Source organism: Equus caballus, chromosome 18, assembly GCF_041296265.1.
Source record: "Equus caballus isolate H_3958 breed thoroughbred chromosome 18, TB-T2T, whole genome shotgun sequence".
In the NCBI taxonomy this organism is placed as follows: domain Eukaryota; kingdom Metazoa; phylum Chordata; class Mammalia; order Perissodactyla; family Equidae; genus Equus; species Equus caballus.
The window spans coordinates 11621070-11867432 of record NC_091701.1 but is presented as its reverse complement, the minus strand read 5'-3'; the positions used below and the strand labels follow the sequence as shown (position 1 = coordinate 11867432).

Genomic DNA, 246363 nt, shown 5'->3' with positions numbered 1-246363 from the left:
CCCTTGCATGGATGGGCCACATTCACTCACTGTCCCAGTGAGACATGCGGGCCTATTCCAGCTCAGGGCTCTGGGCCGGGTCCCACACTTCACTGGCCTTTATTCCTGGGAACAGAACTCCTGGGTCCAAAGGCGCTCTGCCCTTCCTGGGCAGTACCACTGTCTTCTCTGAAATGGAGCACGTGTGTACAGGTCCTGGGCTGAGTTCAGGCAGGGACAGCGTCCTCCAGGAGGATCAGCTGCAGACTGGCCTGGGTGGTGGGAAGGGGCCAACTGCTCAGAGACGGATGACCGGGGATGCCTGGCCTAGGGTGTGGAGGGCGGTCAGTGGTGTCCCTGCAGAGACGTGGCTGCTGAGAGGGGTGATGGCAGGTGTTAGCTACGTGGAGCAACCCGGCAGGAGGAGGTGGGTACAGGGCGTTGAGGCTGGGGGCATCCCTCAGCTCGGCGCCGCAACAGAGTGCCATAGACGGGGCCGCATGAACAACAGTTCATTTTCCCACAGTTCTGGAGGCTGTAAGCCCCAGATCAATGTCTGGCACGGTGGGTTCCTGGGAGGACCCCTCCTCCTGGCTGGCGCCTTCTCCCCACGTCCTCATGTGGCAGAGAGAGAGCTCTTGTCTCCCTTCCTCTTGTCAGGGCACTGGTCCTACTGATTTATGGCCCCAACCTTATGGCCTCATTTAGCCTTCAGCACCTCCTCACAGGCCCTGTCTCCAGAGACAGCCACACTGGGGGTTTGGGCTTCAACACAGGAATTTGCGGGGGTGGGTGGGGGACACATTCAGTCTATAACAAGGGGTGAGGGCCTCTGAGGAACTGGGGTGTGCATGGAGCAATGGGCGAGGGGTGTTGTGGTCATCTGTCGTTGTGTAACAAACCACCCCCAAACTTAGTGGTTTAAAACGAGAATCACCTATTCACTCAGGATTTCAGTTTGGGCCCGGCCCTGGGGGACAGCTCCTCTCTGCCCTCTGTGACATCAGCTGAGGCCTTGCTCACAATGCTGGCAAGCAGGTGCTGGCTGACAGCTGGGAGCACAGTGGAGCTCGTGGCCCGGGGGACCTTGGTCATCCTGCGTGTGGCCGAGTGGGCTTCCTTTCAGCGTCATGGCTGGTTCCAAAGAGTGAGAAAGTGACACTTGCCAGTCGTTTTCAAGGTTGGGCCTGAACCTGGCTGGAGTGTCATTCCTGCCATCATAGAAGCCACAGAGTCCAGGTACAGCTACTGGCCGTTCCTACCAAAGACCTCATCTTTTTGGGGGTTTTTTGAATAAAACTGATATATATTTAAGGTGTATGATGTGCTTTGCTACTTGGATACATAGTGAAATGGTTTCTACAATACAGCTAATATGCCCACCTCCTCACATACTTGTCTTTTTTTTCTTGGTACAAGCACCTAAAATCTATTCTCAGCGAATTTCCCGTGTATGAGACGGCCTTGTTAACTGTAGTCATCCTGCGTGCTGCACGTTAGATCTCTAGATTGACTCATCCTACTAATGGCAGTTTGCACCCTTTGACCCCCCTCCATTTCCCCAGCACCTGCCCCTGGTGACCACACAGGCCTCGGGAAACGCGCCACCTTTTATGCTGGCATCACCTCCTGGGCTAAATATCTTGTCCTTGAAGCACATATTGCGCAGCTCTTTCCCCAAGCCAGAACAACCCCAGACAGTTAAGACACGGGGCAAGAGCACACCACCGCTGGGAGAGTCGGGGCCAGCTGTCCCAAACGCTGGGCCCCCCTCTGTGGCCAGTGCAAGGGCTCTCCATGGCTGGAGTTGCAGTGGAGTGTGTGCCTTTTTCTGGGGTGGGGTCCCTGGCTTTGATCAGATGCTCTATGGGGCTCTCACCCAGAGAAGGGGTGACGTGATCATGACCACGGGTCTGATCACGGCTCTGCAGTGTGGCTGTGAGAGAAGGATAGTCTGTCCAGACTTGCCGAGCCCACCTCACAGGAGCCACGGTGCATCACATGCCCGCTCCCCACCAGCCGCTCAGCAGGAGGCCAGGAGTGCAGGTATCCAAATTCACTCACATTTGTGTTTTCTTTTCCCAACTTTTTCTTGTGGAAAACTTCCAATATACACAAAAGCAGACAATACAGTATAATGACCACCCTTCCCCACGTGCCCAACTTCTACAATTACCAGCTCTTAGCGACTCTTATGTCATCTGTCCCGCCTCCTCTGTCCCCCTTTCATATTACTTTTCTCAATTTTTTTATAGACTAGCACACTTACTGAAAAGTGCTTGTGTCCTAAGTGTGCACAGGGTGAGTTTGCACACTGTGAGCTCACTGGTTAGGATCCTCGTACCCACTTCTGATGTGTGTGTTGGGGGAAGTGTTCCCACCCCACCTGCAATTCCCTGACCCCTGACAATTCCCTGACAGTTCACCTCGATTCTGACCCTCTCCACTGGAGCCAGCATCACATTCCACAGCCCGAGGGCTCGGTCCCACCAGACAGCCTCCACTTCAGATGCCAGTCACAAGCCCAGGTTGTCACCTGTGCTTCTGACCAACAAGATATAAATCAGAGGTCAGTATGACCCCCTCTTTGGGCTCCATTAATTTGCTAGAGTGGCTCACAGGACTCAGGAAACCCGTTTACTCACTAGATTACTGGTTTATTACATAAGATATGAAGATATAACTCAACTAGACGAAGATACACATGGCGAGGTCCCTGACAAAGGAGCTTCTGTCCTTGTGGAGTCTGGGGCCTGGCAGGTGGCCCGTGGAAGCATGCTAGTTCCTCACCTGCAAGTGCTCTGAACCTCTTTTGGGTTTGAGGTTTTTAAGAGGGTTCATTATTTAGGCATGATGGAGTAGCTCATTGACCTTTGGTGATGGGGTCAACTGCAAGCCCCTCTCCCCTCCACGGAAATCGGGGGGTGAGACTGAAAGTTCCAACCCTCTGATCATGGTTGGTTCCGCCAGCAACCAGCTCTCACCGTTAGGGGCTTAAAAAGTCACCTCATGAACAGAGACCCAGTTGTGGTAGACTGGGCCTTATCATGAATAACAAGACACCCATTTCACCTTTGTGCTCTGAAGCAATTTCAGGAGTGGAGGACCAGAGACCCAATATTACAACCAAATATGCTTCCATTGCTCTTGTCTCTCCGGAAATGCAAAGGGCTTTGGGAGCTGTAAGCCAGGAACCAGAGAGGCAGACCAAAGATATAGAAGAAGTATATTTTGGTCATCTGAATGACCAAATGTTGATTTCTCTTTAGTCACCATATCACATCTGGGTAGCCAGTCCTTGGATCAGGAGTCAAATATTATCAGCACTCACAAGCCACCCTGGCCGCTTCTGTCACTGCCCTCAAGTAACCTCTGTCCTGACTTCTAACATGACAGACTGAGGCTGGTTTGCTCGCTGGCTGCTGAGACGGTGACAGGAGCATGGCGTAGCAGGCAGTGGGTGGAGTGGGTTGAGTCGGCAAACCTGGGTTCAAAATGTGCCTCAGTGCTGGCTGGTCATGTGACTGTGGCAGTTACACAGCCTCCAGGAGCCTCAGTCCCTCTTTTATGCAGCAAGACCACGCTGGACCTGCCAGGTTGCTGTGAAAAACATTAGTAACATGCACCAGGCCCAGCCCAGGGCTTGGCATGTGAGGAGTGGCACTGAGCATCACTGTCATTGGTGTTATTTCCATTTTTGCACTTGTGGTGAGATGGCAGGTGGCCTGTGGCCCTGGCAGGCCTTGTGTAGCTGTGGCGAGAGCTGTGGACAGCCAGAGCCTTCGAGACAGCTGACAACTGCTTTATGGCATCCCAGAGAAATCATCCTGCACCTGACTGTCAATTAGCTCAAAAGGCAACCTGAGGGATCGGCCCCTTGGCCAAGTGGTTAAGTTCGCGTGCTCTGCTGCGGCGGCCCAAGGTTTCGCTGGTTCGGATCCTGGGCGTGGACATGGCACTGCTCATCAGGCCACGCTGAGGCAGCATCCCACGTGCCACAACTAGAAGGACCCACAACTAAAATATACAACTACGTGCCTGGGGGATTTGGGGAGAAAAGGCAGAAATAAAAAAAAAAAAAAGATTGGCAACAGTTGTTGGCTCAGGTGCTAATCTTTAAAAAAAGAAATATATAAAAAAAGTAAAAAAAAAAAAAACCCCACTACCTGAGTAACACTGTCACTGACACAGCAGACACAGGACGGGGCACAGGGTGGTCTCCTGTGATCAGCAGAGGCGGTTCTGTGGAGAAGCTGTCCCCAGGGCTTTCTGTGCTGATGGGGCCGTGCAGCTACTTTGTACAGTTACTGAAATGGCAATCTAATTCCCTTCTCATTTTCCTTCATGTATATTCTACAGCTCTTTGTGGTTACCATGGGATTACACTTAACATCTTAAAGTCAGAACACTCGAATGTCAATTTACACCAGCTCAGCTTCAGTAACGTACGAAACTCAGCTCCTACAGAGCTCGGACTCCACCCCATTTCAGTTCTTTTTTTTTTTAAGATTTTATTTTTTTCCTTTTTTCCCCAAAGCCCCCCGGTATATTGTTGTATATTCTCCATTGTGGGTCCTTCTAGCTGTGGCACGTGGGACGCTGCCTCAGCGTGGTTTGATGAGCAGTGCCATGTCCTCGCCCAGGATTCGAACCAACGAAACACTGGGCCGCCTGCAGCAGAGCACGAGAACTTAACCACGAGGCCACGAGGCCAGGCCCCCATTTCAGTTCTTAATGTCACAAAATTACATCTTTAGGCACTGAGAGTCCAAAAACAGATACTAAGAATTGGGGTTTTTAATATTTTAGTCTTTTAAATGTAGAAAACAAAACATGGAGCTACAAACCAAGTTACAACAGTACCAGCTTTTATAATCATCCACATACTTACTTTGACCAGAGGCCTTTATTTCTGCTTAAGTCGTTGAGTTCCTGTCCAGTATCCTTTCCTTTCAGCCTGAAGGACTCCCCTTGCTGGAGGCAGGTCTGGAGTACAGCACTCTCTCAGCCGTGGGTTCTATGGGAATGTCTTAATTCCTCCCTCATGTTTTAAGGACAGTTCTGCCAGATATAGGATTCTTGGTTGGATTCTTTTTTCCTTCTGCACTTTGAGTACATCAGCCCATGCCCTCTGGCCTCCAAGGTTTCTGGTGAGAAATCAGCTCCTGATCTTACTGGGGAAATATGATGAAAGCTCTCTTCCTCTCAGCTTTATGAATGTTAATGATGTCCCTTCTCATGTCTTATGCAACAGAACGTCTTCCTATAGGAATATCCTTTAAGTTGTAGGATCACTTTGAGACTAATGAGAGTTTAAAGAAAAGGAGTTGAGTATTTTAAGTGTAGATATTTTGACGTCTTTAACAGCCAAAAATTATGAGAGATTTTAAAATTAGAAATGAAAAGGCCACTGAAGCATCTTACAGATTTTAATTTCTAATAAAGTAAATATCACTAATATCCCAAATAAAAAAAAATCTCTTTGGGGTCCCTTTGTTTCAGAGCAAAGGGATGTTGAGACCAAAAAGTGAGCCAACCATATCTATAGTTCATCCCCAGCCACGCCTGTGCATTTCCTGCTCTCACCTCATAAGGAGCCGCTGTGATGGAATTTACGAAAACCTACATAAGCCTCTGGCCCATCCTACATTTTTGGTAGTTATAGCCCAGGAAGCTGATTTTGGTGACCTGAGGAATCCACCGCAGTTAGTTTTCTCCTTTGGTTTTTTAGCCCTTGATTTTGTTTATTTTTTATTTACTGCTTTTTTGGTTTTTAAATTTTTCATTCTTTTGTTTTTTATTTTCCTTTGTTCTCCTCATTTTTAAATTTTTTCTCATTATTCTTTTTATTTTTCACACTTTTTTTCCTTTTCTCAATTTCTTTTTGTTCTTTAATTTTTTACTTTTCCTTGTTTTTAAAAAACTTTTTAGTATTGTTAGTAAAGTTAGTACAGTTAGTATAGTTAGTATTGTTGGTGTAGTTTGTACAGCTAGCTTCTTTGGTATAGTTAGTGTTACTCATTAGCGTAGTTAGGAAGCATAGGTGGCCTCGTTACTATTGTTAGTCAGTATTAGCATACTGTCATTTTGTTTGTTAGTGTAGTTAGTATGCATAGTTAGCATCGTTAGTTAGTGTTATCAGTTAGTGTAGTTAACAGGTCACCATGCTTCCAGGCCTAGCGGCCACCTCTGCTGGCAGGAAGATGTCTTCGCGATTACAAGCTCCTCAGGACCATTGGGGAGGGCTCCTGCGCCAAGGTGAAGCTGGCCCTGCACATCCCGACCAGGACCAAGGTGGCCGTGAAAATGATCCCAAAGCAGGAGCAAAGCTCCTCCAGTGCCAAGAGACTTCTCTGTGAAGTGCACAGTTTGAGGACCTTGCGTCACCCCCACATTGTAAAGCTGCTAGAGGTGATCAATGGTGAGGAGACTCTGTTTCTGGTTACAGAATACATCAGAGGAGGCAACATGCTGGACCACCTGTTGCAGCACGGCCCCCTGACGGAGGAGGAGGCCCGTGGCCCGTCCCAGCAGCTCGTCTTGGCTCTCCAGTACTGCCACCGCAAGGGCATCGTGCACCGGGACCTGAAGCTGGAGAACGTGCTCCTGGACCCGGAGGGGAACGCGAAGCTGGCCGACTTCGGCCTCAGCAGTGTGGTCCCTGGCCGGCCACTGAGCACCTACTGCGGCACCCCCTGCTACACGGCCCCGGAGGTCCTGCGGCGGCAGCCCTACAACGGCCCTCCAGACGACCTCTGGAGCCTCGGCGTGCTGCTCCATGTCATGCTCACCGGGTCCCTGCCGTTCTGGGGAGAGGACTTCAGCGATGTGCGGCAAAGAGTGCTTAGGGGGGCCTACTCGGTGCCCCAGTTCCTATCACAGGAATGCGTCCAACTGCTTAGAGGCCTGATGACCGTCAACCCCAGAAAGAGGAAGACCTTGGAGGAGGTGATGGGGGACCCGTGGGTCAATCAGGGCCGGCCAAGGCTGAGGCCATATAGGGAGCTGCCTGAAGACAAGAGGGACTCTGGGTGACAGAGGCAATGATGAAAATGGGTTTTCAGTGGAATCAAATCCAGCAGTCTCTCAAAAGACGAAGGTATGACAATACCATGGCCCTGTTCCTGATCCTTAAGTCCCAGAAGCCCCAGGGGCATGGCGATGCCAGCACCGGGAGGTCCCTCCCCTCCGCCGAGGCCAGCAGCTGTGGTGCTTTGCCACCCTGCACTGTGCAGCTGAGGGCCTCGGCACGCCCCGGACGACGCGGTGGCAGTGAGCCCTTTCTGCCCACCTGGCTCCGTGAAGCTGGCTGTCAGCGGCCTGAGGAGAAGCAGGAGTCAGGACTGAAGTCCACAGAGCCTCCCGGCGCCCTGCCCTGCCTGGACTCGGGTGCCACCACCCCCAGTCCAACCCCCCCATGGGTCCCCAGGGCCGTCCCCTCCTCCCACAGTGCCGGCACCAGCAGTGGGGCCTGTGAGGGAAGCTGCCAAGGAGACTCCCAGCAGGCTGGCCAGCCCGGTAGGGCGACCCCGGCCTCCCCCTCGGGCCGCAGCCAGGGCCAGGGCGGCACCGCTGGGAGGCTGCTCGAGGCCCTCTGAGGCCTGTGCTGCTGCCTGCCCAGCAGGATCTGGCAGGTCCCAACCCACTGCGGGTGATCGGACCGCCCCCATGCGTTTACATGGAGACGAGACGCGGAATCTGGAGCCGGCCTGCAATGTGGGGCTTCAGCCCAAGGTGGACACCTTCCGCTGTGAGTGGGGGCCGTACAAGAAAGACATGTTTGTGTGCACGGATGTGCAGGCGAGAAGCCTCGGTCCAGCACCTGGCGGAGCTGTGCCAACTGCAGCAGCACTCTCTACAGGGATTCAACTTCGAAGGGACCTGGTACCTCCATGGCCTAAGAAGCATCGTGTCCAAAACACTCAGTGAAGCTAGAGGATGGCCTGGAGGCGCCTGGGGTCACGTGGAGAGGCCACCCTCGCTGCAGGTCTGGCCCTCGGCCTCACTGAGGTGAAACCTCAAAGCCTGGACTGCTTTCCTGGGGGCAGAACTTCCCTCCCCATCCTCCCCATCTCTTCTTCCATGTTTATGGGAGGACGGACAGGTCTCAGAAAGTCCTTGGTTTTCCAAGTCTTGTAATAAACTTGATGCTCCAGAAAGCTGTGTTACGATATGCTGTTTTGCACCCTCCTTATGCAGAGCTGGGGCTGTGCGTGCTCCAGCTTGAGATGCGCGTAGGGATGTAGAACGTGGAGGTGATCAGAACAATTAAGTGGAGAAGTGACTCAGAATTATTGTGGTAAATCTCATAGCAACGAATGCAGTTCTGAAGGGAAAAGACTGGGAGCCGTGTTGCAGGGCAGAAAGGCAACAACTGCTGCTAAAACTAGCTAACGTTTTCAGAAGGAGCATAGGAAACTTTGATCCTGTGGCCTTTATGACTACAACCAAGAGGTCCAGAACAGGGTACCGGAGTCCCATGAGCCAGCCTGCTGCAGGGGCAGACAAGCAGCACAGGTTTGGGACCCCAAAGGGGCCTCGGGTCACTTCCACGTGCAGCTGAGTTTTCTGACTGTAACGCAGGAGTTGGGCCTGTCCACTGGGAGGATGTCTCCTTTTCATGAGTGGTGCGGAGCCGTCCCCCTGGGAGTGGTGACCCAGGTGTGGGCTGCTCACCCAGCTCCACTTCCAGTGGAGCTCCATGGGAAGCCAGACATCCTAGGGTCCAGAGGGAGGGTTGTGTATCAGGGAGCTTCCGCAGGGGGTCCTCAGAAGCCTGAGGATGTCCAGGAGGCCACTGGCTGCTGCTCGCAAGGCAGGTGGCATTGTGTTTGGAGTCTTTCCACCTGCTCACAAGACGGCCCAGGATGGTCCCAGCATGTGAGCAGGCAGAGATTTTCCTTCACCCACAGAGAGCAGGGCCTGGGGAAGCAAGAAAGGGCTGGGGATGGGCTGGGAGTCTTGTCGCTCATGCTTCAGGTCCCCCATTGTAGTTTTCTCTATGCCAAACAGCCCAGTGTGTGGTCCTCCAATGTTGCTCTCCTGGCATCTGTCCAGGGCTCCCATTCCCCTCAGGGCCAGTCCCACTGCCTGAGTGGGCTTTCGGGACCCTCTGTAACCTGTCCGCCTGCAGACCTTTGCACTCCTACCCTATCCTTGCACTTTACTCACACTGAATTGTTCAGTTTCCACAAATCCTCTGCCCATGAGGCTTACCCTCTGTGAAGCCCGCATGCCGGGCACCTGGCCAGACCCCATCGGGCTCTCCGAGATAAATCACACATGCATGAAGAGCACGGCCCAGCTGGGAAGAGAAGATGGGGACCCAACTAGAGTACAGTCCGCTGTTCCAAGGGCAGAGTCAGGACATGCCCAGCACAGCACACGCTCACCCCCTGCTGGCAGCATGGGGACAGCATCTAAACCGAGGTAGCCATCTAGCGGGGCCTGATGCGTGGCTCTGACCACAGGAATTGGAGAGGAGGCGTTCCAGACAGAAGGAGGCTGCAGTGGCAGGCACATACAAGACAGAGGCGGGTGCAAGGCTGGGGAGGGGGCTGGACCAGCACCCCTTGTTTCTGGGACCACTCCCATGGTGCACTGTGCTCTGCATCTCCGAACTTACATATCCTCCATCTCAGGCCTGGAAAGCAGTCAGCTCTGATAGTGACATGTTCTGCTAACAAGGCTTTCTCCTTCTCTTCTGAAAGCTTGGGCCCTGGCTGGCTGGCCAGCAGCTGCCTCTCAGCTCCCTCGTTAGTCCAAGCTCAGTTCCACAGCAAGGGCCCAGGGTCTGGTCCTAAGGAGCAGGGGATCACGAGCAGGGAGAGACGTGCTTGGCCTCCATTGGAGAAGACGCCTGTGGCTGCACATGCACAGAGAACTGGAGTAGGTGTGGGGCCCCATCAGGGATTTGCCAGCACATCTACCGAACACCCATGCCAGCCTGGGATTTTCAGCTGGTTCCTGATTTATGAATTAGTTAATGCAATTGGTCTGATGGACCATTTTTCACAAAACATGAACTCAGGGTAGGGAGTGGTGGCGTGGTGGGAGGAAACATTAACAGGGGTGTGGCAGAGAGGTCCGAGTGGCTCCCAATGGCATCGTCCACTTCTCAGAGCAACTGAACACCTGACTCCTAGCTGGGCATGTGGCCACCCAGGATCACAGACTTCCCAGCCTCCTCTGCAGCGGGCTGGGCCTGGAACCCAGCTCTCCCTCAGGACGGGAAGGGAAGTGACTTGTGCGGCTTCCAGATATTTCCCAGGAGAGAGAAGCAGGCCCTTCTTTCTGCTTCTCCCTCTTTCTGCTGCCGGGAGCACGAGCTCTGAGGCTGGAGCTCTGTCCTGACCACACGGACGAGGGCAGCTCCTCTGGGATGACAGGGCAACGGGGACAGGAGCCTCCTGGGCAGCCCTGCCAGACCAGTGCCAACCGTCTGCCTCCAGACTGAACGTGGGAGAGGGGTCAGCTCTGTGTGCCACTCTGCTGTGGGCCTTTGTTACAGCAGCTGGACCATGTCCTGACCAGGATGGCCGTCTTGAAGGGGACTTTCTGGGGGGCTCCCTTGGGTCCGGCTGTGCCCAGGGCCACAGCTGTCTGCAATGTTCAGCCCTCCTTTCCGTGGGGTGACAGCCAAGCTCAGCTCCAACCCACTCCCCTCTCGGGGCACTTCCCTGGAAATCTGATGCGTGACTGTTGAGCTCCCAAGGAAACAAGTCTGGATCTGGTGTCCCCCAGGGCGTCCCCTTGTTCTGTGCTCCCACACTGTGCACCCCGACTCTCAAAGATGCCCCTTGTTCTGAAATAGGCCGGGCCGACTCTCTCCCTGCTGACATCTGCAGATTCTCATTACCTGCCTCAGGGAACAGGCCCCCTCACTCGTGGTGTAACTGGATTATTGCTGGAAAGATGAGTTTGGAACTGAGGAGTTCTCTGCTAAACTGAGAAGTTTAAAAGCTGAATTTGCAAAACCAACCAAGCTCCAGGCACAGTGGGCAAGCAGAGCCTGGGACTCGGTCAAGCCCTGGCCCAAGCCCGACGCCTGGGAGACAGACGTTCGGGACGTCCCAGGGGTCTGGTCTTGTCCATGTAATTCCTGATGTGCCCTCCACTTTTACGGAGGCTCCAATTTTACGGGAAAAAGGAGCTCTAGTTTATATTAAAATATTAAACTTGTCGAAGATACTGTAACAGGGTACATAGTTCCTTTGTTTATGCTGAGTGTCTGCAAAGGGTCTGGGAGGGCTGGTTTCACACAGGATGTAATAATGGAACATTTGAGGTTCAGTAAGGCCAACAGACCAGGAGACGATGCCATTGAAAAGACAGCTGGTTACTCACAGCTCCCTGAGGAGGGGCACGCAGGGCCACACAGGGAAGCCCAAGAGTAGTCAGGAGGCAGAGGGAGCGGGGACACTGCGGGCAGGAGCTTTTCCTGTGGTTTCTACAGGAACGAACAGCGAGGCAGGGTGAGCAGGCTCAAACTGGCTGGTCTGAATAACTTCACAGGCTCTGGGGCACCGGGCTGCCCCCGTTGTCTGGTACCCACCCTGGGGGACGAGGGCAGAGGATAGTGGCCCGGAGTATGCGTGTCCAATAGAGGAGCTGGTTGGGGTGTGGATGGACACTGGATTGTTTGGTTTGTATTTCAAAAGCGGGCCCAAGAAGGAGTGCTCTTCCTGGGGGTGGTGGGGGGGGGTGACGAGGGAGGCAGGAGGCCGAATGGATAGGATTCAGAACACGGCGTATCCCCCATATGCACACAGGACAGATGTTAAAGCATCAGGTTACAGAAGCTAGAAACATGGTCCAGACAAGGGCTCAGCTCAAATGTCACCTCCTCAGAGGAGCCTTCCCTGCCTGCTCCGTCTACAATGACAGCTGCCCCACCCCAGTCTCCTTGCCATCACCTACTTCAATCCCCTCACAGTGTTGATGGCCCAGCCCCCCGCTCAGCACCCCACACTGACTTCCCACCCAGAGGAAGGTCCTCACAGGAGCCCCCAGGCCCTGCACCCTCTGGGCCTCCCCCTCTCTCGTCTCCTCCCACCACTGCCCCCATCCCCTTCCTGGTCCCCTGGCCCTGCTTTTCCTCTGTGGTCCTGCTGCCTTCTAACCTGCTGTGCTCTGCTCACTGTTTGTCCCTCTGTGACGTCAGCTCCACGGGGGTGGCAGAATTTGTCTCCTTCATGGCCATCGTGCCTACAGCGCAAGTCAGGGCCGGGCACAGAGCTGGGCTCCATGGACAGTGAAGGAGCTGTCGGCGCTTAGCACTCCTGGAAGCGTGCTCCTGTGTGGTCTGCAGGGTTCACTCACCCAGCTCATGTCACTGAGGCCCTGCTGCTGCTGGGCCGGCTCTGGACACCAGGCATAGTGCAGCAGGAGAAGCAGGCAGAGCTCTCCATTCTCATTCAGCTGACAGCCTAGTTGGGAGACAGAGAAAAAAGAAGGAAAATATACACAATGTCAGGTGGGCATGTGTACCATGGAGAAAAATGAAGTCAAGGAGAATGTTTAAGCAAATTCCTGAGGGTGTACAGGGAGCAAGCAATGCAGAGGGTAGAGTGTTCCAGGCTGGGAGACCAGCAAGTGCAAAGGCCCTGAGCCCACAGTGGGCTGCATGTTTGAAAGTCTTTGTTATTAGTGTGGATGCTTACTTTCATCTTGAGTCTGTATTTCACTTTTGTTTGTGATCCTTGGCTTCACCTTTCTAGCTAATTAACCTGAGTTCAGCAAATTCTATCCTATTCTATGATTTAAAGGACAAATGGGTGAATTTGGGTGAAGTTAATACGTGTTCACTGAATGGCCTCACTGGGCTCAGCCTTGTGAGGCACCCAGAGGCTGTGAAATCAACACAGCAGTCTCCACCTTGATGACCCCATTAACGAACGTCCTCACCATCCTCCAGCCCCTCCCTGCCCCTCTGCCCCACCTCGTGTGGGTCTCGAGCTCCAACGCTGACCCTCTGTTGCGCCTTCACCCCCATGTCCAGCTCCTCCTAGACTTCGCTGTCTGGGCATCCCTGAGCTTTCTGAAGTCACTTTGTCCCAAACGGAGTTCAGCTCTCGCCCCACGTCTGCCTCCTCTCCATGAAGCCCCTTGGGTGAGGGAGCCCCCACCAGCGGACTCCTCCACCCCCAGAGAAGTGGTCTCCTGATCCCTCCTGCCAATGCGTCCCACCCTCTTGATCTGCCACCTCAGGAGCCCCGGGACCCTCTCCCTTCCGTCTTCAGCCTTGGGCTGCACACTCCTCCTTTTCACAAACCCCCAAGAGGCTGGTACACTTACACACGGGGACACGGAGGTGACATAGGTGGGTGTAGGTGGGAATGGCAAGCAGCATCCCAGAGCAGAGGGCAGATAAAGGGGTCGAGGTGGCCACCACACAGCAACCCCTCCCCACATTCCCCAGGTGCCCTGTGTCTCAGCCTCGGCTTGGGCTGGATGCCCCTCCTTCTGTCTGTTAGGTGGGTGCCTGTTCATTGGTTCACTCACTCATTCGCTCATCATGTGTTTGGTTCCTGTTTGGTGCCGGGCCCTGGCGAGATGATGGCTCATCCTTGGAGACCCAGCTCAGATCTCACCTCCTCCATGAAGCCATTCTGGATCCCCACCCCCTCCTGCAGCCCCTCTGGCCTCACTGGGCCCCCCAGTGCTGTCATCACACTCTGATGAGCTCTCCAGCCTGTGAGGTCTCGAGGTCTCTGGGCCCAATACAGAAAGGGACTCAGACACGTGATGATGGCTAAAACCTTGAATACACGAGAGAATTACCCACAGGCCACATGGGGTCAGGTTCACCACCTCGTTCTCTCTCTCTCTCCTGGACCAGGACTCTGCATTACCAGGAACCTGAGTGACCTTCTCTCACCCTGTGCTCATTTTGACCATTAACAGTCTGGATTTTTTTTCAATGTTAACTCTTTTTAAACTCTGAAGACATGTCATGAGGGTATCCCTCAGAAATGAGAAACGTAATTATCATTTCAAGGGACGGAATCCATCTGTTGTGTCTGAGCCAAGACAGGACAATATGGAAAGCACAGGATGTTGACGAGGAGCTGGCTCAGGGGCTGGGCCTGGGGGCAGCAGGAGGAGGGGAGACAGACACATAGATGGAGGCACAGCTGCCAGGGCGGGGGTCAAGCCGGGAGGAGGGGGAGTCCAGGGGCCTCCACATGTGAGGGTGGTGGCTTCCAGAGCCCCCTCTGTCATGTACAAGCCGTGTTTCTCATCAGGCAGCACCTCCAGGCCTTTGCACGAGCTGGTCCTCCAGCAGGAGCGCCTTTCCTCTGCTCTCCAGACAGCAGTGCCCTCACCCTGCGAGACTCTGCCCTTCTGGCATCTGTTCCCCAGCCTGCCCATCCAGTACCCCGCCCCCACCATGACACACACAGCCCGCTCTGTGCTTAGGTCACCTGGTTGTCATCGCCTAAGGCTGGCCTGTCTGCTTGTGTGAGAGACCGGCAGACTAGCTTTCTAAGTCTGCGTGACCTTGGACGGGTCCCTCGTCCCTTTGGAGGCTCAGTTTCTCACTGTAAGTGGGTCTGGCAGTGGTCTCCTCACGGTGGTGCTGTGCTCTCTGAGCTGCTGGAGATGGAGCGTTGGGCGGGCACCTGTTGCTGGTGCCCTTCATGCTGACCCTGGGGTCATGGCCCCAGCATGCCCAGGGTTTGTGGAACGCCTGGCTGTAGCCATGCACGAGGGAGTGGGAGACGGGCAGGAGGTCAGGGCACAGCTTTGGAATCAGAAGATACAGCATTCCTTGGGGACACTTCCCTGAGCCCCTGGTCCCAGGCCTTGCCCACCCGCACCCCTTCTCAGCTGCCTTCGGGGCACGCAATGAACCCCTGCTCTGAGGCTGCATTCCCCGTGCGTCTAACCCAGGCTGGACACTGCCGTGGTCACATCCCGGGTGAAGAAGTGAAGCTCCACGGGGCTAACGGGAGGACAGCAAACTCAGATGCCTCCAGGGGTCGGGCCAGCTGGCACAGGCTGCGGAGGACCTGGGCAGGGGGACGCTTAGGGAGTGGAGGGGACTATGGTGAGCCGGGGGCACAAGCTCTGTCCAGAGAGAGGCTCCAGATCAGCTCCAGAAGAGCATCACCTTGAGGGACTGTCACAGGTGGCCAGATCCTCTCATTTCATACATAAAATAAGCTAGACAGATGGAATTTCATCTGTAATTTTCCACTTTTTAAATGTTAGCGTTAACTTTTAAAATCTAGATTTCCTGGGGCCCTGGTTGAGGCTCTTGGTTTCAGATGTCTGACCCGGGGTACGCTCAGGAGCGGCTGCCAGAGGCGACCCGGACTCTGGATGCTCTTGGCCCTGCAGTCTCCACTCCCCTCAGATCCCCCACCTAGTGCCTCCTTGTGGATGTTCAGGGGCAGCTCAGCCCCCAGAGGAGACAACGGGAGCCTGCAGGCTGCTGGGTGGCTGGCTGCCGTACTGGGGGCTGGGCTCTTAGGGGAGCCACCCTTTCCTTCAGCAGCCCCATGGCAGGTGGCGCTGCCCAGGGCCCACACACCCCACCCCCACACACACTCCTGGCACATCCCTCCACCCCTCTGTGAGCCCGACTAGACTCGCTCTGTGCACTGACATTTTTCAGGGCACCCATGGGACGGAGAGCAGTATGCCCTCACGGTGCAGGACAGAGAGCCGGACCCTGCAGCCTTAAACGTGTATTGAGCGCTTGTTGAGTGCTTGGTCCTAGGTTGGGAGCTCAGGAGACTGTGAGGAGAAGGAAGCCTGGGCACCTGTCCATAAGAGACCAAATTACACCAGAGGAGCCAGGGATGTAGATGGCTTCAGTAAGAAGGGAGGGGGCCAGGATCTGGGGTGGCCTGAGAGCATCACCACAATCTGCTCTGGTGGGGACGGGGACAGGGTGTGGGTGTGTTTGGTGGAACAGCACGCACAATGGCTCAGAGGCGAGACGTTCACAGTGTGGGGAGTGGAGCAGATGTGACTGGGGCTCCCTGATCTCACCCTGCTCCTGACCAGGCCTCCTCCCTCCCTTCCTCTGAGATGATGGAGATGGTGAGGAGAGCAGCTCTTAGCACTCCCGGGAGCCCATTATTAGCTCTGTGTTACAGAAGATGACACTGAGGCACAGAGAGGGGAGGGGCTTGCTCAAGGTCACAGAGCAGGAAACCTTGCTATATCCCAGGCCCCACGGCCCATGTCCTTAACTACTGCTCTGTGCTGCCTGCAGAGACACAGGCCTCGAATGGACTTTGAAAGCTGTCTGAGCCCGTGCCCCATTGGATACTGAGTCATCCTCAGGAAACATTCCCCAAACACCTACTTGCACATCCCCAGCAGCAGGGAGCTCACTGCCGTTCCTGGAAGCTGGCTCAGCCACCCTGTGAATTGACCCTGGACAGTCCAGGAGACACTTGGGGCAGCCACAGGGCCCCGAGGCTCCCTGTCCCCGGCTGAGCAGCTCCAGTCCCCTTGGCTGTCCTTGGCACAGGGCCTGCTAGAGGTGACAGTCACGCAGCCAGGTGTGCAGTGCAGACAAGGACATGGTGGGCACAATGCATGCTACACACAGATGTTCGGGTATTCATTCTACAAACATCGATTCAGGCTTGGCAGTGTGGCAGGCTGGACTTGGGACTGGGTATCCAGCAGCGAATACAACACAGCCCCTTGAGCTGCCGGTCTCACAGGAAAGCAGTACCTGGAGAAACTGGCCGGTGGTGCCCCCACCCCGCCCCCATGAATAATTGCTGTGGCCGTGGCTCCCAGTAAAGGGCGACGGGAGGCCCCAGATACCCCATGCGGGCACCGATCAAGAGCTGGACGCCAGAGCTGGACCACCCGGGCTCCGTGATCTGAGGCAGTTACCTCGCCTGTCTGTGCCCCAGTTTCCTCATCTGCAAAAAGGGGTGATAGTGGTGGTACCTATGTCATAATTTTCATGTGAATCAGGTGAGTTTGTGTTTTTAAAGTACTCAGGACAGTGCCCGGCAGAGGACCAGGCTGTCCCTCACCTTGACATGTAGGTTTTGCTGTCCCCGTTTTAAAGATAAGAAAACCGAGGCTGAGAATGGTTACGAGGTCAGCCCTTGGTCACCCTGTCCTCATTCTGTACCATGAACATCCACGGGTCCCCTTTCTGCCCAGCTGGCCTGTGATTGCCTCATCTCTCCATTCCCAGTAACCACCTGGCAAAGCAGGTGCTGAGAACCGTCGGATGAATTCGTGCATGACTGAAGACTCAGACCCCGCGCCCTTGGGCTCCCGGGGCCTCGGACAGGACTGGGAGGCTGAGCACACTCAGACGGTGCAGGAGGTGCAGTGCGTGTCCATCGCTTCACCCACACCCAGTACGGCAGAGGGCGTGGGGCCTGGGGCCGGAGGGCGCTGGAGTCATCCCGGGGGAGAAGCCGGGCAGGCAGCGGGGAGACACAGAGGCCTCAGGATGTGGGGCAGCCTCGCCGAGTTTCCAGGCAGCTGAGGCTGTGGGAGTGGGGATGCCCAGGAGGGGCAGGAGATGGAGTCCAGCCTGGGACCACCCCCTGTCGGGCAGCGGTGAGAATGGGGACAAGCCCTGCCCCGGCAGGTCTCCGCCTTGTCCAGCAAAGGGGAGAGAAATGACAAGACTGGTGCAACTGGTGATTCCCAGTGCCCCGTGTGTCCCGCAAGGATTTCGTACCTTAGCACATTTAATCCTCCTGGATCCTCGTGGAGTAGCTACTGACTCCAGCCCCCAGACAGGAGGACTGAGCTCGGAGGACTCAGCGACTCAGCCCAGGACGGAGCCAGGACTCAACCGCTTCTCTCTCCCTGAGCTGGCTGCTCACACAGCAGCCTCTGCCCACCCCACCCTGCCTCCTTCCTGTGGATGCTCAATTTGGAGGAATCACAGTTGGTCCAAGCCAGTCACAGCAACCGCCCCTCCTCTCCCCCACCCCTGGTGATTGGTCGGGGCAAGGACTCGTTCTGGCCAATGAGATGTTAGAGGAAATCTGTGGGGGCTTCTGTGAGAGATCTCCCTTCCTGAAAAGAAAGAGATGGGCAGGGAGGAAGATGCACCCCTGCTTCTGGCTTGAGCCCTGACTGTGCAGATGTGGTGGCTGGAGTGGAGGCAGCCACACTATAATCATGAGGGACTGACACCAACATTCTCTTAATGGTGGAGTAGAGAAGGGTGGCATCTGAGTCACCAATGACATTGCTGGGCTGCCAGACCACCTCTGGACTTCCCATCTTGCACATGGTCTTTAAACATTTAACATTAGATGCCTTTGTGGTTTAAGCCACTCTCAGTAGACTTTGCTGTTACTTCAGCCAAACTCTTATCTCACTGGTACAGCCTTCAAGTCTCAGTTAAATATTCTCTGCCCTTAACTAGTTCCCCAGCAGACGTGGGCCTCTGACCCGACCCCCATCCCTCACCCATGGAAACAGCCCATGAGCTATGGTTCTGTCTGCCTGGCTGACTCATCCGTATTCGGGTTGTGAACAGCTCTGGGCCGGCCTCTGATCTTTCTTCTCTGCGCAGCCTGTGCCAGTACACAGCGGGCCCTCAGACACCGCAGGGACCTCGTCCCCCAACCGTGGCCAGAAGCACCCAGCCATTAGGAAGCCAAAGAATCACTTTGACCTGAGTACTGCTTGCAGATCTTGGGATGAGCGGTATACGTCCATGCCCAGGATCCCAAACTGCAAACCCGGGCCACTGAAGCAGAGTGTGCCCAACTTCACCACCATGCCACAGGGCCGGCCTTGATCACTGCATGCTCAACTTCGGAGGAACCACCAAACTTTTTTCCAGTGGCTGCACCATTTTATATTCCCACTGACAATGTACAAAGGTCCTGATTTCCCCACATCCTCGCCAACACTTGTTATTGGCCATCTTTTTGATTAAAGTCAGCCTGGTGGCTGTGATGTGTTCTCTCACTGTGGTTTTGATTTGCATTTCACTAATGACTAATGATGTTGAGTGTTTTGTCATGAACTTATTGGCCATTTGTAGATGTTCTTTGTAGGAATGTCTATTCAAACCCTTTGCTGATTTTTACTTGAGTTATTTGTCTGTTTACTACTGAATTTTAAGAGTTCTTTAAATATGCTGAGTACTAAAACCTTATCAGATAAATGAATTGCAAACATTTTCTCCCATTCCGTGGGTTGTCTTTTCACTTTCTTGATAATGTTCTTGGATGCACCAGAGTTTTAAGAATTATTTTTTAAATTATTATAGGTGACACCAAACCCTTGAGGGATATAGTAGGACAAACGCAAATACTGAAGACAAAGAAATAAAGAATGCAGGTGGTGGAGGCCAAGGGCCAGATAAGCAGTTTTTACAATAGATTCTATGAAAGGTCAGATGCGGGCCAGGCCACCAGGGGCTGAGGGAGCTGAGAGGCCTCGTGAAGGCACAGGGACCTGATCCAGGCAGGACTCAAGCTCATGCGCCTTAGAGATTTGTTGTCAATCCACCAACAGCACTTGGATGAGCACCTTCTCCGGGGCAGGCCTTGTGCAGGTGGGGGAGCAGCAGCGTGTGGAGGGATGGGAGGCGCCCCCAGGAAGCAGGGGCAAGGGGTTAGGGCTACACATGCCCAATGGATGGCTGCAGGGGCCGTGGGAGCCCCCGGGGCCTGGGTGGCCTCATGAAAGGAGAGAGGTCTTGACTGAGACCTGCAGGGGCAGGAACTGGCTGCTGAGGACAGACGAGCGTGAGTGCCGGGGCAGGAACGCAGTTCCAGCGGAGTCTCCTGCACAAAAGGCCTGGTGGCAAAAAGAGTATGGAATGTTCCAGTCAGAGCCCGGGCTGGGGGTGAGGTGTGCGATCTCATGCTTGAGAGGTGGGACGGATGGTCTGTGAAAGCCCTTGTCTACCACACCAGGAGGCCCAGACTTCCTTCTGCGGACAGAGGAGCCATGGAGAACACGAAGGCAGAAGAAGGACATAATCAGATGTGCATGTCATGGCGGTCACTCAGAGCACAGAGTGGAGAGGAGGGGCCGGCTGGAGACCAGGGGAGGGAGGTGCTGGGGCAGCCTCGGGCCAGGGAGGGGGTGATGCCTGGACAGATGGGGTTCCACAGACTTCTTTCCTGGTTTCTTTCATTATTTCTTTCTTAATACTGGAGTGGTCCATGATCATTTCTGAGAACAGAAAATATCAACTAGCAAAAAGAGCATAAAGGACTGTCACAGGTATTTCTTCACAGAGAAATCGTTGCTCACACCTTGTGGCCCTTGACTGTGCACGCGCGCGCACACACACACACACACACACACAGACACCACACCGAAATGTCTTACGTGCTGGTTTGAAACTCAAACCAATTCTTTAACCAAATCCTTACTGCTGGACATTTTTGTTTTGAACTTTCTGCAATTACAGCTCAGAGTAGGAATAACTGACCAAAAATGAATCAGAACTAACAAGAGAAAGTGTTCTAAATCTGATGACGACACCTGCTTACACAGCACAGGAGGTTGAAAAGCCCACGGGCACCCCGCTCATCAGCATGGACACAGTCGGGGAGCTCAGCCTGTGAGCCTCCTGCTGGCCAGTGAGGGCCTCCTGACAGGGGGCCCAACCAGAGTATACTGAACATCACCACCTTGGTTTCTGGACCCTGGGGCCAAGTTAGGGGCACCCTGGGCTCCCCCTCAGACAGGCCTACCCCGTGGCGTGGTCTCCACTGGGAGGTCTGTCCTGGCCCTTTAACCTGGAGCCTTGTTGGAACTTAGCAGACGTGCGTTCAACAACAGATAAGGGAATAATCATCTTGATGATGCAAGGACAGAGAGGGGACTAACCACCATGAAACAGCTCTACTGAGGTATAACTGACATACAATAAACTGCACAGATTTCATGTACAACTCAAGTTCTGACATAGGTATACTCTCAAAGAACCATCATCACACTCAAGATAATGACCACGCCCATCGTCTCCAAAAGTTTCCTGTCACTTACTTATAATCCCTTCCCTCCCAATCCCTGTCCTCCGGCAACTACTGGTCAGCTTTCTCTCCCCATAGATGGGTCTGCGTTTTCTGGAATTGTATACCAATGGAATCAAGTAAGATGTGCTCTTTCTGGCCTGGCTTCATCACTCGGTGTGATTTGAGACTCACGCACATGGTAGGGTGCACCAGCATGTCTTCTCATCACTCCCATTTTACAGAGCTGGGGCCTGCAGGAGCTAAGTAAACTGTGAGCATCATACAGTCATGAAGACGCAGAGCCAGAATCTGCTCCCAGCTCTGTCTGGCCCCAAAGCCCATCTTCTTCTGTCTGCTACATCCCTGCCTCTAAGAACAGCCTTAGAGCGAACCCAGTTTCTGAAGAGTAATTGCCAGCCTCTGCTCTGAGTCTACCCCCTGCACCCCATGCTCTGGCTCGGTCCCCGCTTCCATCGTCTCTGCACCCTCTGTGGGAGAATCAGCACCATGCTCCCTGAGTCCAGCCACACGTCCCTGGGGAAGGGGAGGCCCTGCTCTGCACATCCCCTCTGGGCTGTGAGCAGCCTGAGGGCAGGAGTGTGCTGGCCATTCAGTCCCCCAGCACCTGGCACAGGATCCCACACGTAATGCTCTCCAACAGATCTGTGTCAGACTCCATACTCCATTTTAGCCCCCTCGTGGGGAGCCTTTGCGGGAGAGGACCCATGCTGAGGTCCTGGCCCTCCTGACAGAGGATTTCCAGGTCGGTCCCGGGGTGGTGTGTACCCTTAGGAGCCAGGCCTGGGCTTCCTGAAGATGGCTGCCTGAGCCTGGCTTGGCTCTGGGCTCACCACCATGTGGGCATCAGTCCGTCTGGCTCCTTGTCCAGCAGCACATCCCTCCCACCTGGGTGCTCATCCCCTGGGAGGCCCGAGGCCTGTGCAGTCAGTGGCCCTTCCAGGGTAGGGCTCAGGCCTCTGGACCAGCCTTGGCTGAGCCGGCTGTGCCCCAAGATCTCGGCTCCTCCAGCAGGCCTGCCAAACATGAGATCTGGACTCCTTCAAACCAGGGCTGGAACTCTGGCCATCCCATTGCTACTGGAAGACTCTGGGCAGCTCTGTCACTCCCCCACCCACGCATTCACGCATTCATTCACACAAACCTCTGTGCTGGGCCCAGAGACGAGGAAGACCCAGGCCAGGGACACTGTACGCTGTTGTGCAGGTTGCGTCTTGCACAAGGACACCAGTCAAGGGAGCAAGTACTCCATTCACTAAGCCCTTACCCCTGGGGTAATTGGGGGGCTTCTCCCTGGAGGAAGGATTCTGTGCAGTGGTCCTGACCCCTCCGTGTCCTCAGGGAGTCTGTGGCTGGGGGCAGTAGGGGAAGAGACATGAAAGTATGCTTATAACACAGCACAATCAGGGCTGTGCAAAGATGAACACTGATTTCATGGGCATTGCCCCACTAGTCAGAGCCTATCCAGGGGGGCTTCTTGGGGAGGTGTCATTGCCACAGAGACATGAGGATGTGAAAGAGGGGAGGGCTGACAGTGAGTGGAAACCCTAAGCAGAGGTGGAGGCAGGTGGGTGTGCAGTGGGTGGAAGGGCTGTGAATATTTCAGAGTGGCAGGAGCAGGAGTGGTGGGGGCCGTGGCAGGACCCACCTGAGGGCAAGGAGGAAGCACTGCAGGGTTTTCACCAAGTGGGGGGGCCTCTTAGCCTCAACTCCTTCGTCTGTAAAATGGGCACAGCAATCCTGCTTCTCCGGGTCACAGGATGTACCCAGCACATGGTAGGTGCTCAAGAACGGGGCAGTCCCCGTGTCCGCCCTCCCAGCCAGGGTAAGGGCGGGTGCCATGCTGACCAGGCCTGGTTGGCACAGCCTGCCACCCTCTCCTGCCCCGGAGCCCTCCATAGTGGGGTCAGGTGGTGAAACCAGATGCCAGCCCAGAGAAGCAGGATAACGTGCCTCTCTGTCACCCTCCCCCAGACACCGGCTGTGGCTCTGTGACACCTGGTTCACCTCCCCTGGCACTTAGCCCTTGAGGCAGAGCCAAAGCAGCCAGCAGGGCCGAGCCGAGCGGCATACAGGGCAGCTGGGCTCACCGGGGCCTGGCCTCCGGGATTGGGGCCCACCAGTGGGACAGGAACCAGAGAGACCTCGAGGCTCCACAGTACCTGTCTGGACGCCCCTCCTCTCCACAGGAGCAGGCACACCTGCCCTTGTCCCCATCCCCACCCCACCTGGCCAGGCTCAGTCAAGCAGCCGTGGGACCCCGGCCTCACCGACCCTTGTTGCTCTCTCAGCACCTCCTGCCCCAGCTGCTTGGTTTAGCAAAACTGTAGTTTTAAACACGTTAACATTTGCTGTTTTTCTGTTTATACAAGCAATATAGGTTCATTTTAGAAACCTTGAAAAATACGGACAAGTAAAAGAAGGAACCTAAATGACCAGACCGTCTCCCAGAGACAAACATTGCTGAATCAACAGTGTCTTCCTTCCTGACCTTTCACTCCTGTGTGGGTGGACACACACTCGCGCGCACACACACATCCCTGGGATTGCAGTGCACACACAATTCCACATCTTGTGGAAGTTTTAAGCCCCAGGTTAGGCCATGGGAGGTGGGGCCGGGCTGGGGACAAGGGAGGAACCTCAGCCCATCCCAATTCCAGCAGGACGTTATCCAGAGTGTGGAGGCGGGTCAGCCAGGGGCCGGCCGGCAGAGAGGACCCTCCCGAGGACTAGTGGCAGAGAGGCTCCGGCAGGATGGCAGGCAGAGGCATGGGCAGGGCTAAGGGGCCTGCAAGGGCGGAGGACCAGGACAAGCCCAGCAGGAGCCTGAGGGGCCACCTGGCAGGAGCTGTGGCCATGTAGGAGCGCAGCCTCCCTCTGGATCCAGGCCTGGCAGGGAGGGGCCAGGAGAGTCAGCACTCATCTCTCTGTCCTCTGTCCTCCTGTCCACATGCCTGTGGGGACCCGACCAGCCAAGCCCACTTGGAAGCTGGGAGAGATGGGGCCTGAGGGGCAAGTGGAGAGAACCCAGCCCAGGGGGGACACGAGAGAAGAAGTGAAACCAGAAACCAAACGTCTCTGGGAAAATGGGGGAGGGCGAGGTAGGGGACTCCTGCTTCTCAGTGGGAGCCCCAGAGGTGTGACCCCAATAAACAAACTAACAGCAGTGTGGACGAGACCATCCCAGGACCCACTTCTCTCTAACCCAGACCCTGGCCCCATGTGGGGAATTTGATAAGTTGTCAGAATTGGAACAGGAAAAATCTCACATTCTGGGTCATTCTCATTAATATCAGCTTGGGGGGGTGGGGCCTTCTCTCACGACCCCCAAAGTCCTGCGTGCCTCACAGTCGTCCAGCAAAGGTTTGGGGATTGATTCAAATTGACATAGGGTTCACTCGTGGCGTCACAGGTGACCTTTGACCCTGCTGGACTGAACCTGTCTCTCTCTGTTTGGACAATTAGAATCTGCCTTTGCGCTCAAGCCCATCTCAAACGCACGTGCGGTCTCCTCTGCACAGACTCCACTGCAGAAGCTCCCCCTTGGCTGCATTCACCCTCCTCTCCGGCATCGAGGCTCCCACAGCCTGGAATTGCAGCTCAGGTTAATTAGCAGCGTCATGAAGACAAATCTGTTGCCAAAAACCCAGTGTCCTGCACATTTGAAGATGAGCCTGCGGATGACTGTGGATCGTCCACGCCACCACGGCCTCCCCCAGCGCAGAGGCTGAGAAGTGACTGCATTTCCACGTCACAGGACACGAGATCGAGGTGGTCTGAGGCTGGCCCAGCTCCGCCCGGTGCCCTGGGTTCACTGGACAAGGGTTTGCTGAGCACCCACGGGCACTGCACTTGTCACGAGGGAGAGGGAGAGAGAAGCCCAGCCCTCGTCCTCCCCAAGTCCCCCACCCAGGGGGGATGATGATGGGGAGACCAGGCACGTGCTTCGAGGACATACGAGGTGGAGGTTACAAGGGGCTGTGACCTGGGCTCAGAATCGAGGTGTCGCCTTTGGCCTGGCCGTGCAGAGTGGCTGGGGTGGGGCGGGTCTCACTCCAGGCTGTGCAAAGGCCAGTGGTGCAGAGGGACATGGCCCTGAGTTCTGTCACACAGAGGGGCCAAGGCCTGGGTGGGGGGCAGTGTGGCAGCAGAGGGGTGTCCCTCCGTCTCCGTGTGGCAAGATGGGCAGGTGTCAGTCCTCTCACTTTCTAGTGGAGGCCAGCCGGGCACATCCCCTCTCCACCTGCACCTCCAGGCTGGGTGAGGCGCCCCTTTCGTGGCTTCCCTCCGTACCCGAGCTGGCCTCTGTCCTGGTTCTCACCTTTGCAGGGGACCAACACTGACGAGGCACCAGGAATGTAAAGTTGAGTAGCTCTCCCTGGTTCCGCCCTCAAGAAGCGCATAGGAGACATTCAGGGGCCACGGTGGGCGGGGGAGAGTGAGGGAAGGACTCCCTGGAGGCTAAAAGGCCTCTGGCCTCCGCTCTCTGGGCCGGACCCTGAGGGGAGGATGACTTTCAGGGCCCACCTACCCTCGGGGCCCCTCAACAGGTGTCTGCATCCAGCCTCTGACCTCACTCACCCCCGTCCAGCCTGGAGTGGCTCTTGGTGAGACAGGTGAAAACTGGCTCTCCGGGAGAGACCGCGGCCCCATGGGGACCCTGCCAATGCCCCCTCCGCTGGCCCAGAGACGGCCTACCGCCTACCCCAGCCAGGGGCCTTCTCTGCGAGGCTACAGGCTGTGGGGAAGGCAGAGGAGGGGAGGTTATGGTCTGTGGAGCAGGCCAGCCCTCTCGGACGCAAGAGAAGGCAGAGCATTAAAGGGAGGTGGCCGCCAGGCCAGCCCAGCCCAGCCCGGCAGTGCCCGTCCCTTCTTGGCCAGTCACGGCCATGGGCAGAAAAGGCCAGGCCTCCCAGGTCCCCTCTTCCTATAAATACACACACCCGTGATGTGTGCTCGAAACATCCTTCTGGAACTCCCCCAAACGAAGGCGAGCCTTCCAGTGCCAGTGTGTCACCTATCAGAGTAACAAGCAGCCCCGGACAGACCTCGGTCACTCCTGCCCCCTCGAGCTGAGTGACCCTGGGCAAACCACGCAGCTGACCCCCGCGTTAGCTTCCAGGGCTGCTGTTCAAACGACCATTCACAAGGTGGCCTGAAGCTACAAAGGTCTGTCCTCTCACAGTCCTGGAGGCCAGAGTCCAAGGTCAAGGTGCTGGCAGGGCTGGGTCTCCCGGGGGCTCTGGGGGAGGATCTGTCCCCCTCCTGGTTCTGGAGGCTGCCGGCAGCCCTCCGTCCCCTGGCTTGGGGCTGGGAGACTCCAACCTGGCCCTGTTGTCACATGGCCTTCTTCTCTGTCCCTACCCCATGTCAGGGTCTTGAATCTCCCTCTGCTTTCTCTTAAGTACAGGGCCCACCCCAGATTCAGGATGAAATCTTTTGACACCCTCACCTTAGTTATACCTAGATCCAAATAAGGTCGCAGTCAAGGGACTTGGGGTTAGGACTTGGGCATATGCTTGTGGGGCCTCTATTCAACCCACTGCACCTTCCAAGCCCCCATTTCCTCCCTTGTGGATGGGTGTCGTGGAACCCCCCCGTGAAGGTGTGAGGATGGCCTGAGCACACAGGTGCAGCCAGCACAGGGCCTGGGCCCTAAGAGGCTGGACCTTTGTTCTTCAGGTCCCCTGGCTGGCAGCACCATGAGGACCAGCTTCTCCGGGCGAGTCTGTCCCTCTCCAGTGAGGGAGGGAAGAGCAGGTGGGAGCAGAGAGAGCCTCCTGGACACAGGCAGGAACATCTAATAACGTAACCGAACCTCTGCCCCAGGGCCTCCACTGGATCCTGAAGGCAGCTCGAGGTCAGAGTCTCAGAGGCTGGAGAACCAGCCGGCTTGGCTCCAGGAGGACCCATGGGTCCTCAATTCCCCCTTCCTGGAGGCCAGGCCCCTTCCGCTCCTGCCCTGCCCAGCAGACTCAGGAGCCCCAGCACTGGGTGACACTGGCCCCATTTCCTCATGGGCAAGATTAGCAGCCCCAGAGGAGGGGTCCTGAGGTCCCGCTTCCCAGTCCTAGCTGACCCTGAGGAGGATGCACCAACATCACACTCCCAGCCTCAAAGGGCTTCTCTTCACACCCACATTGCCTGGGCTCCTCCAGGCCTGCCGCTGATTCAGGGATGAGGATGCTGCTGGAAGGTGGGCTGCCCAGGGCCCGTGGGCCTCTGTGCCAGGAGCTGAGTGCATTTCCTGATCTCCAGTCTGCAGGCTCTTTGAGGATGGTGATCCTGCTTCCCCAACCTCCGCCACACCTGGAGAGGTGGACGGGCCCATGTGCAGATGACTCGGGGGGGCCTGGGGCTTCAGGCTGCAGTCCCTGCCCAAGCTGTTCTGTGGGGATAACCAGGGAGCGCGGTGACCAGGCACCGAGGCATGGCAGGCCGAATTCTAAACTTTCTCTCTGCAAGTGTAAAACCACTCAGTCCCACCCCAGCCTTCCAGAGACCTACCATTAACTCCATGTTACAGATGAGGAAACTGAGGACCAGCCGGGAAGTGGAGTGGGTTCAGGCCTGAGCATCCTGGCTCCACAGTCTCTGCTCCTGAGCAGCAGCCCCAGCAAGGGCGCCAGCTCATGCAGGGACCACAGAGAGGCTGACTGAGGCGGATGTGGGAGCTGCGGTGGCAGCACGAGGAAGAGGAGTCCCAGATTCGGTGCCAGCTGGGCTGGGGCTTCCCCAGAGTTGGTGATGTTTAGGGATGTCTCAGCTGCCTCTTTGGGGCAGAATCCTGAGACGGAGGGACCCCACACACAGGCTGTGCCCTTGGGGACCTGGATGGAACCCGGCTGCTTTCCCAGAACTGTGTGTGTTGGGACTCAGAGGACCAGCCTAGCCTGGGGCTCTCTTTGACCTTTCTCCTTTAGTCCTTTGCCCATTCTGATTTGCATTACAGGGTCCTCTGCCCTCACCCACTCTCCTCACACACGCAACTGGCACTGACGCTGCTCAAACCATCATTGGCCCTCAAGGACAAACACGGTCCCTGGAAATCCAGACCTATTCTGGAACAGAGGGCACAACTGCCCCAAATCAGCCCTGTGCCCTGCTACCCCGCCCTCATTGGGGTGTCCTGGTGCAGCCAGGCTTCAGCCCCACCAGCCTGGGACTTGGCGAGGCCACCATTCTGGGAGGGTTGGCCCCAGGCTTCCAGTTGACTCTGCCACTTTCGGCCAGGCAATCTGCCTGAGCCTCGAGACTTCATCTTGTGAGTGGGAATGAGAACCCCTCCCTCGTGGGGTGGGGCTGACACCTGCACCATCTCACGTCTGTGAAACTGGCTGGCGCAGACCTGGCCACAAGAGGCCAGCAGTCCGTGGATTTTAGCTGGATTTCTGCACAGGCAAAGGGCCCAGGACCTTTCTAGCTTGGAAACCCTGAAGCTCCAAAATCCCAAACTGAAGCTCCCCCCAGGCCCCACAAATCTGGCCTCTCCTCGCCTCTCAACCCTTTGGCCTGGTTGGGAAGGATCGTATCCAGCCTTGCGCAGCAACTACCTTAAATTGTAACTAATTCAATTTTAAATTTTAATTTAACTACCTTAAATTTTTTAATTGTTTAAAAGATTATATAAGTATTATATAAACATATTCTCTGTAATAAAATTAAGCACTATGGACATATACAAACTACAGACTAAAAATCCCCCTTTACCCCCCCGCCCTCACCTCCATCAGTCTCCCTTCCAGAGTTGAGCATGGATTCTTCTAGAAGGCTTCCACCTGTTTCCACAGACACACACCTGCACAGAGGCCCAAACTCACTGTCTGCAACTGGCTTATTTCACATAACAATACGGTGGACTTTCTGTGTTGCTGCATGTTGATCTAACTTATTACTTCAACAACTAACTAAAATTTTTTGCAGGATGTATACATCACAATCTATCAATTCCCCTGTTTATGGACATTTAAGTTATTTTTAATTTTCACTCAAATAAACAAGGCTGCAATGCATATACCTGTGCACACATCTTTTTTCGTTCGTGAGAGTATTTCTATATGTTAGACATTTTGGAATTACTGTCCCTGGTCAAAGGGCATTTGCATCACGTGTGGACAAACACCGATAAATTGCTCTCCTGAAAGACCGAACCAGTGACCGCCCATCACACTGAGAGCGCCCGTTCCCCACGCCAGTCAGCATGCAGCAGCATCAATATTCTTCATTTTTGCCATTAAAAACTTTTTATTGTCTGATTTGCAGTTCCCTGATCACGTCTGGTTGGGCATATTTTCAGGGCTACTGGCCGATTGTATTGACTCGACTGTGAACTGTCTCTTTCCATCCTTGCCCCATCTCTTAGCTTCATTCTCTTTTACTTATTCGTGTGTAGGCTTTGCCTCCTTTTAAAAAAGGGATAAATACACAGAATTTAAAAAATTCAAATAAAACAAAAGGTACAGAGTGAAAAGGAAGTCTCCTTCCATCCCTGACTCCCAGCCCCTGCCCAGTGCCCGGGGCCGACGACTCCACTGGGCACACAGGCACCCTACACACAGCCACACGACCTTCAGGGGCTCCAGGAAATGTTTTAATTTTAATTTCTTTTACAATCACAAGAAAAAATAAATATAATAATAATGAACATATAATAAGGAATCCAGCCTGGATGATATTTGTCTTTATACCAAGGCAATTATAAAACATAATTTTTAATATTTTTTAAAGGAGGCAAAATTGCCCAGGACCCATGAACGTCATAACGCATGCCAGCCTGCCAGTGACAAGTATTTACCAGTTTCTTGGGCATCATTCTAAAAATATTTTATGCATACTTGTTTTAAATATTTATGTATAAACGGTTTTTCTTCTTTGTAATTAGGCAACATTTTAAACATATAGAAAAATAAAGGAAATAATGTAACAAACACTCATGAATCCAATACCCAGATAAATAGAAGTAAATACAACTTTAAGGATACTCGCTTCAGAGATATTTTTAATTTGATAAAGGAAATGGAATGTGCTGTATAAAGCTAATCCCCCTCCCACGGTTCCCCTCCCTCGCTACCCTGAAGTTGCTGCCAGTCGCTCTGGAGCTTCTCTCTGTGCAGACACAAGCACTGTGCTAAACCCCGCGGTCATGGACTTCTCAGTGCTTGACGGAGTGGACCGCTCCCTCCGCCTCGAGACACTGCCCTCCGTGCTCCCAGGAGCCCTCACTCTCCCGGTTTTCCTCCTCCTCCACTGGCTGCTCCTCCCAGTGTCCTTCACTCGGTCCCCTCATCTTCCCCACTGCTTGTGGTGGAGGGCCCGGGGCTCTGTCCTTCTCCTGTGTGTCTGCACCCTCTCCATCATCCTCTAGTCTCTGACTGACATCCAAATTAATATCTCTAGCCCAATACTTTCACCTAAGTCCACACCCACAAACTCAACTAGCTACTGGATAAATGCTCTTGGGGGTGTGGTGAGCATCTCTAACCAAAGGACCAGAAGCAAACTCATGCACTCCCCCCCCTTGCAAATCTCCCCCATCTCAGTACATGAGCCCCAACCCTGGCATCATTCTTGATTCCTCTCTCTCACATACCACACATCAACATCAATGAACAAATCCTGCTGGCTCTACCTTCAAAATATTCCAGAATTGGACCATTCTCACCAGTTCCACTCCTGCCGTCCTGGCCTGAGCTGCACCTGTCACCACGTGCCATACCAAAGGACTTGTTGGTTCACTCACTGTTCATCCTCCCCTGCTAGCAGGTCAGTTCCAAGAAGGCAAGGACATTATCCGTTTTGTTTATTCCTACCTCACCCACATAGAGAACCATGCTGATACGTTCAATAAACATTAGTTGGATGAGTGAATATTATTTCAATAATCAGGTTTATTTCTATACCTTATTCTGTTTCACTGAATGATTTGTCTGTTCATGCACCAATACCTCAGTATTTTATTACTTAACCTCAAAATATGTTTGGTAAATAGTTCATATACCTCCTGATTATTATTCTTTTTCAAAATTGACTTTGTTATCCTTATGCATTTCTAATTCAGATGAACTTTAAGAGTCATCTTGTCAAGCTTCACTGAAATCCTGTGGGCGTTGTGATTAGAATTACACTTGTGGACTTACAGACTGACGGGAAGAAACGGCCTCTTGACCCAGTCACGTCTCCCTCTCCTACAACACTACCTGTCTCTCCATTTCTTCAGGTTTTTACATCCTTCGATCTAGTTTTAGAGTTTCCTTTACGTCAATCTGGCACATTCCTTGCATTACTGAGAAGAATTCTATCGGTCATGGTACATTTTTTCTTTTAATTCAGTAGTGAATTGACTATGCTAATATTTAATCTAAGATATATGCATGTCAGGATCATAAAAAAAGGCAGGAAGATCTTTACTTTTGTTAAGTTGTGGAACAGTTTATATTATACAGGAATTGTATCTTCCTTGACAGCTTAGTAGAACTTACCTACAACACTGGGCTTGCTGTCTTTTGAGGTATAGATCTTTGACTATCTTTTCAATCGCTGTTTTGTTTCATATCCCTTTTAACAGACTTTGTTTCCTAGAGCAATTTTAGGTTCACGGCAAACATTGAGTGGCAAGTACAGATACCCTGTACATATTCCCCCTACCCCTGCCCCACACACAACACACCCCACTATCAACATCCCGGCACCAAAGTAGAATATTTGTTACAGTTATGAACCTGCATCAACGCATCATTATCACCCAAGTCCATAGTTTCCATTAGGGTCACTCTCGGTGTTGTAGATTCTACGGGTTTTGACGAATGTGTAATGACACATATCCACCATTATATCATCACACAGAGTATTTTCACTGCCCTAAACATCCTGCATGCTCCACCTGCTCATCCCTTCCTCCCTCCTATCCCCTGGAAACCACTGTCTTTTTACTGCCTCCAAAGTTTTGCTTTTTCCAGAAAGTCACATCACTGAAATCATGCAGTACGTGGCCTTTTCAGATTGGCTTCTTTCACTTAGAACATGCATTAAAAGTTCCTCCATGTCTTTTCATGGCTTAACAGCTCACTTTTTATTCCATTGCCTGCATGCACCACAGTTCATTCATCCATTCACCTCCTGAAGGACATCTTGGTTGCTTCCAAGTTTTGCAATTATGAATAAAGCTGCTAGAAACATCCAGCGCAGGTTTTTGTGTGTGGACATAAGTTTTCAACTCATTTGAGTAAAACCAAGGAGCATGATTGCTGGATCATACGGTAAGAGTATGTTTAGTTTTGTAAGAAACCACCACACTGTCTTCCAAAGTGGCTGGATTGTTTTGCATTCCCATCAGCATCGAATGAGAGCTCCTGGTGCTCCACATCCTCGCCAGCATTTGGCGTTGTCAGGGTTCTGGGTTTTGGCCATTCTATTCGGTGTCTAGTTGTATCTCACTGATGTTTTCATTTGCACTTCCCTGATGACATATGATGCACAGCATTTCTCACATGCTTATTTGCTGTTTGTACATCTTCTTTAGTGAGGTGTCTGTTTAGATCTTTTATCCATTTGTTAATTGAGTTGTTTTTTATTGCTGAGTTTTAAGAATTCTTGGTATATTTTGGATAACAAACCTTTATCAGTTAAGTCTTTTGCAAATATTTTCTCTTTCTGTGGCTTTTTTTCCTCATTCTCTTGAATAATTTATATTTTCCTAGAAAATACCTTCAATTCTTTTAGTACAAGTGTTTACTCATGTCCTCTGTATCTGCACTAAATTCACCTTCTTGGGTGTCTGCTCAACATACAGCTGGGTGCTGGGCATTCACTGGTTAAGTACCTAGGCTGATTCCCAAGAACATGAACATTCTCCATTGGGGAGCTACCCTTCATCATGATGCAACAACACTACGGTTTGGGTAGGATTCACACACATCCAGCATCTAGATTAGTCTAACCAATGTAATTAACTCACTAATTCCCCCCTGGAAGTTTGGGGGCCTATAGTCCCTGCTCCTGGCAGCCACATTGGGACCAAAAGGAAACCAGCCTGAGGGTAAAATCTACAGAGAATGGCAGAGCTGAGAGTGAGGGAGAAAAAGTGAGCTGGAGCCCTGAGCAAACTATGCCTGAAGCCTGTCTAATTCAAGATCTTAGAGTTTTTGCCAGCTCTTTTATTTTAATTTTTTGGTAATTAAGTAATTTTTTTTGTTCTTAAAGTTTCAGACCTTCAGAAAGTTACAAGAATAATACAAAGAACTTCTTCATACTCTACATTCCGAATCTCCAACTGTTAACATTTTACTCCACTTCTCTCCCTCTTTTTTTTCCTGCCCATAACCTCTAAATACCCTAGTGTGTAGCTAGTCAGTCTCCTACGTTAGAATGATTCCTCCAATCAAGAAATGAACATTGATACCAATCTCCCATCCAGTCCATAGATCTCCTTCAAATTTTACCAACTATCCCACGAATCGCTTCTTCTGTTTGGCCCAGGATCCTGTTCGAGATCACACGTTGTGTTTATTGTCCCGTCTCCTTGGTCTCCTTCCATCCAGAACGGTTCCTCGGCTGTTCCCTGACTCTCCTGCCTTGAGAGTTTTAAGAGTACGGGACTTTCACTCCACAGGATGATCTCAACCTCAGGCCACTCGGGGTGTGCACACGTGCAGACCCGGTCCTACGTTCTTGCAATTAACTACAGAGACGCCTGCTGAGCTCTTCTCCATGCATCGCACCAGGAGGCCCACTATGTCCGCATCCCACCCCTCAAAATTCATGTAACATAAAATTCACCATTTTAAAGTGTATACTTCAGTGGTTTTTAGTGTATTCACTATTTTGTGCAAATCCCACCACTACCAAATTCCAGAATAGTTCCATCTCCCCAAAAAGAAACTCCATCCCTACTAGCAGTCCGTCCCATTGCCCCCTCTCGGCATCCCTTGGCAACCACTAATCCACTCTCTGTCTCTATGCATTTGGCCATTTTGGACCTTTCACATAATGGAATCATACAACATGTTGCCTTCTGTGCCTGGCTTCTTTCATTTAGCATGTTTTCAAGGTTCATCCATATTGTAGCATGAGTCAGCACTTAAATCTCTTTTATAACTAAATAATACCCTACTGTATGGACAAACCATATTTTGTTCATCCATTGCTCAGCTGATAGACAGTTGGTTTGTTTCCTCTTTTTGGAGACTGTGAATACTGCTGCTATGAATATTCACGTACAACTTCATTCACTTTTGTTTCGATACTGCCTGGTATGGTGCCTGGCACACAGTAGGTACTCAATAAACGTTTGCTGAATGAATGAAAAGTCCAGCTCATTCTCCTAAAGGGCTCCTCCTCCATGCGGCATAGAGGCAATGCTTCCATAACAAAGAACAGCTGTCCTCAGTTGCCTATTAATGCCTGCCTCATTGCGTTCAGTGTCTCTGAACAGAAGGTGTTCCAGTGTCTCCAGGAGACTCTTCCATGTTGTCCGAGCTTCATCAAGAGAGTAAGATAGCCCTTTATGGCCTGTCATCCCTCACAAAGACCAGGGGAATGCTTCCACTAATTTCCGCAGCCTGTGCCGGCCCGACCCCTGGAGGCATCTGAATTTGTCATCCTCCCGTTAGCCCCGTGGAGCGTCACTTCTTCACCCGGGACGTGACCACAGCAGTGTCTGGCCTGGGTTAGATGCACGGGGAATGCAGCCTCAGAGCAGGGGTTCACTGAGTGCCTCGAAGGCAGCTGAGAAGGCGTGTGGGTGGGCGAGGCCCGGGACCAGGGACTCAGGGAAGTGTCCCCAAGGAATGCTGTGTCTTTTGACTCCAAAGTTGCACCCTGACCTCCTGCCCGTCTCCCACTCCCTCATGCATCACTACAGCCGGGTGTTCCACAAACCCTGGGCATGCTGGGGCCATGACCCTGGGGTCAGCACCAAGGGCACCAGCAAGAGGCACCCATCCAATGCGCCATCTCCAGCAGCTCAGAGAGCACAGCGCCACAGTGAGGAGGCCACTGCCAGACCCACTTATAGTGAGAAACTGAGCCTCCAACTGAGCCTCCAAAGGGACAAGGGACTGGTCCAAGGTCACGCAGACTTGAAAGGCTTAGAAGCCAGGTCTGCCGGTCTCTCACACAAGCAGACAGGCCAACCTCAGGCGATGACAACCAGGTGACCTAAGCACAGAGCGGGCTGCATGTGTCATGGTAGGGGTGGGGGTACTGGACAGGCAGGCTGAGGAACAGACGCCCAGGGGGCAGAGTCTCCCAGCGTGAGGGCACTGTTGTCTGGAGAGCAGAGCAAAGGCGCTCCTGCGGGAGGACCAGCTCGTCCTAAGGCCTGGAGGTGCTGCAGGATGACAAACACGGCTTGTACGTGACAGAGGGGGACTCCGGAAGCCGGCACCCTCATGTGTGGAGGCCCCTGGACTCCCACTCCTCCCGGCTTGAACCCCACCCTGGCAGCTCTGTCTCCATCTAAGTCTCTGTCTCCCCTCTTTCTGCTGCCCCGAGGCCCAACCCCTGAGCCAGCTCCTCCTCAGCATCCTGTGCTTTCCACATTGTTCTGTCTTGGTTCAGGCACCACAGATGCATTCCCTCCCTTGAAGTGATAATTAAGTTTCTCATTACTGAGGAACACCCTCATGACCTGACTTCAGAGTTTAAAAAGAATTAACATTGAAAGAAAATCGATGGATAAGGGTCAAAATGAGCACAGGGTGAGGTCGCTCAGTTCCTGGGAATGAGGAGTCCTGGTCCAGGAGGGAGAGAGGAGGTGAACTTGACCCCCATCAGGCCCGTAGGTAATCCTCTCGTGTATTCAGGGTTTTAGCCATCATCCCATGTCTGAACCCATTTCTGCATCTGGCCCAGAGCCCCCCGAGGGCTCACAGCTTGGAGAGCTCATCAGAGTGTGATCACAGCACTGGGGGCCCAGGTGAGGCCAGAGGGGCTGCAGGAGGGGGTGGGGATCAAGAACGGCTTCAGGGAGGAGACGAGGTCTGAGCTGGGTCTCCAAGGACCAGCCATCATCTAGCCAGGGCCTGGCACCAGGCAGGAACCAAGTCCATGATGAGCGAATGAGTGAGTGAACGAATGAACAGGCACCCACCTAACAGACAGGAGGGGCAGCCAGCCCAAGCCGAGGCTGAGACGCAGGGCTCCTGGGGAACGTGGAGAGGGGCTGCCGTGGGTGCCCACCTCGCCCCCTTTATGGCCGTCCTGACGCCACAATAGCCATTCTCTGCCCTCTCGGGAGCCCTGGTCTGCGCTCTGCTCTGCGATTCTGCTCACCATTTACAACCACACCTGCCTGTGTCCCCTCTGCGTCCCCATTTGTAAGTGTAGCAGCCATTTGGCGGTTTGTGGAGAGGGGGAGGTCAGTGTGCAGCCCAAGGCTGAAGACAGGAGGGAGAAGGTGACAGGGTTCCCAAGGCAGTGCATCCAGGGGGTTGGCACATTGGCAAGGCAGGGTGGGGAGGAGTCCTGCCTGGGGGTGGAGGAGTCCGCTGGTGGGGGCTCCCTCACCCAGAGGGACTTCATGGAGAGGATGCAGACATGGGGCAAGGGCTGAACTCTGTTTAGGTCAAGCTGACTTCAAGAAGCTCAAGGACACTCAGAGAGACAAGTCTAGGGGGAAGTGGAAGTGGGGGTGAAGGTGCAACAGAGGGTGAGGGTCGGAGCTCGAGACCCAGATGAGATGGGGCAGTGGAGGGGCTGGAGGACAGCGAGGATATTCATCCAGTGGGGTCGTTAAGAGGGAGACCACTGTGTTGATTTCACAGCCTCCTGATGCCCAATACAGCTGGGCCCAGGGAGACCATCCAATGAACACATACTGACTTCACCCAAATTCACCCGGTTCTACATTAAATCATAGAATAGAATAGAATTTGCTGAACTCAGGTTAACTAGCTAGAAAGGTGAAAGCAAGGTTTATAAACAAAAGCGAAATTCAGATTCGAGACAAAACTAACACTCCACACTAATAAACTAAGACTCTCTAAGTTGTAGCCCACTGTGGCCTCAGAGCCTTTGCACTTGCTGGTCTTCTAGCCTAGAACACTCTACCCTCTGCATTGCTTACTCCCTAAAGATCTTCAGGAATTTGCTCAAGTCCTTCCTCACTTTTTCACCATGGTACATACTCCCGCCTGGCTTTGTGTATATTTTACTTACTTTTTCTCAGCCCCTACTAGGCTGGCAGCTGTATGAGACTGGAGACCTCTGCCTGCTTCTCCCACTGCTGCCCAGTGTCTGGAGCTGGCCCAGCAGCAGTAGGGCCTCACTGACTTGCGCTAGTGAGTGAACGCTGCAGATTACAAAGGAGCACGCTTCCGGGAGTGCTAAGCGTTATCTGTTCATTCGCTGTCCATGGAGCCCTGCTCTGTGCCCAGCCCTGACTCAGGCTGGAGGCACGGACAGACGGCAGTGAAGGAGATGAGAAAACAAACTCTGCTGCTCCCGTGGAGCCATCACAGAGGGGGACAAACATTGAGCAGAGCACAGCAGGTTAGATGGCAGAAGTGCCACAGAGGAAAAGCAGGGCCGGGGGACCAGGGGAGGGGGGTGGGCGCAGTGGTGGGAGGAGACGAGAGAGGGGGTGGCCCAGATGGTGCAGGGCATGGGAGGTCCTGTGAGGACCTTCCTCTGGGTGGGGAGAGTCACGGTGGGGTGCCGAGCAAGGGGCCGGGCCCTGAACGCTGTGAGGGGAATGGGGTGGGTGGGTGACGGCAGGGAGACTGGGGTGGGGTCGCTGTCACTGTAGACGGAGCAGGCAGGGAAGGCTCCTCAGGTGACATCTGAGCTGAGCCTTGTCTGGACCATGTTTCTAGCTTCTGTAACCTGATGCTTTAACATCTGTCCTGCGTGCACATGCGGACACGCCTTGTTCTGAATCCGATCAATTCGGCCTCCTGCCTCCCTCGTCAGGCCGACCCGCCACCCCCAGGGAGAACCCTCCTTCTTGGGCCCATTTTTCAAATACAAACCAACCAATCCAGTGTCCATCCACACCCCAACTACCTCCTCTATTGGACATGTGTAGTCGAGGCCGCTACCCCCGGCCCTTGTCCCCCAGGGTGGGTACCAGACAACTGGGACAGCCTCGTGCCCCAAAGCCTGTGAAGTTATTTAGACCAGCCAGTCCTGAGCCTGCTCACCCTGCCTCGCTGTTCCTTCCTCCAGAAACCACAGGAAAGGCTCCTCCTGCCCACAGTGTCCCCCGCTCCCTCTGCCTCCTGACCACCCTGGGGCTTCCCCGTGGGGCCCTGTGTGCTGTGGTGTGGCCCCTCTGGGAACTATGAGCAACAAACTATCTTGTCAATGGCATCATCTCCTCATCTGTTGGCCTTCCCGAACCTCCAGATTTCCATTAATACATTCTATTTTAAACCGGCCCTACAAGATATTTTGCAGACACTAAGCTTAAACAAATGAAGAACAAATATCTTTTACAAAGGTACTTTTTACTTCAAAGTATCTTTTTGGGGTCCAGGCAACAACACCACTCTCTGAGGAAATTTAAGAAGCTCCCAGCAGCCCGCCACCGGCCCTGGGTGGGGCCAGAAGGAGAGATTGGCCTTGCCCCCTCACGCTGCCCAGCATGGAGGAGGTTGCCACGGCATGTGACCTCTGGGCCCCCTGGAATGTTGCTGGTGCTGTGGGTGGAGGGGAAGGCCCCAGGCCCACGCAGGGGGGTTGGGCCGGGGGTGGAGGTCCTGGACTCCAGGCCTGGTAGGATCCTGGCAGGTTCTGTGGCCTTCAGCTCTGACTCCGCGTTCCCCTCAGGCAGCTGATGCTGGTTTGCAGCCCTGCAGAGCCAGGCGGGAAAGCCAGGTTTGATGCGATGGCGTCTCCCTGCGCACGCAGACGCCTTCAGCTGCACCGAGTAGGTGAGGGAGAAGCTGCGGCTGCTGGGGTCCACGGGAGGCACATAAGGTCTTACGAGGATGCTGTGGCCCACCACCCGTGGTTTCTTGTCACTAAGCATTAAGTACGTGGCCATGAGGGAGTCATATCGCTTGTTTTTTAAAGAGTCTTCTATCCTGTCCTGCTGAAACCCCATGCTCAGCATTACACTCATTACCCAGGGATCCCTGGTGTCAAAGGGCAGCTCCTTGTAGGGCCGCAGTTTCTCTTGCCCCATATTCACCCAGCGGTCCTTCAGGATTTTCCGGATACTTATTCTTTTTTGTGGGTGGAGGGTGAGCATTTTGCCGAGGAGGTTCCTGCACTCCCAGGACAGGAACATCGGCAGCGGGAACCTCCCACTCAGCACCCGCCTGCGCACCGTCGCCAGGTCACACCCCCAGAACGGCGGGGCCCCGGTGAGCAGGAAGAACAGCACCACGCCCAGGCTCCACACGTCCGCCGGGGGCCCGGCGTAGGCTCGGCCCTGCAAGGTCTCCGGGGCCGCGTACCAGGGGCTCCCGCACTGGGTGCTCAGCTCCTGGCCCAGGAACACGGCGCTGCTGCCGAAGCCCGACAGCTTCACGTTGCCCTCGCCGTCCAGAAGGACGTGCTCCAGCCGCAGGTCCCGGTGCGCCACGCCCTTCCGGTGGCAGTACTCCAGGGCCGAGGCGAGCTGCCGAAACTTCCCTCTGGCCTCGTCCTCCGCCATGGGGCCGCTCTTCCGGATGTGGTCCAGCAGGTCTCCTCCGCTCACGAGCTCGCTGACGATGCAGGACGTCTCCTCTGTGGCCACGACCTCCAGCAGCTTGAGCACGTTCGGGTGGCGCACGGTCTTCAGGCTCTGGACCTCGCAGTGCAGCGCCTTTGCTCTGGAGGCGCTCTTCCCAGTCCTCTCCACCATCTTAACCGCCACCTCGGTCCCGGTGGGCAGGTGCCGGGCCAGCTTCACCTTGCAGTAGCTGCTCTGCCCGATGGTCTTTAGCAGCTTGTAACTGGCTACATGGGTCTTACTGTTGCCAGAGGCGGCCGCCAGGCCCAGAGACATGGTGACCTGAAACTAACGCTAACTAACACTACTCCCTACTTACTAATTAGGCTAATAAACAAAAGTAACTAACACTAATGATTCTAAGAAGGGCAGCTATACTAACTATAATAACAAATAATGCAAAGTATAATAAATACGTTAACTATGCTATCTACACTAACAATACGAACTATACTAACTGCACTACTACTAAAAGTACTAACTAAAAAATTTAAATAAAATGGGAGAAACAACAAAAACAAAGAAAAAAATTAAAATGAGCAAAGAACGAAGAAAAATGGAGAAAAAGAAAAAAGGGAAAAGTAAAAAGAAAAATTAGAAAGACAAAAAGAATAAAAAATGAGAAAAATAAAAGGAAAATAAAAATTAAAACAAGAAAAGAACAGAGAAAAATAAAACAATAAAAAAATCAGAAAAATAAAAATGAGAATAGAAACAAGTGAGAAAGGAGAACCAAGAAAAATAAAAAAGAAAATAATAAGTAAAAATGAAAAAAGAAACAAAGAAAAATAGAGAAAAAGAAAAAACTGAGAGAAAGGAAAAGAAAAATGAGAAAAAGACAAAAAGAATAAAAAAATGAGAAAGGAGAACAAAGAAAATAAAAATGAAAGAAGAAAAAACAGTAGATGAAAAAATAAACAAAATGGGGGAAAAAATCGGAGAAAACAAGCTGGGTGCGGTCTACCAACAGGTCACCAAAACAGCTGCCTGGGCAAAAGACCGAAAACCTAACCCCACCCAGAGGCTGATATAGGTTTTCATCAATTCCATCATAGTGGCTCCTTATGAGGTCAGAGCAAGAAAGGCACCAGGCATGGCTGGGGATAGACTCCAGTGGTTGGCTCACTTTTTGGTCTCAAGACCCCTTTACTCTTAAGAAAAAGGACCCCAAAGAGTTTTTTACTTGTGTGGGATATTAGAGAGTGGTGTTCCCTTTATTAGCAATTAAAATCTATAGGATGCTTCAATGGCCTTTTCACTTCTAATTTAAAAATATGTAATCATATTTGGCTTTTAAAGACCTCATAACGACTAGACTTCAAATATTCAATTCCTTTTCCTTAAATTCTGATTAATCTGAAAATGATCCTACAACTTAACTGATAGTATAATACTATAGGAAAATGTTGTGTTGCATAAGACATGCGAAGGGACATCATTAACGTTCACAGAGCTGAGAGGAAGAGAGCTTTCCTCCTATTTTCCCCAGTTAGATCAGGAGCTGATTTCTCACCAGGAACCTTGGAGGCCAGAGGGCATGGGCTGACGTACTCAAAGTGCAGAAGGAAAAAAGAATCCAACCAAGAATCCTGTATCTGGCAGAACTGTCCTTAAAACATGAGGGAGGAATTAAGACATTCCCATAGAAACCACGGCTGAGAGAGTGCTGTACACCAGACCTGCCTCCAGCAAGGGGAGTCCTTCAGGCTGAAAGGAAACCACAGGGGAGCGTAACTTGACACCTTATGCAGAAATAAAGGTCTCTGGTCCAAGTAAGTATGCTGACTCCAGTGGAGAGGGTCCCAGTTGAGTTGAACTGTCAGGGAATTGTCAGATGTCAGGGAATTGCTGGTGGTGTGGGAACACTTTGCCCCCCTATCCACACATCAGAAGTGGGTACTAGGATTCTAACCAGGTGAGCTCACAGTGTGCAAACCCACCATGCACACACTTACGACAGAAGCACTATGCAGTGTGTGTTCTAGTCTATAAAAACATTGAGAACAATAATCTGAAAGGGGGAAGAAGGAGGGGGGATAGATGATACGAGATTAGCCAGGAGCTGATAATTGCTGGAATTGGGCACATGGGGGGAGTAGTCATTATACTGTTTTTCCTACTTCTGTGTATCTCTGGTTTTCCACAAGAAAAAACTGAACAAAAACACAAAAGTGAGTGAATTTGGATACCCGCACTCCTGGCTCCTGCTAAGTGGCAGGTGGGGAGCAGGCACGTGACGCACCGTGGCTTCTGTGAGGTCAGCTCAGAGAGGCTGGACAGACCATCCTCCTCTCACAGCCACACTGCAGAGCTGGTCCGATCAGATCTGTGGTCACGATCACGGCACCCCTTCTCTGGGTGAGAGCCCCATCAGAGCATGTGATCAAAGCCATGGACCCCACGCCAGAAAAAAGCACACACTCCACTGCAAGTCTGGCCATGGAGAGTCCTGTGCACTGGCCACAGAGCAATGTCGAGCAATTGAGACAGCTGGCCCTGACTGTCCCAGCTTTGGGGTGCTCCACCGTGTCTTAACTATTTGGGGTGGTGCAGGCTTGGAGAAAGAGCTAGGCAATATGCACTTCAAGGACATGAAGATCTTTAGCCCAGGATGTGAGGCCAACATAAAAGGTGGCATGTTTCCCACCGCACACGGCCGAGAGAAGACGAGGCCTGTGTGGTCAGCAGGGGCAGGCTTGGGGGAAATGGGAGCAGGGGTCAAAGGGCACACGCTGCAGTTAGCAGGATGAGTCAGTCTAGAGAGCTAACGTGCAGCAGTAATAACACTGCTGTCTCATGCACTGGAAATTTGCTGAGAATGGATTTCAGGTGTTTGCACCAAGAAAAAAAAAAGACAATTATGTGAGGAGATGTACATGCTAATTAGCTTTACTATAGCAACCATTTCACTATGTATCGGAGTACCAAAACATGTTGTACACCTTAAATATGTATAATTTTTATTCTCTTCCCAAAAAGGCGAGGTCTGTGGTAGGAATGGCCAGTAGCTGTACCTGGACTCTGTGATTTCTACGATGGAAGGAATGACACTCCTGCCAGGTTCAGGCCTAACCTTGAAAAAGACTGGCAAGTGGCACTTTCTCTCTCTTAGGAACCAGCCATGACGCTGTGAAGAAGCCCACGTGGCCACATGGCAGAGGACCAAGGCACCTGGCCATCAGCCCCACTGAGCTCCCAGCTTGTCAGCCAGCACCAACTTGCCAGCATTGTGAGCAAGGCCTCAGCTGATGTCACAGAGGGCGGAGAGGAGCTGTCCCCCTGGGCCCAGCCCAAACTGAAATCGTGAGTGAATAAATGATGATTCTCGTTTTAAAGCACTAACATTGTGGGTGGTTTGTTACACAACGACAGACAACCACAACACCCCTCCCCACTTGCTCCATGCAGGCTCCAGTTCCTCAAAGGCCCCGAAGCCCCCGTTACTGGGTGAATGTTTGTGCCCTCCCCTAATTCCTATGTTGAAACCCTAACCCCCAGGGTGGCTGTAGCTGGAGACGGGGCCTGTGAGCAGGTGCTAGGGGCTAAATGAGGCCATGAGGGTGGGGCCCTAGCTCGGTAGGACCAGTGCCCTGACAAGAAGAAGGGACGAGAGCATGATCTCTCCACCACGTGAGGCCCTGGGGAGAAGGCGCCAGCCAGGAGGAGGGGTCCCCCCAGGAACCCGCCCTGCCAGATGCTGATCTGGGGCCTGCAGCCTCCAGAACTGTAGGAAAATGAACTTCTGTTGTTCACGTGGCCGTCTATGGCACTCTGTTGTGGCTGCCAAGCTGACAGATGCCCCCAGCCTCAAAGCCCCTGCCCACCCCTGCTCCTGCCTGGAAAGCTCCATGGACTTAATGCCTGCCATTGTCCCTCTCAGCAGCCGCGGCTCTACGCAGCGGCATCACTGACCGCCCTCCACACCCTCGGCCAGGCCTCCCCCAGCCATCCCTCTCTGAGCAGCCGGCTGCTCTCCTCTCCACCCAGGCTGTTCTGCAGCTGATCCTCCTGGAGGACGCTGCACCTCCCTGAACTCCGCACAGGACCTGCGCACACGTGCTCTGGTTTAGGAAAGACAGTGGCACTGCCCAGGAAGGTCAGAGCACCTTTGGACCCAGAAGTTCTGCTCCCAGGTATAAATGCCAGTGAAGCGTGGGACACGGCCTAGGGTGGTGTGCTCTCGGAGCCCCAAGCTGGAATGGGCCTGCATGTCTCAATGGGACAATGGCTGAATATGGCCCATCCACACAAGGGACACAAAACAGCCACCAGAATGCAGGTACCCTGGCCACCCCCAGCAGCCGAGTGAGTCACCCAGGCAGCCAGGCCGCAAACAGGGTGCACACTGCACTTTACGTAAAGGAGAAAAATGAGGAAAATGCAACGCCTCAGCTGAACGTGCCCCTGGGGAGTGAGACTATGAGGCTGAGGAGGGACACGACTGTCACAAAGTCAGGGCACTGACAGTCACCCCAGGGAGAGGGGCTGTTGTCAGGGGGGATACAAGTGCTTCTGGGCTGCTAGCAATATCCCATCTACTGACACAGGGGGTGAATACAGACATCTCCACTACATGAATCTTTAAACTGTACACACACATACACATATGTATGCGTATACACTGGATGTCTTCTGTGTGTCTATATCATAATTTTGAAAAGGAAAAAAAATGAGCAATTGTCCAACGAAGTGATGGATTATTATTTTAAAAAGGAGAAGAGAGCCCCCACTTTGCTCCTCCCACATCCAGGCCCCTTGTCACAGGTGGACGCCCCCAGCCTCCCCTGCCGGCGCCCAACCCCCAACCCCTGCCCTGACAACTCGCCAACAGCAAATAAGATCCAAAGCAGGGAGTTCCCAGCGATGTGTGCTCCAGCTGCCTGAATGGAAACCCCTTGTTCTAGAAGGACATTGGACGCCCTGTCCAGCAATTCCAAGTGGGCATCGGTGCCCACCACAAAGCCCCCTGTGCTGGCAGGTGATGGAAGACTGGAATGGCCAGCAGAAACTTGTGCTGTCTCCTTGCTCCAGGGGACAGGGACAAGGAGCAGACAGCTCTCTGTCAGCGGGACGACTCTCCAAGGCCATTCTCAGGAAGCCTGAAGGAAAGCAAGCTGTGGACGGGGAGGAAGGGTGGTCTGGGAACGACGGGAGAGGGTGTTTGTTCTCGCTTTGTTCTCCATTTCATCACAGCTGTGCGGGAGGAAAGCAGGCAGGGCAGGGTGTGTGTGCATATGTGTGAGTGTGTGCGTGTGCATGTGCATACCTCAAGCTTCATCTCCATCTCCATCTCTCCTGGGGGAAGCCAGATCCCCTACCTGTGAGCGGCCCTGTGGAGGGGCCCACATGGTGAGGACTTGACGCCTCCTGCCGCCAGCCACACACGGGCGATTACAGGTAGATTTCCAGCCCTGGGATGAGGCGGCCACAGCTGACATCCTCACTGACCCCACGAGAGCCCTGAGTCAGAGCTGCCCAGCCATGCTGCCCCTGTGCTCCTGACCCACAGAGACGAGAAAATAAACACTTACTGCAGTAGCTGCTCAGTGTCGGGGTCATTTGTCACCCAGCAGGAGAGAGACCCCTCCTCAGAGCCTCTCCGCTATCCCCCCGCTTGGCAGCTTTCACTCAGGGCCCCTGGAGCCATCTCACGTCTGTTTACCGTCTCTGCCTTTCTTGTTAGGAGGAAGCCCCCGTGAGGACAGGGGATTTGTTAGGTTCACTGTAGGGTCCCCACATTCCAAGACAGTACAGAGGCTCCTTGACAAATGGCTGAGGTGCAGCAATGCGGCAAAGCAGCAGCCCCATCACTCTGACGTCCCGTGTCTGAGAAGCCAGAATATGACAGGGAACAAGCACGAGCCCTGAGTCAGTCCTTCCTGGTCCCAGCCCCAAGCAGCATGAGTCACCCAACCTGTAGGAGCCTCGGTTTGCTAGTCTGTGGATCAGGGATGATAGTAACAGCGGGAAGTCAGGCCAGTGTGCACTGTGGAGGCTAGGTGCTCTGAGAGCCAGTGCTCCTGGGACAAAGAGGGAGCTTCCTGCTGTCCCCTATTATAGCACAATAGATAACTGAGCCTTCACGGGGCCTTCGGAGGGTGAAGGTACAACTGATCATGTTGTTCACTCTTGTTTCACTTCTCTGGTGGACCCTGCAGGCTGATTCACTCAACATGTGTGCCGAGCCCCTCCTTCTGTGCTTGGCTACATGGGAGTCTCTGGAAAAAACTGAAACCTGCATCTCCCTGACTCCCTTGCAGCCAGGGTTCTGCCAGTGGCCTCAGCTCCTCTGGACAGATGCCTGCCCGAGATTTAAAAGGTGGAAGTGAGCCCCCCAAGGTGGTGGAGGATGGGGCTCCTGGCTGGCAGGGGTCAGAGGGTCCGGTTCTCCCACAGCAGCATGCTCCAGTGTCTGGGCCTGAGCATCACAGGCAGTGGGGTTTCCACGGCAACAGTCGAGGGCGGGCTTACTGATTGTCCAGGTGACTGTTAGTGTTGTCCGTGGCCATGGGGCATCCAAGCTTGGTCCCCTGGTGGTCCTGGCATCTCAGTCCTAGCACCCATGAACAGATTCCCCTCTGCTCGAACCTGAAAGAATGGATTCTGTCGTCTGCAACTAATCACTGAGACTGGCACAAGTTCAGATTCTGAAATCACCTCTATTGTTTGTCTCGTGTGAAAAAAATACAGGAAAGTTTAAGAAAAATAAGTAAAAATCTTCTATAATCCCACTGCCTGGAAGTAATCACTGTAATATTTTTGCATGTTTCCTTCTGGACTTTGCCTTCTATCCATTTTGTTATATGGTCAAAATGACGGTTTATGTCATCCTATGCCACCTTTGCTCACTCAGCAGGGAGTGTAAAAGCGTCCCAGTCACCTTGTCCACGAGGCCTGCAGCAGCTTTCTAAACTAAGTCAGCTTCCTCTTTACCCACTCTTACTTTTTTTAAACCATATTCTTGAGGTATAATCGACATGCAAAAGCTGTGCAGATTTAACACACACAATTTGATGACTTTGGAGATGAGTATTCATCTGTGAAAGCATCACCACCGTCTATGCCATGAACGTATCCATCACCTCCAGAAGTTTCCTCCACCCTTTTTATTTATTATTGTGTGTGTGTGTGATAAGAATATCTACCATAAGATTTACCCTCTGAGCAAAGTTTTAAATACAACACCCAGCACTAGTACCCAGAGGCACAGTAGCTCTCCAGGACATGCTCACCTTGAGTAACTGACACTGTACCCTTTGACTGACACCTCTCCATTTCCCCTTTCCCCAGCCCCTGGCAACCACCACTCTACTCTCTTCTTCTGTAAGTCTGACTGTTTTAGATGCCTAGAGTAAGTGGTATTACGTAGTATTTCTCCTTCTATGTCTGCCTTCCTTCACTTAGCATAACGTCTTCCAGACTCACCCAAGCTGTTAGAATGGCACGATTTCCTTCTTTTTTCAAGGATGAATAATATTCCATTATGTGTGGCTAGTGGCTACCATGTGGGAACTCACAGTTCTAAAAAACAAACTAAACATCAAGAACAATTGCCCCAGGACAAATTAAGACAAATATCAAACGATCTGCAACCCAGAACAAAATAGGGACATTAAAAAAGCCCTAAATATTAAGGACTGTGGGCCTTATTCTTCGTTCATCCAACAAGCATTTATTAACTACCTTCTATGAGCATGTCATGGGCCTCAACATCAGAGAGGACACAAACAGCCCGGGACAGGCACATCATATTTCATTTACTAAGTACAGAATGAATTCAAGGCAACTCGAAATTGAGCGTCAAATAGCGTAGAGAAGGCTAACTCCAGCCTCTAGTGGCTGTGCTTCAAAATTCCACTTGCAAGTCAAACACACTGCACATAAAACGCATTTCCCCACAGCGGCAGTTTGTAGAGCATGGTTAGGTGTTTAAATTGGCTCCTAAAAGTTGACTGGACTCATAATAAAACTGAAATATTACAGAGTTTCAATTTTAAGTCTAAAATCAAAACTATGAGTTTTGTTTTTCCAACAGCATAACATTTGAATAAACATACTCAAACAAGTTTTTAATGGACACACGGTCCTTAAGGCCTTCAGCAGGGCTGACCAGGCTTAAAGCTCAGCCTTATTTGAGCCACTGAAAGTCTAAAAGGAGGAATAAGCTGCAATGCTGACCTCAAAGCCAGATGCACTGTGGGCCTCGGCTGACGAGTGCTCTTCAGCCCAAAGAGGAAACTCTATTTTCAGACTTTCTTCCTCTCGGAGTCAAAATACTCTCCCTCTGATCAAGAGGTGAGATGAAGAGGAAAACAGAAGTCCTGACAACAGATGGGGGATGTGGATTCCTAGGTGGGGATGAGCAAGTAAGGGATGCCACAACATAAAGGGAGAGGCAGGATACAGCAGAGTGAGTCCCAGAGCCAGCAGGGGGCCAGCCTTGCTTGACTGGGGAAGGGAAGGCAGAGGGACTAAGAGTAAGAATAACGGGGCTGGAGGGAGGGTTGGTGCTAGGGGTACTGAGTATTTAGGGACAAGGAGAACTGAAAGGAGAGGCTCAGGATAGCATCCTCATTTGAATCTAAAGGTCCCATTTAAGGGCATTTGAGAACAGAAACCTGCTGCTGCTAATGATGATGGTGATAATGGTGATGACAGATAGCACCCAAGAGTTGACATTTACCATTTTCTACATAAGACAAACTGTTCAAAGTTATTCACATATATACTGTTATGTAATCCTCATTTAAGGGGAAAGGTCTCCATGCAATGGAGAGTTCTGAACAGAACCCTGAGGAAAGAGTCGGAGAGCCAGAAAGGAGGGGAGGGGGCTTGCCAAAGAAGGAAAACAAAACACACTTGTTGGCACTTTAACTTTATCCAATATACTCTGTCAGTTTTAACAACCACTCCTTTCTTATTCGGTCTCAGACCAAATAACTAAGACTACACCTGTCTTTCTAAAACCAAGAGCCAGACTCTCACTGGAGGCTCAAACAATATTTGTAGATAACGATAATGACACGCTTTTAGAGCCCAACAAACCTGAGTTCAAGTCACAGTCTGAGGCTCTTAATAGTTCTTAACCGTTAGTAGTTGACCTTGGGCAAATTATTTTTTAACCCTTCTGAATGCTGTCTTTATCATTCTCACAAAGGAGAATGAGCTAAAAAAACTATCAAATGTCCTAAGTATCCATTTGCCCACCTCTCAGAAACCCACTCTCTCATTGCCAGAAAGCTCCACAGAAAGCAAAATAATCCCTCTCCCAAAAAAACAAAAACAAAAAATCCTCATCACACACCTACCCTCGTCTTAGAAATCAGGAGAACTCAGCATGACCCACCAACAGGAACTAAGATTGGTACTGCGACACTGTGCCCCTTTCTCACCCTCCAAATGTGAGAGGAGTCACAAACAGAAGCTGTGCCCTGCTCCCTTCCGTAAAGAAAGCCCAGCCTGACTCTGGCCTCAAACTGCACCAAGCACTCCTGAGGATGCAGAGGATGTCTCAAATTTACCTAGCCCTCACAAGGTGATAACAGCTACCATCTACCATGCATGCAAAAGATCCAATTGGAAACTGAGGATTTCAAAACAAAGTATCTAAATAGCGTCAGGATGGTCTCCGTGAGGTGGGTCATTTACCAACTCTCTGACTCCTTTTCACTCCCAGGAACATCGGAGGATCCATGATATTGGAAAAAATGGAGGTATGAACAATACAAACTAACAAACAGCACAACATTCCCCTAAGTACTCTGGCTCTGGAACACGTGACATTCACAGAGGTTGTCTCTCCAGCTCTGGGTCACCCAGAGCAGTGCAGCCTCATCTACTCACTTGCAGCTTGGGCTTGGCTAGAAAGACCCCATCACGGTGCCCATGGCGTGCAACCGTCCAGCTGCACAGGGCCCCCACAGGCAGAAGGGCCCCACACTTGGTTGTTGTTGCTGTCTTGAAATTCTTGACAATTAATCATTATTAATAATTCTTAACAAGGGGACCTGCATTTTCATTTATATTGGGTCCCATAAATTACGTAGCTGCTCTGGTACTGCCTGACTCAGAAGAGGAGTTCAATTCACAGCAGCAACTTGTCAGCTGTGGGGGCAGTCGACACACCAGGTGGCTTAGGGACAGAACTAACAACTAGTTAGAAAACAGACTAGTTTTCATCCTTGGGAAGGAAGGACTTGACCCCACACTACTCCCTCAAAAACAAAAACAGAGTGGTGATTGCAATTCCATTTGAAAGATGGAATAATTAAGCCAATTAAGCCTAATTTCCGCTGGTTCCATTACCCCAGAGGGGGAAGCCATCGGGTGCTCATTTAGGGAGACACTAGGTGGTAGTGCTGTTAGTTCCAGCCACCCAAGGAGGGTTGGGTTGTGAGGCAGCGCACAGCAACCACTTCCAGCATAAAGGAAGAAGCACAAGGAGGCACACTCACATCAAGGAGTCAGTCACCCTAAGTAGAAAACGCAGGACATGAACGAAGGTCAACACCCAGGGTCAACCAAAAATTCAGTGAGGAGAAGCACTTCCGTGTGTGTGTTTCACATAAAAACTGAGCATCTAAGATTGCTTTTTTAAAAATTAGAGACTTTTTTAAGAAGTAACAAACCATTTCTAAATTCTTTTTTCTGGTTAGGACAATTCTTCACAGGAAACCAAAACTCTTATTCTAACACTTAAGGAAGTAAAACTGCTATAACTGCTTTCAATTCTTTAGTTTATCTAAAGATTTCAACAAATGGCGGGGGCACGAAGTGCAGACCCTCCCCCGCTGCTGCAAATGCCCCGAACACCCCAACCCCCAAGGAAGGCAGAGCCAGGGCTCCCTGTTACGCCCGCAATTCCGGAGAGGAATTTCAAAAGTCAGGTCTCTAGCACCATCAGGAAACTTGGCTAACAACTTGAGAGAGAAAAGCCCCTGACGCTGGAAATCTAGGGCCAAAAACAGCAAAGTCAATCAGGTAAAAGTCAACCAAGTTAATCGCAATGAAGCCATTCAAATTAGCTTTTCTTTCCAATGGTTCTAAAAAACAGACACTTTAGACAGGGTCCCATCCATTACCTGCCATATTCCAAAAGTGCAGCATGGATTCGAGATTCTTCATCAAGCAGCTCCTCTGCTCCCTGCTGGCGTTTGTATTTCCGACGGGGCTTGTAAACATCCTAAGAAGTGGAGGAGACAGGGCAGGTACTGCGTGTGAGAAGGCTCTCCTCCTGAGCTGGCTGCCAGATGCGTCCAGTCAGGCAGGGAGCGAGTCCTTCCCCATCACGGCGAGCGCGCAGCTCTCCTGCGGGTCCACAGGGCGCACTCAGGGTCACTGCCTTCAAGGAGTCTGCTCCTTTGACTTCCATACAGGTAGAAGTATTTCCACCCAATCTATTGTGTGCCAACTTTGTTTCAACTTGGCGGGTTTTTTTGGTCCTATGACATTTTCATATTTTATGTAGTCAAAGTTATTAATCATTTTATATCTTACTTCCTATCCTAGGGATTGCGAAAAAAATTCTGGTATCTTACTTTTGTAATTTATATTTAGCTCTTTCATCCATCCAGATTTTCTTTTTTTTGGTACAGTGAAAGGTAGGGATATTTTTTCCTGAATGGAAAATTAAGAATCCCAGCATTATCACTGTAATAGTCATTCTTCCCTGATTTGAAATGGCATGCATATTTAACACAGGCCAATATTATCCTCTTCAATTGCTCTTGCTTTATGAGTCTCTATCATGTCTCCACTGTCCTTTTTCAAATTTCCTGACTATTCTTACACATTTTCTCTTCCAAATGAATCACAGTATCAGCTTGTCAAGTTCATTATGGAAAGCTATTGTTTTGATTAGTATCACCTCAAATTTATAGGTTTCTTCGGGAAGAATCAACATCTTTATAATATTGAGTGTTGCACTGACAAACAAGGTTTCTCTCTCTATTCAAATCTTTTTTATTCCTCAATAAAATTTTCCAGAAAAAATACAAATTTTGCACAGTCACTACATATCCAGACCTTTCCACCACCCAGCGTGGCAAACCAGTTCAACAATCACAGACATATATATGTTAACCCAGAATCCTTACAAAAAAGTCCTGAAATGGCAAAGGAGATGTCAATTCTTAGGCTCTAATACAAGAAAAGGAGAGTGGATACAAATCCTTCAGAGATACATATCTTTTTTTATAAAAGTGTTTCAAGGTTTATCCTCAAAAAGATGTATGAAAACATAAAATGCGCTATAAATTTTCACTGACGTTTTAAATTACTAGAGTGTGATTTATTTATAAATGCAGAAGAAAATATAGATCTATTTTGTGTAGGACACCTTCTGAAACTATATATCTATATATATATCTACATATACATCTCTTTTATATATATATATCTTTTCTCTTTCTGTCTTTCCCTATCTTCTAAACAAAGCATACGGCATGTAACAGGTGCTCAATTAATGTTGGTCTTCACCTCCAGATAACCTGGTTTGTCATTCTACCCCAAATAAATGTCCTTGTTGACTGCCAAGCTAGCAGTCAAATAATACCTTAGTAATATTTTCTCAAGGCTCTGGGTACAAATAGGCAGCTGTTTACACAACCAAGTTATTCCATTTGTTTCTGGACCTTTTCTTCTCCACCACCAGAGTTCAACACATCTAATCTTTACCCGGACAACACCAAGACAAGTGTTACTGTTAGGCTTCTCCAGATAGTGGCATTTTTATTCTAATTAGAATTGTTCCCCCCTTGATAACTCTAGTTAATTTTATTATTTTACTTTTTATTATGAAAAGTTTCAAACATACAGAAAAACATTTGTTCTACAACACATACTACAGAATCTCAACAATTTTGTAGAAAAGGAATGGAAAAGAGTCCGGGATGATGCTGAAGGTTGTTCTTATAATTGCTGCCACAAACATTCCCTAGTTTGCTGCTAGTGTCTACATGAATAGGAAACTATAAATAACATAAAACAAATTTATAGGGAAAGGAAAATATAATTAACCCATATGATGTCACTTACTGTGTATGGTTTAATTGAGCTCGGCTACTGTAGCAGTGCCATATAATTGAGCTTAACTGCTATCTTCCTTAGTTACCACAGTCAACGACCTGAGACAGGAAACTGGATTCTACCAAAGAAGACTGACTCCAAAACGAGAGCATACTGAAACCAACAGCTACAAAGACCTTCTATTCTGGCAAACAATGACAACGTTGGCCATTATGTAATTACTCCTTATACTTTAAAGCACCCCATATGCACCTCACCTTTTGCATTTTATAATTACTCTATGAAGTACAGGCAAGGCAGATGCTGTTACCTCCACTTCACTACTGAAGAAGCAGAGATTAAATAATTTGTCCAGGATCTCTAGAATAGTATCAAGCGTAGCCCTGGGTACCCTGGCTGCCAGTCCCAAGGTTTTTCCACTACACTAACTTGCTTCTGGTGGGCATTCTAGTCCCCCACCAGCCATTTCCGCTGAGCCCCCTCACAAGACTCACTGCACAAGGTGAGGCTGCCACATGGATCGTTACAATGGTTTGCTTAGGGACCTAAATGTTATAGAGGTTTCCAGGCCAACTGTAAAAGAACTACTGCCGAGTCACCCTTCGCAGCAATAGGAGGCAGGAACACTGATGTCTAGTCCCATCTCTGCCACTAACTAGCTCTATGACCTTGGGAAAGGCAGCTCCTCTCATTGGGCCTATTTCTTCATCTGTAAAATGAAGGTTGGACTAACAGATCTTGAAGGATACTCCCAGTCTCTCATTCTTCATGTTCTTTTAATCCTGCAAAGACAGTGACGTGGTAACATAAGTCCATCAATAATTTAAAGTCTGTGATTAATTAAAAAAATGCTTTACACTTGATTGTGTTTTTAAAAAAGAAACAGAATCAACTTATCTTTTGCCATTGATAGTGGGAGCAATAGTAATGGCGATCATTTATTGAACGCTGGGTCTGTGCCAGGTGTATACTGCTCTCTATGTGCTGCTCATTTGCTCCTCGCACCTACGAGGGTAGCTATCCTTGTTTTCCTTGTACAGATGATGAAACAGGCACAGAGAGGTTAGACAGCTTGCCCGTGGGGACAAAGGTGGTAAATGATAGAGGCAGGATCACTCCAGAACTGGGACTCTGCAAGGTGTTTGATACCCCAACTTTGACCACACGTCATGGTGGGTTCTGATCATTTGTCTCAGTAGATGCTAAAGGACACATGCATGGGATTAAAAAATTAAGGGGAGTCCTTTGTAAAGCAGAGGTTCTTGCACTGTGAGAGTCACACGTCTCTATTTAGCAGGTTCACCGGTGAGAGCAACTGCTCTGAATCACATCCAAACACCAGGGTGAGGGAGTAGGAGAGCACAGCGCCATGGCAGTGTCTGCGGCAAAGCCCTGATTGCTGCCCCTCACAACTCCTTTATGACCTAAAGGAGCAGGCAGTGAAACAGTCACTACCAACTTGGCATCCTACACTCCAAAGCTCCAGTGGGCCAGACCACACCCAACCCAGCAGGAAGCGACACCCCTGAGTTGCCTCCACTGACCTCAACAGCTCACTGTCACAGGGCTCAACAGGCCAAACCCATAACAGACACGCCTCAGCCCGGGAGCCCCGTGAACAAACTGGCTTCCACCTAAAGGGGCTCCACAGACGTTTCCAACACCAAGGGCAAAGTCCTGAAAGATCCCATGAGAAAAAGTTATAACTGAGACAAATACATTTGTTTGCTTTTTCATTCTCACATTAATAAAACAACAACAAACAGAACAAAGCCCCTGGGGACTGAGCGAAGGAAATGATGAGAGATGGACGGACGGCGATCATTTCTGAAGAGAGGAACATGTCTATAGACAGGAAAGTTAGCTGGGGAGGCAGATTTCTCCAGACACCCCAAGCCTTAATTCTTTTCTCTTCTCTTTTACATGAGCCCTGCAGGCATGTCTCTGCTCTGAGGTCCAGCACAAGTCCCGCCTCGGGTCTCCTTGAGTCTGTACCAAACAGTATAACTTAGTAAATAAGAATCAGGTCACTGCATTATATATATGAGCCACAGACGGCTTCTGGATGTTTGCTCCAAGGTTTATTTCTTCACAGCAGGCTGAGACCTGTTGGCTCAAAAGCCTGCCAGTGCCAAACTCAAATTTTTACACAGCCAATTGTCTTAAACATGCCCCAAATAAGCAGACTCTTAGCCACTTACGGTCTGGGTACATTGCATACTCTGTGAAACTGCACCTAGCACGTGCTAACCATGCAGGATAAGTCCTGGGGCAATAAAGAACCCAAGCCCTTCAGACACCTCTAACCCAGCGACTTCCCTTTGTGCTGCTGAGCAACATCACCTAGACACTGAAACTTCCTCTGTGATACCCCGGGGGGGGGGGTCCCTTCTTCCCTTCCCCTTCTGGATGGTGGCCCCTGTGCCTAAGCCTCTGGATGGCCACACGTTGTGAGAGACTCCCTCACTGCGCATGCAAACCTGTCAAAGCACAGCCCAAATAAAGCTTGTGTGCGCTACTGCCACCTTGTGGTCCCCAAACCCCGAATCTCTTACTGGAATGTCCCTGCTTTTACTCCAGCTCCTGGAATGTGGTCTGGCACACAGTGAGTGCTCAATTACTATTACTGAATGGGAGCCTGGCCCCATGGCCGAACAGTTAAGTTCGCGTGCTCTGCTTCGGTGGACCAGGTTTTGCTGGTTCGGGTCTTGGGCACGGCCCTAGCACTGCTCATCAGAGCCAGAATGACCTACAACTAGAGTGTACAACTATGTACTGGGGGGCTTTGGTGAGAGGAAGAAGAAGAAGAAAAGACTGACAACAGATGTTAGCTCAGATGCCAATCTTAAAACATATGTATTATTGAATGAATACATGGGGTCAGACAGATAAGGTTTTAGTCCCTGCTCCAATACTCACTACCTGTCTGATTTAGGGCGAGTTATTTTAAGCTCTGGTTTTCTATCTGTAAAACAGGTATAAGTAAAGTTATTGTGAGGATTAATCAATCAATATACTTAACGGTATCTGACAAATAATAAAGGATAAGACATATATTTTTTGCATATTTTTATCAGACATCTGCTGAATGAAGAGGCCCTCCTCACAGAATGCCCTACGGAAGAACACAGTGGAGTAGTAATTTTAAATGACCTGGTTTCTTAGATGATCCAGTAAGTTCAGCAATGCATTTCCTTTCAACTAGACTGGAAGCTCTAAAAAGTCTTGTTTTTCCCTGTCCCCTCTATTCTCATACACAATTCTAAACATTACCAAAAAATGCTCAATAAATAATAAATGAATATATCTTTTGGGGTTTTGGGTCAAAATTCACAGGTACTCTCTACTCAAGGTTAAGAGAGAGTAATAGACTTCGCTGCACAGGACAGAGACTTCATGAACATGGAAGGCTGACAGCTCAAAAAGGAGGAAGTAAGCTATACAGCAGCACACTGAGACAAATGAGCGATTATTATGATGATGCAAAAGTGGAAGGTGGTAAGGGGAGGCTTGTCCTGGGTGGCAACAATTTCATTTTCTTACGTCCTTTGAAAACTACCACCTCTTATGAAGCAAGCCTTCTGCAAAGCAGCTAGCCATTCTGTGAAAAGGAGGTATGGAGAGGACAAGAAAGTAATGTGAAAATTAATAAACAGAAACTTCATTTAAAATGGAGTCAGGAGGCCAGAAGAATAAGCTCTCATGCCCTACAATGATGGCAAAGCCCAAGTGAAGAGGACCAGCTCTTCTTGCCCAGCAAAAGCTCAGCCAGTGAGAGACTCTCAAAACTCGGCCCATGGAAAGCCAGTACACTGTGAACTCTCAATTCCTCCAATAGACTCTTTGTTTACAACAGCCCTCCCCACTTCCTCTTCTCTATGAATGAGTTCCTCCTCCCTTTGTTGCTCTGAACTTGCAAGGGGCTCACTATGGTTGTGGATCCTGAATTGCAATTCTCTGTTGATCCTGAATCATTTCATTGGAACTGTGCTGTTCAGCCTTCGGCCCCATTCCTTTGGAACTGGGCTGTTCAAGTGGAACTGGACTGTTTAGCCTTTGGATTAGGATGTTCCACTGGAACTGTGCTTTTGGCCTTCAAGCTGACCCCCGCCACTCCCCCCCCCCCACCCCGGATTAAGCTGTTCTCTTAGAATTGTGCTGGCATTAAACCTGCAGGCTGTTTAGGCTGTTTGAACATATTTTGAGGCCCCCTGTGTTGCACAGGGACCCTGGCTGATTTTATATTTAAAAACCATAGTTCTGAGCCAGCCCTGATGACCTAGTGGTTAAAGTTCAGCGCTCACCACTGCAGTGGCCTGGGTTCACTTCCCAGTTGCAGAACCACACCATCCATCTGTCAGTTGCCATGCTGTGGTGGCGGCTCACACAGAAGAACCAGAAAGACTTACAACAAGAGTATACAACTATATACTGGGACATTGGGGAGGAAAAAAAAGAGGAATATTGGCAACAGATGTTAGCTCAGGGTGAATCTTTCCCTGCCAAAAAAAATGTAATTCAAAGATAATCAAGTTTAAAAAAATAAATAAAAAAAAAACAAAACGTAAGATTCCCTTCATATGCCATATGTAAAAACAATAACAATGACAACAAAAAAAACAGTCCTCACTCATTCACGTTTCTAACTAAATGGATCAACTTAACCAAAGGTAATTTAGAACACCAATGGCAATTATAGGGAACTTTTGAACTCTCCAAACTTACTTTTTTTAAAACCAATCAGACAACCATAGCTCCATAATTTCCAAAACTGAATGCAATACCTATTTTGACTGGTCTTTTGAGGCTTCCAAACATTATCACAAGTCTAAAATTGCCTCTTTGCAAAATAAAAATTTAAGATTAAATGAGGCAAACAAACGATTAAAGAAAGATAAATTGGCTTCCCAAACTTGACATTCCTCTTTCCCGGCTTCTTTGTCTCAGGCTCTGCCAAGGGTCAAGCATGGAAATTTGTCCAGGACTTCCAAGCAATAAACAACATTGCTATCCCCTGACATCCTGTTGTTCCTAACCCTCATATGCTACTAACACCCATTCTCAGTGGAAGTAAGTCCTTTATGTAACTGGTTTACGCACTGTGTTCTTAGTGTCTTCTGGTTGATGAAGCTAGCTGGTACCTTTTTGCCTTTACTTGGGAAGGAAAACAATTCACCTGTACAGTAACACCTCAGGATTTTACTAAGAGTCCCCATTTCTCACGAATCCTGAAAACTGATCTGGACGATAGAAAGTTCCCTAGGGGTTCTACTTTGCTGCAATATGTGGGCCATCTGCTTCTTTGCTCATCTTCCCTTACCTCCTCACAGGAAGACGGCATCCGATCACTAAAGCTTTTAGCCTTTAAGGGACACAAGTCACTAATGAAAAATTGTAGTTTGCCCAAACCCAGGTTCGATATTTAGGGAATCTGATATCAGAACAAGGGCTACACCTAGATCCAGATAGGCTTCATAGTATCCTGTTTCCAAAACCCAAAACTAAGCACCAACTGTGAGGTTTTCTTGGGTTAGTTGGCTACTGCCAAAATTGGATTCCAAATTTCTCTCTTATGGCCAAACCTCTGTATGTTTTACTAAAGAAAAACCCCAACCCAATTTTATGAGAAGACTAGGATGACATAGGCTTTAAGGCGTAAAGGAGAGTTTAACGAACCCACCTGCCCTTGGACATCCCAACTATCAGATTCCCTTTTTCCTTTTTGTATATGAATAGAAAGGGAATGCCCCTGGGGTACTCACATGAAGAAACAGAGACCACCATGGACCCATAGGGTATTATAGCCAGCAAGTGGACCTTGTAGCAAGGGGATATCCCCTTCTCTTAGAACCAAAACTGCCACTGCCCTTTAGGTCAAGGCCACCAAGGAAACTGTGGGATCCCCTTCAACTATCTTTGTACCTCATGCAGTAGAAGCCCTCCTGAATTCTCACCACACTCAACATAGTTCAGCCAGCTGCCTCATCTCCTATGAAATCCTTTTGGTAACTGCTTCTCACGTAACTCTATCACGTTGTAATAAACGTAACCTGCTACTCTTCTCCCCTCCAGTACCAACAAAGCCCCTCGTGACAATTTAACACCGCCAGATCACCTCCTGACCCCTCATGACGATCTCAGGAAACTCCCCCAAGTAACATCAACTTCTCATGGTTCACTGCTGGTTCTTATTTAAAAGGCGACAGTGGCCAACACTGTGCTGGGTATGCTATTGCAACTCCTTTTGATATTGTTCAGGCAGCACCTTTACCTACGGCTTCTTCAGCCCAACAGGTCTAATTATAGGCTATAACACAGGCTTGTACTTTAGCCACGGGCAAAACTGCCAACATTTACACTAATAGTAGACACACTTTCAGAGTAAGCTTATGATTTTGGAATGTTGTGAAAGAAATGGGGCTTGCCTACTTAAAAATGGCCCCTACATTCAGAAATTATTAGATGCTATACTTTTACCTGCTCTTTAGCTATTATCAAGATACCGGGTCATTCTAAACTTGACTCTCTGGAAGCAAAAGAAAATCACCTTGCTGAAACTTCCACAAGGAATACTGCCCTTAAAGGAACCAACAGCAGCCAAGCCTTTGTCATGATCCAAAGGGATATTACCCCAAACGATAACTTAGCAAAACTCGCTAGAGAAGCCTAACAATTGGCCTCAGAAGAGGAAAAAGAGTGGAAATTCAACAGTTGTTGGTTTGATAAGAGAGGAGAAAGCTCTGGTTCAAACTAAATACCAACCCAGTCCTACCACGGACTCTAGAATTCCCCCTCCTAAACAGTGTACAAGCATTTAACCACTTGTCTATTGACAAAGTGATAGCATTCATGAATCAATATTGGTGGGGAAATAGAAACAAGGCCACAAGAAATGCATACCTCACTTGTTCCACTTGTCCAAAATATAATCCAGGGAAGCCTCTTTGTATTGTTCCCAGATGTTTTAAATGGTCTAACGAACCAGTCGAGGTTTGGCAAATGAATTTCATCCAACTTCCCCTGTCTCGTGGATATAAATTTGTTTAATCATGGTCTGTATGTTTTCTCACTGCACTGAAGCCTTCCTTTACAGACAGGCTAATGCCTCTTCTGTAGCTAAGATCCTTTTGGAAAGGAGATCCCACCTGCGGAACTCCTCTGGAACTTCATGATGATCGAGGAACCCACTTTACCTGTCAGGTACTTTGCAACACGGTAAAGGTTTAATAGATGCTAACAAAATGAAGCACGTTCTGGTAGAGCAATCTTTTCACGGTGTGCTCCAGCGAGACCAAGACCTTAAGCATCACACCTTGCAGCCTGGAGATTCCATCTATTAGAAAAGACACCTCCAGAAGGACTCTCTTCAACCTCGCTGGAAAGGCCCCTATCAGGTACTGCTAACTAACCCTTCCTCCACAAAACTCTTGGAATAGACTCTTGGATTCATGTGACACATCTAAAGAAACCACCAAACCCTTACCAGACCTGCACATCATCTGGTGACTTGAAAGGAAAGATTTCCTGGAATTGAAGCAGATGACATCTGATGAGTCAGCTTTCCCAAGATGTCCAGACGAGGCCTGCCGGGACTTTGTCTGCCAAACCTCTGATGCTGACATAACGCTTCAGATGACCTCCAATGCCTATGATCTCGATAAGATATGGACTTAAGGAAGCAAAAAACCACCCTGAGAGTTCTCCCTCCGATTCCTCCTTGTTACTTGAATGTGACCTCAATAGGTTTCCAGTCTGTGCACTTTCCCTCTGATGTGGGACATGACACCCAGGAAAATTCCTTACTTAGCACCAGGAATAAAGGCCGATAAAATCAGGAAAACGTCTCAATCAGCGATGCTTTCAGAGAAAGTTCTTGATCAAAAGAGAAAAATGTGAAAATTAATAAATAGAAACCTCCTTTAAAATGGAGTCAGGAGGCCAGAAGGGGAAGCTCTCACACCCTACAACAATGGTCGAGCCCACGTGGAAGAAGAAAGACTTCCTCTTCTTGTCCAGCCAATGAGAAACTGTCACCGCCAATGAGAGAGTGTTACAACTCGGCCAATGAAAAGCCAGTACACTTTGAACTCTGAGTTCCTCCAATGGACTCTTTGTTTACATTAGCCCTCCCCACATCCTCTTCCCCTCCATGAAAGAGTTTCTCCTCCCCTTGTTGCTTGGACCTTGCAAGTGGCTCACCATGGTGGAAGATGCCTAACTGCAATTCTCTGTTGATCCCGAATAAACTCATTTTTGCTGGAGAAATAACTGGCTGTCTATTGTTTAAAGTCAACACCAACACATTTCGAAGAAAAAAGCAGAAGCACTGGGAATAATCCCCAGGAGAAAGAAAAATAAGGCCTAGACAAAGAGAATACCCCAGGTAATGAGCTCAAAAGTTAAAGTTCACAACAGCCTTTCAGCCTGGTAATCTGGTAAGAGGTACTAATAGCTTTAGGCATAAGCCCTGACCCACTTCCACTTCATGGAATGTATCCTAAGTAAATAATTAAAGATAAAAGAAAAAATTTAGCCATGAGGATGTCCTACATAATAGCCAAAAGGAAAAAAAACAAGATATAAACTAAGCTAGTAAATTAGTACCACACAATGACTGGTCTACAGCCAGTAAAAACGATCACAGCCACTACAGCTATGGAGGTATATTTACTGGCATGGAAAGGTATCTTCAATTACATTGTTAAGCAAAATGAGCAAACAACAAAACAGAATATACAGTATAATACCATTTTTTCCGCTCTCTAATTTTCTATATTGATAGCTGTAACTCTGTATTTCATGCTTAGAATAGAAGTGATTATTCCTGGCTGGTGGTATCATGGGTGATTCAGTCTTTGTACTTTTCCTCCAATATCTAGTTTTTTATCGTTATTACTAGAGTACCAGTACAAAAGAAAAACAAGCTTTTTTAAAACAAAAAGTCATGCACCAGAAAAAAAGCCTGGGCTACATAACCAAGGATGAATGCAAAGACTGGAATAGTCCTATAAGGATGGCTAAAGATAAGAATAAGCTAAATATTTTAAAAGACATTAAAGTGTTTAATATTGATTTTTTTAAAGAGGTCATATCTAAACAAGAGTAAGTAAAAGCCTACTTGTTGAGGAACAACAGTATCATGCTAATAGATGAAAAAAGAAGACAACACAACAATCTTCCCTTAGCATCTATTGTCCAGCTGGACAAGGGGTCTTCAAATAGGAAAAGTCACAGGAATTAGCCCCACAAGGAATCGAAGTGGTGGTGGGAGAGCACCCAACCACTCTGGATGCGTCTGAGTCTCCGGGACCCAGAGGAATAATTGCCCAGAGTGTGGAAATGTCAAGAACATTACTACAAAATTGGGGCCAGCAATATGTGAGAAATCAGAGACCACGTGAACAGGGAGAAAACTGGAAAAAGCACCAACATCTGTTGTATTTGAGGAGTCAGATATAAAATCAAAATCTGGCTGCCTCTTCCTAGCTCTGCAACTATGTAGGCATTTTACTAACCTTTCTGAGCTTCAACTTACTGATTTCTAAAATGAAAATAATAATATAGAACTCCCTGAGTGTTGGTGAGGAGTCAATGAAATAACGTGTATAAAATGCCTAATTAGGTGTCATGCACCTAGGAGGCAGTCAGTCAATAAATAGCAGCTAGAGACATTTTTTTTTTTTTGAGGAAGATTAGCCCTCAGCTAACTGCTGCCAATCCTCCTCTTTTTGCTGAGGAAGACTGGCCCTGAGCTAACATCTGTGCCCATCTTCCTCTACTTTATATGTGGGACGCCTACCACAGCATGGCTTGCCAAGTGGTGCTATGTCCATACTCAGGATCCAAACCAGCGAACCCTAGGCCGCCAAAGCACAACGTGCGAACCTAACCGCTGCGCCACCAGGTCGGCCCCCAAATACATATTTTATTAGAGGCTGGGTCTAGAAACCAGGCACCTGTATGTTTGGCCATATTTTAATCCTCAATTTACCATTCATAATTTAAATTTGAGATTCTAGATTGGTCAATAAGGAGCAAGTTACAAACACTGATGAGGCATCTGAAGGGCTGTACTGGGAAAAGGCTAGAAGGAGAAGACAACTCCCTTCAGGGCCTGAGACTGGTGAAGAGCCACAACCCCTGGCCATCTAGGAAGGATTTCATTACCTTTACTAAAGGAAGGATTTTCCTTGGGGACAGTGACAACAAATAACAAACAGCAAGCTGCTCCACTTCTTACACTGATTCACAAGAATAAGCCAGGAACACGCAGTGCAGCCCTGGAGTCTCTTGCAAGCTTCTGGGACTCTTATTTCCAGGCTGCAAGGAAGCACTCGCAAAAGGGAGGGGCAGGAGGGATGGAGGTTAACAGCAATGCAGATCAGTTAAGAAACCTAAGAAGACAGAATCCGGAAGTGAGAAGTATTTTCAGTAGATAGGGAAAGAAGAAAACAAAGCCCAAAGGCCAGGTCTGGCCTTTCATAAAAATTCTTTATCATTCCTGCTACAGATGTACTGACAGACAATTGAGGAGTAAGTTCACACATAAAAAGAGAAAAAAACTATGCAATTTGAACTATTATCAAAGACACTTGCAAATATTTTTCCGCTTTTGTTTTTCTTGATATTATTTTCTCATTAGCTGCAAACACCGTTTTCTCTAGAAGCTCACAGCATAGTGGTTACAAGAGTTTGCGTGCAGTCTCCACCATCACCAATGTGACCTTGGACAACATACATAGGCTATCTGTGCTTTAGGCTCCTCATCTGTAAAAAAAAAAATACTCCTTTTTCCTAGGGTTGCTGTGAGGCTAGATGAGATATATATAAATGCTTAGAACAACGTCTGGGCACCAGATTTTTGTCTTTGTCTCCTTAAATTCTACACAGTTACATTACCAAGCAGAAGATTTTCTTAAAAACTCCACTACAAATGACAAGAAGAAATAATGTGTCTCTAGAGGCCTGAAATGTCTGATAGGTACAGAGAGGCCAGTCCCAGTTCCACTGATAGGATGACCGACAGCTATGCTGGCCTTCTATTCTCGCTGATAAGGCTGAAAACCATAATGTTTTCCCACTCACCATGCACGGCTCAGAGTGAGATTTACACAGGAAGATATTCAACTAAGCATTCATTAAAAAAGTTTACTTTTATTTTCTGTTTTTGAATAGGTGATACACAGACTTGGTATAAAATTCAAATACTCGAGGTTTATAGGGAAAAGAGAATTTCCCTTCCTCTCCCGCCCCAGCTCCCAATTCCCTGTATCAGAGCTAATGCTGTCATCTGATTCTCGTATCTTTCCAGAAATGAAGCATCATTTAAAAGAAGAGAAAGCAACAGCATATCCAACCAAGTGGTTATTATTTCTAATGACAAACGCTGTCAGGAGGAGTCTTTAATAGCATACAAAAGACTCTATACTGGGGGGCCGGCCCGGTGGCACAGCAGTTAAGTTTGCATGTTCCACTTCGGTGGCCTGGGGTTTGCTGGTTCGGATCCCGGTTGAGGACACGGCACCTCTTGGCAAGCCATGCTGTGGTAGGTGTCCTACATATAAAGGAGAGGAAGATGGGCACGGATGTTAGCTCAGGGCCAGTCTTCCTCAGCAAAAAGAGGAGGATTGACAGCAGATGTTAGCTCAGGCCTAAGCTTCCTCAAAAGAAAAAAACAAAAACAAAAAACTCCATATTGGTAAGTGAAAAAAACTACAAAATTATATTTAAAGCATAATTCTATAAAAATGCACATTAAAAATATGAAAGAAACATGTCCAACCATCAGAAGTGGCTGCTTCAGTCTTGTGAAATTAAGGTTGAGTTTCTTCCCTTGTAGCTCTCAACCTTTTCTAAAAAGAACACTTTAAGGATATTCTAAACTGAACACCTATTTCATAACCAGGAAAAAAAATTACTCTGCTGTCATAGCATGTCCTCTTCTTTTTGTTACTTAATACTGCCACCAAACTTAAAATTGTATCTGGCTTCAGAGCCTAACTATCTTAAAGGTTTTCCACTCTTCCTATTTCCAAAATGGAACAGGGGAAAAAATACGTATGACAACTATAAAGCTTCAAAGACTTTTTTTTTTTTTTTTTTTATTAATGTTATGATAGATTACAAGCTTGTGAGATTTCAGTTGTACATTTTTGTTAGTCATGTTGTGGGTACACCACTTCCCCCTTCGTACCCTCCCCCCACCCCCCCTTTTCCCTGGTAACCACCGATCAGATCTCCTTCTCAATATACTAATTTCCACCTATGAGTGGAGTCATATAGAGATCGTCTTTCTCTGACTGACTTATTTCGCTTAACATAATGTTCATCGCAGCATTATTTACAATAGCCAAGACGTGGAAACAGCCTACATGCCCAGAAACTGATGACTGGATAAAGAAGATGTGGTATATATACACAATGGAATACTACTCAGCCATAAAAAAAGACGAAATTGGCCCATTCACAACAACGTGGATGGACCTCGAGGGCATTATGTTAAGCATTATGTTAAGACTTTTTTGTTTTAAACAAGCACTTTATGTCTTTTATCATCAAACGACTGTTACTCTTTTCACAATAATCACTTTGGGAGACCACACACTTATTCTTAAAGTGAAAAACAGGCAAAATGGCATGATGTATTATTTTCGGAAGAAAGAGAATTTGCACTTTGGCACTGAGGCTCCACTCCCATCAGTTCAGGTAGGAAGGCTGGGGGGTGAGTGGGGGCGGGCTGACTGGGTTCTGCTGGGCTCTGGCCCAGAGTGTTCTGAAAAGGCCCGAAGCTCCTCTACCCCTTGTGCTAGAGAAGTGGGCACACACATACAGATTCCCAGAGGTTACAACAGGCTGCGCATGGTGACAGAGGCCATCCCAGAACATTCCACAGAAGCTACTCTTTCTCCAAAGCCACCATGGGGGCAGCAACGTCAATCTACCCTCTCCAGGTCAGCATCTCCTCTTTGGAGCTACTCAAAGTTTATACCTGCACTGGGACAAACAAGGAAGGGCTATGAGTTTGGAATGTTTCTCCCTTCAAACCGAAACTAAGAAAAACACTGTGCAGTGGTCGTGGCAAGTTCTCCCCATGAACGCTGGGTCCAGACAGCGGGCACAGAAGGCAGGGCTTCCCTCACACTCCAACCTGACGCCAGCTCCTGGGCAGCCCCAGCAGACGGAGCCTCAGGGAGCAGGGCATTTGTGACTAAACCAAAGGGTTGTCTGGAGGCTGTGAACCTACGTTCTTCTCTTACACAGGGACTCGGACAGGGGAACTTACTGAGAGGTCAACAACAGTCTTGACGGCCTTTTCTTTTCTCTTGAGGAAGTCATCATCCTGTAAGAGAAAACAAGGAATAAACAAATCTTGTGCGAAGACTGAAACGCACTGGACTGCTCAGACGTCTGCCTATAAACCGACTTCCCGTCACTACCTCACCTGAACAAGTCTCAGTTTTCTAACAAACTGGAATACATTCTGCACGAGAAAAAGCTACTGCCTCTGCAGCTGGCTCCAAAACAGAGCTCTATAGTCAGAGAGAAAAACAGGGACCACTGAGTGCAGTGATGACGACAAGTATTCTCATTAGAAATCCTTACAAGCTCGGAAGCCTCAGGCAAGTTACCTAGCCTCTGAGCCTCAGTCTCTCCATCTGTAAAACAGGGACAGAAACACCTATCTCAGGGGGCCATCATGAGGATTAAAGAGTAGAAGGCAGGTGATGTGCTGGGGCTAGAATGTAGTAAGCATTTCATAGTGTCCAGCTATTGTTGTTGTTGTGATTACCTTTCAACTGTTACTCTAAGAATGTTCTAGGCAAGTTGTCTCTTGAGAAGCTTTATATGACTATAGAGAAATATACTCATGTTCCTATAATTTAATAAAAGTTCTGGATCAAGTACCAAAACTGACAGAAAAGGACAAAACCATAGGGCTTTCCACTCAGTGCCCATTTAAAGAGGCAGTTCTAGTGACCCAGGAGGTCCAGTCTCAGTGCTGCCCAGGCAGAGGCAGACATGCCACACGGGGGTGGGAGTGCAGGGCAGCCTGCGCTCACTCCGCTCCTTCTAAGTGTGCACCCATGCTCTCAGCTGGACAAGAGAAGAAAATGAGAACACTGACCTCAGGGAGACTGTAGGTCTTCTGGAACTGGGACACAGAGTAGGAGCGGATGTAGTCACCCATCTCTTCTTTTGTTTCTATAGCTCGCTTCACCAGTCACTACAGAAGAAAGTTAGGAAACGTGAGCCGATGGGGTGAAACACCACTGCGGTGAAGGCCAACTCAGAGATGGCACCACTCGTGAACCCAAATCACTGTCCTTGAACTGACCAAGTGACGACAAGCTATCAACACACACTGTCCTATAGGAAAAGCAACTGGCTTAGCGTCTGAGATGCTAAGATCCAGTGGGACCTAGAGCTGAGCAGCTGTGCAGGAGGAGCCTCACTTCAGAGCCTCAGGCCTCAGTTTCCCTCTCCATGTAAAGTGAAACTGAGAACGTCAGTTCCTTTCACCTCACAGAGCTACTGTGGGAGCTAATGAAACCACATGTACTAGAGTGCTTTGTAAATACCCGAAACATAACACAAATGCAGCTATCCCCACAACCACCTGGTTCTAGCGATCGATCTCAATGTCATTCTTTTTCCTGCTTCTTGCACCACAGACCAGAGAAAGGGGAAGAACCAGAGAGAACCCCTAGCATAACCCTCAACTGAGAGATGAAAAAACATCCCCAACATATTCAGATGTGAGAACAGGGTGTACTGAGTACACAGCCTTGGGCTTCGGGTTAGCTTGGCACTCACAACATTCTCTCTCTCAATCCGCACAATGCTACAAGGTGGCTGGTACTGGCCGCGATGACAGAACCTGAAGCTCAGAGAGACTACGTAATTTGCCCATTGATCCACAGCTAGCAAACCACAAAGCTGGGCGTCACAACTCACAGGCTCTTCCACACCAGAAGGCTGGACATATGGGCTTCATTAAATGTTTCCCAGCTCTTTTGGGATGATATGCAAAAGGAGGAGTTTCTCCCTACCTTAAACTCCAGTTAATTAAAACACACACACACACACACCCACACCCCATAACCTGTGGAAGATTCCGGTGCTCTGAGGGTAAGAATGCAAAGTCAAATAAGAGCCTTTGTTGTCCTCCCCTGGCTCTTCATTCAATTCCTGTACTACTGAAGAACATTATGGAGGGGGTGCCATCTGTCAGGCTTGCCATTCTCTCTCCAGAGAGAGCCACTACATGTCAAAAGCAGTTTTTGGACAGTAGTTGTGTTTCCCCAAGAGCACAGCCACACGTGGCAAGGTTTAGCTGCCTAGGAAAGTAGACACGTGGCATGCTGCATGGTGATCCCACAGGGACAGGAAGAAATGCTTGATCACGGAGGGCAGCCAGCTCCAGGAAAGGACACGTTTAGGAAGTGGCTGCCCAGGATAGGGGCGGCTGCAAATATCTATATAAGGAACATTCTTTTGTTGTCAGCATCTTCCATTTATTTCCATCACTCCACTCCACCCCACCTCCAAACAACCACCTCAGGCACGGACAAAGCCAGAAGCAGGGGCAGAGGATGAGACCACACTCAGAACTACGGTAGCTCCTAACTCGCACCCCGACCCCAGCACCACAGCCCCAGACAACTAAGGAGGCGGACACTTGCTCAAGTCAATTTGTCTCTGCTTTGCTTTGGATCCAGAGATCCAGTTTCTGGCCTTTCATATTTGTTTCCTTTTCCCTTAATCAGATCTACCCAGAATTATCACTTGGTGGGATGCTGGAGAGTGTGATCAGATAAGGAAGGCAAAGCATGTTGAGTCATAGGATTCCCACAGACAATCCAATACTGTTTTGGAGTTCCCAGCATGAAGGGCTGTGGAGGGAACCTCTTGGACAGCCAAGCTCTGCCACAGCTCCCTGGCATTCGAGAAAAATAGCTACCCTCACAGGATACACATCCCACCTGGGAGAAAAAGATGTGACCTAGAATACCAATGGCTGGAAGTTAGACCCGTTTTTCTCCCGGCTGGCATTCGGAGTGTGTTACTATAGCTTTGTAAACGGTGTGAACATGGGGATGAGTCTCGAGCCCGGCACAAGACGACGAGTTCAATGGTTCCCAACTGCTGGTCCGTGACTATCCTTTCACTGGTCTCCAGCAAAACATGAAAAAACTAGAGGCATGTGGTAAGCTTTTCAGGATGCTAAAGGTATTCAATTTGAAGGACTGTCCTTTATTTTAAGATTGGAAGTTAAATGGCTTTTTAGGAAATGATAGAGAAACTAAGAGCAGTTACTTTTAAAAAGGCCCTTGCCTGGCAAAATAAAGATGACAACCGTAGGTCAACCTCCATTTTTGCTTTAAAATTTTACTGGTCCATGAAATTAAGAAATCTGGTAACCAGCAGCCTAGGCTCTCACATCCAGACAGGAAGCCCCCCAGCATTCAACTCACAACACGGAACATTCACAGACACTCCAAATGCCCAAACCAAATGCAGAAGATCACTTCCTTTTCACCCTCTCCTCATATCTAGACTAGATTCTTTGCCCTCAGAGTTCTAGCACGGGGCTGAGGAAGGTCTAATCACTAGAGATCCAGGCTTTGCGGGAAAAGGCAACAACTTCACAGAATGACAGTGTTGGAGGTTTTAGTAATAACACAGGGGCCCTACCTCCTAGTTTCAAAAAAGGATCAGGTACCGTCCCTCTGTACCAGACAAAAAGTCTAACAAAGATACAAATCAAATTCTGAGTTAAAGTCTTGAAATATTTTGCTGTGTACACAAACAACTTCTGGGATTCTTTGTTCCTTCGGTTTGTCGTTTTCTAGAGCTCATCCCATACCGTAGTAGGAGAATCATTGGCGCAGGAGTCTGGAGCCCAGAAGTTTAGTACTGGCTCAGTTACTGATAAGGAAGAAGGATGAGATTAACATTATTGAGGGCCTGTGCCGAGTTGACCTCTTTTGGCCTTTGGCTCTTTGTCTGTAAAGTCAAGAGTTTAGGCTAGCATGAGTTGCTCCTAACCAGAGATGTCCAGGAGTTTCTTGAGTGGTTTGGTTTGAGATTTTTGTTTGTTAAAATGTTGAAGCCCAACCCCAGACGTGCTCAATCAGAATGGCAAAGGCTCTGGCAGTGGTTCTCAGCCAGGGCAGTTTTGCCTCCCAGGTGGGGTGACCAGCTCATCCCAGTTTACCCAGGACTTGACCAGTTTTAACATTGAAGGTCCTGCATCCCATAAATCCCACCTCTGTCCCAGGTGGCCTGTGAGGATTGGCCGCATATTTTGGTTGTCAGAACTGGGGGCAGGCTACTGGCATTTAGTGGGTGGAGGTCAGGGATGCTGCAGAACATCCCATAATGCGAAGGACAGCCTCTCACAACAGAGAATTATCCAGCCCACGATGTCCATAGTGCCCAGGTTGGCAAGACCTGGGTTATAGCCAGGGTGTGTGTGGGCTGGGGAGCTCACGGGTCATTCTGCTGCCTTCACCTGCTGCAGGTCCACAGCACGCTCGCTGTGTGGGTTCACTCCAACACTCTGTGTCTCTACCTGACTCTCCTCAGTAGTCTCTTTAGAGTTAAATTAACAACTCTTTCAACCGACTTCAAATTCAGTTGTTATTATACTAAATGTTTTCACTTTTTATTTCAGATTTCTTAAACATTTCGTTTTTCTCTGAACTCTCTCCCAACCCCGCCAGCCTTGCCATTTTCATTTCATACAAGTTCCTTCATTGTACGTCCTCTCCGCCCCTTCTTATTCTGTCACAGTTTAGGCTCTGGGCTATAAGGTACACCGCCGTCAGCGGTGGAGAAACTTCAGAAGTGCAGGGTTGTCGTCTTTATATATAGAAATGGTTGGGGATTTGGCTTTTCTGACTGGAGGAAGCTCTTCTAAGCTTGACTCCAACCCAGTGGTGACTTTAGCCAGCAAAACTAACTTAGGCAATTATAGCAGGATGCTGTGAGTGCATTTTAGCTGACCTGAGAATAGCTCTGGCCTTCTCTTTCCCATCTGCTCCCTTTCCATCAATTCTAAGTGAAAATTATCTCATGATGATAATGAAGAATATTGTATAATGTAGAACAGTGGTCCTCAAAGTGTGGTCCCTGGAATGGACCAAAGGCATCCTGGGAACGTGTTAGAAATGCAAATTTTCAGGCCCCACCCCGAACCCAGTGAATCAGCAACTCTGGTATTAAGCCTGAGAATTTGCATTTCTAACAAGAGCCTGTTTCCTCACATCCTTGTTCACAAAAGTGTTAAAACAATTTTGACTTTTGACAATGATACAGAATGGATGGTATTTGAGTATAAACGGAAATAAAATTACTGAGATAAGCAATCTGGGTTCAGGAAGCCCTCTGGTGATTCTGACGTGCTCTCAAGTTTGAGGATCACTGTTACAGAAGAAAGAGAACCACACTGGAACCTCTAACTCATTGGAGATTTTCCCACCGCCTTCACTGCCCTGACCACCAATGGTTGCTTGTGTTGCTTCAACTCCCTGCTACTTTCCTGTAATAAAGTATCCAACAAAGGGGAACGCCTAAGGAGCTGCTGTGTTCTACGCAAGCCCAGCCTGATGCTATATATTTTCTGTACAACTCTGTGAAAAAAGTACCAATAGCAGCCTTTTCCTATTACAGAAGTTGAAGCTGAGCAGGTGACCAGGTGACCAAGGTCACACAGAGAAAGGAGGATTTGAATCCAGTTTGCCCCGATTCCAAACTCCATGCACTTAAAAGAAAAATCAACACTTTTTTTTCCTGTAACTCATTTTCATTTTAAAACTTAGTTTCACTATTCAATATGAGAGAATTTTAAAATAAAATAAATAATTTTAAAATCACCTATAAGTCCATCACTTAGAGACAATCCTTACCAATATTTTTGGATTTATCCTTCCAGACATTTTTTTACATATACATACATTATAAAATACATAGATTTTATAAAACCAGGCTGCTGTGTATACTATTCTTTAATTTATTTCTCTTAGCAGTATATCCTGGTCAATAAATCTAGTGGCTGCATATTATTTTATTGTTAGGGTGTGCCAAACTTGATACATTGTTGAATGAATTTTTAAATTTATTATTAATATTTTATTTCTTATATTTTTATTTTTATAGTATTTATTAAAAATTTTTTATCTGTTGCTGTTCTTAATGTTTCTTAATTTTGCTGTAAGTGATGCTGCAACGAACTTCCTTCTATCTATATTTATAGAGAGGATGAGTTCCTAAAGGTTGAATATTTTAGTCAATGTGTGTTTTTATGTGTTTGTATATATATTTTTTTAACTTAACATACTGTCTATTGCCAAATTACCCTCAAGAAAAGATGTTACAATTTACACTCTCACCATAGGGTAAAAATGCCATTTTCCCTATACTACTACCAACATTGTGTATTATCATTCTTTTTAATATTTGCCAAACTTATAGGTAAAAACATGTTTTTATGGGCATTTTATTGTATTAGAATGAGAACGGTAGTATTATTTAGGACAATATATCCAAATATAGATATATGTTTAAAATTATACATTTCAGATATACTTGGAAGGGAAAGCCATTAAAATATTAGTTTTATGTTGTCTTAATGAAAATCAATGTATTTGGCTGAGAAGTGGGGGTGGATTTTCCCAGGCCAACGAGACCTAGAGGAGAGGGACTGCATGTCTTCCGCACACTGAGAGTCAGCGGAGGTGGCAGAGTTGAGCCAAGACACCATGACAATGAGCCCAGGTAGAAGCTGAAGCAAAGGCCGTCCTGTGCCCACAGCCCCCCACCCCCACCCCGTGCCCCTGGGAACACAGCCCTCAGTGTATGGATGGTTGCAGAATGAAAGACGGCGGATGAACAAACCATCTTGGACTGGCAAATACCATCAGGAGTAGAGTCACATCTGGTCTTGTTTTCACCCCTCAAGGAGGACCTGGGAGAAGAGCTGGGATTGAAGGAGTTTTACCTCCTCCTCAAGAGCTTCTGGGGACTCTACATGGCTCCTGCTTTGGCAAAAACTAAACCTGGAAATCTAATGTTTGTGAATCCATATTGCCACACCTGCTCTACACGTCCACTTTACAACCATGGTGAGACTTATGGGCTGGAAACTCATCGTCCAGGTGTGAGCAGACTGGTCCTACAGGTAAGGGTAGCATCCTGCGGCTTCAGCTGCCTTCCCTTCACCTTGGCGTTGCCCAACAGGGTTGAGCGCGTCCTGAGGAGTGGGGAGAGTGGAGCCAGAGATCAGCAGTCTTTAATGTTTAATTTGCATTTATTTGCTTACTGGTGAGTTAGAACACCTTTTCCTATCTTTTTTAGCCATTTGTATTTCTTCTCTTTGAATGGACTAATCGTGACCTCTGCCTGCTTTTTTCCAACACTTTGTTTTGAAGAAATTCAAACATGCAGCAAAGTTGAAAGAATTTTACAGTGAATACCCATCTATCTACCACCTGGATTGTACCGTTAATATTTTATTATACTTTTAGTCTGTTTGTATTTGGAATTTTGCTTTTTTATTTGTTACAGCTCTTTATGTATTAACATTAACTCTTTATTATCATATGTTCCAGCTCCTTCTTGATTGAAGGATTTCTCCAGTTTATTTACTTCCTCTCTTTCATACTTCTGCATATGTTCCTCTCTTCATCCTCTATATTGGTTCACTTTCCTGCCTATCAAAATTCAGGACCAATTGTCTGTTCAGCAATTGCAGCTGCTTCTATATCATCAGGAATTCTGTGTTTTAAGTGAAACAGTATACCAAAATGCAATAATAACCTAATCTACTCATGAGATGAGGCCTGGTCTAAGCATCAGGTGTTCTGGACTAGACTGACATTGGGCTTCACCATTTTGGGCCTGATTTCACTCATCCAGAAAATAACGAAACAGGAGAAGATAGCCTTTATGCCATTTTGTGATATTAATAGAGAACAGACTGAATAATAGTGGAATTAGCTTTTATACCAAAGTCAGACCGTAAAGTGGAAAATTTATATAGTTAAACTTTCCCTAAAAAATCCGTTAAATCACCCAAAAGTACAGTATTAGTATCTCTTGAATGACTGTTGATGGCCATCAATGTTAAGTTCATTCTGGCCATATTTATGTGCACTATTAAAGATTTAACATAATACTTCTAGTAAATCTAAACATAATTAATTGTTTCTCCAGAAACAGATTTTTTTTTCAATGAGGACAGGTGAAGTGATTGGCTTGACTTTAGGGGTCATTTTTTTTTTTTAAATAGGCAACATTTGGTTTCTTTTTTTTTTTTTTAAAGATTGGCACCTGGGCTAACAACTGTTGACAATCTTTTTTTTTTTCTTTTTTTCTGCTTTATCTCCCCAAACCCCGACCCTGTACACAGTTGTATATCTTAGCTGCAGGTCCCTCTAGTTGTGGGATATGGGACACCGCCTCACCGTGGCCTGACGAGCGGTGCGATGTCCGTGCCCACGATCTGAACCCTGGGCCACCGCAGCAGAGCACTCGAACTTAACTACTCGGCCACGGAGCCAGCCCCTAGGGGTCATTTTCAATGCAGGAAAACCCTCATATCCTACTCAGTAGAGTAAGATGTTCACCATGTGAGAGAAACCTGCGACCTGACGTCAGCTGCTGATGTGGCATGTGGATGTCTCCCATGTTGCTCCTCCTCCTGGGAATACACTCGGTGAGTGGAAAGTGGAACTGTGTCTGCAAGGGAGCTTTCAGATGTAATAGGATGCTCTATTCCCAAAGGGGCTTAAAAAATAAGCAGCTTTTCTATGTCATAGAACAAGAAGTCTAGGGCTTGAAGATTCCGGTTGGTCATTCAGGGCTGTATGTGATCTGTGTGGTTTTCTTTGCTTTCTCCTCATGAAGGCAAAATGGTTACAGCAGCTCCAGGAAACACAACCTCATGTGACAATGTCCACAGGCAGGAAGGCAGGCAAGTTTCTCTTTGAGTGTCTCTCTCCTTTTTTTTCCTGAGAGGTAAATATTTTCCTAAATTAGCCTAGCACTTCATTATTCATTGTGTGGAGCATGAACCAGCAACATCAACAACACCTGAGAGCTTTTTGAAATGTAAAGTTCAGACCCGCCCCCAGACCTCCTGAATCATGGTCTTCATTTTCCGTAGCAGTTGGACCATTTTACACTCTACCAGAAATGCATAAGAGTTCCAATTTCTCCATGTTCTTGCCAATACTTATTTTTTATTTTTTAAATTATATCCATCCTAATGGGTATAAAATGATATCTTTTGAGTTTGATTTGTATTTCCCTAGTGACTGTCATTTAGCATCTCTTTATGTGCTTACTAGCCATTCGTGTATCTTTGGAAAAAATGTATATTCAGTTCATTTGCCCTTTTTAAAATAAGAGTGTTGTTTTGTTGTTGAGTTGAGTTGAGTTTTTTATTTTAGATACTAGACCCTTATCAAATATAGGATTTGCAAATATTTTCTCCCATTCTATGGGTTGTCTTTTCGCTCTCTTACTAGTGTTCTTTGATATACAAAAGTTTTCTATTCTGATCAAGTCTAACTTGTCTATTTTTTCTTTTTTTGCTTGTACATTTGGTGTCTTATTTAAGAAACCAGGGCCAAAGCCAAGGTCATGAAGCTTTTCCTCTATGTTGTCTTCTAAGAGTTTTATAGTTTTAGCTCTTGTATTTTTGTTTTTGATCTATTTTAGTTAATTTTTGTATATGGTGTGAGGTGAGGGTCTAACATCATTCTCTTACGTGTGGATATCCAGTTGTCTCAGAACCATTTGTTGAAGAGGATGTTCTTTTTCCTATTGCATGTCTTGGCATCATTGTCAAAAGTCAATTGGCCATAGATATATAGGTTTATTTCCGGACTCTCTATTCCAGCGGTCTACTGTGTCTGTCCTTATGCCAGTACCACACTATTTTGATTACTGTGACTTTGTAGCAACTTTTGAACTTTGGAATTCTGAGTCCCCCAACTTTGCTCTTCTTTTCCAAAATTGTTTTAGCTGTTTGAAGTCCCTCGAGCTTCTGTATGAATTTTAGGGTCAGGTTTTCCACTTCTGCAAAAACAGCCATTGTGATTTTTATAGAGATTGAATCTGTTGATCACATGGGGGAGTATTTCTATCTCAACAATATTTCCATCCAATGCATGAACACAGGATGTCTTTTGATTTATTAATGTCTTTTAACATTTCTTCAGCAATGTTTTGTAGTTTTTATTTAAAAGTCTTGTACCTCTTTTGTTAACTTTTTTCCTAAGTATTTTATTCTTTTTGACGCTATTGTAAATGGAATTGTTTCTTAATATTCTTTGGATTACTCATTGCTTGTGTATAGAAATATAACTCATTTTTTGATGTTAATCTCATAACCTGCAACTTTGGTGAATTCATTGATTACTTCTAACAGTATTTTTGTGGATTCTTCAGGGTTTTCTACATGTAAGATCTTGTCACCTGTGACATTTCCACTTCTTTCTTTCCAATTTGCATGCCTTTAATTTCTTTTTCTTGCCTAATTTCTGTGGCTATAACTGTGATGAACAGAAGTGGTAAAAGTAGGCATCCTTGTCTTGTTCCTAATCTTAGGGAAAAAAGCTTTCAGACTTTCGCCATTGAACACGATGTCAGCTATGGGTTTTTCATAAATATCTTTTACTATGTTGAGGAAGTTCCCTTCTAATCCTAGTTTATTGAGTGTTTTATCTTGAAAGCGTGTTAGATTTGTCCAATGTTTTTTTATATGCAAGCATAATTTTTTAGAGATTTGCAAACAACGCCCAGAGATCATCTTATACCTTTCCCTATTTCATCTTCAAAACATACAATAAGAAAAAGAAAAGAAAGAAACTTTGATTTTCCACTGTGATTAACTTCCATTAGCCCTTCCTACAGTCATTAATGGAAATAATGGGTGGCGTTTGGCTGGGGAAGTTTTTAAAGAAAGACTATCTGAGAATTTCCAGGTTGTCACGGACTCAGTCATGGCAGGGTAAGGGGTGGGTCTGGTTGTGGAGACTTCCATAGCCCTGTATCATTTCACCCTTGATAAAGAACACTATGATACTGGGAGTTTCATATCTTGCCAACAGAGTATAAATGTTACTCAAAAAAGACAAGGACAAGCAGCGTTTTTGACTAGACGAGTTCAGCTGTCAAATTGCTCAGGAAAAAGAAACATCTCCACTGGACCGTACAGGCTTGACACAAGAGACTTGAAAAAGAAAAACAGAGAAAGCAAGAAAATCTTCCATGGCAAGAGAAAAGCAATTTGAATGAAGAGCTTCATAACACAAAATGTGAGCTTCTTTAAAGTAGCTTAGGTCCAGTTAAGTCTTTTTGTTAGTGTTTACGATGTTCATTTGTGCATGATTTAAATTTAATTTATTTTCAAAAAGATCTACAATAAAAAATCCAATAAGACCATAAACAAAAGAAATAGAACTACTTTATTAAACTCATTGCAAAGGAAGGGAAAAGAAGTAATACAAAAATAATTTCTGCAATTAAGAATTAAATATGAACCACAACGAGATACCCCTTCTTTCCTACTAGGATGGCTATAAAACTGGAAAATAAGTGTTGGTGAGGATGTGGAGAAGCTGTAACTCTCTTGCATTGCTGGTGAAATGCAAAATAGTGCAGCTGCTGTGGAAAACAGTTTGGTGGCTCCTTGAGAAGTTACACATGGAATTACCATATGACCCAACAATTCCACGCCTGGAGTATACCCAAAGGAATTGAAAACAGGGACTCGGTTACTCGCATGCCTGTATTCACTGCAGCATTATTCACAATAGCCAAAAGTGGAAACAACCCAAGTGTCCATGAACAGATGAATAGTTAAACAAAATGTGGTTTATACATTTCAATCAAATATCATTCAGCCATAAAAAGAAATGAGATTTTGACACTACAACATTGTTCCCGCCTGAGTCCAAGCTCCCCTCACTCCCCATTGGCATCAGTAGAAGTGTCACTCAACTGACATCCTTCCTCTGATTTAGTCCCAATGCTAACCCATCATGTAACTGCTGGTAAAATAATACTCCTGGGTCTGGCCCGGTGGCGCAGTGGTTAAGTTCGCACGTTCCACTTCTCGGCGGCCCAGGGTTCACCAGTTTGGATCCTGGGTGCGGACATGGCACCGCTTGGCACGCCATGCTGTGGTAGGCGTCCCATATATAAAGTAGAGGAAGATGGGCACGGATATTAGCTCAGGGCCAGTCTTCCTCAGCAAAAAGAAGAGGATTGGCAGCAGTTAGCTCAGGGCTAATCTTCCTCAAAAAAAAAAAATAATAATAATAATAATACTCCTAACCACACAAACTCAGGAGGGGGGAAGGATGGTGACACGTGGCGTGGCAGCCTCTCTCAAACTCCCATCATAAGGTGCCAACACCCAGGAGGAGGAAAGTGTAATTACAATGGAACAGTCAAAAGTTCATAAAACAGCTACACGTGTGGTGAAACTTGAGTCACTGGTTTCCTTTACAACAACGCAAAAAACAGTGGATTTTGTTAAATAAAATCGGAAGTAATTTTCAACCACTGGCATTAAGTATTACTATGAAATCTCTGCCCGCAAGACTCCAACAATTAAACAGTGTCACCTATACCTAAATCATGCCTCACTATGTCCATCTTCCACACTAATACACCTAATGGTTCCTCATCGCTTGTGGGATGGAGGGTGGAGGCTTATCTGTGGCAGCTTCCCCAGCAGCCAGGGGAACAAGTCCTTCAGGCCTGAAGGGGGATCTGGGTGTCAACTCTGATGGCCGAGAAGTAAGGAAAGAAAGGGGGAGAATGGAGGCAGAAGAGGAAAGAAGGGGGAGTCCATCGTGTTAACCTGCCGAGTCTCACTTGGAGCAGAATGTGACAAGGTAGTCACTCTCTCATGAGGGAGGGGAGCTGCAAGGAGGTGAGAGGACCACTGTGCAGAGCAGTGCAGTACCTTGATGGAAGGGCCCTCCGCTGGCCACTGGTGGAGCTGCCATTTGCACCCAAGGGTGTTCTCCTTCCTTCTCCACTCAGTTGGCAGGCAGAACCTCCTGTCATATCATTGTCCAGGAAGTATCCGGAAATACCAAAGGAAAAGTGGGAGCAAAACAAAGAATGAAAGCCTTGAAAGTCCTCTGCTTTCTCTGTAACCCTCAGAGACTGAAAGAAAAATTTCATAGAAAGAAAAGCATCCAGCGTGCAAACTGTGTTCTTAAAGGCAAAAGTTAAGTTTGCCTGAAGTACGAGTACCCGGAGACTGACTTTCTGCACAGCCCGGGAAAAAACTCGGACTTCTTCGCAAATTAAAAGAATGTGCCTGGAATGTGCCAGAATGAGAAATTATAAACATCAAAGAAAGCCCACAGAGGAGATGTGATAATGACTCTCCTACCACTCACAGGACATCACATTCCAGTGAAGAGCAAGATCAAAATGGGAGAGAGGCAGGGAGGAGAGAGCGGGGGCAGAAGTGAGCCCCGCCGGCCAGCTGGGCAGCTGGAAAGTCCTGCTCCCCGCTGCCAACTTCTGAAGCTCATGTAGCGGCCAGTCACCACGCCAGGGAAACAGGAAGGACCCAGGTGGTTCCTGCAGCTCAAGAATCTGAATTCACCTCAGAACCACCCCCACCGGGAGGAACCAAAGTCTGGGGCTTCTGGAAACCATAATCCTTTCTGCCCCCAAGGATCTTGGGCAGAATCGGAGCTTCATTTAGGAGCGTGAGGTGGGACAGTGAGTGAGGGGTTTTTCTTAGAATCTATACTTAAACTCATGCCTTTTTCAAAATATTTCATGCTTTTCTTGAAAACTTTACAGTTAAAACTCACCAACAAGCAACAAATTGGTAGGCTATTTCTTTATGGCTTTCTATATTCATCCTATACTTACATTTAACCTCTACATTAAACTTACCAAGTATCATCTTTTCTTGATCTATTTTCTAATCTATGCTTCTCTTAATGAGGCATTTCCTAACTGACCTTTCCCATTTAAGAGCCTTGGCGTTCTTGGATTCATTTTGTCTCTTAAGCGCTTTTCTCTTTTGCTCCTCTGGAGTTAGAAATTGCAACTATTGGTCAGTCTAGGGCTCAGGGTTCAGTTACAGGATCTGGGGCTAAATCCTCTGGTCCTTGCAGCTCAGAGCAGGTGCAGGATGTCCGTTGGCCTGCGAGGGGGGAGGGGCTCCTTCCAGATCTCATTACAGCCCTCCTCAAGTTTCCTTCCTGTGAACTGATTCAAATGCAGAACAAGTCAGTCTGCTGAGACACACACTCTTCCCTGCTCCCCCTCCTCTGGCCCACCTTATTCTGCTTCTATCCACCTTTCTGATGGGCGGCCAAGAAGTGGCAAGATGAGCCAGAGGGACTGAGACTGGGGAGGGAACAGTGCAAGGAGCCTGGAGATCAGTGAACTGTGCAGAGCCTTCAGCCGCCCACCTCCGAGCCACCCCGGGAAGTGCCCTGTTTGTGCAGGGGCCCGGTGGCTATTGAGTGGTCTTTATTATCATCATTGATGCTGGAGAACTTTCAGCTCCAACTACCTATTGGACAAATGCTCTTGGGTGTCTGGTGAGCATCTCTAACCAAAGGACCAGAAGCAAACTTGTGCACTCCCTCTCTCTTGCCCCTCCCAAATCTCCTCCATCTCAGTCCATGAGCTCCGTTCTTCTGGCGTCTGAGCCCCAAACCCTTTGCGTCATTCTTGGTTCCTCTCCCTCACATACCGCACATCGACATCAATGAGCAAATCCTGATGGCTATACCTTCAAAATATTCCAGAATTGGACCACTTCTCACCAGCTCCACTCCTGTCACCCTGGCCCGAGCTGCACCTATCACTGACTGCTGTACAAAAGGAATCGTTGGTTCAGTCATTGTTCATCCCCCAACTAGAATGCACGTTCCAAGAAGGCAAGGACATTAACCATTTTGTTTGTTCCTACCTCACCTGCACAGAGAACCATGTTGACACATAGTAAGTATTCAATAAATATTTGTTGGATGAATGAATATTCAATATTTTGTTACTTAACCTCAAAATATGTTTGGTAAATAGTTCATATACCTCCTGATTATTATTCTTTTTCAAAATTGACTTTGTTATCCTTATGTATTTCTAATTCAGATGAACTTTAAAAGAGTCATCTTGTCAAGCTTCACTGAAATCCTGTTGGCATTTTGATTAGAATTACTTTTGTGGACTTACACATTGGTTTGGGAAGACACGGCCTCTTGACCCAGTCACGTCTCCCTCTCCTACAACACTGCCTGTCTCTCCATTTCTTCAGGTCTTTTACATCCTTCCATCTAGTTTTAGAGTTTCCTTTATGTCAATCTTGCACTTTCCTTGCATTACTGAGAAGAATTCTATCGGTCATGGTACATTTTTTCTTTTAATTCAGCAGTGAATTCACTATGCTAATATTTAACCTAAGATATATGCATGTCAGGATCATAAAAAAAAGGCAGGAAGATCTTTATCTTTGCTAAGTTGTGGAACAGTTTCTATTACACAGGGATTATATCTTCCTTGAAAGTTTAGTAGAACTTCCAGTCTTATAAGACCGGGCCTGCTGTCTTTTGAGGTATAGAGCTTTGACTATCTTTTCAATTGTTGTTTTGTTTTGTACATATTTTAACAGACTTTGTGTCTCAGAGCAGTTTTAGGTTCACAGCAAAAATTGAGTGGAAAGTACAGATACCCTGTATATATCCGTCCTCCCCCCACGCACACACACAGCATACCCCACTATCAACATCCTGGCACCAGAGTAGTATATTTGTTACAATTGATGAACCTGCATTAACACATCACTATCGCCCAAAGTCCATAGTTTCCATTAGGGTCTCTCTTGGTGTTGTACACTCTATGGGTTTTGACAAACATATAATGACACGTATCCACCACTATAGTATCATACAGAGTCTTTTCACTGCCCTAAAAATCCTCTATGCTCTATCTATTCATCCTTCCCTCTCTCTTATCTCCTGGATGTCTCCTGGAAACCACTGGTCTTTTTACTGCCTCCAAAGTTTTGCCTTTTCCAGAAAGTCATATCATTGAAATTATACAATATGTGGCCTTTTCAGATTGGCTTATTTCACTTCAAATATGCTTTAACTGTTTCTCCATGTCTTTTCATGGCTTCATAGCCCAGTTCTCTTAGCACTGAATAATATTCCATTGTCTGCATGCACCACATTCATTCATCCATTCACCTACTGAAGGACATCTTGGTTGCTTCCAAGTTTGGGCAATTATGAATAAAGCTGCTAGAAACATTCGTGCACAGGTTTTGGGTAGACATAAATTTTCAACTCATTCGAGTAAAACCAAGGAATGTGATTGCTGGATCATACGGTAAGAGTTTATGTTTAGTTTTGCAAGAAAACACCCAACTGTCTTCCAAAGTGGCTGTACCATTTTGCGTTCCCATCAGCAGTGAATGAGAGCTCCTGTTGCTCTGCATCCTCGACAGCATTCGGTGTTGTCAGGGTTCTGGATTTTGGCCATTCTAATCGGTGTGTAGTGGGATCTCATTGATGTTTTAATTTGCATTTCCCTGATGACACACGACATGGAGCATTTCTCACACGCTTAATTGCTGTTTGTACATCTTCTTCAGTGACGTGTCTGTTTAGATCTTTTATCCATTTTTAATTAAGTTGTTTATTTTTTATTGTTGAGTTTTAAGAGTTCTTTTTATATTTTGGATAATAGACCTTATCAGATACGTCTTTTGCAAATATTTTTCTTTCATTCTATGGCTTGTTTTCTCATTCTCTGAATAATTTATGTTTTCCTAGAAAATAATTTCAATTCTTTTGGTACAAGTGTTTACTCATGTCCTTTGTATCTGCACTAAATTCACCTTCTTGGGTGTCTGCTCAACACACAGCAACGTTCACTGGTTAAGTACCCAGGTTAATTCCCAAGAACATGCACATTCTCCATTGGGGAGCCACCCTTCACCAGGATGCAGCAACACTATGCTTTGGGTGGGATTCACACACATCCAGCATCTGGATTAGTCCAATCAATGTAACTAACATGCCCACTGAAGTTTGGGGCCGATAGTCCTGCTGCTGGCAGCCACATTGGGATCAAAAGGAAACCAGCCTGAGGATAAAATTTACAGAGAAGGGCAGAGCTGAGAGTGTGACAGAAAAAGCGAGCTGGAGCCCTGAGCAAACCATGCCTGAAGGCCGTCTGACTCAAGAATCTTTAGTTTTTGCCAGCTCTTTTATTTTAATTTTTTGGTAATTAAGTGATTTTTTTATTTTTAAACTTTCAGACTTTCAGAAAAGTTACAAAAATAGCACAGAAAACTTCTTCATACTCTACATTCAGATTCTCCAATTGTTAACATTTTACTCCACTTCTCTCTCTCTTTCTCTGCTCATAACCTCTAAATACCCTAGTGTGTAGCTTGTCAGTCTCCCACGTTAGAATGATTCCTCCAATCAAGAAATGAACACTGATACCAATCTCCCATCCAGTCCATAGATCTCCTTCCAATTTCACCAACTATCCCACGAATTGCTTTTTCTGTTGGGCCCAGGATCCTGTTCGAGATCACACATTGTGTTTATTGTCCCGTCTCCTTGGTCTCCTTCCATCCAGAACGGTTCCTCGGCTGTTCCCTGTCTCCCCTGCCTTGAGAGTTTTAAGAGTACGGGACTTTCACTCCACAGGATGATCTCAACCTCAGGCCACTCGGGGTGTGCACACATGCAGACCCGGCACTACGTTCTTGGAATTAACTACAGAGACGCCTGCTGAGCTCTTCTCCGTGCATCGCACCAGGTGGCCCACTGTGTCCGCATCCCACCCCTCATCATCTGGTCAAGCTGGTGTCCGCCTGGTTTCTCCACAACAAAGCCATGGTTTTCCCTCTGGATTTGATTAGCACTTTGTGGGGAGGTAGCCCGATATTATGCCAATATTCTGCTCTTCATCAAACTTTCACCCACCAACCACAGGGTCCACTGATGGCTCCTGCCTGTGTCAGCCACCACTGTGATAGGTGCCAGCTGGTGATTATCTATTTCCACCAGCCCTTCTCCCTTCATTAGCTGCATTCTCTTGTAAGGAAGACCTTCCCCCGCCCCCACCATTGCTCACATGTGCATTTATTTGCTCGTATCCATATGGACTCACGGATTCCTAGTTTATTCCATCAGTTATATTCTGAAGATTGTGTGCTAGCTATGCTCACTGCTACTGGGGTATCATTGCTCCTCATTTCTCAGTGAACACGTGCATCCATCACTACGCACATACACACGTATCTATAACTATTTCCGTTAACTATCTGGGTAAATGCAATCGAAAGCCCAGAAGCTCTGTGATGCTTCCACCTCCACCCAACCCCCGGGGCTCTTACCAGCCTTCTCTCGTCTCAGGTTTCGAATCCCCTCCTCAGACAGTGAGAAAACTGGTTCCCATTCCCTTGACGTATTTACTTCTCTGCTCAATCAATTAACTCAATCAATTAGCTCAGTGTCACTAATCTTCCGGCCACTCCAGCCGCCTCCACACCCTTCCCCCTCTGTCCCAGTTCCTTGCAGCCTGGGAAAGGCCATGCCAACACCTCCACAAGGCACCCAGTCCCCTCACCCCCACCCTTCTCCCTCAGGTCAGACTCTCCACGCTGGGAGGGGCTGCAAAGGGAAGACGGAAAGAACAGAAGGATATGAAGGGAAGCTTCCTCTTTCAAAAGCAGTTTTAGGATGGGTTTCTGTTACAGGATAAGCCCTCATATCTGACTCTACTGGGACTAGTAATTGGGCCATTTTCAAAGAATTACTTTAAGTCGAGATCCATAAAACATGTTTCAAAAACCACATGCATGTCTGTCCTCCTTAAACCTTGTTTTCCTTCCAAAGCACAGACGCACCTGGGTTTTCCAAAACTTTGATGGATTTCTTCAGTGCGGGTCACCTTTCATGCGTAAACCACAGCTACAGGACATTGTCCACAATTTCCAGTCTCAGTGTCCTTAGAGTCATCCTGAAAGATGTTTACAAAGCTCTCTGAATACAAAATTATTCTTAATTTGTGTGCTGACGCCCCCCCCATCCAACTTTATACAACTCACTTGCCCTTACCCGATTTAAGAGCAATTGTTTATAGTGACTTGCGTTTATTGGGTCTTTCCAAGGCATTTAACCTAATTTTCATGGTAATAAACTTTCCTTTCACTCTTATTTCACTGATCTATACACTATTTAATTGCTTACAATAATAAGTATAAGCGGCACAAACTGGTTTAGAACCAGATACAACTGACTGACAAGCAGACAACTCAGCTGGCGAGAGCAGAAGCGATGATGTTCTAGAGCAGTCTAGTCCAGGACACTTTCTCTGTACGGGCCACGTGGTAAATGTTTGCAGCTTTTGCCGGCCATGGGGTCTCTGTAACAATTACTTAACTCTGCTGCTGCGGTGAGAAAGCAGCCACAGACAGTACAGAAGTGGATGAGCATGGCTGTGTCCCAAGAAAACTGTTTGCAAAGACAGGCGGCCGGCCAAATCTGGCCTGTGGCCACCGTTTGCTGCCCCTGTTGTGGGGAGCAGCCTCTTAGCTGCAGGCGTCCGTCAGCAGGTCGGGGGCGGGGAGCATTGGCAGGTCAGGGGACCTGAGTTAAGGGGACGTCTGCTGCCTTGACCGAGAGCTTCCCAGCACCCCGGCCAGGATCAGCACCTGGCAGCGGCCCACAGACCTTCCTGCGCTCAGACCCCAGGCGGCTCCTCGGCACTTTCCTGAGGACAGGCCATCTTCTGTTGTACTTTAAGGAAATCTTTTATTATGGGAATGTTCAAACACACAGACAAGTTGAGAGGACAGTAATGAGCCTGAAACCTCTGCTAAGCCGGGACACTGTATTGGGAGGCAGCCTGTGGAGTCACGCCCGCGGAGTCACGCCCAAGAGTCATGCCAAAGAGTCCCGCACTGCAGGTGAGGGCATGAGGCCGGGCCGCTGAGAGAACTGGCCCAAGGTCTCGGGGCAGCGGGGTTGCAGGGTGGCCTGTCTGGGTGGGCTGCTGAGAGGACCCACCGCTGAGCTTTCCAGGGACACCTGACCCCTTCCACCTGCTTCCCCTCCCCAGGCCTTTCCTCTCTCCTTTCTTCTTACCCTTCGCAAACACAAAAGGCCAAGCGCACACCCTGGCCCTTCAAGCAAAGGTCTGCGAGGTGGCCGTCGAGTGCAGTGGCCAAGAGGGCGCCTCCCAAGACAGACCACCCGGCCGAGCCCCAGCCTCCCACTGTCGACGGGGCCTCCACTGCCTCATCTGGGAAAGGGGATGGGGCTCAATTCTGCCTCAGAGGAGTGCTGAGAGGATTAAAGGGTAGGAAAATAAATCTGAAGCACTGAGAACAGGCGCTGGCACATCTTAAATACTTAATAACGTTACTAAAATGAGATAATGATACCGAAAGACTCCATACACTGGCAGCTGGTAGTAACAACATCTGGGTCTGAATATATGCAACTACTGTCACACAGAGTGGGCTACAGCAGGGAGGAGATCTGGCTCCTCGCCCAACTTGTAACCAGCTTTGTGACCATGGGTCAGTCACTGTCCTGCTCTGGGCCTCCAAGTTTACATCCATAACAGAAGGAGCTTGAACCATCTATCCCTTTTATGTCACTTTAGTCTGAAACCTGGAATCTGTAGCAAGAAGTTCCCACCCCACCGAGGGCCTCCTCAGGCCCTTGGGCTTGTTTTTCATTAACCTAACCAGCCGTCAGGAATGCAACCGCTTACAGGTCAAACATGGCAGTGGCTCCCCTCCAAGGTCCCCATTCTGGTCCCCACACCCGCCTCCAGGGGCAGGTCTCCACTTCACTCACCACAGGCCGTTCTCTGGCCCGGGTGACTTAGATGGGACGGCTGCCCCTGCAGTTCAGCCGACTGTTAGCTGGACAGTTCCCAGGGCACTCAAGTGGCCTGGAGAAGCCACCAGCAGCTGAGAGGAGGGCAGCCACATCTTCCCCAAGAGAGGTGCAGGGTGGGGCGCCCCCAACCAGGGAGCCGGCCCCTTTCACCTGAGTCTCCTCCCTCCCCTCCAGACTCAAGATTCTAGAGCTCCTCGGTCACCCAAGGCTCCAGGTGCTCCAGAATCCAGAAGTTAGTCTGCAGCCCTGGTCCTAAACACACAAGGGTCTCCTCTGAGCCCTCCACTGACGGCCCTCCTCTGTCTGGGGGATGCTTGACTTCTGCTCTTGACCTCCTGAAATAAGACGATGGTGCTAACCACACGGCAAGTGCTTGGCTAAACATGTCAAATGTCAAAATGCCAGGAATTAAGAGATCCGGACTTTTGTCTTCTCTGTCACCAGCCAGGGGCAAGAGCCAGTGGGGTAATGACAGTGGGCCCCAGCTTGCCCAGGGGGTTTGCATCTTTAAGATCCTTGCCAGATCTCCCAGATGAGTCCATGATCTGCCAAAGAGTGAGGCCCAGAGACCAGAGCACACTGGATGATGGACCAGCCTGTCACCCACCATCCACCAAGTGTGTCCCCAACACTCCACTGCCCATCCATACCCCTGCGCAGTCTTCAGTACATCCTCTCAGTGCAGTACCACTTCCAAGGGCTCAAGCCGTGCGCTAGGCAGACACCTGGGCAGAGCTCAGTCCCACGTGATCGTGGGTGAGCAGGAAGCACCTGAGGCCCACAGAACAGAGCCTCTATCTGTGTCATCCCAGGCCATGGGAGTGACTGTAGGTGGGGCTCAGCCCTCCCTGAACAGGGGCCAGCACAGGGTCAGCCTCATCTTGGGACTCTGAGAAGGTCGCCCAGCTAAACCTGGGAGGCTGTCCCCGAAGAAAGGTCCAAGAGTTTTATGAGTCTGGCTTGAACGTCCTCCAGAAACACACATTCACCTCGAATCCCCTGAACCGGGCTCTACTCGCGTCGTCACCTCTGGTTAGTGAACAGGTCATCCCGGCCACCAGCCCTCAAGGTGTAGAAAGCTCGTCACCAGCTGCACCTCGCTGAGCACTGAGTGACCATCTCTCTCTCCCAAGGTCTCTGCCATAAAAACTGCGTGGTTCTCCTCGATGTCCCGTTTACCACTGCGTCCTCCAACCATCAATACCAGCCCCTTAGGCAACAAACTCCACATTTACCTTTAGGCAAATAACTGACATCCTAGCACACAAACCCGCTCTTTGCCTCACTCTCTCCACCAAGAGATGCAGGATCCAGTAGTTACAAGAGTCACATGTGCTTGGATTTGAATCCACTGCAGGACCCTGGACTAGGGACACACACCTGAGCCTCGGTTTCCTCATCTGCAGAGAGGGAATGGGAGTAGTGTCTCTCTTATGGGGTTATTATGACAACCGAAGAGAAAAATTAATAAAAAGTAATAAAAAAGTAATTTGCACAATGCCTAGCTTCATACATTTTATTTGTTATTGTACTTATTACTTCTTCCCTTGTATTCATCCAAGTAGTGAAGTAAACAGAACAGCTTAAATTACGCTTCCAGTAACCTATATTTGTAGAATGATGTATTTCTCAAGTTACACATTAATTCAAGGCTTCATTAAGTAGCCCCGTGCCTTGGGCAACGGATTACTTATAAGTAGTACAATATTTAGTGGCTCCTTAGTGATGCAGTCAGCCATTATTAATGAGCCAGGACTTAGAATCAGGATGAAGTGTAAACACACGCAGACATCCACTCACGCCCCCATGTGCGTACACACATGTGCTCACGCTGAATAACAGAGGAAGATACCCCCAAAGCCGGTGCCACAGGCTAATCCTATAAGTATTTTTGGGAAAAGAAGATCAAAATGAAAGAGGAAGAACATCGAAGTTTCCTTTCATCAAAGAATGCACAGAACATATTCCAAATGTTGTTTAATGGGCTCATCGTCACTGACACCTACTTAATGCCAAAGCATCGTTCCAGGACACCCTCTTGCAAGCTATCAGCCCCCAGGGATAACTGACTGAGTTTTTCACTCGGCAAAGGAATTAGTAAACTTCCCACAGCTAATTTAATCACAGGGGTAAGTCAGGTGGAAAGGAGATCGTCGCAATTTAGAACATTCGAGGGATAATCCAGGCTTTCATCTGTGTGTGTCTGTGTGTGTGGCCATGGACGGGCTACGGAGGACAGGGTCAGTAGAAGAGATGGTCAAAGAGAGGTTGTCAACACAGCCGTGTGAAGAGTACCTGACACCGTGGAAAAGCCTCGAACAATCAAGGGCTTTGAAGATGCTCTAGGTGCTCGAATTGTCTCTGGGCTAAAGCTACTTACACTATTTTTTTTCCCCACTAAAAATAGAGGACTCTGTCACGCTAAGGTCTCCAGGAATGGTGAGAAACATGGTTATTCCTGGTCTTCAAGCCCCTGGCAGCCCTCTGAGCCCCAGACCTCGCCCTGCATTCCCCAGCCCAGCCCCTCACACACCAGCATCTCCAGGAGGCTCGGACTCCGACCACCTGTCAGAGACACAACAGGCTGGGCCACCGCGAACCATGCACTGGCTTTCAAGCACAGAGTCTGTTCCCTGGGGCCACGAGGATGTGACTGCTTGGCTTTCTGTGAGCACACGGCTTGGGGTGTCTCCACTGGAAAGAGAATGTGATCCCTGTCATGCCGGTTTTAGCCCCTGGGTAATTCTTATCACACTTTCTTTCTACTTCTCAGTGATTTCCAAAATCACAGAACTTCACAGCTGGCATAAACCTTAGAGACCACGAGGTCAAACTGGACAGCCTGGGAAGCCGAGGTGTAGAAAGAAAACAAGGGCCCTGGCACGGGCAGCCCCGGGGACCCGCAGCGCCGAGGCCGGTCTCCCCCACCTTGTCCTGACCGTCTCGGCTGGTCCTGGAGCCCATTCCTTCTCCACCACACCACACGTCCACCTCTGTGTCCGGTGACCCAGAGTCAGCGAGACATCCTAGCCCCTCGCTCTGCATTGCCAAAGACACTGAGCGAACTCAGCAAAACCTGGAAGCAGCAGAGCCGAAGCACGCAGGCTGTCGGTGCTGCACGTGCTCAGTGCATCCTTGATTGTTTCCGTTCTGCTTTGCGGGATGAGGCGGCAAGTGACAAAACTCCAGCTGATGCTCCTGGACAGCAGCCCCACACTGTGTCCAGCTGCACCTTGATCCAAGCTCTCCCGTCACCTGACCCCAGAGGGTGGTCAGAGAACTGGACCCTCATGCACCTGCTGTCTCTGCCCAGTGTGTTCCAGGACACACAGTGACACTGGGGGCATTAGCACTCCCCCACCCTCCTCGAGATAGGTGGCTTCCCCTTTAACCGTGTTGGTAAATAAAGCAGTGGTGGCAATAATCATAATCCCTGATTATTGCCTTGGGGCCACCTGAGGCCTGGGAAGAGCGTTCACAGGGGCCACACCTGTGCCGGGTGAGGTGTGGGTGCAGGAGAAGGGGAGGCCTGGGCTGTGGATGTGTTAGAAACACCGAGCTTCTTCCTGGTTTGCCCTGTGACTCTCCAAGCACGGATTTTAAGGGCCTCACTTTCCACAGACCCAAAGTACTACAGGGCTGCTAGGGCCAGAGGAACAGCTACAGACCCTGGCCCTGGGGTCCCCCGGGCGTCTCCATGGGAACAGGCTGCTCTGCGTGAGGCCCCACAGGCAGCAAGACTTCCCATCTCAGACACCACCTGATGCTGTGCACGGAGTGGTTGGTCAAGAGCACACAGTGACGTGCCAGCTGGACACTGGATACAGGGATGAGAGGTCCTCCTCACAGCCAGCAGCCCTGCCTCCCACAGCCTCTGCTCCCCAAAAGATGTTGCCACTACCCCACTCAGGAAGGGGCACGGTGTTTGCTGAGCACCAGCCACGTGCACCCCGGGGCGAGGGGCTTCGACCCCAGGGACCCTGTGCCCATCTCACAAGGCTGGGATGGATGCCTCCTCTCTCAGATGAGATGGGGCTCAGGGGCAACTGAGAGCACAGCTAGCAGGGGCAGGGCTGGGAGATGCGGTGGAGTTTGTAAAGATGGAGAGCTGGACAGGACCTCAGCCATGCCCGTCTGTCAGGAAGGCTTTGCTGCATGAGACTCGGGGACACAGGGTGGGTTGGAGAGCAAGTGAGATCAGGAGAGAGACAGAGAGAGAGAGCATCTGGAAGTGTCAGAAGTTACAAGTTAGAAACAGCAGGATGATGGAGAGAGACAGGGCGGGCAGGGTGGTGGAACACTGCAGGGAGTGGAAGGATGCTGGCTTCAGAGCCGGACATCCTGGGCTTAGATCAGACTGGCGTAACCTGGGGTCATTAACTTCACCCCTCTGAGCCTCATTTACTCCTCTGTAAAACAGAACAGTATAAATACCCGTGTCACAAGCTGATCAGCAAGAGTAAGTGAATAAATGTACAGGCAGGTGCTCAGGACACAGTTGATGCTCCATCAATGCTTGTTCCCTTCCGGTGGAGCAGAAGAAGTCTGGCCGTCCTCACTTCTCAAAACTAAGTGTTAGGTCCATGTTCCTGCCGAGGGCCCTTCCACTTCCCCAGCGGTGCCCCCAGACCATCCCTCCAAGGGCCATTATGCTGCAGACGGCTCGTCTGCATGCCCAGGTTGGAAACTGATCAGCTCAGGAATGGAATGTGCCGGCCCCACCAATTTGATTTTCAAATCACGTCCCTCTGTGCAGGAACCACCCTCAAGAGCAGAGCCCAGCCAGCCCCTGGTTACAGTGGGCCCTGAGGGCCAAGCTGATGATTACAGGACATGGAGACTAGAGGGAAGGAAGGGGCATGCCCCATGCTGTGCCACATGCCATCTTCCCAGGATGTGCATTTCTGCAAACCAAAGTAAGATGCTGCGGGACCGGCTGTGGAGAGAAGTCGGGAGACAAAGGGGCTGGGTGTAGGGAGAGGGAAGGACTCCTGCTCTGGGGGCCAGATGTTGTGGGTGGTGGTGGAGTCTAGATCCCTGTTTCTTAGCCAAGTTGGCCAACTCAGGCTTCCGTCCAGGGTAAAGAGCTGGGCAATGCCCACCAGCAGTCTCTTTCCTGAGGAGGCCAGCAGAGGGCGCCAGGAGCCTGGCAGAGACGTTCCTAGCTGCGTGGACGTGGGCACTGCTCTCTCCCATCAGCCCAGCTTCCCAGTGATGCTCTCCCCAGCCAGTCTCATCTGTAGACAGAATAGGAGGCCACCTGGCTGGGGCGACCTCAGAGTGTGCTCCTGGCTACCCTGCACACACCTTCCTCTCAGATCAGAAGCCCTTTCCGAGAGGGCAGGTCTAAATTTCCAGCTCCTCTCAGGAAGGGAAACGTGTGAACTTGCATGTATTTGGAAGAAACTGTGAGGAGGATGCAGTCCCTTGCCTGACATCATCTGCTGGTGAACGACACGGCCTGGGTTGAACCCTGGTCAGCCTGACTTCAAAGCCAGCTCTTTCCAAGGCTGCTGTTCTGTCTGACTAGGACTGGTGAGTCTTAGACACGAGAGGCACCCCTGGAGACAGGGTAGACCTTCCAAGGGGAAGTGGTGGGACTTCTGCCGCCCAGGCCCACCCCCAGTTCCCCCACAGCCAGCCAGGGTGCTGGCCCCTCTCGGAGCAGGTCCCTCCGCCCACGCCCTTCTCTCCAGAGGCCACCCTGTAACAAAAGGGCAAAACCTTGCTGACAACCCCCGCCCCCGCCCCGCTCCTGATCGAGGAAAGCCTCTTTGAACACACTTGCCCTCCTCTCCATTCAGAGGCTTCTTAAAAGTGAAATCCATCCTGGAACAAAGGAAAAGTTCAAACAAACTGCAGAACACTGCACGCCATGGATGCAGGATTAGAATTAATATTGGAAACCAGGATCGTGATGCTATTGTCAAAGTTCCTTAAGAGTGAACCTGGAGGCCCCAGGATTTGGGTGATAGAAGTGACAACTCCACACACAGCCTGCTAGGACAGGAAATCAAAGGACCGCTCCAAAAAAGGCCCCAGGTGTCAGCACTGAGGGTGGGAATGGGGTCCAGGATCCTTCTCTGCTCTCTGCATCTCTGAGGATCTGCACGTGCTGCTCCTCCTGCTCTTCTGTCCCCTTGTCTTTGAAACCTCAGCTCCCTTGTCCATTTCTCCTTCATGGCAGGATCGAGATGGTTGCTCACACAGCTGCCTCTGCACACTCCACCCTGCCTTCTTCCCGTGGATGCTCATTTTGGAGGAATCACGGTAGGTCCAAGCCAGTCAGGGCAACTGCTCACCCCTCCTCTCCCCCACCTCTGGTGATTGATCCTGGCAAGGACTCATTCTGGCCAATGAGACGTTAGGGGAAGTCTATGGGGGCTTCTGTGAGAGATTTTCCTTCCTGAAAAGAAAGAGCAGGGCGGGGAGGAAGATGCGCCTTTGCTTCTGGCTTGAACATTGACTGTGCAGGTGTGATGGCTGGAGTGGAGGCAGGCACACTGCAGTCATGAGGGAGTGTTACCACCATTTTGTACATGGTGGGGTGGAGAGGGGGTGGCTTCTGCGTCACTGATGACATTGCTGGGCCACCAGAACACCTCTAGACTTCCTGTCTCTCACATCATTTTTAAACATTAAACATTAGAAGCCTTTGAAGTTTAAGCCACTCTTAGTAGAGTTTTCTGGTACTTCAGCCAAACACACGTCTCACTGGTACAGCCTTCAAGTCTCAGTTAAAACTTCTCTGTCCTTAACTAGTTCCCCAGCAGACGTGGGCCTCTGCCCCGACCCCACCCTTCACCCATGGAAACAGCCTGTGAGCCGCGGTTCTCAGTCTGCCTGGCTGGCTCGTCTGTCCTTGGTTTGTGAACAGCTCTGGGGCCGGCCTGCACCCTTTCCTCCCTGTGCACCCTGAGCCTGCACACAGCAGACCCTCAGACACCGCAGGGACTTCACCCCCAGCACGGCCAGAAGCCGCCAGCCATCATGAAGCCTTTGGGGTCCCTTTGGTCTGAGCCCTGTGTCCGGGCCTCAGGGCCTCGACAGCCTCCTCAGTTGGTGCAAGGTCCTGGTGGGCAGTGCTTCCTGGTGGGCAGCTCTCGCCTCACAGGGCCCTAAGTGCTGTGCTGTGGTGGACTGTCCCTGGACTCTCCTGCAGCAGCCCCGAGAGGCCACGAGGCAGAGATAGCAGGATCTGAGCTGCGATCCAAGGAGACGTGGAAAGGGCAGCAAGGGACCCATCCCGTTCCAGAATGAGCAAGGCACTCCACGTATTCTGGAAAGACCTCTGCTGTGCAAGTGGGGAATAGGGTCCCGCAAGACCCAAAGGAAGGGGGTGTCCCCAGGGACGGTGAGTGGCAAAGGCTCCTGGCCTCCCCTGTAGCGGCTCCAGACACTGGCCCTTGTGGTCGCATGAGCATGACTCTGCCAAGGAAAGCAAGAGAAAGGGCTGCTAGGCGGGGACCAGGCAGGGCCAGGGCCAGGAGCATGGCCCCTCCCCTCTGTGCAGATGACCTCTGGGCGCCTCTGGGAGGCACCTGCAGCCACCATGGCTCAGGCGCTCACAGCACATGTGTGTGGCGCTGGCGCCGGAGCCCCCGACAAGTGGACAAGCCACAGTGGGCAGCTTCCCAGAAAGCAAGAGGCAGAATCTGGGCTTGCTGCCTGGTCCACACGTCCTCACTATAGCCAGTGACCTCCCTTCTCTGAGCCTCAGTCTTGTCCTCCAAAATAAGGATTAATTTGGGTAACACGAGTGCCCCCAACAGCAGGCCCCCAAAAGATGTGGCTTGAGCCCATTTGGATCTCCAGGTTAGACTGGAGCCTTGCAGTGTCATCTGGAAGTTCTCCCTTGAAGCTCGCCTGAATCCTCAATATTATAGCTGTTCCAGAGTGCTCTTTAGCCAGCTGCAAGGAACAGTCAGAATTGTTCTCCTTTTTTTTTTTTTTTTTTTTTTTATTGCGAGGACAATTGGCCCTGAGCTATCATCTGTGCCAATCTTCCTCTATTTTCTATTTTCTATGTGGGAGGCCTGTCACTGCACGGCCTGATGAGTGATGGGAGGGTCTGCACCTGGGATCCGAACCTGCAAACCCCGGGCCGCTGAAGAGGAGTGCATGACTTAAAGACTATCCCACTGAGCCGGCCCCCAGAGTTTTTTGGATAGCCAGTGACAGAAAACCCAAAGTGGCTTAAACAAGCAAACAAAGCAGGAGAGAATGATTTCTGTAACTAGGCAGTCTAAAGTCAGAGAGCTTCAGGCGAGGCTGTACCTGGGTGCTCGACGCCATCAGCAGGGATCGTCCCTCCCAGCCTCTTGGCTTGGCTTCCTGCCCTCTGTGCTGCTGTCCTGCTCAGGGGGCTCTCCACCACCACTCCCAGGCTGGCCTCATCGCCCCTCAGCAGCCCAACAGAAAAAGAACTTCTCTTCCCCAGGATTCCAGCCCTAACTGCTCCCGGTTTCCCAGGTGGGAGATGGGGTGGTGGCTGGGCGGGCTGGGCCAATGTGTGACCAGCTATTAGTCGCTATCAGCCCTGCTATCAGTTCCCCTTCAGTGAACCCAGCAGAGATGGGCTAAAACTAAAGGCACACATCTCCAGGACCCTGGATCCTTAGTTACACTCATTGGAAAATGCTTGTTTCTTTAACCTTTGACCCCCTGAGCTTTACGACCAAATAGAAGTTACAAATTGTTCAAGTCCAGATGGCCTCACTCTGGGCTCCCACTAAAGTTGTGGGCGATCCCAGGACCTTGAAGTCCTTTTACAGAGAAACTAGTGCCCAGACAATATCAAGAAACCGAGGCTTCCCAGGCCCAGCTCCTCGGCTCCCTGACATCAGAGTCCACCTTCCCCCGTGGAGACAAACAGCCAAGGACGCTCATCTGAGAAACCCTCTTGTTTCCTCTGCCATCCCCCAGGACTCCATGAGGGAGAAGTACTTTCCTTGATGAATAGGGTGGGAACTTGAGGCCTAGGGAAGATAAGCACCTGCCCCTCAGCACAGCTAACAAGGGGCATGGCCAGGATTTGAACCCGGGACTAAGCCTAAACCCCGTGCCCTACGCCCTTCGCACTGTACCAGATTCCTCTCAATCATGAAGACTTCCTTATCCTTGGGGCTCAGGAAGCCATCTTGCACCCGTTGTCTCATTTGATCCTCAAAACAGCTCTGTGAGGTGGGAGGATCCACGGTCAGGGCCTGGCGGGAGAGGACGACCCATTGCTCAGATGTTTCATTGAAGAGGGTTTAATGAAAGGACCGTGTGCAGAGGTGTGGGTGGGGTTGAGGGAACCAACAAGAGACGGTGAGGTGCCAGGGATGATGAAGACTCTCCTGACCAAACTTTAGCTAGGCTCCTCTAAGCCCTCTTCTCGACTAGGCCTTGACTTTGGCCCCGTCTGCCTTTGGCCTGCCTGGCCGGGTCTCAGCGAGAATCTTGCTGTCAGTTTAGTGAGAATCGCCCCACTCTCGCTATCTGATGACCCTTGATATCTGATCAAGTTCCTCCTCCCTCACCTTTGACGTCTAAGTCCTTTCCTGCCTTCAGCAAGAATCCTGGGATCCTTGATGTCTCCTCTTAGTAATCTTCCCTCCACTGACCCCCTTGCTCTGCTCCTTGGCTGTAAATCCGCTTTGTCCTTGTTGTGTTCCAAGTTGAGCTCCATCTCGCTCCCCTATTGCAATGGTCCTGACTAGTCTCCCTGTTGCCACAGTCCTGAATAAAGTCTTCCTTACCATTTTAACAAGTGTCCGAATAACTTTTTCCTTAACAAAGGGCAAGGAGAGACAGCTGGTAAGAGCTGCCTTTGGGAGAGGAGCCACCCAGAGGAGCTTAACTACAGAGGAAAGCAGCCATTGTCAAAACTGTGGCTTGGCAAGGGGGTCAGGTGGTGGGACAAGTACCTTGACCTCTCTCTTCTCCTGTCCACCGGTCTCCTGGCAATGTCTTCCATTGGCTGAACCCAACTCAAAGCCAGGAACAAGGCAGACAGATTGGCGGGGGAGGGAGGGATGGACTGTCCATAGAGCTTTATCTCCTGGCTGGAGAAGGTAGAAAATGGAATTGGGAGGGATAAGGCAAAAGGAAAATAACTCCACCTGAAAATATCATTACAGGCAATTAACAGATAAAGAACTGAGATTTGATGAGGCTATAATTCAAGATCACACAGTTGGGAGGTAGGATTGCTGGTACTGAAACTCTGGTCTTTAGATTCCCAGCCCTGAGCTGTTTCTGTTACACTAATACCCGTTACACCCAAATCTAGTGATGGAAAACCACCGTCATTATTGATCATCACTCCGCAGTTCTGGCGGGAGACTGGGCTCAGCCAGGCGGTTCTCGTTCGGGGTCTCGCACGGCTGCAGTCAGATGGCGGCCAGGACCAGAGTCACCCTAAGAGGTGCTCGCTCAAACATCCAGGGCTGCAGCATCCGGGGCGCCTCACACGCCTCTCCCTCCATGTTCTCTCTCCACGAGGTCTCAGTGTCTGACAGCTTCAGGGCGCCTGGACTTCTTACAGAGTGACTCATGGTCCCAAATGTGCATGTCCAAGAAAGAGAGAGCAAGTAGAAATTGGACTGCGATCTATGACCCACCTTGGGAAGTCACACAGTGCTGCCTCTGCTGCTTCCAGGACAATCACAAAAGCCTGCCTCGGTTCAAGGGGAGGCAACACAGACTCTCTCTCGATGACAGAGTGAGAAGATTCTGGAAGAGCATGAAACTACAGATACTGTTGTGACGATTATGGGGAAACACCGTACTGTACGCCCTCTAAACTTCATTACAACCCCATGAGTGACACAGAGGGGCCATCTCTTTGCTCTGGATGACTTTCCAGTTCTTGAAAGTCATCCCTTTCTCCTCGTCCCTCTGCAGAGGCGGAGTGGGGCACGCAAGCCTGAGTGATGACCACCCCGAGCGCCACAAGCTCGTGTTCTCGTAACAGGATTTAAAAGTCCCCCTGAGGATGGCGAGCCTGTGTTTGGCTCTAGGGTAACTTGTTCTCTGAGGGTCTCACACGGATATTCTCACAGCCAGCGAGGCAGAATGTGAAGGTGGACACCGAAGGTACCAGAATGCGTCACTCCAGAATATGCCACTTTGGCATAGGGATTATTTTGAGCTAAAGGAGACAGAACCAGCGGACACAGGAAAAGCTCCTTACCTCCCCCTAACCGACTAGAAATGAAGTAGAAATGTGCCCTTTGGTAAAGGAAATTTCCATTCGTAAAAAAGTCCGTACCAGGAGGAAAGCTACCCCTGGAGGCAGCTCTTATCCCCTGAGAGACTCTCATCTCAAGATAAGACAAGACAAACCTTATGGACAAGACCTTCCTCCCCGCTTCCCATAACTTGCCTCCTCACCCAGAAGTCCAAACCCCTTTCCCTTCGTGTAGTCTAAGATGGTGTACAGGCCTCAAGCGTTTGTCACCTCCTCGAGTCTCATTTCCCTGTGAAACTCCCATGCGTATGAGGTAATTAAAGCTGTTTTTTCTCTTGTGAGTCATCCTCTATCAGACTGATTCTCAGGCTTCACCACTGAACCTAAGAGGGTAGAGGGGAAAAGATGTTTCCTTCCCTACAATGAAAATCCCCCCCCCAAATTCAATTAAAAAATTTCCCTGGTGCCAAAAGGGAAAAAGATCTTTTCTCCCTCTCCCGTTTCTTTTAGCACTCCTTTAGAAAACTGCTAACTGTGAATCCTTCCTCCTTCTCTTTGAGGTGCGTGGAAACCTGTCACAAAAGCGAAATAAGCCTCTTGCCACTTTTGCATCCCAGGAGTGTCCTTCCTGAAGGCCTCGCAGCCATCTTACTGGAATGTGAGCATCAGGGAAGAGGGTCCCGTCTCTCTGTCACTGTGGGAGTTTAGCCCGGGTGCTTGGCTCCAAGTTGTAATCTCCTGCTTTGGAAAAGATATGAGAAGTTTTATTTCTCCTTTGGATACAGACAATCAGCGTGTGTGTGGTGGATTGTGTCTGCCTGGCTGTGTCAAAGGGTAAGGTTTCTGTTTGTCTTTGCAGTCTCTTTTGTGGATGGCTGGTCATGAGCATCACAGGTCTGGTTTAAGGCTCACTCGATAATAAAACTGATTCATTCTCTTCTTCATTTGGTGGAGAGGATTCACCTGGTTGGCAGGAGATTTTATTTTATTTTATTTATTATTTTTTTTTATTGAGTTATTGATAGGTTACAATCTTGTGAAATTTCAATTGTACATTAATGTTTGTCAGTCATGTTGTAGGTGCACCACTTCACCCTTTGTGCCCACCCCCCACCCCACCTTTCCCCTGGTATCCACTAAACTGTTCTTGGTCCATAGTTTTAAATTCCTCATATGAGTGGAGTCATACATAGATTATCTTTCTCTCGCTGGCTTATTTCACTTAACATAATTCTCTCAAGGTCCATCCATGTTATTGCAAATGGAATGATTTTGTTCTGTTTTGCAGCTGAGTAGTATTCCATTGTATATATGTACCACATCTTCTTTATCCATTCGTCTGTTGATGGGCACTTAGGTTGCTTCCACGTCTTGGCTATTGTAAACAGTGCTACAATAAACATTGGGGTGCACAGGACTTTTGGGATTGCTGACTTCAGGCTCTTTGGATAAATACCCAGTAGTGGGATGGCTGGATCGTATGGTAGTTCTATTTTTAGTTTTTTGAGGAATCTCCATACTGTTTTCCATAGTGGCTGCACCAGGAGATTTTATTTTTAATGACTTCTCCAACAGGGAATCATGTTATATATTTTTCCCCCATTTTTCCAACAGCAGCAAACCCTTGTTGGAGAACTAATTAAGCACATTCATTCAATAATATTTATTGAGCACCTACTCTGTTCCAGGTGCTGTGCCAGAATGATAGAAGCCTGGGGAAATTGCCCTTGGCCTCCTCAGCCTGGTGGACAAAGCCTGTGGGACTATGACTGCACCCCGTCCAAGGAGGCCCAGAAGGATGACTGAGGCTGGCGGTCAAGACATCAGAGGCTTGCACAACCACGCGTTTGACAAACCCATTGGTCGGGTGGAGTAAGCAACTGCAGAATGTATGGTGGGTGATGTTGCAAACTGATAAATTCTATGTGAGCACATACTAAGGGACCAGACCAAGCCTGGTGGGTTAATGTATCAGACTGAGTCATAGCAGTCACCATTTTTGTAAGTAAAATACATTGGAATATCAAGAATTTTATAAGGTTCAACCGAATAGACATCTGTGGGTTTTGTCTGTCCAGTTTCCATTCCTTCTTTTGGTACCTCCCTTCTCCTCCCCAACTCTCGGACCATGTAGCTGGGGTGGGGCTTCCACCAATAGCAACTCAAGGGTGAGCACGTGGCCCAGACCTGGATAAGGAGAGTCACCCCTCCCACTAACTAACCACAGTGATTGGTTCAGGGGTGGGCGCATGACTCAAGCTGGGACAATAGGAGTCGCACCAACAAAACCTACATGTTGGCACTATGCTCAAGCTAGTAGCAAGATGGCAGCCCTTTGCACAGGATGGAGAGATCCTGGCTGAGAATGAAGCCAACACAGAGTAGAGAGAACCTAGAGACAAAGAGAGACAAAATTCTAACACCATCATCTGGCACCTAGATGCAGCTATAACTGAGGCCTCCCTTGATAGATAGATTAGATGAATAGATGATAGATAGATAGATAAGTTTTTAAACTTTTGAATCTGATGTAGATCAAGACTGTCCCAGGGAGAGAAGGGCAAGGCGTCCTGCCCTACATACCAACCTATATCATCCTCCAAGAAGTATAGGACATCCTGACCTGATCTGACCTGATTCGTATCCAAAGTTATAAGACCACCCAATAACCAGACCCCACCTGCAGTGATATCATTTTAACAACTTTTCTTTACATAATCTTTCCTTTGTCTTGTAAAGAAATAACTCACATACCTATGCTTATAAGTTTAGCTCTAACCCTCAACCCATCACAGCTCTCCACTGCCCACGGGCCCTGTCCCCACGCTGCAGCTCTCCACTGCCCATGGGTCCTGTCCCCATGCTGTTCTCTGAATAAAGGAGCACTACCACCAGACCTTCAGAGTCCAAGAAAACTTTCTTTTGACTCCTCAGCTCACCGAGCCCGCATCAAATCCATTTCTGTTACTTATAATGTGGGAGACTGGAATTGGCCACCCCAAAATATGTCTCTTTGGCGTGAGGATTATTTTGGGCTGGTTACTTTTAAAAACTGCAGACACGAGAGAAACTCTGAAAAGCAGAAGTTGCCCTTTGTAAGAGACACTTACATTTGTAAGGGAAATCTCCATCTGTAAAGGTGGCTCCCTCTCTGTACCAGGAAGAAGGGGGGGATGAGCTTATCTCTAGAAACTCTTATCAATATGGAAGGCAAGGACTTAAACCTTCACATTAGCCTTACTCTTGTTTACTGTGCTTTTCTGGTAATCTCCCATAACTGACTACCCCCACCCCAACCCTCCTTTGTAGCTGAAGATGGTATTTAAGATGAGAACCTCCGCCAATTTGTCGAGTTGCTCGGTTTTTCTGGGTCTCTCCCATGTAGACATGTCATAAAGCTTTGTTTAGTTTTCTCCTGTTATTCTGTGTCATGTGAATTTAATTCATAGCCCAGCCAGAAGGACCTAGAGTGGGTAGAGGAAATATCTTCCTCCCCTACGATAACAAAAAGGGTCCTGATATACACTTAGGAAGGCTTCCCAAGAAGGTGGCATTTCAGCTGAGGGGCTGGTTTGGCAGTGGGGGGTGAGGAGAACATTGGGGAAGGAGTGAGGGGTGGTCTGTCCCTGGGTATTGGGTCTAAGGCCCTCACCAAATGACTGCATCAATGGCATGGACTTGCTCCGCCCCTTCAGGTGCTCAATAAACCAAAGAGGTCTGTCTTCTCCTGAGCATGAGCTTTACCGGAAACAGAGTTAATGTATTATTGATGAGCCATAAATAATGGGGTAAGCATGATTTCCCAGTTAGTGTTGAAGTACAAAAGTATAACACTGACATTTTAATGAGGTTTTTATGGTCCAGGCTACTGTTTACACTCTGGAAATGTGGGCTGGCTTTCTCAGGAAAGCAGTTTTTCCTTTACGTTTCTTATTTTCCTCCTCCATTTGTCAGCAGCCTTTTGAATATTTCTATGAAATATTATAGTTAAGACAGGTCATATGAAAGAGTGCAAATACAACTGTATTTGAAAGACAATGTTGCTAGTGCTCCCAAGGCCTTGTCTTCACTGGATGCAGCAAATAAAGGTCAGGGGCACCCCAACCTCCCACAGGCTCCCTACATTTCTGCCTGACAAGGCAGTTTGGCTCGGCATACAGAAAAGAGTATTGGCAACAGACAAACCTGGGTTCAAATCCTGACTTAGTCTCCAATTAGCCATGTGACCTTGGGCACGTTACTTTAGCCCTCTAAGCCTCAATTTCTTCATTTGTATAATGGAGAAAATAACACCCATCTTTCAGCAATGCTATGAGGTTGAAAATAATTCAATGCAATTAAATTGTCTGGGTATGCAAATTAAGATGCATTTGGCTGCAGATAATAGACAAACCAACTCAAACTGGCTGAAACAATAATAATGATGAGAATTGGCTCACATGACAGGGAGTCCAGAGAGAAAGCACGTATCAGGGTGGCCTAATGCATGGCGCAGGCTCTGTTTGCCCGGGTTCTCTTGGCTCTGCCCTCCTCTGAGTTGGATAACCTCAGGCTGGCAGCAAGATGGCTACAGCAGTTCTGTAGCCTCATTTCCACAATCGGTGCCAGAGGAACAGAGAATGTGGTACTCTTTTGAGATGTTGACTCTTCTGCATCAAAAAGTGGAGTTGATGTTCCCTCTTCTTATACTGGGCGGACCTTTATAACGGCCTCAACTGATAGAATGAAGTGGAAGTGATGCTGCACAACTTTCAAGGCTGGGTCATAAAAGGAAACACAGCTTTAAGCCTGGTCCTCTCCTGGGACACTTGCCCTCGGAACCCAGTGACCACACTGTTGGGAGGTCCAGGTCATGGGTAGGTATTTTGGCCAAGAGTATCCTCTAGGCTCCCAGCTGACAGCTTAGCATCAACCACCAGATGATGCCTTCAGACGATTCCACCTCCCGGTTTTCAGGTCTTCCAACTGAAGGCCCAGACATTATGGAGCAGAAGCAAGCCATCTCTGCTGTGCCCTGTCTGAATTCCTGTCCCACAGAAACCGTGAGAGGTTGTAAAGGATTATAGTTGTTTTAAGCCTCTGAGTGTTGGGGTAATTTGGTATGGAGAAATACATAATGAATACAACATAAAATTTTTTAAAATTCTTCAAAGCAAAAACCATTAACAGTAAAGTCAAACGACAAACTGGAGGAAAATTTTTTCAACACCGATCATAGAACAAAAGACTAATGTCCCTAAAAGTATAAAGAGCCCCAACAACTCAATAAGAAAAAGATCAAGAACCCAATGGACAAATGGGTAAAGGACATGGATTTACAGAAAAGGAAACACAAATGTCTCCTAAACATGAAACACGCTCACCTTCACTTATCGTTAGAGAAATACAACGTAAAACCATAGCAAAATACTATTTTCTACACATGAGATCAGCAAAAATATAAAAGTTTTATAATGTATTCTGTTAGTGAGGATGCAAGGAAACAAGCACTCTCATGCATTACAAGTAGGAGTAAAGATTGATGCAAAGCCCATGGGAGACAACTTGTCAATAGTTAGCAGTAGTACAAACGCACAGACCCTGTGACCCAGCACTTCTAATTTGGGAACTTTTCCTACAAATATACTCGCATGTAAATGAATGGATGGATGTACAAGTTTGTACAAATTACCTGTGCATTTGTATAAATCATTACAACACAGTTTACAGTAGCAAAAGATCAGGAACAATCTACGTATCCAACAATAGGAAACTGGTTACATAAATTACGGAATATTTGCAGCCATAAAAAGAATGAGGAGGAGCTGGCCTGGTGGCACAGTGGTTAATTTCACATGCTCCATTTCAGTGGCCTGGGGTTTGTGGGTTCAGATCCTAGGTGTGGACCTACATACCACTTGTGAAGCCACGCTGTGGTGGCGTCCCACATACAAAGTAGAGGAAGATTGGCACAGATGTTAGCTCAGCAATAATCTTCCTCACGCAAAAAGAGGAAGATTGGCAATATATAGTAGCTCAGGGCCAATCTTCCTTCCCAAAGTCAAACAAACAAACAAACAAACAATGAGCAGGTACTTCACGTACAGATACTGAGAGATCACCTAGATATATTTTTAAGTGAAAAAAGAAGAGTCAGAAGAGTAAGCTATTTGGGCTTTTAAACAGGGGATGAACTTCTTACACATACAAGCATACATATAATTGTATAACATATTCCTGGAAAGATAAATAAGAATCTGGTAATGTGAGTTACCTCTGGGAAAGGGAACCTGGTAGCTAAAGGACAGAGAGAGGATGAAGATTTTGTACTTCTTGAATTTTGAACCCTATGAATATATTGTTCATAATATGTATTATATATAAACTATGAATATAAATATATAATCTATAACATAAGTATAGATATGTATAAATTTAGAACTCGGCATAACTCATGGATGACAATTGTACAAACACTTTGGAGGTCCCCCATGTGCCAGGCAGGGTGCCAGGTGGTGAGGACACAGTGGCGACCAAGTCAGCCTTCACTGAATTCACAGTCTAGCGAGACGGGCATCACAGAGGTAAACCCACCAGCCAGAATCACGCACGGAGCGGAGAGAACCCCGTGCTGGGAGAGAGGACAGTGGGGTGGGGCCCGATTTAGAAAGGGAAGCAGGGGAAGCCCCTCGGAGGAAGGGATCCTCAGGCCGAGGAGGCATTAGCCCAGCTTCTGCTTACTTAGTGCCACAGCGATATCTATCCCCAAACCGGCCAGCTTGAAACGACCACCATGTTATTATATCTCACGAATTCTGGGGTCAGAAATTCGGGCAGGACTGGATGGGGCAGTTAAAGCAGTCACAGACCCGCCCAGATTCCAGGGGCGGGCACAAGGCCCCACTCTCCTCACGAGGAGCGTCAGAGGGTTTTCGGCCAGCTTTCACCCCACGCCAAGCAGAGGGGGTGCGGGAGCACAGGGGCCGGGGTGAGGAGAGAGTGGAGAGGGGCCGGCAGTCAGGTCCTGCAGAGCCTTGAGAGGTGTGTTAAGGGTTTTGAATTTTAGTTTCTGCACAACGTGGAGCCACCAAGGAGTCTGGAGCAAGGAAATTAGCCGCTCCCCTGTGCTGCTTCCCCGCCGCTGTCACGCTCATGTCACCGCGTTAGTCCGGCGGAGGCTGGGACACCTTCGTATTCCGCTCATTGTAAGTGCTAAGTGAAATAAATGTGAAATACATAAATGAACTGATTAATAAGTGATTATCTAAAACCGCTGTAATTGTAGGGCATCAGTTCAGTGATTTCCAAACTTTAATATGTCTATGAATCTCCAGGGGTATTTCATTAGAAGTAAAAAACGCAGATTCTGATTCAGCAGGTCTGAGGTGACCTGAAATTGTGCCTTTCTAATAAGTTCCTGTGCGACAGTTCACACTTGAATAGTGAGTGTTTAGAAATCATTGTATGTCAGAATGTTTTCAGCTGAAAGAAAGAGATAACGGGATGCGGTACCAAACAGTCAGAGGTGGAATGATGTCATCCAGGGCCAGCTTCTGCTTCCTGTCTCTGCTGTCCTCGTCACCAGCTTCACCCTCATGCTAGGGCCCGTCGTGGCCTCTGCTGGCCACTGCAGTTCCAAGGAATCACTCTGGACACTACAATGTCCAGAAAGAGAAACACACTCTATCTCCGGACATCTCTTTCTTAGGAGAGAGGAAGCCTTTTCCAGGGGGCCCCAGAAGCCTTCCCCTAATGTCTCTGTGGCCAGAATAGGGTTATGTATTCAACCGTAACCAATTGTGAGCAAGAGGATCCGGAACTCCATGACTGGCCAAGACTCATCAGGATCTCCTGCTGGAACTGGGAATCTGGGGAACTGGGGTTTGAGGAGAAAACAGAGCAAAGCTGGGGTTCTGTTTGTAAGAAAGTGAAAGCAGGCAACCAGCAGTGTCCGCTACACTGTAGTATGCAGTCTGGTTACTTGATTGTACAGAGACCTACGTATTATATCTAGATCCGTATCTATATCTATCTTTATGTATAAAATAGGGAGTTTGTCAATTTTTCTAAGAAAAAATTTAAGTACAAATTAAAAAGTCTTACTCAATACCCATTAAAAAGTGTATGGAAACAAGCATTTGATGATTTGAGCTGGGGTGGAAAGGTCTGGGACTACGGGGAACAGGGCACCTGTTCTGAACGCTACCACCTTGTGGGGCAGAAGACAGAAGGAGCTAAAGCAACCGACTATATAAACAAAGGAAACTTTTTACTCGTGTGGCCAGAGTTCCTGGGCAATCACCATGAACAGAGAACTGTGTCAAGGGCTGTGGGAGATCCGAAGATAAGGCACAGTCCCCTCCCCCTAAGAACTCCGCAGTTTAAGACACATATACAAATAATGATGAGTGAAGCACATAAAAAATAAGTGCCCAGAGAGATGGTGGAACAAAGTGTATGGAAGCCTAGAAAAGGACACAGTCCTCCCGGCTTGAAGGATCATGAGGAGGACAGGGGATGTACCATTTCTAGTGTTAGCCTTGAAAGATGGGGAGATCTTTAATCAGTGGTGATGGTACAGGAGCGGGAAGGATTGGAGAATGGAAAGGTGGAAAAAATGAACATTCCCAGTGGAGGGGGAAAAAAAACCCCACATTCAGCACAAGTGATGTGGGTATGAGAAAGGCAAGCACCCTCACTGGATTCCTACTGCAATCTCTTATCAATAGGAAACCATGAATAACATCAAGTAAGTGTCAAGTCATACAAGGAGGGAGGGAGACAAGGACGGCTCCTGGGAAGAGAGAGGCCTGAGCCCTCTGTGTAAGGATCATGTCCCCGGAGAAGCAGGCTGTAGCCCGGGCAGGGGGTCAGGGGAGCAGGCCCAGTTTCACAGTTTATGACCCTAACTACCAGCATCGAGGACAGAAACGGTTTCTTCAATGAATAAATTGCAAAAACAACAAAAAAATATGAAGGAAGAATCTATTGATTAAAAGTGACCTAAAAGACACAATATGTGGTTTGATTCAAACTGGCCAACTCTAAGAGAAATATTTTATGACATTTATGAGACAATTGAGTATTGGGTATTTGAAGATGTTAAGAAATTATTGTGATTTTTTTAGGTACTGGTATTCTGGTTATGTTTTTTAAAAGAGGCTTTATCTTTTGGAGGTATATTCTGAAATACGGATGAAATGATGTCTGGGATTTTCTTTAAAATAACACAGGAAGTAGGAGAAAGGTACAGATGAAAGAAATCGGCCGTGATTTGGTAACTGTTGCAAGTGGGTGTTGAAGGTTCATTATGCTATTCTGTCCAGCTTTGTACCTGTTTGAAATTTACCATAACAGACAATGTAAAACAAATTATTTATATTGAAGTCGGGAGTCCCAGAAAGCAGCTCTGTCGGGAAGCTCCACCCCCTGCTCTTTGGCTGGCCCCGCCCCTCTGGGTGCGCGCAGGTTTCCAGTCCCCGGTGTCTCCCGACTTTCTCATCTCCCCTCGGGAATCCCTTCGCCTCCCACCTCCTAAGTCGCGCTCTGTCTTCTCCCGCAGGCCCCGCAGACTGCTCCGAGTCCCCGGAAGTCACTCGTGTCCTCCGGACCTCGAGCCGCGGGCCCGACTTCCCCTCGTCCCCGGGGAATTTGGTCTCGTCCTGGCGCAGACCCTGGGAGCGCGTCCGCGTCGTCATGGCGACGGGCGGAGCAGGCGCTGGCTCCCGTGAATCCGGCCCGGGAACCAGCTCCACTGTGAGCCGCCTGGGACCTGGGGCGCGGGGTGGCTCCCTTGGCCGCCGCCGAGCTGCTGAGGCAGCCTGAGCTCCAGGTGGGTGTCCAGCCGCCAAGTCAGCGCGGCCCCGGGGTCGGAGGAGAGGTCGGGCCTAAAGGGTTAAATGGGGCTGCGGGCGGTGCGTGGGTCTGGGGTCGACCCTGGCCCCTAGCAGGGGATGGAGTAAGGGCCCCCGAGGGGAGCAGACGTTTGGCAAGTGTGAGAGGGCCTGCCCCATGGTGGATTCGGCGAGGGGACCGAGGATGTGGGGGTATGAAAAGGGAGAAAAGTTCACCCTGGGGGTGAGCGAACTGGAATAGGAGCGTGTGTGAGAATGTTCAGCTGTTGTACCTGCCTGAAGAGGGCAGGGAGTTTGAGGGACCCAGAGAAGGGGCCTGAGAGTGAGCTTGGCGCAGGTGTCGAGGGGCTGAAGGGGAATGGAGCAGGCGGGTGGAGGCTGAGCTGGGAAGGGGGAATCCTCAGCCATGCCAGTGAGAGCAACGGCGAGGGGTGGGAACGACGCAGAAACTTCTTTCAGAAAGTGATTATTAAGCACTTCCTTGAGTCCAGTCACTCTATTTTGCTTGTTGCTGTAGACTATTCCGGGCATCTAAAGCTATGAGCCTTCTCAAACGAACAAAAAGCAAGCACATAAAGATCCACACATGATTTTACATTGAATCTGGGGCTTCACAGAGCAGCCCCCCAGCCTGTACCAGGGCCCCAAGTTAAGAGACTCAGCTGTGGAAGATATAAAGAGTGTGGGATCTGTAAAGTGCCCTTACAGGGCACTAAATTATTAACACCAGATGAGCAGTAGAGGCAGTAACTGCTAAAGAACCTTAAAGGACGTTGCAGTCAGTGTGAACTTTATGAAGAGGGTGGAACTTAAAATGAGTGTGTTAGGGGGAGGCAAGTCTGACAAGGGTCCCACATGACCCAGGACCCTAGGTCCTAGGAGAGCCTCCAGGGGGTGGAGGAGCTCTGTGGCTTTCCACCTCTCACCCTGTTAGGAGAGGGGCCCAGGAAGGTGACACATAAATGCCATGTCCTGTAAAGTGTTTCCACATGTTAAGGGGTGTCATGCTCACAGGCATCTAAGAAACTGATTTGGAGAAATCTCAGAAAGAAGAGGCCTGTTTCACTGTTTACTTCAACACTTTCCAAACTTACTCGACTGCGAGTGCCTTTCTTTTCCCCTCCACGTGCCCCTATTAACAGCTAAGAAGCACCAGGACCACATTTTGGGAAAAGCTCTTGAAAAGAATTAAGGACCATGGAAGGGTTTTGAGCAATGGCACAATATTGGGTCGTGATGTGTGATGCAGGGAGTTGAATGGGACAGCCGTGTCTGGGAATGGAGTGGCCAGCAGAGAGGCCAGAGGCAGGGCAGGCCTGAGCCACGGTAAACCAGGCAGTGACAAGGAGTTGAATGGGACAGCCGTGTCTGGGAATGGAGTGGCCAGCAGAGAGGCCAGAGGCAGGGCAGGCCTGAGCCACAGTAAACCAGGCAGTGACAAGGAGTTGAATGGGACAGCCGTGTCTGGGAATGGAGTGGCCGGCAGAGAGGCCAGAGGCAGGGCAGGCCTGAGCCACGGTAAACCAGGCAGTGACAAGAGGTGCATTTGTCCAGGATTGAGAAAAAGAACGTGTGTGGTTTCCCACGGATGATTAGACTGCTACTGTTTCCTTTCCAGGAAATGACCCTTGGCTCTAAAAAGAGGACCCCATTTTTCATGATAAAATGGCACCAGTGAAAACCCCCAGCAGAAAACCAAAGAATGCTGAGGAACCGTTTAATAACGTCTCGCCCGTCCTTTTGAAGAGTCTAGTGGAGGAGCCCAAGGGAAGAACAGAAGTACCTAATCACCTCTTAGAATCGAGTAAGTGGTTAGGAAACAGATTTGCTTTACAGCTCACGTCTTCCCAGGGGATCCAAAGTCCAGAAAGCATAATGGAATTTTTGGTGCTGATTTATCTGTGTTGTTTCATAGGCTCATAATAGTTTTTCTTATTAAGAGCAGTGGTTCTATTTAGGTCCATCCACTTCACTGATAGATTTTTGTGGTGCAGATTATTCACCAGGTTCTGTTGCTTCCACATCCTCAGATATCTTTCCATCTGTCCCCAGTGCCTGTTCCTCATCCTCAGCAGGTCACCAGACTATTGTAGTGCCCTCCTCCCTGGCCACACTCTCCTCGGGACCCCCTTTCACACCCCAATCAGTTTCCTTTGCAGAGTCCTGGCTCTCTCCTGTCCCTGTCCTGCTCAGATGTGCTCAGCGGTTCCCCTTGCACACAGAATAAAGTTGCACTTCCTTCTCTGGGCATTTGGTCCCCTTTGCTGTTGATCTGAACCTGCCCGCCCAGTGCCATCCCCTGCCGTCCCCTCTATCCTCAGCTCCAGCCACGCCATGTTACTCCTGCTCCTTCGAGACTGCATGCATTTCATACCTTCTTGCCTTTTTTCAAGCACGTTCCCTAGTGTGAAAAGTCTGGTAAATCCTGTAGCTATTATGTAAAAGCGAATCATTTTGCCTCATTATTCTCACTTAAGCCACATAACCTCATGAGATACGCTCTCCTTCCATTTTACTGTTGAGGAAGCTGAGACTCAGGTCAGATGAGTTCCCCAAGGTGGTGCAGCTAGGTGGCGAGTTGGTGTTCAGCTGATGCCGCGCGATGTCCAGCCGGTCTTCAAGGCCCACCGCAAATGCTGGAAATGTAGTGTTTCGGTGTCGTTCTTTCATCTCTGTAGAACTTGAGTGCAAGTTAGTATGCTTGACCATTTCTGGGCGTTAACAGAAAAATGCCTGTTTCATGTCTATTTTGTGGCCCTAAAAACAAAACCCTCAGCATTAAAAAAATTACCAAATAATGTCAATTTCAATACTTAAAAAATTACCAAATAACCTACAGAGATTGTCAGTCCCCCTGAAACACCATCTTTACCCCATTCCAGCCCTTCAGTTGGGCCCAACGCTGATGAGAGTGACAGCTTACCTGGTGAGGAGCAGAAACCCCAACCACTTCACACCCACTTCAGATGTATGCTGGGATCACAGCTAAGGGGTGGTGTAAGGCTGTCCGTGCCTCACAGGATTTGGGTGCAGCCAAGGCTGAAAGGTTATCGTTCGTTAGAAATTGGGCAGTGCTTTCATATTGAGGGAGGCTGCTTAGTGGGGGGAGTCAGACAGACCTGGGCTTGGTTTTTAACCGTCAGCTGTGGGCGAGTTGCTTAGTATTGTAGAGTCTCAGCATCCTCATCTGCAGAGTGGAAATTATACCTACCCCGTAGCATAGGACTGGGGATAACAAACAAATGCCTGGTGTAAAGCCCTGATGGTGCAGAAACGAGCGTGTAGCGGGTTCTCAGTGCCTGCTCCGCACGGCTCAGCGCCTGCTGAGTGAAGAGCTGGGGGGTTTGTAGACCCAGACACTTGTGAGCTCAGCTGTGTTAACCGTGTTCTCAAAACTGGGGGGAAAAAAAGACACTCATGTTACAACAATAGCAGTTTGAGACTTTCCTGTCCAGAGCAATAATTATTCATAGCTGTCAGACTACTCTATATCACACTGTAATTCTATTCAGAGGAAATCAAATAATGACAGTTACATACAGAGTACAGTTGTGCATTGCTTAACGCTGGGGATACATTCTGAGAAATGCGTTGTTAGGCCATGTTGTCTTTGTGTGAACATCACACAACGTACTTACACAAGGCTGGATGGTATAGCCTACTACACACCTGTGTGTTAATCTGGTGGGACCGCCATCATATGCGGTCCGTTGTTGACCGAAACATCATTATGCAGTGCTTGATGGTAATAAAATTAAACTCTGGTGTTTGGAGTCTTTGAACTGGGTCCTCATTTCGTAGTAAGTGATGGCGGTGCTTGAGCAAAGGCAGGGCTTGTGCTCTTTTTGAGCTCGTGTTCTATACGAAAACTCGTACAAAATGTGTGAAGAGCAAATTATTTTAATAGGTAATAAACAGTCGATGTGGATTTGTATTGTGATGATAATATCTCCAACTGATGGGTACAACTCGAGAGGGAGAAGCAGAGCGTGCGTTTGGAACTGACCGTTAATCTTGTTGACAGCTGTATCCTCTGTCTGAAAACTTCATATGCTTAAAATATCCTAAATTAAATATCCCTTTCATTTAATATTTTTTTATGTCTCATCTCATACTTATCTGCATTGTTTTTTTAGAGATTTATGCAAAGCTTCTGAATAATAAGGTCATCCAGGCAAAACCTGGCATCCTGCACTTTGGAGGCTATCAAGTAGGAAAACAACACCAACAGGCTCTGGTAAGCACTTTTTGGGTGGGATAATTAATCATTGTAATGAAATGACATGACTGCTCTGCGTTTATGTTACTTGTTCATCTAAAGAGCAGCGTACTCAGCAGAAGGGCAGGTATAAATTGAGCCAGAAAGGCAGTTCTAGAATGAGAAATTTTGAAGTTGCACCAGTGTCCTTGGGCAAATTACTTCCCCTGCCAAGGGCTCCTCCTCTTTCCAAACGGCTACCGTTGCTGAGTGACTCTTAGGGACCAGGAACCGTGCTTGTGTCTCCTATGATTCATTTGGGCTTCTACTAGCTCTGTGGAGGTTGTATTATTACTCGCATTATATAGATGAGGAAACCGAGATTCCAAAAGGTTGAATAGTTGGCTCAAGAACACAGAGCTCCTAAGTGACAGAGACAGACTGACCCCTGGGTTGCCTTCCTCCAGACCAGTGTACCCTTCTCCGTGCCTACATCACCAGGGAGAGGGTGTCCGTTTCCTAGGAGGCTCGAGCGAGGGTTCCATTTCACCTGCTTGGGTCAGATGCCCATGGTTATATCAGTCATCCTGGCCAGAGAGATTCTGGCCAGATCTGGGGCAGCAGGAGTCAGCGCCGCTGAACAGGCTCCAGAAGGGACAGATGAAGGAATGGATCACAAAGCAGCTGAATCCTATAGTGACTGCAGTCCACCCCTGAGCCACACAGAGGTCCAGTCCTTCCTGGGTCCCCTTCAGTGACCTGGATGTTCAGACCGTGGTGGGCTCTGGGTGGCTACAGCATTCCTGACTCCCATGCTAAAGGGGACCTGAACATTTAAATCAGCTCTACAACCCCAGTGACCTCACCATGATCCCCTAAAGTCACACTGAGCAGGGCACCAGAGTTACTCTAACAGGGCGCTAGATCTGAGAGCCAAACTGGCCTCTGAGTGTGGACTGGATTCTCTTCACATGGGCCCTGAGATTCTGGCTTTATGTAAGGTCCCCCTCTGGCCCTGTGCCCACACAAAGTCTCGACTTTTAGATGTAGTGCATTCTTAGAAGCCGTGGCTCAAAGTGGATCATTTTAAGGTAGGATTCCGGCTATTGTGTTAGACAGCTCAGGGTGAGAAGAACCACTGGAGGAAACTGACAAATGATAGAGCCGTCAGGAAGTGGAGTTGGGTCTTATCAAGCGTCCCCAACAGCAGAGAATGACGTTTCCGTGAGTCCTGACACACTCAAGTGGGCGGAAAGAGAGTAGATGAAGAGAGGAAGCTGTCAGGTGCCAAGTGTTTGCTCTCAGGAAAAGGGTCAGGATCTAAAACTGACTAGGAACTTTCCCCCGTCAACTGACAAGGAGGTATTTCCTAGAGCGTTGGTGTCAAAGACCAAGGTTAGTAATTCACTTGGGAGCTTACTTTTCCTGGGTATGAGGTATGCTGTCTAGATTACGGTAGGAAAGATCTAAATAATTACCATTCATAATATTCATTGTTCATAATGAATAAACAATTCACTCCCCAGCCCCCTCATTCTCCTCATGCCCCCACTCACCCCACCCCCACCCTCAGCAACCACTAATCCACTTTCCATTGGTGTAGATTGCCTATTCTGGACATTTCATGTGAATGGAATCATGTAATACGTGGTCTTTTGTACTAGCTTCTTTCATTTGGCATGATGTTTTCCAGGCTCATTCAATTTGCAGCATCTATCGGTACTTCATTCCTTTTTACGGCTGAATAGTCTTCCATTGTCTGGGTGTACTGCATTCTGTTTATCTGTTCAGCGGTTGATGGACATTTGGGTTTCCACTTTGGGGCTATCACGAATAATGCTGCTCTGAACATTTCTGTGCATGTTGTTGTATGGACATATTTTCAGTTCTCTTGGATATATATCAAGGAGTGGAATCGTTGGGTTGTATGGCGTATTAGTTTTCTGTGGCTGCCATAACAAATTACCACGAATTTAGGGGCTTAAAAAGACAGAAATTTATTCTGGAGGCCAGAGACCAAACTCAAGGTGTCGGCAGGGCCATGCCACCTCCGAAGGCTCTTGGGAAGAAGCTTTCCTTGCCTCTTCCAGCTGCTGGTGGCTCCAGGTGTTCTTTGGCTTTATGGCTGCGTAACTCCAATCTCTGCCTCCATCTTCATATGGCCTTCTCCTCTGACCCCCTGTATCTTTTCCTCTTCTGTCCCTTAAAAGGACACCTGTCATTGGAATTAGGGCTCATCTGGGTAATCCAGGATGATCTCATCTCAAGGTTCTTAACTAGTAACATCTGCAATGACCCTTTTCCCAAATAAGGTCACATTCACACATTTCAGGTCTTAGGATGCAGAGATATCTTTTTGAGCCCACCATTCAACTCACTGTTGTTTTGTTTGCATTTCCCTAAAGGCTAATGATGTTGAGCGTCTTTTCATGAGCTTACTGGTCATGATGTAAAAAAGCCCTGTGGAAGAGAAGGCATTTGGGGAGAAGGCATTCAAGGCGTAGAGAAAGACATGGAGAGAGGTGCAGGGGGAGCAAGCACGTGGCGTATCTGGAGACCAGCGTGCAGCCTGGTTTACCTGGATTGTAGGGTTTGGGAGGGAGATAAAGCTTCATTCTGCTCAAGACCAGAGGCCATCCCTGTTTTCTGTGTAGCACAATGCCTGACGCACAGAGGGCACTCTATAAACATTTGTGACTGATACTGAACTCACTTTATAGGAAGAGAATAAATTGGCAGACTCACTAATTCCAAGGAAATGCAGGGTAAAGTCTAGATAATCATGCTGTTGCTCTCAGACATTAAAACAGACGGATAGATAAAAGTACAAAATGATTTCATCTTAATAACATCCTGAGAGATCTTGGGCGAGCCAGCCTCCTGTTTCCGTCAGCACGCTTAGCGGAAACCTAAGGTCATTACCTTGAGATTCTTGCCAAACAAGGGGAAAATCTCTGCTTTTATCTTGGTTTTGCTACAGGAAAGTAAGCAAATCGCCCAAGAATGGAATGATTGAATGTGGGTTTAAAACCACAATAACTTGTTCATTAACGTTGGAGATTGATGCAGACCTGGTTAAAGGATTTAAGGTTAAAGGATTTTACTTGAATTCATATTGCAATCAATGTTTCGATTTACTTTGAAACTTGAAATAATAGTTCCCAGGTTTCTCAAAACCAAGACCTCTTAAATTCTTCTTCCCTCTGCAGAAAGATTTTGTTTGGGAAACCATACTATTAGGTGAGGAGCTACGCCGCTAAGGGAGGCATTAAAAGATTCCGACCTGGAGGCTGAAATGTTGTGTTTGGAAAATACTGTGATAAGTGCTTGGGGTTGAAGGTTAGCCCCTCCCCACCTCAAGCCAAGCCTTCACTAGAGGGTGGGTTTTGCTCTGCCCTGTAGAAGGAGAAGACTAGTATCTCCTGAGGGGTGCAGAAGGGAGGCCTGAGGAGATATGGGAGGGGGTGGAGAGAGCTGTGAGCAGTCCTTGGGAAAGCCCTGCAGATGTTGAGGAAAAGCTGTTAACCCATGACTGCCTCACATGTGGTTGGTGGTTTTGCTGTGTGTTTATTGTGGGGAGCAGTTCTGAAAAACCGAAGCAGGGGCTGAATTTCATGTTACAGTCAATATGGTGCCCTGTGGAGGTCACGTCAAGGTCACAAGGACCCACAGAGCCGGGCAGAGATCAGCTCTCAGGCGAACAGAGAGCTTGGAGGGCCTGGGGCTATCTACTGACCCCAAACGGGAAGGCAGGGTAGGATTTTAGGAAATTTTATCTTGCCTCACTCAAGGGCCATGTTGGATTACTCATGTTTTCTTACATTTTCAAATAAACTTTTAATATTAATTTAAAATATACTTTCTGAACACTTCCTTCACCTTCACAAGACTGTTTTTCTTTGAATGATTTTTTTCCCCCAGTTTTAATTATAAATGGAAAGGCAGGAATGCCATTTTGGCCCTGAAAGGATATCATTTTTAACAATTTAGGAAATAAAACTCAGGGCCAGCCCAGTAGTATAATGGTTAAGTTTGCACGCTCTGCTTTGGCAGCTGGGGGATCGCAGGTTTGGATCCCAGGCACAGACCTACACACTGCTCTTCAAGCCATGCTGTGGTGGTGTCCCACATACAAAATAAGGAAGATTGGCACAGATATTAGCTAGTGGGACGCCACCTCAGCATGGCTGGATAAGCAGTGCCATGTCCGCGCCCAGGATCCAAATCAGCAAAACCCTGGGCCGCCACAGCAAAGAGTGTGAACATAACCACTCAGCCACAGGGCTGGCCTCTAATATATCTTTGATTATCATGAATGGGATCTTTACTGTTTTATTCTCTAAGAAAATCATTCCATATTTTCTCATTGCTAATTTTCCACTCCCTTGACAATGTAGCCATCATCTGAAACCCGGCCTTCACATGGGAGGGTCGTGCGCAGGTTTGCATTTGCTCTGCCACTCTGAGGGGGGAGGAAACACTGGGTTTCATTATTTTTTTAAATCAAAATCTGGCTCAGCCCCTCCCCGACAGGCGCTGGCTGGATCTCCAGTCTCAGAGGTTCCAGCTCCTGTTGGACCATTCTGGAATACTGGAGCAACTGAGCCAGCCCAGCAGCTGTGAGGAGAGCCTTTTGTCTCTAGCCTGTGAAGCTGCTTGTTGCAAACTAATCTAGGCCCGTGAAGTTCTTTCTAACTGTCAGATAGATAATTGAAAATCTGACGGTACTGGGAGCTGGGAGCCATAGGTCCCCTCCCCGACAGCCTTGCTGCTAGGTGGTCCGCTGCAAGGAAAACAGGTCTGAGAAGAGATTCGGCCGTGCATATAAACACTTATTAGCAAGCAGGCAAAAAAGACTCATCGAACTTACAATCCCCAAGAAGCCCCAGCTGGAGCTCCTTGCAAGGACGCTCTGCTGGCAGCAGATGCCGCAGCTTTCCCTCGGTGGGACTGGCGACCTTCCGACAGGCAGACAGGATTTTTCGTGAAGTGCAAAACCCGGGACCTAAGGGAGTCCTGGGCCTTTGAATGTCATTCTAAAGGATAATGGCCTCTGGGCTCCCCAGATTCCCATAGCCCTTTTGTTCAAGAGCGGAGATGCCTGCATGATATTCCAGTTAGTCCGCATCTCCCGAGTGTCCTCGACGCTCATGTGGAAGAGCCCTGGTGTGATCCAGGGGAGCGTTACTGGAGCGCTCTTAGTGGCCGCCTCTGGAGCGTGGAGTCTGGATGGGGCTTGCAGTGCCCTGGGCCCTCCTGGGGTGCAGGTTACTGATTCCTTCTAGGGTAACCGCCCCCTGGATGTACGTTAAAACCAGTCCATGCACCCTGTTGGTTGCACTGTCCTTACTGAATTATTTCACAGTAAATGACAGACAGTATAACCGCTTCTGCTCCCAGGTCTTCCTGCACTCCAGCTCGAGGCCGTCAAGGTCCTCCCTCCACGACAAGCATAGGGAGAGAGCTCTGTGTCAGGGTTCCAGGCCCCAGGCCGAGTGGTCACCTCGCCCTCTGCAGGCAGGTCCCACCACCCCAGAGCTCAGACAGTGATGGGCACAGGCTGCAGGCGTCCTGGGTCCCAGCATCCCTGCCCTCCCAGTCTCTCCTGGAAGGGCAGCTCTTGTGGATGGGGCCCCAGGAGTCCACACCTTCACCAGGACGGCCCCTGTGCAGGGCCCTTGGAGGTTGAGAGAGGCCTGGGCAACGTTTGGGGTTTTTTTTAGCATATTAAAAAAAGAGACGAGGGGCTGGTGCCATGGCCTAGTGGTTAAGTTCAATGCCCTGCTTCGGCAGCCCAGCTTTGGTTCCCGGGCACAGACCTACACCACCTGTCAGTGGCCATGCTGTGGCGGCAGCCCACATACAAAATAGAGGAAGACTGGCACAGATGTTAGCTCAGTGCGAATCCTCCTCAGCCAAAAACCAAGAAAAAGAGAAGACATGCCAAAACAGGGTCACAAACACTGTGGTGCTTTAAGAAGGTTCATAGGTGACAAATGAGAACTATCAACAAATGCCAACACCAGTGTGATCTCACCAGACAATAATGTCTGAAGTCTAATTTAGGGCTTTGATGATCATGAGGCCTCGGGCAGTGGGCCCCGCGACAGGCCCAGGCTCTGGCCTAGACTTTGGAAACCAAAGGCCTCTTAATGGTCCCCTGGCCCAAGTGAAACCCAGATCCCCAGAACCCAAAGTCCTTGCTCCACTCCCAGCAGAGCGAGGAAACCCCTCTCCTCAGAGACCTGGGTTCATCCAGCAGGTTGTCCTGCCTCACGGGGACAGCCCTCGCTGCCACCGTCAGAGAACTCCTGGCCTCCAGTCCTTTTAGTCTGTCCCTGGATGAATTGGAGGCTGTCCCGGCCACACTTTTCCTGATAGTTTGACTGCCTAAGTGTCTCCAGTCTCCAGGACCAGTGGCATTAATCAGAGAAACTGTGGGAGTTGGTGGGTGGCTGGCTTCCTAGCTCAGTCGAATCACAGGACTAAGTGAGTTCAACCGAGAGGCTCACGGGGTAGCTGGTCAGGACTGGGAGGAGGGGGTGTGAGGGGACAGTGCGTGCTGGGGCGACGCTGGGGTGCAGGCTCTGCTGAAGCCCCTAAGCCGGGCACAGGGCACGTGGCGTATTGTTCTTTAGATGGTGATTGTTGTGTTTATTATTCTTTGAATGGTGTAGGATGGATTTTGAATCTTTTAACAAGTTAAGAAGTACATTCTATCCCCTCAAATCCCTTTTGGAACAAGATGAGCTGTAAATAAACGAGGAGATGAATATGCAAATGGGTGAGACAGCGTGTATTTTTCTGAATGCTTCTTTTTCTCTCCCAGCATCTGGTCAACGTCTCGAATGAAGACATAGATGTTCATATCTTACCCCCACAAACCAAATACTTTCAGATCAAGTATGTGAAAAAGGTAGGCAGCGGGTGCCAGTTCCTGCCCTGTGTTCCCTGTTGGGTCGAGGCTCTCTGTCCCGGGTCTGCTGGGGCGGCTGTGTGGTGTGTTGTCACCGCAGTCCCATGCTCTGTGTGCTCTGGGGCTTGTCCGGACAACAGCCCGCTTGTCTTCTAGGAACACCGCCTTGTCCCTGGCTTGTCCCTCACGGTCACCGTTACGTTTTCTCCAGACGAGTGGCGCTACTATTATGATTGCATCCGTGTTCACTGTAAGGTAAGCTTCTTCAAATTGCTTTTAGGGGGAGGGGATGGGGTCAAATCTTACATCCTCCAGGGAGGAAGACAGAGAGAGAGTGACGAGCGTGAATCCTCAGCCCAGGGACTGGGATGCCTCGGGCAGCCATCTGAGTGGCATGGAGGGTCCTTGTCCAGCGGCGTGGGTCCCAGTTGGGAAAGCATTAGGCCACCGAGGACAGGGCAGAGCCACGAGACCCTGCTTGCTGCGGGTTTTCCGCCTGCCCTGGCCTGAGACCTCATTTATCGTATGGTGCTGGGAGACAACAAAGGCTTTTTCAAATAAATTAAACGCACTCCTTTAAGTGCGAGGTTAGGAAATTAGCAACAACCTCGAGTTGTGATTATAAACCTCGGAGACTGGACGGTGTCTTGTGCGGGGATTCCCCAGGGGCAGCCCGGGGGTCTGCAGGGAGGTGGCAGCCTGTGGGGCCTGCCCCCAGACGGCTGTGCTGTGCGAGTTCCTGTGAGCCTTTCCTGGGTCACCTAGTCCACCCCTGGGCCTCCAGCCAGAGCCAGCTCCACGTGCTGTCAGTCCTTCTCTTAACACTGTCGCCTCCACCCTGAGCCAGCTCCACGTGCTCTCAGTCCTTCTCTTAACACTGTCGCCTCCACCCTTCCCTTTGCTCTGTATTCCAGGCCCGACTCTTGCAAATTGAGAAGCCTTAAGGTTAACTAAATTTAGTTTTTCAAAACTAAAATGGAAGAGTATGTTTTAGTAGCAAATACAATTCAAAAAACAAACAAACACAAAAACTAAAAATGAAACTGGAGTACTGCTTTCAGGAGGAACATTCTGTACCAAGAAGGAAGATCCTGGGACAGGATGGCACAGAGGGCCGGGGCCCAGCTCCCGTCACTGAAGAGGATGCTGATGATCCTGGGACAGGACGGCACAGAGGGCCGGGGCCCGGCTCCCCTCACTGAAGAGGATGCTGATGATCCTGGGACAGGACGGCACAGAGGGCCGGGGCCCGGCTTCCGCCACTGAAGAGGATGCTGATGATCCTGGGACAGGACGGCACAGAGGGCCGGGGCCCGGCTTCCGCCACTGAAGAGGATGCTGATGATCCTGGGACAGGATGGCACAGAGGGCCGGGGCCCGGCTCCCCCCACTGAAAAGGATGCTGGTGATTCCCGGCCTTCATGAAGGACTTTTCACTTTCCAAGGCCGTCATCTGCTTGGTTCTTAAAAGCACCTGTCAGGAAAGGCAGAATTATCCCCATTTTGCAAAGGAAGAAACGAGGCCTGGGGAGGTTAAAGATCTTGAGCCAGGTCACACATTACGCGGGACCAGGGAGCAGGGCCTGCGCCCTCTGCCCAGTTCATTGCTTACTGTGCGACGCTGTCGGGCTCAGCTGACTCTGTGCTGGTTTCTCTCTCTTGGGCCACTGAAGACTGTGCTTCCATATAATTTCCTGAAATAGGAGCAGATAGATTTCTGTCTTCGTATTTACGTCAGAGCATTGTTATCTTTAGCTTTCCTGGATAAAAATGAATGAAATGTGCTTAAGTGTGTTTCCTACACTTTGTTTATAGCTAAGAAAACTCAGTATTTCTAATGTTGTACTTAAGCACTCAGGTTTCTTAAGGAAATGTTTTTAATGGTAGAAAACAAGAAATAAAGCATCTACAAGTTCACCTTTGAACATTATAGTCTTCAATCTGGTAAACTTGACTTTTCTCCCATTAATTTTAGGGAGACGAGACTTTGCTTGTTCCCATCCATGCCTATCCTGTCATGAACACACTGGACTTTCCCTCATTTATAAATCTATCAAATGTTCTCCTTGGTGAAAGGTGAGTTGCCAAAATGAACTATCAAAATGTCACAGGATGTGAAAAGTTAAGAGATACGTATGAAAAAACTTAGGTTTGTATTTTTCCTAATAGAAAGCTATCCTTCTAGCTGAATTAGCCTGGACTTGCAAGGTGGACTTGCAAGACTCTGGTTGCAAAGGGACAAAAAACCAAGTCAAAATATTATAAGCAAGAAAGGGAGTTTATTAGGCCCTTTCATTGGAAGGGTGCAAGATGGGTCTTCAGGCGTGGCCGGGTCTCGGGGTTTGAGTCGGGTTGCAGAGTCTGCCTCTCCCCGTGTCTTGGTTTTGCTGGCCTGTGCAACACACAGTTCCTCCTCAGCAGGCTCCCCGTCATGGGGGCGAGGCAGCTGCCAGAAGCCCCGGATGCTCCTGGCAACAGGGGGAGTGGATACGGGGAAGGCGAAGACAGGAGAAAGTCACTGTAGAAGCCAAATCTCAGCTTCCCTCTTCCTTCTTGTCGGGAAAATAGTTAATAATTCCAATTGTAATGTAAGATATGTCTTGTTTTTTCAGTAAATAGTTGTTAAATACCTACTGCCAGGCATAGTGCTGTTGCCCCTAGGGTTACAAAGAAGATGGATATTGAGCTGCTAGAAGTTGATATATAATGGCCATGCCAATCATTAAAATCCTAAAATGCTTTTGTGCTTGTTGGGAAATAGATCCCATCCTGAGTCCTTCATCCCTGCATCCCAGCTGCCTGGCCCCTCTCCGCCTTCCCCTCGTCTCCCGGTGACTCAGTGACTAAGTTGTTAATACCTAGCAGTTTGCCCCGCAGGACCTGGCTCCGGCCTTCCATCCATTCTAATTGAGCAGTGCTTGGGAAGTCCCAGTGGATGGATATTTTGAATATCACCCACGGTAAAAAGAATAGACACGAATAGACAAAGATTCTGATTCTGAAGGTCTTCGAGTGTAATTGTGATGGAACCACGTCATCAATTAATTACACCAATTGCTAAGTGCTGTAATAGAGGCGCACAGGGTCCCATGTAGGCCCCGAAGAGGGAGCACGAAACTGCCTGGAGAGATGGGGAAAGTCCTCACCCATTTGGGGGTGACATCTGGTTATCCTAAGAGGACACCATGGGATGGAAGGTGACAGTGGCATTCCAGGCATGGAGCACGTACAAAGTCATGGGGGCAGCCCAGAACATGGCCTACATCTTGCAGGTGATGAAGGGCCCCTGAAGGATTTGCATCCACCCAGGAGCTGGCAAATCCTGGACGCCTCTTGATCCAGGTCCAGACGGTGAGGAAAGCCTGTGGGCATCAGCGTGCCGTGAGGGTGAGAGCAAGTTCAGGTGCCTGCAGGCAGCGCTGCGCAGGGGTAGGGGTTGCTAATGAACAGATGGAACTAGAGAGAAGGGCAACTGAACCCTTTTTGGGGGGTGCTTATGGACCAATGTGTATGAGCTTCAGGGCCCTTCCTTTTTGGCATCATGTGTTGTCCTTGAGTGAAACCTCCAGATTTAGATCTGGAACAATTGCCTTGGTTCAGCTGATGTGTGCCCCTCTTCCCCCAGCCCTCACACCTTCCCATGAGCTTCTGACTCACCATGTCTCTTTACATTTTTTAAAAACAGCTCCTTAAGAATTGTAAATAAATAATAGATACAAAAGAACATATAATAATCATTTATTTCATTTATTTTAGTATTTTTAACACATACACATACACCCCTAAATAAGACATTGTTTAGCTTTGCCAGTGTTTGATCTTTATGTAAATGGAATCATTCTGTGTGGAAGTTCTTTTGGAACTTGCCTTTTTCATTCACCATCAGGTTTTTGTGGTCCAGCTGTGCTAACACATAGAGTTTACTACTGTAGAGTCCACTGGATGGATTTGCCACAATTTTTATCTGCTTTACTGCTAATGGACCTATGGGTTGTTTCCAGTATTTTTTTTGCTGTGACCAATACTGCTGTTGTGTATCCTTGTGCCTGGGCTGGGGCTCGTGTTCTAGAGTTTCTCCAGGGTGTGCGCCTAGAAGTGGACTTGCAGGTCTAGCCCAGGTCCAGTGTTGCTGTGTAACACGGAGTTCTGTTTCAGAACGGTCGCCCATTCCCCCACCAGCAGTGCGTGAGAACCACTGGTTTCCTACGTCATTGCCGACAGCGGGTGTCGTCAGACTTTTACATTTTAGGTGGTGTGTGTTCTTGGCCCCTTGCTCTTCCATCTCTACTTTCCCCAAAGCGTTCTGCCAGGACTCTGTCCCAGCGTTTCCTCCCTCCCCCGTCAACCCTTCCTGCCTTCCCCCAGTCCTTCTCAACACTGGGCGCTCTGCACAGGGTCCCCGAGAGTCTAACACAGGTGAGAGGCACTCTACGCATTTTGAGGGCAAACATAGCTATTTCCTTTAAATGGGCGAATGTAGCAACTTCTACCAAAATCAAAGTGGTGGGAAACTGCTAACTTCCTAGTTCATTAATTCTTTCTGTCTTTCTTTTTTCCCTTCACAAATTACTTTTTGCCTGGACAATAAGTCAGGCTTATGAGTGGAGAACAACATTTCAAAAACTGGTGGAAATGGTAGTCCTAATGCAGACATGAGCCTTGGTTCTTAATACACAAATCTACCAACTTCCCCGCAGGCTTTTCCCAGCCATTTTGTACATAAGGCCCTTCAATTGATATAAGAATGAACATTTCAGCTAAACAGTTTATTAAACTGAGTTGTGTATAATGATGCAATATTTAAAAAAATCTTTCAAGAGATAAGCATGCTACTTTTTCCCTCCAAACGTTCTGGCAGCAGGCAGTGCCTTTCCGAGACTTCATGCACTTTACCTAATGGCTTTTACGGACTTTTAACTTCAAGAACCGTCCTATGCTGCTTTCAGTCCAAAATGTCTGGTAGCAGGACAGGCAGTGAGTATTTCAAGGGGTTTCACCTGAAATGCTCCCTGTTCATCCCAGGCTGCCGTTGGGGTGGAAGGTAGCATTTGGGTAGGTTATTTATTCAGCATTCATTCACTCAACAAACCTTTGTTGAATGCTCCCTGTGTGCTAGGCACAGTGTTAGGTACTGAGGATGCAGAGATGATTAAGACCTGATAATCAGGATTAAATGGACAATTCTAACTTCCAGTTCAGAGTATTCAATGGGAGGACACCTAACTCAGCCTGTGTCAGGTGAGTTGGGGGCAGGTGGGGTGGGGGAATCAGACAAGACGAGACTTCCCAGAGGAGAACAGGTCTGAAGTGAGTTTTCAAGATTGACTAGAAATCAGCCAGCGGAAGGAGGGAGCAGAGTAGGAGAGAGGAGAGGTGCTTGAGGCGGTGCAGTAACATGGGCAGAGATGTGAAATGGCATAGCACGTCTGGGCCCATCTAGAACATTCCTGTGACTGGACGTGGGTCGCAGGAGCTGTGGGAGAGGAAATAGGGAGAAGACTGAGCCAGAAGGCCTCATAGGCATTGCTGGAAAGGTAGATTTTACCCTGAGACCATCACTGAAAGATTTAAGCAGAGAAATGGCGCAGTCAGATCCAGCTCTGGTGGCCTGTGCAGAGAATCGGAGGGGGCGTGGCCAGGGCCACTGTGGTGAGTGGAACCGTGTGTTCATCTCAGGGCTACAGGGCATTCGTAGACCACGGGGCCACATGCACAACCCTATGAGAAAAGGTCCCCGGCTGCTCCATTCCAAAGCCAGGATATTTCAGTCTCCGGAACTTTTACGTCACAAGTTCAGGAATTTACTAAAGGATACTTTTCCTTAAGTGGGGAACCTCATGGCTCATTTCAGAAAGTGGGGGAATAACCAAGGTCAGAATAGGATGTCTGAATAAAACCAAATTCTCTCGCTGCCCCTGGAGTTGAAAGCATCTGGGCCACAGGAGAATGTGCATTCTTGAACCAGTGCTGAGAGGGAAAGACTGATGGTGAGAACTGGCCCCAGCAGAGACAACATCCAGGTCCTGCCTGGCATTGTACCGATAAAGAAAGTCCTTACTGGTGGAGAGGGGCCCGAGAACCAGCTGTCACTGGCTGAGAATGAGGGTGTCAGGATAAAATTAGAAAACTGATCTTCAGAAGGATTCTGTGCAGCCTTCAAAGAGAATAAATTCACGTTTTCCAGCTCAGCAAGGGAAGCAGGCTCCTTACTCTCTCTAAGGTCTTGCTCTGTGCGTCCCAAACTCAAGGTTGATTTGAAGGAGCAGCAGCATTTTATGGAAACTTTCTGACAAGGGTGACTGGAGCACGCTGACCCGCTTGTTCTTTACCTCAGCCCTTACGTGGGTATGTGGAGCGGGAGTGAACTTGTGTTTTAAAACTGCTTCAAAACTGATATTCAGACAAAACGACTACAGCCACTCAACAAAGAAGAGTTTATCGGCTTGTTTTAAAACTGTCGTAACGTGTGTCCCAAAGCTGGCTCAGCCTCAGTTCTTTCAGGAGTCTGCTGTACGTTTGGAAGACAAAGAATGTCACACAGATACATCATTGCTGTTCATATCTTTTGATCTGTAAATGATTTCTATATCAATGAGCAGTTGACAAAGGACAAAATTAATATCTAGAACTTACAAATTAATAAGAGAATAGAACAACCTCATAGAAAATTAGGCAAAGAATACGCACAGGCATAGAAGAGGAAACCCAGATGGTTATATATGGATAGAAGCTCAACCTCGAAGAAATGAAAATGAAAATAAAATGAGATACCATTCCACCTCTGTCAGGTTGGAAGCAGTTAAAATGCCTGAAAATCCCGTGTTGGCAAGCAACAGTGACTCGCACACGCTGCTGGTGCAAGTATAAAGAGGTCAAACGGCTTTGCAGAGCATTTTGGCCATATCTAGTAAAGCTGATATTTTTACTCTTCTGCTAACTAGCAATTCCATTTCTTGGTTATACCTGGAGTAGCTCTGGTGCAGATGCATAAGGAGTCACATACAAAGATTGTCGTCACCACTTTGCAATGGTGAAAAAGTGCGAACAGCCTAAATGCCCTTCAGCAAGAGAGTCATAAATAAGGAAGATATAGTCATATAGTGGAATACTCATCACTGGTTAAAATGAATGAATTGTTTTATTTATAGTCATTTATCAATGTATCCTCATGCATCAATCTCAAAAGCATAGTGGTGAGCAAAGCTAGCAAGTTTTAGAACAATATTGTTGAAAACAAATAATACAGTATTATATATTTTATGGGTACATGTCTATGTGGTGATATTATAAAAATGCAGGTGAATGACAGACAGTGACAGGATGGGGTCCCCCCTGGGGAGACAGGAAGGAGCAGAGGACGAGGCAGAGGAGTACAGGGAGTTTGAACTGTTCTGCAATGTTTTATTTCTTTAAAAATAAAACACTGAATACTCAAAGCAAAAAGATTTGCTTGAGCTTGGTAGTGGGCAAAGGGATCCTTATTTTATCATTCTCTGTATTTTTCTTTACATTTGGAATATTTCAGAAATTTTAAAAAGGTAATGAATTGAAAGCCAAATAAAAATGCTCTTGGCATAATTTTTAAAACCACATTTGAACCACACTACATCCCCAAAATTGCTACTGAAAGACTTATTTCACTTTGCTCCAACAAATATTTACTGAGTGTTTAGTCTTTGTGGGACTCTGGGGTTTTGCTGAGGTCACCCCGGAGAAGCAAGTAGACTCAGCGCTGCCTTCGTGGGGCTCAGAGTCTCCCACGTAGACAGGTGCTGGGCTGTAAGGAGTGGGGCATCATGGGAAACAGACACACTGGGTCCGATGCCCAGAAGGCAGCAGATGAGCTGACCTGGCAACTCTGCTCTAAGTGTTACCTCACGAAATTGGGGTTCTCTTGCCCAGTGCTCATAAAAAAAAGCCAATTAGTACAGCATCAGCTTTTGGGAAAAGAAATGTAGCTTTATTTTGTGAGATCTGCAAGGAGACAGGAGGCATGTGCCCTCAGATCTGTCTCCCTGATCCAGGGCTTGGGTGCTACTTACGGGATGAGGGGCAGGGCAGTCTGAAGTGCGGGAGTAGACGATCGGAGGAAGGGAGAAGTGAGGGGATTGATGATCTGCGCAGGCGTAGTCAAGCTTCACGGCTCTTCACAGGATGCGTGTTCACAAAATGGAGGCCTGACCGTGATCCGAGGGTGGAGTTTTTAGCTCCTTGACACCAAAAAGATCACTTATTGAGCATTTGCAAAGTCTCAGTCGATGAGTTGGTGATCTCAACTGGCCTCAAGTGGACAAGGGGTCTCAATTCCTGAAAGACAACTCTTAATTTTTTTAAAAGATTATTTTATTGAAGTCGTGTTGGTTTATAACATTGTGTAGTTTCAAGAGGACATTACCATCTGTCAGTTTCTGTATAGACTGCATAGTGCCCACCACCAATAGTCTACTTTTTTTTTTTTAAGATTTTATTTTTTTCCTTTTTCTCCCCAAAGACCCCCGATACATAGATGTATATTCTTAGTTTTGGGTCCTTCTAGTTGTGGCATATGGCATGCCACCTCAGCATGGCCTGATGAGCAGTGCCATGTCCATGCCCAGGATTCGAACCAGGGAAACCCCAGGCCACTGCAGCAGAGCACATGAACTTAACCACTCAGCCACAGGGCTGGCCCCACCAATAGTCTACTTTTTATCTTTCACCATACATATGTGCCCCTTTACCCCTTTTGTCTACCTCCCCACCCCATTCCTCTCTGGTAATCATTAATCTGTTCTCTTTATCCATGTGTTTGTTTATCTTCCACATATGAGTGAAATCATACAGTGTTTGTCTTTCTCTGTTTCTCTTATTTCACTTAGCGTCATACCCTCAAGATCCATCCATATTGTCACAAATGGCATGATTTTTGTCATTTTTTATGGCTGAGTAGTATTCCATTGTATGTGTGTGTGTGTGTGTGTGTATATATATATATATATATATATATGTACACACCCCACATCTTCTTGATCCCTTCATCCGACAATGGGCACTCGAGTTGCTTCTATGTCTTAGCTGTTGTGAATAATGCTGCAACGAACATAGGGCTGCATAAATCTCTTTGTATTGTTGATTTCATGCTCTTTGGATAAATACCCCGTAGTAGGATAGCTGGATTGTGTGGTATTTCAATTTTTAATTTTTTTGAGAAATCTCCATACTGTTTTCCATAGTGACTGCTCCACTTTGCATCCCACCAGCAGTGTATGAGGGTTCCCTTTTCTCCTCATCCTCTCCAACACCTGTTATTTCTTGTCTTGTTAATTATAGTCATTCTGAGGGGTGTGAGGTGGTATCTCATTGTAGTTTTGATTTGTGTTTCCCTAATAATTAGTGATGCTGAGCATCTTTTCATGTGCCTGTTGGCCATCTGTAGATCTTCTTTGGAAAAATGTCTGTTCATATACTATCCATTTTTTGATCGGGTTGTTTGTTTTTTTGTTGTTGAGTTGTATGAGTTCTTTATATATTTTGGAAATTAACCCCTTGTCAGATATATGATTTGCAAACATTTTCTCCCAGTTGGTGGGTTGTCTTTTTATTTTGTTCATGATTTTCTTTGCCTTGCAGAAGATTTTTAGTCTGATGTAGTCCCATTTTTAAATTTTTTCTTCTGTTTCCCTTGCCTGAGTAGACATGGTATTTGAAAAGATGCTGCTAAGCCTGATGTCAAAGAGTGTACTGTCTCTATTTTCTTCTAGGAGTTTTATGGTTTCAGGTCTTACCTTCAAGTCTTTGGTCCCTTTTGAGTTTATTTTTGTGTGTGGTGTAAGATAATGGCCTACTTTCATTCTTTTGCACATGGCTGCCCAGTTTTCCCAGCACCATTTGTTGGAGAGACTTTCTCCATTTTATGCTCTTGGCTCCTGTGTCAAAGATTAGTGGTCCATAGATGTATGGTTTTACTTCTGGGCTTTCAATTCTGTTCCATTATCTGTGTGTCTGTTTTTGTGCCAGTACTATGCTGTTTTGATTACTGTAGTATGCTGTAGCTTTGTAGTATGTTTTGAAGTCGCGGATTGTGATGCCTCCAGCTTTGTTCTTTTTTCTCAGCATTGCTTTGGCTATTGGGTTTCTTTTGTTGTTCCATATAAATTTTAGGATTCTTTGTTCTATTTCTGTGAAGGATGTCTTTGGGATTCTGACTGGGATTGCATTGAATCTGTAGATTGCTCTAGGTAATATGGACATTTTAACTATATTTATTCTTCCAATCCATGTGCATGGAATGTCTTTCCATTTCTTTATGTCATCATTGATTTCTTTCAATAATGTCTTATAGTTTTCAGTGTATAGGTCTTTCACCTCCTTTGTTAAACTTATTCCCAGATATTTTATTCTTTTTGTTATGATTATAAATGGGATTGTATTCTCGACTTCTCTTTCTGCTAGTTTGTTATTAGTGTATGGAAATGCAACTGATTTTCATAAGTTGATTTTGTACCCTGCAATTTTGCTGTAGTTGTTGATTATTTCTACTAGTTTTCTGATGGATTCTTTAGGGTTTTCCATATGTAGAATCATGTCATCAACAAACACCAAGAGTTTGACTTCTTCCTTTCCAATTTGGATACCTTTTATTTCTATTTCTTGCCTAATTGCTTTGTCCAAAACCTCCAGTATTATGTTGAAAAGGAGTGGCAAAAGCAGACACCCTTGTCTTGTTCCTGTTCTCAGAGGAATGGCTTTCAATTTTTCACCATTAAGTATGATGTTGGCTGTGGGTTTGTCATATATGGCCTTTATTATGTTGAGGTACTTTCCTTTTCTTGAGAGTTTTCTCAACTCTCATTTTCTTGAGAGTTTTTATCACAAATGATGTTGGATCTTGTCAAATGCTTTCTCTGCATCTATTGTGATGATCATGTGATTTTTATTCCTCATTTTGTTAATGTGGTGTATCAGATGGATTAATTTGTGAGTGTTGAACCATCTCTGTGTCCCTGGTATAAATTCCACTTGATCATGGTGTATGATCCTTTTACTGTATTGCTGTATTCACTTTGCCAATATTTTGTTGAGGATTCTTGCATCTATGTTCGTCAGTGATGTTGGCCTGTAACTTTGCTTCTTTGTGTTGTCCTTGCTGAAAGACAACTCTAAATTACTCTCTTGATAAGATGGGGTCAGTGGAACTGGTCCTGGAGGGCTAGCAGTTACACAAGTGATTACGATTACGTTCTCCCAGGAGTATGAACTGGGAAATGTGAGGGAGGAGAGCAGATGACAGGGAGGGCCCCACCTGAAGTGTTAAGAGTTAAGAACCAGCCTCTGGCTAGGAGGGCATGATTGGCCGTGAGAGCGCGGGAGTTATGAGGTGGAGAGGAGACGCACAGCCCCAAGGAGAAGGGAGGAAGCACAAGGAAAAGCAGGGACAGAGAGTGTGGCTGAGTCACTTCAAAGAGGAGCTCAATGTCCAGCTGATGAAAGGAGCCCAGATAACCTGCCCCAGCTCTGCACAGGATGCCAAGTGACAGCTGGAGAGCTCTGCTTCTCCAGGCCTCGCTCATCCTGCAAACTCTGGCTGACCTGGGCTTGGTCTGATGGAAGGAGGGACATTAGGAGAAGCTCAGGGCTCTCTGAGAGATGCCACTGCTGCGGCAGCTCCTGTGGTGCCGTAGGCAACAACCTCAGACTTACTCAGAAGTCAGCCTTGTCTCGGGTGGGAGCGCATTTCTGGATACACAGACCCTCTCCGGGTCCTGTACTGGTTGTTGGACTTCTAACCAAATAAAGAATCTCTCGCATATTTCAAACACAACCCAAAGTGTGGTTTCTTCGAAGCAGCCTAGTTCCAGTTCTGTAAAGGCCAGGGCTCCCCAGGCTTTGCGTAGCACCTGTTTGTTCAGCGTGTCCTGGGTCCTCTGGGGCCTGCTGTGCGGCAGAGACGCCTTTTCCCTGTGGCTGTGAGTGTCCAACAGGACAAACCTGACAGTCCTCGAGTGGCAGCAAGGACAGGGGTGTTGGAGCGTTGTTCCTTGGGACGGTTGCCGTGCATTAGGTCTGGCTCTGCACCTTGGGCAGGACACGGACCCTCTCTTGTGCCTCAGCTTCCTCTTCTGCAGGTGAGGAAGCCATGGCACCCTCACAGGAGCAGAGGAGTTAGTACCTGGGAGGTGTGCAGGATGGCTGACACCCAGGAATTATTGCTTTTGTTGACTGTCATCATTGTTGTGGTTTTCATCACATAACATGAATCTGTATTCTTGATACCAAAAGAGCTAGTTATAAAGAAAAACAATATTTTCTTCCTCTTTTTTTTTGCAGCAAAAATTATGTTATTCCTTTGCAGTGCAGTAGCCCTGTAGATTTTGAGTTTCATATCACTTTGGTTCAGTCTCATCAAGCCTTTACTATCGAACCAACATCAGGTAAGGAGAGTCAATATTTCAAGTTTCCAATCTCTCAGATCAAAGAGGATTTGGAAGATAGGTCTCAGATTATAAAAAAGAATAAGCCACATTTGAATATGTTATTTTCCAATGTACAACAGTAACAAATTTTACGTATCTAATATAATGTAAGTTGTAATTAGACGCTTGGTGATAAGGACACTTTGGGATAATTTGCATCATGCTGATAATTTATAATGTCCAGGTCCATTTCTTCCAATGTCAAAACTTGGAATCAGAAGTTAATCTGTTCTAATTCTAGTTTTGGCTCTTGGTACATCTTTGGTTTTGTATTCACCTTTTAATTCAATTTCAGGTAAAATGGGAGTGTTATTTCTTCCCCAGCCTTCAGAGTCTTAGTGAAGGGTGTAATGAATTTGTCCTGCACGTGGGGAGGACAGTCGGTCTGTGCGTGCCCCGAAGGATAGAGAGCCCAATGATGCTCAGGACCTTTGAAAGTGGAATCTCCGCCTCGATTAATTCCTGCTTCCCAGTTTCTGTCTCTTGATTCTGGGTTTGGGATTTAAATATCTGTCCACAGTGGTCTGTAGTGAATGCTAAAGTAATTTTGTTTTTATTTATGTTTTCATATTTATTGTGGTATCATTGACATATAAGATTATAAGATATTTTAAGTGTACAATCTGATGATTTGACATATGTGTACATTGTGGAAGGATTCCCTCATCAAGTTAACACATCCATCACCTGACATGGTTGTCTTTTTTTGGTAAGAACATTTAAGTTCTACTCTCTTAGCAAATTTCAGTTATACAGTACAGTGTTATCAACTATAGTCACCATGTTATACGTTAGATCCTCAGACCTTATTCATCTTATAACTGAAAGTTTGTACCCTTTTCCCAACCTCTCCCTTTTCCAAACCCCCTAAAACCCTGGCAACCACTTTTCTACTCTCTGTTTCTATGAGTTCAGCTTTTTTTCCTTCTAGATTCCACATATAACTGACACCATGCAGTATTTGCCTTTCTCTGGCTAGATTATTTCACTTAGCATAATGCCTTCCAGGATCAGACACGTTGTTGCAAACGGCAGGATTTCCTTCTTTTTAAGGCTGAATACTATTCCATTGTGTATATATATATATACACACACAATTGTTGATTTTTGTGTGTGGTGTAAGATAGTGGTTTAATTTCCTTCTTTTGCATGTGGCTGTCCAGTTTTCACAACACCGTTTATTAAAGAGACTACCCTTTTCCCATTGTATATTCTTGGCTGCTTTGTTGTAAATTAATTAACCATATGTGCATGAGTTTATTTCTGGGCTCTCTATTCTGTTTCATGGATCTAAGTGTCTGTTTTTATGCCACTACCATACTGTTTTTATTACTATAGCTTTGTAATATCGTTTGAAATCAAGAAGTGTGATGCCTCCAACTTTGTTCTTCTATCTCAAGATTGCTATAGGTATTCTGAGTCTTTCGTGGCTCCATACAAATCTGAAGATTTTGTTCTATTTCTGTGAAAAAGCCCATTAGAATTTTGATAGGGATTGCATTAAATCTGTATATTGCTTTGGGTAGTATGGACATTTAACAATATAAATTCTTCCAAACCATGAACATGAAGTATCTTTCCATTTATTTGTGTCTTCTTCAGTTTCTTTCATCAATATCTTGTAGTTTTTAGTGTACAATTCTTTCACCTCCTTGGTTAAATTTATTCCTCATCACAAGGAGAAATTATTTTCTTTCCTTTTTATTGGATCTATATGAGATGATGGATGTTAACTAAACTATTGCTGTAATCATTTCACAATATATGTATAACAAACCATCATGCTGTACACCTTAAACTTATACAGTGATGTGTGTCAATTATTTTTCAATAATACTGGAAAAAATTATTCCTGGTTTTTTATTCTTTTTGATGCTATTGTAAATGAGATTGTCTTCTTAATTTCACTTTCTGATGGTGCATTGGTGTATAGAAATGCCGCTGATTTTTCTATATTGATTTTGTATCCTGCAACTTTACTGAATTGGTTTATTAATTCTAGCAGGTTTTTTTGGTGAAGTCTTTAGGGTTTTCTATATATAATATCATGTCATCTGCAAATAGAGACAATTTTACTTCTTTCTTTCTGATTTGAATGCCGTTTATTTCTTTTTCTTGCCTGATTGCTTTGGCTAGGAATTCCAGTATTGTGTTGAATAGAAGTGGGGAGAGTAGGCATCCTTGTCTTGTTTATGATCTTAGAGGAAAAACTGTGAGCTCTTCACCATTGAGTATGATGTTAACTGTGGACTTGTCATACATGGTATTTATTATGTTGAGGTTCATTCCCTCTACACCCAGTTTGTTGAGAGTTTTTCACACAAAAGGATGTTGAATTTTGTCAAATGCTTTTTCTCCATCTATTGAGGTATTTGTGTGACTTTTATCCTTCAATTTATTAATGTGGTGTATCATATTGATTCATTTATGGATGTTGAACCATTCTTGTGTCCCTGGAATAAATCCCACTAGATCGTGGTGTATGATCCTTTCAATGTATTGTTGAACTTAGTTTGCTAATATTTTGTTGAGGATATTTGCAACTATGTTCATCAGGGATATTGGCCTGCAATTTTATTTTTTTGTAGTATCGTTGTCTGGCTTCAGTATCACTGTAGTGTTGGCCTCATAGATGAGTTTGGAAGTGTTCCATCCTCTGCTATTTTTTGGAAGAATTGGATAAAGATTAGTATTCGTTTTTTAAATGTTTGGTAGAATTTACCAGTGAAACCATCTGGTCTTGGACTTCTGTTCTTTGGGAGGTTTTTGATTACTGATTCAATCTCCTTACTAATAATCAGTCTGTTCACATTTACTATTTCTTCATGATTCAGTTTTGGTATGTTGTATGTTTCTAGGAATTTATCCATTTCTTCTAGGTCATCCAATTTGTTGGCATGTAATTGTTCATAGTAGTCTCTTCTGATCCTTTGCATCTCTGTGGGTATCAGTTGTAATGTCTCCTCTTTCATTTATAATTTTATTTATTTGAATTCTCTCTCTTTTTCTCATGGTAAATCTAGTTAAAGATTTTTCTATTTTGTTTATCTTTTTAAAAAAACAGCTCTTAATTTCATTGATCTTTCCTGTTGTCTTTTTAGTCTCTATTTCATTTATTTCCACTTTGAGCTTTCTTATTTCCTTCCTTCTACTGACTTTAGGTGTAGTTTATTCTTCTCTTTCTGGCTCCTTGAGGTATAAAGTTAGATTATTTGAGATCTTTCTCTTTTCTTAATGTAGGTGTTCACCACTATAGACTTCCCTCTTAGAACTGCTTTTGCTGCATCCCATAAGTTTTGGTATGTTGTGTTTCCATTTTTAATTCCATTTCTCAAGATATTTTTTGATTTCATGTTTCACCCATTGGTTGTTCAGCAACGTGTTGTCTAATCTCCACATATTTGTGAATTTTCTAGTTTTCTTCTTGTAATTGATTTTTAATTTCATACCATTGTGGTTGGAAAACTGCTTGATGTGATTTCAGTTTTCTTAAATTTATTAAGACTTGTTCGGTGACTAATATATGATCTACCCTGGAGAATGTTTCATGTGTGCTTGAGAAGAATGTAAATTCTGTTGCTTTTGGATAGAATGTTCTGTAGATGTCTGTCAGGTCCACCTCATCTAACATGTGGTTTAAGTCCAATTTCCCTTATTGATTTTCTGTCTGGATGAACTATCATTGTTGAAAGTGGGGTATTGAAGTCCCCTGCTGTTGTATTGTTGTCTCTTTCTCCCTTCAGATCTGTTGATATTTGCTTTATAAATTCAGGTTCTCCTATGTTGTTGTGTAAAATATACAAATGTTGTATCCTCTTGATGCATTGACCCCTTTATCATTATATAATGACCTTCAGGTCTCTTCTTACAGTCTTTGGCTTAAAGTCTATTTTGTCTGATGTAAGTATAGCTACCCCTGCTTTCTTTTGGTTTCCATTTGCATGAAGTATTTTCTTCCATTCCTTCACTTTCGCTACACTATGTGTGTCCTTAAAGCTGAAGTGTGTCTCTGGTAAGCAGTGTATAGTTGGGTCTTGTTTTTTATACATTCAGCCACTCTGTTGTTTGAAGAATTTACTGCATTTACTTTTAAAATAATTATTGATAGATATGGAGTTAGTATTGCCATTTTGTTAATTGTTTTCTGGTTGTTTTGTAATTCCTTTTTTCCTTTCTTCCCTCTTGCCTTCTTTGTTTGTGATTTGATGATTTCGTAGTTGTATGCTTTCATTCCTGTATCTTTTGTGTATCAACTATAGGTTTCTGTTTGGTGGTTACCATGGGGCTTACATACAACATCATATTTATATAACAGTCTATTTTAAGCTGATAACACATTTTTACTTTGAATACATCAAAGGCTCTACATTTTTACACTACCCCTCTCACATTTTATGTTTCTGATGTCACAGTTTACATCTTTTTACATTGTGTATCCATTAACAAATTTTGTAGTTATAGTTATTTTTAATATTTTATCTTTTAACCTTCTTACTAGAGTTATGATTTATCCACCATTATTACAAGATTAGAGTATTCTCAATTTATATATTTACCTTCACCAATGAGTTTCCTACGTTCATGTTTTCCTGTTGCCAATTAGTGTCCTTTCATTTCAGCTTGAAGAACTCCCTTGAACATTTCTTATAAGGTTGATATAGTGCTGATGAGCTTCTTCAGCTTTTGTTGCCCGGAAAACTCTTGATTTCTCCTTCGACTCTGAAGGACAGCTTTGCTGGGTAGAGCATTCTTAGTTGGCAGTTTTTTTCTTTCAGCGCTTTGAATATATCATCCCACTCCCTCCAGGCCTACAAAGTTTTTGTGGAAAAATCCACTTATATTCTTATGGGGGCTTGCATAAGAACAAGTTGCTTTTCTCTTACTGCTTTTAAGATTCTCTCTTTGTCTTTAATTTTTGACAGTTTAATTATAACGTGGCTTGGTCTGGGTCCAAAGAGAGAATCCAAAGAATTCGTCCTTTTTGATGCTCTCTGGGCTTCCTGAATCTGCATGTATCTTTCCTTCCCTGATTGGGGAAGTTTTCAGCCATTATTTCTTTAAATAAACTTCCTGCCCCTTCTCTTCTCCTTCCAAGCCCCCTATAATGCATATATCGGTCCAATTATAGTGTCCCATGAGTCCCTTAAACTATCTTTACTCTTTTTCCTTCTTTTTGTCTTTTACTCCTCTGGTCAGATGAATCCCACTGCCTTGCCTTCAGGGTCACTGATCGCTTTTTATGCCTGACCTAGCATAGCGTTGAACCCTTCTGTTGAATTTTTCAGTTCAGGTATTGTATTCTCCAGCACTGTCACTTCTGTTTGGTGCTTTTTTATATTTTGTATCTCTCTGTTGAAATTCTCCCTTTGTTCGTGCATGGCTCTCCTAACCTTTGTGAGCATCTTTATGACCTTTATTTTGAATTCTCTATCAGGTAAATCACTTATCTCCATTTCATTAAGATCTGTTTCTGGAGATTCATCTTGTTCTTTTGTTAGGAACGTATTTCTTTGTTTCTTTGTGGTACTTACTTTCTATGTTGGTTTCTGCACACTAGATAAAACAGCCACCTCTCCCCATCTTGACAGAGTGGTCTTGTGCAGGAGATGAACCTTGCCAGTCAGCCTGGCCCAAGCTCCTAGATGTCTCAAACCTTTATGATTGTCCAAGCCATCTTTTTTGTTCTTAGTGGCTCCGAGTAGCTGAGGGAGTCCCAATACCCGTTGGTGTCCCAAAGAGAAGGATCACACTCAGCACCCAGATGCAGGATGATTAAAAGCTGGGCCCTCAGGTAGCAGCTGGGAAAGTGTGTAATCAAGCCCCTTCCAGTGAGAAACTGGGTGACAGGCGTCTTTGTCTACTCCTTCAGTGCTGGGTTTGGGTGTATAACCTTGGAGGTGGTGCTCTTTCTCCCATTAAAAACTGCTTCTTGGGGCCAGCCCAGTGGTGTAGTGGTTAAGTTCATGTATTCCACTTTGGTGGCCCAGGGTTCATAGGTTTGGATCCCGGGCACAGACCTAGCACTGCTCATCAAGCCGTGCTGTGGTGGTGTCCCACATAAAATAGAGGAAGCTTGGCACAGATGTTAACTCAGCAATAATCTTCCTCAAGCAAAAAGGAAGATTGGCAACAGATGTTAGCTCAGGGCAAATCTTCCTCACATGCACAGAAAAACACTGCTTTTTGTTTTCTACAGTCCTAAAGGTCTCATGAATGAAATCCCTGTTGGCTGTCAGAGCCAGGCAATCCAGGGACCCATCCCTCAGGCAGCAGTCACAAAAGCTGCAGTGTAGACGTGTGTATAAAGGTCCTTTCAGGGAGATACTGGCAACTTGGAGTGGGCTGGAGGGAGAAGGCAGGGGAGGTGTCTGCTGGCTTCTCCTCTCTCTGAGAAGATTGCAGCCAGCCCCTAGATGCAGCTCCATTTGAAGCCTGGTCCTCAGGCAGCAGCTCTTAGAGTACGCAGATCAGCCTCTTTCAGGGAGACTGAGAGATGGGCATTTGTGCCTACTGCCCCTGAGCTCAGCCCTGGGGGAACAGCCACAGCAAGTGCTTGTGTGTCCATTCAGAACTGCTTCTTTGTTTGCTGCAGTCTGTGTGTGGGTCTCGTGGACACACACCCTGTTGGGTTTTAGAGCTAGGTGGGTTTTGGTGACCCATCCCTTGGGTGTGAATCTTAAAAGTTAGGGAGCAGGCCAGCCCCAGTTGCCTAGTGGTTAAGTTCAGCGTGCTCTGCTTCAGCAGCCCAGGTTCAGTTCCTGGGCACAGACCTACATTGCTCGTCTGTCAGTGGCCGTGCTGTGGTAGTGGCTCACAGACAAAAAAAGGAAGGTTGGCAGCAGATGTTAGCATGGGGTGAATCTTCCTCAGCAAAAAAAAGAAAAAGTTGGAGGTCTAAAAGTGGAGTCCAAACCTGTTGCCCCTCAGGGAGAAGCTGAGAGGTGGCGATTCCCTCCCTATTGTGTAGCGCCTGCTGGAGGCGGGGTTTATGAGGAGTGTGTCTCAGCCTTTCCTACCCATGTTGATGTGGGTGTTTTCTCCTTCAACAATGTGCAGCAGTCATTCGGCCAGTTTCTGGATCTCTTTTAGAGGGAATTACTCTGTGTGTAGCTTTGCATTCAGTGTGTTCACGGTGGGAAGACGGTCAGAAGCCTCCTAGGTCACCATCTGGGTTGCCTCCCTGTTTTTGTATTTAAACGTCTGGGTAGTTACCCATTTGTTTACACATCTTTCATCATCGCAAATGCATATTTTGTCCAACCAATGAGTGTTCAAAGTAGAAACTTTGAATTATTTATAAATTATGAAATGTGTTTAGATTATTTTCTAGAGAACCAGAAGCCATTCTGAGATTTTAAAATATAAGGTAGCTACTATTTATATTGCAAAAAAACGACTTGAGGAGAGGTTTATTGTTTTCAAATGTTTGGGCTTTAAAAAGAAGGGAAAATATAATAAACAAGATAATATTTCTGAGTTTCAGTACAATTGATGTTCTTACAATAGACCTTTTGGTAGAATAATAATAGTAATACTCAGTGACTCTGTGTCAGGCACTACTCTAATGCTAGATATAGATACATGTATGCATTATATATATGTGTATGTGTGTGTGTCTATATTTATATATGTATGTATACACACATATACATTTAATCTGCACCACAACCATATAAGGTAGGCACAATTATTATTTCTATTTTGTAGGAAGAGAAATAAGGCACAGAGAGGTTAAATAACTCATCCAAGGACACTTAGTAGTAAAAGGCAGAGGTGAGATTTGAACCCATTCAGTCCAAAGTCTACACACTGCCTTATAAGGTACAAATTGAATTTTCACCTTAACTCAGGGAGGTTGTAAAAATGTGACCTATAAGCTGGGTCAGTAGAGTGAGCTAGCTCCCGTGATCTTCGCTAGACTCTGCTTGGAGAAGTAGAGATCGTAGCAAGAAAGAGGAGGTAATTGTGCCCCCCCTGGACGATCAGACCACCCTGGACCTCGGGGATTGTCCCTGAGAGCCACACTCTAAGACAGATCCAAATAAATCCTGGTGAAAGGATGTCGGGGCCAGTGAGGGAGTGGGGATGGAGGGCCTCAAAGAGAACAAGGCATTGGAGGCAGGCTAGCTGTGTGGATAATGGGAACCTCTGTGGTGTGGGAAGGAATAGGCTTGTGCCGTGTGGCCCATAGGGTAGACCTAGAGCCAGGGCATCGTCAGACACGCCCAAAGGTGGATTCACGGCTCGTCAAGTAGCTGGTCCACCATCACCAAAGACTAGTGGGAATGTGCAAAGGGGAGTCAGACATTGGGTGGAGGCTTAAAGGAGGTCAATGCCCCCACATTTTAAACACTTGTGAAATGACAATGCCCAGGGACCCATCCCTGATGACTGGGGTTTAGTAGCTCAGCGAAGGGCCTGGTTGTCTGTACTTGTGACAAGCACCAGGTGATTCTGAGACGGACATTCCTCAGAGTGGAGTTTGGGAGTCACTGGACGAGTCTCACTCGTTACGTCCTGCCCCCTGATGGTCTGTAGTCTGTTCAGTCCCCAGAGAGAAGGGAGCCACGAAGAATTCAGAGCCATTGGATTGGAGCTGATTTCAGGAAGGTCAGTGCAGCTGCTGTGTGCAGCTGGGACTGAGGGGGTACAGGCGGGAGCCCAGGCAGTCGCTGTGCTGGGAGTGAAGTACTGTAGGCCTTGAAGCCTGAACTAAGCTGGTGTCGACGGCAAGGAAACGGAAAGGGGAATTTGGGAGACAGTTAGAGATTCTTAGACGAAGCCATACTTCTCTGAAAAACTGCATCCCAAGACACAGAATATTAATTTACCAGAAGGGTTTTGAAACACAACCTGTCCAAAACATGGGGACTGTGCACATGAGCAAATACAGATTGAGCGTAGATGAGTAACAACTTTTCGTGAAGCACTTAAAAAAAACTATGCAGGACGTTTCCCCAGTGCACAGATTATAAATCACACAGCCACATAATTCGCGAGCTGCTTTGTCCGATCCATCTGATAGGCTTTTCTGGTTGTTCTGGTGCTTTGTTTGTGGCGTGTCTTTTAAAGTCCTCCTTTAACTGAAATTAAATCAAATATACCAGTTTGGAGTCAAAGAGAGAGAGGTGAGAGCTAGGGACGTGAATTTAGGCATCGCCCGGGTATTGATGGAACGCACAGCCGTGGGACTGAGAATGAGTCACCCAGGGAGTGAGTGTAGCTGGAGAAGAGAAGCGGCTGAGGGCCAGGCCCTGAGCACACAGCACTCAGAGGACAGAGAGGGGAAGTGGGCCAGGACGGAGACCAAGGAGGAGAATCAGGGGAGTGTGGCGCAAGAGGAGACACGAGAGCGTGAGTGAATGGATGAAGACTCGAGGGCAAGCCGGGGCGCTTGGACTTTGGGGATCCTGCCTTTGTGATTTTAAATGGCCTGCATTATGTAGATGGTGTTGCTGATGTGGCTTTATGAACTGGCCTCCCAGGCCGGACCCTTCAGACTCCGCAGTAGCTATTTTATGAGGCGAGTGCATCCCTTGGTCTCTCAGGCATTTCCTTCCTTTGGTTTCCGGTTTTGTTGAGGTATCAATGCATCTTTTCCATTTTGTTGATGTGTCAGTGCATCTGTCCTACTTTTGAGGCTATAGAATTCAGTGGTGACTTTTCGTCACCTGCAGTAAAAAGCCTTGGCCGCGTAGACAGTGGATGCTGTGGTTCAGGTGTGTGGAGCCCCGGCAGCTCTGGGCTTTCCTGACGTGCCAGGCATCTAGCTGGACTCATAGGCCTTATGGTTGGACAGTCATGGATCACTTTTTGGCGAGGAAGTCATTATTGCCTCCATTTTACAAACTGGGCCCAAATAGGCTGAGAACCACGGTCTGAGCTTACACATCAGCACGTATATCTGTAGACACTGTTTCGGGCACATCTTTGGTAACTGACTGTCTAAAGGCTGTGGAGACACCCATAGTCTGTGAGGTCGTAAAGCAGCATCTTCTCTAGGAACCAGAAGCATTGTCCGTCCAGGCCTGCCAGGCATTTTGTGCTCCGGCTTGCCAAATGAAGAAATTTGAGTAAAGCTAATTCCATTTACAAGATATGAATCTGACATAGTGCCCTCAACTTTAACTCAACTGGCTATTTGCGCACTGGGCATCCCTAAGATGCATGTGTGCACTATAGCTGTCAGAAGCCGGATCTGCTGATGGTGCCAAGATGGTCCTGAGACTGGGGAAAAGGAGTGAAGGGTTTTGAGAGCTTCCTTATACTGCTGACAAGAAATCACGTCCAACTAAAACATCCAGAACACTCTGTTGATCATTTTGAAAGAGCCAGCCATACATCACTTTGGCCAAGATCTTATTAGCATTGGAGACCAGCCAAATGCCACAAAAAAATTGTTGAACTTGTTTAATTTTGACCATTTTGAGATCCTGGACATTTGGTTGGTGTCGCATATGCTCAGGAAGAATGCATGCAATTCATATAAATGGTAAATGGTAGCGTAAAGTGGATAGTTAAGCAAGAGTTCCTGGGGCCTATTGCTCAGTTCCTATATAAAGTTTCAATCCTTTCATTCTCTTTTTTTTTCTATTATGAAGGATATATCAGCCATTTGCAAATAATTTTATATTTTGCATTTTCTTCTGAGATGCAAGTTTCTTACAACTTTATATTGATTTGGGAGTAATCCCAGCCCCTTGCTTTGGCCTCAGACCACTGTTTGGTTGTAGAGGTCATCCATTGGCCCAGGGCCACCAACCCAGAAGGCAGCGTATCCCAGCAAAGAGCAAATTCTCCTTCCCCAGAGTGAGCACTAGGACGCCGTGAACACGGCACCCTGTCTGTCAAAGTCCGAGGCGCCTCTGTGCACCGCCCACTCTGGGTGACCCGACTGGACTCGACCCCTAGTCCCATCACGTCATCTCCTTTGGACTCAGTCATCCTCCTGCGAAAGCTGCCACGGTGCTGCTCACACCCCAGCATTTTCCTACTTAGGTTTCAGAACGAAGAGAGTGTTAACCCCTTTTTGCCTCTTTCTCCTCCAAAGGCCCCTTGACCCCTGGCTGAGGTATTTTAGCATGTAACCTTTGGGGTCCATGGGCAAAGCCATTCCTTCCAGGCAGAAGTACGCCCTGCTTCCCCTCCCCGTGTCACTGTCCACCTGTGGACACTGAGAGAAAAGACCCCAAACCCCAGCACAAACTGTGCAGGGGACAGGTCAGGATCATCAAGGGGATGGCCAGACCTTTGGACCTCAGCACATGAAGCAGGCCCCCATGAGACGTTTCTTACTGGTGCTTAGGACCATCATGAATAGCTCAGTGCAGAAAATACATGCTGAGTCTATGGTTCATAGAGAAGTGGAAACATGCAGAGACACCGCTGCTGAGTGATAGCAATGAGGGAGATACACCAGCAAAGTGCCTCTGCTAACCTCCCAGTTCAGCAAATGGGAAAGTAGCAGGGGCCACACGTGGGGGTGGGAAAGAATGCTCAGAAGAAGCAAAATCAGGAGATCAAACATTTTTATGACTTTCTAAAGCACCAAACCTAATGGCGAGGAAGTGAGAACAATTAGGGACCGTTAATATACCAAACGCAGATGGGTTCCCTATGTCCCTGATTTACGGACGTAGGTAATTAATTTATAGTGGCCTACTGAAGTGAGCAGGAGAGCTAGACAGGCAGGTGTGATTCTTTACGCACAGTGTCACATTGGCGGCAATGCCGCATTTTACTCGGCACTCCGTATATCCTTGATGGGGGCAGTTGTCGTACATAGTGTGGCTGGCGTAGTGTTAATAATCGCTCCCACCTGCTAATTGTTAAACACATGCTGGGCGCTGCACCAAGCACATTGCATGCACTGCCTCGTCACATCCTATAACTCTATGAGGAGGGAGCTATTATCATTGTCACCTTTTACAGCTGAGGGCTGTGGGGCTCAGAGAGGCCAGATGACTTGCCTGAGGCAACAGGGTCTGTCTGACTTCAGACTCAAGCTCTCAGCCACTGTCCTAACCTGGAAGAGTAGCGATCCCAGGATGCCTTGAAATAAGAGGGGGGGACAGAAATGTGTCACAGACTAAGAGTAAGGAAAATTCTATTTTTGAGTGAAAAGTTAGAGAAACTAATAATAGCTCTCAACCAGGTCATGAAGATTCTTTTTGTCCTCAGGGGTCCTGGTATCTCCTGTTAAGATGACCATCTGGTGGCGTGTCAGTCTGGGCTTCCTGAGCTCAGCTGACCACGGCAGTGTCCAGTGAACTTCACTCAGCACACAGTGTCTGTACTCTGACCAAACTCTGTACCTCTACTGCCCATCCGGAAGCGCCGGTCCCAGTGAGGCACAGAGAGAGGCCAGGATGGCTTGGCCCAGCCCTTTATCCCACGGGGAAAGCCTGTCTTCCTGCAGACTGGGAGAGAACGCCAGCTCTGATCACAGGAGAGCAGCCCCGGCTGTGGGTCCCACAGGGCTGGTCTGGGAAAGGTGCTATGCCACCAAACAGGCAACAGCAACAACGGAGGGCAAAAAGAATAGCTCTCCGTGTAAATAAGTGTGGGAGATATTGGGTTAAATGAACATAGATATGTTTCTTTAAGAAGTGGCTTTATAAAAATGAAATTTATTTGTCATGAAAAACTCAAGCACTGCAAAAAAGTACAAAATCTAAGTTGAAAAGTATTTCCCAGAATCTCACCAGCCCTGAAATAACCATCATTAACATTTGTTGAACTCCGTTGCAGACACTGCTCTGTGCTTATGTACAAAGAGAAGAAGGGAAGGGACGCGAGATGCATACAATGCTACAGAGACAGACAAAAATATTAGAAAAATGGGGCTGTATTCTATGTAAAAGTACTGGGTTTGTTACTTGATATTGATTGAAGAAAAGCTGACTGAAGGTGAAGCTGAAGGAATTGACGGCCTTCCTTGATATTAATATTCATTTCTAAAATTTACTACTAAAATTAAGAAAAGAGATTCTGAAAACATTTAAGAGGTCAGAGCCCCTGCCTTCTTCAACTATGTGCTTCCACTTCAGCTGGAACGTTGGCTGTGGAAGAAAGAAGGAGCAGCCACGTGTGCACTTTCTCTCCTTACAACTCCCAGTTGCATTATAGTATCTTATCTGGATCTATAGCGTTGACGTTCTGTTTCGTGGCTGTAAATGCCGCAGTTACTTAGTTTCTGTTTAAGTGGAACCAAGTGGAAGTGGAAGGTCTTCCACTTCATTCTTGGTTTCATGTTTTCTCCATGCCCAGGCTCTTTATCTCAGCTCTTTTTCTGGTCGTCTGGATTTTGTCATCTGGTGGCTTGTTAACCACAGGTTCCCAGGGGCTGCACACCTAGAGTGTGTTTGAGATCATCTCTCTGCTGCCTGTGATCGTCAAGGACAACTTGACTGGATATAAAAGTCTTGCTTTGCAACTTTGTTCACCTCAGGACTTTGTAGACATTGCTTGCTTCCCCTCTGCTTTGAATTTGCTAGGAATCCAGAGGCTGGTCTGAATCTTTCCCCATCCTAGTAAATTCTGCATGCCCTTAGAATTCTTTTTTTCCCCCCAGTCTTGAGGTTAAGTAATTTACCAGGATATATATTGGTGTTGCTCTGTGCTGTTTTTTTTCCCCGGAACATGCCATGTCCTTTCAATCTGGAGAAAAATGATGTTCATTAGTTTAGGAAATCTTTCAACTTTTAAAACTTTGAATATTTTAATCTTCTGTTTGCTCTTTTCTCTTCCTCAGGAATATCTGTTATGTGTGTATGTTGGTTATCCTTTGCCCTCAGTATCTATTATCTTCTTTAAAATAATTTCATGTTGTCTGGATTCCTCATTCTTACCTGCCACGTCTCTGTGTTCAGCACCTGTGTGTGTGCATGTGCGTGTTTGTGTGTGTGTGCCTTCCGATGCAGTTTCTACCTCACTGACAGTTCCTTTGCTTTTTTTCACTTGTTTCCTGAGCTCCACCGACGTTCTTTTCATCTCCTTCTAGTGTGTTCTAATAGTGCTTCCTTGAATTCTGGTGACTCCTCTTGTGACAAATCATGCTGTCTGTAATCTCTTTAGGACTCTGGTGACCACCTGCATTCTGAGGTCATCCTCTTGTGATGTGTGTTCTTCATTTGATTTGTCTTATGTTCCTTTCCTCTTTCAAAATGTATTAATTTTTTTTTTTTTTGAGGAACATTAGCCCTGAGCTAACATCTGCCGCCAATCCTCCTCTTTTTGCTGAGGAAGACTGGCCCTGAGCTAACATCCGTGCCCATCTTCCTCTACTTTATATGTGGGATGCCTGCCACAGCATGGCTTGACAAGAGGTGTGTGGGTCCGCAACCAGGATCTGAACCAGTGAACTCCAGGCCGCCGAAGCAGAACGTGCAAACTTAACAACTGGGCAGTGGGGCTGGCCCCGGAAATGTATTAAGAACTCAAATGTCTCAAGTATAAAGTTTTTCCAACAAGTATTTCCTTTTCTTGACGTGTGTGTGTGTGTGTGTGTGTGTGCACGTGTGTGAGGAAGATTGGCCCTGAGCTATATCTGTTGCCAATCTTCCTCCTTTTGCTTACTTGAGGAAGATTGTCACTGAGCTAACATCTGTGCTAATCTTCCTCTATTCTATGTGGGATGCCGCCATAGCACGGTTTGTCAGGCGGTGCTAGGTCCACACCCAGGACCAGAACCTGGGACCCTTGAGCCACTGAAGCTGAGCGCAGGGACTTAACCACTACACCACTGGCCAAGCCTCCTCTTCCTGACATTTCTAATGATAGCTTAGTACACAATAACTTATTACTTGTTTTATTTGGCAGAATCGTTGGGAAGGACACATTTATAGGACACATACTGTGTGCCAAGAATTATCCCAGACCCTGTACATTTTCTCCTTTAAGCCTTGTCCCATCTTACAGATGAGAAAACTGAGCCTCAGGTAAGGTGACCAAACGAAGTCACCAAGCTCATGCGAGGACAAACAAGTGTGTGAGGCAGGGTCTGTGTGGTCTTTGAGGCCTTTCCTTGCCCACAGACCCTGGGCAGCAGCGGTGGCCTGCGATTGTCCTGGTGGGTGACATGTGACTCTCGGTAGTGAGTCAGAATGGAAAGCCCTGAAGCCCTCCCTTCTGTCATCCAGTGAATCAAAAACACTGTTAGTTTGTCAACAGCTTGTTCGTGGACAATTTTTAAACCATGTAGCTATCAAATTCCCAACTGAGGCTTAGAGCGATTAAGAAGTTTACCCCAATTCACCCAGCTGGTGCAACCCTACATCTTGGGAGATGAAGACCCATCCTTACTAACACTTCAAGCACGTAGGTTAAATGGCTCTGTGACAATTTAGGGAGAATGATCTGTGCTTTCTGAGATTTCTGAAGAAAACATTATTTAAAAATTATGTCAATATTGTAATAACAATGTAGGGGCATGTAAGAAAGAAGAATTTTTTTTTTTTTGAGGAAGATTAGCCCTGTGCTAACTACTGCCAATCCTCCTCTTTTTGCTGAGGAAGACTGGCCCTAAGGTAACATCCATGCCCATCTTCCTCTACTTTATATATGGGACGCCTACCACAGCATGGCTTTTGCCAAGAGGTGCCATGTCCATACCCGGGATCGGAACTGGTGAACCCCGGTCTGCCATGAAGCAGAACGTGTGAACTTAACCGCTGCGCCACCAGGCCAGCCCCGAAAGAAGAAAGTTTTAAAAATTATCCCCATCCTGGGCTTTACTGCTCTAACAAATAACGCACTTTTATTTTTCCTTCTCCTCTTAGTAACTGCCCATATTTATGCACGGTTTACATAACTGTGATAAGGCAAAGATACAGTGGTATTTTCTGGTGACTTCATTTATCATTATAGCATTTTTGTGTTGTCACATTTTCTTCATAATACTCATTTTATGGATAAACCAGGGTTTTCTTAGCTTCCAGTTTATTTCTAAGTTTTGTTCTCCCCTCTCTCTGCCTCACCACCCGCCCTGCCCTGTGATTTCACATTATCCCTGGTGTGTTAAGGGTAGTGATCCGAAATTGATCCCAGGCGAAATTGCACTGAAGCCATAAAATCGTGGTTTGAGTTTTTTAAAATAAAGTGGTCATTCTGGGGGTGCCCTTCTCGCTCTTGAGACATGAAACGTATTCTCCTTCCTCCCACCATCAGTGTTTGCCGGGCAGTAAGCGGTGACTGCTTGGCACAGCTTTTATAGCTGTTAACATTGGACAATCAGCTGCGACCATGTTCGTTAGCAGAGTCGTGTTAACCTGATCTCTGTTAATGGAAAAAGCAGCGTGCTCCGGTTGCCTGGGGTGCACTCCAGTGCGCTTTATGTATTAGGTCTGGGCTGGGAGCACTTAAAATAAATCAACCAGGTCAAGGCAAACATTAATCTCTGCTCCGGAGTTTGTTCTTATTTTTTTTAAGTTAACGAGCTGGAGCAGAAACAATAGAATGTTCTCAGCCTAAAGCCCCCAGTGAATTGCCGGTCAGAGGGGTGAATTTTCTGACCAGGTGGGTGTTCAAGGTATTGAACTCAGTGCATCCTGGAGTTCCACGCGGCTGAGGGTGGGTTGACAGATGGAATGAGCTCTTCTGCGCATGCGCTCTCTCTGCAGCGGGCTCTCAGGTCGCTCCTGAGTGTCCTCTAAAGATTTTGACATCTGCGCTCAGATATGGACAAATACCTGTTTCTGAGCCTCTGTGCTAGGGATCCGGGCAGATGAAAGAGTTTTGGGGCCTGGCCTGTCTGCTCTGTCTGCCTTAGGGGCTTGTAATCCGTTTGGGAGACTCGGAAACTTTGAGAGGCAGCGATTCGGGTAGCACAGGGTACTGTGGGGCTGCCAGGAGTTTAGGGAGGACGGGCTTCTGTGAATGAGAGTCAGGAGGAGTTCCTGCAACGCGCAGGTGACGTAGGCTTTGACGTTTGGGTTCATTCACTATTCAACAAGTGTCTCTTGAGCTGGGAACATAGTAATGAGCAGGCACCTACTTTTGTAAAACTCACATTCGAATCCAGGGGAAGGCAGACGGTAAAGAGGTAACTTCAGAGAGCAGGATGAAAAAACGAAAAGATCTGGAGAAAGGGCTCTGTAGGCTGAACAGCAAGTGCCCTGAGGCAGCAGGAGCCCAAAGTCTGAGGATTTGCACAAAGGCCCCTCTCCTTCTTCAGGTCCCTTCGTCCTGTCTTAATTAGCGCTTACCACTGTGCTCATCTCCCCCCACCTGCTTTATTTTTCTTGTTGGTATTCATGACACATGACACATGTATTCAAAACACATTTATGTTTTATATTCTGTGTTTGGTTGTTTTTCTTTGCTGTCCTCAACTAGAATGTAAACGCCATGAGACTTTGTTTTGTTTCTTGCTGTATCTTGAGTGCCTGGAACAGTGCCTGGCACCCCGTAAGTGCTCAGTGAATATTGGATGGCAGAATGGAGGGTCCGTGTGGCTGAGCACAGAGAGCCAGGGAGAGAGCAGTACAAAATTCAGAGGAGGGTGTAGATGGGAGGAAGTGGACGCTGGGCATTTATGAGGGAATGAGCAAGGTCTCTGCAGGGACAGTGGAAAGACCAGATGCACGGGGGCAGAAGGAACCATCTAGAAGGCAAACCAAAGAGCCTTCGGTGGAGGTCAGAGAGAACGTCAGTCCTTCTTGCGTCTCCTACATTGAGCCTCCCTTTCTCTCTTCCTCTCTTTGCTGTTCCTTTCCACATTTTCGAGTGCTAACTGTGTTCCAAGCTCCGTTGGCACCAGAGATTCGAAGGAAGGACACGGCGCAGTAGGATATGTGACTGGAGAGAACAGTAGTCCATCCTGAAGATTTGAAAGGAGAGAATCAAATTACAGAAAAATATAGGAAACTCGATTATTTGCACAGAAACTTTTATGTGTGCTCCTAGGTTTTCCTTGCTGCTTACAGCATGAACATTGACATCCGGCAATTAGCTTAAAGATTGTGGTTCTGGGAAGTCGTTGCTGACTCATTAATGCTGATTGATATGTGTATTTGTGTAACTGACACAATCAGATGATTGTTGTAAAGCACTAATGGAGTAACTGGTAAATGAGATCAGTGTAAACATGCAGAAGTTGATTCATGTGTATTTAATGAAAAGACTATACAAAGATAATAGAAATGCTTGTGCTTGTCATGGGGAGAATGTGTTTGTGTGTGTGTGTCAGCCTCTTTGACCAGACTTCGCAAGGAGAGAAAGTATCATGTTTTCTCATTTCTTTCCTTCCAGGAATAATTCCAGCTAATGGGAGGATGAACGTGACTGTGAAGTTTACACCCTTTCAGTATGGCACTGCACAAATGAAAATGCACTTATGGATTTCACAGTTCAACTCTCAACCCTACGAATGTGTCTTCACGGGGACATGCTGTCCCAACATGGCTCTGAAGTATGGCTGCTCTGGGATGTTTGGTTTATTCTTAAAACGTTTTTAAAAATCCAAGTCTTCCTTTCTTCTATTCTGTCTTTCTTCCTTGTAACAGAGTGCCATCAGCAACTTACTTAAGATGATGAACTTTTATAAAATACACCTTAAAATATAATAGTGATGTGGAATACTACTCAGCCGTAAAAAAGAACAAAATCATCCCATTTGCAACAACATGGATGGACCTTGAGGGAATTATGTTAAGTGAAATAAGCCAGATAGAGAAGGACAATCTCTGTATGACTCCACTCATATGAGGAATTTAAACATGTGGACAAAGAGAACAGATTAGTGGCTACCAGGGGAAAGGGGGGATGGGGGGTGGGCACAAAGGGTGAAGGGGTGCACCTACAACACGAATGACAGACTATAATGTACAACTGAAATTTCACAATATTGTAACCTATCATTAACTCAATAAAAAATTTTTAAAAAATATATAATGGTGATGCATAGACTCTCTCTATGCTTGTAGCAGTAGTTGCTTCTGCCGAGAGGGGAGGAGATGACAGAGAAAAAGGGGTTTTGAGGGCTACTTTCTTTCTCTGATTACTCTCAGTGTGCTGTTGGAATGTTTGACCATATGTATGCATTACCGTTGGTTCAAAAATTTAAATCATGAGGCCAGAACAACATAACTGTTTTCAAAGTTCCAATAGAACATTATAATTGAGTGCCTGCTGTTTGCAGTGACCATTGCAAAGCCCCATGGGAAATGGTCCACACCTTGAAGATACTCACAACAGAGGGGCCAAATGAAGTCATGTGTAACAAGTGACCTGGACATAAGGTGAAAATGGAAATGTGCCCCATGGGAGTGTTTTTTAAAGCATCGTTAGCTTTCAAGTCAGAGTAAAGATGTGAAATGGGACTAAGTTTTACTTTGTAATAAATTTTTTCTGAACTTCTATTTCCATTTGAATGTGAGCTTGTATTTTTATATACTAATGGATCAAGTTAATGTTTGTTTAATATACATTATTTTTATAAAAATTAAAAGGAGAATTTATCACTGTATAAATACTAATCTTGGAAAACCCTCACAAACATTTTGAAAATGATAAAGAAATATTTTGATTTTCCTCCTCTTCCCTTCATACACACATACAAATCACATATCAGCATCATTAGGCATATTAAAAGTGAAGTAACAACCTTAAATATGAACTAACTCTATGAGTTATTATACGTTTGTATCATTATTTTCTTCCTCAAAATTCACAGCAGCCTAAGTCAACTATAGGATATTAGCATGGCCCGGTGAACCCACATCCTGCAAGTAACCGTAGTAGAAATAAAGTCACTCAGGCAGTAAACAGGGAGCATTGGATATAAATACAAAACAGCTCTAATTTTTCTGGTGTCAGATAACTGGCTGAGCGAAATGCTGTTTGCCATCTCATGTCATGGGCTGCAATACGCAAATGGCTTTCTTAGAGACATCTCTCGAGTGGGGTTATTGCTTATATGTCCTTGCATCGACGTGTTCTCAAATACAGAAGAGCTTTGTGTGGCAGGAGCACCACGCAAACACAGGCGTATGCTATTTCTAAGCTATTGTATTTTGGTTTTCCAGCTAGAGTTTGGCATCTTATTTAGTGCCCTCTTGTCATTTGCAAGGGCTATGTCTCAAGGGCGTGTCTCCCCAGACTGCAGATAGTACTAGAACATATAAATTCCACCAGAAGGACAAAATTACCCTGGCCGCAGTGTTCTCTGAAAGTTTCCTAGGTTGCTTCCTCATTTCAGAAGAGCGTGTGTGCTGGACTTTCTCACGTCCTAAATTCGGCACCGCCAAATTCCACCTGTGACTCTTTAGTTTATCACTGTTCAGACCCCTTCATTTCCATCGTCAGCACTAGCAGTTAGATTTCTTAAGGAAGCTGGTTTTTAACACCCTCAGAAACTTTTTCTTTTCCTACTATTTACAGCAGAGGGGATGTGGGAACTCTGCTGAGATGCGGATGCTGAGCCGCAGCTCACTCCCCAACCAAGCGCCTCCTCCCTGCTCAGCACAGCCTGTCAGTCAGTGTGTGTCTCCCCAAAGGCCGTGGGCCTCTCAGGACGCTCTTACACGGGCCATGTTAAATGTGGGATTGCTGGCACAGCGCCCACCTCGGGCAGTGGGGCCTGTTCAGTAGGTGCTCAGCAAACGCATATTGACCATATTGATGCCGTCAGAACGAATGCATGGAAGTATGTCCTTCTCTTATTTCTGTAACGTCCTGGACTTGTGTAATCCTATAACACAAGTCTTCACATATTCCTGCTTAAAGAAATGCTTCGTGGGTAACGCTAAGGAACATAACTTGGTTCTACTGCATCTCATGATAAGCAACTCCAGCAGCTTCTATAGGGATGTCAGCAGCACTGTCTGTACCTACATTTGTCCAAAGGCAGTTTTCAGTTACAGAAAAAGTCTCAAACATTAGTCTGAATCACTCTTGCAAGATCTTGCTACAAACAGTGGGCATAATCATTCTTTTACTAGGAAGATAAATCAATGTAAGATTTTTTCAGTTATTTTATTGAAGTCATGTCAGCTTATAACACTGTAATTTCAGGTGTCCATTATTACATTTCAGTTTCTGTGTAGACTGCATTGTGTTCACCACCAATAGTCGAGTTTTCATCCTTCACCACACGTATGTGCCCTTTTACCCCTTTCGCCCACCCTCCCATCCCCTTCCCCTCTGGTAACCACTAATCTGTTCCCCTTGTCCTTGTGTTTGTTTATCTTCCACATATGAGTGAAATCATTCAGTGTTTGTCTTACTCTGTGCGGTTTATTTCACTTAACATAATACCCTCAAGGTCCATCCTTATTGTTGCAAATGGCACGATTTTGACTTTTTTATGGCTGAGTAGTATTCCATTGTATATACATACCACATTTTCTTTATCCATTCATCAGTTGATGGGCACTTGGGGTGCTTGCATGTCTTGGCTGTTGTGAATAGTGCTACAATGAATGTAGGGGTGCATATAGCTTTTTGAATTATTGATTTCATGTTCTTTGGATAAATACTCAGTGGTACAATAGCTGGATCATATGGTAGTTGTATTTTTAACTTTTTGAAAAATCTCTGTACTGTTTTCCATAATGGCTGCACCAGTTTGCATTCCCACCAGCAGTGTATGAGGGTTCCCTTTTCTCCATATTCTCTACAACACCTATTACTTCTCATCTTGATAATTATAGCCATTCTGACAGGTGTGACATAATATCTCACTGTAGTTTTGATTTACATTTCCCTAATAATTAGTGATGTTGAACATCGTTTCTTGTGCCTGTTGGCCATCTGTATATCTTCTTTGGAAAAATGTCTGTTCGTTTCCTCTGCCATTTTTTGATTGGGTTGTTCTTTTTTGTTGTTGTTGAGTTGTATGAATTCTTTATATGTTTTGGAAATTAACCCCTCATCAGATATATGATTTGCAAATGTTTTCTCCCAGGTGGTGGGTTGTTGTTTCGTTTTGTTGATGGTTTCCTTTGCTAAAATGCAGAAGCGCTTTAGTCTGATGTAGTCCCATTTGTTTATTTTTTCTTTTGTTCCTGTTGCCTGAGTAAACATGGTATGCAAAAAGATGCTGCTAAGACCGATGTCAAAGAGCTTATTGCCAATGTTTTCCTCTAAAAGTTTTATGGTTTCAGGTCTTACATTCAAGATTTTCTTAAATTTAGCTATTGAAAACCGACAGCCTAGAAGTAAATTATGCTAGCCCATGAGAGCATTTTTCAGCCTGTCATGTTTTCCACTTGTTCTTTGAGAATCTAAGGAAAAGGAGCCGCTGGTGGGCTATTTTGATGTACGTGATTACACTCTGGTGGACTGAGATTGCGTTTCTTTTAATTGACCCGGTTTTAGCACACAGCTTGATTCTCAGCTTAGCTGTAGTAATTAATGGACTGTAAGTCATGGCATTATCAGACGGAACACAAAAATAGGAGCCTTGAGTAGTTGGATTCTATACTAATTGAATATCTGTCTCAAACTATAGATTAGAAGAATTCAAAAGGCTGAATGCTCTTTCTAAGAAAGTAGACATCCCTCCAGAAAAGGCAATGACACGTATAAACTTTCACCGACGGCCAGCCCGGACGAAGCCTCCAAAGCATAAGGTGAGGTGGGCTCCGTGCTGAGCAGGATGGAGGGAGGGACGGAGAGGCAGAATAACGAGTTTCCCTCCTGATTTGCTCCCAGGAAATTGAATATCAGAACTTGAGATTTCCAGTAGACTTATCAAATCCATTTGCTGTGGCAACCGTTTTAAACCAAGAACCAGGAAAATTGAAGATTAAAGAATTGAGAGAAGGTACCCAGCTGGCCCACTGTCAGTCAGCCCCTGGGCAGAATAGGAGAGGATTACTGCTCGTCACGTGTGCTGTTTATGGGCGAGACACAACCTTGTCAGGGCGCTCTGAGGTTTTGCTGTTAGAAATTGTTTTTCTCTCGGCCAACGATTGTGTTTTGGTTACTGGTATAATCATTGTTTGCTCCTTCCCTCAGTTTTGGACCAAGGCAATGAGATTTCAAGGGCAAGACAGATGAAGGAAGCACTCTTTGAACAGAAAGTCAGACGGGACACTTATGAAGAGATCAAAAATCACCTTAAGTGGTAAGTGTTGAGCAATGATTTGTATCAAGTGACAGTGCAATGTTTTTAGTAATGGCGTTTTATACCTAAGGCACAATGAAATGTAATGAGTTTTAATGCCCTTCGAAAATTTGACTATTCTCTCCCCTCCGCGCGGCCTTGTGTTTCAGAATGAAGTTTCTGTTAGGAATAAATCAATGTGACCAACCATGCTCTTTCCTCAGTGTGACCAGACAGTGGCAGAATCAGAGTGAACTGTGGGAGGAGCTGGGACACTGCTCCTTGCTGGCCACTGCTGCCAGTACCCCTCTTGCTCCAGGACAGAGCTGGGTGACGCAGGCGCCCCAAATCTCGCCCCACCGTGAGCCCCCTGTGCCCTGTGCTGTGTGCCCCAAGGGCCTTATGGGGAGCCTGGCTCCTGCAGTCAAAGTGGAGCCCTTTTCACAGTTTTTTACCAGATCATACCAGGCGTATCCGTGTGTACAGTTTCAGCGAAAGTAAACTTGAAACACTCTTGAATTGAGCTAAAAAAGAGACTCCTGGGAAAGGCCTTTGAGAGGCTGCCTCATCCATGCCCCTGCCTCCATGCTTCCCAGACAACAGAACTTGCCCTGAGCTCAGGGCCTTCCCAGGTGTCCCCCACCCTGTCACCCTGCTGGCACGAGGGCGTGCCCTTTATTTCCCTCTGCGACAGTGTGGGTCTCTACTCAGGGTCTGGCCTCAAGTATGCCAAGTAACTCAAGGTCATTTAAAAAATACTCTTTCCCTGTTATAAAAAATGGACACATTGTCATTGTAGAAAACCTGAAAAATATTTTTTTATTTTTTAAATAAGTATTTTAATTATTTAAATATTGTAATTTTTTTTTGAAGTATAGAGAGGGGAAAAAAACCACTATAGTGCAATGATCACTGTCAACACTGGTATATTTCCTTCCTTCTATGCTTTTTTGTAACATACTTGAAATCACATCCTAAATTCAATTTCGAATGCTGGATTGTTCACTTAGTATTTTCTCCCTTTCTGTTGAAAGATTTTAAATCTGCAAGTAACACCTATATACGCTTGACGTAGTTTCCTCAGTTATTAACCTTGTGCCACATACACTTCCCCTCTCTCTCTACGTGTACACACATATGTGCACGCGTGCATAGATGCACACACATCTTTTATTTTCCTGAACCTTTTGAAGTAAGTTGACGATACCTTGAAGCCTAAAGACTGTCGCATGTAGCCTAAGAACAGCACGTGCTCCAGCGTTACCGTAACTACTTCTAAGAAATTTAACATTGATACAATATGAAATAATCAGCCACGTTCAAATTTACCCAGGTGTCCCAATACTGCTCTTTTTACCTGGGCTTTTTGTCTTTGGAGAGGAGGGATCCAGGGTCCAATCAAGGATTATACAATTTGTGTTTGGTTTTCATGTGTCTTTAGTCTCCTTTAATCTGAACCAGCTCTCCAGACACCCCCTCCCCTTTTTAAATCCTAGCTACCTATTTATTTTGAACAGACACCAGGCTCCATGATAGACACATTAAGTACCAGAGTTTTTAAAACTGTGACAAAATTCACATAACATAAAATTCATCATTTTAACCATTTTAAAGTGTACAATGCAGAGGTTTTAGTATTTTCACAATGTTGTGTAACCATCATCACTACTTAGTTCTAGAACATTTGCATGACTCCAAAAAGAAACCCCATGCCCATTAAGCAGTCACTCCTCGGTCCCCTTTCCCCCCAGCCTCTGGCAACCGCTGATCTACTGTCTATCTCTATAGATTTGCCTACTATACACATTTCATATAAATGGAATTGCAGAATATAGGGCCTTTTGTAACTGACTTCTTTCATTTAACAGGCTTTTAAGTTTGTTCCACATCGTAGCATCTGTCAGTACTTCATTCCTTTTTACGGCGGAATAACATTCCATTGGGTGGACATAGTACGTTTTGTTTATTCATTCATCAGTTGACAGACATTTGGGTGGTTTCCACCTTTTGGCTATTATAACTAATTCTGCTATGAACATTTAATTACAAGTTTTTGTGTGATCATATCTTTTCGGTTCTTTTGGCTGTATACCCAGGAGTGGAATTGCCGGGTCACGTGGTAACTCCATGTTTGACTTTTTGAGGAGCAGCCAAACTGTTTTCCATGGTGGCTGCACCATTTTACACTCCCATCATCAGTGTGCAAGGGTTCCAATTTCTCTACATCCTTGGCAATACCTGTTACTTTCCTTTGTTATTAGTATCATCCTCCTCCTCATCGTAGCCATCTTAGTAGGCGTGAAGTGGTGCATCACCGTGGTTTTGATATGCATTTCCCAATGTCTGATGATGTTGAGCATCAAGATTTTCTGTTCACAAATATTTTAGCGCATGTCACTAGAAGATAAGCTTCCTTTTGCAGAGCACTTTGTTCATCTTGGTTATATTGTTGAAGTGTCTACGACGTCTCTCCCCCGTGGTGTCTTCTCTGATATCTCAGCCTCCCTTTTCAGTGGTGGAGTATCGCTAAGACACTCCATCCTAAAGTTGACGATGGTATTCTGATGGGTTCTGAAAGTTGGGTTTTTTTCTCCCTAGGCAAGTGAACCTTGGTAAAGATCAAATGTCTTTTAAATTTAAAACAGACCTTACTGAAGAGCGGCAAAGAGTAAACACCAAATATAAGGTCAGAATTACTGCTAATTTGATAATCATTTATTTCACTGAATATTTTGAATTCCTGTTACGTGCAAGATGCCATGTCAAGAGGAAGAAAACTTCTAGTTTAGTTGGGGGGGAGAAGGCTGATGACAAGTTAGTTGTTAACATAAATCAAGGCTGCTGTAAGTGTCACGAGAGCCCTCTACTAAGCATTGTGGGGATTCAGATCCAAAGAGGAGAGAGAGGTCATCTAATTGGAAAGCTTCCTGGAGGACATGGTATAATTTTGAAAAGTAGTAAAGAGGACAGAGAGGAATTCAGTTCAGAGGGAGGGAAAGGCTCAAATTCGGGCTGGAATTCTGAGCACGAGGTGCACCCGTCCCATGATCTGCAAAGCGTGAAGGTCAGAGAGACCCACAGACAGTGACCAGGAGCCACCCCAGCACCAGATACACACACAAGTTCCAAGTCAGAGACGCTCAAAGGGGCTGAGCAGAAAGGGGAACACTGAGGGAGGGGCCGTACCTGGGTCGCCAAGGCAGCACCTGTAAGTTCAGGGAGAGGGAGGGTGGACGCGGGAACTGGGGGACTGGGTGAAACCCCTGGGCGCACCGTGGCGTGAGAGACATTGTTACACGCAGGACGGGTGCAGAGAACACTGGGGACAGGTCCATAAGGACTGAAGCACACGACACACATGGGGCAGAGGAGAGAGGATCCAGCTTGGGCTTCGTGTCACAGGGGCTTGGAGTTAATTGGTAGGATTTGTGGAACCATCACATATTTCTTAGTTTGCAGGGGCTGCAGTAACAAAGCACCACAGACTGGGTTCCATAGGCAACACAGATTTATTTCCTTACAGTTCTGGAGGCCGGAAGTCCAAGATGGAGGTGTTGGCACAGTGGCTTCCTTCTGAGGGACGTGAGGGAAGGATCCGTTCTCTTCTTAGCTTGTAGATGACTGAGTGCCTCCACATTGTCTCCTTTCTCTTCTTGTAGGACACTAGTCACATCAGATTAGGGCCCACCCTAATGACCTCATTTTAACTCATTTACCTTTTTAAAGACGGTATCTCCAAATACAGTCACCTCCTGAGGTACCAGGGTTAGGATTTCAACATATGGAGCTTGGAGGGACACAATTCAGCCATAACACGTAGATTTAAGCTGGGGGTGTGAGCTTCCCACACTCGGCGCTGCACACGCGGGCAGGGGTAGGAGGGGCTGGGGAACAACACTCTGTTGTCAGATATGAATGCATTTCTCATATGGAATACATTTTTCTTCCTATTTGGAGTCCAAATAAGATATTTGAATAAATCTGTCTTATTTTCTTTAGTTTTCATAAGACAAGCAAAAGAATATACAATCATTACATTGGTAAATCGTAGCATTCAGGAAAAGCACATATTAGATTGGCATTTAAATGTAGTGTGATGTGTTGTTCAGATTCTTTGCATGGGATTTTAAAAACAAAATATCAAGTATTTTCCTCAGCCCCACGAGGGAATGATTTTTTCTGTTTTCAAGATGAAGGTGATACAGACGTGGCAGAGCAGGTCAGTGTGTGAGTTAAGGCTGTAACTGCCAGCGTTTGGTTGACAGGCAGACCCAGCCGTTGATTCGTTTAGTGAACGCCCGTTGTATGGAAGATTCTGTGCTAGTGAATAAGCCACGGTCTCTGCCCTCGAGAAGGTCACAGTCCAGAAGGGGCTGCAACATTAAGAGAGGATTTAAAGTGCTAAGGGCACGGATAGAGTTGAACTTGTAGATAAATGGGAGGTGAGGGGTAAGGAGAGCGAGAAGGTAGAGTGATGCCCAGGTTTGCAGCTTGGGTGCGTGGTGGTGGTTTTACGTGAAATCTCAGAGACAGAAGAAAAGCTGGCTTAAGGGGAAGATGAAAAGTTTAATTTGGGACATGTTACATCTGGGGTGACTGGGGACATCCAGGTGGCGGCTGAAGGAACAGAGCTGGAGACAGAGACTTGGGAGTGCGCAGCATCGAGGTAGAGATTGAGAGCACGGAACAAGCGTGGTGACCTGGGGAACATGAATAGTGTGGGAAAGGCAGCAGCTCACGGCAGGAAATCTGCAGAACTTCTTACTTAAGGGGAGGGCAGCAGGACCACTAAGGAGACAGGAGAGGAATGGTCAGGGAGGTCAGAGGTCAGAGGTCCAGAGAACACAGAGGAAGCAGCCGGGGAGGGATCAGTCAAGTGCAAGGGCTCCAGGACAATAAGGCCTGAAAAGTACACCTTGGATTGGGTGGTTTGGAGGTCCTTGTGTGCCTCAGGGATAGCGATTCCAGTAGATTCGTGGAGGTAAAATGCCAAATTGTAATGGCTTGAGGAACGTGTAGATGTGAGTCGATAGTTGAGAAGTTGAGATGAATAATGACATGGACCATTGCGGGGTGAGGGGTCAAGGCAGGGGTTTTTAAGCTGCATGAACTTGAGCACATTATAGGCTGAGAGCAAAGAGCAATCACGGAGGAAAAGGTTGAAGAAGCTTGGGAAGAGGCCATGGTCAGAGGAAAGATGGTGTCTGAACAGGAGGAAGGACTGGAGAAACCGAGGAAGGACGAACTCGGGGTACAGTCAGGTTTGCATGCAGAGAGGGGCCTGCAGAAGGCTGTGCATGGCCTTGTCTTCTGGCTGATCCAGGAAGCAAGGCCAGCTGCAGAGACTGTGCTGAACGGGGACTGGAGAGGGGCTGGGGGTAGTGGTGAGCATTTGCACAGGTGAGTGAGGGGAGCTGGAAACGAGCCATCACATCCTTAGCGTCACTCACCAGGACCCCGAGGCCCCAGCGTAGTAGGAGAGCAAGTGTTGCAGGGACCTGACTGTGTGTCCGGGAGATTTTACTGGCTGCTGAATCCCGGCAGGTGGCCCAGTGGCAAGAAAAACCTGGAGGCCCAAGGCATATGGTAGAAAGCCAGAAAAAGAGAGCTGGATGGAGGATGTGGGGGAGTCAGCGTTGTAGCTGGACAGCACAAACCCTCGAGGATAATGAGCTTTTACTCAGAGGAGACGGTCAATAATCCTAAATTCTGAGATGTTCGTTATAAATGAGTAGAGTCTTGATAAAGATATCAGAAATCTCCCTCCTCTTTCTTCTACCTAACAACCTCTTTGCCAATCCCTCTTTAAATTGCCTGTTTTATTTTGCTTTTAGTGGGGAGCTGTGGGGTGTGGTCTGAGTGTCTCCCCATGAAATCTGTATTTGAACCTGAGGTCCACGGTCTCAAACTCAACTTCCTGATATGTGCAAATCAGAGCTAGACAGCTCCCCACCTCGGCGACAACAATAGAACTCTCTTACTTCTGAATAGGGTGTTAATGTGGTGATCAGAATAGATGTCTTCCAGTAAAGTCTCTAAAAATGATTGTGAACAATGTACCTAAGAGCCAAGCTAGTTTTAGAAGTCACCTAACAAACAAATATGAAAAACCGCAGGTAGACAAAAGCTAACAAATTTTTGCAGTGTGCACGGCCCCCTTTTCCATGGAGGCATGAGGGTGTCGCCACTGACCCAGGCCCAGCCTACCTTCCTGCGACTGACCCGTGACCCCTGGGGAAGAGGAAAGAGCTCAGGGGCCATCGGGGAAGGGAGTAGCCTGGGGGACGCTTACTCCAGGGAAGAGACAGACCCCATCCACCACCGGGAAAGGGGAGGAACCACGTGCCTTTGTTACAATCTGGATAATCAGCTCAGAGGGGCTTAAAACTTCACTGGGACATTAAGTTTCTTTTAAATGAAAGCTCTATACTCCCATGGTTACATGGTTTCCTGAAATCCTTTCTGTGAGTTTTAAATGCCTCAGAAATCATTTCCAGAGACATTGTCCTCTAATTACAAAAAGAAGGTATTGGGTTTGTGCCTCTATAGAAAGTCCCTATGTTTAAACAGTAAGTGTGATCATAACGATCATTATAACCTACTTCCGTCACCGCCACTCCCAACGGGAACTCCATGGGTGGGTTTGTCCAATTGCTTAATTGGTTTCTGCCAGTTTTAAAGAGAAATAAAGTTGGTACACTTGTATTCAATTTTAATGTTTTTGATGATTAAAAACCCAGCTGGATAGAGGAGATCCTGTTTTGGATGAGGAATTTCAGCGACTCAAGACAGAAGTTAACCACACACGCGTTGTTCGCAATCTGGAAGAAGTGGGTAACTTTCCTTTCCTTGAAATCTAATTATTGGCAGCTCTTTATATGCTTATTTTTAAAATGCTAAACAGTTTTATAGAAATCCTTGTACCAAGAAACATTTAATAATTTTTAATATGCTTACACTTGCAGAGTGTTTTTTCTTACGTATTGCGAGTAAAGCATCAAAATTCGTAATTAATGCTTCCCTTGAAATGAACGGCATTATATACTTTGGCTCCTCCTTTCCACCCCTCTACTTTCTCCTTCTGGATCTCTTTTTTTGTTTCCCTTTGCTCTGCAAGCCCATCTGCGGGTGCTCCTGGTGGGTCCCTGGGCCTCTGTTCCTTGCCTGGTCCCCTTGTGGGAAGGATACGAGACAGGAGGTCAGAAGCCAGAGTTCTGGTCCCAGCTCTACCACCGATTTGGGACCTAGGAGAAGCCCTCTTAGCCTTGAAGCCTCAGTGTCCTCAAACCTAGAATGGGGACAGTAGCCCCTCCATCTGAGCATCTCTGTCATATGATAGTTTCTGGTTAAAACCCCAATTTTTAATTTCAACAATGAAGCAATCCTTCCTAATCTCCCCCACCTCCATCATTCCCGCTGTTCTTTTCTGGGTTTGCCACATCTGAATTATTTCCACCTCTTTTCTTCTCCCGCATTTAGTCTGGCCACGGAGTCTGGCCGTAGCTCCTCCACAAGGCCACACCCAAGCCCGGCCTTCGTGGCTCACGCTCAGCTAATCCAACAGCTTGTTTGTTCCTGTATCCGCCCCTCCTCCCTCTCCTCTCCAGCCCGCTGCGTGGGCCAGCGTGAGATGAGTTCCCTTCTGATGCCTTTTCCTTCATATCGTTTCCCTGTTCGAGAAGCTCCAGTGCCTGAGGCTGTGGCAGGCGTCCTTTCCTCTGCGTTCATTTACTGACCTATGCACACTGCACTCCCTACGCAGGCCTGTGCTGGTGCTCGGTGCAGGGCTGAGCAAAACAGTCCTCGTTCTCCGCGAGGATCCCACAGCCCGCTGCTCTCAATTCTGGATGCCGTGCCAGCACCCCCAGCGTGGCATTGGTTTCTGTGTGTCTTTATTCTTCTTCCTCAGGGTCACATGTGTTTCCTTGAGCTTCCCTAACCAGACTGTAAATCTCTTAAAACCCAAATCTTGTCTTCCACTTTTGACCCCCAACCCAAGAAGCATTCCCTATAATGCTATGTACACTAAACGTGCTTAATAAATGCTCATTAAATGGCAGGACAAATAAATAATAACTTGATTTGGGATCAAACTCTAAAACATTTTTATTAAATGTTTATGCCAGGAGTTAAAATTTAAATCGAAGATGTGTCTATATTTTGTGTTCACAGAAAATCGAGGAATTTCATCCCAGTTTTGATCCACTCACGAATAATACTTGGGTCAACAGGTTCAGGGCGCAAAGACGGTTTCAACAAGCAGCCCGCAAGGTAAGTCTCAGGACCAGACTGAAACCGCAATGTGTTTAGTCATCAGCACAAGGAAATTGAACGGTGAGGTTGTTATAACAGCTTTATTGAGATATAATTCACATGCCATAAAATTCACTCTTGGAAACTGGACGATTCAGTAGTTTTCAGTGTACTCACAGCAGCACTGTCTAACCTTAGACCATTTTTATCGCTGCACAAAGAACCCGCATTCCCGCGAGCAGCCTCTCGCTCCCGCAGTCGCTGCACCGCTCGTCTGCTTCCTGCCTCCGTGGATTTGCCTCTTCTGCACATTTGGCAGAAATAGGATCACACACACACGGCCTTTCGTAGCTGGCTTCTTTCTCTTAATGTGTTTTCGAGGTATGGATGTCCCACATTTTGTTTATCCATCCTTGGAAACATTTGGGTTGTTGTCACTTTTTGGCTGTTATGAATAATGATACTGTGAACATTTGTGTACAATTTATGCACATGCGTTTTCAATTCTCTTGGGTATATATATCTAGGAGTAGAATTGCCAGGTCATATGGTAACTCTAGAACAATTGGATGTTGATCAGTTATTTCTGGAAAGAACAATTGAGAATTCCTGTGGAATCCTGTCTCTAACATCCAGGCTTATGGCTTCCCCTTCACGGTGTCATCTCACTGCTGTGCCTTCTTCACCCTCACTCTGGTCTTCCACCCAGCACATTGTGAGCCTCCAGTGGCTTCCTGTGATCAAAATAAAATGACCTCTTAGCCTTGAATGCCAATAAAGGGTGGAAGGTGAGCCGCTGGTCTGGCTGCACCCACACCCCCTCCAGCTGCCTCCTGTTCTCTAGGTTGTCTCAGTCCTTGTCTTCTTCCAAACACACCAGCTCATTCCCTGCTACAAACCTGTGTTTCTGCCCCTTGCCCATCAGCTGAAACGCCATTCCATCTCCATCTGTCAGTGACTGTCCTTTGAGCCAGCGCAGTCTACCTTTCCTCCAAGAAACAGTCCTTGTAAGCTTCAGCACTTAGCGATCTCTGTGGTGCCTCTTGCATCGTATGCTGCCTGTAGATCTCTTGTCCCTGCCACTAGAGTGGCTCCCTCGGTGGGCAGAGCCGCCCCTCAAGCAGGGGAGAGCAGTGGTAAAGACTTGGACTCTGGAGCCAGACTGCCCGCCCTTAATTCTTGGTGCTACTTCTTAGGAGCTTTCTGATCTTGGACAAGTTACATAACCTTGGGCCTCTGTTTCCCCATCTGTAACTGAGGATGACAGTAAGACCTGTCTCACAGGGTTGTCCATGAGGATTAAATGTGTGAATACGTACAGGGGACTCCAAAGTTTATGGTACCAATGATCTTTCCAGCAGCGCTTTCAGCCGGGACTGCTGACGGTCCAGGCAGAGGCAGAGCTTGCTGCATCAATGACCTGCTCACCAACCTCCAAGGCCCCATGGAACCCGCATCCCTGCTGAAGTCTTGGTGGGCTCTGTGTATATGCAGAACAGAGGTGCCGCAAGATGCTGACTGTGAGGAGAAAAGTGGTGCAAAGAGGCAGCACGAAGCTGTGCTCTGAGAGAAGAGAGCACAGCTGCCAACAACGGGCAAACAGCAACAAGAGACTGGCCGGGCTGGCTTCCCACTAATGGGACCACCCTGGACATTCTGGAGCAAACCCTCCAGCTTGAAAAAAGTACCGTCCGCAGCTACATGCTTCGCTCTGAGTGATGGCTCAGTCTTGTGCTCACACTCCCCAGCAAGTACTGTCAGTTCAGTGTGCAAATATAGTCCCAGCCTGATGACTTCCAGCCATCTCCTCAGCTCAGCCACCCCCTCATCTCTCACCTGGACCACTGCAACAGATCTTCCTGCTTCCCGTCCCCACACAGCAGCCAGAGTAGTACCCCCAAAGCTTGAAGATGGTAATACCTCTCCCCTGGCGAAACCCTCCAAAGGCTTCACATTGCAGTTAGAATCAGACGCACAATTTTTATCAAGCCTACACAACCATATGGATTTCTTTCTGTCCCTTAAACCCATCTCCTTGGTTTCTGAATCAGGATCTTTGTATTTGCTGGTTCCTCTGGCCAGAACTCTCTTCTCAAGATCATCGTCGTTGATCATCCTTCAAGTCTCAGATCAAAGCTCATCTCCTCCGAGCGGCCTTCCCTCATCATCCCTGCCAGTCCGACCCCCTTCAGCCCCTCAGTCATGCCCTCATGCATTTACTGTCTTTTATTTTCTTCATGGCGTTCACCATGTTTATTTGGTCAAGTGTCTGTTGCCATCCCACCCCCACCCATACACACACACACGGGAACATCGGCTCCCTCGGGCAGCACGTGGTCTGCCTCCTGTATCTCCAGGATCTTGCACAGAACTGGCCACACAGTAGCCACTTGATAATATTTGTTGAACAAGAGAGACCTTTACAGGATGGAAAGGAGTGTTAATCATGGCATGAAGGGTCCCCTCAGCCACAGCTCTGCGCACAGGGAGCGCTCACCTTCAGTAGCATCTGCTCGGAATGCAGAGCACAGTGGTGTACGCTGAGCACTGCCCAAAGTCCAGAGCCCTGTTTCTACAGAATCGCCCCTTCAGTTTGTCCCTCAATTCTGCAGCTAACACAGCGGGAGCGTTACTATTCAGATGTACCGAAAAGAAAGAACGTAGAACTAGTCATTCTTTCCACCCTGGAAATAGAGAAAACCAGAGCTCATAAATTGGGTGGGACAAGGCCAAATGGCAACCTGGTCTTTTTTTGTATTCAGGCAGGTCAGTGTTACCCAGACCTTGACGTCCCCATGGCCTCAGCCTAGGGCAGCGTGCCACTCTCCCTGTGAATTCTGACTTAGAGTGGTGGCCTCAGCCCTTAGTTGTGGTTGGGGAAAGTGAGTTAAATTGAATGCCAAAATGAGCATGTACCAATTAATAATTTGAGATCATTCTTTCTAATTCCAGATCATGGTTCATCAACGACTACTCAGTATGCTGAGTGCTTTTCATGACATGGACAAAGGGACCATCCTCAGAAGGCTCACTAAAGGACGACAGTCAATAGCACCAGGTAAAGTACAGCTGTGAAGAATCGCAACGCCTTGACCAGTAAGTCCTCTGAGCACGAGGTTTCTTTATAACGAAGTTAGCTGTGTAGAAATAAAATATTTTCATGAATCAAATGCATTAGTTTTTTTTATGGGTACTGTAACAGATCACCCCAAACATAATGGCTTAAAACAACACGGATTTACTATCTTACAGTTCTGGAGGTCGGAAGTCTCAAGTCAAGGTGTCAGCAGGGCTGGTTCCTTCTGGAGGCTCCAGGGGAGAGTCTGTTCCTGGCCTTTCCCAGCTTCTGGAGGCCGCCTGCCTTCCTTGGCTTGTGGCCCCTTCCTCGCATCACTCTGACCTCTTGCTTCAGTCGTCACGTCTCCTTCTCTGACGCTGACCCTCCTGTCTCCCTCTTCTGTGGACCCTGTGATGACCCTGGGCCCACCTGGATTCCCTGGGACACTCTCCCCATCTCAAGACCGTTAACTTAATCACATCTGCAAAGTCCCTTTTACCATGTGAGGTGACGTAGTTACAGGTTCTGGGGAACAGAATGGGGACACCTTGGAGGGGCCATTATTCAACCCACCACATGACATAAATCAGACCTCCATGGCAGCTTTGGCTGAAATACCTGCCCACTTGGTAGTAGGCAGGGTCAACCGACCTGACCAAGTTGTAATCTCATTGAAGGGTGGCGGTGGTTCAACCTCCTGTTTTGTGCCCTCTGTTCTTTCTTGTCACCTGAGAGAATAAGATAGTCATCATTTATACTGTCGATTGACTGCATCTTGTCTCAATCTAGCATTTGCACATAAAGTTTTTTATATTGTATGATCTTTGCTACTTAAAGAACTTCCCATCCTCTGATCCCCAGGGTGACCAGGGCTGTTAGACACCCACTCTCAGTAGATTCTGGGAGCCCAAAAGCCATGTCCCGTATTCTCCATCGGTGGCTCGTGTGCAGATGCACAGGCAGGCCCTGATCCTCTGGCACTCTTCCCCCCTCCCGAGCTGAGCCCCCGAGCCTGGCTCCACTTCCCTGCCCCCAGGAGCAGCCCCTCTCCTCCTCTTCCTCTCCTTCAGGACCCAGAGGGGTACTTTGTTTTTCATAGCACTGTGTTGATTTTAATTTTTTTTTTCACTTAGTCCATGCTGTTTATTAAGTCCATCATCAGAGGCAAGAAAAGACTTCCATTCATGCCAAGGGGGCGGGCTGAGCTCCACCATGGGGGGTGGGGGCTGGCGGGGGTGCTGGGAGCCCGGCAGAGCACAGGCAGTGGGCCGGCCCTTCAGTCCGGACACACCAGCAGGACCCCATCCCTCCTCCATGGGTAGTGCCCCAAACCAGGGCCGGGGAGCAAGACCAGACAGCCCCAAGGGAAGGAGGGGCCCGGGGGCCTCAGGCTCAGGCCCTCGGTCCCCAGCAGCACCCCCTCCCCTCTGCTTCCTCTCCTTTAAGATCCAGTGGGTATTTTGTTTTTCCTAACATTTTATTGCATTTTAATTATTCTTTTTTCCCTCCTTTATTATTTCTGTCTCTGGTATTCAAGTTTCTAATAAAGAAACTCTTTTAAAAAAATACTGTAACATTTACCTGTGAAGTATGTTGGATACCTGGAAAATGTCTTCAATATGCTCCTTTAATTTAATCTTTTTCTTTGCTGATGAGGACAGGGAATATTCATCAGAGATACTTTCATTTGGAATTATTGTTTTTTAGAAGTAAAAGTAAAATAAAATTTTAAAAATTTGGAGAGGGTGTTGAGGTAAAGAACAAAAGAGAAACTAAAAATGGGTCTAATACGTACATCCATCGATATTCTTTTGGAAATGCTGTGTGGCAAGTACCCACTAATTCAATACACAACCACAGACGGTGGTTTCACAGAGAAATGCCTTAAGAACGCCCCAAAAGTGCTGTTTGTTTCACCCATAGACAAGAGTCCCTCCAGATTTCTGCCGCTGATCGGTCACGACGATTATTCCAGGCGGTTTTCGGTGTCGCCCAAGGAAGTCCTGCCCTTCGCCTTCCCGTCCCACAGTGCTCCTCAGGACTCCAACGAGTTGGTGGGTGCTGCGAGGCTGGGGGTGGGGCCCGGGCATGATCGGATGGTTGTGAGGCAGAGATAGTTGTTGGGCTCAGTCCCTTCACCTCCTCCTCAGAGGCTCCCAAGGGAGACCTGTGCCCAGGGAATTGTGACCAATGGGAAACCAGAGATCAGCTACTGCCACCTGCCTGGCACCTGATACACCTGTGCAGAGCTCCTGGGTAAACTGGGCTGGGTCCTTCCTGGCCTGGAACCCAGCAAGGGCCCTGAGCCCCACCTGACTGCCTGGGAACCGGGCCTGAGAGCAGACGGGCAGACAGAGAAACAAGACGGCCTGGCCTGGCCCCGGGAGACAGGCCCTGCTCAGCTGACGGAGAGGCCAGAGAAGGGCAGCCCCCAGGTCCATGACCTGACCTAGGAATGAGGGAACACGGCCCCAGAATCTCACAATCTAACCCATGAGACTCAGAATTCCTCCTCTCTCTCTCTCTCTCTCTCTCTGTGTCTCTCAGTGGCGAGAGGCGTGACGGTTCATCCCGCTTGCCCCATGGGCACTAATGCATTAGAGGAAAAGCAGTAGCTATCCTTACGCTGCATTTCCATGAGTCGGGCAGTGTCTTAATGCTTCAGTTGTATCAGTTGACTTCCTCTTCAGTAAATCTACGTGGTAAGATTATCATCTACAGATGAGGAGGAACCTGAGGCATAAGGTCACACAGCCAGTAATAAAATGTTGCCCAAGTTCAGTAGTTAGCAATAAAAATTGTGTTTAAATTGATACTGAAAGTGCATATACAACATAATTCTTTTAGTTTCAAAGAATAAACTTGCCATTCGCATCCTATCGGGTGCGTTAAGCATTGCAGGTTAATCCTCTCAAGGGTTACAGAACTGACTTTAGAAATTCCATGTGTTTTTTGCATTAGATAATTAAACAACTTAAAAGATCAGAATATTTAGCTCCTAGGAAAAAATAAATCTGTGATTTTTAAGCAATAATAAATATCTGGCAGTCAATAATTAGCGGAGTGGACAGGATGGCAGGGATGAAGAGAGAGCATCACTGTGCTGTGGGCCCAGCTCCTTGTTTTGGTATAGTTCAAAGCTTACACATTTCACTTGATATTTTAGTTAGTTCTGTAAAGATTTCTCTGTTGCTCAGGGTTGATGAAAAACAGAATTCTCAGCATTCTTGTCTATAAAGAATTTTTTAGTTCCATAAATACTATATTTCATCGATTCTAAGATCACTTTATTCATATTTAGCATCTTTGAAATTGAGAGATGTCTTATAATTGATGGCATGTTAGCACTGTATCCTACTAATTTAATGATGGTGTCTTAGATTAGGTGAAATACCGTATTTATTGAATGCCCATAAAATGTCAGGCGCTGGTCCAGGTGCTCCGGTGTCCAAGCAGATTAGCATGCAGGAGGGTCATTAGGTAGTGCTTTGGGATGGGACCTGTGGAGGGGACGTGGCGGGGGCAGGAGTGCACAGAGCGACGCAGGGCGGCAATCCTGACAAAGGCCTCGCTGAACTCCTGAGGGGCTCCGAAGCTGGGACAGCGAGAGGACCTGGCCTTTACACCTTCGCTTCAACCTGTCACTGGAGACGGGCTGCCCAGGACGGGCACGTGATGAGTGAGGCGGCTCCCTTCAGCCAAGGCAACTCCTGGGGAGGGCTGACCCCTGGGAGCTGTTCTACCAACGGGACTCCTAGCAGCTGGGGCACTAAATCCTTGAAGCCCGAAGGGGACTCTGGGTGGCATGTTGCAGTGTCCACAACAGTAGAAAATAAAAAAGAAGAATCACGTTCACTAAGAGACGAGGAAGAGGGGTGGCCACGCTGCCTCCAGGCGCCACACATCAAGCAGCACCTGTGGTGGTGGGAAGGGGCACTTTGAGAGCAGAGCTGTTCATTTAATATTGGAAATGTATGAAAATAGAAGCATGGGCACTTTTGCTCAATGTTGATTATGCGTCAATTTTTGGAATTCTCACATTTTAGGCTCCCGACGGCCTTGGCCCGGTCCCAATCAAATCTTCAGAAATTCCAATCAAGCAGAGTTATTCCTTCCTCAAGCTGCAGGTCAGAACTGTCGTATGGTATTAGTTAATTGGGTTTCTTATAAAGTGAACAAAATATTCTTGATCTGAACTGCATTATTTTATTAGTTTTGTTCCATTACAGATCATACTGTGTGGAATACTGTGTGTATTTTTCTGCTGTTATTTTACGGTATGTGTGAGGTATAACAGATTCTTTTTTCCCAGCGTGGCTTATGGAAACCAGGGTCTTTATTCTGTGATTATACCCTCTATTATGCATACATGAAGCTATCTGAACTTCACATCTTAGAAACTTTAAGAAAAACACAAGATAGTGAACAAAAGTTAGTCAGCCTATCTTGAGGTATGTGACCACTTCTGCTCTTGAGAATATAAACACTTTAAATGGACAAACTAGTGTTTGGTGTATGTCTGCAGTTAAGCCATATGCTGTGGGAGGGTAATTGTGAAGGCTCGTGTGTGCTGGGACCCAGAACAGGGCTCAGGACTTGCACTAAAGTCCCTCCAGGGCTGGTCCAAAGTGGTAACTGCCACGATGTGATGGTTACAACATGGCGCTTATTTCCTTTTACCGTCAGGCAGCTCAGAAACGCTGTTGAGAAGTAGATCCCCCTAAACGGTGACGGGCTTTTAAGGACATGCAGTCAGCCGTCTCCTTTCGCCCTCAGGTTCCTGAGCTGTACAAAATCAAGGGGTATCAGCCATTCTGTGTCCAGAAGTCTTCCACAAGTTACAGACCTCAAAAGCTTGCTCGAGCCCTGAAGCAAGGAGCTGAGGTAACAGCCCCGCCTTCTAGAGTCATGCCCACCTTTCCCCTCTTGTCCTGGCATCAAAACTAACACGCCACTCTCGGTCCCTGCGCAGGATGAAGCCACCACCATCATAGCCCTGCCGAACCAGGAGGCCGCACCTCAGCTGGCCAGCAAGACCTCGGTCCTGAGCATGAAACCCCCAGAGGCCTTAGCCAGCTCTCCAGACTACGACCCGCTTTATATTTTTGTAAGTGACAATCGGCAGAGGGCTTGTGTTCCACGTTTCTTGACTTCAGCAGTTACTTTGTAAGAAAACAGAAGCATTAATTGGGAATACTTTTCTCTCTTTGGAATTTCAAATGTTAAACAATATGTCACTCCTTTGAAATTACTTGCCAGCACTTATTATTTGGAGAATATCAGTGTTTCTATCTTTTAAAAATGCCAGCATTTATTTTTATTACAGTAGCTTTATGATCTTTCTAATTATGTATAATATTTAAGTATATGTAATGAATATGAATATCTATGAATATATGTGTGTACACACACACACACACACACACAGAAAGTTTTTTAAAAAGTAGAAAGGGAAAAGAAAACACAACAGAAAAAGAAACTAAAATCACCCGAACTCCGTTCCCCGCAGCTTTGCCGATTCCTCAGTCCATCCCTGGGTGGCATGTCCCTTCCACGTTTGCCCCTCTGCCGCCCACTTTCCTCTGTTCTGGTTCGTTCCTGCTCCTGTGCTTGGCTAGCCTCGCTGAAGCACACCCTGACCAGGCCCCCGTCCTGCTCAGCGCTCCTCACTGACTCTCCATTTCCTACAGATTAAGTCCCAGCTCCTGACTGCGAGGCCAGCAATAAACACCACGTTCTCCCTGCGCCCCTCATGCGTCCCTGCCACACTCTGTGCGCTCCCCTCCCGGCACCATGCCTTCCCTTACGCTGACCTGCCCTCATGGATCCCCTCCTCTACCCTTCTATTTCCACCTACTCAAATCCTAAATGACTGCAAGCCAGACTGGACCTCTGATGAGGTTCTATTAATAATGGAGTCATCGGTGAAATGCCACAGTAGTTGCCCAAGTCATGGTCTGTTTTTGTTTTGTTTTGTTTTGTTTTGTTTTGTTTTGTTTTGTTTTTGAGGAAGATTAGCCCTGAGCTAACATCCACTGCCAGTACTCCTCTTTTTGCTGAGGAAGGTGGGCCCTGAGCTAACACCCATGCCCATCTTCCCCTATTTTATATGTGGGACCCCTGCCACAGCATGGCTTGACAAGCAGTGCATAGGCCCACACCCAGGATCCGAACCAGTGAACCCCAGGCCTCCGAAGCAGAGCATGTGAACTTAACTGCTGCACCACCAGGCCAGCCCCTGGTCTGCTTTTCTAAGGGCAAACACACGCATGCACACAGAATTAAGGACCTTAGATGCTACTGGAGAAAGTCTCCGTTGTGAGGCTCTCCAGATGAGAATCTGGATCTCTAAGGTGGGCAGAGATGCTGCTAGTCACACCCAGGGGGGCTCAGCCAGTTCGCGAAGAGCTGGGACAGACACCTGCCTGTTTCCTGGCTGTTGGCCTGGGGCTCTTCCTCTGCCCTCTGCTGCTTTCCTACAGACAGCTGCGCTGTGTGTGTCTTGGCCACGAGGGGGCATTTTCTCTTAGTCTCATGGCATTTTCTCATAGGCTCATTGGTTGAGAGGAGTGTTCCCAGAGACAGAGAATTTTAGAGCCGGGACCACCTCACAGGACATTTAACTCAGTGATTTTCAAATTTCATTTAGCCCAGAATCCACCAAAATTTTACATAGAAAGGCAATACATAAAATAAAGTCCTAGTTGCTCTCTCCACCCCTCCACTTCCCTCAGGGTGTCCCCTGAGGAGGACGACCCTGCAAAACCCAAGGTTCCCCACAGCAAGGTTTGAGAACCACTCTCCAGTCTCCTGTCCCCCAGACCCACCCACTCTCACTCCCTCACCATTTTAAACGTGAGAAAACTGGTGTGGAGAAGTTAAGGGAATGTTCCATAGTCACGCTCATACTTCCTTGGAAAATATCAGTAGTTATTAATTGATTAATTCCACAAATACTCAGGGCGCACCTGCTCTGTATAGGACAGGAACCTAAGGTCGGGACAGTTCATCGAAGGGACACAACAATCCTAAATGCTTACCCACCTAACACTGGAGCCTCAAAGTACCTGAAACAAAAACGGATCGAGCTGCAAAGGAAAAATAGACAACTCCACAGTTATAGTTGGTGATTTCAACACCCCTCTCTCAATAATTGGTAGAAGAAGTAAACAGAAAATCAGTAAGGACATAACGGACAAATACCACTCTGGATCGACTTGACCTAACTGACGCTGCAAGAACGCACTACCCCCAAACAGCAGACTACAGATTCTCTGCAGATGTGCGCAGAAGGTTTGCCAAGATAGACCAAATTTTGGTTCCTAAAACAAGGCTCAATAAAATTGAAAAGATTCAAATCATATAAAGTATTTTTTCTGACTTTGATGGAATTAAATCAGAAATGGATAGCATAATACTATCTAGAAAATCCCCCCAAAATTTCGAAGCTAAATTATATACTTTAAGATAGCCTACAGGGACAAACCCCGCGGCCTAGTGGTTGAGTTCAGCGTGCTCTGCTTCAGTGGCCCAGTTTCATGGGTTCGGATCTGGGGCGCGGACCTGTATCACTCATCAGCCATGCTTTGGTGGTGAACCACACACAAAATAGAGGAAGACTGGCCCAAATGTCAGCTCAGGGCTAATCTTCCTCAAGCGAAAAAAAGCCCATAGTCCAAAGAAGAAATCAAAACAGAAATTAGAAAGTATTTTTAACTGAGCGAAAATGAAAGCACAACACAAAAATTTGGGGGGGAATTAAGACATTAGAGGATAGGTCTCACATTAGTGCCCTCACTAACCCTTTAAGAAACTCAGAAAAAGGAGCAGACGAAACCCAAATTAAGCAGAGAAGAGAAATAGTAACGATCATACTGAAAATCAATAAAGTTGAAAACAGAAAAACCATAGAGAAAAACTGGTTCTTTGAATATCAATAAAATGGATAAACCTGTACCTAAATGATCAGGAAAAAAAGGTGAAAGACATAAATTACCAGTATCAGGAATGAGAGAGGTGACATCCTTACATATTCTACAGATATTAAAAAGATAATAAATTGGTATTATGAAAAATTTTATGCCAATAAGTTCAACAACTTAAGTTAAATGGCCAAATTCCTTAAAAGGTACAAACTATTAAATCTTAGTCAAAAAGAGATAGATAACTCTACTAGTTCTATCTCTATTAAAGAATTTGAATTGGTGGTTAAAAACTTTCCCACAAAGAAAACTCCAGACCCAGATGCCTTCACTGAAGAATTCTCTCAAACATGTAGTACAAAATCCACAAAAATAATAATACCAAATCCATAAGAAATCTTCCAGAAAATGGAAAAGGAGGGATTACTTTCCAACTCACTCTAGAAGCCAGTCTTACTCCGAAACCAAAGCCAGACAGAGACATTACAGGAAAAGAAAAGGATAGACCAATATCCTTCATGAACATAGATGCAAAAAAAAAAAATCAAAATTTTAACAAATCAAATTCATCATAATATAAAAGGGGTAATGTATCATGAGCAAATAAGGGCTTATGCCAGGAATACAAGATTAATTTAACATTCCAAACTCAAGGTAATTCACCATATTAACAGACTAAAAAAGAAAAACAATATGATCATCTCGACAAATGCAGAAAAATTATCTGACAGCACTCCTGATAAGTACTCTCAGCAAGTAAGGGACAGAAGGGAACTTTCTCAACCTGATAAAGGGCATCTATTACAAACCTGGAGCTGACATCATACTGAATGGTAAATGACTGAATGCTTCTCCTGTAAGGTCAGGAATAAGGCAAAGATGTCTACTCTTACTAATTCTATTCAAGATTGTAACTATCGCCATTGCAACAAGGCAAGGGAAAGAAAGAAAAAGCATCTACATTTGAAAGGAAAAAGTAAAACTGCCTTTATTCACAAACAAAACTGTTATCTATGTAGAAGATACAATGAATCTACCCAAAAATCTACTAAAACTAATAAGTGAATTTACCAAGATTGCAGGAAACAGGATCAATATACAAAAATCAGCTATATTTCTAAATACTAGCAACAATCAAAAATTGAAATTTTAAAAAGCCATCTCACTTAACAATTGCATCAAAAAATATGAAACAGTTAGGGATAAATCTGACAAAAATATATGACTGATACACAGAAAATTATAAAACATTGGTGAGAGAAATCAAAGAAGACCTAAATAAATGGAGAAATATACCATGTGGGTGGATCGGGAGATTTAACATTGTTAAGATGCCAGTTCTCTCCAAACTAATCTAAAAATTCAACACAATCCCAATCAAACGCTAGCAGGCTTTTCTGGTAGAAATTGACAGATTTATTCAAAAAGTTATATGGAATGCAAATATATCCAAAACAACTTTGAAGAATAAAGTCAAAGGATTTACACTACCTAACTTTAAAGCTTATTTGAAAGCTATAGTGCTCCAGACAGTATGGTATTGGCATAAAAAGAGACAAACAGATCAGTGAAACAGAATAAGGAATCCAGAAATATATGCATTCATACATATATGGTCAACTGATATTTGACAAAGGTCAAAGACAATTCATTGGGGAAAAGACAGTCTTTTCAACAAATACTGCTGGAACATTTGGATATCCATTTACCAAAAATAAAAATAACTAGAAATAAAAGAACTTCAATCTGTACCTCATGCCATTTACAAAAATTAACACAAAATGGATCATAGACCTAAATATAAAACCTAAACTGGAAAACACATAGGAGAATGTCTTTGTGACGTTGGGTAAGACAAAGATTTCTTAGATACAACGTCAAAGCCACAATCCATAAGTGAAAAAAAATGGATTAATTGGACTTTGTCCAAATTAAGAATTTCTGCTTTTCTAAAGACATTGTTAAGAAAATGAAAAGATAAATCACAGGCTTGGATAAACTATTTGAAAATCACGTATCTGATAAAAGACTTGTACCTAAAATGCATAAAGAACACTCAAAACTCAATAGTAAGAAAACAAACAACCCAATTTTAAAATGGGCAAAAGATTTGAACAGACATCTCATCAAAGGATGGCAAATACAACATGAAAAGATGCTCAAAATAATGCATCAGTAGCAAAATGTCAATTAAAACCATAATAGGATACCTCTGTCAGAATATCTAAAATTAAAAAGACCGCTGGTGAGAATGTAAAGTGGTACAATTACTTTAGAAAAAAGTTTGACAGTTTCTTACAAACTAAAAAGTTAGTAGTAAACATAGACCTACCATATGATCCAGCCATTCTGCCCCTAGGTATTTACCCAAGATAAATGGAAGCGTAAGACTTGTGCAGGAATATTCACAGCAGCTTCATATGTTCCCCAAACTGGAAAGAAGTGTCCATCAACAGGTTGACAGACAAATTGTGGTATTACCATACAATGGAATATTCTTCAGTAACAGAAAGGAGTGAACTCTTGATACATATAATAACATGGATGATTCTCAGAATAGTTATGCTGGGTAAAGAAATCAGACCAAAAAATATACATACTATGTGATTCCATTTATTTAAAAGTCTAGACCATCTAAAGTAACCTGTACAGACGGAAAGCAGATTATGTCCACCTGGGGCTTTGGTGGGTGGATGGTATGGAGAGCTGGCGGGATTACCCAGGGGCAAGAGGAAACTTTGGGGAGTGATGAAGATGTTTGTTATTTTTATGGCAGTGATGGTTTTGCAGATGTAACATATGTCAAACATACCAAATTATATACTTTTAATATGTCCAATTTATTGTATATCAATTATATATCAATATAGCTATAAAAGAAAGAATTTGAAACCCTAAGAAAAGAAACAAAAGTAAAAGGAAAGATATCCCCGTTACAACTGGTAAAGTGTTATAGTGAAGTCTTGGATGATATCTGCGCATTAAGCTCAGAGGAGAGAGGGTGAAGGGCTCTGGGAAAGAGGTGTCAAGGGAAGGGTGTGCTCCACGCATGAACAGTGCAGTGGGAAGGATGGAGACACCCGAGGATCTTATAAAGGCACGTCATTCAAGCAAAAAAAGGCCATTATAAACTCCAGGAGGAAAAATCAACTAAAAATCAGTCTGTGTTCCAAATAGAAAAACAAATTAAAATTTGGCATGCTTTTTAAGAGTTGGAAAATTTTTAAATATAGAACCCATTTTGGGGTTCTTGATACTAGAACTCTCCTCTCTCAGTGACCCACAGACCATGATATTGAAGCTTCACATAAAAACTATAGTACGAGCCTTTTCTTTGCCTGGCAGAGAAACATATCTATACCATTAAGACAAAATAAATGCCATTTACCAGTTTTCAGCTTTTAGAGACAGCTTATGAACAAAGCATGAAGGTCTTGGTGTGGTTCCAGAATGCAAATGTCAATCATCTCAATAATATAAAAGTAAATTGTGGAAGAGAGGAGGAAAGGTACAAGAAAGTGTAGGAATGCTAATGCTTTCATTTTACCTGAGGAGGAGTTGAAATACTCAACTAAAGACGAGGAAACAAGAAATAGGAGTATAAATGCATCATTTCAGGTCACAAAGATAACCAACAGCAGGACTAAAAATTATAATATAATTTTCAAAATTGGGAGGAAGACGTTTGGAAGGAGCAGTTGTGTACATGAGCAAAATCCTTATCTTGCTTAGTAAAGAGTCAACTGGCATTATCTGAGGTTGATAATTGAGAGATGGAAAAATAAGCATAATGTTTAGAGTTAGAATAGTCACCATCACAGACACAAAACCCAGAAATAATGGGAAAAAACAGCCTCTGGGTGGGCCTGGGGATAGGAAGGGCCTGCAGGAGCCTTGTTGCTTTTCGTCACTAATCCTTCCAGCGTGGGTGAGTTGCTACTGTATGCATGCATTAGTTTGAGGAAAATTCAAATCAAAATAATCATGGGGTGACCACTCAGACCACTTACTCTGGTAGCGATGGCCACCCAGGGGGATCTGAAGTATGACAACTCTTTGAGACAGTGATATTACCATTTCCAAAAAGATGTCATTCATTACACTTGGCCCAAGGCAGATCAAGACAGTTGGCCACACAGCAACATCACCCAGCCTCCATCAAGCAGAGTAGGAGGCACTCCTGGAGGCCACAGCTCGTTCCCCTCCCTGGTGTGGTGCACCTTGCCCCATCACCACCCTCATAGGGCGTGGCCAGCCCCCTCCCCTCACACTGCCTCCCAGTCACACCATGACTAGGCCCAGCTGGGGTCTCTGTCACTCCTGCCCCAGTTCCCTCTGGGATCCCTTCCCAGATGCTGTGCTGATTGGCCTTTTGTCACCACAGGGATGACTCTTGGTGATGGCGGTGAGCAGTTTTCAGATTCCTACACTCCAGTTGCTCCCTTTACCCCGAAGTGGAGCCGGGTTCCTTTTTCCCTTCTTCAGTCCTGCCTGTCTCCCCACTTCCTGGCTGGGGGCCTAGGCTCTCCTCGCTCTACTTCTGGATGTGTTGTGACTACGACAGAGGATCTGGTGGGCCTGGTGGGGCAGAGGTGGCGCTCGCTCTGCTTCTATCCTTTGGTTCTCCTTCCATAAGAGCTTACTTAAGGGGACACGCACGGGAACAGTAGCTGTCCCCACTTCCCCCCCACCACCCCCCTTGCTGTCCTTCCTCTCCACCCTCCTGCCTCGGTATCCTCAGGCCTCCCCTGCTTTGGCTCACCTGGGGCCCACCTTTCACCTTGCTCCCTTCCAACCCTCTAGCCCCTGTCTGGGTAAAGGGTCTTCTCTCGAGCTTCAGGGGGTGGAACCCAATGTTTACATTCTCTCTGTCTCTGTTCCCACCCCATGCAGCGCTTGAGGAGCAGCAAAGAATCTGCTGTTGTAAAAAAAAAAAAAAATATATATATATATATATATATATATATATATATGTACCCTTACCTTCCCTCACCTGCAGGTGCTCATCGAGGTGTCTGCTTCTTTCTGCATGACTGTGGGCACTGCAGACCCCTCAGTGGCCATCGTTGCCTCTCTGCCCTTCTCCTTGCTCTATATCCGTGAGTTCAGGCAAGAGCCCTCCCCTGTCTTTCTCCCAGGCCCTAACTCAGCCAGCCTCTCTGCTCTCAGAGCTCACGGTCTCCCCAGCCTTCCTGAATGGAGCACACGGAATACCTACACCACACCTGGGCTCTCCCAGCTCTTGTGCCTGGGTGCTGTAATGCTCCTTGGTCAAGCTGCATTTCCTTTAAATTGCAGGGGACATTTGTTTCTTGGCAGTGAGACTGGGTTTCCATAAGCCGTGTGGAGTTTTATTGTTTTTTTAAAAAGTTTTTTAAAAACATACAAACAAAAAGAACAAAATTTCTACTTAATGGTTCTTAAGCATCTGAAATTAAACAACTGTGAGGGCAAAAGCTATGTTGTCGTTTGGAACAAGAATAGGGCTTTTGTCAGACAAGCCCAGGAAGGAACATTAAAAGGTTCTATATTTTCGTATTTTCATATAATTGCCCTGTGCCTCCATTACCTCTGCTGGAAAATTAGTGAAAAACAGGCTCTCCCTTAACATCAGATCCGACATCCAAATGGAGCCTTCTTGAAGGAAAAACATGATCAAAACAATGTGAAATGTTGACGTTTCCTGAGATATCCAACGTCACCCTCTTGTCCTCCATTTAGTTTTTAAGAAGCTATTTTTGTTTTCAAAACCAGAAGCTTATTTGATTTTTAAAACCAGTTTGCTTATTTAATAAATCCCCTTAATTCATCATATTTAGAAACAAATTCTTTAGGCCGTTTTAAGCTGTGATTTCAGTTGTCCTTGTTTCCACGTGAGTTTAGTAAACCCATGTAGTATGTCATGAAGCTCAAACCAGAAAAGGGACATTTATGAATGGCTGTGACTGCTGCCAAGTGAAGACCCCTCTGCTCCCCTGCTTCTCTTTCCCAGACGAGCCCACATGGAATCAGAGTGTTGGTGCTAGTGCCGAGAGCTGTAGCTGACGCCTGTCCTATGCCTGGCTTAGAAACTGGTCAACAGAAGAGAATCTTTCTTCCTCTCTGTCTTCTACAGAATCCCAGTCCAGGAGTATTTGCTGTGAAGCACCCTCTGACCTACGCAGAAACCTTGACAGATTACCACCTGTGTTCTCACCCCAAGTACAAGGTCACCAAGGAGTCCCACGATGGGTCCAGCATTCCTCTCACCCAAAGGCAGTTTCTCCATCACACGGTAACGCCATCACCAGGCTCGCTGGCAGGGCTGGCCCTGGGCTGCAGGGAAGGTCAGGGGACAAGGATGGAGGGTCACAGTTGGAATTGAGAAAGACGGTTTGCAGCCACAGCTGCAGAACAGGAATGGTAACAATGGCGGCTGTGTACACTCAGCGTCAGCCCTACAGGGGTATGGGTGGGAGACGCAGCATCACTCTTGTTCTGCCCATACCCACCTCCCAGGCTGCACGTTGCCCTTTCCTCAACTTTCTCACTCTTTTTCCCTTGAAGGCTACGCCTAATATTCATTTTATCTGTATTTCAACCATGTAAAAACAGTCACATGGCGGGCATAACCCTATGGTCTCACTTCCTCTTTCTTTGGCCTCAACTTTTATAGACATAGCAGAACGGACAAGGTGGCGATATGACAAATGCACAGGAAGGAGGAGGCTCCAAAGAATTCCTTCTCCCCCTACATCACCAAACTGCCCTGAATAGCCAGCGCCATTTCTTGGGAGTTGCCCTCAGGCCCTTCAAATTCAATAAGTCCCTAACTCAGATCATTATCTCCACCCACCTCTGCCAACCACACCTCAAACTGCCTCCTCTTCCTGTATTACCTCCTTGCCTTTTTGTTCTGTGACTTGTGCAATGACCATGACCTACATGATCCTTGAGCCTTCCTCTCCCTCATTCCCATATTTGACCATCACTGGATTCCCCCAGTCTGCCTCGAACAGCCTGTGACGCTCCCTCTACTCCACTCCATGGCCCCCCACCATGCAGTCAGCCCTCCCTGGAAATCTTCCTTCAACATAAATCTGATCGTGTTGTTTTCTAGGTTGAAAGCCCTCAGTGGTCCCTGCTTTCCGTAGGAGCACCTGCAAGCTCATTAGCTTGGCCACCAAGGCCTTTCGTGACCAAGCTGCCTCTCCAGCCTCATTTCCCGTCAGTCCCCATTACACCCCCTGCACTCAGCTTTGGGAGCTGGCATCTCATGATAGCACCCTCCTTGCATCTCCATGCATTCGCACGTGCTTCTCCTGCCTGGAATGCCATTTGATGAAGGTCCCATCCTCTTTGAATGTTGCATTAGCATCCCATTCATAATAATCGAAACAGATTGTAAGGCCAAATCTGCCCTCCATCCCCAGGACATGTTGCTTATGTGCCTAATGAACAGGGGGAAGAAAAACTCTCCTTTGTCCCCACTTTAACTCCATGTTGCATTGTTTAGTGCCCTTTGCTGGAGCGGTTGTCTTTAGCTTCAGAAAAGTTGAATCAAACTTACTGAAATGATACATTTTGGAGCTAAAATTTTAGGACAGAACAGTCACAGCTGAATGAAATGGAAGTCCTTCTTGGACTTCACCTCACCAGACGGCTCCTTTACATGTAGCACCCTGTGCTGGCTTTCATTACAGGACATAATTCCTGGAGTAATGCACTGGAAGAGGTTCCAGCCCCTGGTTTTCTCATCCCTGCCTGAAACCTCTAAGGTAGAGACCACACAAAGGTAAGCCACCGCTCATTGTTTATCTCACAGGAGTATGTTTGCCCCACGGATTAAAGAGGCTGTGATCCCAAGAAGTTAAATGCCAACAATAGGTCAAATTATACTTTTAGTGCATGAGGGAAGTTTGCTAGTCAGAGAAATATGATGATGTATAACTGATTTTCATATTTTCAATATATCTTGAGATACACTTTTTAAAAAATTAATGTCACAGGTGACTAGTTGGCCTTACTTAATAAAAATAGACAATGAATCCATACAATTCAGCTGAAATATTCATGGTCAATTTTTAACATTTATAAATTGCCAAGATCAACCTTCTACACCCTCCATATCCAATTCCAGAGGATCCACTTCTCTCTCATGCCACAGCCAGGCATGCACTGTGGGTCCCATGGCTGTCATCATACACAGACATTAGAACTCAGCTCCAGAAACAGAGTGGGTAGATGAGAATATTGTTGGGCGAAGGAAAGAAGAAATTTAGAGTAACCACATTTTTGCTAATTTGCTTAAAACCTCTTCAAAGCCCTATGATATCAAACAAGGAGACTGCTGCCTTTTCTTTAGGACTCTGCCTGGTCCATAAGCCATTGCTAAGCCCTTGAATCTGCTTCTTTAGTCTGTTGTCCTTATAAACATAGTTAAATGGGTTACTGGTGAGAAAATGTGACTAGTACCCCAAAATGATTATCATCAGCAGTCACCTTTTGTTCAAATCCTTTGATCCAGAATGAGGCCCACCCCAAGGGGACAGAGCCCTATCATGGCCCCAGGAGTGGTCAGGAAACCTGAGCTCTACCACCAACCAAGATCAGCAGGTGACCTTTATACCCCCGATTCCCACCAGCATGTCCTGGATCCTCTGACACAGAAACTCAAGTTCCTCTCCCTCACCAGAATGCCACATGGCCTCCAGGAGCTGTGTGACGTTGGCACGCTCCTTGGCCACCTGTCTGGGCCCAGTCCTCTTGTCCAGAAGACAAGGGGATTGGACTTGTTGCGAAGACCCTTCTCAGCCTTGACATTTTAATTTTAGTTGGAGCAGGAAAGCTCACCCAATGTGCAGCGACTCCATTTAGACTACCATCTACCCGCCTCTCCCCAAGTATTTGAGGAGACAGTTGAAATCCAGTGTGTGACTCCAGAACACTTAATTTGACTTCTTCCTTCATTGCCAGCAGAAAAGCTCTTCCTGAATTAAGCAAATTCCAGTCTCACTTCCAGACGCTTGCCCGTTGGATTATTTCCTTAGTGCTTCTCTATGACCCTCCTTTGCCTGGAGATTAACCTGAGACCAGGCACAGGATTGGGGATATGGTGGCAGCTCAAAAATATTAGTTCCTTTTCCATGAGTTCATTCATACCTCATCCAGCCCGCTGCCATCTCAAAATAAACTGAGCATCTTTGTTCTTCATTTTAGCACATTTCTAAAATCTGAAATCTCCAGAGTCAGAGGGGATTCTGTAAAGAGAACAAACACTTGGGTGTCCAGAGACCTGCCTCCATTCCTCACTAGCTGTGCCACCCGCTCCATGTTCTTGGGCAAGTTACTTCTTACTGAAGCCCTGTGAGCAATAGTTTGCTCGTCTGTGAAATGGGAGTGGTGATGGCATCCTCACCGCTGTTGTGAGGTTAAAGTAAAATGATGACGTGAAGCATCTAGCGCCATCTTTAATAACTCTTCTCCTCCTCTACTCTCTACCCCACCCACTAAACCTTGCAATCTCTCTGTTGCCACCAGATGGCAATGGTCCGTCACCACCTTGACACACTGCCTCATTTTGCTGTGGGCTGAGGACACTTCAAAATTGACTCACATCATTGGTGAATCAAACATAGCTGGCTGTAGGGTACCATCAGGCGTCTGACTAAGCAAAATGAGAAGTGGTGAAAAGCAGAGACTACCTGAGTTCCCCAACCATCAGCACACACAGGTCTCAAGAATTAAGAAAAAAAAAATTACCTTTTTTCCAAAGCAATGTCCTTGGAAAAAAATCTCCCAAGGCTGTCCTTTCAAAAAGCAATCAGAATGCAGTTACCTTGGGCTTGAATTAACCATAAATTAACCGCAAATTCTGCATGAACTAAAGAAAATCTCCAACATGAGCTGTTACCTTCAGCTTCTGTGTCCGAGTGCTCTGTGGGCCAGTTTATTTATAAATAAACCATAATTGCATAGCAGATTATAAAATTAAGAGAGAGTTCTATATTTCCTTAGGAATTTCCATGATGTAAGATTCAAGATCCTGTTTTTATTTCTAGAAGCAGTTACAAAATAATAATCGCATTCCTTTTTTAAGTTCCTATAAGTCCATCAATGATACTTCAACTTTGCAGTCATTTTGCTTGAATAAACTTCCTGTTACTTATGAGGTACTTCCCTCGTGTCTTTTGTCCCTGAGACTTAGCTGTTTATCGTTAAACCATGCAATATGGTTATTTAGTATTTATTTACTCCAAGTCATTTTTGTATTCATAACAATCAAAACAGCTCACTTAGTTTCTTTGCTGTTTAACAAATTCAGAGACCCGATTGAGTCTCCAGGACTTCCATAAAATCTGAGAGGCAGCAGCAACTGCAGACACGGTCTAACCCAGTAGTTCCCAGACTTCCAGATTTTATCAACTAGTAAAATGTCCAGGAATGCCCAACCACCATCTATTGTCGCCACCATTTCCATTTCAGAACAACATATGAACACACAAAAAACGAGAGGAATAGGGTCTCAGAATTTAAAAATGGGATGTTTTATCTCATGAAAGGCTCTTGGTTGTTGCCATTCCGTCTTCCCGGACCAGCCTGGTCTCTGGAGAGAAGTCCAGCCTTTCAACTTCTCAGTCCTTCTTCTCTTCTCGGCAGGAAGCCCCTCTCCTCTGGCTGCAGGCCTTCTGAAGTTTCAGGGATTGGCAGTTAGAACCTGCATTCTTTGTCATGACGTCAGTAAATGGGACTAATCTCTGGGTGGTGGAGCCCAGGCTCCTTTTAGTGAGGAATGGTGTTAAAGACCAAAATCTGGGTGCCAGGTGTACACATAGCTAGCAGGGGGTTTTGTTCCTTGGCCTCCTCAGCAGACAAGCCAGGAGTGTATGTGGGGAAATATGTATAAATACACACACACACACACACACATATATACGTGTACATACCAAAATACATGCACACATACATGAATACAGTCATGTGCTGCATAATAACGTTTCAGTCAGCGATGGACCGCGTATATGACGCTGGTCCCATGAGATTAGTAGCGTATAGCCTAGGTGTGTCGTGGGCTATGCCATCCAGGTTTGTGCAAGTACACCCTGACGTTTGCACAATGATGAAATCGTGTAACGATGCATTTCTCAGAACATATCCCCTCGTTAAGTGACACCTGACTGTACACATATGTGCAGATACATGTGCACATGGCCACACATGTACACATACATGTACATATTTCATAAACCATGAATTCACATCAATGCTTATAATTCCAGTCAACGTCCACAGAGTTATTGCTTGCTCGCCCCCATTCCATATTTGTGCCCCTTCTCCCATGGGGAGGACCCTGGCTCCTAACACATTTACTGAATGTTATAGTACATCTAAAATGGTTTCAGAATCCCTTCACCTATAACCACTTTAATAAACAAGCATAATAAACAGAGTTCAGATTTATTTGCAGCTTTCCCCTACCCCCATGCCATCCTAGACTGAATATGTAGTCAAATACTGTATTTATAAGTTACTTGCATTACTTCTCTTCCTTCTTTCCTTCCTTCCTTCCACCCATCCTTCCTTCCTTCTTTGTTTCTTTTTCTCTCTCTTTCCCTCCGGTGTGATGATGGAATTCATGTGAAATATTGTTTCAGTTTGCTTTCAGTTTGGGATTTTTTCTTCACTTTCTCACTGATTTTATTTTTTGAATATGGAGAACATTAACATGCTTTCCAAGCTCAAAGCTACACAGAAAGGCAGCTCAGCGAAGTGTCACTCCGCCCCATCTCCCTCCCGCCCCTTGTCCCGCCACAGCTTGGTCCTCTAACATCCTCCCTGTGTTTCTCTTTGTAATGCTAAGCAGAATACATGTATTTTTCTTCTTTTCCCTTTTCTTGTACAAAAAGTGGCGCACTAGGTATGCTCTTGTGCACTCTGCTTTTCCACTTACATTCTCTCCTGAAAGTCACCCCATATCAGAGCATAGGTTCCTCCCGCCCTCTCTTTTATGGCTGTAAACGCCGCGTGCCAGAGTTTTATTCAGCCAGTCTCCATACCTGGCGAGCAGGTGCATATTTGCACAAGAAAAGAACCAGAGGAAACGTGTCCCGCAGACACGTGCGCACGCAGGCGGCTTCGCTGGGCCCCGCGGCGTCCGTTCCCGCCCCGCCCGCCCGTCCGCCGCCCCGCCGGCCCGAGGAGGCCGGTCCCTCCCGCGCGGCCGCGCTCCGTCCTTCTTTCCTCTTCCAGGAGACGACTCTCCCCGGCGTCCAGGAGACTGTTGGAAACTTGCATCCATTTATGTCTTTTCTCCTGTTCTTCGCTGTTGTGCGTTCAGTTTTTATTCCTTTAATATCATTGCAAAGGTTTATAAGGAGGAGTCGAGACCAAGAGAAAAAAAAAACAAAGAGCGAGTGCTTGTTCCACCATCTCGGAACAGAAGTCGGCCGCCAACTGTTAAAATGACAATATATTTTTTCTCCCTATCTGAATTCTTTTACTGTCCTCAACAGCCAGGAATTTTTCTAGAAAGCTCTGAGTTTATAACACCAAACAATACATAAGGGGGTAGGGAGGAAGGCTGAAGTCACACAGAACTGAGGAGGACACGCGGGGAATGGGTTAGGCACAGAAAGTGGGCCGTCTGACGACTCCCCCGGAAGTAACCTAACTTCAGACACCACGCGCCCAACCTCCCGCCCAGACTCCGGGAGAGGCCTCGCCGGCGACGGGCCCGGAGCTGAGCGGCTCCCCGTCCTCCGCCCGCGGGGCGCCGAGCGGCTCCGGAGGGCGTCAGGGCTGGGCCTCCCCGGGCGGAGCCGGCGCGTCGGGAGGCCGGGTGAGGGCCGGGACTGCGGACGAGCCGCTCACCGGGCCGCCTGTGTCCTCCCACAGCTGCGACCCCTTCGAGGTGGCCCTGCTGCCCGCGCACGTGCCCGCCACGCTGGACGCCCTGCCCGAGGAGGACAGACTGGAAGCCGCCGAACGGTACCTGCGACCATCGGGCTGGACGCGGTCCGCTTCCCGGCAGCGCGCGGGGCTGAGGGCCTCGCAGAGCCGGCGCCTGAGCCCGCGGCCCGACGGTGCGCTGAGCCCGCCGCCCGACCGAGGGGACGCTGGGCTCGCGCGCGCCGGGCTGCCGGCTCCGGGAACTCGAGGGCTGGGCGGAAGGGGCGCTGAAGGGGCCGAGGAGCCTTCTGGTCTCAGGGACGGGGCGAGGCGGAGGGGACGCTGAAGGGGCCGAGGAGCCTCCAGGTCTCAGGGGCGGGGCGGGGCGGGGCGGGTCGGGGCTGCGCGGAGGGGGCACTGGAGGGGCCGAGGGGGTCTCCCGGTCGGGGGCGGGGGCGGGGCTTGCGCGGTGGGCGGGGCTTGGAGGGGCGTGGAGAATCCGGCCCCAGAGCGCAGCGCTTGCGTTGATTTGACGGTGAACGTCGGACAGCCGGTGGACGCGCGTCCTTGGGCCTGCAGTCGCCGTGCGCGCTTCCACGTCGTTCCACGCGCACAGTGCGTGAGTGAGATCCTCACCCTCTGAGGCGCACACCCGGGTTTGTGGGACACGTCCACGGGCACCGTCCTTGGTGACCCTCGCGCGGCAGAGCTCGGAGTCCCGGGCTGAGAGGGAGGCCGAGCGTCTGTCCTCTCGCCGCCGCCTGAGGCGCTTCCCCGCGAGGCCGCCCCGGGGCAGGACGCGCCCGGTTCCGTGAGGCTCGAGGGACAGTCCTGTCTGCTGGGGCCGCCGGGGAGCCGCCCGGCTGCCCGGAACCCGGCTGCCCTCGTCCCTTCGGCGCTCGGGTGCGGACCGCGGTGACTCCGGGTCCTCGTCTCTACGGCGGGAACTGTTGCCCCCGGCACAGGGGCTGTCAGTCAGGGGAGCTCGTGGAGACCGGCGAGCCGGGCGGTCACCAGAGGGGCGACGCGGACGGAGCGCTCGCGGGAAACCGGCGGGGCCTCGGCGGTCTCGCCTCAGCCCGCGCCATGACCCCCGCGCCACCGCAGGGGAGGACCCCGCGCCCAGGGCCGCGCCCCCTCAGGGACAAGGACCCCGCGCCCAGGGCCCGCGCCCCCTCAGGGGAGGACCCCGCGCCCCCTCAGGGCGAGGACGCGCCGGTGGGAAGACAGTGTCCGCGGAGCAGCGGGCGGTGATGGTCCAGCGGCTGCCGCGCCGTGTGGCACCGGGACGGCTCTTCACTGTTTGCACGGGCGTTTCCCCGCCCGGAGGCCGCCCGCCCGCCTCGCTGTGTGTCCGCGTGCGGGGCTCCTGCTGGAACCCACGCTGGGCGCCTCTGCTTCGGAAGCGCTTCTCTTGAAGCGAGCGGGCGGAGCTGCTGCCGTCGAAATGCCGCCGCCGCCTCGGAAGCGACGCAGTTGTTGAGACTGGAGGCCGGATCTCCCAGCCGCCCTTGCAGTGAAGTCCCCGTTTGGCCAGGCCCTTGTGAGAGGGGGTGACAGACCGAGCCGTCGTCCTGAGGCCGGGACCCGGATGCAGCGAGCAGGCGCCCTGGCACCCTCCCTGCCTGCTCCGCTCCGCTGCAGCCCGGCCACCGAGCAGCTGGGCCCGGCGACCACGGCCCACGGCCGAACCTGGCCTGCCGGCTGTTCTTAAACAGGGTTTGATCGTCACCGTTCGCTTACGTGTCCTTTGTGACTCCTCTTCTGCTGCAACAGCCAAGCTGAGCAGTTGTGAGAGACCAGATGACGGCCACGCCCTTGGCGGAAAAGTGTGCCCCTGCTCTGGGGACAGCAGGCCGCCGGAAGATGAAAATTGCCTGGATCCTTTTCATTTCTTCTTTCATCCATAGATTATCTAGAAATAGATCATTTAATTTTTAAAGCAGTTGTGGGTTTTTTTAGTTATCTTCTTTACTGCTGGTTTTTGTTTGAATTCCGTTGTGGCCGTAGAACATACGCTGAAGGATTTCAGTCTTTTGAATTCATTCGGGCTTTCTTTATGGTCCAAGATAGAGCCAATATTGGTAAATCTTCTGTGTGCACTGGAAAAGAATATGAATTCTGTAACCCCATTTTAAAAATTGCTTTTTATTCTCTGGTTATAAATAACTATTCCTGGGCGGGCCCTTGGCCCAGCGGTTAGGTGGCACGCTCGCTTCGGAGGCCCGGGGTTCGCTGGTTCGGATCCCGGGTGCGGACGTGGCACTGCTTGGCACGCCATGCTGTGGTAGGCATCCCACATATAAAGTAGAGGAAGATGGGCAAGGATGTTAGCTCAGGGCCAGTCTTCCTCAGTGAAAAAAGGAGGATTGGCAGCAGATGTTAGCTCAGGGCTAATCATCCTGGAAAAAAAAAAAGAAAAGAAAAAAACCATTCCTACCACTGTTTGTTGATGGAAACAATATACAGCCTCATGCTTCTCTTAACATAGACTCAACAGAGTAGGTGGAACTGACCTTGAAAGCCACAAGAATTGCGTAACTCTTAAACAGTGACAATATTTCTCTGTTTTATTCTGGGAAGGAAAAACCATTCCAGCTAAACATCTTATTCCTTTTCAGTGAGCTCTGTGAACAGAATATAGAAATTACATTGACTCCAGAAATGATCGAAGCGGAATTCCCCCTGTTGGACTCCAAGGACACCAAGAAGCAGAAGTAAGTGGATGCTTTTATGCCTCAGTAAGAGGTGACCTTGGGTAAAATCTGTCCTACGTGACAAACAGAACTGTCGTATTGTCTGAACCTAAAAACGTGTCGAAAGAAACACATTTCTGATGCTTTAGATATTTAGATGTGTATTTACGCACAGTTATGCTCTCTCAAATGTTGGCAAGTAAACATTTAAAAACTGAATCCAATTTTCCCATCGCCTTGTCATTTAATTTCGGAGATGTGTTTGTTTCTTATTAACAGCTGAACGAGTTTCATTCAGTGTCAGGAACCCAGGCTCTGGAGCCAGATGAGACCTGGGGCTGAATCCCAGCTCCATCATTTATTACACGTGAGATCTCCAGCCATGTTACTTACCTTCGGTAACGGGGCCTCGGTTTCTCACTGTAACAGGCAGAAAATAAAATCTCTCTCACGGGTGGTCGTGAGGATGAAACGAGATGCCAGTGTGAAGACATCAAGCCAGTTGCTTGATGTGAAATAGCTGCTCAGCAAATGTTCGTTCTTCCCTCCGCCTCTCCATCAGGGGCCAAGCAGCTAAACAGACGTCATCCTCCCCCTCCTTCAAAAAACGGGTTGTAAAGAATACTGTTGTAATGTAAATAACCATCTATAGTTCATATGGTTTATAAGTTTGAAATTCAAGTATACTTTTTAAAATTCCTTTTCTTTTAAAAAAAATGCCTTTTTTATTATTAAAAAATCAGAAAATATGGAAAACTATAAGGAATAAAATAAAAACAATAATCCTATCACTCAGAAACAATAACTTGTACATTTTGATGTATGGTCTTCCAAGTATCTATTTATATATATGTATTTTTCAATTTATATATAGTTGAACAAAATTCAATGATATTATATGTATTGCTTTGTCCTCTACGCTTTTATTTAGCAATACGTCATAAACATATATTTATAAATGCAGATAAACATCATTATAATTCACTGATAGATGGACCGTAATTTACCTAACCAACCCTCTACTGATGATCACGTAAACCCTTTTCAGCATTTTGCTCGTCCCAAAAGTGCTGCAACCAACATCCTTGGGCCATAATTCGTTGCAAACTTATCAAACTGTTTCCTTAGAATAAATTCCTAGAAACGTAAATGCTAGATCAATGTGCATTTTAGGGTTTTAAAATATACTGCTTCATTGCCATCCAGGAAGTCCATCAACACACCTCCCACCAGCAGAGGTCAGGACTGCCCACATTCAAATGCCCCGAACAACACAGAATGCTATCATTGTTTTTTCTTCTTTACCAATATGATAGATGAACAAATGACCATCTTACTCTTTTAAATTCTCTGTTTAGAAGTGATGTTAAGATTTTTCCTATGCTTATGAGCTATTTTTCTTTTTTTATGAGGGGTTCTGCCTATTTTGTAGGAAGTGTTTATCTTTTTCTTGTTTATTTGCAAGAGTCCCTCATATATTAAGGAGAATCAGCGTTGTCACTTTCTGAGTTTGTCTTTGACTTGGCTGAGGTGCTTTGGGAGGCCCTGCCTTTTCTGAAAGGAGTGTCTTGGAGGGGTGTGGGGTCCTTCGGTCTGTTTGTGACAGTGTCAGAGTCCTACAGCCTCCAGCACTTGTGAGAAAATAGGTTGGCAGTTTCTGGTGAAAGAAAATTTAGGAAATAAAAATTTTAAGCAGAATTTCAGTGAGCATCTGTTTTGATAAAATATCATGTTACAAGACACAGCACGTAGAACCTGACACCTCCACAAACAGATGCGATTTGCATCTTATTTCAGATTTCAAGCAGTTGCCTAAGAGTTTTAAATAAAAGCCTTTTGTTTCTATCTCAAAAATGCCCCCTGGGCATAGAAGGGCTTGCCTGTGAGCGGGGTAATATCCAGTACTTCTCTGCTCCCTTGCCCTTTAACGTGCTTTTTCACCCTTTATACTACAGAGCTAATAATGAATGGCACTTGGTTATCACATTATTATTAAATGAAATAGAAGTTATTACTTCATATTTTCACCCAAAGTGGTTTATCATTTTTCTTTTTTAATATATTTCAGCTACTTTACAAAAATACTAACAATGAACTCTAAACATTTTCTGCACATCAAATTAGTTTCCAATTGTTTCAAAATACACATTTTCAGGAATCATATCTATGGCATGTTGAATTCACCTGTTTTTCAGTTTAAATTATTTTATGTACATTTTCATATGTCAAAATGGTCAACCTAATTATCATTTTATTGGCTAAATAATATTCCAACCAGTTGATGATTTTCAAACACAGATGATTTTCAGAAGTGATTTGGTTCTGAAATTCTCTCCAGCTCATATCAAGCATTATCTGATACTAGATTTTGTCCTCTGTCCTTACGAGTTCCTTCTCCTCACCTCCTTCAGCCTCAGCCAGAAGCTGACGGAGTCCTCGCTCACAGAGGCGCACACTACCAGAGCTTGGCTAGACAGGGACAGGGCAAAAAGGACGCATCAGTGTTTAATTTCTCCCATGAAGGCTGCTGTCCATCTGGTTTTTGGAAAATATTTATTTCCATGGATACAAAGAATTATCTCCTCTCTCTTGGCTATGATTAACCTGAGATTCTCTGCTGCCCTGGTGGTGGCCTCAGCGCCCTGGAGACCCACTCAGGGTACTCCTGCTGCCAAATGTCCAAGAAACTGAGAATGACGTTAGCTGCTGACACACCATCCTCACTCCTCAGAACGTCACAGTATCACTCAATCATTAATGTCTTTAGAGGAAGAAATGATCCCATATATATTTTGAAATCAATTCCATAAACTAGTACCAATTAATTTTTTAATTATATGCATTAGGGAACATTTTAATTCTGTTTTCAGATATTTCTGCTTTTTCAAAACTGCCAGGCACTTGCCGGAACTTACCATTTCACCCTCTTCAGAGAATGGTTCAGAAGCCCTGGATCTTACATTGTGTCTCCCATGCAGGCAGATCAGGTAGCTGTGCTCCCCGTCTTTAGACATCTGTCCTTTCCATCAAATGCTCTCCTTGTTTCCTCCCAGAATTTTGGAAAGTTCTACCCAGCAACCCCTTGCACACCAGGCAAAGGTTTGGGCTCCATGTCAACCACTGCTTGATCCAGGTGCATAACCTCCCTCTTGATTCCCACCCTTCTGGAGCCGTTGTCAGAGTCAGAGATACTGTGTGTCTGCTTTATTCACAAATGTGAAGAGTCAGCTGATGCTGCCTGAGCATTGAGAGGACATCACGCTAGGAGGTCTATGAATAACTTCTCGTTTCATCTTCGCAACAATCCTGGGAGACGGGAATTGCCACCATTCGTACCTCTGGACACGGAGACTGAAAGCTGGGTAACTGGGCCGCACTGAGAACACTGGTGCGGCTGAGTGTGGAAGCCGGTTTGAATCACTTACTAGCGAAGTGTTTCCACTGGTAACTAAATTATCGCTAAATACAGTGAAAACCTTCTTTATATATATCTATGTAAACAACTCCTCCAGCCTTCCCTGAGGTGCCCCTGGCAGTGCTGGTCCTGCAGCAGGGCGTTGGTGGGTGACCTGAGTGTCCCGTGACACGCCCTGATGTGTCCCTGTTGGGTTTTGTGTTTAGAGAGGTGAGAGACCAAGCACCTCCGACGGAGAAGCCCGGAGAAAAGGTGCTGGAGGAGATGAACAGTCTGCGGGCCAAGGCGCTCAACCCACACCTGATTCTAGAGTAAAAGTCGTCACAGGGTCAGGTCCTGTCCTGCGCTTTCTGCAAGTCACTGCGGTCCTCTGTGTCCGTTTATGTTCCCGCCATTTTTGGAATTAAAGTTTCTAGAGAAGAAAATTGAAATATGGACGATATATATATTTTTAAGTGATAATTTTTGTTTTTAAAAATAAAATGTCCTTACTATGATGGTGATGTTTGAAGCCTCCTGGTGAAGACTTAGTGCTGGCCCGGGGACTTCCGGGATGGGCGGGCACCGGGTGAGAAGAGACTAAGAGCCGGGTGCTGACACCGCTCCTGAGGGTCTCAGAGGTGCGGTACCTGGGCCAGAGGTGGGAAGGGTTGGCAAGGGGGCTGCTTTGCACAGAAGTCAGCCCCCCTGCGCGTCGCCGACTTGGGCTTAGCAGCCGCTCCTGGAAAAAGTGACCTCAGTGAGGACACTGCCTTCCCAAGTCACCATGCTGACAGCAGACACGAGCGAGGAGGGACTGGAGATGGAGAGGACATCGTGGGTGACTGGAGCTTGCAGACTGTTCAGGGAGCAACTGAAAACACCTCTCCAGGAACTCTCAAAACCGCCAGCGACAAGAGGTCATTGCCAAGGGCCAGGAGTCCCTCTGAACCAACCCAGCCCGTGTACAAAACGGAAGTTTTCCTCTCTCAGCTGTGCACGGAACTTCCTCTGGGAAATGCCCTGGGGAGGGGACACCAACAGCGGAAGGCAGAGCCCAGTGGCCACTCCTTAAAGCTAGGATTGCCAGACGCAACAATGCTCAGTTAGAATTGGAGTTCTGATAGACAACCATTAATGTTTTAGTGTCTGCCTGTCCCAATAGTGTATGTCCTATTCAGAACGTATTACGCCAAAAAAATAATTCATTGTTTATCTGAAGCTCATATTTAACTGGGCATTGTATATTTTTATTTGCTGCATCTAGCAACACTACTCAACCCCAGCCGTCCTTTGAGAGACATCGTATGCTGCATAATTGAATGACTGAGTGAGACAGAGGCAGTCGTTAACAGGGAGTTTTGTGTGAGGTTTGAGGCAGGCTTTCCAACCAACTAGAAGGACAGTCAGAGTCCCCTGGGTCGAGCATGTGCCAGGCCCTCTGCTGGCCCATAATGGGGTGCGGCTCCTTCCATCCTCACACCCTCCCTGGGCAGAGGCCGCATTACCCCTGCTCCCCAAGGGAGGAACCCCAGGGTCCCAGAGCCGGGTGATTCCCCGAGCTGGTGAAGACCCAGGAGGCCTGGGTGACTTCCAGGCCTGGGCAGAATCAGGGAGGGATTCTTCGGGCGCCCAGAACTCAGAGCCGATCAGTTGTGCTGGCAAGAGGGGCCATCGGACACAGGGACACTGCCTGCCGCTGCCTGAGGACACCAGAGCCTTCATGCCAGACTTGCCCACAACAAACTGTGTTTTCTTTCTCTGCCTCTGCCTCCTCCTCCTGTTCTCTTTCTCCTCCTCCTCTTCTTCCCTTTTTAAGCTACCAACTGGTCCCACCTCATCAGTTTAAGGGATAAAATGAGGTCATGTTACTTTTTCTACTCAAAGTTCACAACTTATGTCTCCCATCCCACCAATAACACAAAAAGCACACTTGCCTTCCAGGGCTTCCTTTTCCTTCCTAGGATGAGTCCAAGCATCCCAAGGGATCTTACTCAGCCCGAGAGACTGGTCCTGATGACCACTAAGGAGCCCTGGCCTTTGGCTGCCCCAGCACAGGGTGTCTCTGCAGGCTGGCCTCTGATGGGTGCCCATCTGCTGTGGGGACAGAGCCTCACACCACCGTTGCTGGCCAGGCAGTGGTTCTCCAGTGCAGAAGGGAGGGGGCCTCTCCGTGCTGAGGCAGGCCTGGGCGATGGCACATGTGCATACGTGCAGATGCACACAGATATGCACACCGCAATGTACACAGAAAATTCAGAAGCGTTGCTGAGTGCCATCCAGGAGCCAGGCACAGACCTGGGCCAGGAAGGGACACCAGCCCAAGCCTGCCCCATGGCAAAGGGGACACACCATCAACAAAAACCAAATTTACACGTGTTGTATGGCATGAGGTCATAAGAAGTGCTAGAAAGGAAGACTAAAGTTTGGCAAGGGCAGAGGGGTGGCCACCCAGGCCCCTCAGAGGAGTGTCATTGAGCAGAGACCTGGCTTAAGGATGGAGCAAGCCGGACAGTCACTTGGGGACAGAGCTTTCCAGGTGGAGCCAGCACGTGTGGAGGCCCTCCAAGGCGGTGTGCCCGGCCCGCTGGAGGATCAGTGTGCAGACTGGGCAGCCAAACAGAGAGAGCTGGGAGGAGGGCGGGGAATGAACGTGGGGCTGGCCAGGAGCCAGGTCACGTGGGGTCCTGTGGCCAGGACAGGGACTTTAGATCCAGGATTTCATGCTAAGAGAGGTGGGGAGTCCTTGGAGAGCTTTGAATAGGGGAGTGACATGAGCCGTCTTCTGTTCTAAACAGACTTCATGGGCTGTGTTGGGGGAGACCCAACCACAGGAAGCAGGGGTGCAAAAAGGAAGACTAGTGAGGAGACCGTGAGAGGAATCGGCGCCAGAATGTTCCAGTCACAGTTCCTGCTGTCTGGCACCAAGGCCATTTTTGAGGACAGGCTAGTCAGACTCATCTCAGGGTCAGACACTTTATTTTGCCAAAGGTGGGTGCCCCGGGCTGGAGCTGTGGGGACAGGTGGGGAGAAGAAGCCCTGGGATGCACCTGCCTGGTCCACCACCCCAGCCAGGCTCCCGCAGGGCAGGGTCATCCTCCAGGGCTCGGGCGTGGCATGGACGCGGCCAGGCTGCATTCTGGGGAATGAGTCCGCTGCTCATCGGAGAGGGAGAGCCCTCAGCCTGGCTGCACATCAGAATCACTTGCAGAGCTTCACACGATGCCTGAGCCCCAGCTCAGAGCTGCCGAATCAGACTCTGGGCAGGACACAGGGAATAACGGCTTTTAAAGCTCCCCGCAGGGACCTTTGTGCAGCCAGGGCTGAGAACCACTGGCCTCTGGGATAAAGTCCAAATTCCTTACCAGGGACCCCAGGCCCTCACGTCTCAATGCTTTGCCTCTGGTTTTCTTCTGCAGCCTCTTCCGTCTCTGGAGGGAAGAGGGAAGAGCCTGGCTTTGGAGCCTGACTGGGGGCACTTGGATCCCAGCCCTTCTCTTACTGGGTGGCTTCCTTAGCGTCTCTGAGCTTCCATTTTCCAATGCTCAAAGGCTGGCTTCAGTGCTTACTTCGTGGGTGGCTGTGAGGATTAAATTAGAAAATATGGAAAGGATACCTGGCATTAAGCAGCTCAAAAATATGAGTTCCTCTTAACTCACAGGGCAGGACCTGGGCATCAATAATTTTTAAAAATTTTTTATTTTGAAATAATTTTAGACTTAAGGAAAATTTGCAAAACAAGTACAGAGCGCTCCCATATGTATTTTACCAGATTCCCCCAATGTTAGCATCTACTGTGGTGCAATTTTCATAAACAGGAAATTAACGTCGGCACAGCACTGCTGACTGATGCCCTTCACTGTTCCAGGATGTCATGTTGCATTTGGTCCTCGAGTCTCCTTAGTCTGTGACAGTCCTTCTTCAGTCTCTCCTTATTGTCTACGACCCTGACAGCTTCTTACAGCTGCTCCTTCAGTGTGGGTTTGTCTAATGTTTTCTCATGATTAGGATGAGGTTATGCATTTTTGCAAGAATTCCACAGAAAGGACATGTCATTCTTGGTGCATCTTATCAAGTGGTACGACGAGATGTCAATGTGTCTTATTACTGGTCATGTTTCTCTTGATCACTTGGTTAAAGTGCTGTCTGCTGAGTTTCTCCACTGAAAAATTACTACTTTTCCCTTGGTAATTAATAAATATCTTAGAGGAGATCATTTGAGATTATGCAAACATCCTATTTGTACTCAGCTTTGTTCCCACTCATTTTAGCATCCATCGGTGGACCCTGTCTACAACAGTTACCACCATGCTGGTTTCTTAATGATGATTTCCATGGGCTGCCTTCCTCCCTCATTCGTTCATTCATTTTTATTGATATCAGGACGGAATAATGCGTATCTATTTTATTATATGGGTTATAATCCAACACTATCGTTATTTATTTTGTCGCTCAAATTGTTCCCACTTGGACACTGGGAGCACCTTCAGATTGGCTCCTGTGTCCTTTCGCCTTGCCCCCATCCTTTTAAAGCACATCCTTACTTTCTAGCATTACAAGATATTCCAGGTTCATCTTGTATCTTCTCTGCCTCAGCCTTGGAGTCAACCATTTCTCCAAGAAGCCCTGGCTCCTTTTATTGGAGAATGATGCTTAGAAACTAAGACCTGGGCACTCATCACTGCTGGGTTCTCAGTGCTTCTGGGCTCTCTCAGTGGACAGAGCTTGGAAATATATGTATTTACACTAACCCACACATGTACGTACATCTGTATCTCCGTGTCTGTCTATCTACATATCCAAACATGAATTGATATGATACTTCTGATTCCAGTTCAGCACCAGGTTCATTCAGCCTCCCCGTGCTCATTTGTGACTTCTTCTTCCTACAGTGATTAACTCCACTCTCAGTATCTACAATACATTTACTGATTTGTTCAATCTTAGCGTATCCATAAAGTAATGTGGGAATTGCTAACTTCCGTCCCTGCGAGATACACATGTGCTAACTAGATTATAATATTTGTGTTCTGGTTACTTAGGTTAATTGTTTTATTTTTTTTCTCCACTCCCATCAATGTGGTTACATCAATGATTTGGGATAGAGTTAAGTTCACTGTTACTGTTTGCATTCCATCCTGGGCTCCCCCACATCCTCGCTGGTTTTCATTATTTGTTTGGATCTGGGCTCTGTGAAGGTGTGTGGAGCGTTCCTAGGGGTCTAAGAGCCAGAGCTGCACAGGAGGACACGCCCAGAGTCGTGTCACTGCCGCCTCCTTCCCGCTCTCCTGTCCCGTTATTCCCTCATCTTATTACCTCGTTCATACTCGTCCCCTGTAGGTAGCCGATCTCTTTAGTTTCTAGTTTGTCCTTCCCACTGGTAATGTTTTCAAAGCTCCAGAGGCCGAGACCCCGCTCTCACCTCTCATTCCTTCTCTACCTTCGCTGGTCTCAGCAGCTTCCTCGACGGGGCGCACCGTTCACATCCTGCGCCTTCGAGCCGGCTGTTGCGCGGACTCTGCCGCCTTCGGGCCTTCGTGCCGTCTCAGCTCAGCTTCCCCAGCCTGGGCCGTCGGGGCTGCGCTCCATCCGAAGGAGGGACTAAGTCCTTCATCTCTGGGAGCCTAGGCCCTGCCACTGCGGAGGAGGGAGGGGCCCAGTCGGTGCTTGTCCGGGGACCGCTGCCCTCGGCATCCAGACTCGACACCGCTTCGTCCCCTTGGCTTCGTGAGCAGGTGCAGCCGGCAGTCCCCGAGCCCCTGGCTGACCCCACCTGCCCCGCCGCCTTCCTTCCCGGGCGCCCAGCTTTGCGTTATTGTGTGAACCTTCTTGCTCAGGGCTTGTTACATGCTTTGAGCCTGTTCTCACGTCACTGCATGTGTTTACGTCCACCTCGGTTTCCCCACCCATAAACAAGAGCCGATTTCTTTTATTTCTCGTTCTGCCTTCCAAGCGCCGTCTTACACCTGCGGCCCCTTGGAAAGGTTGTGTGACTGTGTTGGGGACCTGGTGCCACCTGGTGGACGCCACAAGAAAGGCCTCTTCTGCCTCCCAAGGTGTGGCCTTGGGTTCCTGCCAGGAACCAAAGCAACTTTCAAATGCGGAATATCAGCCGTGTTTTTCTTCCTCTTTTCAGACCACTTCTAAGTGGAAAAAAGGCAAGGAAACCATATATGTATTGTCTTCGGTCATCAATCCATGAAAAAGTTCCGTCGGTGAAATCACAGACCACATGAAGTTTAGGAGTTTCCTGTGGGATCAGTTAGCCAGGCTCCAGATTATATCCGGGGTCTTAGGGATCCTGGGTGAAATCCAGGGCCGGCTGCGTGAATGAGGAGCTCAGGGTTAGACAGCTGTCTCTGAAGAGCTGCCAGCTCCCCTCTCTTGCACTGACTCAGATTATCACATCAGTCTCTCTCTAAAGCCAAAGAAACGTAAACCAACGGACCTCAGGATAATTCACTGCAGTTGCTTCATCTGACAAGTAATTATCATCGCTTCCTTTCTTAGGACTTTCCATTTGGGATGTATTTTCTCAATGATCCTTGCAGTATTCTGAGACACACAGAGTAGCTGTTGTTATCATGACATAATATATGTAATATCATGAGATATATAGATATATAGATACACATATATATATGGGGAAACTAAGGCCCATGGACTTGCCCAATTAACACAAGAGCCAGGTTTGGGCAGAAACAAGGTTTCCTGATTCCCAACCCACTCTTCTCTCTAACACATGGTAATCAATGGAAATAATAAAAATTTATATTTCTTTACTTTTTTTTAAGCTTTCAGATTTAGGGTCTCTAAGTGTAAATATATTACATAATATTTATATTTTACTTATTTATCCCTTAAGATATATAATATGGAAAAAATATAAATTAGCAAATGTCCTAGCTCTAAAGCAGTCAGTCTGGATGTGACGAAATCAGGGGCGCGTTTGCCTCACAGGGGCAGTGGCCGCGTCTTCTCATTCTGCGCCCCCAGCACACGGCAAGGTGTTGGCACAATGTAGACTCTCAGTAAATGTTTGTTGCATCAAAGAATATGCAAGAAATGTGAAGACTATGTGTTTAATACCCATTTAATTTTCATGGATGTGTGTGTTTATAGAGTATTTGCTACAGGAAAATTAGGAGCTGAACCTAATGGATGAGTTTAGAATCTAGAACATCAGAGATGGAAGGACATGGGATGTCATCTGGCCCCGTCCTGGTAAATATGTGTGTAGTCCCTGCAAATTTCACATGTGCATGCAGTTTCCTTGCCTTTTATTAATAGGGGGAAATAACAGTATTGACTTTATGAGATTGTTGTGGGGTTAAATGAGATGGTAATACTCTGGGCATGAGAGAGAGTTTTCCAGATGGTGAGGGGGATGAAACATTGCACTAGGAACACTGAGGCTCTCTCTTTGAGCAGGGTTTGGGGGATGGGTCAGGGTGAATGTTTAAAGAGAGGGACGGCTGGAGTGTGGGCCTCCCTGAAGGCAGAGGCTCGATGCTCTCTCACATCCCTTCCACTGACGTGGAGGACTCGGTCTCAGGACTCCTTGTCCAGACCTTGCAGCCTTCCCTTTGTGGTCAGACCACAGGCCATTTGCCCTTCTCTCACTCGATGGCACCACAGAGAGGGGTTTTGTCACAAAGGCAAAGAGCCCTGCTTCTCCTGAGGATGTCTCACAGAAGGCCCCCTTACCCAGGAGCACTGAGGAAAGGGGCAGCCACTTCCCTCTGACATGGAGAACCCACAGCGCCCTCCCCTTCCTCCTCGCAGTGCAGCCCGTCAGAGCAAGCACCTCAGCCAAAGGCTGTGGGCAACAGGCAGGCCAGGAGGCAAAGCCTGGCATTAAAAGATGGGCAGAGCCGCTCTCTCAGGAAGCTGGACCAGGGAGTAGAGACTGTGCAAGTTAGCAACAGGGACAGAAGCTGGATGGTTATGAAGTAGAGGGGTTGAGTGGGGCAGCCACGCTGGGCCCAGAGCAACTGAAGTTAGGATGCAGTGAGGACATGGGTTTGTGGCATTTGGAAAACACAAGAGATAAAGCAGATGCACCAACAGACAGCAAGAGGCGGGTCAGGATGGAACCCAAGCGTGCCTATCCCAAGCTGCCCACTCCGAGCCAGCCCAGTACCAGGGCCTGGCTAACCACAACCCTCTTTTTTCTGAAGAAGTTGAAGGGAGTCTGCTCCTTATCACCAAAGAGCCTACTCAGATCTCCGGACTTAGCCCAGGCACGGACACTGGCGTCTGGTGACACATTCTCCAACAGTCGTGTCTTCAAAAAGTGTTTCTTTACAGACCCTCTGTTTGCAGGAAGTTAGTTAAAGCCATTGTGAAAAGACTTTAGAGGAAGCAACGCAAAAGAAAGACCTTGAGGTGTATATAGAAGGTCATCAAACGATGCTTACTGCCCCAGTAACCAACAGTGCAAGCCCTTACACACACACACACACACACATGCCCTGCCCCAGGTCCAGCTGTCAATATCTCAACAGCTAGAGGCCCATAAAAGGTGGGCCCCTTCTTTATGTGCTTACTCTCTGATGACAGAAGTTCACCTGGGTCGAGGCCGAACCTAGGGACAGGCTACGCTAAAGATCCCCATTGCCTGGAGCTCCAAGCTGGCCACCCTGGGGGCACCAATGGTTCTGCCGCTGTTCCTGACACCATGGTCTTCCCGAAGCTCTAGCTTCAGCTTCAGGCTGATGCATCCGCATCCAATTACAAGGCTGACCAGATGCCCGGGGCCTGTCCTGTAACTTCCAGCTAATTACTCTGGACCTTTAACTGAACCGTTTACCCACATTTCCCTAGATCCTAAGTCTAGAGTACTTACCAAGACTAATCTCATCTCATCCCAGAGTGCTGTTTACCTCCACCACCACCAGAAAACATGCTGGATTAGCAGAGAGGCTAACAGAAGAGACAGGAACTTGGTTACTACCCACATCGGCTGTTCACATTATGACCCACAAGTAGGAGGACCACCAATGAGCAGTCAGGTAAGGAAACATCTTTTTTCTCTTTCCCATCCTTCCTACCCAATGAATAAGCCCCAGGAAAGAGCTATGGGAGGGACAGCAGACCACATACCCCACTCGAAGCTGTTGGAGCCACAGGTCTAGTCTACACTGGGGGTGGGGTGCTGACGTGGTAGAGGCAGCTCTGTGTGAACTAAGGGACTGAAGTTTTAAAACAGACAATGAGACTGAGTCTTAACCAAGATGATAATGTCTCATAATGGATATTGACTGACAAATTATAGATTTGGACTGTGCATCATTAGGGAGCATGCTAGTAAGCAGGAAATCAGATAGTTTAAATATAGTTGGTAGCAATCATTGGAAAAAGAAAGTCATTTCATTTCTCACTCTATGAGCTGATATTACTCAGACTATTCACACTATAGTCATCACCAGAAGTCCCAGCTTCTGATGTCAAAAAGACATTAAAGAATGATAGTTGGTGGAAAAACAAGGATCATGGAAGTTAAGGGGGGTGTGCAGTGCAGCTGAGGCGAGGGACCCAGGATCTGATTTGGTCCCCTCAGTCAGTATTACAATACAGTGTGGCATGTTAAAGTTAGTAAGAGAATGTTGTATATTGTGGCAGTAATGGAAGCTGGTACCTCAGAAAAGACAAGAAAAAAGAAAATCTTTTGTATTAGAACAAGATTTGTGTAAGTATTTTGTTAAGCTGGAGTTATATTGAAAGTAATGATATGATTCCATGACATTTTAAAAATATGTCTTTTCTGGGTCTGCCTCTGGCGTGGGTGCTGTGCTGTTGCCCTCCCCCAGTATCAAACAGATGGATCTAATGTGTTCCCAAAGCACCTCGATTTTGGTCTCAAATACAATTCCCTAGCAAAAGGAAGCAGGAAGCCCTGGAAAGTATCTGATTCTACATCTCAGAGCAAGGATAATAAAGGTGGGCCTGGAGCATCAATTTGTTGTCAGAATGAAAGTATGCTTCCAAACCATCGAGGGCAATTTTAAAAGATAAAGGAACAGGTTTAAAAGGGCTCCCACTGAGCAAGCTGTAACAATCTTGGCATTAGAAAGAAGACAGTAGTTCTCTGCAGAGTCTAGGAGTCATGCCAAAAAGAAAAGAAGAAAAGGCATGTACAAGTGATGTCAGCGTCATGGCAGAGTGACCTTGCCTGGGACTCTCTCCCCTCCAACATACAACAAAAAGGAGCAATCATATTCCAACAAAAAATATCCTAATAGCACAGGAATCCTCAGAGACACACAGCAGCCAAACAACAGAGGGCGGAGAGGCTGAAGCCCCCCTCAGAGGAGCAGGAATGGGGTAAGAGAGAACTTCGCTCCCTCCCCTAAAGACTGGGATCACTGCCATGGGAAGGTCCATGAGGGAAGGAGTGGGGGAGGGGCCGCGCATCAGCAGGATCACCCAGGACTCCCTAGGGTCCTTGCAGACCAGACAGATGCCCTCTAATGCGGTGAAAGCTTTCGTGTGGGGTGACCTCATCAAGCCAAGACCCCAGGAGACCAGATAGCAAGAGCTGGCCGGGAAACTGGATCTCCGCAAAAGAGAAAGCACCCCCCAACTCTCCAACCTGTGCTGTGCCACACCATCTTGGCTGAAGGCGGAGGGCTCAGAATACACAGCTCTCAACCCACATCTAGTGGCGACAGGCTGTAACTGAAACAGAATAATATCACTATGCCGAAAAACCGTTCTAGCATCAAACAATTCATAAAAGCTCCAGACCAGAGGGAAAACAAGCACCCAGAATGATGTCCTGAGGACTCAGAAATAAGTAAACTAAAGGACAATGAATTCAGAATAGCTATGGTCAAAAAATTCAATGAGGTAAAGGAAAATATAAAGAAACAAGTCAAGGAGTTCTGGAGTTACTTCACAAAAAGATTGAAACTATAAAGAAGAGTCAATCAGAAATACTAGAGATGAAAAATACAATGGAAGAAATAAAACATAATATGGATTCCCTGAATACCCATGTGGATGCCATAGAGGAGCAAATCAGCATAATCGAAGATAGACAGGTTGAATGGCTCCTGACAGAGGAAGAGAGAGAACTAAGACTAAAAATAAATGAAGAAAATCTCTGAGAAATAGCCGACTCAATGAGGAAATGCAATATAAGAATTGTAGCTATCCTCGAGGGCGAAGAAAAGGAGAATGGAGCAGAAAGCATGCTCAAAGAAATAATAGCAGAGAACTTCCCAAATCTAGGGAATGAGAGAGAAATGTGTGTGAAGGAAGCTTTCAGATCTCCTAGATATGTCAATGTAAAAAGACCTACTGCTAGGCACATAGTAGTAAAAATGGAAAAAGTGAATGACAAAGAAAGAATACTCAGGACAGCAAGGCAGAAGAAAATAACCTACAAAGGAATCCCTATCAGACTTTCAGCAGATTTCTCTGCAGAAACCTTACAAGCAAGGAGAGATTGGAATGACATATTCAAAACTTTAGAAGATAAAAGTCTTCAGCCAAGAATACTCTATCCAGCAAAAACATCCTTCAGATATGAGGGAGAAATTAAATCTTTCCCAGAAAAACAAAAGCTAAGGGACTTCGTAGCCACAGACTCCCCCCCTCCACACACACACAAGAAATCCTCAAGAAGGCCCTCATACCTGAAAAAAGAAAAAAGGGAGAAAGCGATCACAAAACACAGTAAGGAGACAGATAGAATCAGAAGAAGATAGCAAACATTCAACTATAGCACTAGGATAAAGGGAAGGAGAACACCAAAAACAAAGACAATCTTGTCACTTTAACCACAAACTCACAACACAAGTTGGAATAAGAGATGAAAATAATAACTTAGGAGGGGAGGAGGAAAGGGACTGGATCAGTTTAGGCTAAGGAAATAAGAGGCCACCAAAAAATGGACTATGTTATGCATGAGATTCTGAATACAAACTTCAGGGTAGCCACTAAACTAAAAAACAGAACAGAGACACAAAGAATAAACAAGGAAAAAGCTAAGAAACCCAGCATAAGAAACTGCAGGAGTCAATGGGTAGGCCAAAACACACAGGATGAAAAACAATGGAAAGGCAGGAAAACTGGAAAAGGAGTGACAGAATGACAGCATTAAGCCCTCATGCATCAATAATCACCCTCAATGAAAACGGATTGAACTCTCAAATAAAAAGACACAGAGTGGCAAGATGGATTAAAGAACAAGATCCAACAATCTGTTGCCTCCAGGAAACACACCTCAGCTCCAATGACAAATACAGGCTAAGAGTGAAGGAGTGGAAGACGATAATCCAAGCTAATGGCAAACAAAAGAAAGCAGGTGTCACAATACTTCTATCAGACAAAGTAGATTTCAAGATAAGGCAGGTAAAGAAAGACATAGATGGTCAGTATATAATGATCAAAGGGACACTACATCAAGAAGAAATAACACTTATAAATATCTATGCACCCAACACAGGAGCACTGAAGTTCATAAAGCAACTATTAACAAACCTAAAAAAAATATCAAAATTAACACAATAATAGTAGGGGACCTCAACACCCCACTCACATCATTGGACAGATGATCCAGACAGAAAATCAACAAGGAAACAGTGGAATTAAATGAAAAGCTAAAACAGTTGGACTTAATAAACATATATAGAACACTCCATCCAAAAAGAATACACATTCTTCTCAAGTGTGCAGGGAACATTCTCAAGGATAGACCATATGTCAGGAAAAAAGGCAAGCCTCTATAAATTTTTTAAAAATTGAAATAATAACAAGCATCTTCTCTGATCATAATGCTATAAATCTAGAAATTAATTACAAGAAAAAAGCTGAGAAGGGGACAAAGATGTGGAGACTAAACAATATGCTACTGAACAAGCAATGGATCGTTGAAGAAATTAAAGAAGAAATAAAAAAATATCTGGAGACAAGTGAAAATGATAATATGCCATACCAACTCATATGGGATACAGCAAAAGACGTATTAAGAAGGAAATTCATGGCAATACAGGCACACCTTAACAAACAAGAAAAATCGCAAATAGGCAATCTCAAATTACATCTAACTGAATTAGAGGAAGAACAAACAAAGCCCAAAGTCAGCCGAAGGAGAGAAATAATAAAAATCAGAGCAGAAATAAATGCTATTGAAACAAAAAAAGGCAGTACAAAGGATCAATGAAACAAAGAGCTGGTTTTTTGAGAAGATAAATAAAATTGACAAACCCCTAGCCAGACTTACAAAGAAAAAAAGAGAGAAAGCTCAAATAAACAAAATCAGAAATGAAAGAGGGGAAATAACAACAGACCCCACAGAAATACAACGGAATATAAGAGAATACTACGAAAAACTATATGCCAACAAAATGGATAACCTAGAAGAAATGGATAAATACTTAGACTCTTACAATCTCCCAAAGCTAAGTCAAGAAGAAGCAGACAATCTGAACAGACCAATCGCAAGGAAAGAGATTGAAACAGCAATCAAAAGCATCCCAAGAATAAAACCCCAGGACCCGATGGCTTTCCTGGGGAATTCTACCAAACTTTCAAAGAGGATTTAATACCTATACTTTTCAAGCTATTCCAAAAAGTTAGGGAAGATGGAACACTTCCTAACACGTCCTGTGAGGCCAACATCACGCTGATACCAAAGCCTGACAAGGACAGCACGAAAAAGGAGAACTACAGGCCAATGTCGCTGATGAAGAAGATGCAAAAATTCTCAACAAAATTTTGGCAACTCGAATTCAGCAATACATCAAAAGGATCATACATCATGATCAAGTGGGATTCATACCAGGGACACAGGGATGGTTCAACATTCGCAAATCAATTAATGTGGTACACCACATCAACAAATTGAGGAATAAAAACCACATGATCATCTCAATAGATGCAGAGAAGGCATTTGACAAGATCCAACAGCCATTTATGATAAAAAAAAAAAAATCTGAACAAAACAGGGATACAAGGAAATTACCTCAACATAATAAAGGCTACGTATGACAAACCCACAGCCAACATCATACTCAATGGGCAAAAACTGAGCACCATCCCCCTGAAAACAGGAACAAGACAAGGATGCCCTCTGTCACCACTCTTATTCAACATAGTACTGGAGGTCCTGGCCAGAGCAATTGGGCAAGAGAAAGGAATAAAAGGAATCCAAATGGGGGGAAGAAGTGAAACTCTCGCTGTTTGCAGACGACATGATCCTATATATAGAAAACCCCAAAGAATCCATTGGAAAACTTTTAGAAGTAATCAACAACTACAGCAAAGTTGCAGGGTATAAAATCAACTTACATAAATTGGTAGCATTTCTATACTCCAATAACGAACTAACAGAAAAAGAACTCAAGAACACAATACCATTCACAATCACAACAAAAAGAATAAAATACCTCAGGGTGAATTTAACTAAGGAAGTGAAAGACCTATACAATGAAAACCACAAGGCTTTCCTGAAAGAAATGGATGACGACATAAAGAGTTGGAAAGACGTTCCATCTACATGGATTGGAAGAATAAACGTAGTTAAAATGTCCATACTACCTAAAGCAATCTACAGATTCAACACAATCCCAATCAGAATCCCAATGACATTCTTTACAGAAATAGAACAAAGAATCCCAAAATTCATATGGGGCACAAAAGACCCCAAATTGCTAAAGCAATCCTGAGAATAAACAACAAAGCTGGAGGCATCACAATCCCTGACTTCAAAGCATACTACAAAGCTGCAGTAATCAAAACAGCATGGTACTGGGACAAAAACAGGTGTACAGATCAATGGAACAGAATTGAAAGCCCAGAAATAAAACCACACATCTATGGACAGCTAACCTTCCACAAAGGAGCTGAGGGCCTACAATGGAGAAAAGAAAGTCTCTTCAACAAATGGTGCTGGGAAAACTGGAAAGCCACATGTAAAAGAATGAAAATTGACCATTCATTTTCACCATTCACCAAAATAAACTCAAAATGGACCAAAGACCTAAAGCTGAGACCTGAAACCATAAGGCTTCTAGAAGAAAATGTAGGCAGTACACTCTTTGACATCAGTATTAAAAGGATCCTTTCGGACACCATGTCTTCTCAGACAAGGGAAACAATAGAAAGAATAAACAAATGGGACTTCATCAGACTAAAGAGTTTCTTCAAGGCAAGGGAAAAGAGGATTGAAACAAAAAACCAAGCCATTAATTGGGAAAAAAATATTTGCAAATCATATATCTGACAAAGGGCTAATCTCCATAATATATAAAGAACTCAACAACAAAAAGTCAAACAACCCGATCAAAAAATGGGCAGGAGACATGAACAGACATTTCTCTAAAGAAGATATACAATGGCCAATAGGCACATGAAAAGATGTTCATCATCACTGATCATCAGGGAAATGCAAATCAAAACTACACTAAGGTATCACCTTACACCCTTTAGAATGGCAAAAATAACCAAGACAAAAAGTAACAAATGTTGGAGAGGTTGTGGAGAAAAAGGATCCCTCATACACTGCTGGTGGCAATGCAAACTGGTGCAGCCACTATGGAAAACAGTATGGAGATTTCTCAAAAAATTAAAAATAGAAATACCATATGACCCAGCCATCCCACTACTGGGTATCTATCCAACGAGCTTGGAGTCAGCAATTCCAAAAGTCCCATGCACCCCTATGTTCATTGCAGCATTATTTACAATAGCCAAGATGTGGAAGCAACCTAAGTGCCCATCAACTGATGATTGGATAAAGAAGATATGGTATATATATATAATGGAATACTACTTAGCCATAAAAAAGAATAAAATCATCCCATTCACAACATGGATGGACCTTGAGGGAATTATGTTAAGTGAAATAAGCCAGATAGAGAAGGACAATCTCTGTATGACTCCACTCATATGAGAATTTTAAACACGTGGACAAAGAGAACAGATTAGTGGCTACCAGGGAAAGGGGGTTTTGGGGATGGGAACAAAAGGTGAAGGGGTGCACCTACAACATGATTGACAAACAATAATGTACAACTGAAATTTCACAAGATTGTAACCTATCAAAACTCAATAAAAATTAACTTTAAAAAAATCACAAATTTTGGGTCCAGCCCTGTGGCCGAGAGGTTAAGTTCACGTGCTCTGCTTTGGCGGCCCAGGGATTCATCAGTTCAGATGCTGGGCGCGGACATGGCACCGTTCATCAGGTCATGCTGAGGCAGCATCCCACATGCCACAACTAGAAGGACCCACAGCTAATACACAACTATGTACTGGGGGACTTTGGGGAGAAAAAGGAAAAATAAAATCTTTAAGAAAAAAAAAAAAGGCGTGTAAAAATTTCAATGTTGTTTACAGTACGTTGACAAAGCCAAACTATATGCATACTATATATGTTTTAATCATCATCAAAACTTCATAATTTCTAATCAAATAGCTAAAAGGTTCATTGCAGTCCTGGTAGGGGATGCAGAATCTCATCAGCTCTACTCAGGCAACAAAATGAGAAATTGTGTAAGATTTCACTCTTACAAAAAAAAGGAAAGATATAGGTTTGGAAAGTCCAGTTACCTCCACAGTGACTGAGCCTAATAGACACCAACTCATGATGAATCACCCTGGAAACCATTCTGGACCCCCGTCCTGGGCAAGAATATCCCACCAAGAGTTCAACCCACAGCACCTCAGTGTGAAGTGGCCTGAGATGATGGTTCTGTGCCCCTAGGTTGGGAGAGCATGTTTGTAATGTCAGGATGAATAAAAGAATCTACCTGAATTGATACTTTGGTGTTGGTTAGGTTATCGTAATAACAAGTTTCATTCCACTGCTAAATATGTACTTCAATTTAAGATGTGCCAAACAGGTAAGAGATTGTGTTACATTTCTGAGTCTCTTTTACTAGATTTACAAGAGATGCTAAATGGTCTAGGAAGATTTTGCCTATTAGATTTAAAAGACTACTGGGGAGGGGGGGTGTTGGTGTATTTAAGAGAATCACCTAAATTCAATTTGAAAGTCTGGTTTGAAACGTCTAAGGGAATTTGATCAATTAAGTACAGAAGTGGTGTGGTATAATTAAGGAGGAGTTACTCTGTTAAACCCATGGTTAATTGAAAGTTAATCAAAGAACATGTAGAAAAAATTCTTATTTTTATACAAAAAATAATGGATTTAGTAATAAAATAATTATATTTGTAAATTGAGATTTTAGGCTTAGAAGACGGGATATTTAAACTTGATACTTTTAATCAACTGAATAGTAATTAAAACATAACTCTCAGGGCCAGCCCAGTGGCTTAGTGGTTAAGTTCATATGCTCTGGTTCGGCAGCCTGGGGTTGGCAGGTTCGGATCCCGGGCACAGACCTACACACTGCTCATCAAGCCATGCTGTGGTGGAGTCCTGCATACAAAATAGAGGAAGATTGGCATGATGTTAGCTCAACGACAATCTTCCTCAAGCAAAAAGAGGAAGATTAACAACAGATGTTAGCTCAGGGCCGGTCTTCCTCACGAAAAAAAACATAACTCCTGAGTATTCCTTTCATGCCCAAAAGCCCCCTCAGAAAATTTTCTAGGAAGAAATAAAAAATCTGAAAAGACCTGTAACAAGTAAGGAGATTGAATCAGTAATCAAAAATCTCCCAACAAAGAACAGCCCTGGAACTGATGGCTTCACTGATAAATTCTACCAAATATTTAAAGAAGAACTAATACCAATCCTTCTAAAACTTTTCCAAAAAATTGAAGAGGAGGGAACACTTCCTAACTCATTCCATGGACCAGCACTACCCTGATACAAATGCCAGACAAAAGTCACTACAAGAAAAGAAAACTTCATGGGGCCAGCCTGGTTAAGTTCGCACATTCCGCTTCTCAGCGGCCCAGGGTTCGATCTGAACGATCCTGGGTGCAGACATGGCATCGCTTGGCACACCATGCTGTGGTAGGCATCCCACATATAAAGTAGAGGAAGATGGGCACAGATGTTAGCTCAGGACCAGATTTCCTTAGCCAAAAAGAGGAGGATTGGCAGTAGTTAGCTCAGGGCTCATCTTCCTCAAAAAAAAAAGAAAAGAAAACTTCAGGCCAATATCCCTTATGAACCTTGATGCAAAAGTCCTTTAAAAATACTAGCAAAGCAAAATCAGCAGCATGTTAAAGGGATTAGACCAAGTGTGATTTACTCCTCAATGCAAGGATGGTTCAACATACAAAATTTGATCACTGTAACACACCACATTAACAGAATGGAGGATAAAAACCACGTGATCATCTCAATTGAGGCAGGAAAAGCAATTGACAAAATTCAACACCATTTCATGAAAAAAACACGCAACAAACTTGGAAGAGAAGGAAATTGCCTGAACATAATAAAGGCCATATATGAAAAACCCCAGCAAACATCATACTCACTGGTAAAAGACTGAAATCTTTTTCCCTACAATCTGGAACAGGACAAGAGTGCCTACTCCCACCAGTTCTATTCAATTTGGTAATAGAAGTTCTAGCCAGAGCAATTAGGGAAGGAAAAGAAATAAAAGGTACCTAAATTGGAAAGGAAGAAGTAAAATTATTTCTGTTCACAGATGATATGATCTTATGTGTAGAAAACCCTAAAGATTCCACACAAATCCAGTTAAAGCGAGTAAATGAATTCAGCAAACTAGCACGATACAAAGTCAACACACAAAAATCAGTTGCTCTACACTAACAATGCATAATCTGAAAAGGAAATTATGAAAACAATTCCATTTACAATAGCAATAAAAAGAATGAAATACTTAAGAATGATCTTGAACAAAGAGATATAATGAAAACTACAAAATCTCACTGAAAGAAATTGAAGAAGACAAATAAATGGAAACACATCCATGTTCACGGATTGGAAGACTGAATATTGTTGATGTCAATAGTACTGAAAGCAATCTACACATTCAATGCAATCCTTATCAAAATCCCAATGATGTTTTTTGAAGAAATAGAAAAATCTATCCTAAAATTTGTATGGAATCTCAAGGGACCCTGAACAGCCAAAACAATCCTGAAAAAGAACAAAGCTGAAGGAAAGTATGAAATCACACTTTCTGATTTCAAACTTATTACAAAGCTACAGTAATCAAAACAATGTGGTACTGGCATAAAGACAGACATACAGACCAATGGAACAGAAAAGACAGTCCAGAAATAATCCTTGCGTATGGTCAAATGATTTTTGACAGGGTGCTTAGACCATTCAGTGAGGAAATGACAGTTTTTTCAACAAATGTTGCTGGGAATACTGGATATCCACATGCAAAAGAATGAAATAGGACCCTTACCTAACACCATATATAGAAAATTAACTCAAAATGGATCAAAGACCTAAATTTAAGACCTAAAACTAGACAACTCTTAGAAGAAAACATAGGGCAAAAACATCACGACTCTGGATTTGGCAATGATGTTTTAGATTTTGCACTGGAAATAAAAGAAAAAATAGACAAATTGGACTTCATGAAAATTTAAAATTTTGTGCATCAAAAGACACTATCCACAGAGTAAAAAGGCAACCCACAGAACAGGAGAAAATATGTGCAAATCATATATCAGATAAGGGATTACTATCCAGAGTATACTGAGAACTCCTCAAACTCAACCACACACACACACACAAACCCAACTCAAAAATGAGCAAAGGACTTGAATAAACATTTCTCCAAAGAAGATGTACAAATGTCCAATAAGCACATGAGAAGATGCTCGATGTCACTAATTTTCAGGTAGATGCATTTCAAAACTACTCACACCCATTAGGATGGCTACTATCAAAAGAACAGAAAATAACAAGTGTTGACGAAGATGTGGAGAAATCGGAACCCTTGTGCACTGTTGGTGAGAATGAAAACAGTACAGCCTCTGTGGAAAACAGTATGCTGGATCCTCAAAAAATTAAAAATAGAATTACCATGTGATTCAGCAATTCCACTTCTGGGCATACACCCGAGAGAATTGAAAGCAGGGTCTTGAAGAGATATTTGCACACTCAGGTTCACAGCAGCATCATTCACAGTAGCTAAAAGGTGGAAGCAACCCAAGTGTCCATCAGCAGATGAATGGATAAGCAAAACGTGGTAAATACATACAATGGAATATTATTCAGCCGTAAAAAGGAAGGAAATTCTGATATATGCTACAACATGGAAGAATCTTGAGGACATTATGCTAAGTAAAATAAGCCAGTCACAAAAAGAGAAATACTGTATGATTCCATTTATAGGAGATACTTAGAATAGTCAAAATTATAGAGACAAGAATGTAGAATAGTGGTTGCCAGGGGCTCGGGGTGGGCGCAGGAAGTGGGGAGTTACTGTTTAATGGGTACAGAGTTTCAGTTTTACAGGATGGAAAGTTATGGAGGTGGAGAGTGGTGATGTTTGCACAACATTATGAATGTATTTAGTATACTTCAGTCCAAAAAGTCAAGACGGTAGATATGTATATTTTACCACAATGAAAAACCACCACCATCAGATGCCCTGTAAGCCATCATTCCCTGGGTGCCTGTCCCTGTATTTATTTCCTGTTTCTCCCCTAATCTAGTCCCAGTCACCCACCACTCGCAGGCCTCCCAAACCTCACTGCGACCTTTAGAATGCTTGATCAACCATCACCGAATTCCCCACACTGTCACCTCCTCTGAACATTCCCTTCCCTGGCTTGCTCTTCCCGAAGCTTGGCTCTCTTCCCTGAGGACACCCTAGCCGCCTCAAGTGAAGCCATTTTCTTCCCTGTGCTCCCTGGAAATCAGGGTAGAATAGGTGTCCTCTTTGCTCCCCGTGGCCATTTTCTCCTTCACAAAGCCCGGCTTCTTTGAAATGCACTCCATCAGACGGTTCCAGTACACTCCCGATCCTTGCTGCTGTTACCAACCCACCTCCTGGTCGCTCTCTCTCATTCTTGACTTATTTTAGTACCCGGATCCCTGTATTCTTTACCCCTTCCCTTTCACCACTCTTGCCAACTTCAACATTGGCAGAGACAATCCACCCAACATCTTGGCCTCTTGTAACCGAGCCTCCATTTTTTATTGTACCTGGGATTTAATTTATAGAGGTGATTAAGGAACAACATAGAAAGGTCAGTACCGTTGAAAGAAGCATTTAGAGGAGGGGGCCGCCATGCCATGCAGGACCACATGGGGAACTTCCACGGTCCGTTAAGAAGCAGAAGGAGCGAGTGGAAAACATGGCCCAGAGCTTTAACTGTGGTTTCCAAGGGAAGGAATGGCAAGGCAGGGGAGGGGAGTTTAAGCGCGTTTAGGATTGGATAGTTTGAATAATTTTGGCGGGGCTATGGGGGTGGTCTCTAGTTTGCCATACTTGACCCTGGGGTCATTTAGAGGAGGGGACAGACTGGCTTGGCTGTGAGGGTTAGGTAAAGGAGGCAGTTGGGGGTGTGGGCTCTGGACTGATTGGTTTGCATATGAAAGGTGTGCTTGGGGTGGTGGGGGGGAGTCCTCTGCTGTCTCTAGGAATTAGCTAGTCCTGGGAGGGGCAGTCTCTCCGTGAATAGCAAGGCCCCTAAATTGTCATAAAATGTAGAAAATAAAAAACATGATTAATACAATTCTCAATTCTTAATAATCTCTTCCACCCCACCTCAGCCATGGACTTCCACAGTCATACTCTTGACTTGCCATCACCAATATTGATGCCACCTCTGGAGTGTCCATTTCAAGCCTCCCACCCTCTAATCACCACCTCCTTATGCTTTTGCTTGGCTTACTCTCGTGACCCCATTCCAACAATCCTTACGTTCCACTGGGCCAATGATCTTGCCACTTATTCCCTCTGTAAAGTGCTTAGAAACAGTGCTGGACACGTGGTACGCACCATCTAAGTGTTAAGCACATAGATCACCCCCAGGCCCTCACTATCCTCCTCCTTTGCAAACGTTCTCACCTCCTTTGCCCGTTTCTCCTCACTCTGTACTTGACTGCCAAACTCCAGCTCTGGTTAAACCCTTCAGCTACCCATCCACCCATCCCTGCACCTGAGCGCCTGAACATTGTTGGAGAAAATCACACGACCGCACTAACTAGTCTCGCATTGCGTCTTTGACCCAGATCTCAAACGGGCACTCGATGCTGTCCAACAACCATTAGATTTTCCTGGGGATTCTTTCTCCCTCTTCAAATGGAAAGTTCACATCTTTTCTGCTTTCTTCACCGCCCCCCCCTCACTACACTCTCAGCTGATGACCTCACTCCATATGTCACCGAGAACAAAGAAGCAGTCAGATAAGAACCACCTCATCTTCCCTCATAAAATCACCAGCCTGGGCCCTTGACCACAGCCTCCCCCTGTGTTTTCCAGCTTTATTGAGATATAATTGACATACAACATCGTGTACGTCTAAGTGTACACGTGATGGTTTGACTGCAGCTTCCTCTTGTTACAGTGAAGAACTGCCTGATTTCTCTCCTCTCCCACTCATGCCCTGGACCCCGTCCCCTCTCACCCACCCAGGGAATCCTTCCTGCGGCGACCCCTCTCTCTGGCATCATCAATTTGTCTCTCTCAATGAGATCATCTCAATAACAGTATTCCTCAGTGAGATAATCATCATACAAGCACAACTTAGAGAACAAACCCAAACCCTTCTCAGAGCCATTCTTCACAGCGAGGGCTGCTGTGCTCCCTGCCTTCACTTCCTCCCACTCTCTCTCATCCTGTCAAACTACCCTGCTCACCTTCCACAAACAGCTCCTGCCGAGGTCACCAAGGACCGGCCACTGCCGTTAGAATAAAATGCAAGGGCCTCTCTCGGGCTGCCAGAGCCCAGTGATCTAGCCCCTGCCTACCTCTCCCCCTCCCCTCCTGGCTTCTCCTCTCACCACACTGTCTTCCAGCCACACTGGACTTTCTGCTCCTCAAACACACTGTCTCATTCCTGTCCTTGGGCCTTGGAACTAACCATCTTCTCTGCTGAGGACCTCTTTCACACAGATCTCCATCCAATCTCTCCCATCACTCAGGACTCAGCCCAAAAACCCCCTCTTCAGAGAGGCCTTGCCTAGCCACCTTAGCGAAAGAATGCCCTTCCCTACAGCTGTATTTCCTTAGTAGCCTTGCCCTGCTGGAAATTATCTTACTTTCTTATGTTGCTAAATAAATGAGAAGCTTAAATAAATGTGTTGACTAAATAAGCAAACTTTTACCATAAGTTTCACCAAACACATCAGTAGCAGAAAGGAAGGGTGGTAAGTAGTCACAGCCCAGGTGAGCAGGTCCAGGGCCTTCACTTTCTTTCTTTTGCTGAAGAAGATTGGCCATGAGCTAACATCTGTTGCCAATCTTCCTTCTTTTTTTTTTTCTTCAATGTGAGCTGCTGCCACAGCATGGCCACTAACAGATAAATGGTGTGGCTCTGTGCCCAGGAACCAAACCCAGACCACTGAAGCAGAGCATGCCAAATTTTTTTTTTTTTTTTGAGTTATTGATAGGTTACAATCTTGTGAAATTTCAATTGTACATTAATGTTTGTCAGTCATGTTGTAGATGCACCACTTCAACCTTTGTGCCCACCCCCCCACCCCACCTTTCCCCTGGTATCCACTAAACTGTTCTTGGTCCATAGTTTTAAATTCCTCATATGTTCACTTCTTCCCTCCCTATTTGGATTCCTTTTATTCCTTTTTCTTGCCTGATTGCTCTGGCCAGGACCTCCAGTACTGTGTTAAATAAGAGTGGTGATAGAGGGCATCCTTGTCTCGTTCCTGTTTTCAGGGGGATGGGGTTCAGTTTTTGCCCATTGAGTATGATGTTGGCTATGGGTTTGTCGTATATGGCCTTTATTATGTTGAGGTAGTTTCCTTCTATGCCCATTTTGTTCAGAGTTTTTATCATAAATGGCTGTTGGATCTTGTCAAATGCCTTCTCTGCATCTATTGAGATGATCATGTGGTTTTTATTCCTCAGTTTGTTGATGTGGTGTATCACGTTGATTGATTTGCGGATGTTGAACCATCCCTGTGTCCCTGGTATGAATCCCACCTGATCCTGATGTATGATTCTTTTGATGAATTGCTGAATTCTGGTTGCCAAAATTTTGTTTAGAATTTTTGCATCTATGTTCATCAGTGATATTGGCCTGTAGTTCTCTTTCTTCATGGTGTCCTTGTCAGGTTTTGGTATCAGCGTGATGTTGGCCTCATAGAATGTGTTAGGAAGTGTTCCATCTTCCCTAAGTTTTTGGAATAGCTTGAAAAGGATAGGTATTAAATCCTCTCTGAAAGTTTGGTAGAATTCCCCAGGAAAGCCATCTGGTCCTGGGGTTTTATTCTTTGGGATGTTTTTGATTGCTGTTTCAATCTCTTTCCTTGTGATTGGTCTGTTCAAATTGTCTGCCTCTTCTTGAGTGAGCTTTGGGAGATTGTAGGAGTCCAAGAATTTATCCATTTCCTCTAGGTTATCCATTCTGTTGGCATGTAGTTTTTTGTAGTATTCTCTTATAATCCCTTGTATTTCTGCAGAGTCTGTTGCTATTTCTCCTCGCTCATTTCTGATTTTGTTTATTTGAGCTTTCTCCCTTTTTGTCTTTGTAAGTCTGGCTAGGGGTTTGTCAATTTTATTTATCTTCTCAAAAAACCAGCTCTTTGTCTCATTGATCCTTTCTACTGCCTTTTTCGTTTCAATAGTATTTATTTCTGCTCTGATTTTTATTATTTCTCTCCTTCTGCTGACTTTGGGCTTCATTTGTTCTTTTTTCTCTAGTTCAGTTAGCTGTGCTTTAAGGTTGCTTATTTGGGATTTTTCTTGTTTGTTAAGATGTGCCTGTATCCTCTTAATACAGCTTTTGCTGTATCCCATATGAGTTGGTATGGCACAGAGCATGCCAAATTTTAACCACTAGGCCACTGGAGCTTGCCCAGGGCCTTCACTTTTGCCCCTAAAATGCCTAGCCAGCCAACAGCCCAGAAGCACCATTCGTGGACACATTTGTGGGCCTAGTTCACAAGGGCCTGGTTCACAACCCCCCAGTCACTCCTGGGCACTGTCCCTGGTCAGGGCCAGCTGGCAGGAGGAGGACAGCAGCTCCACGGCAGGAGCAGGCCCTTGCCCCCGGCCTATCTGGCCCACCTTGGCCAGGCCTGCCCCTCCCAGACTCGGAGCAGGGCATTCCTGAAAAGAAGGAGAATCCCAGCAGAGGAGGAGAAGGAGCAAGAGAACAAACCAGACGGCAGCAGCAAAGTGCCAACAGACAGCAGCCTGGGGAGCCTGGGCCAATGGTGCTGGACGCTGGCCACCCTCCGGCCTCACCTAAGGGCTTTGTAAGGAGGCTTTGGGACTGTGCAGGCCTCAGCTCAGAGAGCCTTCCCCATGAACCCCAAGTCCCCCGAGGGGCCTCTCTCCAGGGCCTTTCCTTTCTTGTCATGGCTGCTCCCCCTCACCCTTTATGCCCCGTTCACTCTCACACTCAGAAGGGATCCGGCTGAGAAGCCTCGCCGGCTCCTGAAACAAGAGACCCAGTTTCTGCAGGGAAAGCGCCCCCACCTGCCCCCTTGTCCTGCCAGTGAGTTCCTATGAGTCTTCCTGAGCCTAGACACAAGGGCACCTCCCTGAGGACGACGTGCATTCTCTCCATGGTGGCCCCACCACAGGAGGAGGGGAGAGCTGTCTGCCCACGTGGGTTTGTTTGTGGTTTTGCTTTCTTGACTTGGAAGCTGCTTGAGGGCCGCGGCTCTTTCTTATCCGTGTGTTACCCCAGCACTTGGCACAGGGCAGGAGCTGCATGAACAAGTGAACGGACACCCCGGGAGTGCTGAGGGAGGAGTGGGTGGGGGTGGTCGTGTCCTCAAGCACGCGATGGAGATGACCACATACTCTTTTTGGAAGCCCAGCCTTAAGCAAAACACCTGCCTATCCCGTGGGTTCCCGCTCCCCATCCCTGAACGCTAACCCTATGGGGTGCTTTAGTTGAATGAGTGATAAATGTTCTACCAGCTCTGCAGTGGGGTGGGCAACATACTTTTTCTTAATACACATTTTTTGTTGAGGTAAAATTCACCATTTTAAAGTGTGCAATTCAGTGGTTCTGAGTGTACTCACAATACGGTGCAGCCAGCACGGCCACCTAGTTCCAGCTCGCGCGCATCACTCCTGAAGGAACCCGCACCGTTAGCAGTCACTCCTCCTCCCCCTCCCCCACCCCTTGACAACCGCTCATCTGCTTTCGGTCTCAGTGGATTTGCTTTTCTGCACATTTTACAAAAGCGAATCATACAAAACATGGCCTTTTGTGATGGGCTTCTTTCACTTAGCATGTGTTCAAGGTCGTCCATGTGGGGCATGTATCAGCACTACATTCCTTTTCATGACCAAATAATGTCCCATCGTGTGGAATATGCCATATTCTGTTTCTCCATCCATCAACTGATGGACATTTGGGTTGTTTCCACCTTTTGGTTATTGTGATTACATGAACATTTGCGTACAAGTTTCTGTTTGAGTCCCTGCTCTCAACGCTTTGGGGCTTTCTTCCTGGGAGTGAAATGGCTGGATCACATGGTCGTTCTACGTTCAGCTCTGTGAGGAGCTCCAAACAGCTCTCTACAGTGGCTGAACCACTTTACATTCCCCCGGTAACGTTTGAGAGGCTCAGCTTCTCCACGTCCTCGCGCTTGTTATTCTCTGTGCGTTGCTTTGCTTTGTTTCGTTTTTATGGCCGTCCTAGTGGTTGTGAACTGGCATCCTATTGTGCATTTGACTTGTATTTCCCTGATAACTACTGACACTGAGCATCTTTTCATGTGCTTGTTGGCCATTTGTGTATCTTCTTTGGAGAAATGTCTATCAAGTTGTTTGCCCATTTTTTAATTGGATTATTTCTTTTTGTTGTTAGTTGTTAGGGGTTCTTTTTTTTTAAGATTTTATTTTTTCTTTTTCTCCCCAAAGCCCCCCGGTACAGGGTTGTGTATTTTTAGTTGTGAGTCCTTCTAGTTGTGGCATGTGAGATGCCACCTCAGCATGGCCTGATGAGCGGTGCCATGTCCGTGCCCACGATTCACAGGCCCTGGGCCACCGAAGCACAGCGTGCAAACTTAACCACTCGGCCACGGGGCCAGCCCCTGTTAGGGGTTCTTGATATATTCTGAATATTAGACCCTTATCATATCTATGATTTGCAAATATTCTCTGGCATTAGGTCAACTGTCTTTTCACTTTTTTGATAATCTTCTTTGATGTGCAAATGTTTTGAATTTGAGGAAGTCCAGTTGGTCACCCTACTTTTTAAAGACACATATTTAAAAACCTTTTTATTATGGAAATTTCCAAACCTACAAAAAAGTAAAGCATAGTATAATGACCTCCCCTGAATTTGTCATGATGCTTCAACAACTACCAACATTTTGTCATGTCGTTTCATCTAAGCCCCTGCTTTTTGCTTGTTCTGTTTTGGCTGGAATGTTTTGAACTAACAGCAGACATCACGTCTGCACCTGTAAATACTTCAGCATGCAAGAAGACTTTTTGGTCTTCTCATGTACAGAGACATTATGCTTCATCCCACCTAACAAAATAATTCATTAATAACACCTAGTACTCAGTTCATATTCAGATTTCCCAAGTTGTCTCAAATATGTCTTTTTTACAGTTAGTGAACTAACTCCTGATTCAGGAGCCCAACAAAAGGCGCATATTGCATTAAACTGCTATGTCTTTCAAGTCTGTTTTATTTTATGTCTCCTTTCTCTCCTTGTTTTTCATGCCATTGATTTGTTAGAGAAAGCACATCATTTGCCTTGTAGAGTATCTCACATTCTGGATCTGGCTGGGATCACATATTAAAACATTGTGTAACAGTATTTACATAGACAACTGAGCAGCCAAAGTTGGAGTCTCAGAAGCAGAACAGATCTTAACAATAACGGTTAATTGCTATCCGGCACAAACTCTGCTGGGCACTGTGCATACATGACTCCCTGAATCCCCGCAACAACCCCAGGAGGGAGGGAGTACTCCCATCCACATTTTACAGGTGAGAACTCGAGGCCCAGAGAGCTTAACCTGCCCAAGGTCACACAGCTAGTAAGGGCTGGAGCCGGGACTTCACCCAGCAGTCTGGCTCCAGCATCCCTGCTCCTCACCATCGCCAGATTCGCATCTGATCCGGGAAGCCCTTTGTGACAGGCAGGGTGCCTTTCACGGCCAAGACTGAAAGGAAACCCCAAGTCCTGTTCAGGGGCAAGTGAGTTGAAGTGTCATCCCCCCCTTAGTTATGCAAATGAGAGCGTCTAGGCAGGTTCTAGGACTAGAGGATAACAGGGCCCTTCGAGACAGATATTATTATCCTGACTTTAGAGACAAGGAAACTGAGGTCCAGAGAGGTGACATCCTTCACTCAAAGTCCCCCTGCTTCCTAAGGAAGGTCTCTTTGCCTGGGCTGCAGCCTCCCTAAGCGCTGATTCTGGGCTGAGGGACTGGCCCAGGGCTGGGGGGCAGCAACTCAAGGCCTAGCTTCTCCCCTAATGACAGCAGGGTCCTCTCTGCCTGACCAGCCCAGACTCCACAAGGCACTGCTGGGCCAAGCCCAAGGACAGGGAATGCTGACCCCAAGGTGCCCCCATAGGATGCTCTACCAGCGGATTACCTGTGACTCAGGTGTGATCCTGACTGACCCACTGCAGCCGGTCTCTTTGTGTTGGGAGCCCTGCAGCCAGGGCTGAGCAGCTGATTTGTCTGGAGACACACTGGTCCACAGGCTGCTAACCTTCCAAAGCCCCACCCCAATGCCCACACCTTCTGGGGCTCCTTACATCCTCACCTTTCCACCCGGGAGGTGAGCCGTACTTTTCTCCTCCCCTGGGGGCTGGAATGAAGAGAAAGCCTGACACAGAGGCCAGATGCACTTGGCAGAATTTGTAATAAGCAGGAGCCGTAATGGGAAATGCACAGGGAGAGGCGTCCCATCTTGTTCCAGGGCTAGCTGGGGACACAGGAGCTGGGTACCCTGCCCAAGCGTGATGCCTCAGGTTCCTCATCTGTAAAATGGGGATAATCTACTTCGAGAGTCCGCAGTCTTTTTTCGTAGAGGGCCGGACAGTACATATTTTAGGCTTCCCGGGCCAGACTGTCTCTGTTCCACCCACGCAACTCCGCCCTTCCGGGGACGCAGGCAGGGACCACCCGCAAAGGAATGGGCCTGGCTGGGTCCCAGTAAGCGGCGCGCTGGGCTTGGGCGCAGGCACATCCATCCCTGATCTTCGCACTCATGGAGCTTCAGGGAAGGTGAGGCGACAGATGTGTCGCTGCTCTGTGGGCTGTACAGTGAGGATCACATGGCGGGCGGCGAACGTGATAATAAAGCTCAGAGCCCCGCAGGCGAAGGCGCTTCCAGACAGGAAAGGACACGGACCGGCAGTCAGGCGGACATGGGCTCTGCCACAGGCCTCCTGCTGACCCCCGCGGCGCCGCCGTCCACTCGAGGCTGCTACCACATGGGACTGTCTGATCTTGGCTGGAGAAGTGTCGTTTGGGGTCTGGATTTGGTGAGCTCCACCTTCTCACCCCTCCCCAACCATTCTCGAGATTGCAGGAGCCGAGACGGTGGCACCAGGCCTTCCTGCTGATCTGCCAAAATGGTAAGGTGAGGGAGCCCTAGTCAGGGAGCGATCCCCTGGAATGGCTTACTTGGCTCCTCTTCTCTAGGTGACAAACTTTGGCTCCACTCAAGCTGTTCCCGTCCCCACACGTGCTTTTACGTGGCTGCCTCCAAACCTTGGCTCACAGAGCCTGCACCCTGCACGCCACCCCTCCCCTTCATGTGTTCTGCTTGTCCTGAGATCTGGCTCAGGCCCAGCCACCCTGACCATCTGCAGCCCCTCCCCTTGCAGGCAGGCAGGCAGCAGCTCTTGCTGAGAACCTGCTTTGGGTTCGGCAGGCCTCCCCCGCCCCACCACCCCACCTCGTGGCTAAACCCGCGCCCAGCCTGGGCGATTCCTTGCCCAGCAGCTCTGAGCTCCATCCTTGCCCTCCCCAGGCCGTGCAATACCCGTGCATACCCAGGTATGACTGGGTTCTCTCCTGCTTAAAACCCTTTGTGGTCATCCCCTTGATTTTGGCTAAAGTCGCATCTCTGAGCCTAGGCCTGCTGGCCTCCCCAATTGGCCTGCATGTCCCATGTGCCCACACCCCCACCGACTCTCTTGATTCTGGCCTCATGAGCTCTCTGGTTACTTAACTGCCTTCCCCATCCTTTGCACCCTGCACCTCTCCAGCCCTTACTGCTAACTGTAATTAAGTAACTAGGTTACTGTGGAGTTGGCGGCTTAGCGTCTGCACTGCTGAGATGTGCTCTCTACAAGGGTGGGGTGTGTGTCTGTTTATAGCTCTGGACTAAGGCTCTCCATGATGTAATAAATGAACAGGGTTGTTAGCTGTGACAGACAATATCAGTTCCCTAGAGTCTCTGAGCCATGACAGTAAGGCTGGCTGACTGCCCTGGGCGAGGCCAGTATAAATCGGATGTGACCTTGTCCTGTCTTCCCAGCTTGGGGCTTTTCAAGGGCAGGGCCCGGCCCCGATCTTCCATGATTGCTGACTTCAATGGGGAAACCAGGACACTTCTGGTCATTTCATACAGGGCATAGATTACTACTCAGGCCACCAGAGACCCCAAGAGCTTTAGGAGGAAGGTGACCCTCAAAATTTTGTGATATATTGTGCCCCTGCACACAGATTCAGGGTTTGATCCCAGAAAGATTAAGAAACATGCCCTCGGGCTTCACAGATGGGCCAGGTGGCAGGAAGCGACCCTGTAAGTGTTGCCTTGCACCTTCCCTTCTAGGTGCCTGCTGCACACCTCAGTCGTCGGCACTCGGCCCTGGATCCCTAGAGAACATTGTTCTGTTGAATCGTAGCCCCCACTTGTTCTTGGTTCTCTGGGTGTGAATGTGGTGCCCGACAGCCAGAACAATCATGACAGACCCAGAACTAGGCTGACTTACAGGGGGCTGCGTCAGCCCCCCAATACCACACGCATTCACATAGCCAGAATGTGAGGAGGGGAGTCCCTGAGTCACGTGCTGCCATTGGCTCTGCCCATCCTTGGCCCTAGACAGGCCCCACTGCCTCCATCCCCACCAGCCAGTGTCCACAGTGCAAGATGCCGTGCAGCCATGCCTGGAGCTGGGCACACACGTGGACCCCAATACCCTGTGTGCGTGCATCACAGACTGGTCTCAGATCGATGCAGGGCTCCTCCCCCGGTGCGGCCTCGGGCTCCCTCGTACCCCCACGTCCCTCCAGTAATGTGTGTAGAGCCTTGATTGTGCACCAGACACTGTGCTGGATTCTTAGAGGCAGTTTTTCACTTATCTCCAAATTGGAACACATAGTTCGTAATATTATTTCAATTTTACGGCAAGGAAATAGCACAAAAAGGTGAAGAAATTTGCCCCAAATCATAAAACTTTGTAAGTAGCAGAACCTGAATTTGTCGCTGGCAGTCTGGTTCCAGATCCCATTTGTAAACCCTACATTTATCCAGTCCTCTTTACGCTCAGGGTTTCATGATGCAAACCCGTACTGTGGCCTCCACAGCCTTTCTCCCCATACGGGTTAGAGGTGAATTTCCAGGCTCACCTCTTGTATCAGGAAAAAATGGTCACTGAGCAGAGCCTTCTGGAACTGCCAGGAGAGACCCCTTTCAGCTAAGTGAAGAGGAAGGGGCACCCCCTCAATCAGTGTTAGTGCTAAGGTGGGAATGGCGCAGAAGGGCGTAGTGTTACGGAGCCCTGGAAGGCCCACTGAGAACACGGGCACCGTAGGAGGCAGAGAGAGCACAGACTGGGCAGCCAGCTATGGGTTCAAATCCACGTCCTGTCACTGGAGCAGAGTGACCTTGAACAAGTGACGTCACATCTCTGACCCTGCTTTTCCTATCTGTAAAATGGGGATATTGATAGGTATGTTACAGCCTTGTTTTGACAATGAAACTGAAATAAAGTTTGCGAAATGTGAAGCCCAGTACAGGTGTGTAGTAAGCTGTATGAGAGGATTGGGTTCCTAATTTTAGTGCTTTTAAGTGGTCCAGGTGCCCGGGTGTTCAGGCCTTGGAGCTGCTGCCCAAATACCAGCAATTCCTTGAGGCGGGAGCCCTGCCGGGAGCTCACTCCTGCTGAACACGGGTCTACGCGCACAGCTTTTCAAAGGCGCGGGTAGGCCACTGCTTTTGGTTGCTATCAGTTTTCACCTTTTGGGAAATTTCTTGGCAGCAACTGAGAGCAAAGGACCCAAGTGACCCCAGGGGGAGATCCCAGGCTGGAGAAGAGGGCATTAAAATGGGAGATAGTGATTTACACCTACTCTGCTGGTAGTTTTTAAATACTGGAACATTCAGTGTAAGTGAGGTTGTGGTAAGATTGGGCCAAGCGTATAGTCTTGGTGACATTTGTAGTAGGCAACCTCCAAGATGGCCCCAATGATCCCTGCTCCTGGTATTCTTGGCCTTGTCATCCTCTCCCCTTGTTCCCGTGATTCAAAACAGTAGAGTACAGCAACATAAAGGGGATGTCACTTCTGTGATGAAGTTACAAAAGATTGTGACTTCTGTCTTGCTAGCAGACTGTCACCTTCTTGGATGTATGCGTTGATGAAGCAAGTTGCCACGTTGGAGAGGCCCACATGACAAGGAGCTAAGGGTGGGCCCTGACCAACAGCGAGCTAAGAACTGAGGCCCTCAGTCCAACAGCCCACGAGGAACTGAATCCTGACAACCACCGTGTGAGCTTAGAAGAGAATCCTTCCCCTGTCAAGCTTTCAGAGGAGACCCCAGCCTCAGCCGACACCTTCCCTGCGGCCTCTGATAGACCTGAAGCGAAGGACACAGTTAAGCCGTGCCCAGACCCCTGACCCACAAAAACAGCGAGACAGTAAACGTGGGTTGTATTAAGCTACTTAGTTTTATGGTAATTTTTTATGCAATAACAGATAACTAGTACACATTATTAATTACATAATTTTTTAGAAAGCAATTTGGCAAAACTTGATGCAATCACAAAACTGTATTTTTTGATCCAGTAACTTCAAATCTAGAAATGTATCCTCAAGCTATAACCCAACAGGCAATAGTACATGCCCAAAGGTACATAAGAGCGTTAGCTATAATACAAAAAAAAAACAAACAGAAATAATGGAAATGTTGAATAGCAATGACTTAGGAAATTGTGGTACATCCCTTTGTCGAATATCGTTCAGGCACTAAAAAGTGTAATTATGAAGACTGTGGTAGAAACGTGTAGAGCTATTAGTTATAAATACCAAACAAAAAAAAATATGAGTACTACTTGCATGATGATTGCAATAATGAAGATGTGGTAATAATTGAAAGTAAATTTACAAAATTTCTGAAATTCAAAATTTCATAACAGGAAGTAATTCTGTTATGGTGAAATATAGAAGGAATTTATTCACTCAATATAAATAAGGGCTCACCACTATACATATTTGTATATATATATGAAGACTTACTCAGGGGGTCCATGGTCCCACTCCCTCCCCCTGCATCAAGGTGACGGATTCTGGCATCACTGCCTTTGGCCCTGTGTCCTTGGGGTGTGGCCAACCTTCTGTCTGTCAGTTCCTGTGGCGGCCATGAAAATGTGCTGCTCAGATCTGCCACAGGAGCAGAACTGACTGACAGCCCCAGCTGTTGTTTCTCTAGATCCACCAGCACGTTTGCGCTCAGGCCGTGCCTCCCACAGGCTGCCTTCAGCCAATGACTGATCGTGGTGGCAGTCCTAATGCAGACCCTTCCAGTGAGGCAGGACCCCCTCCAGTGAGGGGCTCGAGGACTCCCCAGTGGCCTGGGAAGATCTTCTTGGAACTACTCCAAAGCCTGGGACCCTTCCTTCCAGATCCTCCTTCTTTCCTGCTCTGCCTCGCAGTGTCAGGCCTGCGTCGTGGTGAGAAGGCTCTCCCACCTTCTCGGGTTCCCTCCCACTTTGTCCCGTGCAGGCATTTCCCCCAGCACATCTCTCTCTCATGTCACCTGCTTTTGTGTCTGTTTCCCAGAGCACCTGGACTGACACGGTTATGCCCTCACTCAGTCGGGTGCAATGTGAGGTCCTGGGGCACACCCCTGCCCTCATGAAGCTGTTGGTCCCTCGGAAGCGACTATCTGACAGGACACCCACAGGGACAACACAGTGAGGTTGGTGCAGCGAGGGCATGAGGGCCAGATCAGTGCGGGAGCACAGGGGATGCCCCCATCCCAGCCTGGGATGGGAGGTGGTCAGGAAGGCCTTCCCGGAAGAGGGGACCCTGTTGCTGGAACCCTGAGTGTGAGCTGAAAGAAGCTAATGTTAATAACATCAACGACCTCTGTAACCCCGATATGCCAAAACCTTTACCGATATTAATTCATGTAATCCACACAACGATCCTCGCATCCCCATTTTACAGGTGGGGAGAGCAAGGCACAGAGGTGAGGCAGAACTGAGGCAGTCTGTGTGGTTTTGTGTCTGTCAGGGCCCAGCCTGCAGACGGAAGCCCACAGTGATTGGAACAGAGGAAGTTTAATATGAAGAATTATTACTCTGTGAGGAATTATTACACTATTATAACGGGGTTGGAGGGAAGCGGGAGGAGTGTGTAAGAAATCAGGAGAGCTCTGCGTGCATGAAGACCAGCTGGAAGGAGCAGCTGCCCTGCCAGGGCTCGGATGCGGACCTCAGTGGAGGTGTGCCCGCGGGGAGGCTCAGTCAGGTGCCACACTGGTGGAACTTGCTGGAAGTCCCCCGTCGAGGGTAACAAGGAAGCCATCCACAGCAGGTACCCCACCTCAGAACTTGGTACAAAGCTGCCTGAGGGAATGCTGGGGAAGTGGCCCACCAGGAGGGGCCTCAGTAGTGGTGGTCTGCTCTGAAGGGGAAGTGGCCCATGCTGGGGGAGGGGCCTCAGCAGTGGCGCTCCACTGCGAAGCCTCTGAAGGGGTTTCAGGGCACTGCCAGGGCGGGCACACTGCAGCCTCTGGACCCTGGGAGACAGTGCTCTGGAGGAGCCCACTGTGGGAGAAACTGCCCTGCGAGAGCCTGACAAGAGGAGTGCACTGGAGCCAAGAGAGAAAACTCCAGTCCCGCGCCAGTGTCCCGCCAGCGCCCTCCACAGACAACAATCAGCCCATGCCGGCTGGAGAGAAATGTTCAGAGGGTCCGTCTCCATGTTCTCAGAGCAGGCGGTGAAGGATGGATTCGCAGTTGATAACTGGGCCAGGTGTCAGAGAACAACACTCAGCATGGCTGGCACGGAGTGCAAGAGAGGGTGTGGGAGAGGAGGCCGAAGGGCCTGGAGGGGCCCGGAGCACCCGGGGCCTTGTGGGCGTGGTGAGGCGTCTAGACTCACTCTGGCCACTGTGGGAGCCTTTGAGAATGCAGCAAGAGCAGGACGTGGGCATGCTTGATTTCAGAACGTGACTTCAGTGTGGACAATGGGTTGAGGGGGCAGAGTGACCAGTTCGGTGGGGGAGGGGACATTGTGGTAAGGCAGCAGAGATGATGGTGGCCTGAACTTGGTGGTGGCAGTGGAGACGGGCAGGAGCAGGACGGGCCACATCTAGGAGGTAGTATTGACGGCATTTGGTGGTGGACTGAGTCTGGGGCTGTGGGAGGGGAATGTCAGAGGTCAAGGGTCAGGAATGTCTCCCGGTTCCATCTGGGTAGCTGAGAGTCTGGGGCACGTCCTTTGCCCTTTCCTCTCACTGCTGTGGAGTTCAGAGACGCTCTGTCTCCTGGGATGTCCCTCCCCGGGTGATTGTGCCTCCTTGGAAAGGAGGCTGTGTCGTTGTTGATGGCGACTGAAGCCTTTCAGCCCGCTGGGATGCTTGAGAGCTCCCAGCCTGAGGCAGAATGAGAGAGAAGAACTGCAGAGTGGTCTTTAAAGCAGCCGCGGATTATTCAGAGCAAAGGCCAGTGGACGTGAGTAGCCAAGGTCCAGGGCCCATCCCGCCCTGTCCTTCCCCGGGTGCAGGTGCACGCCGCCATCCCCCTGCCCCCTGCCTCTGCGCGCTGAGCTCCAGCAGCCTGGGGAGCACAGGGTGTCTTTCACACGGCCTGGAGCCACCGGGCCTCAAGCCGCCCTAGTCCTGGGCTTCTTCCAGTCCCAGCCTCCTGGAGCCTTGTCCGCCCAGAGGCCTGTCTCCCTGCCACAAGTCAAAGGCAAACCGTGTCAATAGGTCCAGACTCCTGCTGTCACCCCCTCTACCCTACCCCTGACCCGCCTACTGCACAGGATTCTGCAAGAATCGGTTGCTGCTACCGGGCCTGCAGGCCTTATGAAGGGCTGGAGGGCATCAGCTGGGGCCCCGCCCAAGGGACCAACTGTGGAGCCGGAGCCCAGGCCCAAGGGACCAACTGTGGAGCCGGAGCCCAGGCCCAAGGGACCAACTGTGGAGCCGGAGCCCAGGCCCAAGGGACCAACTGTGGAGCCGGAGCCCAGGCCCAAGGGACCAACTGTGGAGTCGGAGCCCAGGCCCAAGGGACCAACTGTGGAGCTGGAGCCCAGGCCCAAGGGACAAACTGGAGCCAGAGCCCACATAGAGGGGGCAGGGGCGGCATGCACACTCCACACGGACAGCAGTGTCATTGCTTTATGATCGGACCCTCTGTGTTTATAGACTACTGTTGCCGTCCAAAAAGGCTGCCAGGGTCCCACGCCTGGACACTGACCGGCTGGTCAGGCGTGGACAGTGCATGGCACGGCCGTAATTCTGCTTGCCTCCCACAGCACAAGCAGGTGCACACTGTTTCTCTGCTCACTGGCTCAGTTTTCCAAGACCTCAAGTCAGGGTCAGTGTTGAATTTTCCCAGCATCATCCACATGCAAAAAGATGGAGGTCCCAGCCCTTTTCCCCACAGAGGGACTCCCTCACCTTCCCGGTCCCCCAGCAGAAGTCCCCTCAGCTGGTCCTGGTCAGAGCTCAACCTGGCAGAACCCTTCTGGGTCCCACTGCTGTGAACAGGCTGCAGGCCTGAAGCAGGTCTGTCTTGGTGGATTTGCTGAAGTGGGAAAGAAAGTGGAACCAGGGTTCCGGCAGACTAGGAGCCCCTGGCCGGGGGCAAATCTGTAGGTGCCTCTCCGGCAGCCTTTGGCCTCGGAGCCAGACCACCCGGGTAAGATCCTGGCTCTGCAACTTGCTGCCCGGGGCACATTACTCACCCTCCCTCCCTCTCAGTTTCCGCATCTGTAAGTGGCAGTGGTGACAATGCCTGCCTCCTGGGGTGGCTTTAAGAATTTAGTAAGTTGGTATTTGTAGAGCCCTTCGAACAGTGCCTGGTGCAGAGTGGTAGCCTGAGGAGGGCGAGTGCATTTTCACTCACAAGGCGCAGTTACTGGGAAGTGGCTCGTGTGACACTTTTGGAGACGTCTCCGGGGACCGTTATGTGAGTCAGAGTTGGCAGGTCTGCCCTACATGGCGTTTTCAAGCCCTGCGGCAGAGTATCATTCTCCTGTCTGACTCCCCACCGGCCGGGACCTCTCTCTGGGCAGCAGCAAGGCCACGCACCCTCCCTCATTCCCAGGACTGGAGAGCATCAGTGTCAGGAAGCCTTTGCTGAACACATGATTGAGTGTGACGGCAGGGGAGGAATGTGACAAGTGGGCAGATCCCAGAGGCTCTGCCTGTGAGGGTCAGCTCAGCCCGCATTTCTCAGGGGCCCACAGGGGAGATGCTGCTGTGGCAGCGCCTCTGAACACCGGTCTTGTTCCTTCTAGATAAGGTTCTGACGTTGCTCCCAGCGGCAGCTGGAGGCCACGCTCAGCATCCATCCCCAGGTCTGGACCAACCAGCTGGCCCACTGATGTCCTGTGCTGGTCACTGGAGAGGAAAGATGTCCCAGCCTTGAGGTCTGGACTCAGCCTCTGCAGAGGACACTCATCCGGAGTCCCAGGCTGCAGAGCCACAGCCCTCAGGGTCCCACGGGAGTCGGGTCCTCCCTGCCGGTGCCTCCTCCTAACAGCAGAGCCACAGCTCTTTCTGTCTCCACTCCTGTTCCACCCCTTCTGGATCCCGCACCCGAGGCCGTCCCTGCCAGCCCCTGCCAGCCAGACGAACGTCAGGAGCCATCTGCTGCCTGAGCCAGCGCAGCTGCCAGGAACGTGCTCGCGTCCATGTGAGTCGATTTTGTTTGGCCTCGTGATCAGATCCTCAGCTGAGCAAGGGGAGACGTGCTAACTACTCAGAGGTTCCGTAGGCCTGAGGAAGGGGGAACAGACAGCCCAGGAGAGGACAGGGGCCAGAGGCCTGGAGACGACCACGGTGCCAGTGAGCAGGTGCCCTGGGCCCCTGGAGGGAGCCACTGGGGTGAGGCAGCCGCTGGCTCGCAGCACCTCGTGAAAGTGCTGGGCCCATGTGCCCCTGACTGGGCTGGTGAGGCTGCCCTCAGTAGTGGGGGCGGGGCTGCCTTTTGGTGCTCCTCGAGGGGCGGAGCTCTCAGACTTCCCCAGGCCCTCAGTGGGAGGCTTCCCCTTGGCCTGTCTGCCCAGTCGCACGTGGAGTTCCCTCCATGGAACAATATCACAGCTCCCACATCGGGAGCAGCCGCTCTGTGCCAGGCTGTCTCCTACATTATCTCATTTAATTGCCGTAACACCCCCAAAAGAAAGGCAGGCAGTAGTCCCCAGTCTAGGTGGGAAGCAGCTGCTCAGACAGGTTAAGTAACTTGCGCATGGACACACAGCTTTGTCTGCTGGGGCCAGGATGGGACCCTGGAGCTTGATGCGAAGTCCGTGCTATTTTCTCTCTCAAAGCTGCAGCCTCGCTGGGGAAGTAGGGACCACCCGGGGCTTCTACAACTGAGGCGGCTGCATCCCTTTGTGAAGCACGAAGCTTCCTGCAGACCCCGGGAGCAGCCCCTGTGGGGCGTTCTTGGTGGACAGATTTGAAGCAGTTGCACCCAGGGCACCTGGGAGCCACAGCTGGAGTGTGTCAGTCACTGAGGTGTCGTCAGTGTGGGGGTGTGATCTGGCCTGAGGTCTCGCTCTGAGAAGTGGGCTCTTCCCAACACTTCCTCCGCGGAGGGACAGTGGAGGGTGAAGTTAGATCCGCTGCCAGAGCTGGAAGCTCCTGCACTGCCTGGGGCTCTGTTCCATGCAGGTCCGGGAGAAGCAAGGCGTCAGCCCATCTGGGCCAGGACCGGGCGCTGCCCTGCTCACAGCTTCCCCCGGAGGTGACGTGTGCCCTGAAGTTCCAGAGTCTCGCCGTTCGGGAGAGCCCACGTTTAGGTGACTGTTCTTCAAATACCCACTTCTAAGGGAAGAGGCCTCAGCCATTCCTGACACAGAGATCTCCACAGGGACCACGTGTCCCACCCACATGAGCTCTGCCCAGCAGCTGGAGCCACAGAGGACACACACAGCCCCCACATATACCTACTTTCCACATGCACACCATAATACACTACACACCACACACACACTCCACACCTCAGGTGGCATTTAGAGTCCCAGCCCCAGCGCACTCTCCCTTGGACAGTGGAACCAGAGGGGCAGGAAGGGTGGTCCTCCATGGTGGGGCCCGAGGAAGCCTCGAGGCCCTCAGAGGTGAGCGGAGTTCATGGTAGGAGCACCTTGTGCTCTTTGCCACTTGTGTAAATGTTGCTGTACACCAGGTTCTGTCCCCACTGACTGTACCCCCTTGGAGGGAGGCGTGGCCCCGTGACCGGCTCTGGCCAGTGGATTTGACGGGTGAGAGGGACCACTTCCCCGTGAAAGCATCCGAGAACCAGTGTCTCCATCTTCCCTTTCCCTGTGGCCTCCAGAGGTTGGGTCCCCAAGTGAGGCTGGCATGGAGCGGAGACTGCCAGCCCGTGACAGACAGGGAGTGAGAGTGACAGCCTTTGTGGGTGTAGGCACAGATTTGGGGCTGTTTGTCACCACCGCATCGTTCACACCCTCCTGCTGCCGGGCGCAGTGAAGAGCCACACCTCACAAGGGCTGGACTCTCCCCTGAGACGAGTCGTGGGATTTGGGCACAAAACTGGCAGCGCATCACGGAGGCTCGTGACTGGGAGGTGAGAACTTGCTAGCTGGCAGCGGTCTTGTGGCCTCTCAATGCCCAGCCCTCCCGGCTGGTGTCCGCAGAGGCCACAGAGCCTTTCTGAGAAACAGGCATCAGGATTTGACCATGCAACATGGAGCCACCGGAAACGCCGTGTCCGTGGGTGTGTGCGAGTGTCTTTGTGTCTTCCTTCTCTTTTCCATTGAAAGAGCATAAGCTCAGGTTGGTGATGGCCCTGGAATGGGAACAGAATGGGACTGGGAAACTTGTTTCTTAATTTTCTGTCCCCACCCCCTTCACACCAGTGTCTCAAAAGCTGAAGGCAACACCCGAGGTAAGAACTGTTTTCATCCTTGGTTACAAGCCCCTGTTCCCATGGCAGCCCAGCATGCTCTGCGTGCACTTGCACACCATCCTGTCTGGTTCCCTGTCGGTCTCTCCCACCCAGGCTGCCAACGTCTCCAGGGGTGGGCCTGCCCTCCTTGGGGGCTACCTGGCTGGGTACCGGAGCTCTGGGTGAGCAGGGCAGGTGGAGCGGAGCAGAGGGGCGGGGGGGGGGGAAGCACTGGGAGGGGAGGACGCCCCATCCCCATCCGAAGCATTTACTGAGCGCCCGTGTGTCCAGTCACAGCGCGAGGCTCTGGGGAAAAGTCCAGATCCCGAGATGCGTTTGTTGGTTCACAGACACTTTCATACGGGGTGGTTTCTGAATTTTACAGCCCTGGTGAGGTGAATGGCACGCGCTATCCTGTGCCACCTTAGAAGAGAGTGGGTTTACAGAGTTCACGTGAGGTGTAGCAAAAAGGGCCACGGCCTTGGGCCTGCGTCTTGCTTTGAGTCCTGGCTTTGCCCCCAGCCAGCCTGTGACCCTGGGCAGCGTCGGCATCCTGGTTTATAAAAGGAGGGACTGGTTCTGCAGCCATACCTTCCTACGGTGCCTGGCCCGGCCTGAAGCCTAGGCCGCTTGATTGCTGAACAAGGGGCTGCAGGTGCCCGAGTCTGGGGGGGCCAGCAGGGCCAGTGAGAGGGGCTGGAGGCCTGTGCCTCCTCATCCTGCATCCACCGAGCATCCACAGGGCTCGCCCAGGAGGCCCAGAGGAATAAACACATGCAGAGGAAGGGGCAGCCTGGGTGGGGACAGAGTCCAGAAATCCCAGCTGTTCACGAGCCTGTGGGCAGAGGTCAGTCCTCAGAGATCAGGTCTGACCCAAGGGCCGCCTGGGCTGTGGCTGGATGCACAGCTGTCGAGGTCGTTGTTGAGGTCACTGTACATGCCAGGAGGACTGGAGCTGGGGAAACCATTGATTGCTAGTGACAGCTGACCTCACGGTGACCAAAAGGGGGGCAGCTTAGCACGTATCTGCCACACGATTACCATCAACCTTTGTTCATCAGCACACATTTATTGAGCACCTACTATGTACCAGGCTCTGTTCTAGGCCCTGGAAACAGCAATGGATAAAAATCCCTGCCTTTATGTTCCAGTGAGCCACACAGACAACACACAAGGAAGAAGTAATAATGTCGAGCAGGTACAACGAGGACAACAGCTGCTGTGGGACAAGGGATCGAAAGTGCTGGGTGAGGGGAGTGGCTGCTTTCCTAAACAGCGTGGCCAAGGCAGGCTGACACTGAGGCGGTGGCACTGGAGCACAGACCTGAACAGAGTGAGGGAGGGAGCCAAGTGAAAGTCAGGAGAAGGCAAAGGCCCTGGGGCAGGAGCCTGCCTGGCAGGTTGGAGCAGGGGAGGGGGAGGGAGAGGCGGAGAGGAAATGAGAGAGGTGGGGAGGGTCTGGACTGTGTGGGGCCTCAGAGGAAGGACTGAGGTTTCTCCGCCTTCACAGAAAAGCTTTCCTCCTCTTCACTCTGCTGTTGGAACCACCGTCTCTCGGCCGTGGGAAGCAGCCTGCCTGGAGAGGACTTCTCACGGTGGCCTCTGGCCACACACAGGCGTGTACTGACCGTCCGCAGGCTGGGGCTGACGTCGAGGTGCCCTGGGGCCTCCCCGGGAGACCGGAAGGCGTAGCCCTTAGGAGTGCTGCCTTTGAGAGGTGCTGCCATGGAACATGCACGGGACCTCCAACAGGCGGAGGGCCGGTTCGCCTCCGCCTCTGCTCCCCGCACCTCATGCCTCGGTGTAGGGATCAGCTTCATGGAACTGCAGCCTGTTCTTTCCCACCTCCAGAGGTTTGCACGTGCGGGCGCCTCTGCCTGCAGTACCCGGAGCCCCTTCGTCTGGCTTCTTCGGACCTCGCTTCCCTAGGAAACTCGCCCCCTCTGCTCCCTGTCTGTGCTGCTGCAGCTCCCTGGCTCCCTCTGCCATGGTGTTGAGTCACTCTGTCAGGTGATTTCCTGGTTTCTTTGTCCCCCATCGTGTCTATTTCACTCCCTTGTACACAAGCCCCTGACGTTATTGCTGCTGCGTGAGAAGATCTCAAGAAATTCTGGCTGAACAGCAGGGGTAAAGGAAGGTGGTTGTTGGCTCCCTGGTTCTGGTGACAGGACTTGGGGGGTCAGTGAAAAAGGAGATGGGGACAGGAAGCAGTGTACTCAGGCCATGGAAGTTAGGGGGAGAATAAAAGGAAGCTAGAACCAGAGGGAGCCGGAGGGAGTCTGCAGGCCCGCAACTTCCAAGCCAAGCATCGTGTATCTTCAGTTTACGGTCATGCACCGCATAACGACATTTCGGTCAGCAACAAACTGCATATACTACAGTGATCCCGTAAGATTAGCAGCACATAGTCCAGGTGTGTAGTGGGCTATGCCATCTAGGTTTGTGTAAGTGCTCTCTATGATGTTCGCACAACGACAAAATCGCCTAATGATGCATCTCTCCAAATGTATTCTCATTATTAAGTAACGCATGACTGACCTTGTGCTGGGACCTGAGTTCCCGGGGCACTGTCACTGGCTGTCCCAGACATTTAAAGCCATGGCTTGTCCACCTGGGGAGAATGCACATCTCCATGTGCCAGACAGGTAGCATGTGGGTCCCTTTACGTCTAGCCACATGTCATCCTCACAACAACACTACAATGTGGAAATTCTTATGTTTGCTTCACAGATGAGCACCTGCCTTCTAGAAGGGTGAAGTGCTTGCCCACAGTCACACCCAGCACTGGCTGAGTTTCACAGGGCAGAATCAGCTGCAAAGACGATGGTCTCTTCTCTCTCCTCTGGCTCCCAGACTCCCTGTTAAGACCAGGCCAGGACTGAGGCACCATTGCAAAGGTGGCAACCGACAAAACAGAAACCAGTTTAAGAGGCAATACGTTTATTTGGGATCAAAGAATTGCAATTCGAGGAGCATGGATTCAGGTAGAAACCCAAATAGTGTCCTGCTTACAGGAGAGGGGCTCAGGGTTTTTACGGGGAAAAAGGGAGGAGAGGTGCGTTATATGAAGGAGGAGTTCATTGGTGTGAGACGAGGTCGGGCCGGGTTCGTACTTCAGTGATTGGCTAGCGATTCGGTCATCGGCAAAGTCGAGTTTATCAGTCCTCACAAACAGGATATTCTTGTCCTTACTGACTTCTTGGAGTGTTGGTGGTTTGGTCCAGTTTGGAAGATAAAGAAAACAGGACGTACAAGGTGATTCCTCTAAAATGGCTGCCCCGGCTCTACTTTAATATGGCTCCACTCGTGTCATCTTTCACAAAGGTCCCCCTGTACACAGGTCTCCCAGCTCCTAGTCCGGTGCTCATTTCACAAAAGGCACTTTCTCCTGGTCCATTTCTCTCCCTGTGTGTTTTCTCTCTGCTTCTCACTGTCTCTGTCTTTCACCTCCTTGCTTTTCTGTCTGTCTTACCATCTTTACTGATGGCACACGTTGGCTGGGGTGCTGCCTCCTCCCTACTCCCCCCAGCTCCTTCCTTCTTCCTCCCTCCTCCCCCCTACCCCTCCTGTGAGGAGGAGGAGGCACAGATCAGTTGTGTACGGGGCCACGATATTTTTGAAGAATTAGACGATTTCTTCTCCATCCCCCACCCCCTTTTCCCTTTTTCGTTTCTTCTCCCCATTGAAACCGCTGTGCTCCTTGCCTCCGGGAAGACGGGAAGATGTATGAGAGCAGTAAGCAGAAAAAAAATCAGTGGCTTCCTGGCTTTTGTTCTTCAAAAGCCCTTCTGGACCTTTAGGGGAAGAGAGTCACTTGGGCATGGACAAAAGATGTGGGAGGGAGGAAACCGCTGGGGAGTGAGAGCTCGGTTTCCTGCCCAGGCTGAGTCCCTGGGCTGCGGCGGCGGGACGGGAGGAGCTGGAGGGCAGGAGAGGCAGGGTGGGCCCTGGGCCCTGCTTGGTGAGCTGAGCCCCTGGGCTGGGGCAGGACTCCAGGTGGGGCGAGGGGATGTGAGAGCCGAGGGGATCCGGCCTCATTTCCCTGGGAGGCACCAGGTCGGGGGAGGGGAGGAGTTGAAAAGAGCTTGGCGTTTTCTTTTCTTTAGCTGCTCCTTCAAAAAGTTTGGTGCCCCTGTAAAGCGATGGGGCCACAGAGAGAGTCCCAGGAACCCACATGTACCCAGTGAAGGAGCCTGAAATCGGGAACGCGGGGCCTCGGTGGGGACTCCCTGGCTGCTGCCCAGGAGCATCTCAGCAGGTGCCCGCGAGGACAGATGACTAAGAGACCTGGGGCTGCACGTCCCTACTTTTGGCCCTTCATAATTCCCTGTCCCTCCTCTTCCCTCTAGGACATAATCCTAGGGAAAAGGCAGGGAGAAACTTGAAATCAAGTTACTACTATTTCTTGGTGGCACTGGAGTTCAAAATAGAAATGTAAAAAATTAGAGCAAAATAAAAGTTACTTTTCTTGGTCACCTGAGTCAGAGACAAGCAAAAATGCTATAGTTGCAGGGAAGAGGGCCACATAGATTACACTGGGGGGGCTGGTGGAGTGGTCATGGAAGGCTTCCTGGAGGAGGTGAGGCTGAATCAAAAATTTTAAAGTTCCTGACATGTACGCCAGTTTAAATTTCCACCAGTGTCAAGAGATCCTGGTCTAACCAAGACAGTTCTCTATCTCAGGGAGGTGAATCCAATCATCCCTGAATGCTCAAAGCCTTATGGGAACGTTTCAGGGGGCTCTCCCAGAGCGGGGCACGTACTGATGACCATCCTCAGGGTGGCTAGTGCAGAGACAGGCAGGAGCCAGGCTGGGCACTATTTCCCGCAGATGCCCTGGCTGGCCAGCAGGGGGAGCGAGTTTGCCACAGGCCGAAGCCAGGAACCCCGGGGAGCACAGCCAGTGGACGCCCAGGATGCTGAGAGCGCCGCCTCATTGAATCGCCTGCCAGGGAGTGGGCACCCTCGTGAGCGGCGGGCCCACCGCTGGGCGGCCATCTGCCCCCCCTACCTGGGCCCAGCCCTGCATTTTCTGGAGAACAGTTCTTTCAGGCGCTGCCCAAGCCTTCTCTCGACTGTAACTGGGCAAAGAAAGGTGAGAGTTGGTGGCCCGCCCCCCACGGTGGTTTCCAGGGACCCTGAGATGGCTGGGGGTGGGCTGGGCCTCCATCACCTGGACTCTCCAAGCCCATGAGCTGTGGAGAGACCCCTGTCAACCGAGTCACTTAAAATTGCGGGTGTAGAAAAACAATTATGGGCAAAGATACCTGTTGCAGCCATTGAACAGAGACCAATCTAAGTATCCTCTAATATTACTACTGCTAATAATACTAATAAACTGTAGCTCACCCTGTGGTGAACTGTGTTTAGCCATTAAGAACACTGTCTTCAAGGGATAGCTACTGACGTGAGATAGTGCTCACGATATAATGAGCTAATTCTTCTCCATTGCCCTTCCGGAGTCATTGCCACCCTGCTCTGCACCCCGGAAAGTTGACCCCAGGAGACTGCTTCATCCCCACTCCCTTCCTTCTGGCTGTGAGTTGGGTTCAGCCAATGGGAGAGCCCAACAGGACATGGGAGGGTGGGAGGAGAGAGGCCCGGTGTGTAAACTCCACTCTCTCCTTGCCTCAGCACCTCCAGGACTACGGCTCCACTGGGCAGCCCCCTGCTAAAGCTGTAGCCCTCTCTGGGCTCTGGTACTGCTGTTTTCTCCCCTTGCCCTTTTGGCCTTGAGGGTGTAACAGCTCGGCTGCGGCCAGCTCCTGAGTGCCTCGGCGTCCCTCGTCGGTTCCCTTGAACTTGTCCACGTCTCTGTAAATCGTCCTTCACTGAACGACTCTTCATTTGAACCATCGGAGTGAGTGTGTTTCCTGCCAGGACTCTGACGAGTACATGTGTTAAGTGAAAAGAGAAGATGGCAAAGCTTTGTGTAGGAAAAAGGCCCGATGCTCTGTCTGCGTTATTTCACCAAATCCTCAGGCCGTGCAGTGAAGTGCAGCCGAGAGGGGTGTCGACACCAGACTCGAATTTGGAAAGCATTTGAAGGAGCTCTCTAATCACATCTTTATGGAGGGGAAGACCATGCTGACCAGGGAAGAGGGAAAAAGGCGCACGAGACATTTATTGCTTTTAAAAGTTGCTGTAAGTTACTCCTAGATTGTATTTTTTTTTAATGCATAACAGTTTAGCTCTTTTAAGAATGTGCTTCTGATAAGAAGAGGAGGAGGAAGCTGTGGCTTGATAAAGTAGGCCACGGGAGCTCAGATGACCTGATTTCTGTCTAAGCCAAATTCTCACCCAGCTGCACATGGGAGGAGCTGCCTTAATTTCTTAGAATCCCAGCTCTGCCACTGTGTGACCTGGGTTTTTTAATCTATGAAATGATTATGTTAATACACAGCTTATGGGTCACGGTGATGACTGATAGTCAGTGCAGGTAAAGTGTCTGGCCCTGTGCCCAGGTCGTCATGGGGACTCAACACATGTGACTCCGTTTCCCTCCCGTCCCCCCTGTGTGCAGTGGGAAGGTGGCTGCTGTGGCCACATGGCGAAGAACTGGGGTGGGAGAGACAAAGCTTCATGTTGTGACCTCGTGCCTGGCACACGGGAGTGGCCCTTGGTGAGTTGTACTGTGGCCGCTCAGTGAGTGAACAAATGAGTGTTCTCCCCGGATCTACCCTCCCTGGGCTGGGTCCCAGGAAGACCCTTCACAGCCTCCTCTCTTTCACCAAAGGGTCTTTGTTTTCTATCCCTTTATATTCGTTTTTTATTGCTGTCTAAGAAATTTCCACAAAGTGGTTTAAAACAACACACACTTATTATATATCTCAGAGTTTCTGGGCACATGCTAGCTGGGTCCACTGCTCAGGGACCCACAGGCTGTGATCAAGGTGCTGGTGGGGCTGCGTTCTTATCTGGGGTCGTGACTGGGGTGGGTCTCAGAGCCTGGGCACATGCTGCTGACCATCCTCAGGATCTCACAGGCTCGTTCAGGTTGTTGCAGAATTCATCCCCTTAGATGGAGGACTAAGGTCCCTGTTCTCTTGCTGGCTGTCAGCAAGAGCCTCTCTCGGCTCCTAGAGGCTGCCCACAGCTCCTTGCCAAGTGGCCCTCTCACAACATGACAACTTCCTTCTTCAAAGTCAGCACAAAAGAATCTTGTTCTCACTGCAGTCAGAGCAGTGTGCGTGTGAGTGTGTGTGTGTGTGCGCGTGTGTGTACACACACTTATATGATCACCTTTGCCATGTATTGCAATTTTATTAGGGGAGTGACAGTGCATCACCTTTGCCATATCCTGTTCCTTAGAAGCGAGTCCCAGATTCCTCCCACACTCAGGGGAGGACTACACAGGGTGTGACTCTTAGGGGTCGCCTTGGAGTGTGTGTACCACACCTGTCCCCTCCGAGTCCTCTTATCTGTTGGGTGGTGAATAAACCTGTGCATTGTCCTTCCTTGTGCATTACTTGCATTTTTACCACGATGTTCAGGAGAATCCTTATCCTCAGATAACTGTGATGACGTCAGCTGTCCTGGTCATGTCTGCTGCTGGCTTCCTTTGAGGGGGTGGAGGAAGTGGCCTCACAGCCAGAAGCCTTTACCCTCCTCAGGAGCACTGCTCTGGTGGCCACACGCAGTCCACATCTACCTACACAGTTATGGGCATCTGTTTCTTGAACATCTGCTGTGTGCCTGACACTGGGCATAGAGACAGTGCTGCTAGCCTCTTCCTCAGTAGCTGCCTTATTTACTTCCTTCTTTTCCTTCTGTTGAGTAAAAGCATATTTCTTTGCTTTGAGTCAAAGTATGTGTTCAACTGCAAATCACACAAAACCCAACAAAGAGTGACTTAAGCAAGGGCTTTAATCACCTAACAAGAAGCGCAGGGGTAGGCAGTTCAGGGCTGGTGCAGCTGCTCAAAGATGTATCATCACATTATCCCAGGTTCCTTCTTGCTCCAGCATCTGACTTTAGTCCTTATGGTCACCAGATTGCTGCTACCTCACCAGGCATTGCATCTGTATTCACCCAGGAAGAAGCAGGGAGAGCAAAGAGACTTGTTTTTTTATTCTGGAAAGATCACCCTTCCCGAGGACTTCCACCTGCCTCATGTGGGCCACAACTTGATCACATGACCACCAGTAACTCCAGAACTGCAGAAGTAAATTTTTAGCTGGGCGCATTGCCAGAGGCAACAAAATCGAGATTGTGTTGGTAGGAAGATGGGAAATGGATTTGGGGTGGGTCGCCAGCGGGACCACTGGGGGGGCCTCGGGCCGAATCCCCACGCCTCTCAAGGGTGATGGTCCTGCAGTGGCAGCAGCTGGTTCTTTCTGGGTCCTTGTCCACAGGCAGTGCTGACAGAGAGATGCTCTTGGCTTACTTGTCAGAAAGGCGTTATCTGAGCAACAAGCAGCTGCAGTAAAACGGAACTGAGGTTTCCTCTGTCCCAAGGGGCCTTCTATCCAGAGCGCTGGTGGGGGCAGGGGGTCTCCGTGGCGAGCCTTGGGGGATCGGATGTCAGTGCGCAAACCCTGCTTTGGGTGGAGATCGCTTTTCCCTCCTTTTTAAAAATGCGGCACGAACGCAGAGACAGCGCCGCGCAGGCCCTGGACCTGTTGGCGGTGGGATCCGGCCCACCTGCCCGTCCCCTACTCCGCTCTGCGTGGCGGCGGACGGCCCCCGACGGCCTCGCTTGCTCTAGCTTGGGCCTGGCGCAGAGCGGGCGCGGCGGGAGCCCGGCGGGTGGGAGCAGCGGGCGTCCCTCCCTTCCGGCGGGGCGGAGTCTGCACCGCGGCTGCGGCCGGGGCTCCGGCGCCCACAGAGGCCTGCGTGGCGGCTCCCCTGGGCGGCCCGGCCCGGGCTCCGGGGACCGCGCCTTCTTTCCTGCGCCTCTGCCCGGGGCTGGCGGTGCCTGACACTGTCCCCGGGTTCCTGTGGCCTCCTCGGTCTCCAGCTCCTGTGTAACCAGCACTCTGCCTCAAGTCCCTCTGCTTTAAATACGCAGGTGGTCTTCCTGCTGGGTAGATCCTGACTCACAGAAACAGTTCGACACGCACGCGGACGCCGTCCCTTAGATTGCACGGTGACTGCCGCTCCGCCACACTGGCTTCATCTAGTCTTATTTTTGTGGGCAAAACATCCCAGACGTCATGATGTTGCTGAATGATTTCAGTATGTATCTCTGAAAAATGAGGGTTTCTCACATAACAAGCATATTTAAATTCTTCCCACCTACGTTCACGTATTAACGCCCCTAACAAAATGAGCAGAAGTCCCTACGGTGGTCTAGCACCCACTCCACAGTCACATTCTCCATCTGTTCCGAAGACGTCTGTTATACAGTTGGCTCAGGATTTAAACCAGCTCCGCGCGCTGCATGGGGTGGACCTGTTTCCTGAGGGTCTTTTGACCCTGAACAGTCTCCCCCCACGAGATGTCGCCCGCGCGCACGCTCGAGCCTGGGAGCACGGCCGTCCTGGTCCCCACTCGCCCTGCTGAGCCCGCTTCTTACACGAACTGCTTCTTCAGCATCCCTCGCAGGGCACGGACCGCCTCCTGTCTCTGGGCTCCTCCAGACTCGGCATCGCTGCACCACAGCTTGGCGCTTCACTCAACTCTTTTTAGTTTTTTCTACATTTGTTTGTTTTGTTTGCTTCGTTGTGTGGAGGCAAAAACACAATGGAAGCAAAGAGACGTACGTAGAGGCAAAAATTAAGCCTTTTAATGATTTTCAGCCACAAAGGAATCTTGAAGGTGGTCTCATCTAAGCCTTGATTTTTCTTTTTTATAGTTTTACAAACTGCCTAAGTAGTATGTCACCACCCATTTTAGAGAGAGAAAATGGAGGTCCAGGGAGGCTAAATAAGGTCTAAGGACACACAGTCAGCTGGCAGCCGAGTGGGGATCCACTTGTGGTGGGTTTTCCACTGGACCATGTAGTTCTCTTTCCATTTTCCTGCAGCATCTGACACTATATGACATGGAAAATGCTCCCTAAATGGCTGTTGCCTGATGGACAGACCACGGCCGGGATCTGATTTTTAACGACGGGAGCTGAGCGCAATTGTGGCTCTTTAGAGAGAGCTGGTGAAAGCAAAGGACTAGTGGTTTCTGGCTAAAAATCCCAGCTCATACTTTAATCCCTTTGAATTCTCAGGGAGTGTTTGAGCCACTAGGTCCCAAAGCCTTTGGTGACAGCCGAGAGTCAGGCAGCTAATCTTCAGGAAAGCAGTCCCAGAAGGCAAACGTCCAAATGCGCCCCCCCCCCGCCCCCCCCCCCCCCCCCCCCCCCCCCCCCCCGTCAGCCCAGAGAGAGACGGCGGACTGGCGGAGCCAGGGCTGGGGAGGAGGGCTGGGGAGTGACCAGCCGTGGGGGTGGGTGTTTATTTTGGGGTGAAGGAGTTTTGGAACTAGATCAACATGGTGGTTGCACAACGTTGTGAATGTACTAAATACCGCTGAATTGTTTACTTTCAAATAGTTAATTTTGTGTTATGTGAATTTCCCTCCAGTAAAAATAAGTACGTGACACTAACAGGATTAACGTCCCACCTCAGCTCCGCCCGACCCCACCACACCCGGCCTTTCCGCCATCTCAGACCGTGCCAGTGGGAGATGAGACTCGTGTTGGGGGAGCGCCGTCCTGGGGAGTATTTTGGCTCTCCCCTCCTCAGTCAAGGGAGGCCCTGCAGGAGAGTCACCCTGTGAGATGGGAGGTGCCTGCAGGAAGTGTATTCCCACGTTGGAGACAGGCTTTGGGGCAAGACAGAGAGGCTGCGTGGAGTGGCCTGTGTGCCTAAGCAGCACCATGAGTTCCCAGGGCACGAGATTTCTTGGGCTGTCCTACCAGCACTTCCCCCCAAGACAGCCAGCCCCACGTGAAGGGACTGTGGCTGTCAGAGTGAGCTGAGGAGAGGACAGGGAGGGGCCCAACGTTGTTACTCTTAGGAGGTGGCATCTGGACACCTGCCATCCTGAGAATAGCAATAGAGAACCCACAAAACCCACAGAAGAAGAAGCTGCAATCCAACGCCCAGTGAAGCAGAAAGATCCTTCCCCGCTCCCCCTCCCCCTCCAAGTCCCCAGGCAGGGGGGGGGGGGCGGGGGGAAGGGGGGCGGCAACCACAGAGCGAGCGAGGAGGGGCAGGGCTCCGGGCTGGAGGCAGGCTGGTGGGGAGAAGGCAGGCAGTGGGCATTCCATCCGGTTCAAGATTAAGGTTTGAAAGGAACTACACTGGACAGGGGGATTTTTTTAATGCCTGAAAGCAACCAAAAAGCTATGAGATCAGCTCAAGATTTTACAGGGATTATGAAAGGAGATTTGGTATAAATCTCTAAAAGATTTGGAGGAAAAAATAAAACCTTTTCATGTTTGTGCCCCATGGCGTTCAAACTGTGAAGTAAGTTGCTTAATCTGAGTCCCTGTTTTCTCATCTATAAGAAGAGAGCAATCACACCCTCTGGCTGGGTGATTGCAGGTGTTGACAGAGTGATATTCATGAAGCGCCTGGCACAGGCTGTCGCTAACACGTGAGATGGAGCCGCAGCTTTCAGACAGTAAGTCACCCCTCTGGGCAGAAACAAGAATGTCAGGGGAAGTTGACAGTCCTGAACAAGGCTCCATGTGAGGACACAGCAAGAAGGCAGCCATCTGCAAGCCAGGGCCAGAGGCCTCAGGAGAAATCAAACCTCCTGACATGGTGATCTTGGACCCCACCAACCTCCAGAATCGTGAGGACATAAATGTCCGTTGTCTAAACCCCCCAGTCTGTGCTGTTTTGTGATGGCAGCCTGAGCAGACTAACACCATCGTGGATTTGTTTTGTCCCATGGCATGTGGGTAGAAGTGACAGAGGGACAGCTCCTAGCCAAGGCCTCAAGAGGCATCACACATCTGATCACGCTCTCGTGGCCCTGCCACTCGCCATGAGGAGAACATGCCCTGGACACCAACTGGCCCAAGGAGGAGCAGAGAAGCATGGAGCAGGCATCAACCCAACCAGCAGCGTCAGCGGGGTGCAGAGCCCCAAGGCCCCCTGCAGTCCAGCCTGGTCCAGATGCCCCACAGGCGACTGCAGGCCATGAGCAAGGAGTCAACTCTTGCTGTTCTACAGCACTGAGGTTTGCAAAGCACCTGACAAGGAAACTCTCACGGGTCTGCCGTGAGGATTAAATGAATGATCTGTGAAAAGACTGTGCAAAGGTAAGACATTATATTATTGTTTAGTAAAGAGGTCGAGCCTCACTCACCATCCTGGGAGATGACCAGCAGTATCCTTTGAATGGTGGCCATGTAAGGAGTGCTCATTGACGGTGACGATGAAAGCGAGGAATCTGGATTATGAAATATCTTTAGAAGGATCAGCTGTCTTACTTCAGTTACATACATAAATAAATGATTGGCTAGCAATCATCAAAGTTCAACACTATCAAAATTTTGTCTATGCTACACGGGTGGCCTAGAGGCCAGTAGGAGCTGGTTCTCCCCTGGCCTCTTGGCACCTCTGCTGCTTACCTCCTGCTAAATTCTACGTTAGATCTGCTAAGGAAATCCTTCAGCCGACTCATGTCCACGTTTTATCAAATTTCATATAAGTGAGGCCCAAGTTAATTACAAATAGGACTTTTGGTGTTCTGATTATACCTTTCCCCCTCTCTCACCCTGCCCTCCAGTTTGGGGACAGAAGGATATTATGTCCCATTTAATGTCACCGTTATACTACAAGATGGCTATTATTCTTCCCCATTTTACAGATGAGGACTCTGAGGATTGCAGAAGTAATTTGCTAATAAGCAGCTGAGCTGGATTTGGGGGCGGGTTTGTCTGACTCCAAAGCACGCGCTCCTCCTGGAAGTGGAGTCCGGGGCAGGCTGCCGGAAGCTGGTGTAAGGAGGGCCTGACCGGTTCCACGGAGACGGAGGTCCCTCCCCTGGAGACACCTCGAAAGGCTGTCACTTAGAAAGTGAAGCTGGAGCTGGGCTTTGAAAGACACGTGGTTGCCCACCCCACCCCATTGTGAACAGGGAAGAGGAGCCCCAAAGGGCACTCAAGGAGGGGAGGACCCTGGAGGCCAAGGCCTGGGCGGGGCAGTCTGACAGCTGTGGGAGGAGGAAGGGCAGAGGGGGGTCTGAACGTCTTCTCTGGAAGCGTCCCTTCTCTACGAGTTTTTAAAGGGGACTGTGTTGGTAGCAGTGGCGCACCAAGGGTGCGAGGAGGGGAAGTGGTTCTCCCTGCTGAGGCAACAAGGCTGCATCGTCTGCAGAGAGTCTAAAAACAAATAATAAAACCATTTGCTGTGAACTGAATTGTGTCCTCCCCGCCCCAAATTCGTGTGTTGAAGCCCTAACCCCCAAGGCGATGGGATTTGGAGACAGGGCCTTGGGAGGGACAACCGGAAACACTCAGCTTTCTCCTCTCCTGTGCAGGGGAGAGCCCAGTTCTTCCCCACCGGGTCTTTCTTTGCCCCGTGTGCCTCCTTTCCCTTCCCAGGGAACACTTCCCTTCTGACACTGCTGGTCGCCAAATGTGTGGAGGTCTTTCCCCCACCAAGCAATTCTCCACGGCACCGGCAGGATGTCCTACAATGTAACTCAGTTCTGGCACTCTCTACCTGGAGACAGTGTCCGATCCCACAGG

At 47.8% G+C, this 246363-nt stretch overlaps 1 protein-coding gene, 2 long non-coding RNA genes and 1 pseudogene across 11 annotated transcripts; 3 read left to right on the top strand and 1 right to left on the bottom strand.

Annotated features, from left to right (window-relative positions):
* Positions 1-38360: 38360 nt before the first annotated feature.
* LOC111768870 (serine/threonine-protein kinase MARK2 pseudogene) lies at positions 38361-84659 on the bottom strand (annotated as a pseudogene).
* Positions 84660-95002: 10343 nt separating this feature from the next.
* On the top strand, positions 95003-99797 carry LOC111768879 (uncharacterized). Its single transcript, XR_011428162.1, has 3 exons — positions 95003-98038; positions 98286-98383; positions 99414-99797. It is a non-coding gene; the product is annotated as an uncharacterized lncRNA (long non-coding RNA).
* Positions 99798-107160: 7363 nt separating this feature from the next.
* Positions 107161-225077, top strand: LOC102149368 (cilia- and flagella-associated protein 221). Of its 9 annotated transcripts, none has more exons than XR_011428159.1 (25): positions 107161-107536; positions 109177-109362; positions 111695-111795; positions 118586-118672; positions 118829-118927; positions 120648-120748; positions 130979-131082; positions 149374-149533; positions 153575-153695; positions 153778-153889; positions 154084-154192; positions 156770-156857; positions 160912-161001; positions 162344-162442; positions 165377-165482; positions 167406-167536; positions 169529-169609; positions 170259-170366; positions 170455-170589; positions 179520-179678; positions 181087-181178; positions 188893-188988; positions 191838-191954; positions 192061-192329; positions 192589-192879. XR_011428159.1 is itself a non-coding variant. In XM_023622759.2 (25 exons), exons 2-24 carry the CDS (start codon positions 109224-109226, stop codon positions 201350-201352), a joined length of 2529 nt encoding a protein of 842 aa, XP_023478527.2. In that variant the 5' UTR covers positions 107161-107536; positions 109177-109223; the 3' UTR covers positions 201353-201375; positions 224959-225077. The 9 variants fall into 9 exon arrangements, 4 of the variants coding, with proteins under 4 accessions (XP_023478527.2, XP_023478529.2, XP_023478532.2 ...); XR_002801489.2 differs by lacking the exon at positions 191838-191954 and adding an exon at positions 186278-186370 and having other exon boundaries at positions 192021-192329; XR_002801490.2 differs by lacking the exon at positions 191838-191954 and adding an exon at positions 186278-186370 and having other exon boundaries at positions 192021-192411.
* A 9123-nt stretch (positions 225078-234200) lies between these two features.
* Positions 234201-242931, top strand: LOC102150023 (uncharacterized). Its single transcript, XR_011428158.1, has 4 exons — positions 234201-234731; positions 235452-235705; positions 236828-237816; positions 238356-242931. It is a non-coding gene; the product is annotated as an uncharacterized lncRNA (long non-coding RNA).
* The last annotated feature ends 3432 nt before the right edge of the window (positions 242932-246363 follow it).

What these genes read in the sequence shown, in the direction of transcription:
- LOC102149368 (XM_023622759.2), top strand. Translation starts at nt 109,224, where the DNA reads ATGGCACCAGTGAAAACCCCCAGCAGAAAACCAAAGAATGCTGAGGAA. An exon ending in GCATCCGTGTTCACTGTAAG is followed by an intron (nt 118,928 to 120,647) that starts GTAAGCTTCTTC and finishes CATTAATTTTAG; the next exon opens with GGAGACGAGACTTTGCTTGT. An exon ending in TTGTTCGCAATCTGGAAGAA is followed by an intron (nt 161,002 to 162,343) that starts GTGGGTAACTTT and finishes TTGTGTTCACAG; the next exon opens with AAAATCGAGGAATTTCATCC.